At 37.1% G+C, this 288358-nt stretch overlaps 11 protein-coding genes across 19 annotated transcripts in view; 7 read left to right on the forward strand and 4 right to left on the reverse strand.

The window, feature by feature from the left end:
• Window positions 1–1900: 1900 nt before the first annotated feature.
• On the reverse strand, window positions 1901–7674 carry cldn10a (claudin 10a). The gene is made up of 5 exons (XM_039689585.2): window positions 7455–7674; window positions 5326–5487; window positions 5144–5225; window positions 4949–5053; window positions 1901–2840 (listed from the first exon to the last, which is right to left on the reverse strand). Exons 1-5 carry the CDS (start codon window positions 7672–7674, stop codon window positions 2696–2698), a joined length of 714 nt encoding a protein of 237 aa, XP_039545519.1. The 3' UTR covers window positions 1901–2695.
• Window positions 7675–16462: 8788 nt separating this feature from the next.
• abcc4 (ATP binding cassette subfamily C member 4 (PEL blood group)) lies at window positions 16463–59987 on the forward strand. Its single transcript, XM_039689253.2, has 30 exons — window positions 16463–16694; window positions 17913–18023; window positions 21118–21238; window positions 23598–23822; window positions 24117–24206; window positions 25648–25811; window positions 26711–26836; window positions 27492–27741; window positions 30125–30232; window positions 31741–31830; window positions 31909–32100; window positions 33058–33152; window positions 33474–33560; window positions 34526–34622; window positions 34700–34909; window positions 35101–35238; window positions 35337–35374; window positions 36428–36531; window positions 36623–36769; window positions 42622–42701; window positions 48108–48258; window positions 48369–48488; window positions 48574–48684; window positions 49426–49526; window positions 52417–52608; window positions 52694–52939; window positions 53779–53951; window positions 54042–54147; window positions 55398–55532; window positions 58851–59987. Exons 1-30 carry the CDS (start codon window positions 16609–16611, stop codon window positions 58938–58940), a joined length of 3984 nt encoding a protein of 1327 aa, XP_039545187.2. The 5' UTR covers window positions 16463–16608; the 3' UTR covers window positions 58941–59987.
• Window positions 59988–70013: 10026 nt separating this feature from the next.
• On the forward strand, window positions 70014–72621 carry sox21a (SRY-box transcription factor 21a). The gene has a single exon (XM_039689066.2). It carries the CDS (start codon window positions 70362–70364, stop codon window positions 71079–71081), a length of 720 nt encoding a protein of 239 aa, XP_039545000.2. The 5' UTR covers window positions 70014–70361; the 3' UTR covers window positions 71082–72621.
• Window positions 72622–74006: 1385 nt separating this feature from the next.
• On the forward strand, window positions 74007–80668 carry drc2 (dynein regulatory complex subunit 2). Of its 3 annotated transcripts, none has more exons than XM_039689016.2 (9): window positions 74007–74108; window positions 74493–74644; window positions 76091–76258; window positions 76340–76509; window positions 77347–77485; window positions 78059–78244; window positions 78361–78570; window positions 79664–79816; window positions 80243–80668. In XM_039689016.2, exons 2-9 carry the CDS (start codon window positions 74501–74503, stop codon window positions 80534–80536), a joined length of 1464 nt encoding a protein of 487 aa, XP_039544950.2. In that variant the 5' UTR covers window positions 74007–74108; window positions 74493–74500; the 3' UTR covers window positions 80537–80668. The 3 variants fall into 3 exon arrangements, with proteins under 3 accessions (XP_039544950.2, XP_088989909.1, XP_039544949.2); XM_039689015.2 differs by having other exon boundaries at window positions 74025–74121; XM_089133783.1 differs by lacking the exon at window positions 79664–79816 and having other exon boundaries at window positions 74024–74121.
• Window positions 80669–82801: 2133 nt separating this feature from the next.
• Window positions 82802–88683, reverse strand: fkbp11 (FKBP prolyl isomerase 11). The gene is made up of 6 exons (XM_039689008.2): window positions 88414–88683; window positions 88158–88220; window positions 86527–86614; window positions 85716–85749; window positions 85458–85528; window positions 82802–83130 (listed from the first exon to the last, which is right to left on the reverse strand). The coding sequence occupies exons 1-6, from the start codon at window positions 88525–88527 to the stop codon at window positions 82922–82924; spliced, it is 579 nt and encodes a 192-aa protein (XP_039544942.1). The 5' UTR covers window positions 88528–88683; the 3' UTR covers window positions 82802–82921.
• Window positions 88684–91981: 3298 nt separating this feature from the next.
• On the forward strand, window positions 91982–100048 carry arf3b (ARF GTPase 3b). The gene is made up of 5 exons (XM_039689607.2): window positions 91982–92089; window positions 95951–96221; window positions 97450–97560; window positions 98019–98143; window positions 98896–100048. The coding sequence occupies exons 2-5, from the start codon at window positions 96074–96076 to the stop codon at window positions 99055–99057; spliced, it is 546 nt and encodes a 181-aa protein (XP_039545541.1). The 5' UTR covers window positions 91982–92089; window positions 95951–96073; the 3' UTR covers window positions 99058–100048.
• A 5297-nt stretch (window positions 100049–105345) lies between these two features.
• Window positions 105346–136043, forward strand: erbb3a (erb-b2 receptor tyrosine kinase 3a). The gene is made up of 29 exons (XM_039689435.2): window positions 105346–105469; window positions 116598–116755; window positions 117762–117948; window positions 119315–119440; window positions 119730–119792; window positions 120407–120525; window positions 120637–120778; window positions 120949–121062; window positions 122164–122281; window positions 122949–123022; window positions 123278–123368; window positions 123615–123632; window positions 125061–125272; window positions 126313–126445; window positions 127562–127655; window positions 127747–127904; window positions 128006–128059; window positions 128146–128287; window positions 128366–128485; window positions 128649–128747; window positions 129370–129555; window positions 129663–129818; window positions 130618–130693; window positions 130776–130922; window positions 131483–131580; window positions 131672–131851; window positions 132328–132396; window positions 132582–132840; window positions 133734–136043. The coding sequence occupies exons 1-29, from the start codon at window positions 105370–105372 to the stop codon at window positions 134588–134590; spliced, it is 4350 nt and encodes a 1449-aa protein (XP_039545369.2). The 5' UTR covers window positions 105346–105369; the 3' UTR covers window positions 134591–136043.
• Window positions 136044–136680: 637 nt separating this feature from the next.
• Window positions 136681–146723, forward strand: pa2g4a (proliferation-associated 2G4, a). The gene is made up of 13 exons (XM_039689104.2): window positions 136681–136876; window positions 139369–139497; window positions 139671–139776; window positions 140892–140961; window positions 141332–141424; window positions 141626–141689; window positions 142964–143042; window positions 143350–143428; window positions 143538–143671; window positions 143949–144043; window positions 144137–144264; window positions 144349–144402; window positions 146358–146723. The coding sequence occupies exons 1-13, from the start codon at window positions 136792–136794 to the stop codon at window positions 146418–146420; spliced, it is 1179 nt and encodes a 392-aa protein (XP_039545038.1). The 5' UTR covers window positions 136681–136791; the 3' UTR covers window positions 146421–146723.
• Window positions 146724–148992: 2269 nt separating this feature from the next.
• On the forward strand, window positions 148993–212715 carry myh10 (myosin, heavy chain 10, non-muscle). Of its 4 annotated transcripts, XM_039689046.2 has the most exons (44): window positions 148993–149180; window positions 150327–150701; window positions 158686–158842; window positions 173370–173397; window positions 174926–175028; window positions 175832–175861; window positions 179006–179023; window positions 180734–180826; window positions 181454–181517; window positions 182578–182676; window positions 183052–183195; window positions 184575–184670; window positions 185491–185609; window positions 185949–186101; window positions 186894–187067; window positions 187237–187410; window positions 187943–188057; window positions 189122–189187; window positions 192601–192794; window positions 193811–193932; window positions 194051–194120; window positions 195129–195289; window positions 195449–195557; window positions 195719–195850; window positions 195974–196180; window positions 196737–196874; window positions 196983–197106; window positions 197184–197355; window positions 198879–199091; window positions 199398–199542; window positions 199745–199951; window positions 200799–200903; window positions 201060–201212; window positions 201389–201637; window positions 202319–202531; window positions 204086–204298; window positions 205912–206073; window positions 206784–206912; window positions 207057–207145; window positions 207458–207581; window positions 208457–208665; window positions 208758–208866; window positions 209295–209467; window positions 211031–212715. In XM_039689046.2, the coding sequence occupies exons 2-44, from the start codon at window positions 150348–150350 to the stop codon at window positions 211164–211166; spliced, it is 6045 nt and encodes a 2014-aa protein (XP_039544980.2). In that variant the 5' UTR covers window positions 148993–149180; window positions 150327–150347; the 3' UTR covers window positions 211167–212715. The 4 variants fall into 4 exon arrangements, with proteins under 4 accessions (XP_039544980.2, XP_088989911.1, XP_088989910.1 ...); XM_089133785.1 differs by lacking the exon at window positions 189122–189187; XM_089133784.1 differs by lacking the exons at window positions 175832–175861; window positions 179006–179023.
• Window positions 212716–266739: 54024 nt separating this feature from the next.
• Window positions 266740–285615, reverse strand: ubn2a (ubinuclein 2a). Of its 3 annotated transcripts, XM_089133791.1 has the most exons (17): window positions 284692–285615; window positions 282508–282624; window positions 282309–282410; window positions 281872–282000; window positions 280667–280767; window positions 279977–280493; window positions 279213–279283; window positions 278995–279124; window positions 277667–277776; window positions 277405–277515; window positions 276758–276898; window positions 276629–276676; window positions 274772–274817; window positions 273329–274645; window positions 270979–271186; window positions 270679–270747; window positions 266740–268138 (listed from the first exon to the last, which is right to left on the reverse strand). In XM_089133791.1, exons 1-17 carry the CDS (start codon window positions 284992–284994, stop codon window positions 268092–268094), a joined length of 3567 nt encoding a protein of 1188 aa, XP_088989917.1. In that variant the 5' UTR covers window positions 284995–285615; the 3' UTR covers window positions 266740–268091. The 3 variants fall into 3 exon arrangements, with proteins under 3 accessions (XP_088989917.1, XP_088989919.1, XP_088989918.1); XM_089133793.1 differs by lacking the exon at window positions 282309–282410; XM_089133792.1 differs by lacking the exon at window positions 270679–270747.
• A 551-nt stretch (window positions 285616–286166) lies between these two features.
• The window catches only part of ift56 (intraflagellar transport 56), a 10865-nt gene continuing 8673 nt past the window's right edge, over window positions 286167–288358 (reverse strand). For both annotated transcript variants that reach the window (XM_039663851.2, XM_039663850.2), the window contains one exon: window positions 286167–286649. In XM_039663851.2, coding sequence (XP_039519785.1) covers window positions 286538–286649 — 112 coding nt within the window. In that variant the 3' untranslated portion in view covers window positions 286167–286537. The remainder of the gene's footprint in view (window positions 286650–288358) is intronic.

Below are 288358 nucleotides of genomic sequence, written 5' to 3' on the forward strand. Positions count from 1 at the left end.
CTCTTCTTTATGTGTACAGATGTGACGTAATGACTCACTATAGCCGACTAGCCGAGACTCTTCTTTATGTGTACAGATGTGACGTAATGACTCAATATAGCCGACTAGCCGAGACTCTTCTTTATGTGTACAGATGTGACGTAATGACTCAATATAGCCGACTAGCCGAGACTCTTCTTTATGTGTACAGATGTGACGTAATGACTCAATATAGCCGACTAGCCGAGACTCTTCTTTATGTGTACAGATGTGACGTAATGACTCAATATAGCCGACTAGCCGAGACTCTTCTTTATGTGTACAGATGTGACGTAATGACTCAATATAGTCGACTAGCCGAGACTCTTCTTTACGTGTACAGATGTGACGTAATGGCTCAATATAGCCTACTAGCCGAGACTCTTCTTTACGTGTACAGATGTGACGTAATGACTCAATATAGCCGACTAGCCGAGACTCTTCTTCATGCGTACAGATGTGACGTAATGACTCAATATAGCCGACTAGCCGAGACTCTTCTTTATGTGTACAGATGTGATGTAATGACTCAATATAGCCGACTAGCCGAGACTCTTCTTTACGTGTACAGATGTGACGTAATGACTCACTGTAGCCGAATAGCCGAGACTCTTCTTTATGTGTACAGATGTGACGTAATGACTCACTATAGCCGAATAGCCGAGACTCTTTTTTACGTGTACAGATGTGACGTAATGGCTCAATATAGCCTACTAGCCGAGACTCTTCTTTACGTGTACAGATGTGACGTAATGACTCAATATAGCCGACTAGCCGAGACTCTTCTTCATGCGTACAGATGTGACGTAATGACTCAATATAGCCGACTAGCCGAGACTCTTCTTTACGTGTACAGATGTGACGTAATGGCTCAATATAGCCTACTAGCCGAGACTCTTCTTTACGTGTACAGATGTGACGTAATGACTCAATATAGCCGACTAGCCGAGACTCTTCTTCATGCGTACAGATGTGACGTAATGACTCAATATAGCCGACTAGCCGAGACTCTTCTTTATGTGTACAGATGTGATGTAATGACTCAATATAGCCGACTAGCCGAGACTCTTCTTTACGTGTACAGATGTGACGTAATGACTCAATATAGTCGACTAGCCGAGACTCTTCTTTACGTGTACAGATGTGACGTAATGGCTCAATATAGCCTACTAGCCGAGACTCTTCTTTACGTGTACAGATGTGACGTAATGACTCAATATAGCCGACTAGCCGAGACTCTTCTTCATGCGTACAGATGTGACGTAATGACTCAATATAGCCGACTAGCCGAGACTCTTCTTTATGTGTACAGATGTGATGTAATGACTCAATATAGCCGACTAGCCGAGACTCTTCTTTACGTGTACAGATGTGACGTAATGACTCACTGTAGCCGAATAGCCGAGACTCTTCTTTATGTGTACAGATGTGACGTAATGACTCACTATAGCCGAATAGCCGAGACTCTTTTTTATGTGTACAGATGTGACGTAATGACTCAATATAGCCGAATAGCCGAGACTCTTTTTTATGTGTACAGATGTGACGTAATGACTCAATATAGTCGACTAGCCGAGACTCTTCTTTACGTGTACAGATGTGACGTAATGACTCAATATAGCCGACTAGCCGAGACTCTTCTTCATGCGTACAGATGTGACGTAATGACTCAATATAGCCGACTAGCCGAGACTCTTCTTTATGTGTACAGATGTGATGTAATGACTCAATATAGCCGACTAGCCGAGACTCTTCTTTACGTGTACAGATGTGACGTAATGACTCACTGTAGCCGAATAGCCGAGACTCTTCTTTATGTGTACAGATGTGACGTAATGACTCACTATAGCCGAATAGCCGAGACTCTTTTTTATGGGTACAGATGTGACGTAATGACTCAATATAGCCGAATAGCCGAGACTCTTCTTTATGTGTACAGATGTGACGTAATGACTCAATATATTTCGGATCATTTTTTAACCCAAAAACAGCTACAGACTGCAGCTTTAAGAAAATAAAAATAAACAACTGACCCTAAAATACTTTTAAAACCTTCTTACAAAAAGCACAGAGACACTGAACACTTGTTTAAGGAAGAATCCGACAGAACAAGGAGACTCTGCCAACCGACCCGCACAGCCCACGGAAGCTCCAGCCACATGAAAGCTCTAAAAACTGGGATCAGAGTCTCGAGTTTCCACTGATCAGGAGGTGAAGAGAGACTCCAGGACCGGCGCAATTTCCGAACTGAGACAGCATGTTCCTGTGGTCAGTGGAGCGCAGTTGTTCTCCCCGTCTTCTCTGTCATCAGTTCACCTGACTTACTTCAAAGTCCCAAGTGAAGAAATCTGCCAATTGTTTCACAATGCCATACTTGGAAACTTTCTTGAGGTTTCTAATGGGTAATATATATGGATTGAATCTGAAAAATGTCTCAATTTACTGTTTATATGTGTATATCTTAACCAAAACAGCCTCTGTAAAAGAAAAATATCTGGATATATATATAATATATGACATATGCCTCTGTGCAGTCTTCTTACTTCAAATGATGAACGCAGCCTTGTGACCTCAGGTTCTCCATTCAAGGATTTGTTTGATAGTTGACTTTACACAGTGTGAGCTTCTTGGCCTTGATCACTTGTTGTCATTTCCAGCTTGACTGAGGATGCTGAAATCAAACGTACGCGTTCCTCTTGAACTGCCTGCCAGAAAAGCTTTGGTCTGGAGGATCTTTCTGAGGAGTCGCAGGGTTCTTGCCCATCTTTGTGATCTTGGTTCTTTTTGATATGAAAGACGTGGCCCCGTTGTAAGAGTATTCCCTGTCAGAGAAGACAATGATTTCAAGACATATAGAACCAGTGTTGTTATTGTTAACTAAAACTATATGAAGAGTTCAGATGCAAAAGCCTCTAAGTGCCATTTGAAATTTTCTTCTAAAATGATCATTTTTATCAAACTTGTATATTTAAGTTTAGTAATTTCACTTAAATGGCAATGAAGATTACCTATTAATTGTCATTTGAGTGAAATTACTAAACTTAAATATACAAGCTTGATAAAAATGGTCATTTTAGAAGAAAGTTTCAAATGGCATTTAGAGGGTTTTGCATCTCTTCATATATATATATATATATATATATATATATATATATATATATATATATATAAAACTAGTAATTAGAAAAAATGTATAAGTCAGCTGAAACATTAAAATGATTAAAACTGAAGTTAAAAAACTAAAATTAAAACTATAGAAATATAATTAATAAAATAAGAGCTAATTAAAAATATGAATAAAACGACTTTATTATATTCTGCAAATAATACATTTACAGAAACAAAACACTTATTAAATTGATTGAACAAAAATACTTATTACTTATTAAATTGATTGATTGATTGATTGATTGATTGATTGATTGATTGATTGATTGATTGATTGATTGATTGATTGATTGGTTGATTTGCTGCACTGTGCCTTTAAGAAACAGGTTGACAATTTTAAGTTTTAATGTTTAAGAATATTTTTTTAAATATCATACTACAATAAAATTAATGAATGGATAAGCTGGATGGGCTAAGTTTTAAAGAGGTGTATTTGACATGTAAACATGGGCATTCATTTGTTAATATTTTGGGATGCTGACATGAAAATTCAAAATTAAATTCCTTTTTAACCCTCCTAATGCATTATAAAAACTCTAAACGCCTTTTTCATTCCAGGGTCTGTTTGGATCCAGTGGAAAGTAAGCTTGTAAAGCAGTCATAACTCAAACGGTATCTGTAACTTCTCACAATTACACAAATGTTTTACAATTTTAAGTGTTACCATGCTTTTACTTCATTTACCCCCTTTACATTTTTTTAAAATGTAAAATTTTTAAGAAACTGTAGCAAAAACCACTGAGATGCAAAATAGATATTTTAATCAATATTTATGGGAACATTTGATATAGCCTAAGCTATTGTTAGATTAAATTTATAATGAGAATTAGGATGAACTCATTATTATTACATTATTTTTCTATAAAACAACATCAAATGTTTTCAAAGAAAATATATACATTTTACTTGCATATAAAGTTACTTTCATATTAAAAAAAAAAAAAAAAAAAACGATAAACAGCTTGAATCTCCTTTTCATGCTGCAATGGTTCACCAATGGCATCAAAGTGAAATATGGATTTGTTCTATTCCAAACCATCAAATTTAGAACATTTGGTCTATAAACACATTCATTTGTTTGACATTTTATTTCAAATTTAGAATTATTGTGCGTGCATGAGCAAGCATGTTTATAAACAAAATGTATTTTTATAGAAGTCATTTTAGACAAATCTTACTAACAGATGTAAGAATAAAAGCCACATTTCGGGTCAAAATGGACCCGAACTTAAAAGGCCTAAAAATTTAGTTTCGCTCACATTGTATGTAAAAAAATTCTCGGGAGAAAAAGTGTGTATATTTTGACCATTTAATTGCGGTAAAAATACATTTACTGTCTTCACTTACAAAATTTCATCTTTCTAAAACCTTTTTCCTTCTTCTATTTTTTATGTACCTCTTCTGAGTCAAGATGGACCCGAATGCAATAGGAGTATATATGAAGAGTTCAGATGCAAAAGCCTCTAAATGCCATTTGAAATTTTCTTCTTTAATGATGATTTTTATCAAACTTATATATTTAAGTTCAGTAATTTCACTTAAATAACAATTAATAGGTAATTATCATTGCAATTTAAGTGAAATTACTGAACTTAAATATACAAGTTTGATAAAAATCATCATTAAAGAAGAAAATTTCAAATGGCACTTAGAGGCTTTTGCATCTGAACTCTTCATATATATATAATAATATATATACAGTATATATTATGACCCCTTTAAAACAGGTGAAACAGTATGCATGTGGACATAAGAATCAGACCTGATAATGAATCCCTCTGACATGGAAAAGCAAAAGATAAATCCTCCAAGAATGCTGAGAACAGATCCTGCCCAGCCAATGAACAGGGCCGCCCCGAGTTCAAACCTAAATCCAAACAGGCAATACTGGTGCTGATAAAAGGTGATGAGACAGGAAATTGCAGAAGGAAGGTTACAATGGGATGCTATTGCTTACTTCTGTTTCACAAATAAGGGGTCAAAAAACTCTGACGTTATCCGGTGTGCGTAGAGAGAACAGGCGGTCAAAGAGCAGATTCCTGCACAGAGGAAGGGTGTATAGTTACAGGACACTCTCATTCTGAAAAGTGGGAATTGCAAATGCTTTAGAAAAGAAGAAACCATATAGGTGATATTTACCACTGAGAATAAAGTGCAGTCCACATAGACAGGTGATCCTGGCTTTGGTGGTCTCTGATCCCCCTATTTTAGTACACTTCATGCCCACTAGCGCCAGGATAGCTCCAAAAAATCCCAGGCACACAGCTGAGATCATCAGTCCACGACACACCTGGATATAAGCTGCAGGATAATATACATATATTATATATATAATATAAATATACGTGTGTGTATTTATATATATAAAATAATTATACACAGTGCACCCACATATATTATGTAAACACAAACTTTTATTTTGGATGCGATTAATTGCGAGTAATCGTTTGACAGCCCATATATATATATATATATATATATATATATATATATATATATATATATATATATATATATATATTATACACACTATTACAATATATATAACTATACACACACACACACACACACACACACACACAAACACACACACACACACTAACATTTTCACTGGTGCCAACACACACAAAAAAATTATTTGTTACAGTTACTGAAAATGTATCCTTTAAATATGTAATTTAACATAATTAATTATTTGCCTTTATTTCTGCTTATTTGGTTTTTAATACAAATTAAATCAAATTTAATTTTTGTAAATTTTATTTAATCCATTCTAATTAGTTCATGATTATTTTTAAGAAGTTATTTCAATACATTGTTTCTGTATATATATATATATATATATATATATATATATATAATTGAATTATTAAAATTATTGCAAATTATTATAACATTTAAACCTTTTATTATTATAATTATTATTATTATTAATTATTTATAAAAAAAAATATTTTTTTAAGTTTTCTTTCCAGAGAAAATCTACCATAAAAGCTAAAGTGAAAAGTCATATAAATAAGTATAAAGCCATAAATTCATAATCTTGGTGTGGAAAATGGTGGAATAAACACTACAGATCGGGTTTATTATTTTCAACCAATTCTTACTGATGCTACCAAGACTTAGCCAACACAAGTCATTCTTGCAACTTTGATAACACATCATCTATGTTATGATGTCACTAGTACTACTAATCCCAGTAATGTACATTGAAACTAGGTCTCACACCCTAGCAACCACATAGCAACATGCTAACAATCACTCGATCTCAAGCGATCTCATGTTACCGCTGGTATAAATCGACAACTAGCAGGACCTATAATTTTTTTCACATTTTGTTATGCTGTATAAACACATTATTCTGTAACTTATGTGTTCACTAGTGATTTATGCTGACATACAATAAAAAGAGGCTCGTCTTTTCAAATCTTCTATCGCGTGTCATTATATTCATTGAGTTGGCTCGTGCGTTTCGTGCTTAAGGAAAGTGACAATTTCCGGTAAGGGAACATACATGCTCCATGGTTTTTACGGTGCATTGTGGGATTTGTTTAGGGAGCCAACATCCTAGTGCACTGACAACTGAACTATTGAGACGCACCCTTGGAACACCTCACCAGAGACGACATGACAATCTCCCTCAACACATGTAGCATCTTTCATTAAACTGAATCATCTCACCACAAATATGCAGTGCCTCAAACATGCCAATAATACATTAAAAACATATCAATAATAACCACCTGCATTTGCACGGCAGCCTGAGGGAACTGTGTCTGTGTGCTTTCTCCTGTGTGTGGGTGTGCCATACAGACATAATTGAGCTAAAGTGGTTATTATAAACCCTATTTTTCCACTTGCCTTAAGATAATACTGTACATTCCTGCAGGTTGTAACAGAAGAAGCGAGTCTGAAATAGAGTTTAAGATGAGCAGATCATCTTGTGTCTCTTTTTACCTCCACAGAACTCAAATGATTGGATTCTTAAACTGGTGTCAGCATCATGTTAAATGCATTAAGCACAATAAACTCCCTGTTTAAATGGTCCACTGATCGGTATGGCTTCGGTTTGTTTGTGTTGTGGAAGCTTCTGCCTAAAGCAGCATTAGGGCAATCCAACACCATACTACTCTTTTTCCGAACAATTAGACACCCGGATCTTCTGGGGGAAGGAAAAGGGAACTCGCAAACACATTCAGACCATTCATTCAGGCAAGCAATAAAAAGTCAATAAATATCAAAGTCAATAAAAGTAAGTAGTAAAGTACCATCCAGTGCGAGCATAGAAGGAAAGTCCTTGCAGTTGGAGACTCCGGTTGAATCCGTAACGCACGTCTTCCAGAGATTGGACCAAAATGTTGCCGTGGTGATGACCGTCCCATCCACTGACGACACTTTCCAGTAGTCAGTTGGGATTGTGGAGGAGATCAGAATCCATCCAGATATGGTGAAAATGAAGGCAATAATCTCTATTCCCATATTACCCATTTCCCAATGTTCGATTGAAGTTAAATGCAAAGGAAAGTGTGGTCAAGGCAGGAATCAATTCATTCGTAAGGTGTTCTGAGTCTGGACTGAACCGTTTGTTGACGGGTCTCCCCCCAAAGCTGCTTTATATTCAGCAGGGAGGGCTCTGGCTACTAACCTTTTCAACAGCTGACCAATAGCTTTTTGTTTTCACATTAACTACCCACGATCGCATACCCACCCAAACATCACTCTGCAAGAATCATTTTAAGCGAGTCTGCAAAGATGCTGGAGGTCAGGAGGTGAGTACATTAAAGATGGGTGTTATTGGAAGGGCCTGAAAAGTCAATGCTTCTAGCGGATATTGAGGAAAAATGTTCAGATAAGGGTCTGATGTGAGAGATAGAACTTCTAAGTTTGCATTTAGGTTTCATTTGGACCATATTTTGTATTAGAGTAGATGGTTTGTTCACCCAGCTATTAAAATTCTGTCGTTATGTCGTTCCAAACCTGTAAGACTTGAGTTTATCTTCGAAACCCAAATTAAGATATTTTTAATGAAATCTGAGAGATTTCTGGCCCTCCATTGACAGCTACGCAACTACTTGACGCTTTAAAATGTTCATAATGAGATCGTACAACTAATCAGCAAACATGCTGTGTAACACACAAATGAACCTCAATGGTTCTCATGCTTGAGCTTCCATAATTACGTGAGTTGATAATTGATTAAATGTGAATAAAAGCCTAAATTCAATCTGTTCATCGTATAAAACGATTGTTTCTCTTCAGAAAATTTGGACCAAACCAGTTTTACCATCTCTTCTACTGTATGTCTATGTTTGGAAGGATTTGAGGATGAGTAAATTATGACAGAATTTTAAATTTTTTGGGTGAACTATTCCTTTAATATTTTGAATTGGTTTTTATTTTTATGTTTTATTTTTAATATTCATTCGATTTTAATAAAACTTTTAGTAATTTTTTTTTTATGTTTACATTTTTGATGATGGTAATTTTATTTCAGCCTTAATTTGAGTTATTTTATCCAGTTAAACTAAATGAAAATAAAATAAGTTTAAGGTCAAGTTTTACTGTAAAAAAAAATATTGTTGGTTTAACTTAAAAAAGTAAGTAACCTGGTTGCCTTAAAATTTTAAGTTGATTGAACTGGAAAAAAGTGAGTTAATACAATGAAGGAGATATAATGAATATAATAAGTTATTGTAACTAAATAATTTAAGTTGATTTGACAAAAGAAAAAATAATGTTGATAACAAATATTTTTTTTACAGTCCGTTGATGTTCAAAAATGTTTTTATGGTTTCAGTTTAACTATAATAACCAAGATTTGGACCGAGGTTGAGGTTCGGATCTGAGGTTTCGTTGCCATTCTAGAGGTACTGTAAGAATTTGGGTGAATCCTCTTTTAATCAAAAATGATTTATTATTATATAAGCACCAGTTTTATCTTTCATTGGTATTCATGTTTTTGCATTGGTCCTGCAACTATGTTTTTATGTGTTAAAAAGTGTGCTTCAAAACTCATAGGAGAGAGTGTATGTAACATATTCACACTGTCTAGAATTTCAGTCATGCTTCCTGTGTGAACACTACACCTTAAGCTTAAAATAACAGATCTTCACTTTTCTAAAATGTCACCGGTGTTTTACTGCTGTTTAATAAAAAAAAAGGAGCATTTGGCAAGAATATTGAAATGGTAAATGTGTTTGTATGTGCGAGTTGGAGAGTGTATTTGTGTAACCATGAGGCTCCAGTTAGCAGAGGTCAAATGGGTCTTCCTGCCTGTTCTCAGGCTGAGATCCTGTTAAAGGTTTCCCTCAGTCCCCCAGAGGGAGTTACAAAACATAACCCGACCTGACCAAAACAGTGAGGCTTCTTCAGTCAACAGCTGCTCGGCTCAGCCAAGAACACATAAATTACAATTATATAATGTTTGAAGGTAGTATCAGTTACATTGATCATTTCATTTAATAACTTATTAGGTCAACACAACAACAGCAGCGTCATTTCGGGAATGCAACGAAACCTTTACAAAATAGGCTACAAAAATGACCAAACTAGATTAGATAAAAAGTCATGTGGTTTTAGTAAACGATGCTTTGTTCAGTAATAAATTGAAACTGTTACAAAATGTTTCAAATGTTCAAAACAGGTGAAACATCTATATATATATTTTCACCTGATCTCAGATAATCAGTTTTATTATTTTAAGGCCACATTTGTATATTAAAAAAAGAACAGTAGTTCATTGTTTCTTATTGGCCTGAGTAGCCATGGCCTCCATAAAACACACTAAACAAACACTACCAAACCGATCTCATGAGAAAACGTAACTAGAAGCTGACGATTTCATATGAATTTCATGCGATTTGTACAAAAACGTACACTGAAAAAGCAATGAAGCTCCACCCCTAAACCTAACTGTCAGTGGTGTATAAGCAGATACAACATACAACACATACAACTGAGATTGTACAAATTCATCCTAATTCGCCAAAATAGAAAATAGGTATGAACTGGCTTTACAAACTGTCGGATTCAACAGTCATCTGAAACAAAGCACAACTCTGCAAATAACTTTTTAAATAACGTTTGCATTTCTATGTGGTTGCTATGGTGTAGCTAGGTAGTGGTCAACTGGTCCAATGGTATCGGGTCAAAAGGCTTTGCTCCCTCTTCAATGTAAGTCTATGACTCTGATCTACATGACACTATGTTGCAGTCTGGGATGAAGGGAGGGGTGTGTTTGTTTGGGCTGACCAACAGTGTTCAACAATGACCCTTTGGGAATAGACCCTTTTACAGCCCATGTGATCAAATAGTTGCGCGCGCATTTTGGCAAAGGAAGTGGTGTTGTTTCTCACTGGCTCTAACGTGTTAACAACTCCGAAAGTTTAAAACGGTTTCCCAGCTTCAAAATGTCTGGTTGTTGCGTTTATGGTTGCACTAATCAATATTCCACCAAGGGGCTTAAGTTTTATTGAGAATGAGGAGTTGACATCATTGCACAGAGCCCCTCCCCTCTCCGCCATGTTGGTAGGATTCCCACGGCAAAACAGTATTGTTACGTGTGTTTTTAACTCGGTAGTAGAGGAGTTTCTCACAATACCGCACTGTTTTACCATGCCTGGAAGTAACTGCTGCGTTAAAAGCTCCTCCAGTAACTCACACGAGACATATGGAAAACATAGGAACAATGTAATACAGTTTTTTAGGTTATCGAAATGGACACAGCATCAGGGAGAGTATCTGACGAGGAGACTCTGGATTGCATGGTTGGCTGATGCCTTTAGTATAACATTTTCACTGTTTGCTGTGCCTTAACGAACATACGCAAAAGTGTTGTTTGAGTGCCTTGTTCATTACTTTTTTATTTCTTTGAAATAAATGTTTGAAACAACTTGATGGCTTGACAATATTTCTTGAGAACTGAAATATATGTGTATTTGGACAATATAAGTTTCATGGACAACATAAGTAATAATAATAAAATAATTATACTGTTATTATATAAAATATATAATACTGTTATAAATATAATACTGTTATAAATATAATACTGTTATTAATATAATACTGTTATTAATAATACTGTTATAAAATGATAATACTGTTATTATACTGTTAATATAATACTGCAAAATAACAAATATCTTGACGCTGCTTCTCCAAATACAGCTGTTTTGCGCTTTGTGTGAGTTTGTTCTTGTAAGATCCCTTTTCTTTCGCCTTATCTTTTTGCATTGCCTCACTTTCTTCCTTTTTTCTCGTATTCTTAGATCCGTCTCTGTCCTGCCAAAATAATAAATGCGCGAAAATAATAAATGCGCGGAAATTAAAGAGCTCTGGAATGTTTAGTCGCGTCTCTGTGGGGTTCTAACATAGGGTTCTAAAGGCGTTGCCGCTGGTAACCAATAGCGTCTCCTACCATCATGGCCGACCGGCATGATGAGACTCCTCATTCTCAATAGGATTCCGACAGGATCACGGCCGTTTCAGAAGAACCGGCGGCGCCTGTGGCTGCAGGCGATTAAACGTGTTGATTGGAGAGAGGACATAAAAATCCGCTCGCGTAGCTTGACACGCTGCTGATTCTCGCCATAATTCCGTCGCTAATATGCGTGCGCATACATTCCCACGTCAACATCGTGTACAAACCGTAAAAGGGTCTATAGGTGGGTGATTTCGGGCACAAACCTGATTCTACATTGCTAAATGTGTTGAGTTGAGTTGCTACAATGTGATTGGCTGATTAGATATTTGTGATAATGAGCAGTTGGACAGATGTGCCTAATAAAGTGGCCAGTGAGTGAAGATCAGTTAAGCAACTAAATAAAATAGAAAACTTCTTTTCCACTGAACATGTTAGAGAGACATTCTCTCTTGTGCCCGTGGGGATGGATGACTCAAAACAGCCAGTAATTGTTTTTTAGGTGAGCTGTTGCTGAGTGATACAAGGTCAGCGAGAACGTCAAACAAAATATCTGCTGTCATAGCAACCATGTAGATTCCCTGAAGGAGATCCCTGTTTTGAGTCAAATTAAACTCATGTATCACCTCCAATGTGCAATTACACTGTTGCAAATTCCATGTGTGAAATTAATCTTGCCATATGAAAGGGAGAATGTGACACTTTTATGATTGCAGAATAATTTAGATGGGGCAGATTGAAGCAGGCTGAGTGAAGTATACAGTTATTCATCTTCAATCAGGAAGCTTAAAGGTCACAAACCTGACATCATCATGAGTTAACACTATGACTTCTTAGAAAATGAGTCACACAAAACTAGTTTATGTTTGCATGCCAGACAGAGTAGAGTACCCTTAAGTTAACTAAGATTCACCTTTGAAAAATGACAGAATGGTTTATCAGAATGACTTCATGATAGCACTCCCGGGAAAGTTGACTGGACATGTCTGTACATGTTTAAGAGCAATGCACCACTCAATGCTGAGGAGGAGCAACGACAGTGAAGATCGAGAGAGGCCAGGCCTGGGTTTACATTGAACAAAATTATAAATGCAACACTTTTGTTTTTGCCCCCATTTTTCATGAGCTGAACTACCCTAGATCACCTACCCTCGAGAGCAGCGGCTTGGGAGCCGAGGAGGTTAGATGACATCCAAGTATTTATTTCATTCAGACAGTCAACAAGTGACAGTGGGGGAAGCTGAGTGGATGGTTTGGTGCTGATATACAACTGAGGGGGGTCATGTAAATGGTGAAAAGGAGGGGTCCAAACACAGACCCGGGGGGGGGGGGGGGGGGGGGTGGAGTGAGAGTCTCTAAAGGTGACGAACTGTTCCCTATTGGAGAGATATGACTGGAGCCAGGAGAGTGCTGAGCTGGTCACGCCAACACATTCAGATGGACGTTTGAGAAAAATATTATGGGAAACTCAAAAGGTCAAAGGCCGCTGAGAGATCCAGGAGGATGAGGATGCTGGTATGTCCAGAATTAGCAGGGATGAGGAGGTCATTGATGATTTTAATAAGAGCTAATGTGATGAGATCCTGAGGTCCATTGTTGTGCCATCAATCATCCACGACCATCACCTCATGTTGCAGCATGAGGTGATGGCTTAGGCCGTGTGTCCACCAAAGCGTTTTTAGCCAGCTGAAAACGCTAGACGCTCTAATGAAGACGCCGTGCTTTGGGCGCTTGAGAGTGTTTTGGCAGCGCAGCGTTTTTTCCGTTGAGACGTTTCGTTGCTATGATACAGAATATCCGCAGCAGTTTGAATGTTGTGAAAGTTGGTCGGTGTGGTATTAGTCCCGCCCCTCCTCCACTGTGATTGGATGGCTGGGTAAAAAGTGACAGTGATGAGCGCTGCGTTTTATCCAAAGTTGAACATTTTTTAACTCCCAGCGACCAGTAAAAACGCTGGGCGCTCGGCGCTTCAGCGTGAAAAAAACGCTCAGCGCCTCGTTACGCTCATGGCGTTTAAAAAACGCGGCGCTCCTATTGAAAACAATTGAAAACGTACGCCGGGCTCGTGGAAACACGGCCTTAGATCTTAGAGTTCGGCTCATGAAAAATTGGGGCAAAAACAAAAATGTTGTGTTTATATTTTTGTTCAGTGTATGTTGCGTTTTGTTCATAGACTATAAAAAATATGGACAAAGCGTCTGTGACGTCACCCATAGACTTTCTGAAGAACAGTTTTGAGGCGGTTTATGGGGGGTATGGGCGGCGCCATATTGGAAAATCTTGGGAAATACAAAATATAAATGTTCAGAAAGGATACAGAGGCGGTATGATGTGTTGTGTCAGATCATGGCCGAGACGTCAAATTCCACTCGGCGCAGCCCGTTATCAGCTGTCAATCAAAGTTAACTGCCCTTATTTGCCATACATTTTATATCTAAATATGATCTAAACTAACGAGTTAGAAAAAAATCACCCCTCTCACAGTTGTCAGGCACTCAGAATCTATTGAAAAATACAATAAAAGTCCATGGGACCAACCTGTAAAAGCATTAATTTATGCTGTGAAAACGGACATTTTAACATGGGGTCTATGGACATTTGCTTCCTTTTGGGACCTCCCTCTAGTGGATTTTAGATGTATTGCAGTTTTCCGCACTTCCGGGTATGTTTCAGATTAGAATGTTGCCGCTTGGTTTTGTTATATGTGACAGCAATCGTCCGTGAGGGGCTGCTATCTTTACTTTTATTTTGTATTCGTTTATTTTATGTTCATTAAAGTTTTTGAATGTTCGCTGGTTCCCGCCACCTTCTTCCCACTAAGTCTAACCTTGCTACAACTGTATTTTTACACCACACAAATTGGAGTTACATAACTCTGAAGAATATAATTTATGATACTCAACCTGAGCAAAGGTAAATAGTTACCTTTGGAGTAAAGTTCACATAAAACATTAAGCAAAGTAATAATGACTCAACAAGTTAGGCTTTACAGAGCATGGTATGGTAGTCAATCATTCCTAATGTACAGCTTTGGCTCAGTATAAGGCCTCCCTTCTCACGTGTGTGTATGTGTGTGTGGGTCTGTGTCTGTCAGCATTACCTTTATCAGTGTAGTGGCCACCTGCCCTGTATCATTGTGGGTCTCATCATCTATTCTTACATGCTTTATCTATATCAGAAATCCAAGAAAGAGAGACAAAGAAAGAGAGATAAAGGAAGGAAGACAGAGATTGAACATATATCCAGTGTGTTTCTTTAAAAGGAATGAGATTGATTTGTGATTGAGTTACATGTACTTCTTGTTGGTCATGATTTAAAGGGGACCTATTGTGCAAAATTTACTTTTACATGGTGTTTGAACATATGTGTGTCGGCAGAGAGTGTACACATCACCATAATGGTAATATCCACCCATTCTCTTTTTTAAGCCCCATAAATCATAAGTAGTGTCTCAAAACAAGTGTTTGCAGATTGTAGCTTTTGTGATGCCACGACTGCTGATGGACCCTATTAGCATAGACCCCGAGTAAGCATCCACACCATTTAACAGCAGAATTCAAGAGATGTATTCTTATTAAAGCTACTACGTTATTCAATCAAGAGCAGTGAGTGATTTTCAGTTTTTCTTTTGTTGCTTGATTCAAATTACATCATATAAAAAAGAACAGATGTTTTAGCTTTTGGCAGAGTATTGGAGGCAGGCTCCACCCTCTTCTCGCAGCGACTCATTTGCATTTAAGGACACATGCATGAAAACAGCATCACTCAAAAATGGGCATTTACAACATGGTATAATAAATGATCTGTGGGGTATTTTGAGCTAAAACTTTACAAACACATTATTGGGACATGTAAAACTTATTTACCTTATAAAAGGGGCATAATAGGCCAGCTTTAAAATTCAAAGTTTAGTGAACAAAATTTTCTTTTGAATTGTTAGTTAATTGTGGTGTGTTCGAGAAGAATTGGAATAGTCAGATGAAATTGTGTATGATACTTTTTGTCTTATACTTTAATTCCTACCAATTTTTTGTAATTGTATGGAATGGAGAAGAACACATTATTCAAAATGTATCCATTTGTGTTTCACAGAAGACAAAAAAAATCATATGGGTTTGGAACAACATGAGGAATGAATGATTTTCATTTCGAAACATTCTATAAGTTAAAAAGACTACATTTGTTTTGTGTATCTTTTTGTTTTCCTCTGTTTAGACACTCTAATTAAAGATGATTGCTTCCAGCACACTGCATGAGTGGGTTGTGTATGCAGAGCTAATAAAGAACAGATGGTAGACACTAAGCCTCCTCATCCACAATAACACAAAGCTACAAATGTAGCTAGCAACATCTCTTGCTTAACTTGCTTAAAAAATAATAAACATAAACTTGAATCCTTCACTAATTGTACCTCACAGCAATTTTCTGAAAATCTGCTGTTTCCTCCTGAGTTGGTTTACGGTTAATCTCATACTCTTGCCGAATCCGATCCTCAAAGAAAATACAAATCCTACTACGGTGAAGGTTTGAGTCATAAATATTAATTAGATAACGTTCAACTAGTTGGTCTGATTGGTTAGCAAAGTCAAGGATATTAAATGAGCGGTGTTGGTATTAGGAGGGTGACCAAGCAATGCAGGTATGTTTAATTAATATTCATGAGATAGTTCTTCACCATAGTGGGATTTGTAATCTCGTCACTGTCAGATAAATTAGCTTGAATTAGCCAAAAAAAAAAAGTGTGTTAAATAATATGTTAACGCCTTTCCTATTAACGCCTTGAGAGCTTGAGTGAGCCAATCAGAGTGAACCAAGCTGCTAGGGCGGGGCTCTTGTCTTGTGCCACAGTAGGAAATGAAGGGTTTACCTCCTCCTGTCGTAGCCTACTCGACATTGACATGTGCGTGTTAGAAAGTTACACAACAGTTTATACAATGAACGTTTAGGACTGGCCGCAGGTTATGCGTGGAGTACCAGTGTTCAGCTGAACTGCAGGGAGGATGGCGAACGACATGGAGCCAATAAACAAAGATGCGAAAAGCAACCCTGCTGCAACAGCTAATCTCTTCTCACAGATATTTTTCTGGTAACGTTATAAGCCTTTACGAATCTAACGTTAGACAGGGGAAGGAGATCAGTTTATAGGCTGTTTTGTGTTTTCTGTTGTGAAATTTAAAGCCTACAGATGTTTTAACCTTTGTGGCTATAGTTTTATTATGTGTGTAACGTTATAGTTTCAAACTAAAGATATTAGTAGTTTAACCTTATCTATTAAAGCTTTTCACACTGATCATAAAATTTAGTTAACTTTATTCATGTTGGTTCAAGACATTTCTAAACAACATTTATAATTACTTTCTAATTTCTTCATCATATATAATGTATACTAGATATTAGGTTAATATTTCAAATTACATTCTTTTTACGGGGCGAAATAATTTTACCTGCTTGTTGGTAACACCAGACTGACTTTGAATTGTTGGATAAAAGTCTTTCAAATAATATTTTAAAGTAGAATTTCTCGACTGTTTTTTTTTTTAAAGAAAAGAAATGATACAATTAAAGTTTAAATCAAACAAAAAAACATGCCTTTTAATTTGATTTTTTTGTTGTTGCCATCTCTGAACAGTTACACCACCTTTGGTAGGCATTTTTATTAATCAGAAAATATTTGAAATTGACTTTTAGAAATTGAAATTAGGTTTACTTACAATTGAGTCACATTTTAGTATAGACCATTTTGCAAGATGTAAACAACACTGGTCCAGAAGCACTTCCTGTTTCAGTTTTTTGAACACTACATAAAAGCTGGGATAAAATACAACCAACAGAACATATAAAACTGAATCAAAAAGTTAAACAAACATCTTTAAGATGTTTTCTTTACATGTGAAATAAAGAAAACAGTTACAAACTGAAACAGGAAGTGTTTCTGGACCAGTGTTGTTTACATCTTGCAAAATGGTATTATTTTAACTTGATAGCCTAGTTTTGAAAAAATGAAGAGTCATGTCATCAGCCGTTTGGCTGTAATGTCAGTCAGAGTGGTTTTTAGGCTTTGCTTTCAAACCCTTGACTCATGAACACTCTTTGCTGATAGAGGAGAGCATCTGTTACTGTCATTTTAAAGAGATTGCCTACCTGCATGTGTGTTGGTTTTGTTTAATTACTGCTTTCACTGACATAAAACATGTGCTTTGTACACTTTACACTCCTGTCATCACTCATCAATAATTCAGCATCCTTTTTCACACACCTTTAAAGCGTTCTTTTGACCAAATCCTTTTTTTCTCTTCTCAATCAGCTGGCTGAACCCTCTTTTCCGTATCGGATCTAAGAGAAGACTTGAAGAAGATGACATGTTTAAAGTGCTTCCGGAGGACGGTTCCAAGATACTCGGGGAGAAACTGCAGAGGTGAGTGAACCGCTGGGAATACACCGATTAAACAACAGGCTGTTCTCAAACGAGCCCTCAGAAGACTTATGGTGAAATATGAGGCTAGTGTGGTTCCCATTAGATGTTGGAAAGGTGATGCTCCCAACGTTTGTGCATTGAGTGCATTACGCAATGTTGACTTCTTGTGAAATTCATTCACACCTTAATGATAAATGCAAATTAAAATGGGACTGTTTTAGTACTTCTAGAAGGATCTCTGGGTGGGCACATGACTTAGTGGATTAAGATCTGGTCTGGTAACCCAGGAAACCTTACAGTAGGTTCAAAATCCACAAGGAATACCACAACTGTGCCTTGGAAGAGGTTGCTATGGAAGGCTGTCACTGAAGCCAAAAAAAAAAAGTTTCCTTGGATAATCGGCCAGGTGAAAATATCAGAGCACTTAGAAAAGCAATAGAAAACACCTTTTCTCAAGCCACATGATTTGATGATCATTCATGTTTGTAGCACAAAAGGCGTCGGACAATTTAAGTTACACATTAAAATGTAGTATTTGGGTTTAGGATTTTTTTTAAGAGGCAATATTATGCCTTTTTACAAAGTCTTGTTTAGTTTTTGGGGTATACTGGAGTAGGTTTTCATTCATGAATGTTCAAAAAAACTTATTTGTCACATATTTTACATTTTAGTAGCACCTCTCTTTCCTGTCTGTCAGTAATGCGTTTACCAAAAGCTATGGTCGCAGCAAGTTCCATCATTATCAGCATATTTCAACAAGTCTGTGTTTCCCGAAACCATAGTTCCAACAAAAATTGGAACAGATTCATTAAAAGATGTTACGACGTGTGTGACATCATGGTTGAACTACCAAATTGCGACAATATGGTTTCGGGAAACAGTCGTGACAAGCTTTGGTGGGACTTTGTACTTTGTACATTTTCAGACCTTTTTCATGCTCAAACAGCAGCATCACACACTAAAGAAAGTTGAACATGCAAAAAAAGCGTAATGGTTCCTCTTTAAGCAACACTCATATTCTGTTGAGTCACACATAATTTGGAAGGTTGTCATTTGCATGTGTGTGTCTTGCCAATTTAAACCTAAAAGTGATTTTTAACCATTCAAGTGCAAGAAGACATTAAAAGGAACTCAATTCAGTATTCGCCCAGAGAAGTATTTATCTAATTAAACATTGAATGCAAAATTGGAAACAACCGTAATGTATATAACCTGCGTAAAAATAATAGTGAGTGAACAGAAGCATTTGAATAAATGTTATATTACTTTGTAAAATAATCATAATACTCTTTTTATATACTGTATTAATGCAAAAAAGGTATAAAATGCTACACAGACATCACTTTTTTTAATCTAATACTGATGTAATGCTCTTGAGGTGAATGTGCATTTTATTTGAACATAAAGTCAACGTGAAATCCGACATTAACTCACTGTAACTTAAATACAGTGTCCCTGTGTTATTGCAAACAATTTGTCTGTGTAAACCTTAATTCATATACCAACTGGTCCACCTCTGAAACATCTTTTCTTTGCTTCTATGAAATGCAGCCATTTCATTACATTACATTTGTGCATTTGGCAGACACTTATCTGAAAGCGACTTAAACTTGCATTTGGACTTAACCGCCCAATTCATATGGATTAGTTTTATTTTATTAGTTTTTTTTTTGATTTCATCAAAAATATCTTAATTTGTGTTCCAAAGCTGTACGAACGGGTTTGGAGCGACATGAGGGTTAGTAAATGATAACAGAATGTTCATTTTTGGGTGAACTATCCCTTTAAACTGAATTCAAGGTATAAACATTTTTATAAGTTCATGTATTCGCTGGGAGTCAAACCCATGTGTGGTTTGCCTATGTTCTGGTATTGAACCATCAGGTAAATTAAATTCCCTTTTACTTATCCAATGCCATGTTTTATCTTATAAATTTTTTTTTTTTCTCATTGAATATCCGGTTTCATTCAGAAATGTCACATTACAGAAGTAAAACGGCTTACTTCTGTTTTCATGGATGTTTCTTACTGTGCAATCCAAGATTTCATGGCTGTATTTGTTCTTTTTTAGTCTTGATACAAATTTTTCACACAGCAAATAATACACACATATCATGTTTTTTTAAAATCTAATTATGTTAGATTAATCTATCATTTTAGTGAAGGTTTTTCTTCACCTTAAGTTTTTTATTATGCAAGAACAGAAAAGCAGGTGAAGGATTCGCTGACCCTTTGCACAATAGTCAAAACCACAGATAATCTGCTGTCTGCCACAAAATTCCCATATAATCATATTCTCCAGCCGTGAAAGCATTGAAATGAATGAAGATGAAGACAATCCCGTCGTTCATTAAAAAGCACCTCCACACAGCGTTTCTCTAGCCTCTAATCATGCACTTTAAAATGGATCATTTCTGGTTCGTTTAGCACAGAGCTCTGTGCTATGACACTAATTAGTGAAGCTTTTATTGCGATCAGCAGCATGGAGAGCGATGGGGCCGTGGTGTAAACACAAATGTTCTGCCTTGAAGTAAACTGTTATTTGCAGATGGAGAATTTACTGCCGGACGTTGCTGCTGGAAAACATCAACTGAAGAGTCTCAGCAGTTGTTTTGAAGAAGCTTTAGTAGTTTTCCCCGATTTGGCGAGAAATGCCGTAGTTTCTGCTCCGGTTTTGTTTCTTATGTGCTTTGAATGTTGCTCATGCTGTTTTTCATATGGACTGTATGCTCTATGTACACATATATCATGTTGCGTACATACCCATCTTATGTTACCTGTTCACCGGGTGGCCCTTGGGGTCCTGGACTGGACCTTGATTGGTCTAAAAAAATTCTATCAAGCTGACGAGTCATAAAGAATTAAGATTTTTAATGTTACAAATGTCTTCATAGTTAAATCATTTTGTGGACAAGGAGTGAACAAGTTTACTGTTCATATGTTGAAGTAATCATATCGTTATTGTATGTGAGATGACACAATGTAGGTAATAAAGGAGATTTATAATCCTCAGATTGTTTTATGACATCCCCTCTCTCTCTCTTTGTCAGCGTTGTTAATTTAGCCTTCCTCATCTTTTTCTTTTTCTCAACAGCTGCTGGGACCAAGAAGTGGAGAAAGCAACCAAAGAACTCAGGACACCCAAACTTACCAAAGCCATTATCAGGTGCTACTGGAAATCTTATGCAGTACTGGGAGTCTTCACTCTTATAGAGGTACGTTCTGTTCTGGGACTTTGGATGATGTTCTCTTTGTTAATGGTACACAATGTAAACGCAGTAACCCCCCCCCCCCCCCCCTCTAGTTAACTACTAGTCTGGTATGTATTTAAACTACATTTAGTTTAATTTTTAAACCAAGTCATCACATCTTATAAATTCAGTTGATGATTCACCGTCTTGCCGCGAGTCACCTGAAGTGCATCACACAGGAGTCAGTTTTAAGAGTGTTTATAGAAGATTGAGTTTAAGCACATCCATGAGATCCAAGAAAGAGTGATCAGACATCCAGGGTTTTTCACTGTCGTGTGTAATTAGATTCTTTCTAATCTTCTTAATCTTCTTATTTTATCAGTCTGTTTGCTTAAGTTTTGTTTTACTTGGTAGTATTCGTTTTTTGTGACGTCAAAATTAGTACAAACGCACAAAAAACGAGGAGAATTTTGAAATTACCATGGTATCATACATTTTGATATAAGTTTATTTAAGGCAAAAATGACTATATTGTGAATGATATATAAATATATCGTTATCGTTAAATAAATTTACTCTCATCGTGATATAAGATTTTGGTCATATCGCCTTTCCTTAGCCCCTATGATTTCCATGATTCAGAAAAAACAGAATCCAGTCATAAAATATAATTTACAGTATAGAATGTCAAAAATAGGGCTGTACTGTACACTTTTTGTATACTTGGTCTGTATGTCTTTCCTGTGGATGTCACAATTTCGTCTCCTACACATGCATGTGTGAAGCTCCTGTTTTTAGCATCTGCCGGCCTGTCTCACCATATGAGGACAGCATCTGATAGTTTACCTCATGAGTATTTCCCCATTTTAGTTTATAAAACTGTCTTCAGAAACACTGAAACTGAAAGATCTTCTCTACCACCCACTAAAATAAAAGTTAGGTTTAACTTTGAGAAATTATGACAGAAATATATTTCTCTTTTACAGTAGAATGTACTTCTCAAAGTAATAATAAAACACTATTTTCAGGAATGTCAAGTCACCTTTATTCATATAGCGCTTTACAAAACAGATTGTTTCAAAGCAGCTTTACAATGATGAAAGGAAAATGGTACATTTTGGCTGTTGTTCAGCTGAAGTTTGTTTAGTGTCGATTCAGTTTTGTTGTAAGGATCATTAGTTATTAAATTGATTCATTCATCTGTTAAGAAGTTCTGCAAAAATTGTCATCGTCCAGCTCAGTTCAGTTCTCCTACATCAAGTTCAGTACAGTCAGATTAATAATATTGTTGAATATTAAGTGTCCTTAATACTTAAAAAGGCCAACAAATAAACCTGGTGTGATAATCCCACATTGGGCTTGGTAGCATTCAAATATTCATCCAGTTCCTTTTGCTTGAAGTTATTGAGCAGAAGCTGAACATTCTAGCAGAACATTCTAGGTTATTGCAGTACGTGCGGAGGGAGGTTTTTGGCATAGACAGTATAAGAAGTGGACAGAGCGATCTCATTGGAACTCCATTGAGACAAGTGTAGCCCGTTTTTGGCTTTAAAAAAAAAAAAATTTAGCACTTCCGTCCCTGACGTGCAGACTCAAACAGAGCTTGACGACGTAGATGTGACGTGAGCATACCGTCCGTCTTCTAGTGGCTGTGGCATGTGAAATCTGAATCATTCCCTTCTGAAACTTGCAGAGGCGGAGAGTGTGAATAGGAGCTGTCCATGAGCTTGGAGCAGGAGACACTTTTGCTAGATATTGTGATTAATTATTTTGGCATTTTGCCTCCACGTTTCCCCGATTGCGCACGAGCTTCTTCTCCTGTCCATACGGTAATCTCTCTACTGTGCGACGGAGAGTCGCTTGGTTATGACGCAATCGTTAGCCTACTTTCACTAAAACTGCTTCTACGGGGCCATAATATAAGCTACAAGGTAATGGAGCATTTTATACATTGTTGCGTTTCTTTAGAAATAAATAAAGGACAAATGGGGTCTTCAAACGCCTCAGATGTAAAGTTATTCGCTGTCAACGTGACGCCAAAATGAATGGGAGTCAATGGGAATGCTAACACAAGTGAAGTTCTGCTACAAGATGCCAGCTCCCGCGAGGCTTCCGGTCGATGGATTACCCCCTTGGTTTTTGGTCCAATAATTAGATTTTTTTCAAAATCAAGTACTAGGAAATTACTTGTCATCCAATTTTTTTTTAAATCAACTATGCATTCCAGTAATTTTGTGTTCACACAATAGCATGCAATAAAAAAAGTTTATAGAGGGAAATATACAGATTTCATAGAGCCCTATACTGTACGCATGTAGAACAGGACAAAATATCAATTATTTTACATTGTTATTATCTGATGTTATTCTCTTCCACATTATAGGAGGTGATCAAGGTGATCCAACCAGTGTTTTTGGGCCAACTCATTCGGTATTTTGAGAACTATGACCCCGAGGACATGCCAGCTTTATACAAAGCCTATGGATTTGCAGCAGGTGTCTCTCTATCCACTCTGTTTCTGGCATTACTCCACCACCTCTACTTTTACCACGTCCTAAGAGCTGGAATGAAAATCCGCATTGCAATGTGTCACATGATCTACAGGAAGGTAAGATTTTCTTTTGAAAAATTAAAAGCATTCCAAAAACAAAGTGCTGAAGTGTTGCCAAGGTAGTACCAGTGTTGGTATCAAATGGTAGTACCAATTTCAAAGAACGGTCCAATAAACTCCTTTGTACTTTTATTTTGTGAGTGCATCACATCTTAAATGATATGTCTGTAGATGTAAGCGATACAAATTATTTTATTATTATTAGTTTTTTTTTTTTTTTTTTGGCTGAACTGAGGCTAATTCCTTATCACAATTTCTCCTACAAACCTCTGGAATCTTTTCTTCTTGCAGGCGCTGTGCCTTAGCGCCACAGCTATGGGCCAGACCACCACAGGGCAGATTGTTAACCTTTTGTCGAATGACGTCAACAAGTTTGATGAGGTAGGACATTTCCATAACTTCTTTGTCTTCCTCTTAAGTGTTATGGTCACAGGTTGTCCATTTCCTGTTTTTGAAGCAGGTCTTTATGAGTGTATTTATTTATAAGAATTGGACTTGGCACATGTTTAGTCAGGGAATTGTTTAATTTCCAGTTAAAGGGCTTTGTGTTACCGGGCGGGTTACAGATTGGCCAGCGTTCAGAGGACTAGGGGAAATAAAAAAATAGTCTCAACCTTTTGTGCATTTACAGCCGGGCTCCAGATCATTGGGAAATTAAAATGATTAGTTGAACAGTTTTAAACTGTACTTATTCATTGTGGTTTCTGATATCATAACTCGCCAATTAAGTGGAGTTTCCCTCAGATAAGTTATCATGTCTCAACATTATGTGATTATGTAAAATGGTAAATGGACTGCATTTATATAGCGCTTTCATAGACCTAATGGCCACCAAAGCGCTTCACATATTGCCTCACATTCACCCATTCACACACTCATTCATACACCGACTGTGGTAAACCACACGACATAATTTTTAACCATGTACATTCTTGCTGAGCAGTTATTCTGTCTAATCAAAGTAGGAATGTCATTGTTTTAAATTTGTCTATTGAGGCGTTTCTCCTGTATTCACCAGCAGACATCAGAGGGGTTCAATGAAGAATTACAGGATGTGCTGTTTTTGTTCAGGCCGTGTTACTAGCCAAAGTTAGCTCTTTTGAAGTTCAAGCTCCTTTTGTGGATTCTAAAATAATCTCTTGGGCTGTTTAAAATAAAGTACTTCAAATGCAGTACATTGTGTATTTCCAACTATTACACTAAATTATTTCCACATGAACATGACATGTAAGCGTCATTGTGTGCCAATCTTTAAAAGCTTAAATAAATTAACACCGATGCATTTTATTATGGCATCCAGAATTAATGTTTTTCTTTTGGGGGGGAAGTGTATATGTGTATATATATAAATATATATATATATAAAAAAAAATTAGTATATATAAAAAAAATACTTTTATTTAGTAATGCTGCATTGAATTGATCAAAAGTGACAGTAAATATATTTGAAAATGTTTAAAAATTGGTTCTAAATAAATGCTGTTTTTAAAAACTTTATTAATCAAATAATCCTGAAAAAAATGCATCACTATTTCCACAAATATTATTACAAATAGTATTAGCACAATTGTTTTCGAGATTGTTAAAATTAAGCATCAAAACTAAATATTTGATTTATGAAGGACAGTTACAGAATGATTTATGAAGGATAGTTACACAGAAGACTGGAGTAATAATGTTTAAAATCTTTGAATGGTAAATGCCCCAAAACAAACATGGTGTTGCTATACTAGTGCCATATCAAAACCCCATGGTAATAAAATACTACTTTTTTTGATAATGAAATAATTGTGTGCTGTTTTGTTTATGTCTGTATTCCCAGGTGACTATTTTTCTGCACTTCCTGTGGGTAGGGCCTCTTCAAGCCGCAGCTGTGATTGGTCTGCTTTGGCAAGAGATTGGACCATCATGCCTTGCAGGCATGGCAGTTTTGCTCTTTCTTATGCCACTTCAGACCATGTTTGGGAAACTGTTTTCCAAGTACAGGTACAATCTCAGGATTACTCCTGACAGAGAATCTTTTTTTTAATCGGATCAGAAAAAAAGGAATCGTGAGAAATTGAAAGGTTTAATCACAGTCACAAGATGTAGTGTCATGTACACATCAGAATCGTATGTAAAACACATTAATTATCTCTTAAAAACATCTGCAAAACTGGGCCCTTTAAATTTGAATGAGCTGTAATTTATTTTAGTTTTTCAAAAATTAGTTTCGATGTTAATCTTTCACACAAGCACAGATTTACGTTATCTGGAAATTATTAAAAGCACAAAGAACTTTTTTCTCACTACAGTGCTCAAATATGATGAGTCAGTGTCACACATTAAACCACATGCTCTTTCCTCCTGGGGTTATGCACTCTTTCTACGTGAGGTCTGAGTTCAGGTTTCTACTCCATATGATTCTTGAGTTAGAGGAACTTTTGTGTCACGTAATATGATTTTAAAGGAAAGATAATACATGCATAATATTATGATAAATACTTGAGAGATAAAAGGTGGAATATTTCAGAGTTTCTGACTGACAGTATGAACATTTTCACATCATAATCTGAAACCTTAATGACCTTAATCATTATTATTTAAATATTTAAATTCAGAATCTCTCGTATTTTTAGAAGTTAAGCAAGTCCAAAGCTTATCCAACTTTTTCATTTCCTTGTAAAAATGTTCCTGCACACATTTCACACAATATAAAAAATCAATTTCAATGTTGAGCAAGGCCATGGTCAGATCCAATTCTAGGTTGTGCAATGTGTTTTAACAAAGATGAAACCTAATTTTAAGAAGTTCATTTTGCAGTATCACCCTTTATGTTTAGAATATAGCCCAAAAACATTCTCTTTCTCTCTGTCTCACACTGTCTGTTTCTCTCTCTCTCACAGGAGTAAGACCGCAGCTTTAACTGACAATAGGATTCGCACTATGAATGAGGTGGTATCTGGTATACGTATAATTAAGATGTACGCCTGGGAGAAGCCATTTGCAGCGCTGGTTACTGATGTACGAAGGTAAATTATATACTGTGGGCTTATTTAGTCTTATTATACTGCCTCTGGCCCTAACATGGGTCAGCAGAAGCCAGCACACAGCCATTTATGAGCTTTGATTATTTCTTTTGAAGGTCTGTAAAATCTTAGGTCAATCAAGGAAAACTAAACTGGATTTGTTGTTATTCATGTGACACTATATAAATGGTTTTACCAGTTTAACCAACTTTCTCAGCAAAAGTCTCCTAAGACTCTTGTTCTGCCTTGGCAGTAGTTGACATGAATATGAAACTGATAATAGAAGAGAATACACAGCATACACAATCCAATACCAAAACATCACATCGCTAGAACCGGTTGTTCACGTTCTTTCATAACGTGGCTCAGTAAATGACAGCATGTCAAAAACTTGACTAAAAGTGTTTAATAATGTGTATTACATTTAGAAGCCATGACGTCTCGGATAAGCTTTAACCTTTCAGTCCCACAAGCTATGCTTCTTGTAATCTTATCTGTGGTTCTGCATTTGATCTGTCTTTTTAAAGACCGAATGAATTTTTACTGTGCAAACCGACCTTGTGAAGCACCATGCAGGGCCGTCCCGCTCTAGGACAAAATATATTTTTGATTGTTGGGCATGAGTGGATAAAGCTCTTATTTTTTTCGTTTCTTATAGGAAGGAGATCTCAAAAATCATGAATAGCTCTTACCTCCGTGGGCTGAACATGGCCTCGTTCTTCACGGCGAATAAAATCATCCTGTTTGTGACCTTCACCGTGTACGTGCTAGTGGACAACACCATCTCTGCCAGTCGTGTGTTTGTGGCCGTGTCGCTTTACAGTGCCGTCCGCCTCACCGTTACTCTGTTCTTCCCCTCTGCTATCGAGAAAGTGTCTGAGACTGCCATCAGCATCCGGAGGATCAAGGTACAACCTCTATCATTAGCAAAACTGTTTCTGGGAAAGTCATGGAAATTATTACAATCTCGAAAAGGAAAACTAGAGCATTTTACACAATATTGTATCCCACAATGCAATGTGTTTATCATCTCTTTTATGACTATTATTTTATGCTTGAGATTTGACAAATTTAATCAAAAATGTAATTTTCCAAGTTGATAAATGGATGCCACTAACATGCAACATGGTGTCAAGGAAGGCGTATTGCAAGATTAATGTATTGATGGCAAAAAATTAGGCAAAACCAAATAAAAACTTGTAGGGCCTGGGCATTGACACAAGATTTGGTTCAATTTTAAAGCGCCACTATTATGCTATTTTAAGGCTCTTAAAGGGATCCTTCAGGATTTAGGATTAAGCTTTGTATTAGTAGAAAACCTGTAGTATTTCCGAATTACCGAATTATGCTTTCCACCCTCATATCCCTCTGAGACGAGAGATTTAAGTATTTTTTTTTTGTCTGGAAAAAAATCCTCAGATGACGCAAAAATCATCATTTTGCATCATCGGAGGATTTTTTGGACAGAGGCTAAAGAATACAGTCAGTAGTCGGGTCTGTCCCGCATGTTCTTAACCCACCCATAGAGGGCGATCTCACTCACAGAATGAACACACAGTGTCAGCCATCTTTGTTTGGAAGCTAAGCTAGCAGGCTCTTATTCTGTGGAGAAAGCCGAGTAGTAAGGGTTACCGTCCTCTTTTTCCTGGACATGTCCGGTCGTCGATGTTCGGGATTCAGCTTTTGCTTTCTGCAGTCGCCATTCATTATTTACATGCACAGTTTTTGTTTCAATCTAACTGAAATCATTCGCGATTGGTGAATCTGAATGAAGTGTTTACACGAACGCTAAACAAGTGATCGGTTGATGTGCGTTTTAACATTGCTAAGAATATTCCCGCTCCTCTGTGAGAGATACGAGACCGGTGCGTCTCACAGGTGTCACTCATGGGTAATCACGCCACCGGCCTCGCGCCATTCTCCCGCGACTGAATGGCGACTGTAGAAAGCAAAAGCCGAATCCTGGACATTTTGGCCGATATCAAAACACATTTTCGGGCAGACTCATCGTGGAGACTCACTAGTAGCCCAGACTTGTTGTTTAACTACCACGCTCTGTTAGCGGTAGGCGTGGCCTCCTAGGGTGGCGAAGCAAGTGCATTCTGGGAGTTGTTGTCTTTCGTCCACATAAACCAAAAATACATTTTTGTAGTGTAAAAAAAACACTGGCTTTTCTCACTCTAGAAAGCTCCAAATTCAAAATAATTTCATATTTCTTCTACATAAATGACCCATTTTAAATACACGTTCACCTTTCCAGAGGTGAAGTATCCCTTTAAGTTTGTTTTGGAGGTCACTGATCAGGGAGTCGGCCATTTCAAGAGCTGTATCAATTGCAAAATCCTTACAGTCCACTAAAATGTTCACTCCCTAACAAGTCCTACAATCCACTGTGAAAACCAGGGAGTATCGTTGCTCATTTGGTTCCCTTATCAGAAGTTCTGAAGCGCAAAATGTATATCACGTGATGCAAATCACTACACATAATAACACATACAAAAAAAAATGTTATTTAATTATATTTCAGCATAAACATACATGGCCAGACAGTTACTTAGCATAAACTAGCTAACATTTATAATTAATCTAAGCTGAAGATGTTACAGGTATATGTAGCAATCAAAATATTTAACATAAAAACATGCTAGAAAAAGATCAGTTCTGCTGTTCATAAATACAAGTAGTGATGTCTTGTCACCATCAGGGTCCAAATGTGTAGTGATCCAGTGTCCTTAATGTCCTTACCGGTGCCGCAGTTCGTGTACACCTAATACACCCATAGTAGTACACCTAAAACTAGCATAGACTAAAAGATAGATTCTTGTGTCTGTATTTCCAACCCAATCTTGCACAAAGAAATGAGCAGAACTTATGTAGCACACATGTACAACTTTCAATACAAATAACAAATAAATGAAATGTTAAGACTATTTGCCACAAGTAATAGCATATAAGTCTCCTCTAGTTGTGCTTGTACAGTAGGTATCATTTTCAGGGTTAATTTTAGATGTATTCTAAAGTTCCCACTGACGCAGCTACTGTTGCATAAGTCCAACATGAACGTGCAGATTTTGTAACCATGGAGTGTCCGTTTAGAAAAAGCTGATTATATTTATTTTGTGAATTGAACACACTGTACTAATTTCTTCTGCTTGCTCGACAATCTTAATTTTGTGTTAACCACAGAAACTCCTGATGACTGTGACTTGTCAGTGTTATTACAGCAGTTGTATTTTTTATGAACTTGTGTTCATACATCATAAGTGTCTGTGGTTTTTCTTTCTCGTGCAGAAGTTCCTCTTGCTCGATGAGCTTGTGAGAACCAACACCCCCCTTTCTCAGGAGGAGAAGAAAGAGGCATCTGTGGAGATTCAGGATCTCATATGCTACTGGGACAAGGTGAGTTCAGTGTATATAAATATATAAAGTACACACACATCTTCCCTGGAGTTGTACTTTTGGAAATGCAGAATTACAAGCAGATATATTGCCCAATCAAGCAGTGGAAGTTTAATCTTGATCCCAAAAGCGTAGTGTCTCACTCATCCCTAAAGTTAGTTTAGGTTAGTTTAGTTAATAGGCATCCCTATTAAGTTAGTTAGTATGATTTTTCTAACTAATGTTTTTTTTTTTAATTAAGTCTCTTCTACTCACCAAAGTTGCATTTATTTGATAAAAAAAGTACAGCAGTAATATTGTGAAATATTATTACAATATTGTATTTATTTGTATTGTATTTATTTATTTCTTCGGTCAGTCATTTAGAAATCATGTCATAAATCATGTAACACAAAAAAGAGAGAGAGAAAAAAAATAAAATAAAAATTAAAAATAACACATAAATACTGACCGAAGGGGTTTAGGCTGAAGTCAAGACTTATTTTGCCTAACCCCTTTTACAACAACAACTTATCCTGACTATTTGAATAAAATGAAATATAAAATGACTGTTTTCTGTTTAATATATTTAAAATATAATTTATTCCTGTAATGGTAAAGCTAAATTTTCAGCATCATTACTCCACTCTTCAGTAAATTAATTCTTGTATGCTGATTTGTTGCATTTTTGTTCAGAATACTTTGTTAAATAATAATTTCAAAAGAACAAAATGCATTTAGGGCCTGAGTTCTGATGGTAAGAGGACCCTATTGTTTTTGCTCTGTTTATTATTATTTTATAAGGCAAATTCTTTAAATTATTGCCCCCAAATTTTGCCCCGGCTCTACGTTTCACGTACAGGTATGAAATATGGTACATACATGTAATGACACAATACCTACAAAAAAAGTCTCTTGGAGCATAGCCCTAAACACAACAGGAAGTCAGATATTTTGAACATTTTTCATCATTTTCTGATGTTGTACTTTGACAAACTCCTCCTACAGTTTTGATCTGATCCTCTTTAAATTTGGGGAGTGTGTAATCTTAAGGCCTTTGCGACGTTAAATTGTGAAGAACTTGAGTTTTCGTCGAAGGGTGTGCCCTTGGGGGCCTGACAAATGTACACCCAATTTCAGCCTTTTGGTGATTTGTGCATGAATATGTCATATAGTTCAATATTGCTTGCAGTTCCGATATTGGTAGGCAACCACAGACGGCATACAATGTCCGATCTGCCCCAAACTTCACATGTTTGATAAGAGTCCTGTCCTGAACACATGACCATGCTCATATTTGGTTATAGCAATAGCGCCACCTGCTGATAACAGGAAGTGTGGCAAATACAAATGCTTTGACATAGTCCTCCTATATTTATTATCATTACATACTGCCCACTGTGCTCTGTCTTCCTAAAACCGCCGGGTGGCGGCAGCACGGGTGCATCGCTGCTTGCAGCTGTAATTGAAATACTTCCCCCCCTTTATACATGTTAAGACTAATATATTTTCACCTTTCTACTTGACAGACTCTGGATGCTCCAACATTACAAAATCTGTCTTTTACTGTGAAGCCAGGTCAACTTCTGGCTGTTATTGGTCCTGTGGGGGCTGGAAAGGTCAGTCACAATAATTAAAAATTTCCTAAAATAATGATCATGTGTTATTAGTTACTAATCATGACCTGTATCCTGCAGTCCTCTCTCCTCAGCTCTGTTCTGGGAGAGCTTCCAGCAGAAAAGGGTGTTATAAAGGTTAAAGGTGAGCTGACGTATGCCTCACAGCAGCCTTGGGTTTTTCCAGGGACCATTCGGAGCAACATACTCTTCGGGAAGGAGCTGCAGCCCCAGCGATATGAGAGGGTCCTCAAAGCCTGTGCACTCAAAAGGGTGAGACGCTTATTAGTTATTCGTCCATCACACTCTTGCCGTCCTGATCTTATCCATCTACTTCCAGATTAAATTCTCAGTTAGGTTCTTTATTCTTTGTTTTAATCAGGATTGGCATATGAATTAAATACATACGCTGATTATTTAATTTAAATAATTCAGTACACACTTTCTACACTACCATTAAAAGTTTGGGCTCTGTACAATGTTTGAATGTGTTATATACATATATTTTTATATATATATATATATATATATTATACATTACATTATATACATTTTATTTAAATCACATTTTTATAAAAAAAAAAATACAAATATTTGTAGAAACTGGTACATATTTGTTCAGGATTCTTTGAGTAGAAAGTTCACCATTTATTTGGATCTATTTTGTAACATCATACATGTATTTACACTTACTTTCAATCAATTTAATGCAGCTTTACTGAAAAAAGTTATTCATTCATTCGAAAAGTAGAAAAGTAGTGTTTTTGCTGAGAGCCTCTGAAGAACCTTACACTTTTATGTTAGAAGAAAGCAATTTAATAGGTTTTTTTGTTGTTGTTGTTGGTCTATGTACACATGTAGGTGTTATGTATTTGGCTGTTGTTTTGTATTTTGCCTTTTTTGTGTAATTTTCTATTTATGTATCTGGGTTATTTAAGTGCATAAAAAAACAGTATTTCCTTCAAATATCACATTAATTTGACAGCACTACTTTTAGTATTTGTTGCTCACTCCAAACCTATATAAACTTTAAATTGACAGCACTAGTTTTAGTATTTGTAGCTCACTCCAAACCTATATAAACTTTAAATTGACAGCACTACTTTTAGTATTTGTAGCTCACTCCAAACCTATATAAACTTTAATTTGACATCTACACCAGCATAAAGCTAAAGTTATTATAAGTAAACTGTAGTATACTGAAAGTGTAGTTCTCTGTGTGTCGTATAGGACATGGAGCTGCTTCCCGATGGGGATTTGACTGTGATCGGAGACCGAGGAGCAACTCTCAGTGGAGGGCAGAAAGCTCGAGTCAACCTGGCCAGGTATCTCAACCTGTTAACTCAAACATTATTCAGTAATACAATTAAACAATAGCCCCTTTCTAACCTTTACGGATACATTAGTGTGAGCAAAGAAATATATATAATGTATATAATGCATAATGTATATTCAGAAGACTGCATCTTGGACATACTGATCATTTAATGTAACCAATAACATTTTGTAAGATGTATAAAATAGTGGGAAAAAATCAAGTCCTGTCTAAATAAACAAACTGACATATATTTGCTAATAGGAAGTGTAAATTTTGTAGCTGTTTTGTTAGATTTTTATGTAGACCTGTTACTGTCTGTGGGTTTTAGAGCTGTGTATCAGGATGCTGACATTTACCTGTTGGATGATCCATTGAGTGCAGTAGATTCTGAAGTGGGCAGACACCTGTTTGAACAGTAAGTCTTTGCTCTTCGCCGATCCTGTTGCATTTTTCTGTTGCTCTTCACCCTGTTCTTTTCCATACAATAAGAGCTTTTAGTGTTTAGGGGTGGTCAAACTCCATAAAGGGCCAAATAAACCATAAAAGCTTCATGAAAGTAGTTCATATGACACTAGTGATGGGAAGTCTGATTCTTTTCCTTGAACTGGATCTTTTGGACGGTTCGTTTCAATGAATAGGCTAAAAAAAAACGATTCACCAGTTTGTCTATGTAATCACACAATGATATCATGTATACACTAATTATGTGAAACGTGGATGTTTTACATGCCTAAAGCATATAAAGTGAATAAATTAGTCTTAATCACTCACCTTTTTTACCTAAACCAAAAGAAACCATTAAAAATAACTAATTTTGCTCCTCCTTTCGAGTCAACTGCTCATATTAGCATGCAGCTCATCAGTTCTTCGCAGACGTGTCCAACTCTGAAGTGTTTCTTTAGTTCACAACAATAAATTAACAACCCGAAACTAAAAAACAGACCCGGCCCCTATTAGAGACCTGCTTTTATTTACCCAAACCTGCAGCCACACCTGGCGTGTAAAAGAGACAGGCTTCGTTAAATCTCTGCCCCATCGTCTTTTTCCTTGTCTAGTTTTCTGTCGCTCTACATACGTCATCTGGTATCATTGAACCGATTGGTGCATTTGATTCGTACATTCGTAGCACCCAATAATATGGCTCCGGGCATTCATAATCCACGCCTCAAATACGAGTCAATGATACGTGGTGTGGCGTTAGCCAGGCTAATTTTTACCATATTTTAGATCAAATAAATTCAGCCATAAGAGACTTCTTTCAAAAACATTAACAAATCTTACCAACCTCAAACTTTTGAACCAAGAGTATTGTTATTGTTTTCACTGTCATGTTAATATTTCTTTGAGGTGAATTATTAATAGCAATGATTGTCCTTGCAGTTGTATTTGTGGTATTCTGAAGGAGAAGCCCAGGATCTTGGTTACTCATCAGCTGCAGTTCCTGAAGGCTGCAGATCAGATCCTGGTTTTGAAGGAGGTGAGCCATTTCATTCAATTTGCGTTCCACCGTCTGTGAATAAATGAGCCGAAATGTAATCATTTGATCTCTCTCAGGGACACATGGTGGCAAGCGGCACATACTCTGAGCTCCAGCAGTCGGGAGTAGATTTCACCTCTCTGCTGAAGAAGGATGAGGAAGAGGAGGGTGGGAGTGAAAAAGGAGAGGCTCCTCGCTCCCCCCGCATTCGGACCCTCTCCCAGAACTCCAGTCGTTCCCAAACTTCATCCGTTCAATCTGTTAAAGATGAATCCGACCAGCTGCCGGTAGGTGTGCTTTTGACTTCTCCACCATCTGGTAGTATTGTGAGGAATAGAATATGGAATAGGATTTTTCCCTGTACATTCACATTCACATTTACAGATCAGATTGCTTCATCTAGTGGATTGGTGGGATTTGAATTAGCGTCTGATCATGAACATAGACATTTTCAATTAAAATTGTTTGTAATATGTAGATGGATCATGTGCAAACCATGGTCGAGGAGACGCGCTCGGAGGGGACTATTGGTCTTCGCATGTATTGGAAATATTTTCGAGCTGGAGCAAACGCCTTCATGTTGGTTTTTGTTGTGCTCCTCAACATTTTGGCACAGGTAAAAGGCATAGCAGTGCTACTGCGGTTGAATTATACACTGAAAGACCCATCGCTCGCACATAGAGATTCATGCTAATGCGGTTTTCTGCTCCATAGGTTTTTTACATCCTTCAAGACTGGTGGCTTTCATATTGGTGAGTGCTCTTTGCTGCTGAGCTACCATTTTTTTAGCGCATTAATGTACTGAAAAGTACATTACACACACACATACTACACTACAGTTTGGGTTAGAAAGTTTTAAAACAGTAAATGTAGATTTATTGAGCAAGGAAGCATTAAATCAATCAAAAGTCATAGAAATCTTGTGGAACATTAGAAATGTCTTTACTTTTTCAAATAAACTGTTCTTTTCAACTTTGTATTCATCAAAGAATCCAGAAAAAATGCATCAGTTTTCACAAAAATGTTAAGCAGCTCAACTTTTTCATTGATTAAAATGTGAAATCAGCATATTCTCTCAGTGTATCGGAACTTTTTGGCTTCAAGGCCCCTCGTTGTCCACAACCATATTTGAAGCCCCACTCACACCCGCAAAATGCAATACATCGATCAAGAGTGGCAGTGGCACTGAAGACTTTTACATTAACAAAATATTGTTATTTGATTTTTTTTTTTATTATATATATATTTTTTTTCTCAGTAGAAATGTTTCTTTACCATAAAATCAGTATGTTGGAATGATTTATGAAGGATCATGTGACTGGAGTACATGTTACATTACATCTTAAAAAATATAGATTAAAATGGGAAAAGTATATTTTAAATATTTTAAATTTGTTATCAAATAAATATGACCTGGGTGAGATTTTCGAAAACAAATATTATTATATTATATATTTTTCAAAACAATAGCCAATATGTTATATTCATTCAATTAAATATCTTTTTTTTTTGCACATTTTCAATTTGAAGTCTTGTTTGTGGCAGTCACTCTAAAATTGTTTGAAAAGTATCTTCACAAATGTATAGAATAATTAAATCAAAGTAGGCAAAAATGTAAAATTCAATAATTTAACACCTAAAATGACCTTTCAATTTATTTGAATATCAAAATGCCCCCAGACATGAATCACAGATAATTTGTTTAACAACCTAAAGTAGTGCTTGATAGCTGTATATACAGAGTGGATGTGGTGATGTTCTGGTTGTTACTAGCTTCTGTAATGTTATTATTTTGTGATTGATAGGGCCACAGAGCAGGAGAAGCTGGACTCCTCGAATATCACTTTAACAAACGGCGCTAACACAACTCAGACCCTCAACTTGGATTTCTATCTGGGCATCTATGCAGGTATGCTCATGATCGAAGTCAGCCACAGTACAAATGTAGACCTGTTTCATATGTCTCCAAATTGTGCGTCTTTGCTTCTCTTCATCATCAGGCTTAACAGGAGCCACCATCATCTTCGGCTTCATGCGTGGTCTGATTATGTTTAACTGTCTGGTGAGATCAGCGGAGACATTACACAGCCGTATGTTCAACAGCATCCTGAAAACCCCGGTCCGTTTCTTTGACATCAACCCTATTGGTGAGTTCAAAAATAGTTGTTATATTCCTGTGTCTGTTTGAAAGGCAGTGTTGACAGTGACCAACAGAGGGCAGCACATCCTGTGAAATGTCCTTCTTTCCTCTTTCTTAGTCTTACGGGCAATTAATCTGTTCTGTGGTGTTCTTGGAAAACCTTTGCGGATGTGCAGTTAAACTAACTAAATCCCTCTTACACACTCCATTATCTGTCAATAATATTGGGCTCAGAAGAAATACTGTGGTAGAGTGGTACCCTGGTGCCACAGTGTCACATGATCCTTCAGAAATCATTTGAATATGCTGATTTGCTGATTATTGTTATCAATGGTACAGTAAATACATAAAACAAACATGTGCTGCTTTGTTTTTGTGGAAACGTGATGCACTTCCTCAGACAAGTTCAGATTCTTTTAAAAAGCAGCTGAAGACACTTTGATTTTGACAAGCTTTTAATTGATTGGGCTTTTATGTTTTAAAGCAGCACTATGCAGTTTTTTTACCTTAACTGAATAGCTTCAGAGTTATTGCAGTGGTTATATGACTATTTTCGGGTTGAATTTTGAGCGTCTCGCCCCCTCCTGTTGCCTGTGAGCGGAAAAAACAAACTTGCAACTTTGAGCCGGTGTGGTGAAGAGATGAGTCCCACTGAAGAGATGGGTCCCAGCTTAGAAACCCATTAGTATGCCTGATCTAAATCTGTTCTTGCGATAACTTGTAACTAATGTGAGCTGTTTTGGCGTTATGTGTAGCTTGGATGCAAAATCCCGCTGCAATGTGCAAGATAAGATAAAAAATAAAAGATAAAAGCAGTTTGATGCCATCAAGTAATACATTTATTTGCATTGCGCTAAGGCCGCACAATTTTAAGATACTACTTTTATTGTCACGCAATTTAGTTTTAAGAGTTTTTCAGTTGAGAACTTTAAACATATAAGTTAAAAGACATTAATGATTTGTTTTAACGTAGTTCAAACGTCTTTTTATGGACCTTATGCACCAGAGAAACGTGTGCGCAGTCATCTTTAGAATATTGTCTTTGAACTTCCGTTTTCACGGTCGTTCTGTATATTTCTACGGCATCGCTGTCGGATTAATTAGCTGGTGAAGTGGATTTACTTATTGTACAGTTAACAAAAGTTATCATGAGCATTGTAATGTTTATCATAAGCATTGTAAAGCAGATGTCTTAACAAATGTCGAATGGGAATTTTTTTTTTACAAGCAGTTTATTCATACCTATGCAAGATCGCTGTCAAAATATAGACAAAAGTCAAAAGACAACGAGCGCAATGCTGAAAAGGGGCAGGGCTACATAAGGTCTATAATAAAGTGTTTTTCTCTGATTTGTAACCAGCCACTAAAGCGATTAGCGATTATATTTATTATTATTTCGGAATAATTTTGGAAGTTTGTGCCAAGAAGCACATTACCTTTATATAACTATTATTTTTATTTTTATATATGAATGCATGTTTGTATATTTCTTATTTTTATGTTTTTTACATGTTCAAAATAAACTACTACAGAAAAAAAAAAAATTGCCCATAAAACTAGCTTTGAACCAATCGGATTGCTTGGGTCCTAAGCTGGGACTCCTCTCTTCACCACACTGGCGGACCACACCACACAAAAACGAAAATCCTGCATAGTGCTGCTTTAAGTTTTATTTTAGCTCTGACAGTTTTATTGTTCTTTTATTTAAATTGTTTGTGATCAATCTGTGATAGGTGCTATATAAATAAAGTTTACTTATTTAAAAGAACAGCCTTTAATTAAAATAGAATTTATTGCATTCTTGTTGAATAAAAGTATATAAAAAAGTTTAATTAACTAACCCCAAACTTTTGAATGGTAGTTTACTTTTGACTTTAAATTTAACTTTACATTTCATCATCAACAGGTCAAAAGTTTTATGTCTATTTTCAATTTTTGCTTTATGTAAATGTATAGTAATTAAAAGGACTACACAGTTTGGAATCCTCCACATATTTTGTGTTATTAATATTAATGATTAATTGTTCGTTTTAATGACATTTAATTATGAAAATCCATAAAAATGTACATACCAACTACTGAATGATACAATTCCAATATGTACTCCAATAACACCTTGTTATTACCACTATACCTCTTTATAAAATAATAGTTACTATGGTTCTTTGTGATATATCTGTAAGTGTCATAATTGCTTATTGAGTTTTCTTTTGTGCCATGAAAATACCATGGTACATTTCCAAAGGAAACATGTTACTGTAATCCCATGGTAAATTTAGCTTTTTATTTATTAGTGTTTGTTTTCCTTTCGGAAGGATTGTGACTATTGAATGTTTTTGCACTTATTTTGTGCACTGTCCAAAAATGTCTTTAATTTAGGGCTTCTGGGTAAAGGATGACATTCATCTAGAAGCAGTCACAGTCTTTGAGGTGCACTTTGTCTGTTTTAAAGAGATATCCAGACTTCCTCAGTGGAGGAGGAAAGTGTAAAGCTGTGTCTTCGATGTTTGCTCTGGAGTATTGTGTAAATGGCAGCGTTTGAGGCCTTTGCTCATGCAGTGAGGTACATTAGCTGTGTTGCGTGTGAAGTGTTTGGATTGAGTGTGTGAAGTCAAACCTTCAGCTCTCACTGGCTGTTCCTCTTACTCTTATTCATAGAAAATGTTGCTCTGCATTGATGTCATAAAGCATTATTAGGTCAATCTGAACTGTAGCCTTTTATTGCACCTCTGATGGTTTTTATTGCACTAACATTTCACCTGTACAGTAATTAATGAAATTATTTGGAGATGCCATCAAAACTTGCCTTGTTGGAGCAACTATCATTATGAAGACATTCCATAGGTCCTTTATCCGAAATAGAGATAAAAACAGTAATATTGTGAAATATTATTACAATTTAAAATAAATTCTTTCTATTTTCATATATTAAAAATGTAGTTTATTCCTGTGATGCAAAGCTGAGTTTTCAGCATCATTACTCCAGTCTTCAGTGTCACATGATCCTATTCTAGCATGCTAATTTTATTCAATGTACAAGTGCATCAGTGTGTTAGAATGATACTGGTGATATCCTGCTATGACCAGTATTGTGTAGTTTCTTCTCACCTGAGCAAACAGCTGACCTGGGTTCTGTCATCGTGGTCTCCTTATCGGGGTGTTACTGTTGATAACATGAGTAAAAGAGCATTTACAAGTCTCAAAAGTCTAATAGATAGTTTTTATGACTGCTGAAGAGTCAGTTGGAGCCCTTTTCCGTGATCCTGTTATCAGCATGTACACATGAGTCGCAATTACTTAGTCATAGAAATCACATTTAGAAAAACATTTATGGTTGGAATAAGCTTGTGTTGTGGATTAATTGCCACAACTACTGTATACTGTGTCTCTACGTTCTAGCCTTTATCGTTTTCGTTTATAATCTATGGTCTCTAGTTATAAAGAATGGTTGGCACTAGTGGGTGTTTATGTCTGTCAGTTCTTTGGAACTTTTAATCTCAGCATAATTAGCTGTAAACATTTCTGACAAATGACAAATAGGTATCCAGGATAGTGCCATTGTTGATTGAGCTCTCCTTTGTTTGCATTATTTGTGTTTAATCTGTCATTTATTATCCTTTCAGTGATTCAAAGCGTAGGTTAAAGGCCTTTATGGCCAGTATTATCATAACCAGTTAGATAAGTAAAGGGCATTATGGGATTGTTATTGATAAAAATATAAAAAGTAGAAATGCTGACAGTGCGCATACATACTAGGCAAACATTTGTTGCATTATTTTAATTAGTGGTGCTTTTATTACTATTACTGGTTCAATGACAAAAGAGTGTCACGATTCTACAAAGCTTATTCAAATATTAACAAGCAATAAAGCAGTTTTGTTAATTGTATTATTCTATTTGTCAGTTTCTAAGAAATGGCAATAGAAGATTATGCTTAGATTTTATATTCAAGAATTTCATTGTATTAATGAGGCTTTATATACATATCCCCTTCTTCATGCTGTCCTGTCTAGCTAATTAGATGTTCTGGAAGCAGTTGCTAAATAGCTAAGTTGCTAATATAACGTAGACTCACTGTTTTCCGGACGTCACGGTATTCCGAACACTTAAACTTTTCTCGCAAAATCTATAAATAAACACTTTCAGGTCACGGCATATATATATGTTAGGGCTGGGTAATAAATATCGATTTCTCGATATTAATCGATTCTCATTTTTACGAACTGATATCGATTCTTAAATCTCAAGAATCGATTAGTCATCCTGTTTCATTTGAATGAATGGATCATTGTATCGCGGCTCCACGCATGCAAAAAAAAAATCGCAATAATCTTTGTCATTTGTTACTATTGATATGAAACAAAGTCTCAATTTTTTAAATTACGTCCATTTTCTTTAGAAATTCAAAAACATAAATAGCGTTTTGGTGTTGTGGCGTGAGATCGCTCTGGCGCAGCTCAAGAGAAGCAGCAGCGCTGATCTCTCTTCCGGCTTTATAATACCAGTCACAGTGCGAAATAAACATGAATGAGCATCTGAAAGTGTGTTAAAGATAGAGTACAACTTATCGAAATCCGGATCATGTCACATTGATTCGCTCAATCAGCGTTTCAACGTGGAAAGACGTCAGTTAAACAGCTTGTAATCAATGTCGTGTATCGTCATATTTACCTCAGAAAACCCACATAAACTCGTTAGTCCACACTCGTTAGTGTTCTTAAATATTTAATGCATATTTGAATAAATCTGGCAAGTTTTTATGACAGCCACCATTTAAATGTTTATATTTCATATAATCTTCTTATTATAAAAATAAATAAAAGTGTAATTTAAGTGTTTGTATAGCTACAAAACAGTTCATTATTACCTTCAAATTAGGCTAATGAAGTCTATATAGGCTACAACTAGAAGAGATTTGATTTCCTTGAGAAAAATTGCCATTTATTGTAACTGATATCCAAAATAATCGATATTGAATCGAATTGAATCGTAATCGAAATTGAATCGAATTGCAAGCTTGTGAATCGAAATCGAATCAAATTGTGAAATTTGTCTTAATACCCAGCCCTAATATATATATATATATATATATGTGTATATATATCCATGTCATCTTTGCCTCCTCCTCTTTCGATTCCGACCAACCCTATGTTTCCAGAGCCAGTCGTTTCGAAGAAATCAACGTGAGTTTCTAACGTACACCACTGACTGTTCAGAAAATGATGAGGGGAAGGTTTTCCGGCAGGACAAAAGGACAAAGGGAGAATACCTCCATAGAAAACGGCTCTTAAAACACGATCACCCACTAGAAAATGATGAAAAAACATTCTCATGGTCTTATAAAATAATTATGAGTTACAATTTGCATATATTTGTAATTTAATGCATTTAAAAAATGTAAATTTTTTAAATTCTTAAATATAACGTTAGAATATAATGCTCAAATGAGCAAATGTCGATTAAAAGAGTGTATAGACGCTTATACAACAAACTTATGAAGGTTAATATGATTACTTTACCAACTTATAGTTGTTAAAATGTATGCGTTTTATATTAAAAATGACTCCTTAACTGTCCGAAACACAGTGAGTAGACATTTTCAGCTGTCCTGAACACCGTGAGTCCTCATGGTAATCCGGACACTGCGTCTCCCGGCAAGATTTGTCTAAAATGATTTGTCCGAAATGTGTCAATCAAACTTTAAAATGTGTGGAAGGCATGTCCCCAGAGACAGACGAGCCAATCAGCTTTATGTTTCAGCGGGTTGATATCTTACAGGACGTTTTACTGTGCAAAGTGTCCAGAATACAGTGAGTCTACGTTAATGTTTGCTAAGTGGTTTTTCTCTTTTCATTTCAGGAAGAATCCTCAACCGGTTCTCCAAAGACATTGGCCAGCTTGATTCCTTACTTCCCTGGACATTTGTGGACTTTATCCAGGTTTGCTATTGCTTAGTTTCCTAGTAAAGCAAGTTTTGTTGTCGTTGAGTGTCTGTTAAACACTGTATAATTTGCACACTGGTAACGTGGCTATATTAGAGCACCCATCACTTGTGGCCATACGCATTATTATTCGCTCTGGTAAACCAAGTGTTGTAGACTAACATATTGTGGCTTTTCCCCTGGCAAATGACAATGTGGTCAATGCGTGGGTGACAGGCGTCACTTTATGTGCTCAGAGCACTATTGTCTGAAGCTTGACAGACTGAGTGGAAGTACAATAGTCTTTCTTTTAAGGAGCTTTTCATTGTGTGGGGCAGCAGAATCTTTCTTGGTCTCTGTCAGGATGAGAAAACTCTGCAGTCACTTAGCCTTTCCCACAGTCCTCTCTCACTATTGGTTCACTTTTAGTGTGACGGCAAAGTCAGCATGCATTGTTGAACACTTCCTAAAGAATAGCATACCACTATCCTGCTTGTACTCTTTCTTCAGTGTCGGTGCCTACAAGTCGGAATGATCCATACTTACAAGATGAAGTGGGGAAACTTTGACTTTGAGATTGACACATGTAGTTTAAGGAATCGCAAAGGAATTTAATATAATTTGTTAAATTTTCTTGTGCTAGTGTCAATACACTATTTGTGTTCTTCTGTTTAGTGAAAGTGAAGATGATTGAAACTTTGACCAACGCATTCATTTTATTTTTAGTAAAAATCACGCTAAAGTCGATTTTGAACCCAATTTCTATTGTTACAATGTCAGTAGAAGTATGTAAATGAATGTTTACTCTTTCTCTGTGTTACTTGGGCCTTGAAATTCCGGTTTACTTTTCTTTAAAAGTCTGTTGGATGTTGCAAAACGTGTTATTCATCTGACTTTTGTCAGCTCCTTCTATGAAAACTATAGATTGATTTGAGTAGGGATACAAAAATGCAGAAGTACATAGACAGCCAGATCGACTGAGGGTTATTAACAAAACTGTTGTTGCAAGAATTAGGTTTTTCACTGAAAATTGTATCGCACTTTGTCAACATTGTATACAGCATTTTTGTACTAATGGAATACTATGGCAAGGTCTTTTTTACCTGTGCGCGACAGTGTTTTACTTCGCCGGGGTTGAGAGGAACTGACAGAACGGCAGTGTCTTTCTGTTTTGCCTAAAACAGTGTTCGATGTCATCCAGTTTAAAATGTTGACTACAAACATGGAGGTTTTTCCGATTTTCTGCCACGTATTCACGTGTCTGGAATTCGCTTCCTACAATGCACTGGATCTTTCACTGGAAACCGAAAATAACTCCCACTAAATGTTTACTCTTATTTGAATTCTTGCACCCGGTAACACAAGTCGACACACCATTATGACTAAGATTTCCTACTAAAGCAAGGTGATTTTTGACTGGTCAGGTGTATGCATAGCAGATTATGGCAGGGAATGGCCTTAGTGCATTGTGGGTGTTGAATTTTTATGATCTCTTTGGCTAAAGGGAGGACAACAGCCCCTTTTCTCGGTTTTCTTTAGTCGGTTAGCACTGATTTTAATTATTTTTGTTGCCTTACTATTGCATAGGCTGTGAAGTTTTATTTAAAAAAAAGCCCATTTACTACCCATGCAAACACACGTCACGTCACATTGTAAATAATTTAAGCTTCCGAAATAGAAAATCGTAAATGGGAAATTGCCAGAAGTATTGCAGCAAATATATATTGTGTGTGCAGGATTATGACTTACTTGATTTGCCTGATGTGCAGTATACACCAGTGGTTCTCATCTTGTTGGCAAAATCTGGTACATTTGATGTAGGCCTAATGACTTTTTTTTTTACAATTTTAATCTATGGGCATGCCTAGTTTCTGAATATTTCAATTTCAAGATTCCAGAAGTTTTAAGAGCTGAATGTTGTTCAATGGTCTCACTCTTTTTAATGAATTGCAAGACTTTTCCAGTCGTTTGTAATGGATAAGGAATTTTTAAAACACTTTTAAACTCTTTCCCCACCAGCGTTTGGGAAAAAAATATTTATTCTAGCTTTATACATTTTTTTAATCAACACTTGAATATGGGTAGGTTTCAAGAAAAAAAGCGACATTTTGAGCGAAAAGCTTTTTTGTTGAAGTCTACATCCTGATCGGATTCAGAACGATAATCAAAAAATGGATGGATTAGATCGAGTCCATCAATACCCCCAAAGATTCTGTTCTACAGCTTGTCCCGTGTCGTCATTTCATTCAGTAACATGTTAAATCAGGGTGTCCGCGGGGTTTTAAAAAGTATTAAAAAGTGATAAATCAAAATTGTCAAATTTAAGGCCATTAAAAGTGTTAAATGTAGTCTGAGAGGTATTATTTTTTTTAAATTAGGTATTATTTTCTTTCAAAGTATCAGGTGTCCTATTTTGTGTTTGCGTTAGTCCGTATAAATATGGGCTATAGCTTATCTAGGCACAATCAAAGATCTTTCATCTCTGTCTATGTTTGATACTGACGTCATATTCAGTGGCTGGACGATATCACGATATATAGAGGCTATACACTCACCGGCCACTTTATTAGGTACCCCATGCTAGTAACGGGTTGGACCCCCTTTTGCCTTCAGAACTGCCTCAATTCTTCGTGGCATAGATTCAACAAGGTGCTGGAAGCATTCCTCAGGGAGTTTGGTCCATATTGACATGATGGCATCACACAGTTGCCGCAGATTTGTCGGCTGCACATCCATGATGCGAATCTCCCGTTCCACCACATCCCAAAGATGCTCTATTGGATTGAGATCTGGTGACTGTGGAGGCCATTTGAGTACAGCGAACTCATTGTCATGTTCAAGAAACCAGTCTGAGATGATTCCAGCTTTATGACATGGCGCATTATCCTGCTGAAAGTAGCCATCAGAAGTTGGGTACATTGTGGTCATAAAGGGATGGACATGGTCAGCAACAATACTCAGGTAGGCTGTGGCGTTGCAACGATGCTCAATTGGTACCAAGGGGCCCAAAGAGTGCCAAGAAAATATTCCCCACACTATGACACCACCACCACCAGCCTGAACCGTTGATACAAGGCAGGATGGATCCATGCTTTCATGTTGTAGACGCCAAATTCTGACCCTACCATCCGAATGTCGCAGCAGAAATCGAGACTCATCAGACCAGGCAACGTTTTTCCAATCTTCTATTGTCCAATTTCGATGAGCTTGTGCAAATTGTAGCCTCAGTTTCCTGTTCTTAGCTGAAAGGAGTGGCACCCGGTGTGGTCTTCTGCTGCTGTAGCCCATCTGCCTCAAAGTTCGACGTACTGTGCGTTCAGAGATGCTCTTCTGCCCACCTTGGTTGTAACGGGTGGTTATTTGAGTCACTGCTGCCCTTCTATCAACTCGAACCAGTCAGGCCATTCTCCTCTGACCTCTGGCATCAACAAGGCATTTCCGCCCACAGAACTGCCGCTCACTGGATGTTTTTTCTTTTTCGGACCATTCTCTGTAAACCCTAGAGATGGTTGTGCGTGAAAATCCCAGTAGATTAGCAGTTTCTGAAATATTCAGACCAGCCCTTCTGGCACCAACAATCATGCCACGTTCAAAGTCACTCAAATCACCTTTCTTCCCCATACTGATGCTCGGTTTGAACTGCAGGAGATTGTCTTGACCATGTCTACATGCCTAAATGCACTGAGTTGCCGCCATGTGATTGGCTGCTTAGAAATGAAGTGTTAACGAGCAGTTGGACAGGTGTACCTAATAAAGTGGCCGGTGAGTGTATAACCCTGATATAAGTGATCACCCGGATTTAGACCTACCTATATTGTATTTATATAAAGCGTTCACAGGCAAATTTGCTTTAGCCTATGTAGTTCTATATATTGCTTTTATTTTCCTTTTATTGAAATCAGGCAAACATAAATGTCAGGTGACACGATTGCTGGCTGCATGTCAATATCCATGGATCACTGGATCTTTAGTAAGTTGTTAGGAGTCCAACTACATTGAGTCCAACATTTAGTTTAAATTGATCAAATTGTTAGTTTTAGTCGCATTTTCGTTTAATAGTTTCCCCTATTAAATCCAGTCACGCAGCAGATCTTTTGCCACTCAGTCAGGTTGAGGGGGGTTGTACCGGCGGGAAAGTAATGTCAATGCATTCCCTCTATTGTTTGGTGTGTAAAAAAACATCAATGTCAACTGGATGGGAGCTAATGCACTTCGGTCGCAAATGCAATCCACTAAACATAAAAATGGAATGCGTGCTCTAAATCTATTCGTTTTTGTATGTTATAAATGTCAAAATCTGTGTAATAGAAAGGTCGCTGGTTAACACTTCCAATTCAGTGTCGTGATGGTTTTAAAAAAAATTCTGAAGGTAGTAAAAAAGGTATTAAAAAGTAGTAAATTTAACTTAAGGATTAGTGTATATACCCTGTAAATGTTGATGATCACGTTATTTTACCTATGCCTCTGCTTGGATATGTTATCGCTTGTTCCTGCATCTTCTTCAACTGTGTTGCTCTTTCAGAAGATGCGTAATAGCGCCCCCTTCCGTATAACAGTGAAAACACATAAAGCCGGAAAATTCAGTCATGGCAGGGAACGAGTTAAACAACCTCACATAACAATTTTTCCCAAGGCCATGACAATCGTGGTGGTGGTTCTTTTATATAAAAAAGTTTTTGAGGTTAATTAAAAATACTTTTAGCTTATATTAGTACTTGTTTTTCTTATTTTAAGAACAACTTAGAAGATTTCGAGTTGCTGAGGCCCCGTATTGTATAGATACTGGATGCCACTTACTTAATTAAACATGCAACATGATGAGGGCATGTGACAGCAGCAATGCATACTACTTTTTGGAATTGTTGTAACTACATAATTTATAAAGTTTCACACACTATTTTTGTGAAAAAGTAGGCATAGATTGTAAAGTGGACAGTATTCTCATATTCCATACTGAGCATGACAACGCTGGCATTTTGACCAAAGCGGTTTCTTTAAACGGTTTTACAGAGGGAGATCTCACCCTGACGTTATCGTGGATCTTCTATCTGGCGAGTCCCTAAAGCACAAGCACAGTAATGCTTTTGTCAGTTTGTATTCTGCCATAGTCTGTGGTCATTCCCACACTAACCTTAAGTTGTTAACGTGGTTGCAGGGATTATGGGTAATATGAGTGCGATCTCACTCGGAAAGTGTCGAGTCATGCTGTCATGGCAGCTTCACTGTTTTTCTTCCGTGTTCTTTGATAAATGTTTGTGGTTAAATGTAGCACCCAAAACCACAAAGTGCCTTTAATGAGCAACCGCCGTGACGCAGTGTTTCTACAGCTCTCTTCCCATTTGCAACACTTTATACTATGTTACTGTATTATAAATGAAATGTGCGTGTATTTCTCTCCTCTTTTCATGCTCTTATGCACTCCAGGTGTTTCTTCAAATCATTGGAGTCATTGCTGTGGCTGCTTCAGTCATCCCTTGGATTCTGATTCCTGTGCTGCCCTTATTAATATGCTTCCTGTTTCTACGCCGCTACTTCCTGCGGACATCTCGAGACGTTAAGCGCATTGAATCCACTAGTAAGCATCTTTGAATGTCTTCTGTCAAATCTGAGAATAATATCGTCTTCGGTAATGATTCTTCAGAGCGTCGGTTTGATATTGATGACTGTGTATTTGCGTTCCTACAGCTCGAAGTCCTGTATTCTCCCATTTGTCTTCCTCACTGCAAGGCCTCTGGACCATTCGTGCCTTTAAAGCTGAGGGAAGGTTTCAGCAATCGTTTGATGCCCATCAAGACCTGCACTCAGGTTAGTATAGGAGTCGGTCACTTACAGGACTCAGATTAGCTCTCACCTTGGAAGAGTGTTGATTAAATGTTATGTACTCCTACAGAGGCCTGGTTCTTGTTCTTGGCCACTTCACGCTGGTTTGCAGTGCGGTTGGATGGAATGTGTTCTGTGTTTGTGACCATAACTGCCTTTGGATGTCTTCTTCTTAAAGACAGTAAGAAATCCAGATCAAAGCGTACACACTACACACACCAAAACACAATCCTCTGCGTTCATGGTGGCAGGGCTCTGAGTTTTGAGTAATGGGACAACACAAGCTGCACAACTAGGGGGAGAAATATTATAAATATTATGCATTTCATAAATATCTAATGGTATTGACAAAAAGTAGCTGTTTCATTTCAGAAATCTTTGAGATTTTACACTTTCATTTATATTTAAATACTCATTGTTTATTTAAAAAGTATCTTTGTTTCCACAAAAATTTTAAGCAGCAAAACTGTTTTCATTGTTGATGATAATGAAATAAATTCTTGAGCACCAAATCAAATTAAAAGCAAATTAGAATGATTTCTGAAGGATCAGAAATCAAGTAATGATGCTGAAAATTCAGCTTTGCATCACAGGAATAAATTATATGTTAAAATGTATTAACATAGAAAATATTATTACAATTTAAAATAACTGTTTTTACCATAAATGCAGCCTTTGGGAGAATAAGAGCCCACATTTTAGTTTATATGTTTATACATTCATACATTTATTATAAATGAAGTGAAAATGTTATGTGGGACGTCCCGTTTCTCAAGAATTAAGGCCTCCAATTACTAACTTTCTTGGATTGTCAACTGTTTCAAACTTCAAACTGTTTACATGGTACCCAACTGTACCAGCTGAATCTCTTCTTTTGAGACCAGTTTGTGAATGAAGTGTTGATCATGTCTGATTCTCACAGGTATGAAGGCGGGAGATGTGGGATTGGCCTTGTCTTATGCAGTCACCCTTATGGGAATGTTCCAGTGGGGCGTTAGACAGAGTGCCGAGGTGGAGAACATGGTAAGAACCTTAAAATATTTAAATTTACTGAAATATCCATTTCATGAAATTGCCTTAAACTTTTGAACATGCTCACCAAGCCATTTATTTGATCAAATCTGTAAAAACAGTAATACTGTAATTCAAAATTACTGTTTTCTATTAATACATTTAAAATGTAATGTATTTCTGTGATGCAAAGCTGAATTTTCAGCATTACTCAGTTTACATCATAACAGTTTTTTTGTGTCACAAGATCTTTCAGAAATCATTCTAATATGCTGATTTTAAATATTTATTGTGAAAAAAAAGTTTTGAAATAGAAATGTAAAAGCATATTTGTTTTATTTATTGCATATTTGCTGAATAAAATAAAAATCTTATTGACCCAAAAAACCTTTGATTGGTAAATCTAATAATCCTCCTCAACTACATTTCATAATTATTTAGACTTTTAACAAACTCTCAATTATGGTATTTCTGACCTGCAATCAGCTGTCAATTTTATGCTTGTTTTATTTAGTAACGCAGAAAATGCTGTTCTAATAGGAGCATTGCAATGTTAGCTTAGCAACATGAGAACATCAAACATTTTTATATGGTGCATTTCATATCAGTAATGAAGTACCTTGTGGGGTTGATGCTGATGGTACTGTAAGAATCCTGTCTTTGGCCCTGTTTACTCCTGGTTTAAAAGAGGTTTTTTCCTAAAACATTCTATATTGACATCTTAATTTCAAAAGGCTATATCTTAAAAGTGATAAAAGATAGAGACTTTCTGTAAACTAGAGAAATATTAAGGATGATCCAAATTTTATGTAGGGATTACATTTCCCCATCTAAGTTCCATATTATGATGTCATATGGTGGCGGCAATCTTGGATTATAGAATTTTCATGAATTCACATGATAAAATGCAGCATTTCCCCACTCACCCCCAAATGCCCCTCTCCTTCTGTATGCTATATTGCACAAAACTGAATGCTCAGGTAAATAAGTAGTAAACAAACTGTGTAAATCATTACTAATAAATGGTAGAAACAAACCGGTTGGCCTTTTGCTGTAAAGATTTTCCATTTTATACATACAGTAGGGCACTCCGATTCCATGTATGGGGCACATATATATTATTCATATGAAACAAAAACACAAGCAGACAAGATCTGTTTAGTTCAAAAGCTCACTCACCATGGCAAGGCACAGATCTGCACACTACTGCGTTTTCGTTTAAAAACGGAGACCTTTTGCTACGTTTGCACCTCCCGTCCAGACTAAAACGGGAAAAACGAAGACCTAAAACGGAGAAGTTTAGAAACGCTGCAGCTCCGTTTTTCGTTTTGAATCTCCGGAGGGCGTTTTAGTGTGGACGAGAAAAAACGGTGGAGTTTAGAAACGCTGACGCAGAGGCTGACGCTCAGCTCTATGATTGGGTGTTATCAGTCATGACGTATCCTTTCCCTGATTCGCCAACCACTGTTTACACCGGCACGCGCATGCCCAGTGTTGGTGAATGGTCACGTGATCCGCGTTTTCAGTCGTTTTAATGTGGACGGAGATCATTTCTAATACGCAGATTAAACGCTGGTGTGGATGGAGATTGTATTCGTTTTAATTCTCCGTTTTTAAACGAAAACGCAGCAGTGTGGACGGGGCCTTAGATGATACGAGCAGCGCGGCCAGATCTGCCTACAATGACTACTGTCATTGTCATTGCCTCCACGTTGCCCCCTAACTCTCCTAAGAATACTTCAACCTCGTCTAACATACCCAGTGGTAATAGACAAAGTCTCCGCCACAATACTGTCGCTGCGATTGCGGAGAGGCTCTGATAAAATGGCTCACTCACACACTAGCTTTGCTTTTTATCACACTGATTTATTGTGCTCTAATGCGAACATTTTGTATAGAAGCCTGACTTTTTTTTTGTCTGCCATCTAGTGGATGGGAGGTCGAATGAAATTTGACACCCAATCTGACAAAATTGGCCGTTTTATTCAGTGCCGCATCTTCTCGAGTAAACTCGACCGTGGCGCCTAGAGGGTTAAGCATTTTGGACGATCGGATCACCAGTAAACGAGGGAGACATATTCCTGTTTACACCTGGTGTTTTAATCTGTCTCTTTTGTCCACTTTCAACCACTCCTGTCCTGATTTCTTCGAGGGGAGAGTCTATAGGCTGGTTAATGTATGGGCTTTTTCAGATGTTTCAATCTAATGGACAAAATAAACTTGTGCAATTTACATATGAACACTCGCGGAGACGACGGAAAAACATAAGGAGAGTAGCAGCTTTCGTTTCCGCTCTGACAGCCGCAAGATGACGTCGAACGCTGTGAGTGTGTGTTAGAAATAAGGAATGGTGAGAGAACATTGTGCTTGGTACGTTTTTCATCTTCAAACCAAACTTGAGTCTTCAGCCGACAATGTTTAAATCCTGTCTGCCTTAAGCGCTTCCCATAATGTTAATGCATTAGGTCAGTAGACGGTCTTTTGTGGCTGTTCGAACGCATTCGACCACATGAGCGTTTACACTACGAAAGCAATCCGGTCTAATGCGTTTTCAGCTACCTCTAGAAGTGGTCGAAAGTGGACAGGCTCAAAATGGTGTAGACCCCATTTACATCTGAATTTAACGTCATCCACTTGTGATCCGATCAACCAAAACGCATCTTAATACCAGGTGTAAACAGGGCCTTAGAAGATGGCTCAACCAGATTTTCTTTTAAGAATTACTACTTCGGTTCTTTTTAATGCTTTAAAAAATTTTATTGGATAAAAGTTGTGTGTGGGTCAAATATTGTGAACAATGAGGAGTTTTAAGATCATAAAGGTTGAGATCCACTGACGTAAACCTCTCATTGTTTGTGTGCATATATACATAAATTGATTTGCTTTCTGAATGTCCTTCTAGATGACGTCAGTGGAGAGAGTGTTAGAGTACACAGAGCTAGAAAGTGAAGCACCTTGGGAAACCCAAAAACGGCCCCCTCCCGAATGGCCAAATCGAGGCCTTATAACCTTCGACAAGGTCAACTTCTCTTACAGTTCTGATGGACCCGTCATCCTCAAAAACATCTCCGCCATGTTCAGACCTAGAGAGAAGGTGAGTCCAGCTCTAGCTCCAGATCATCACATGAGTCCGTCAGGCAGGACGTTTGCACTGATGTTTTCTGCTCTGCATGGATCAGGTTGGAATCGTTGGACGGACCGGTGCAGGGAAAAGTTCCCTGATTTCAGCACTCTTCCGTCTGATGGAGCCAGATGGTAGAATCTTCGTGGACGGAATATTGACCTCAGAGATCGGCCTGCACGACCTCCGTCAGAAGATGTCAATCATCCCGCAGGATCCCGTACTGTTCACAGGAACCATGAGGAAGAACCTAGACCCCTTCGGCCAGCACTCAGACCATGACTTGTGGAACTCTCTGGAAGAGGTGAACACACACACACACACACACACACACACACTGTAATAGAGAGCTACAGGGATGACAGACTTTTAAAAACGAGTTAACATTTTAGCACTTCCGATTCCATCGCCCTAAAGTTAGTGGGGGTTTTTTTTTTATGTTTTTTTCCTTTTATTTAACTTTTTACTTCTGGTGATTTGTTTTTAGTCTTCAAAATTTGTGAGGATTATCATATTTTTGTCTGCAATAATCCAAAAGCCAATGGAAAAATAATTTTGGGGTTTTTTTTTTATCTGTTTTTTATTGCTGATCGATTTTTGTCTGTCTCTGAAACTTTCTTGAGACATAGTTTCCCAAACTAAGGTTCACAAACTCCATTAATTCAATCATAAAAATGTCCGATTAAAATAAATAAATAAATAATTTAAAAAATGAATACAACAAAAATAAAATGCTTATATAAAAATAAATATTTTATTTTATTTACCTGCATTTCACGTCACCGTAAATCAACATCAGAGAAACTTGAACGTGTGAATGTGTTGCTAAATGATTAAAATATTAATTTACAATCTCGGGGGGTACCTCAAGTAAGAGTTTAAATCAAAGGGGTTCGGCAAACCAAACATTTCGTAATCTCTGACGTACATCACTCGCTATTTCAGGCTGTATGTTTTAAAGAGGCACAAGATTTGCGTCCAGATTTGTTACTTCTCTATTTAATCTCACCACAGATGTGACTTAATTTATATAGAGCCATTTTCCAGTGTGACCTTTTACCCCAGTAGATTTACATTACGATTATAGATGTAATGCAGTTAATAAGTGATCTCTGACTTATGGCATATGTGGTCTGCTCAAAGGTCCAACTGAAGGCTGCTGTGGAGGAGTTGCCTAGTAAGCTCGAGACAGAACTGGCTGAGTCAGGATCAAACTTCAGCGTGGGCCAACGACAACTCGTCTGTCTAGCTAGAGCCATTCTGAGGAAGAACCGTATTCTCATCATTGATGAGGCAACTGCGAATGTAGACCCTCGGTGAGTCCTTTACCTGATTACCTGAGGTCCTTTATTAAACCAATAAAGCCACTCTGAGAGCTACAGTTTTAAATGTTATGTGCTCTACAGGACAGACGAGCTGATCCAGAAAACCATCCGGGAAAAGTTCAAGGAATGCACCGTCCTCACCATCGCACACAGACTCAACACTATCATAGACAGTGACCGCATCCTGGTGAGTGCAGAGATGGAGAACTCTGTCACAATGCATTGAGATGCATAAGAAATGTATAGTTTAGTGTAAAAAATGCATCGTGTACAGAAACCAAACATTGCAAATGAGCCAAGACTATTTTAAAAACAACATGTAATTCTTTCATTTAAAAAAAAAAAGTTGGCACCTTTTACAGTAGGGTCCATTTTACTCAAGCATCAACTGATGCTTTACATATGATGTTATGTAAACTTTTGTTTTTTATTTGTTAGATTTGCCTCAAAAAATACTTATAAAAAGAAATATTTAGTCTCTGATGCTGAATTTTGATGGTCATAAACATTCATGCCAACTGTTGCAGCATGAAACATGTATCATCTTTTATCTGAAAGTGAAAGGTTATCCCAATAAAATTAATATGTTTCATTTGAAAATATTCCAGAGTAATATCAGTGTTGTTTTGTTAGAAAAGGAACATGGTTTTATTTAGACTTAGTTTTTTTTTTAGAGCAGTCATGTTTTTTAAGGTAATGCTGGTAATTTTTTGTGCATTCATTTATTAATGAAGTTATTATTCTGAGGTGGAATGGTTTCAATTGAAAAATATTTTATACATACAGTATATATATATATATATATATATATACATGCATACATCCATGCATACATACATACACATTATATATATGCGTGTGTGTATGTACTTTGTGTGTGTGTATATATATATATATATATATATATAAAATATTAAATAAGTTATTAATCATATGCTGATTTTGAATGGGTTATTATAAGGGTTAAAGAAATAGTAAATATTAATGAAAAATAATTTCTCACCCTCATATCTTTCTAAACCTGCATAGTTCTTCCATGAAATTCATGTTTTCGTTCTACTTTTTTTTTCCTGCTATGTATGTGTTTGTGTTATAAGCTGGAAAGAAGCACTATGAAAATAGCATTAAATACCTCGAATACCATATTTTTTATGTATGCTGGATATTATATGAACAGTTTTAAGTCTTACAAGCATTAAATCCACATATCACAATAGTATTTTCTTCGTTTTGAGTTGGACATGATGAAAGTAGTCACTTGAGTCAATAGACTAACCTTTTTCTTTGATTCATTGAAAAGAACCAGATCATAAGAGTCATTCATTCATGAATCGAACTACAGTTACGGGATCCTTTATTTATTTATTTTTATATGGAATCGGATTTGGAAACCGGTTACCGGTTCTCAATCCTAAAAGATGTTTGTTTTTCTCTCAGGTTCTAGATGCAGGTCGGATCCACGAGTATGACGCCCCCCACGTCCTCCTACAGAACCAGAACGGGATCTTCTACAAGATGGTGCAGCAGACGGGCAAGGGAGAGGCATCCTCGCTCCTCCTGACCGCCAAACAGGTGAGCAGATCACCGCATGTTTAATACCGACGTGAAGTCTCCCGTCCATGTCGCCCTGTCCCATCGCCAAATATGTGCCACATGTACCTGTGCCAGAAACCCACAATACGCCGTGTTTCAAAGAGCCCAGGCCTTTGTGCTGTCAGTCAGTATTAGTTTCCCCCTCCTCAGCGGCATGTTGTTCTCCCTTCGGATCGGGTTCCTCTCCACCTCGTTCAGCCGGTGAGCTCATTCTCTGCGCCGGCCCCTCTGGAGCTGACCGCCGGGGCTTTCAAGCACACATCCACCTGATATTAGACCACTCCGCCTTTGTGCACTCTGAATGCCGGCTCAATTGAGAGTATATCTGATAGTGTGGCCAAATGTTTGTCGGCCATGCTTTGTGTTGTTGGGACTTTTCTCGGTGTATCTGCGGGGGGTGTGGGTCCGAACACCAGGTGCTTTTTCTTCTTTTTGTCTTTACGCTCATTGTTAGCCATGGGTGCTTTTAAATACAATGAGAGGTTTTGATTACTGCATAATAACGATATTAAATAAGGGGGGATTTTTACTCCCATTCAGCCTCTCCTGTGTTCCGTCCCCTGTGTTCAGGAAAGCATTGTCAGGGAAGGTTTGGGAAAAGAGTGACGCCTTTCATCCCTTTCCAGGTCTCATTAAAAGGTCATATACACAGTGCTGGGTAGATTAATTACAAATGGTAGTGCGTTGCAGATTGAAAATGGCATGTAGTTAGAAACGTAATTTCAGTTACATTACACATTTTAGATTCTTTTGGATTGGTGCCGTCAAATCGGTTTAATCACGATTAACCTCATCTAACGAAAGTACATGCATATATATATATATATATATATTAGTGCTGTCAAACGATTAAAATATTTAATCGCGATTAATCGCATTAATGTCATAGTTAACTCGCAATTAATCGCGCATTTTTATCTATTCTAAATGTCTTTTGATTTCTTTTTGTTACATTTATTTTTTTCTCATTTTAATGCTCTTATCAACATGGAAAAGTGGATTGGCTTGTTTAGTGCAAATGTTTTTTTTTATTATTATTGAAAATAACATTGGAATAGTGCTCACACTAACATATATAAATAATCTCTCACACAATGTAACACTATCAATAAAAGGGTAAAAGAAATACTGATGAGGTCCTGATATTGACGAGGGGGTGGAGAAGTCGCATCATCTGTGTGTGTGTGTGTGTGTATTTGCTTGGCCATCATCAAGTGGTGTTACAGACTGGACGTGCTGGAATGTTGATAGCTCCGTTCACAATGACAAAACACACAGATCACTTGGTCTTGTCAATGGGACAATTTGGCAACTTTTTAAAAGGAAACTTTCCATTCAGAATCTTTTAAGGGCATCCATTTTGGCGTCTCGCGCTCGTCATCCACTCAATGTAACGTTACTATTTGGCCGGCTTGCAAGCCGAAACGAGTGTGTGCGGCACAAAACGTCCTCGCGCTGCACTCTGAAACCAATTCATTTCAATGGCTTGTGCCGCACGAGGACATTTTATTGCTTCTTCAACCAACGCGCAAGCGGATCTAGACCGTAAACAAAACAACAGGCACGCCGCAAACACACGTTCCGGCTTTGAGTGGATGACGAGCGTGAGGCGCCGAAATGGATCAGGACGCATGCCACGTCCTGTTGCAAAAGCATGTGAAAAAACTACAAAGTGTGCTAGGACAAAAAGACCGTTAATCGTGCGATTAAAAAATTAACGCCGTTAAAATGGGTTTGCGTTAACGCTGTTAATAACGCGTTAAACTGACAGCCCTAATATATATATTACATTTCTATAGTTTGTGAAGTGTAGGGGGAACTGTGGGGGTGATGAACTGAGAAATCAAATTTTCCTTGAGCTTTTGTCATCTAAGAGGTCATAATATTATAAGAATATCCTGCAAGTTTCAGAACTGAAAACATCCTTGTTAGTCCAATAAAAGCTTTTATTGACACCAGTCTCAGCAAACAACTCGTTTTTCAAAGTGGGGATCTATGACCCGCAGAAGAAGATCAACGCCTACTTCAACACGGCCGGTTTAGCCCCGCCCACCGATTCGTGCATTACACGCATAGCTAAATAACATAGATGCCTACCTCGTGATGACAAACCAGATCGAGAGTGAAACTCATTATAAAATGCAAAACTGTTATCCACTCACAGCAGTGGGCGTTTACTTCCAAGTCTTCAATGCGAGACGCCCATAAAAACAGAGCGTTTTTCAGCTAGGCTCAAAACTAGGGTACAAAATAGCCTGTCACTTATTCATTTTGATGTTTTTGAATGCAAAAACCAAGCGAACGTCATAAAAAAAATTACAAAGCCAGTTCATGACCCCTTTAATAATTAAATCATAATGTCAAATAAATTTAAAGTAAATAAAAACAAAACAAAATTACATATTTACATACATATTTAATTTGTTCACCTGCATCTGACCATTAATCGACATCAGAGAACCGTGAATATGCGGATGTGTTAAATTATTTACTCGAATATATAAGGTGTAAAGGGGTGCGACTAACGATTTTTTTTTTTTTTGGAATAACAGCATTACATATTAATATGCCATGATTTTGACACATGTGCATTTTAATGTGGTAGAAAGAGAAAAGCCTTCCAAAGACATAGTGAGTAATTTAACCACGAGTAATAACTCGAAGAATAATGAATATGTTCATCAGGGTTTGGTTCAGATATGCAACGCTCCCTAAATATGAAATGATTTCTGTAAATTCAGTGTTCAAGTGCTCTTACCTCTGTACTAGTGGCTTTTGTGTGCTATTCAACAAGTCGAGAAGACTCTATAAGTGATGAGCTTTTTTAAAAAGAAAAATAGATGAAAAAGATTTGGGGAGAATCATTAAAAAATTTAATCCATAATCAGTTTTTAGTAGGGATGGGCAACGATTAATCGCGATTAATCGCATCCAAAATAAAAGTTTGTGTTTACATAATATAGGTGTGTGTAGTGTTTATAATTAATTTGTATATATAAAAACCCACACATGTATGTATATATTTAAGAAAAATGTGTTATTAATATATCATATATTTATATGTAATATTAATTGTGAATAAATATATATAAAATATATAGATGCACATATTTCTTAAATATATACATGCATGTGTGGGTATTTATATATATATATATTAATTATACACACTACACACACACATATTATGTAAACACAAACTTTTATTTTGGATGCGATTAATCGTTGCCCATCCCTAGTTTTTAGCCAGCACGGCATATACGTCACACTAACCGCGTTCTCTCTTCTGGTTTCCAGGCTTACATGAACCGCAGTCCGACCCACCAGCTCAACGGTTTCGCCACCACTGGAGACGGCAGCTTGGTTATCTTCGAGACTGCCCTATAACAGCTGGAAAGCGGATGATGTACACGGGGCACGGCTATCCCAGCATGCTCAGCTTCTGAGAAGGCAAAAGCCACGAGTTCTGCCTCCCTCGCCGAGCGGAGCAGGAGACGCGCACACACGCCAACATCTCCAGAGAGGACAGGCTGCGGTCACACGAGAGGAAGCACCAATTCAACTCTACACCAGCGGTCTGATTTCTCCATTATGATGCCACTTACACACTGTATATTATGATTATGAAGATGTGCCTTAATGTGTAAGTATAGTACACGACTGCTATGGGCCAAAGAGATTTCTTGCCTTTGCTGAAATGAAACACTATACTATGATCCAGACTAATTCAGTTTTACCAGTGCCTTCACACTCCATGATCCTTAAAAAGCTGCTGATTCTGACAACACGATAAGGCCTTCTGGACATCAGGACTGAGGGGTCTCTTAAAAAGAGTCAGATTTAAAAACAGCATCTGTTTTTTTATTATTAATATTACACTTCATTTGCCTTAATCAAAAACAAAAAACACTTTGTAGAGACAGCTTAGAGAGAAACATATTGCTGGAAAACAATCGTTCTGAAAAACTAATACTAAAAACACTGAACTGTCATGTTTTTGTTTAATATAACCTTTAAATGTAAAGCTGTCCCTGATTTTAAAAAATCAAACACCAGTGTCATTTAATGGCAGTTATTCCTTCTTATGTTTTGTCATTTTATGCTTTAATTTGTGTTTTCTGTCATTGAGCGGTAAAGAGAGAGAAATTTGTAGTACCAGCCTTTTTTTGTAGAATCCAGTTTAGCCCCAAAGCTTTATTTAAATGAAACCACTGATTTCAGTATTTTTTAAATTTTTGGTTATTTGCACAAGAATTAAGTTTAATGTTTGTTGTCAAATATCTGGGACTGTTCCATTTAAACGACAACATGGTTTCTGCTGGTTAAAGAATCAGTGTTTGCTGTTCAAAACTTGCAGAAATGTTCAAATTTGTGTTTTGAAATTGTCATATCAGATTCTTATATTTGGATTAAACCACTTGGTATCACTCAAAACATGTTTTTGTGTTCACTCTGCAATCATTTTCTTAAATTGGTGTTTGTGTTTTGATTGGTATTTTTATTTTATTTTGTTGTAATGTTAGCAGGAGCTAACGGGGGTCATACTAACCAGCCAAAAACATGCAGCTTGAGTTGCACTGGTAGTATGAATACAGCTTTTTAGGGAATTTATGTACTGATCTGGGGTGGATTTCAGAATGTAGTCCATTACTGAATACAAATTACACAATAAAAATTGTTGTTAGTAATGCAAGCTTAATCTATTAGGCTACATTACACATTTTAAGTAATACTGTATAATCTGCATTGTAAAAAGTTATCAGTTGACTTAACTTAAAGGGATACTCCACTTTTTTTGGAAATAGGCTCATTTTACAACTCCCCCGTTGGGTTTTACTGTTTTTGAATCCCCATGGAAGTCAATGGGACCAGAAACTGTATGGTTACTATGGAAGCTCTGAACCGCAACATACATTTTTTTTTTTTTTAAAAAGTCAAAACTTTTCGAGAATAAAGTTTAAATTTTCGAGAATAAAGTCGAAACGTTTCGAGATTAAAGCCGAAGCGTTTCGAGATTAAAGCCGAAGCGTTTCGAGATTAAAGCCGAAACGTTTCGAGAATAAAGTCGAACATGTTAAAGTCGAAACGTTTCGAGATTAAAGTTGAAGCGTTTCGAGATTAAAGCCGAAACGTTTCGAGATTAAAGCCGAAGCGTTTCGAGATTAAAGCCGAAGCGTTTCGAGAATAAAGCCGAAGCGTTTCGAGAATAAAGCCCAAGCGTTTCGAGAATAAAGCCGAAGCGTTTCGAGAATAAAGTCGAAGCGTTTCGAGAATAAAGTCGAAGCGTTTCGAGAATAAAGCCGAAGCGTTTCGAGAATAAAGCCCAAGCGTTTCGAGAATAAAGCCGAAGCGTTTCGAGAATAAAGCCGAAGCGTTTCGAGAATAAAGCCCAAGCGTTTCGAGATTAAAGCCGAAGCGTTTCGAGATTAAAGCCGAAGCGTTTCGAGATTAAAGCCGAAGCGTTTCGAGAATAAAGCCCAAGCGTTTCGAGAATAAAGCCCAAGCGTTTCGAGAATAAAGCCCAAGCGTTTCGAGAATAAAGCCGAAGCGTTTCGAGAATAAAGCCGAAGCGTTTCGAGAATAAAGCCGAAGCGTTTCGAGAATAAAGCCGAAGCGTTTCAAGAATAAAGTCGAAGCGTTTCAAGAATAAAGTCGAAGCGTTTCAAGAATAAAGTCGAAACGATTAAAGTCGAAACGATGAGTTTAATATTTGTACTTCAATAATGTTTTTTAACGTTCTGCTAGTTATTTGTTACAATTATAAAAATGTTTCGAAGAGCGGTAGATGCCAGAGCGGTAGATGGCTCTGTTACCCGGTTTGATGAAGTTGGCTTTCATGACTTTTCATAGTGTTTTATAGGGTGATGGTATTGATTGACACAGACATTGACAAATAATGCAGGGGTACTTTTACTCAAGTCAGGGTTTCTAGTACTTTATACATCTCTGTTAGTTACTAGCACTGGTCAGGGACTTGATTATTTGCATTTTTTTTATTAATCACATTAGAATGAGAACACTAATAGCGTTGTCCTAACCTTCATTTCCATACGGGTTGATTACAACTGGGAATCTCCCTGTATTCCAATAACCCGGAGAAGAAAACCGTTGTCACTTTACATCCCGCCCCGTAATGTCGTTAAGATTTGGTGCCGGAGGTGACAGCAGGTATTTGTTTACAGTCTGTCATCCGTGTCTCATGGTGTTTTCAGACGAAGTTATGTTAGGGCATAAAGGAATTAACCTGAAGGCAAAATCCTGGATTGACTGAGAACAAGAGGCGATGTGTTAGGCAAGCAGGCATCGAATCACAGCCTCTTGTCCCCGACATTTGTGGCTTTGTCTGTAATCGTAACCATCATCTCTGGAGAGTAAGCGATACTGTAGGCCTTTGTCCTCCTGGATGGACAAACAAAAGTGTGGGATCTTTGCAGTAGACGATCCTATTGTGTTCAGTTCAAAGGTGTGCACAAGAAGGAATGTGTGCCTTTACCTTTCCATTGAAACAGCACTTTCAATACACTCTGGTAATGCGCAAAAATTGAGAGAAGATATGAAAGGATAGCCAGATCCATTATAATGGGAGATATGTGGTATGCTTCCCTTACAGCGATGATCTCATGGCAAAGCTGAACACACACACACACACACACTCTCTCTCTTAACCATGTTGATAAGTAGGCCAGAGTTACTTCAATTCTGTGCATTTATCTTGTAATTCAGAGGCCTGTCACTGGTTTTCATCATTTGAAGTAGAATTTGCAATACCTTATTAAAGGAGTAGTTCGCTTTTAAAAAAAACGTTTGCTGATAATTTACTCACCCCCATGTCATCCAAGATGTCCACGTCTTTATTTCTTCAGTTGAAAAGAAATGAAGGTTTTTGATGAAAACATTCCAGGATTTTCTCCATATAATGGACTTCATTGGGAACCAAACAGTTCAAGGTCCAAAAGACAGTTTCAGTGCAGCTTTAAACGACGATGAATAAGGGTCTTATCTAGGACCCTTCGAGTCATGACTCGAAAAAAGATTTGTTCATTTTGATGAACTGGTTTGAACAGGGTCACGAACGCTCATCACAGAACAGAGCAAGGCGAGCATTTGGGCTTATAAAACTTCAACATTTTTATTTATTTTTGAAACGATCGATCGTTTCGCTAGATAAGACCCTTATTCATCGTCTGGTGTCGTTTAAAGCCCTTTGAAGCTGCACTGAAACTCATTCAGACCTTGAACCGTTTGGTTCCCACTGAAGTCCATTATATGGAGAAAATCCTGGAATGTTTTCATCAAAAACCTTAATTTCTTTTCGACTGAAGAAAGAAAGACATGGACATCTTGGATGACATGGGGGTGAGTCAATTATCAGCAAAAGTTTTCCTACTTTAAGATTCTTAAATTGTTTGACATTCACCATTAATCAAAATGGTTTTCACAGGATTCATGTTGTGTGAAAAGTTTAAATTATACCTATTTATGATAATGTCTACTATAAAAAGGCAATAAACAACCCGAAAAAGTGTCCTACCAGGACAGCTGTAAAAAAATGATCGTGATTTTAAAGGTAAAAGACCACAGTGAAAACTGTAAATTGGTTAACAGAAAGTTCCCTTATATATGGTAATATGTTTCTATTACCGTTCTATATATATATATATATATATATATATGGTTCTATATATTAGTATTAACTTACTTATGGTAGAGTTGCTTATGATGAGCTTTGATTGGTCACTTGACTCTCATTACTGTTGTGATATTTGGCTGTTAGTGTATTAATAGATGTTAATACTTCAAAAGGTCAGCCAATTAACATTATATCAGATAATGAAATATGGTTTATTGCTGTAAAATTAAATTATATACGGTTAAAAGTCTGTAAAACCTAAAATGTTGCCACAGCTGCCAGTTTTTCCCGTAAATTTAACAGATTTTTTTAATAGTGTATAGAAAGTAACACTTTAAAAATATGTGTTGTATAAATTAAGACCAAAAAAAACTAACTATTTGGACACTTTATAGTTGTCTAATATTAGTGGAACATGTCCATGGTTCAAATGAATGAAAGTTCCTCCAACATTTACTCATGTCATTCCAAATCTGTAGACTTTCTATATTTTGAAGAACTTTTTGGATTTAAAAAAATCATTGCAGCCCATTTACTATTTGTAAACACATTCAAAATACGTATTTTTTAATAACTATTTCTTTAATTTGAATATCTACATCTGTGGTTACACTGTTAGTGAAATTGAGGAGAGCAGACTTCATACAGCCACTAAAAATCACCTTGACAAATCTTTTTTAATGGAATATTGCAGTTTTTATTATGAATGATTTATCCATACATATCATTATTTTTTTTTATTCATGTGCCCTCATAATCTATAATCAAAATAACTTCCCATCCTTACGACTTTTTACTGGTGTGAGGGCGGGGTAACCAGTCACTCGCATGAGATTGATTGACCAATACCAAACCACAACCATCTAATCAATTCCTGATGGACAAAATCAAGTCCCGCCCTACATTTGTTCTTGTTTGAGAAGCAATTTCACTCGGATGTACCAGAAAAGACTATCCTTCGTTTCATGCCGATTTCAAATAAACTGCACAAGTGCCTCAGAAAAGTTTGTTTTTGCAGACAATGCTTGATTTATTCTGTATAATGTGAAGACATGAAGACATTGTAGGTGTGGCTTAAGTGTCCCGGTACTTTCAGTAGTAGTTTATCATGTTGTTTTGTTTTATATGAGCCATTTCCTCATGAACAGAACAAAAGACCTAAAGTTAATTCTTCTAAACAAAACACTTTCTGACAGAAATTGCTTTTCTGGAGCAAATTGCTCAAAGGAGCAGGGAGAGAAGCATTTGTTACGCTACCACCTCCATTCTGTGTCTTATAGCACAGTCTTAATATCAGTTGCAAAGCTGCACAATGGGCTGAAGAAGGTTAGAAATCAGTGTGACATGGAAAGCAGCTGTTCGCTTCTCCTGTGGACCGCTGGTGACAAAGTAGATTGATAACTGATTACACTCGACACGCTTGAATCATTTGCCCAGTTCAAACCAAATCAAGTTCTACTGACAGCATCTGCACTGTAAAACATTTCAAGTCTGTTAAACTTCGAAACGAAAGTTCACTTTTCACTTAAGTTAACTCAACTTAAATATATTCTTTCTTTCAACTCAAAATGTTGTGTTTTACAAGTTATCTAGCCAATGAACATTCGTTGTTTCAACTTGATTCTCTGAGTTTAAACAACTTTGTCAAATGTTGTTTCAACTCGATTTTCCAAGTTAAGACAACTTACTAGGTTACATTATTGAAAACTCTTAATCAAAATAAATCGTCTGCTCAAAAATATTTTTATTGTAAAAAGTTCAATGTTGCATAAACTTAACCTTGGTTTTATGATACAATTCATGTTAGGAAACAACCATTTCATCTTTCACATACTTTCTTATAGGAACAAAATAGTCTTCTTTACATTTGTAAATGACAACACCAGTTGTTTTACAGTTTAAAACACTTTTAAAATCAGCTTAACTTCAAAATGCCAAAACACTTTAAGAACAATTCCAATTTCTATTGAGATTTTCTCCATATAATGGACTTCATTGGGAACCAAACGGTTCAAGGTTCAAATTAGAGTTTCAGTGCAGCTTCAAAGGGCTTTAAACGACACCAGACGATGAATTAGGTTCTTATCAGGACCCTTCGAGTCATGACTCAAAAAAAGATTCGTTCATTTTGATGAACGAGTTCGAACAGGAGAGTCAAGAACGCACATCACAGAACAGAGAAAGGCGAGCATTTGTGCTTAAAAAACTTAAACTTTTTTATTTCACTTGATAAGACTCTTATTCATCGTCTGGTGTCGTTTAAAGCCCTTTGAAGTTGCAGTGAAACTTTAATTTGGGCCTTGAACCGTTTGGTTCCCATTGAAGTCCATTATATGGAGAAAATCCTGGAATGTTTTCATCAAAAACCTAAAAAAAAAAAAGAAAGAAAGACATGGACATCTTGGATGAAATGGGAGTGAGTAAATTATCAGCAAAAGTAAAAATAAAAAAAAGTGAACTACTCCTTTAACTTTAGTTGTTTTTTTAACACTTCACAATCCTTTCTAGTATTTTACATATCAGGGAGGTTTATCTTTTAAATCTTTATTTTGTTTCCACCTTATTCATTTAAATATTCCATGCTGTTGTTTCCCTTTTTAGGCCTCACGTTTGTTTAAGTGTCGGAAAACTCAATTGTTTATTTTCCCTGACAACTAAAAAGTGTTATAATGTATGTTTAAGAGCTTGAATTATATAATTACAAAGCAAATTCTAAAAGAGTTTGTCGTCAATTGTATAAACTTAACCTCCAATTTTGTTTTTCAAGGTTTCATAGTCCCATTAACAAAGAACTTCAACAACAACTCGAGCCGTTCTCATGCGCGTGATGGTCGAGCATGTCTGATGACTTTTTGAGAGAATAAACGTTGGCTTTTCTCTCCGATCCTCTCCATTCATCCCGTGTTTTCTTTGGACCCAAATCCCTGTCTTAAAGTCCGGCTGTCATGGTGATAGATGGGGATTCTTCCCCTTTCTGTCCTTTTGTTCACGGGCCCGAACTCTCAGCAGTTTCTGTTTCGAACAAAACCTTCAAATGACTCTGAGTGAATGTGATTAGGTTGAAGGACCTCAGACAAATTGAGTGGACAAAAACACTGGTCATTGTCCTGCCATTTGCTTCCATTGTTCGCATTCTCCACAGTAAAACCCTTCAGAACATTAGCCACACAGTGTGACCATCCTTCACTCTCACTGGAGCTGTCCTTTTATCTCCTTTCACATTCACTGGATTCATTACGGCCTACAAAGGAGAGCCAACAAAACAGCTTGTGATGTCAGCTGGATTCTGGGTTCGTCACGGGAGGGCTGTGTGCTCGACGCTGGAGCGGGTGAAAAGACTCGGGACCCCTGTAATGGCGGTCCGAAAGCACGTCAAGCACTGGGTGGCCGTACGTTTTGGTAGATACTGCATGTCGTCCATGCTGAAGGACGCTGTATGCTCTATACATTTCAAGAGGAATTCGTTCAAACGATCCGGTACTTTTTGAAGGTTGCATGATTGGTTATTGAACCCGGCGGTTGTGTGCCTTTCAGAATTGAGAATTTCAGTTGCGGTATGATTTTGAATATCAACAGTGTTTGGGAAAGTTACTTTTAAAAGTAATGAGTTACGATATTGTGTTACTTCCTAATTGCATTGTTTCTTTTTATTGTGTGTTGTTACTTTTGTGTTACTTTTTCTCATCTGGGCTCGGCTTGCTTGTTTGCTTTTAAATAACAAAAAAGCAGTTCTTTCACACCAAAAATGAAATGATGAAGCCTCAGGGTGAAGTGAATGCAAATTCACGCCTGACGTTCGAGGACGCGTCTCAAACCTTTCAGCTGTGCTGGATTGCAGAAGAATAGGACGCAAGAGAAGAAGGTTCAACGCTCTTACTTAAAGGAGTAGTTCACTTTAAAAAAAACTTTTGCTGATAATTTCTTCAGTCGAAAAGAAATTAAGGTTTTTGATGAAAACATTCCAGGATTTTTCTCCATATAATGGACTTCATTGGGAACCAAACGGTTCAAGGTCCAAATGAGAGTTTGAGTGCAGCTTCAAAAGACTTTAATCGACACCAGATGATGAATAAGGGTCTTATCAAGCGAAACGATCGGTCGTTTAAAAAAATAAATAAAAAAGTTTACGTTTTATAAGCACAAATGCTCGCCTTGCTCTGTTCTGTGATGAGCGTTCGTGACTCTCCTGTTCGAACTCGTTCATCAAAATGAACAAATCTTTTTTCGAGTCATGACTCGAAGGGTCCTTGATTAAACCCTTATTAATCGTCTGGTGTCGTTTAAAGCTGCACTGAAACTCTCATTTGGACCTTGAACCATTTGGTTCCCATTGAAGTACATTATATGGAGAAAATCCTGGAATGTTTTCATCAAAAACCTTAATTTCTTTTCGACTGAAGAAAGAAAGACGTGGACATCTTGGATGACATGGGGGTGAGTAAATTATCAGCAAAAGTTTTTTTTTAAAAGTGAACTACTCCTTTAATAATGTCAAGTTGTCATGACAAAGACCCACTGTTTTTTTTTTTATTTATTTTTTTATTTTGAGGAATTGTGAATCGTTTTTTGAACTGCATTAAGCATCATGTTCACACAGTGCACACAATGCCTCTGCACTCGCAATTTCTCTCAATGCAGGACAGCTCAGTCAATAAATAGTGTCGGCCCAGTGTTGGAATCCAGATGTGGGTCAGATCTGGGCCGATGCTATATTGCTGTCTGGGAAAGTAACTTGCGTTACTCTGGTGGCCCGAGTTTGATTCTCAGCTTCAGGTCCTTTGACGATCAAGTTCCCCTCTCTCCACCCATGCTTTCATATCTGATCTTAAACTGTCCTATCCAATAAAGCCATGATGAGGTCAAAAAGGCCTTGACTGAGAAAATTATACATTTTCCCATGAATGCATTGACTTTCTTTGAAATATTATTCAACAAATTCCTATAAAATTTCAAATTCCAATTCAGTTTCCTGTGGGTTTGTCAAATTTGCACGTATTGATTTTCCCCAAACCTCACACACGTTCATCGATATTATTTCTTCAGTCTAAAGTCTTCTGCACAGTTATATAAGTGACTCTTTCTGCAGCACATTCATGTTCTTTGGTGGTTCTGTCAAAGCACTGAAGGCAGGGCAAAGCTGGACATACAATGGCTCTTCTTCCAACTGAAAATTAAAGGATTTCTCCTTTTAACGCATTGTTCTTTTCTTCCGCTCTCTCCAAAGGACCTTCTTTTCCTTTCTGCTAAATAAGCTTCTCTTTGAGAGATAACCGAGAGCACTCATGCAGCTCCAAGATGCGTTCCGAGATGTTTTCAGGAGAATAAAAGGAGGCTAAACACAGAGCCGGTTTTAAGAGTCATTTGTTCCTTTAATTACCCCGGAGCATATTGTTCTGGTGTGGTCCTGACTCATGACAGACACCTAGTTCTCAGGGTATGATCGCTCCGATCACAAAAGGATCTTATCACTTCCTGTTGATGAAAACATGGTTTGATTTCATGTTCATTTGTGTATGCATGAAATACAATGAAAACACACTGACTAGTGTCAATGTTTATTGCGCTTAAGCGGAAAAAGAGATTGCAAGGCTATGTTTGTAGATAGTTTAAGGAATACATATATACATTCGTATTCCTCATTGTAACATGACCTCATCCCTTTGCATGTAAATGCCGTCCAGTTATTATTTGATATACCTTTTTTTAAAGCACAATTAAGCTGTTATGCTTTATTGCTGCCAATTGTAATTTGGGCTTGAGTAGTTTATATTACAAGGATGTGAGGTGGATAAATTGTCTGCAAATAGTACATCCATGGTTACAAGAAGATTATGAAGATTTAAGCGTACACAAAGAGACATCGTTAAAGGAAACGACGACAGTGTCGAATTTCCACACTTGACTTAATAATAAGCACTTCCCTTCTCTAAATACCCTCTAATATTGAAAGCCATTCAATAAAATAAATCATAATCACATAGTGATGGAAAAACGCATATGACCTGGAGTTAAGGACACAATATTAACTGAACTTCAAAGGGTGTCTATTAATGACACCGTCTCTGTGATATTAGTTAAGCACTGAGTTGCCAAAACAAAGATGACAACTGAGTATTTATTTATTCATTCATTTAGCTTTGGAGAGCTAATTTATACATTTGTATTTTAAATATAAAAAAAAAATAATGAACTGATATAAGGGGCACTACAATATACAATGTAAAAAAAAAATTGTATAATAACCTGCTTGCCTTAAAATTTTAAGTTAATTGAAATGGAAAAATTGAGTTAATACAATGAAGGAGATTCATTTAATCACCAGAAACTCAAAATATTATGTTATCTGAACTACATAAGTTATCTAAGTTGATTTGACAAAAGAAAAAATGCTGTGATTACAAATCATGAAAATATTTTTCTTACAGTGATTTGCTATCATGACTTTTTTTTTTGTCAAAAAATTTTAACAAATTTTTTTTGTTAAATTTCAATTAACTTATCTAGCAACCAGATTAGGCATGTTACTATTTTAAGTTAAACCAGCAATGTTTTTTTTAATGTGTACACATTTTACAACAGTGTAGTTTTGATTTTGTATAACATCTTTGCTCATAGGCCTATATTAGGCCTAAAGTTTTGATGACTAATACTATTCTAAAAAAACTGTTAATAATAATTCTATTTACCAACTACTAGTTATCTGTTAAAGATTTAATAATGTAATATTGCCATCGGAGTGCTACCAGTGGAAGTAAACTGCCCACACACAGTGCTGCTAGATTTCACAGGGCACACACGCAGTGACGTCATTTATCAGAGGAGTAAATGACACGCCCACTCCATTCAAAACTTAGCGCAGGCGGTCCAAATCTGAGCAGAGTGTGATGCGCCTTAACTCAGGTCACTTCAGAGACTCACCGTGCGTCCATGGATAACAGCTAGGCTACAACTATTGCCACTTGTTTGAAGAGATAAATAGCCGTATCTGATGGCATTTTTGTAAGTTAATGACACTTGACAAATAGTCAAACTTATTTCTAGGTGGAGACACAGGTTTTGGGGCCATGTTACAAAAGGTAACATAGCCAGGTCTGACTGAACTGTGCGTTAAAGGAACTTTGGGCTGCTTTCCGCTGGACTGAATTGAAAAAGGAGCACCATAGGAAAGTGTTTCAGAAATGGCAAAGCCTATGGACCATGTCAAGCGTCCTATGAACGCTTTTATGGTGTGGTCGAGGGCTCAGAGACGCAAGATGGCACTGGACAACCCGAAGATGCACAACTCTGAGATCAGCAAACGCCTCGGAGGCGAATGGAAGCTCTTGTCAGACTCTGAAAAAAGACCTTTTATCGACGAGGCCAAACGCCTGAGAGCCGTTCACATGAAAGAACACCCGGATTACAAATACAGACCGCGGCGAAAGCCCAAAACCTTGGTCAAAAAAGATAGGTATCATTTTAATGTGACGTATAATCTGGGTGACAGTGACCCGTTGAAAAGTGCGCGGTTACCCAGTGACGCGCTCGCGGACTCGCTGAGCGCGGACAAAACATCTGTCGCTGCCGCTACTCGGGTGTTTTTCAGTCACCACCACCTGTCCGCCAACCCCTATCAGTTTCTTGACCTGAATCCCAAAATTACGGAATTACCCCCTGCTCCTTTCCCACATTACTCTTTGCTCGGGTATCCCGGTGGAGTCTCCGCGTTCCCCGGCATGGGCGTTCTGGCCGGTGCGCCACACGCTCACCCGTCTCCGGGGAACCCGGGCCACATGGTGCCCTATAACTGCCTGGGCTGGCCGGGTTCTGGACCTGCTGTTCCTTCTTCTTACGTGCTTTTACCAGGAATGACCAAAGCTCAGCACGAACATTACCTGACATACGCCGCCACGATATGATTGGATGCTCTTGTGGTATATGGTCACGTGCACTTGTTTAAAGTTCTGCATTTGTAAAAAATAAATACATTTGTAAAATATTATTTGTGCAAAAGGAGTTCGCTTTTAATCTTTTTTTTTTTTAGGAAACACTATATTTTACAGTGTCCTCCTTGTTACATGTTGCCTACTTAGTAATAACAGTAAATAATGCATAATAACATGCAACTAAACCAAACTCTAGCCTATTTATACTATAGTAAGGCTACATGTTGCAATTAATGTCACTCAGTACCTAAGTTACACTGTAACGAGGACACGTTAAAATAAAGTGTAGCCTAACCTTTTTTGTATTTGATGAAATTTACGATTTTTAAAAAAATTGCAGCTGATATGGCTATATTTTACAGTTAACTCTATATGTCATTAAAAACATAATGTTGATACAACAGCCAAAGAGCTATTACAGTCTGTTACTGTAAATGTGCTGATAATAACAAAAACCAAAGTTTTACACAAACACATAAATAATGCTATCAACATTAATCGATATAAAACACTCAAATACCTACATTAATAACAATAATTACAAATAAATGTTAAATACTTACAATAAATGGTTCACAGAATGAATTTTGGGAATACCTACTGGCATAAATTGTGAGACATTCATACTTTAAACTTTCATAGATAAAAAAAGATTACATTTTTTATATTGTAGTTTGGCAGTACACTGTGAAAAAATATTTTCAAGATTTGTTATCACATTTTTTTCTTTTGTCAAATCAACTTAAATAATTTATTTAGTTCAGATAACTTATTATTTTGAGTTTCTGATGATTAAATCAATATCCTTCATTGTATTAACTCACTTTTTCCAGTTCAATCAACTTAAAATTTTAAGGCAACCAGGTTACTTAATTTTTTTAAGTTAAACCAACAATATTTTTACAGTGATAGGCTATGCATATATGCGTGTAGTTTTCTTCATATATTTAATTTTGCCATATATTGTCTTGTAAAATGTTATTTTACACCATGTATGATTTAGTATAGTTAACCAATTAAAAGTTTTTAGGATTACATTCTTCTGTTAAAATTACTTTGTGAAATGACAAAACAGGAGAAAATTTACAGAAGGAATCATCTTCCGATCACATTCTAATATCTTTGCCATTGTCAAAATAATTTCAACCACAGAAAAAACCTTGTTTGAAGACTATAGACCAGATAATTCTGCAATATGATGAGAAAACAGATGACAAGTGCAGAATACCAAACGGACAGGGAAACAATCTGTTGAGAGGAAAGCCATCAAATGCTGATTCAGTGATGTAACTTATAGAATCAGCTGGTTCTAAAGCCTAAACAGATGAAAGAAAGAACAGTCTCTGAGCAGTGATGACGAGAAACGACAAGAGTCTCCAGGAAGCTGTTAAGAGGGAAGTGAATGAAACGGACAGAATGACAAAGGAACTCAGACACAAGTAGCTCCTCTTTTCACCAGCTCATGTGATCAGTTCACTTGCACTTCTCATCCTATTGTTGGCTAAACTCAAGACAAAGGAATAAGTGATGAATAAATTACACAGACTTATTTGAGTTTATACAGAATTTTTTCAGAACAATGAATCATTTAATAAGCACATACCATCAGTGACAGAGTAATACATACCTTTAATATGTGCAACCTGATATTAATGACTACTTTAGGGTCAAGCAATACAAATGAAATATGTTTTGCATGTCAGTGAACTCAAAGCACCCTAAAACCAGTGGTATAGACTATTGTCTATAATCAGCCATGAAACTGGTTACAAAGATCATGAGTAATTATCTGCAGCTTGTGTTTTATACATGTAAGATAAGAAATCATTATAGCAGAATGATTACGCTGCAGCTGTTCTACAGTATTATGTTTACAATATTTTCATAGGACCAAAATACTAGGGTGAAACAGGTTGATTGGGACACTTTTCCCAGTCATCTCAATGGCAAAAAGTGTCCCAATCAACCCGAATTCACCCCTGCAACAAAATTATAAGTGTCGTCGTGTAACAATTAACTAAAAATTAAAATCAAATTAAAAAAATCACCCCCATTTAACGTTTTAAAGAAAACCATTTTCTGCTAAAACATCTCTCGAATAAGACAAAACGTTAATAGGTTATACTGAATTAGAATTTCCATCCTAATTTGAATTTGTTGTGCTGAAGCTCGTCTTTTTATTTCCGAATAAGAACACCCGAATATTTAAAGCCATAGCTCCCTCTGGTGCTAACAACTGGTATCTCTCTCTCTCTCTCTCTCTCTCTCTCTCTCTCTCTCTCTCTCTCTCTCTCTCTCTCTCTCTCTCTCTCTCTCTCTCTCTCTCTCTCTCTCTCTCTCTCTCTCTCTCACACACACACACACACACGCACACACACACGCACACACACACACACACACATAAATTAAATTGTATTGTATTAGCCTAACAATTACATTAAAATACAAACTATTAAATACAAATGTTGTTGAACAATAATAGGTCTATTGATTTTACCAGAAAAAAAATAGTTTTGAACAATAATAGGCCTATTATATATGATTTTGATTTTGCCGGGGGAAAAATACATTTGGAATCCTTTGACATTTTTATCTAGTGTGAGAACGACATCAACTATTATTTTTGTGATGTGAAAGATACGCGCCCACTGTTGGAAATATGTGTCAGTGTGTAACACAAAGTTGAGATGTTGCCCAGAGAGAGAAAGAAAAACAATAACTGTTACGTTAGGTGTCGGAGGAAATCAGGCGAGATGGTCCTCACTGCAGAACATGAAATGCACGGGGAGGAGTCGGATCCAGATCCAACTCCTCCAACCTTACGTATGCCTAAACCTACCCAGCTCCACCCCCTGGCTGACCCCTAAACCTACCCAGCTCCACCCCTTGATCCCTAAACCCACCCCTAAACCTACCCAACTCCACCCCTCAGATCTGGATCCGACTGAGTCGCCTTTTGCTAGGAAACGGTAAACAGAAACGATTCAGAGGCATCACAGGGTAAGACCTATGGGTAAGAAAGACGATGGGAAATAATGCTAGTAGTAACGCTAAAATATAATTATTTTACCAACCACAATTGTAAATATTAGAAATGGACGCGTTTTGTGTATCTTTTTCCATTTCTACTGCTTATCTATCTATCTATCTATCTATCTATCTATCTATCTATCTATCTATCTATCTATCTATCTATCTATCTATCTATCTATCTATCTATCTATCTATCTGCATGTCTGTTTGGTTTTCTGTTTGACTTTCTGTCTATCTTTCTGTATGTCTGTTTGTTTGTTTGTTTTTCTATTTGTATTGACAAGCCTGTTATGATTTTGAGTAATAAAATACATCTTCTCTTTTGAGGACTTTTGAATCTGTGATCCACAGTAGCAACCATGTCTAAAAAAGCAGGGAAGAAAGGAGGTGGAAAACATGCCGGGATGACAGAGGAGGAGAGACTTCTGTACATGCAGCAAAAGGCTCAAGCTGAGGAGGATACTGCCAAGAGAAAAGAGGACATGCTCACCCACTTCCTCAAGGTGTGACAAGCAGCATATTACTGTATATTTGAGCTAACTTATAAGTAAATATTTTAGATTAAGAAATCATTGAGTCGTGTCTTTTATTTGTATACTGCTTTTTGTTTCAAGACAGGTCATATAAACCATTTCACAAGATGTAAACAACACTGGTCCAGAAACACTTCCTGTTTCAGTTTGTAACTGTTTTCTTTATTTCACATGTAAAGAAAGCATCTTAAAGATGTTTGTTTAACTTTTTGATTCAGTTTTATATGTTCTGTTGGTTGTATTTTATCCCAGCTTTTATGTAGTGTTCAAAAACTGAAACAGGAAGTGCTTCTGGATCTTGTGAAATGGTCTATACAGAAAATGTAATGTTATGTCAGGCAAATGTTCTGTCAGGCATTTCATATCTGTAGAACCTGTCAGTCATTTTATGGATTTAGTTTTAATGAATTAATTTTGATTTTACAGTAAATATGATTTAATTTTTGATGGAATTTTACAGCATGTAATATACTATACTTTCGCTAGAATTTTTTTTAAATAACCTGTTAAACACAAAAGTATGCAATCATTTAAGACATTTCTCCTTAAATAGAACCAGGTAACGCTTTCTTGAAAATTGAATCAGGAACACTACGGTTCTGTATATTGAACCCCACTGGACCCATTTTAAGTCCTAAAAGTCCAATTTAGTCATTTATTTTATTTTTATTTAAAGGAATTTAGCCAAAAAGCATTGGTCATTGCAATAAATAAAATATTTTGTACGAAATACATTACAGTAGTAGATATTGTTTAAAATATTAAAGTACAATTCACAGGTCTTTGGTTTGTCCTAAAATCTCATTTTGTAAATTACAGTATATATGCATAAAAACACATCATTCATGTTTCAAATCAAGCCATTCTTCCAGAACACTAGCAAAGGTTTTTACCCAGCAAACTCACTTTGTCACTCATTCCACAACAACCTAAAAACACTAACAACCGGAAGCATTATACAATGGTTTCCATTGTAAAATTTCTTTACAAAACATGAATGAGTCTCTACTGTTTATTCACTGCAGTTTATGTGACATAGTCAATGTTTACATTTAGATGGTAATGAAACTGAAAGACTAAAACCTGTGTAGGTGTTCAGCTACATCTATTTGTTTCGATAGTATGTCATTATTTAGATTCTGAATATATTTCAATATGGCATTACTGTAATGTTGAAATATAACAAAATACTGTCTTATCCATTTGTGTATTATGTTAGGTTTTGAGCAACAGTTTTGAGAAGAGCATGTACAAATTAAAAGATGTAATCATCGAATGCATTTTGTCTCAAAGCAATGATAAATGATCCAAAGTGTAGCCTGCTATTGTGCTCACTGCACAGTGTGTGAAGAGTTTTGAAAAAGTGAGCTAAGTATTGAGAAATGGGTCTTGCACCGGAAATGATTTGTTTTTTAGGATAAACTGAAGGAAGAGGAGAAGAACACCGCTCTGAATCTCTACAAGCTCCGGCAGCAGTGGCGTGCTATTTTAACACAGACCAAGACTGCAGAGCTACGCAATGACATCTCATTCCTCAGCCAGAGCTTTGAGAGAGTCCTCGACCACAACGACAACTTCATTAAGGTGACTACATATAATATATAGACTTAAATTCTATAACTTTCATTACAGAGTCTTGGAGTAACAAATGTGTGTGTTTTACAGAGTTTGGTGGTTGATCTGTCTGAGAGGGAGCAGCAGTCAGAGCTGGCACGCAGTTCTCATCTGCAGAACGTGGACCGTCTGTTAAAGCTTCATATGAGTCGGCTGGAAGAACTAGCGCTCGACTTCAACACCCGTCTCGAAGAACTTAGTTTAGAGTCTAATACTGAGAGGTAAACACACACACAATCACACAAAAGGTAGTGTTTTGGTTTTAAGGGAGTGAATTTGGCCAGTTTACCAGTTCCTGACTATTTAAATCGTCATTATAGCTTTTAAAGGGATAGTTCACTTTGAAATGAATTTTTGGTATGTTTAGCTTACCTTAAAGGGCATCCAAGATGTAGGTGTCTTTGTTTCCGCAGTAGTTTCAATTTTGATATTATTAGGTCAAACCGTTCTTGTCTATCAGTCATATAATGGAGGTCTATGGTCACCAAATTAAACGTCCAAATTAAACATGATTTAATGACTCGTAAATTTAAGTACACACTGATGGCCTAAGACACGAAACGAGCGGTTTGTGTGAGAAAACGAACAGTATTTATATCGTTTTTACCTCTTGTGACCGCAGCCACAAAGCGACGAGGTAAAAACTATATAAATACTGTTCGTTTAAATAAAAATTAAAATCATTTTAAAAAAATCAGATTGAACCTAGCTCTAAAAAAGAAGTAAACTCGAGGGTGTCAGCTTGAAGTTCATTTCACTTTTGTTGTTGAATTTGTATATTTTCTGATTATCTATTGAAATATTGATATTATCATAAGGATTTATGAAATTCAATACAAGAAACTCCAACTAATACCATAAAACACTGCTAAAGTCACAAGAGCATTACTAATAATGATGTTTACACTGTTTTCCCACCCAAAGTCATGTCATGAACAGGATTACACACAAACAACGGTATTATATTCTACACAAAAAAAAAATGGGGACATGAAAATGCACTGCGAAGGATTGAGCCAATGTAGCATCATCTGTGTGTTATTTCTTTTAAATTCCAGGGAGCAGATTCTTTCACAGCACCAGCAGGAGAGTGAGAATTTGGAGATAGTAATGTTTTCCATGGAAAAGCACTACGCTGATATTGAGAATAAGGCGAGACGTGACTACGAGAGCAATGGCAAACAAATTAAAAAACAGGTACTCATTTTATTATGTTTTTATTTATTCATTTGGCAGATGCTGTTATCCAAAATGACTTACAAATTGTCATAGTGCCATATTCATGGGTTTAGTAAAAACTGGAATCAGTCAACAAGCTAGAGCAAAGGTAAAATACAAAAAAAGAAAATGAGAATAGAGTTAGAGTAAATGTCTTGGTTTACAAAATCATAATTGTTGGATTAACTTAAAATGTGCAGTGCAATTCCAATATTAATAGAACATGAATTACAAAAATACTGATTACACAAATGTAGGAGTTTACAAGTGTACACTAGTAGTACTTATCAAAAGTTTGGAAGAATAAAGATTTTTTTTAACTCTTTAATTTAATTAATTTATTTAATTTTTTTAATAATTTTAATTTCATTAAAAAAATTTTTTTTTGAAGTCTTTAACCAATGGAGCAGAGCTGAGGGAGCACAATGACCAAGGCAGCCAGACAGAGTTTAGAGTTTTGACTATAGATTGAACAAAAGGATGTTAGCAGTTGGAGGGGAAAAAAAAAACATACAGTAATATAATAATATGTTGTTGGTTTTATTTCTGCAGAACAAAGAGGAAAATCAAATAGTGAAAAATCAGACGAAAGGGGTTATGGAGAAACTGGGACGAGAACAGCATGAGGTTTTAAACAAAAACAAAGACTTAAAGAAATTAGTCGACTCTCTGGATCTCAAGGTTAAACAGAGTGATAAAGAGATTGACACAGACAAACAGCACATTCAGAAATTGCAGGTAAGACTAAAATTCAGTTTTTTCTGACTACTTTGGACAAGTATTTTTCTTCCGATTGTGATATTTCATTATTTTGATGATTTTATTGCAAGTTAAACTGTACAAAACATTTTCAGGAGTCCATCTCAGCTCTGCGCTGTCAGCTGAGCTCTGGTGAAAGCGAAGAAACAGTTCAGCTTCGTTCGGACCGTGACAAGCTCACCCAGGAAGTTCAACGTCTCAGAGTCCGGATCAGGGCGGACCAAAACACTCGGAGAAAGCAGCTCACTAAACTTACCATTCAATACAACAATGCTGCTAAAAAACTACAGGAGACAACAGCTTTGGTACATTTATTACACTCACATTTAATATAATCTATTTCTTTTTTCTTTTCTTTTACATTTTTCCAAAGTGCTTTATGCCTTCAACTTCTGTCCCAAAACATTGTCCTAACAACTATTCGTACCTCTAAATTTAAACCTTGTTATAAACCTAAACTGGACATTACAGTAATTATAAGCCTAGCCCTTGAATCTAATTGGTTGATTGGAATGTTGTTCCAGGATCAACAAAGATGTTGGAACTTGGTGAGATGCAATAACTTTAAAGCTGCACTGTGTAACTCTTTTAGTTTATTCTTAGCTAAAAACACTTAGTTCTTTCAAAAATATATGTGCTCATTAATGTATATTTGCTTCGTTCAAGTAATGAACTATTCTCGTGAGAGTATAATATGCCATTGAAAATACATGTGGGTAAGGGGTTCTAATGTCGGTCGCCATGTTGCCCCTCCATCTTGAAAGTATTAGCCAAAGAGGAACATACCCGTTAATTCAAGCTTCGCCTTTCGCGTTTACGTTTGAGTTAACACTCATGGACGAGGTCGAACTGGAAGCCATGTTAGTCTTGGACTACATTGGCCAACGTAGGAGTTAAAACGAAATCGGAAATTGAGAGGAACAGAAACTAATATTCACTAGATGGTCATATACCTTTTCACCGCTAGATGGGGGTAAAAATCACACAATGTAGCTTTAATGACCAAGATTTACAGTAAAATCTATTATATTTAATGTCTTACATGCTTAAAATGACAATCATGGACATATCAAAAACATCATAATTTCATGATACATGCAAAACCAAATCAGAACACAGAATGCCTTTTAATGATACATTTACATTTAAACATTTTATAAAACACACAACTTTATTTAGTTTAGATATATCCTTATTAGTTAATATACCAGTCAAGCTGAAACAGGAGAAACTGTGTCTTGTATCATTAGTAGACCAGACTTATTTTTTTCTTCTTCCAACAGGGATGCATTTTGTGTATTTATTGGAAGTAGAAATTATGTCATTCTGGAACTAAGTGAATTCATTTTAGCAATACTCTCAACATCCAGTCAGTCGCCCATTCTGTCTCTTCCAAAGGGGGAAAGGTTATTGCGTCGCTCTGAACTGTGCAGTAAGTTGGAGACGGAGTACGAGAAGGTTCTGCCCTTCTACAAATCATCATTGAGTGAAGAAGAGCTAAGTCAGGAGAAAGCCAATGCCATGAAGTTGGCGGATGAGGAACACACTCAGGTTCATTAAAATCACACTCCATCACAATCCACTGTAAACTTGCTTTTAAATCTGCCATCATTTTGACATGGAGTGGCCACTTTTTACAATCCAATGAATTCCAGATAGAAAAAAAAACTTTATTTTCTCAATGGATATCCTGTTTCACTCAGATAATGTCCCTTTGGGGGAAGTAATTTCAGATATGTCATGCAGTTTCATTACTTTGAGTCTTTTACTTGATGTGTTAGCATGTCTTTTGAATTAGTTCACCCAAAAATGAAAATTCTGTCAGTATTTACTCACCCTCATGTTGTTCCAAACCTCTATGTGTTTATTTGTTCTGCTGAACACAAAGGAAGATTTTTGGAAGAATGTTTTAATCAAACAGATCTCAATCCCCATTGACTACCATAGTTTTCTCCTCTTGTCATCCTCTGCCCACAGCTAACACATGATTATGCTCCTCTTGAGAAGTTTTGGCAGCGTTACAACAAGGTTCAGCTCGACTGTTTGTGTCTAAAGCGAGAGAAAGCGCTTCAGTTACAGGAGAATGAACGACTGAGGAGCTGTCTGAAGCAGTACCTGGATGAAGTTTCGATCTCTGATGAGAGTTTTCAGCAACAAAAGCTTCTGGTGGTGTCTTCTTCAACTCTACAGACCCCCGCTGCGACTGAGAGACGTGGTCAAAAGCGCTACGTGGTCCAAGAAGCAGCGAATATTGTGCAGAAACAGCTTTAAGGAATACATCTGAAACGTGAAATCAAAGTGTGTTTCTGGAAGCAATTAAAATGTTTTATGCAGTTGGTAAATCTGTTTATTGCAATGATCTCAGTGTAATTTTCTTATTAAATTTAGGATTTTAGGACACTTCCTCAAAGTCAAATCCTTATCCTTTTCTTAACTTTATATTTGACACGTGCTTTTAAATGTTGGCCGATGCGGTTCATTACCTCAAGATGTCGCCAAATCTTGAAGATCCTTTACATCTGGAAAACATGTCGATGCATTTTAGAATGAAAGGTGAAGTTGAAAATAGACTACATTTTTGAATTATTTGAAGACATTTTGCATCTCGTCCCTATAACTATAAGCTCTATCACTCATAGATGCATGGCAAACCTCAAACAATGATGTGTGATGTTTTTTAATAAAGACATGCTGTATTAATCTAGTACAAAACACGGCAACAAATAACATAAGCTATGTTTTATGGAACTTGTTAACTAATACATAACATTATTATTATGGAAGCCAAAGAAAAGCATCACAAAACTGAAACGTTTTGTTTTAATTGCAGTGCAAAATAAAGGCAACATGATTAACGTTAGATTATTTTTTATTTGCCTCAAAATGTCGTCAGTAATTTGTTATTTAGCCAACTTGCAAAATTGCTGTAGGCTGTTTTATTATTTTATTTTATTTTTTGTGAGAAACAAATCCTCAACCTCAACATTACCTGTATCATTTATGCGTGCCGCAATGCATGCTGGGAACACACTCAAACACAGACCTCTTTACAAATCAGAGCATGTTGTTCATTATAAAATTCTTAGCAAAGTCTATCTTTTACAAACGGTTGAAGACAATGCTCTAAGTCTAAGATTTGCTGACTCTTGAAACTTTTTTAAGCTCTTTGACCTTTAACCCTTTCTCTCTTGGTCACCTGGAGGAGAACACTTCCCTACGTTTTGAGAGGCCATATGTAATACTTAGTACTTGATTGAATTTTGGTAAGCAGAAAGACCTTTCACCTTCAAGACAGTATCACTCGATCCTTTTAAAAAGCGACTTGAATTGGATTCAAGGTAAACATTTGTATCAGTCCATGCGTTCCTTGAGAATAATGCTTGCACGATTCACTACAGCTAACAATCTGAATGTTAACTTATGTTATCATTCCTATTAAGTTGTGAAAACGTTATTTCTGACGTTTTTCTTGGTTATTATAAGTTAGGGGACTTATAAGTTAGTTAAGGGAACATTCTGAAACAAGTATAAAAAAAAACGTTAGTCACACTCACACACGTCTAAATATTTCAGAAAAAAACCCTTCCATGAGTAATTGTATAACTCTACAACTATTTGCGTAACAGGAAGAATGTTTGTTCATATCTTGGAGAGAACCTTGCCAGAACGTTAGCAAAGTTTAGCTGGGCCATAAGGGCAGCTGGTGTTTTGCATAACACATACTAAAGTAATTACACAATGAAAGCAACAGTAGTTAATTTTTAAACAACAAATAAAGACAAAACTCACTGATTGAGATATTCACTCCTAATCTACTTAGATTGGTTTAACAACTTTTTAACTCTGAATATTGTCATGGTTGTAAAGTTTTGTTTTTTAACAAATGTAACCACATCGCACAACCTAAAACACCTAGTCACAAATGTATCTTTGTATTTCTGTATCAACTTCATCATAACATACAGTCCGGTGTCATTATTAATGCTCATTCCTTCTTTGTATTAATAAATGGAGTGTTCGAGGATGTGCTGTATGTCCTCCTGTAGGCTACACACATAAAATATAATTACTCATATTATAAAGCATATACTGTTTATTTATCACATACATGACAATTATACAACAACGGTGTTATTAATGTTAACACATTTTTACATTTTAAATATAGTTGAATAGAAAACAGTTAATTTAAACTGTAATATTTCACAATATTTACTTTTTTTAATAAATAAATGCAGCCTTAGTGAGCATTCCACTGACCTCAAACTTTTGAACGGTAGATTATACATTTATATTGAAACGGGTATTGGCTGAATAATATGTTTGAGGTGAAATGTCTACAGTTTAGGCTAAACATTGTCTGAATAAATTGCAAAAAATAATCCCCAAATGATCCCTGCTTTCTCCCTTTTTTAATTACTTGAAAATACTTCTAAAAACTCCTAAGGAGAAATACTTCAAGTTTAAATATTTTCATCCTAAAGCACTTTTTGTAAGTGGCTCTAGATAAAATTATCTGTTCAATTTTTTAAAAAAAATATAAACGTAAAAGAGTTTTTATGTTTTAATGACTCAAACAAGTCACAACAACACAATAGAAAGCACCAAACAAAGCATTTTCTTTATTTAAATAGTTTATTCTTTTTGGCTTTGATCTCACTTCTTCTTGCTTTTCTTGTCTTTGCTCTTCTTCTTGCCATGAGGTTGCGCATGTGCTTTGTTGTAGAGGTAGAGACCCACTAAGCCCAGTAAAGTGGGAACCAGCGCCAAACACAAAAGGGGCAAGACGTCGTTAACAAGCTTCTGCCAGGGCGTTTGCTGGGACAGAGAGATCACCTCCACCTCGAACTCAAGTGTGCTGTCCCCTGTGAGGAAAACAGATGTAAGATTATCACATCCACTCTGATTTAACCATCGCTCAACAGCTTTACTCTACTATAAAATATTGACAATTTTACTACTTCTGATGATGGTGGATTAGTTTATAGACTTTAAATATTTTTCACACATGTAAATAAGCTTTTGTGTATGGAAGCTTGTTTCTGCCACTTAATGAAAAATAAAAAAAAGGTAATTGCGACTTTTTATCTCACAATTCTGACTTTTTTTTCTCACAATTGTGAGTTTACATCTCGCAATTCTGACTTTATTTCACAGAATTGCGAGATATAAAGTCAGAATTGCATGATGTAAAGTCGGAATTGCGTGTTATAAAGTCAGAATTGCGAGATATAAAGTCAGAATTGGGAGATATAGTCAGAATTGGGAGATATAAAGTTAGAATTGTAAAATATAAAGTCGGAATTGTGTGTTATAAAGTTAGAAATGCATGATATAAAGTCGCTATTGCGTGTTGTAAAGTAAGAAATGCATGCTATAAAGTCGCAATTGCGTGTTATAAAGTCAGAATTACATGATATAAAGTAAGAATTGCGAGATATAAAGTCAGAATTGGGAGATATAGTCAGAATTGGGAGATATAGTCAGAATTGGGAGATATAGTCAGAATTGGGAGATATAAAGTTAGAATTGTAAAATATATAGTGGGAATTGTGTGTTATAAAGTTAGAAATGCATGCTATAAAGTCACAATTGCGTGTTATAAAGTTAGAAATGCATGATATAAAGTCGAAATTGCGTGTTGTAAAGTCAGAATTACATGATATAAAGTAAGAATTGCGAGATATAAAGTCAGAATTGTGAGATATAGTCAGAATTGGGAGATATAGTCAGAATTGGGAGATATAAAGTCAGAATTGTGATATATAAAGTCAGTTGTGTGTTATAAAGTCAGAAATGCATGATATAAAGTCGAAATTTCGTGTTGTAAAGTTAGAATTGTGAGATATAAACTATTCTGAGACTAACTTTTTTCCCTTTAGAATTGGCCTGATAACTCGCAATTCTGAGAAAATATGTCATAATTTCGAGATATAAACTCGCAATTGTGAGAAAAAAAAGTCAGAATTGTGAGATAGTCTCAATTCTGTCTTTTTTCTCACAATTGTGACTTTATTTCTCACAATTGCGACTTTATATCTTGCAATTGCGACTTTATTTCTCAGAATTGCGATTTTATGTCTTGCAATTGCGACTTTATTTCTCACAATTCTGACTTCATATCTCGCAATTGTGAGATAAAAAGTCGCAATTATTATTATTTTATTTTTTTTTAATTCAGTGACGGAAACAAGCTTGCATAGTTGTGTGACACTGAACTATTTGCAGAGTGTTTTCACGGTTTCTGAACTCCCTGAAAAACGTCGTCTTGAGGTTTCTTGCGGGAACAGATCCGTCACAGCATTCCTCATATAAATAATTCCTGGCCAATGCATACGAAAAATAAAGAGGGCGAGGTCTGGTTGAGTTGGGTTAGTTATGTGTTGTGCAATGTCCAAAAGATCACCATTGATCGACCAATCACAACACACTGGTCCAACAGACCAATCGGAGCACATTGTGCTTTTCAGAAGTAGGGGCTTCATAGAGACTGGAACAGGGCCATAAAATACCATGGGGAGGTCCCAAAATTAAGTTTGCTAAGGGGGTTCGGAGGAACAGTACATTTTTGTCTCTCGGTTTTAAGATGTTTTATACATCTTTTTTAGACAAGTGAATTTACTTAAAGCTACCACCAGGAAAGCTAACTTTATTAAATTCATTCACATGTGTACATTCATTATTAATCTTATGCCTATTAATATTATGAAAACGTTAATGTTTCTTGTCTCGCTGCATCGTTGCACTGTCGGTTACGAATTACATCACATGAACAAACGTAAGTCATCTATTTTCAGTACAACATGGCGAAATTAGACAAATGTTTATTCGTTTATTAGCATCCCTGATTATTTCTATTGGTCGTTTAACATTTCTATGGTAAAACAGCTGTGAAATATTGAATGATTATTTTAGCTAATTATATCTTATGACCGTTAACTGAAGTGTTGTGCTGGTTTCTGTCAATTAAAAGCCTGCCTACTTTGTTTTGATTGGTCATCTCAAAAATGTTGACATTGACGAGTGGTGTTACTGACAGACTGGGAAGAGAGGTGCTGCAACAATGTAAAATATGTGACAAATCTGTTTTTTGAACATTTAAGCATGAAAACCTATTCTAGTAGACCCCAAAAACAAAATCAAGACTTTGGAAAAGGGCATAATTGGTCCTTTAAGTGTGTTGCCATGGTACCTGGAATGGTTGGAGGGTATCCTCTCTTTCCATACGCTAGATGTGCTGGAATCGTGGCCTTGATTTTTTGCCTGTGCAAGTACATAGACAAAAAAGACTTTCAAGTGGATGATTCAAACTTCACCCTAAAAGACCTTTTCTTTAAGTGGTCTTGAACATACTGTTCAATAGCTGTACTTTCACCATCTCCTCCTACATGCATCGATGCAATTGTACAGTACATTCCAAAGAGAAATACAGGCATTAACGTCGACTTACCCTTCACACACTCCGACCAGGGCTTGCTCTAGACCTGCCAATCAAAAAAAAGTTTTAAATGTATGTGCAATTGTGGAAACACCACCTCATTTCTGATGGTTTTACATAAGAAAACTGAGCCCAAAAAGCTGTCCTTAGTAATCATGACCATCTTGACATTATAGTTACCCTAACCAAAGAAAAAAAAATCCTAAACAGTAGACATAGTCCTCAAAAATGAGGATATAGGATCCCAAGAGTCCCTATTTGTATATTTTGCTTAAAATAAGTGTCTACTAATGCTATCAAATCGATTCATCACGATTCTAACATAAAAGATTGCGTTTATATAACGTGTGTATATACGGTATATTATTATATGTATATACATATAATTTTAGATGGATTGGTCGATTTGACAAAACTACAAAAAAAACCCCATAATAATCAGAATGCTCTCATTATGAACAGAAAACAAAGTTAATTAATTTTTCAACTCACAATTCTGACTTTTTTCCTCGCAATTGCAGGATATAAACTCGCAATTGTGAGTTATAAAGTTAGAATTGCGAGATAGCCTATAAACTCGCAATTGCGAGAAAAAAAATATGAATTGTGATATAAAAAGTTCTGTTGTTTTGACACGCTGATCATTTTAAACTGCAGAAACGTAAAGTGGTGCCACAGTTGTCATTTTGTGTTGCGGTCCAGTTGGAATTAAAAGTATATTTGACCTAAATATGATAAGTTCTAAAATCTGTGCTCTGTTTTACTTCTGTTGTTATGAACATGCTGTAATTTCGGGTTTCATTGCAATGACGGAGCCTTTTACCTGTGATGACAGACCTCTTGCCCAACTCTACGAGCAGAGGTTCACGAGACAGAGAGGTGTCGATCACCTTCCCGTCCATTAATCGGCCCTGCACAGGAGATGAACAACGGTTGCAGGTTAGTTCCACACATTTTTATGTAGATGCAGCAAATTATCTGTAGTAAATACCTATAGAATAAGACTCAAGTAAAAAAAACTAAACTCAGGTAAAAAGTAAACTCAATAAAAAAAAAGTAATAGCTGGAATTGTGAAACACATCATCCTGCATTAAGACAAGCATGAACTATGTAAGGAAGGCAGATTTTAAAAGGTAAGATCTCAAGTTGGGGCATGTTGTCACACAGTTGTCATGTGTTTTATATGTAAAAATTATATACATTTTATTGATTACAATTTTGGTTTGCCAAACAATTGTGTGTGTGTGAATGTTTATGTTATATTATTTACTTTTCATTTTTTATATATATGTAATAACTAAAATAAACTAAAATGTCAAAAACAATTTTAAATCTGTTTTTTTTTTATTAAAAATGTATTTAAAAACGAAAATATATAAAAAATCTCATTAAAAATATCCCCTATATATATATATATATATATATATATTCACATTAATCTAATTGTTCTTGTCATATTATTAGTTTTAGTTTATTTAAATTTAGTTATTTTACTACTTCAAGTTAAACTAAAGAAAATAGACTATAGGCTACTAAGAATTAAAAAAATGTTGTTGTTTTTTTCAGTTACAGTTCATTTTCTTTCAAGTAGTAATATATATATATATATAAACTAAAATGACAGCAAATTTAAACTTTAAAACAATATAAAAAAAATTTATTTACTTTTAATTTTCACTTTAATTTAAAATTGTAATATAGCCTACAATAAAATAATACAATAATTTTTTTATATTTTACATTACAGTTTCAGATCTTGCAAGTAGGCTAACAAAAGTACCACACACACACATTGATTAATGTATAATATAAATGGTTATTAATGGCACGTTTAATATAGTGCACCGTATATGACAATTGTTGGGGCATGTTGTCACAAAATGTAATCATGCTCAATTATTTAGCCTACAAAAAAAATCTTGTTTTGATGCAAAAACCTAATTTAATTTTTCACGGGAGTAAAAAACAGCAACAACAACAACAACAACTTGTAAACAACAACACTCTTGGTCTCCTCCCTATGGGTTCCCTATAGCGCGTGTTCGCGCACTCGCCCCTTGTGCATTTCCTCGAGCCCGGATCGACGCTGCTCGCGCTGACTCAAATGCTGACGTGTTGCTCCGCCTCCACTTGAACATTTGGTTTCGCTTAAAACTGAAATACTATTACATACAATTAACAACTGCATTTCGAAACTGGAACGTGACTCCACGAATGAACTTAAAAGGAATGTGTAATCGGGTTCATCTTTCACACGTAATATGCATTACAACTCTATTTTCATTCAGATATGGCGAGTCCAGATGTCAGCTCGAGTCTGCCACATCACTGAATGATTTCATGTGCAAATAACCCCGCGAGAGTTCATTTTGCATGTTTTATGTCATAATACCAAGAGATTTCATTCATTGGGAGGTGCCTGGTTTTTAATAGCTCTGTGATGTAAGTTATACCGTGTAATGGATTTGAAGCGTGTCTCCCATCTCTGATGTGATCGTGCAGGTCTCTGGCATCACCTAAAACAGTCAAAAACAGAAATATTGAAGAGTGTTTCAAATGCGCAGGACATTGACTATATTAAAACAGATACCACATGTTTGTACTGAGACGTTAACATGCATTTGTGATGAAAGCACGCATGCAGTGATCGGCTACGTGGACTCTTGTTGTAATAATACTAGTCATTCATAAAAACTTGACCCAACTTACCAATGTCTCCACAACCAACTGTTCGATCACACCTTCTGTGCTTTCTCCGTCCTCAGCTGCAACAAATGCAAAAGCTGCGAGAAAAATGAGGACGATCCCCGTCCGAATTCCCATCGTGCCTCAGGTTATGAGAAAATCAGCACTGACAATAACCAACAGAAAGGATAAAAGCTAGTCTACAGGCTCACTTCCGTCTCGAGAGTCTCAGTCTCGCACTGCAGCGTTGAGGAGGGAGCCAATAAATACTCGAGCGGCCGATCAGATTGAAGAAGTCACTCAAGGCGAGATGCCAGTTAAAGCTGATGTGTTATTATAGTGGAGAGATAACGGCGGGTTAAGTCGCCCCTCGAACATTTGGCCAATACCTGGGTCACTGGAATCCCCGCCTCATAATCCGCCAGCATCCCAGAAGTCTCTCCAGTCTCCACATGGCCACTGCTGTTAGAGAGCTTCCCCGCTAGGAGGCGCTTAATGTTCTTAATGTTGGGAAATGCACTCGGTGCATCATCACCGCTGTTTTATTCCTTTATTTATTTAAAGTGTATCATTTCTACGCCACTAAACGGACCTGCAAAATATTATACTTGTTGCCAAACCAGTTTCCTGAACACTCCTCTGTCTTCCATTGGTCATAACACACACACGAACACACACACACACACACACAAACACACACAAACACACACAATTGATGTGTCTGTTATAGCCTACAGGTGTGCTAGCCTATTTAAAGAAGAATAAATAGAATTTACAGGGAATGGAATAAAAGGAAGTAGCCTAGGTTATGTAAGCAATAGGGTACGAGAGGAGAGTGCCTGCAACCCCTTCAGCCGTTACTTATTCACGATACAGCACTTGCCTCGAGTACCTTATTGCTTTTATAAAACGGTTACCACACAATTAAAATATTAAAGTAAAAAAATATATATATGTATTAGTGCAACTTTCATGGCATAAAGTGGAGATGGGTAGGATTAGGGTTGGGTTTTGGGATTAGGGGTGGTTTTAGGGATCAGGGGGCGGAGTTGGGTAGGTTTAGGTGTATGTAAGGTGGGAGGAGTTGGATCTGGATCAAACTCCTCCCCGTGGATTTCATGTTCCGCAGTGAGAACCATCTCCACTGAAGTGCCTTGAAACGGCCAGCATTATTCAATGCTGACGTAATTTACACTGAAACAGGACGAAAGGGCGGGGCATATTGACTAGCTCCTCCCCCTTTAAAAAATGGCCAATTGCGTTGAATTTAGCCTACATCACAGCTCCTCCATATCACTTTAAGAAGCATTCTGTGGAGAATTCAAATGGGTCCGATTTTCTTGAGTTTCGACTCATGATCCGGTCTGTGCTGTCGTGTCTTGCAGACTCGAGTCAAGTCAAGTCAAGTCACCTTTATTTATATAGCGCTTTTTACAATACACATCAAAGCAGCTTCACAGTGATAATATGAAAATAATACAACACAGATCAATAATATTGTTGAACATTAAATGTCCCCAACTAAGCAAGCCAAAAGCCAAGGCAACAGTGGCAAGGAACCAAAACTCCATCAGGTGATTCATTGGAGAAAAAATCCTTGGGAGAAACCAGGCTCAGTCGGGGGCCAGTTGTCCTTTGGCCAATGAAAGAACAGTGTGTGATTAGGGTAGCATTACAAGACAAATTGGATCGAAACAGTAAGAGTATTTGACCATTTCCATCTGTTTGGAAGTCGAAGTAATCACGCCGGTATGGAGACGAGACGTTGAGGATCAGACTATTCTATTTTCACTCCATACCCGGACTGTCTGAACTGAACCATGAATTCTGTGTACAGTTCCACCCCTAGTATTGTTGTCATACTATGAATTACGTTAAGCTATCGTAAAAGTGGTACCGCCAGACCTGGAGATCGTCTGAAGGGTTTCGTAAACGGTAAACAAACAATTGTTTTACTCGAGAGGAGGTGGAAAATGAGCTTAATTCCCAAAATGGTGGAACATCCCTAGGCTTATCGTTAGCCGGGTGACTTCTTATGATAATTTGCATGTAAGATACAAACTTCCGGGTTGGCACACAAAGATTTTTGATAAGTATGCAGATTTTGGTTATGTCACACTCAGAAATGTGTCATTTGTGTCAATTTAAAATGACAAAAAAATCAAGCAGGGGGCACGTATGACCACAACACGTCCCAAAGCACCCCACCACTGTCACCTTTTTTACTCTGAGGAGTTTGCAGGTTTGATTGTGAATTTAGACTTATGTTTACATTTTAATTGTTTGATTTTTCCATGGTTGTGTTGACATTTCTGTCTTGGGATTACAATAAGAGGAAGGTTAAGTTTAAAATAAAAATCTTTAAACGTAATATATATTTTTTTCCCTGGTCCTTATTTTAAATGGGTCATAAAAAAATCAATAATTATCGATATGAAACAATGATATTGTGATAAAGTTTTCAGCCATATCGCCCAGCCCTACTAAAATCAATTATCGGAACTAATAAAGACCCATTCTAACAGATCATTAACTAAAAAAAGTTGGTTTGGGGTTAGTTACTGAAGGAATACAAATTTATTAAATGTTTCATAAAGGTTTAACAGTATTTTTAATTGAGAAAGTGCACACTCTGACTATAACCTTTGGTCACTTCTTTGGGTAAAGCTGGGCCTTTTGTCTATGATAGTGTTAATGTTTGAGTGATCTACTCAGGCTGATTGGATCACCATCAATGCCTGACACTGTCATCCTGAACTCAAGTAACCAGCTGAATCATTTACATGCTTTGTTCAGAATGACTCCTCCTCCTCTATGTATCTCCTCCCCTTTGTAAAGTATATAATACAGTTCTGTATTTCAGTTAGTCAGACGATGCTGGAATGACTACCACTACCAGCAATAAAGAACTTCTGCTTGGAAAACGTCCATTGTCTCCTGGTCTCCTCAGCTTCTAACTTTTCTACAAGGAAAAAGTTCCCCACAATTACCCTTAAAACATATTAAAAATAAAAGGGGACTTTAAGAAGCTGTTTCATTATAGGAAAGAAAAGAAAAGATGATCACAACTTCCTTTTTGCTGACTTCAAGATCAACCAAATGAAAATGTAGCACTTGTTTTCATTGCTTTTCCTTTTATTGTTTACAAATTGTAAATTTAATCTACAATGCTTTACCTCCATTATAAATAGGCTGTAAAGCAAGGTGTACCATCCGCTGTCAGCATAAATATTTATTTCTTTGAATTCACAGGTTGACAATCTTCTTTTTTTGAAACTTCTTTACTTCTTATAATAAACTGTTGCTATACCTACAATAGCTACTGATAGGATGATATTTAGACTAGTTCGTAAATATACCATATAATCCTAATTTATTCACTATTTGTTTTTTCAAAATGTTTTCAGAAGTTCAAAAACAAATGCAGGCCCATATCTTTTATAGCTAGGCTCCAAGAAATACAAACATGCTAGATATTTGTTAAGAATTTCAAGTGAATTTGTAGCTTTGAAAGAGTGATTTTACACCTCAAGCATTTCCTTGACATGTAGGCTACCTTACCTGACTGGAATCAGTCTCAAGATGCGAAAACCAAACATCGCGAGAAATCCCCTTCGAAGCCTGTACTGTCGGCGTAAACTCTCGTGAGATCTTCTCTCCGTCTCTCCGTGTCCAAAATCGGCTGGTGTCATCTCGCAAGGTAATACGTTCAATTGTTGTGATTGCTCTAAAATGAAACGCTTCGGAGTGGTTCTGACTGCTTGAAATGTTGCTTGTGCTTTCGGTAGAATATGACAGCCCGTCTTATATTGCTCTCGGAAACAGAGGGACGACAGGCCTTCCGCGAGGCACGTAGCCTATGCGTAGCGTCTCTATCTTTCCAAATGAATGAAGATCAGTATCACACATGATGTGCTGCCTTACGCCTCTTCAGACATTAAGACGGCTTGTGTTGCGCTTGGGTTGTGATTTGATTATGGGTTGCTTTTGCATGAATTGTGGTGGTATTGCATAAGAACAATTTCATCCTTCTGATTCGTGCCAAACGCATCTCTTCACGGAGAAGCTCCGATCTTTGTATCCCTTGCCGACATTGTCAAAGGGTCGTAGGCCTTTATAAGCAAACCGGCAATAATCGAAATATTTATTTGAGAGAACCATGTTAATGTTTTTAAAGATCACCGTTTTAGATATAATGTGGACAACCGTCTGATAGTGACATAAATACAATGTTAGGTTCCCTTGCACGGGTTTCTCGAATTCATTCAGAAACAACGAAGGAAGCCTTTTAAATAAAGAAATATGTTACAAAAACCCGTGTAGAAATATTCCTGGTGTGTTTAGATAGTGTGTGTGGGAGCGTCAGCACCACGGACAGCGCGCCCGCGGAGTCAGGCACAGACCCCCGCAGCTTCCGTTCCTCCGGAGACCCAGCAATGGAGATTATTCCTCTGTAGAGGACGTTATATTTCAGCACATTTCTCTTGATGTCATAGTTTTAAGTCTGCACGTTCTGTAAAGAGCACACTCAGGGCTTTGCAGAGATACCAATGGGGGAAAAACAGCTAAAACCAGCCTAAGCTGTTTGGCTGGTTTATGCTGGTCTCCCAGGCTGGCTTTAGAGGGGTTTTAGACACTTTTTTTAGCTGACCAGGTTGGTCTTAGCTGGTAAACCCAGCTAAAACCAGCTGAACTGGAAGACGTCCAGATACGTCCAGCTTTAACCAACTAAGACCAATCAACCAACCTAGGCTGGTTTTAGCATTTTTTTTTCAGCTCCCTCTTCTTGGTCTTTAAAAATGTATGAATGGTCAAATTTAGCACTCTTAGGGAAATATGATCAAATTTTGTAAGTATTATTTAAATCTGACTAATTTTTAAATTGTTTGTCAGAAATCAGCGTCTCAGGAAAATGTTGGACTTTCAGATCAGATTATGACTGTTTTGAAACAGGGCATCGACTTCATATATTAGACCGCAGGATTTACAGCATTGCATATCAGGCATTTTGGAGGCACAACATGTGAATAGGCAGGGAAACAAATAATATATCGATATTCTAATTAAATAGGAGATATTGTTATGAAAATATTCCCACTTATCGCTCTCATTGTTACATGTCTTTTTTCATTATATTGCCCGAAGAACATATTAATATGCAAATTAGATACAGTGTATAGATCCATTGCATAAATTGGGAATGGCATTTATGAACATGTTTACATGCATATTGCATAATGTAAAATGGTATATCAAATCATTCTGTTATATATTTAAGAACATAGTTGAGAATCATCTTTATGCAAAGTTTGGATGAAAAAACCTTGAAACCTAAAATATGAATTAAAGAAAAAACATGCCTTTTGTGTCTTTTAATGTCTATTAAATTTGTTTCTTATGCTCCAAACAATAATGACCTAAAGCATCATTATCAGATTATTAATTATCACCTAATTACCTGTCTAAAATCAAGACGAATGGTTAAGTAAAGATAATAAGAGATTATTGCCATCTTAATGGACAAATTTGCATGTGCATGAAGTACAGTTTATTACTGGTTATGGACCTTTACTTTACATCTTGTCTTGATTTTATGTTGGGGAAACCATTTATGTAGTTGTTAATATAAGCCCACTCGGGATAAGTTTATTTTTAAAGTCAGTTTCATAGGCACGTACCTTACAGTATTTGCTATTGCACATTTCGACTGTGACATTATAAGCTGTCACAATGTGAACATGCTATTTAAATGCCTATTATAGGTTTTTGAGCAAGCTGTAATGTTTAAAATATATAAAATATGTAAAATATATATAAATATGTAAAATTTGATTTTAGAAAATGACAACATCTAAAACATTTGAGAACACACCGATCTTGTCCACAGTTCAATATTTTGATTTAAATCTACCTTCATTATATGGACTCTGGTGTCAATGTGGTTTTATTGCGTTTTGTTTTGTTTACCCCACAGTTATTGGAAGAATATGATTGGTATTTAAGTTTGGAGGGCAAAAAAAGAGTTAAAAGAGATTAAAACTAGTTGTTTGAAACCAAAACAACGCATTTGTGTAATTGGAGATTTGACCCACAATCTCATATACGTGTTATACTTTGACATTGATGAATTAGGACAAAATAGTTCTCAGGAAATGTGTTCTATATCTTGGATAACTCCATCTGGGAGTGTTCAGGGACGACTCGTGGGGGTTTGTGTGATGGAGGGATGAACAGATTGCTATACAGCCTGAAGACATGGCAGGATCATAGTTTCTTCAGTTCAGTCCGTGTGTGTACTGTAGTTGTTAACATTCTTGTAGCTTCTACACATGAAGCATATACTAGTGAAAATAGAAATGTAAATACACATCCAGAAGCATCATGCTCATTTAACCCGCCCCCTCAGAAATTTGAGACGTGTATTTTTCATTTCAACTTACAAACACCTCTCTGATAATCAGTTGCACGATTACAATGGGTAAAAGACAGCTTGTCTGAAACATTCAGATTACACAGTTCACCATTCACATGCCAAATTCAGCCAGTCGAATTAAATAATATCGAATGAAGATCATTTAAACTAAAATCCCCTTTCCACTGGAATCAATTTTAAATTTCTCAGTTGCTTTTTTCCACTTTTCTCACTCACTCACTCACTCACTCACTCACTCACTCACACACACACATACTTATGATGGGTTTCTGTGTTTTACGGGGATTTTCTGTAGTTCTAATGATTTTTATACTATAAAAACTGTATATTCTATCCCCTCGCGCTAACCCCAATCCTACCCATCAGAGAAAACCCGTGTTTTTACATTTTCAAAAAGCGTCATTTACTATAATTTATAAGCTGTTTTTCTCATGGTAACCAAAAAATTTCCAAAAGTATTGCCATCATTGTGGGGACATACCCTGAACCACACACACTACATTTATTTGATAAAAAAAATAATGTTCAAAAAAAAAGAAGGAAAGGAAAAAAAGAAAGATTAATTAAGAACTCTTTATTTTATATTGCCAACTTTGAAGACACCTGATGTTAACAAGCAGAATCACTGAAGGAGACAACCGTAATTTTAAAACAAACACCGATCACCATAATGGTGATATATGTTTTTTTGGTTGTTGTTGTTGTAAGTTTTACTCATTTTAAATGGTTAACTTTTAAGGAATTAATTTGATTAATTATTACTCAATTCTAATTTGTTAAATTTAATTAATAATATTGCTTGTAATCTGTTGCCACAATTTTTTTGATTAGAAAAAGCATATTCATTTTTACAGTGTAGTGTAATATTGTTGCAATTTAAAATAACTGTATATACAGTATATACGTATGTGTGTATATATATATATATATATATATATATAGTTACAATTTTAAATTAATTTTCTCTATATATATACATGGCGTTTATTTGATAAAATACAGTGAAACAGTACAGTTGTGAAATTTCAATTTATATATATTCATATTTTAATATACAAAATAAAAAAATGAATATAACAAAAACATTTTCATTGTCATCCACATTGATTTTCTTTTTTCCCTTTGCAGGACTCCAGAGTATTATTTCTTCTGCGAGCATTATTTTCAGTCTTTTACCTCAGTGGACTGTTCTACAAAAGGACTCACAGCTTTCTGGATTGTGATTGGCTGAACGAAGCAAAACATTGAATCATGGGGAATATTTTTGGCAATCTGCTGAAGAGTCTGATAGGGAAGAAAGAGATGAGAATTCTGATGGTTGGATTAGATGCTGCTGGTAAAACCACTATCCTTTACAAACTGAAGCTGGGAGAGATCGTCACCACCATCCCAACCATTGGTAAATCATGCTCTTACTTCATTGGATTGTTTTGTAGACTTTGTTACATTACTGTTTAAACAGGTATCTGTACATCCGAAGACAGAATTCATGGTCATTTCAAACACAATATAAACAAATTTGTTTAAGTATTTCCTCATAACAAAGTAAATTTCTCTTTTTGGGGGATGAGCACTATTTGCATTAGTGCCCGTCCACTTTTTCTGCAGCGTTGGTTGTGGAAGTATTTTTTCCATTAATTTCTCCCATAGGGATTTTAAGCGCTATAAGCCATGAACCAAACCAAACCAAACCACTACGAGGTAAATTATAACATTGATTTTAAGGCTAATAAAGTATTTGAAAATCTGACAAAAATACAAGATAAGTGCACTTAACGGCTTTTTAGTGAGGGAAAGAACTACAATCTAAAAACAGCATAATCAAATTAAAACTTCTATTTAAAATGCTGATTTTATATATATTAACCATATATTTTAAGTTTATTGCTAAATGTGCAGATATATGTATTTTGAGAGCAAAGGGCGAACGACTTTCATGGGAACTAAAGAGCTTTTTTAGGGCATGTTTGATTGTTTAAACTTTCTGATTGTTACAATTTTCTGTACAGCATCATGGGTAATGTAGTTTTTCCCCACACATTCAACTGTTAAACTGATAAATAATGCAACAGAAGCAAATACCATTGATTATCAGCCTCATAGCTCACAGTAGGCCTGTCTTTAAAGGTTTATCATTAAAATGAATGTATCTATGGAGAGTTTTTATATTGAGAATCTGAATGTTGCACTCCATTACTACTTGCACATAAAATGCTTCCAGTGGCAGAAACATGGCATTATATAACATCTCTTAAAGGGACAGTTCACTCAAAAATGAACATTCTGTCATCATTTACTAACCCTCAATAGACAGTTGATAGACCCTATCGACTTTTACAGTTGGAAGAAAAATACTATGGCAGTCAATGGGGCCCATTAACTGTTTGGTTACACATATTCTACAAAATATCTTCTGTTGTGTTCAGCAGAAGAAAGAAATTCATACAGGTGTGGAGTTTTCATTTCTGGGTGAACTATCCCTTTTAAAAAATTAAATTGTTAAATTTGCCTGGGGTATCCTATATACATCTGGAGAAATTATATTTGTACAGTTGTTGAATGCACAGTAATTGAATTAGTAAAATGATGTTGTGATTCTGGTCGCACAATGTTTGTGTTTGTGTTAGGCTTTAATGTGGAGACTGTGGAGTACAAGAACATCAGCTTCACTGTGTGGGATGTTGGTGGTCAGGATAAAATCAGACCACTCTGGAGACACTACTTTCAAAATACACAGGGTGAGTTACACACACACTCAACTTCTCCTGCTTAAACACATGTTGCCTTGAGTAGATTTAGTGCGCCTGTGTAGCTTGTGTTTAGCGAGCACAAACTGTGCAGAGCCACCTTGTAAACATCGGACATGAAGCTGGGTTATTATAGTTAACTATAACTAAACCCATTAAAAAAAAATGTGTTACTTGAAATAATATAAACCTTAACCATTAGTATATTAAAATAGTATAGAAAGTATATAAAAAACTATAATATTATCTCAATGATATTATATAACACTGGTTAACATGTCCACATAGAATGTTAAATAGCTCAGAAGTTATATTCAAAAATAAAAATCAATGTATGTTTTATTTTTAAAGAAACAGGAGACAATCTGTGTATGCTTTCGTGTTGTGTTAATGTTGCTTGTTGAATAATAATAAGTCTGTATTCATCTCTGCTGTTTTTCTCATCGTAGGTCTTATCTTCGTGGTTGACAGCAACGATCGGGAGAGAGTGAACGAAGCGCGGGAGGAGTTAATGAGGATGCTCGCAGAAGACGAATTGCGTGATGCTGTTCTTCTTGTCTTTGCAAACAAACAGGTACTGCACCTCATCTTCAAGTGATAATATTCTTGACATGTTTACCACTGGAGTTTTTAAAGAGGCTATTTGTAGTATTCAGAAACCCTTGTTATAAGTGACACCGGTGGCCGTTAAGTGAACTACAGCCAGCATCTTATTGCTCTTGCTCGTATTTGAGCAATACGAGTGATGTAAGTGATGTGGTTATGTTTGCACAAGATCTGCAGGTCACTTGCATCATGTTGACAGATGAGGAAATTCAAATTACACAATTATGATAATTTGATATATACTATATATCTGGCTATATAGTTGAAATGAATCCCTTTTCTTTGCATGACACATTGTCAGTACAGTAAATTGGCTGTAAAGAATAGCTCTTTCGGCATAATCCTGAACATAAACATTGTCTCATGTGTCATTGAGTTGAAGCGCATGTAAATCTGTTTGATTTTCCCAGTAAAAAACGTCCTTCACATAAAAATCAGGTTAGGAAATCATGGAAGGTCTTGTTTTTTTTTTTAAAGTTTTGTTACAAGCTGTTCACACAGTGATGTATATTAATATTATATTCTTACATATAGCCCCTTTAAAATGTGGTTCTTACCAGCCCCAAACTTTTTGAACGACACTACATATGTTTAAATTTCATTTAATCATAATACAATAATTCTGCTGCTAAATTGTGTACTTATTTCAGAATAAAAATCGATGGTTGTATTTAAAAGCATTTACTCATCATCGTATTTCCCTGACTGTTTTGACTACAGGATCTGCCAAACGCTATGAACGCAGCTGAGATCACAGATAAACTCGGCCTCCACTCACTCCGCCACCGCAACTGGTATATACAAGCGACCTGTGCGACCAGCGGAGACGGTCTGTACGAAGGGCTCGACTGGCTCGCCAATCAGCTGAAGAATAAGAAGTGAGGGCCGGGATTTTCTTTCTGTGGCCGTTTCTCTCTTTGGGAAGGGGGCGGGACTAATTTGGCCTTTGGAATTGTTATGTTTGATTTGTCATTGGTTGATTTCGTTTATTTTTGTTGTATAATGGCAAATACAGTATGTGGTTTATAGAGCCTTCTATGCTCCGTGTAAATCACCTTACGCACACGCATTCACACGCACACTCGCAGATCAACAGGCATTTTCACTATATAATGAACGCCGGTCAGTACAGTGTCGGTATATAGCATCAACGTTTGGTCGACGTCATCTCCGCCTCTCCCACTCTCACTCAATCTTTCCATGTTTACAATCAGTGATCAGTGTTGTCCTTCACTGCCGTGAAAAAGATAGTTAGCTATGGGTCTGAGCATGCTCATGTATTATGTTGTATGCTTCTGTATTTCTTGGTATTGTCGAAATGCTCTGTTTTCAGTAGATGCGATTATGATGCAGCTTGCCTCCTCACACACACGCAATACCCACAGTCTACGAGCCGTCTTGCGTTAGATACCCTGCTGTGTTTTGCATGGCTCTTTCTGTCCGTGTCGTGTGTTAAGCGTTGTGGTGTAGTAGAGGTTAGATCTGCATGTGTGTGTTTAGTCACACAGAGCTGGTTGGTTGGTGTTGCATGCTGCTTTGTTGCTGTGCTGTACTAGAATGGACTAGAACGTCTGTGTTTCTGCAAACTTTCCTCACCTAAATTATGAGTGCTTTCGAGTAGTCCATCATAAACGAAGACATTCGAGTAAAGCTGTAAATAAAGCTTTTTTTTTCTTCAATCAAACGCCCCTTTTGTCGTACTGAAGCATTGACTTGGCTAATTGTTGCATGGGTAAAACGGTAATGTGTCGTAAGAATCAATTGCATTGTCTGCATGGCATGCATGCTGTGCTGTTAGTCCGATAGATAGATAGATAGATAGATAGATAGATAGATAGATAGATAGATAGATAGATAGATAGATAGATAGATAGATAGATAGATAGATAGATAGATAGATAGATAGATAGATAGATAGATAGATAGATAGATAGATAGATAGATAGATAGATAGATAGATAGATAGATAGATAGATAGATAGATAGATAGATAGATAGATAGATAGATAGATAGATGCTGTTTAACATAGTTACTAGTACTAATTTTCCACTGACATGATGAATAATAGATTGTAATGATAACACTAAACATTTGGCTGTTGTTTTTTTTTTTTTTTTTTTTTTTTTTTGCTTTTGCACTTGACAATTTGAATCATATTAGCAAACAGCATTAAAACAGCACACAAAACCTTAGTATGTCAGTGGTCTGCGGCAAACTGCATAATATCGCATCTCCTCTGTGTTAGATTGCTTGTTTCATGCGCATAATGTGTTTTGTGGGTTCAGACTAACATATCACCCCCAATGAATGTGACTTTTGTTGAATCAGTGCTGGTAGGCTGAAACATTAGTATAGTTCAGAAATGAAAAAAATATATAGATGTGTATATATATATATATATATATTTATTTTGTATTTTGTTTTGTGTATAACATATTATAGCAAACATCACAGATACAAGTGATGTTTAGATTAGTTCTAAAATAATCTATGTGTTACAAACTACATGGACAAATGGAAATCACAGTTTATATTACCATACTAGCCAGTGTAAATGCAACAAACAACTAAATTGCATATTTGTTAATCCATCCTTCACACAAATCTAATAGCAAAATGATTTCTGGGAATAGAATTGCTCTTAGTTTGCATATTATTCCAGGCAACACATGATTTGTGGCATTTTCCCACTTCATGTACACTAAAATCAGACTCTTACCACTGTTGTGAACCAATAAAATCAGTTTGTTAGTCTTCAACTAAAAACTATTGAGTCAACATCATACTATTTTGGGTAACGCTTCCTTTTACAGTCCAGTTACCCATGTAAATACTATGTACTTATTTTAGTAACTACAATTACTGGGTAATAACTAGTACTAACCCTGAACCTACCCCTGTTCCATGTACTTACCTTATATTAGCCAGTACTTTCTAGGTATACTGTAAGTACTGTACTGTAAAAGGAAGCGTTACCCTATTTTGCATAACACAAGCCATCAAGAGAGTTAAAGAAACAAGTTCCCATTTGTCTACATCTTTTATATCGTTTGTGACAATGAACATAATGTCACACAAGAGGAAATTCAGACTTTGTCTGGCAATGAAGACATGTCGTCATCATCATCATTATCATCATCATGCATATTTTAAAAAGGCAAGTGGACATTTCAATCTAGGACATGGTTGGAATAGAGTCTTACGTGGTGTAGCGTGTGGGTGATGCAGGAATGAGAGTTACCAAAACAATTGTGCTATTTAGCATGACACTTCACCTCAAATGATTCAGTTTGACTGTGGAACATAAGCATAGCTAGCTCAACACCCGCATCTCAGTAGTATTCCAGCATCGAACGCAAACAACAAACTGTCTGCAAGGCCATTTCTACACAAGTCTGCAGTGTGAATCGTCCAGTCTGTTAAGTTTTGTGGCCTTATCTTCTTACAAAAGTGTGTTTTCACATGGTTATTTATTAACTAGGTTGGGTCACTGAGTTTAGTTTTAGTTGATCTAGGAACAAAAGGGGTTAAAACATCTCAAATATATTGTTTGCTTGATTTCAAAGCATTTGTTCTTTGCATTAAACGGTTTTTGTGCTTATTGAGTAGCTAGGGTTTAAAGATTTTATCTTCTTCAACATTATATTTTTGTTCATGTATTTATTTTGGTGAGTGTTTTGGTGAATGTGTTTTTACCTCTGTGTGCTTATGCGTTTTCTTTCTTGATTTCTTTTTTTACTGTGTTGGGTAAATCATTTCGATGGCTTACGGTGTCTGTGAACATAATCAATGAAGGGAGAAACTATTTCTCAATGAATAATAAATCAATAAATAGAATTCTTAGAAATCATGGATGAAATGTGTAATTATCTGTTACAGTAGATTGAAAAAAAAAAGACTATTGTTGATTATTATTATGTAGACACCAAAATCTTTCCCTCTGATCCTTTGACTGTAACACTACACTCAAATAAAAACATGGAAATTACCATATACTTTGCTGTTTCTTATTTATTTACAGTATATTTGTTCCATTTATGTTTTTATACTTGCAACTATATCGTATGAGCAACATTTGTGTCCAATATGTAAAAAACACTCATGATAAATAAATCTAATATAATGGATGCACCCCTGCTGGAAGACTAGTGGATTCTGTTGCATTGTTTAATAAACTTATTCCTCCTGGTCTGGAAAATGCTTTAGTAAAGCCACCTAATGACTTCATGATATTGTACAGTATGTGTAACGTCTCATAGTGAACTTTGGTAGGTGCCAGAAATTGATCAAGTCTAATCCTAGATTTAGACTACAGTTTTAAATGGTTTGTTGAAAATCCTCTCACCCTTTTTTTTTTTTTTTTTTTTTTTTTTTTTAAGATGAACGAAAGTCTTGAGGGTGAGTAAAGTAAGATATTTTAATGAAATCTGAGAGATTTCTGTCCCTGCCAGTCCTCACAACTGCCACTTTGTCACTTCAAAACGTTTATAAAGAGATTGTAAAACCATTAATTGAGTGGTTTAGTCCAATTTTTTGGAAGAGACACGATCACTTAATTTGATGAACAGATTGAATTTAGGCTTTTATTCACAAACAAACATTCATCAACTCACAAATCAGTTGTGGTAAATGGAAGTTCAAGCATGTTTGCTTGACGAGCGAGAACCAATGAGGTTCATTCTCGTGTTACGCAGCACGTTTGAGCTTCTGCGAGAACCAATGAGGTTCATTCTCGTGTTACGCAGTAGTTTAAGCTTCTGTAAGAACCAATGAGATTTGTTCTCACACTTCACGTATGTCGTTCAGTTTCTGTTTATGTTCGTGTTTATGTTAATTAGAAATAAAGAAATAGAGTCTCTTTCAGAAAATGTGGACTAAAATGCTCGATTAATATGAGATTAGTTGTCAATCTTATTATGAATTTTTTAAAGTTGTGTAGAGCTGTCAGTGTAAATGGAGGGACAGATATAACATCTCTTCATTAAACGTTCTTCATTTGTGTTTCGAAGATGAACGGATGTCTTACGGGTATGGAATGACATAAGGGTGAGTAATTATTGGATGAACTAACCCTCTAAATAACGTGTCGCCATTTGTCTCGCAAAGCCTTGAAACGTCTATGCTGGATTCCTGGTGTGTGTGTGTTTCTGCACTGCAGTCCCACATATCCGCCAGAAGAGGGCAGAACTATTATGAGAACTCACACAGTTTCAGACTCTTTTCAGTTCAGGAAAGGAAGAATCTCAAATGCATATTCTCATCATGGCATATGTGCTTAAATAGTCTTTGCTAATGTCTAATATTCATATGTCCAGTACAATATATATACACAAACCCACAATCTGTTCAGACCAGAAAGTGCGTGAGAGAGCTCAATGAATCAGGGTGTGTTCTGGACCATAATGCTTTTTGCTGGTGAGACATTAACGAACAAGGAATGTGCTCCAAAATCATAAAAAAAAACCTTGTTTATGCAGTGTATCTCTCTGAAAAAACCAAAGTGATACATAAGAACAAAGGCTATATTTATTAAGGCTTGTTGTTTAAGAATACTTTGCCTGTCTTCCTCTCTGTCTGTTTGTCTGTCTGTGCACTTGTTTGTTCAATCAGTGCCACAGACCGGTAGTGCCGGAAGAGCTGGTCTTTAAAACCTGTTTCCCAACTAGTCTGTGACATACTCACATGCTGTTTGAACGGAGAACAAGAGGAAAGATAATTGTTGGTATTAATGTACCAGTGTGAACACATTGTATGAACAAAAAAACATATTCAAAATCATGATATTTTTTTATGTCTTGGGGCATGTAGAATTGAAGTAATTATAAGAAGGAAATTAAGTTAAAATACACTTTGTATTATATATACTTTTTTTTAAATAAATGATTGTTAATATTTATTAAGGATTATAATTAAATGCATTGTTGTGAGGTATAGTATGTGATGAGTGCTCAAAAATGTTTAGACAATTACATTTTTAGAAATTACAATGACTACGATACATAAAAAGACACTTTATTTTAAGGTATCATTGTTACAGTGGAATTAAACAATTAAACACGTAAAATTAATTAACAGCATGTCCTTATTTAGGGTTTGGTTGAGGGTTTGTTGCATGTAATTGTGCATAATTTACCAGTTTGGTAACATAACAAAGACACTGTCAAATAAAATGTTACCTTCTTTGTCAGTTATTGAATTAATGTGATTTTTGTATTTTTCTGAGAGTGATATGAACTTTAAAATAAATGTTTAGGATTTACTGTTGAGGTATTTATAATTGAAAATAAATAAATAAATAAATAAAAAATTTGAATGTATTATTTTGGCAGTTATTTTTTTGTGTCTGAGAATGATGTGTGCTCTGAACTCAATCACTTTCTTGTCTCTGAGTTTTAAAGCCATCTGAACTGAGGGACAAAGTTGCCTTTGTGAGACTGTGAGTCCAGAGCCATCAAAGAAACAGTGATAAACTAGTGGACGATACCGGGACACAATGCCACCCTTGACTTGCACACAAAGACCCCTCACTCCAAGATGACATTATTATCGATATAGCAAACCCCAGATTTGTGTATATGTGTGTTTGTTCAGAGAGAGAGAGAGAGAGAGAGAGAGCGCAGAATCTTGGCACATACATTTATCACAATCTCGACGGTGCTTTCAGTGTAGACTGTGAGGACTGTCGGTTACTGAGGGAAATTTAGAACACAGCCTGTTTATAGTGGTCAAGAGTTCACTATCAAGGCTTAATGGCTTGTTTACATGTTTGAGATAAATCAATGTACGGGCTTTGGAATTAGCCTACACGGTCGACGTCACAGCCAATCAGCGTTCAGCATCGTTCACCTGTCCTCGTAAACAGGCAACAAACCTCGAGACAACATCCAGGCGTGCTCGAGTGCTTTCATGTTTACGAACCTTTTAAACTGTCCTGTATTTCTGGTCGGTTTCCCCCCAACATTTTGATTGTCAAACTATTTGTTTTTAACTGACGTATTGGCTCTTGAAGGATTTAACAGTCTATAAACCCGGTAACCGACGGGAACGGACTAGGCTACTTGATATTTTTTTGATGAGAATTTAGGACAAGCCGAAGTGAAGGGAGCATCATCTCTTCCACGCTTCTTTCGCCATGGATATGTAACCGTGTGTTCATCCTGACAGACTGACTTCACATTGGGAATATTCTGAGAATGATAATGAGGATGAATGGTGCTGCGCTGCAGATGCTCGCGCTGTGTCTCGCGCTCCGTTCACCTGCGCGCGCTCAGACGCAGGACGGGAAACCTGAAGGTAAATCTGTTTTTACAGTCAAGCATGGTCTGTGACTAGAGCAGTACATTAAAACAACGGCTTAACCCTCTTGCATTTGAATATTGCATATGTTTGCCACTTAAATTATACTTTACATTATGTGTCCGAGCTGCATAACGTTACATTCCATGCACTTTTTTATGTAGTATAATAAAAAAGTGCAATCTGTATATAAATATATTATGCTATCTAATCTAAAAAGGTATATTCACAAACAGCTCCACAAATGTGTAACAAAATGTGATGTTAAATCCACATATGCTTGCATTTTGCGTAGATAAATAACCCAAAATAGTGATGTTGCTGTCAGTAATGCATTTAGAAAACCAGTTTCTGCACCATTTTGTCTAAGCGAGATATGTTTGTTTATCTTAGAGATAGGAGTGTAAAAGGAGAGATTTGTTCCTGTACTAAATCAGTGCTCAGTTCAAATAACAAGTGACTCAACCTGTAGATTTAGTTAAACCTGTTTCCTGACTCAACGGCTGTTCTCTAAAAGGAGAGAATCAGAGGAGTTTAAACTTGTGATGCCAACTCTGTTTCATTGTTTCTCATCTTTTGAATCTCATAACATTTAAGTTTTTTAATTTGCGCATTTTTGTAGTTTTTGTAGTAAAATTGTCTTTTTGGTTTTGTTGAAAGTTCAATAGTGCATCTCAGTGTCCAATATAGTGGTCGATCAATGTTTTATTGATCGAAATAAAATTCATGGTTAAATATGCTGTAGATTATGTGCATGTGCACATGAATTAATTTTGCTAACGAGGAATTATCTGATACAGGAAGTATCCAAGAAGAAAATACAATACACAACACAAGGAAAACAATCTGTTTTGGCTCACACACAGATACCAAGTGAGATATGATTATGCACTTGTTGATCTTTGGCCTCTGCAGTCCTGTTGACTAAGAAGGGTGGAGCACAATGGCATGAACAACAATAACAGGTGTATAGTCCAGGGGAACTCACTGGAAACAGGTGAAACTACTGGAAAGAGTCAGAAAATTCCACGTCATTTCTCAGATCAATCTTATTTGACCGCAACCCCCTGAATATATCTATAGAATCCCTTGCATTACTTTCATTTTATTGTGAATAACTAAAACAGTGTTGTTGGAGATAGCATAAAGAACAAATATACATTAAATGTCACAAAAATGCACAATTGCAATCAGATTACTTTTTAATGTATATTTAAGGCTTAAAACCTTTTTTTTCCGCTTTTATTTAATTATGTTATTTTATTTATTTATAATTTGTTGTAAAGAATGTACTTTTCATCCATGCAAGTACATCAAATGTTTACTGGGGTTGTCAAGCTTCAAAAAGAACACAAAAACACCATAAAAGTACACACAATTGATCTAATGCATTATTTTCCAAGTCCATCACTCATAATAAAGGTCATTTATTAGCTTCAATGGTTCCTTGAAGTGCCTTTAACATCCATTTAACACCAAAAGTTTGTTTTTTTGTGGAGAAATGTTCTTTAAAATATTAAAATATTCTTTATTCTTAGAAAAACAAGTTATTTTACATTGATTTGCTCTTTGTTGAACCAAAAATGGTTCTTCAATGGTATTGTTGCAAAATCCCTCTTTTGAACCTTTATTTTTACTGCATACTTATTAAATTTTTCAAAAAAAAAAAAATTGTTATTTGGAGAAAACCTTGCTCTTCTTGTTGTATTCTTGAGAAAATGTGACAATGTTCCGATGTTAACAGCTCAGTATAGCTGATGATTATCAGTCAATAACAACTTTAGTGTTGCTTTTCTTTTCTTTGTTGTTTGAAATGTCATGAGGAAGAGGAATGGTTGGAGTACACTTCACACACAACCTTTAAAATCTGAACAGAAGGAAGAAGACGCATGACAGATGAAAACAATGTTTTAATATCGTCTAAAAATGTCAAATATATTTAATATCCGGATGAAATCAAAACAGAATTTGTGGCCATCACACACGTTTCTTCGGTGAAATCTGAAACTCCAAATGCCCAAAATCTGCAGACGGGTTCTGTTTTTTTGCAAAAATCGGGGGGAGATGTGTGCAACCTTACATAATGACCGAATTTTAATTTCTAACTATCACTTTAAATATCAACTTTTAACTGTTACTTTTGCAGTCATTGCAAGAATTTCATCCTATTGTAATTTCTCTGCATGACATTAATGTGTCAATATCATATTATCTATAGCTACAGGAGTTGTGTTTAATTGTTTCAAGCTATTCTGCTTAATGTACTATATACAGAATAATATTCATGGTGACAGACTGCCATTGTCATGTTATGTCATAATGAAATGCTGCGGTACATTTGAAGGGACGAACAGAACATATAGTAAATATCAATCTACGCTCGGTTTCCACTGTAAAAAACTATTTACATGATTTGTGATCACAACATTTTTTCTTTTGTCAAATCACGTTCAGAGAACATAATATTTTGAGTTTCTGATGATTAAATCAATCTCAATTTTTTCAGTTCAATGAACTTAAAATTTTAAGGCAACCAGGTTACTTAATTTTTTTAAGTTAAGCCAACAATATTTTTTCCAGTGTACAAAACATGTTTGAAAGAACATATTCGGGAACACATGCTTCAGCCGTACACTTCACGCATTATTTTATTCAACACTATCCTATCTGACTTCACACTTTTCAGATGACCAGTACACTTGAAAGGTACAAAGAGACATATTTCAAATGTCCCATGAATTTTACGGTGGGACACCATTGTTGTTAAGTTTTCTGAGTAGAGTTTGCAGACGTCAACATGAACAGCGTTTGTTAAAGGCTCCCACACACATACTAAAGGCCGCTCCTCTATGAGTGTTGAATACATTCCCAAGCGCGCGCGTGTGAGTAGCCTCTCTGTTTCTGCCATCGCCTCTGCATTCATTGAACATTCATTTATGGAAATACTGTTGGCTTACGTCAAAGAATCATTTGAGAGAACAGCAAACAGTTAGGCCCAATGTGTTTAAAAAACCCTTCAATCCTTATGTGAAACCTATTGTAAATGGTCCTACTCGCAGTGACGAGCAGGATTCGAACCAGCGTCACTGGCATGGGAGACGGGTGCGCTAACAAATAAGCTAATGACCCCAGCCACTAGCATAAGTCGCTACACTGTAAAATGATTGTGATTTTAACGGTAAAAGACTCGGTACGGTAAAAAAAAATGCTACAGTGAAAAACTGTTAATTGGTTAACCGAAAGTTATACGGCAAATAACTGCTGATGTAATGGTACATTTAATGTAATTTTACTGTAAAATGCCATTAAATTGACAGTTTTTGGAAGTGAAAAAGAACAAGTCATTGTAAAATTTACAGTGAAAAAATGTAAATTGACATTCCCACAATTCCCTGTGTGACACTTCACATTTAATGTTTTTTTTTTACTGTTTCTTCATAATTTTCTTAGTTTTTTTCTAATCTGTTTTGTACATTAGAGTTTTATGTTACATTTAATGTTGTTAAATTAATTCTTATTGCATTTTTGTAATTTCAACATGATGGTGTTTAATGAACGAGACTGTACAGATTCTATATAACTGAATTAACTTTCTTGTGGAAGAGCTGATTATGATGAGCTTTGATCAGTTGACTCTCATTACTGTTGTTATTGTTGGTTGTCAGTGTATTGCACTTGAACAAAACAGATATTAATGCTTCAAAAGGTCAGTAAATTAACATTATATCAGATAATGAAATATTGGTTTATTGCTGGAAAATTAAATATGGTTAAAAGTCTGTAAAATCTAAAATCTTGCTACCGCATTTTTAACAGGAAAACCACAGCTGCCAGTTTTTTTCCGTAAATTTAACAGATGTTTTTTTACAATGTATAGTGTGCCTTTTGAGGCCGGGGGAGTCAAGTTTACCTGCCCCGCCAGCTCTTTAGCTGACCTCTGTTACATATTGAACCTTTAAAGGGGATTTGAACTCACCAAAAACAAACGCACCCCTACCCAAATGGATCAGCCTTATCTTGAAATTCTTCTCCCTAAATTCATGAACATATGCAACACAGGCACCTCCCCTCATCAAGAGTGTATACGCCCCTTTCTGCTGATTAGCTACAAGTGTGTTTTGGCACTCGGTCCGATCCACTTTCAACAGAAATTGCTTCTTACACCTTTAATTAGAAGATTATAAATCGATGCCACAGTGTTTTAGTAAAACAACCGTTCTTCAGTTAAAAGAAAAATCACAGGTTTCCGAACACTCACCCTGTATCTCATTTGTCAAACAAACAGATTGTTGGTGTTTAGGGCTGATCATGATGCTCAAACAGACCATTATTTGGTAGCAATTTACAAAAGTGAAGTACAAATGTTTATTAATTTTAGTTTATGTTAATTTCTACATTTACTAATACTACATATTATGTTTTTAACATTAACATTAGATAATTTACTGTGAGCTAGCACGAACAAACAATGAACAACTGTATTTTTTATTACTAACAATAACAAAGGTTAATAAAAACTTTAAAAAATATATATTGCTCAGTTAGTTCATGTTAACTAATGCATCAATAATGAAACAAATAAGTCAATATTGTAATTTGTTACCCAGCATTTTTATAGCGCCATAGTTTTCACTACATAGGCTATTAAGGATACATACTTATTTATTTATTTTCTAATTAAGACAGCATTCAGAGCTGATCAACACCAGACCGTTTTATAATTTATAATCATCAATAAGATATGGCAACTTATATTTTTGCAATACTTTAACTCACATATCCAAACATGTGTCTGAAAAATCCTAACGCCTTCTCTTGCCTGAGGAACAGGAGTAACCTGTGTATTAAAATGGCTTTTAGGTGCAAAACAAAGTCATTAAGCTAGGCATGGCTTCTGTGTGTGTGCATGCCTATGTGTTGTTTGTTAGATGACCCAGTAATGACAATAAATGATTCAGACATTACTGTATATTTATTTATGTGTATTTATGCTCAAGAGAACCGATATGTCAGGTTTGCATAATCTCTTTGTGATCACGGCCAAGTTTCTGTTTACCAGGCAGCTAAGTCTCGTCTGTTGTGTGCAGCTTCAGACCTCCCCTGCATGCCTTTTGTTTTCCGTACCTGTCTCTGTACCTGTGTGTAAACCTGATAGTGTAGTGTGTGTGTTTTGTGTGCATTTGTTTGAGTTTTGGCGGGTTCCTACGCTTGTTTTCGCGCTCTGGTTGAATGGGAGCATTGTATCATTGTCTGTACACATGAGTGCACAGGACACAGAGGGGCCGTTCACACACAAAATACGTTCTTGCATTTAACATAGCACAATGGAAAAGTATGCATACATTTTTTTTTAATTTGTACTTCTATCTTCTATATTTGTACTATTTGTAGACACATGCTCCAGACACAGTATACTGGTGTTCACTGCACTAGGGTAAGACCTTGATTAGCTGGTTCGGGTGTGTTAAACCAGGGTTGATGCACGATGTAATTGCCATAATTTCGAGATTGCAACACGTGACATTCTAATTGGAGCTGTTCACATCCTTGGACTGGTAATGATTCTGCATCAACCCTGTCAACGGTATGGAAGCTTGTTTCTGCCACTGAATAAAAAAAAATTATAATAATTGTGACTTTTTATCTCACAATTGCGTGTTAAGTCAGAATTGCGTGATATAAAGTCAGAATTGCGAGATATAAAGTCAGAATTGCGTGATATAAAGTCAGAATTGCGTGATATAAAGTCAGAATTACAAGATATAAAGTCAGAATTGCGAGATATAAAGTCCGAATTGCGTGATATAAAGTCAGAATTGCGAGATATAAAGTCAGAATTGCGAGATATAAAGTCAGAATTGCGTCATATAAAGTCAAAATTACGAGATATAAAGTCAGAATTGCGAGATATAAAGTCTGAATTGCGTGTTATAAAGTCAGAATTGCGAGATATAAAGTCAGAATTGCGTGATATAAAGTCAGAATTGCGTGATATAAAGTCAGAATTGCGAGATATAAAGTCAGAATTGCGAGATATAAAGTCAGAATTACGAGATATAAAGTCAGAATTGCGTGATATAAAGTCAGAATTGCGTGATATAAAGTCAGAATTACAAGATATAAAGTCAGAATTGCGAGATATAAAGTCAGAATTGCGTCATATAAAGTCAAAATTACGAGATATAAAGTCAGAATTGCGAGATATAAAGTCTGAATTGCGTGTTATAAAGTCAGAATTGCGAGATATAAAGTCAGAATTGCGTCATATAAAGTCAAAATTACGAGATATAAAGTCAGAATTGCGTGATATAAAGTCAGAATTGCGTGATATAAAGTCAGAATTGCGAGATATAAAGTCAGAATTGCGAGATATAAAGTCAGAATTGCGTCATATAAAGTCAAAATTACGAGATATAAAGTCAGAATTGCGAGATATAAAGTCTGAATTGCGTGTTATAAAGTCAGAATTGCGAGATATAAAGTCAGAATTACGAGATATAAAGTCAGAATTGCGTGATATAAAGTCAGAATTGCGAGATATAAAGTCAGAATTACGAGATATAAAGTCAGAATTGCGTGATATAAAGTCAAAATTACGAGATATAAAGTCAGAATTGCGTCATATAAAGTCAGAATTGCGAGATATAAAGTCAGAATTGCGTGATATAAAGTCAGAATTGCGAGATATAAAGTCAGAATTGCGAGATATAAAGTCAGAATTGCTAGATATAAAGTCAGAATTGCGAGATATAAAGTCAGAATTACGAGATATAAAGTCAGAATTGCGCTCCGCTTCGCGTCGTGCCTAACAACGGCCTTCAGCCGTTACTTATTCACGATACAGCACAGCCTCTCGTACCTTATTGCTTACTTAAATATATTTGTAATTGAATGATTGACTTTAAAATTTAACAATAAGTACATTACATGTGCTTAACTTCTTTAAAAATATTAAACATATTGATTTAAAATGTACTTTAAAGTAAAACTTTTAGATAAGTGGACGTTTATTTCATTAATATTATATTATCTGCAAGTCCAATAAAAAAAAAACGTTAATAAGTACACTAATTAAAAGCACATTCAATTAAACATGCTTCTTTTTCACCGTGGGATTTAATGATTTTTTTTTTTTACTCAAAGCTGTATTTTACTGTCCTGTGCTGTACGGGACCATTACAGGTGGAACGCAGTTTTGCTGCTTCCATTGAATGGTTTCTGTCTTCAACCGAGAATTGCAAACCTCAGAGGTGGCTATATCATAACGCATGAGACGTAATGGAGTTTGGCCACTTTTTAAGTATAACAAATGTTTCTCCTAAAGTTTCTTAAGGGAAATAAAAATGGATAGTTTTGATGTGATGACAAGTTTCATTATTGTAGACTTTAATTGCAGACTTTATTGTTTTGGGAGATCCCAACACAGTGTATAACACTTTATGTTCTGAAACTTCAGAGGAAACGTGTGAGGGTCGTTTACTGGGGTCATTTTCCTCAAGGATAATCTGAGCAGACAAAAGTTCAATGCGTTTTTTTTAACTTTGAAAATGCAAACATCTGGTTTGACTGAAGCCGTTTGTGACAATACTGGCCCATTGTTGGCCATATCACCCTAAAGTCTGCGCTTTAACTCAAGATCTTATCAGTTCAGGTTCTCAGTTCACATATCCAGGAACTAGATTTGTTAAAGGAAATAATGAATTTGATTTAACATTTTACCCAGTGGAAAGATACACTTAAGACCATATCATTTCAGTATCTCAGTGAATGATTCAAGGTTAATATTGTTAAATAATATTGTGATAGACATTATTCACTTTAGCAATCATTATACAGAAATATTTGAATATACATATTTATTTTACATAGAAATGTATTATATACACTACCATTTAAAAGTGTTGGGACAGTGTGTTTTTTATTCTTTTTTTTTTCAAGAATGTACTCATTTTATTCATCAAAGATCTATTAAATTGATGAAAAGTGATAGTAAAGATAGTATAAAATTCATATTTCAAATAACATTGAAAGATAATAAGCAGCACCACTGTTTTAAATATTGATAACAATGTTTCTTGAGCAGTAATTCAGCAGATTATAATAATGACTGGGGGAACGATGCTGAAAATTCAGCTTTGCCATCACAGGAATAAATTAAGGTTAATATTGTTCACTAATATTACAATTGAAACATTTTTGTTATTTGAAACAATATAAAGGTGAACTGAAATAAAATAAAAGTTAAAAAGAAAATTACACTTATTTTATTTCAGCTAGTTACCAAGAAAGCATTTCTTATTCAGTTTAACTTGAAGTACTAAAATAGCTAAACTAAATAAACTAAAACTAATAAATAACGTTTTTCTTAAAAAAAAAACACTACAAAATTACTAAAACTGTAACCAAAATTAAAGTGAAAACAGAATGATAAACATAAAATCTAATTTAAAAATATTAACTGTGAATTGTGTTTACACTGTGCTGTGTGTATGGGTGAAACATTCACTGCGTTTACAAAAGGAGAAGTTTGATAAGAGCCAACAGGTTTCCAAGACTGGCCTGATGGGAATTCTTTCCGAAAAGCATATCAGCGCGATGTCTGACCCACACATCACACCTTCGTGGCTGGACTGAACACCTGTTTGCATTTCACAAGACATTTTTAGGTCCATTTGTTGGACTCTGTAATGCTGTTAGCAGTTTACGAGTTATCAGTAAGTGCCAGTGTTTCTCAGTTCCAATGAAATTTACATTTACATTTACATTTACATTTAGTCATTTAGCAGACGCTTTTATCCAAAGCGACTTACGTCTAAGGACTAAATCAAACAAGTCATTGTGAAGAGGCTAGAGGCAATAACACAAGAAGTGCTCAAAATACAAAGTTCAAACATTGCTCAGAGTAGCAGGCAAGTGAGGCAAGTAAGAAATGGAGAGATGTTTTGCTTTATTTATGAGATTAGAAATATATATACTGTATAGAAAGTGTTGAGGTAAGTTACTTTTAAAAGTAATAATCGTCAGAATATTGCATTACGCCCCTAATAAGTAACTAATTGTGTTACTTATACACTCTCAGAAAAAAAAGGTACAAAAGTTGTCACCTTTTCAAAAGGTACACTTTTGTACCCAAAGGATGCATATTGGTACCTTATGGTACATTTTAGCACCTAAAATGTACAGATTAACACCTAAAATGTACATATTAGTACCTAAAATGTACATATTAGCTCCTGAAATGTACATATTAACACTTAAAATGTACATATTAGCACCTAAAATGTACTTATTAGGACCTAAAATGGACATTTTAGCTCCTGACATGTACGTATTAGCTCCTGAAATGTACATATTAACACCTAAAATGTACTTATTAGCACCTAAAATGTACATATTAACACCTAAAATATACTTATTAGCACCTAAAATGGGCATATTAACACCTAAAATGTACTTAGCACCTAAAATGGACAATAACACCTAAAATGTACTTATTAGCACCTAAAATGGAAATATTAACACCTAAAATGTACAAATTAGCACCTAAAATGTACATATTAGCACCTAAAATAGACAAAAGTTTACCTTTTGAAAAGGTACAGCCACAGTGACAGCTTTTGTACCTTTTTTCTGAGGGTGCATGTAGTTACTTTTTATAAATGACTTTTGTGAAATTTTGTCTCACCGCTGGGCTTTCTTGCTTGATTTTAATGACAAAAATCCTATTTTGTAAATGTAGAGTGAAAAGTGACACCAAAAGTTCACACCAAAAGTGAAATGAATAAGCCAATACATGGAAAAACTTGCATTACTTGTTGGAAATTTAAAGATATACCGTTACTTTACGAGTTACTTTGAAAAAGTAATCTGATTTTGTAACCCGCATTATTGTAATGTGTTTCCCCAACACTGTTTTAGATACTGGTGATATAAATGTGAGATTGATGGCAAAGTTACACCATAGCTCTACACACAGCCATTATCGATGAGTGATTCCAACCCGATCTCACACGAATTTGTACGAATTTTACGAGATGGCTAATTCGTAACAATTCATACGATCTCACTCGTACAAGTGAGGTCGTACGAATTAGTCACTTTTTAATCACTCGTACGAATTTGTACGAATTGGTCGTGAGATAGGGTAGGTGATTCTGCTATATCAAATGCTTTATTATTTAACCTGCATTAACCTAGTGCATCATAAATAGACCATTTTGCTAAGAACTCTTAATTAGTAAAATCTCCCGAGGCCTTTTCCGAGTAACTATTGGTGTATTAGCGGGAATACTCTTTCCTAGACTCCCACTCAGTAATGGCTTGTTTTGACCGTGACAGAACCAAGGGCAAAATTTGAAATGCAAAATAGCTTCACCTCAAACTCCCTCAGTCTTTCCCGCTGTCACTAAATGAACAACAATGCAAAAAAAATGACAACAGCTGTATCAGCGTTATCATCAGCTGATGCACATTTTAAGATTTGTTTTGCATTAAATAAGGCATTATGTGCTGTCATTCGGTTATTATTTTCATTATCCACCTAAATACAAGGCTTCTTGCCGCATAAATATATAAATGGGCATATTAAATATTAGCTGCACTGGGAGTATTGTTATAGACATTATCCACTTTAGCAATACAGAAATATTTGAATATATAAATATATTTATTTTAAATAGAAACGTATTATATACACTACCATTTAAAAGTGTAATTCGTAAAATGTGATCGTTTTATTCATCAAAGATCCATTAAATTGATCAAAAGTGATAGTAAAGATAGTAAAAAATTCATATTTCAAATAATATTGAAAGACACTGTTTTGAACATTGATAACAATGTTTCTTGAGCAGTAACTCAGTAGATTAGAATGATTTCTGAAGGTCATGTGACTGGGGGAATTATTCTGAAAATTCAGCTTTGCCATCACAGGAATAAATTACAAAATATTTTCAAATTTTTACCGCATTTTTTTTATTAAAAAGATGCATTCTTGGTGAGAATTACATACTTTGTTCAAAAACATTTAAAAATCTTACCAATCCCAAACGTTTGAATGATATTGTATTTGTTTTTGGAACAATACATTCATTCATTCTCTCTCTCCCTCTCTCTCTCTCTATAGTGGCGATGTGTACCGGCACTCAGAACTTGTTGAGTGTGACAGGAACCTCTGAGGTCCAGTACAAGCTCATGAAGGAGATGTACACGGGCTGCCAGATTGTCATAGGAAACCTGGAGATCACACAGATGGAGCACAACCGTGATTTCTCATTCCTACAGGTGGGGAAAAGAGACGATTTTTGTAGGATTTAAAGGGATAGTTCACTTTGAAATTAATGTGTTTTAGCTTACCTCAAGGGCATCCAAGATGTAGGTGTCTTTGTTTCCACAGTATTTTCAATTTTGATATTTTTAGGTCAAACCGTTCTTGTCTGTCAGTCATATAATGGAGGTCTATGGGGTCCACCTCAAAGAAAATGCACAGAGAAGTCCAAATTAAACATGACATTCGTAAATGTAAGTACACATTGATGGCCTAAGACACGAAACGAGCGGTTTGTGTGAGAAAACGAACAGTATTTATATTGTTTTTACCTCTTGTAACCACAGCCACGTCCAAGTGATCTGAGGCCGCGGGCGCATCGGTTTTCGCATCGGTGTACGCCACTCATTGTTTACACAGAGATTTCAGAAGTGTTACCTTTCACTGTGAAGATCTAAACATATTTAGATATATAGGAAATTGCAATGGAAGACGATTTCCATATATCAACAGACAACGTTGAATTTTTTTTTTCGCAACCGCGCGAGAGATCTCTTCCGGTTTACAAGACGTGACTGTGATTACAAGAGGTAAAAACGATATAAATACTGTTCATTTTCTCACACAAACCGCTCGTTTCGTGTCTTAGGCCATCAATGTGTACTTACATTTACGAGTCATTAAATCAAATTTAGTTTGGACTTCTCTGTGTATGCTCTTTGAGGTGGTGACCATAGACCTCCATTATATGACTGACAGACAAGAATTGTTTGACCTAAAAATATCAAAATTGACAATACTGCGGAAATAAAGACACCTACATCTTGGATGTCCTTAAGGTAATAAGCTAAAACATACCAAAAATGAATTTCAAAGTGAACTATCCCTTTAAAGGATTTAACAATAGAACTGCTATGACATGAATGAAGCAAAATCAGTCCAACCTAATTCATATGTGTGGGCCCATGTCTGAGTGTTGTATATGTCTGAGTGTTGTATATGTTTCATTTTGTCTCTTCACAGTCTATCCGTGAGGTAACAGGATACATCCTCATTGCTATAAACCAGTTCAGACGTTTACCGCTGGAACAGTTGCGAGTCATCCGCGGGACGTCACTGTACGAAGATCGGTTTGCTCTGGCCGTCCTCGTCAACTACCAGAAGGATGGAGTGTATGGACTACAGGAGCTGGGCCTCACACACTTGACAGGTGCGCTAACACATATACATGACAGGTGACACATTCTCACCCACAGAAACCCATTCAGTCAAAACACCCACGCAGTTTTCAAGGCAACAAGACACTCTGGAGGGTGTGGTATAGAAGAATGAGTCAACGAACAGAAGAGAGTTTTTTGTGTGTGGTTTATTAAAAAAAAATTGTTCAACCACAAATGAGCATTCTCCCATCATGAACCCAATCCTAGAGTGACACATACTTGTGAGTGCCTTGAGTCCCTTGTGATTTATAGGAAAATACTTTTCCTATATATATAAAAAAAAAAAAAAATCCAGGAGATTGATGTTAGATGGCTACAGTTAGACTAGAGCATGTCCCGACCTGCTTCAGCAAACACGACATGTCTAATGTGAAATGCAATCCGTGTGCTTTTATCTTTCCATTGTGTTTCTCCGAGTGTGTGAATCAATGAACATGTTTGTCATCCTTTAAAATGCCCTTCCTTTAACCTCTTACTAATTCCTGACTCAAAGTGTAGAATCAATATGAAAGTTCCTTGTTTTTAAAACCGAACACAGTTGTACGTACAGTATCTTAGTAATGTTTGATTATTCATAGGTGTTTTTCAAAATCTCAAAGCACATAATGTTCTGTACTGTTTGTGCTACGAACTTAAATAATTCCTCGAATGTGGCTTGTTGAGCAGAACACCCTAACAAAACCTAAAATGCTAATATGTACATTTTAGGTGCTAATAAGTAGATTTTAGGTGTTAATATGTACATTTTAGGTGCTAATAAGTACATTTTAGGTGTTAATATATGTACATTTCAGGAGGTAATATGTACATTTTACGTCCTAATGTGTCCATTTTAGGTCCTAATATGTACATTTTAGGTACGAATATGTACATTTTAGGAGCTAATATGTCCATTTCAGGAGCTAATATGTCCATTTTAGGTCCTAATATGTGCATTTTAGGTGCTAATATGTACATTTTAAGTGTTAATATGTACATTTCAGGAGCTAAAATGTACATTTTAGGTACTAATATGTACATTTTAGGTGTTAATATGTACATTTTAGGTGTGAATCTGTACATTTTAGGTGCTAAAATGTACCACTAAGGTACCAATATGCATCCTTTGGGTACAAAAGTGTATCTTTTGAAAAGGTACAGCCCCAGTGACAACTTTTGTACCTTTTTTTTTTCTGAGAGTGTGTGGCAGGGACTTTTTGAAGCACCACTCAAATTGTCTTCAGTAAATTTGAAAATCCCAAGAAAAAAAATTCTACACTTCGTAAAAATTATTTTTTTGAGAGTTTAGAGAACATGTTTGAGTTTTGATTCTGTCTTTGATATTTCTATATTTCTCAAATTCATTATGATCCACAGAGATCCTGGAGGGGGGAGTGCAGATCATCCAGAATAAATTCTTGAGTTATGCGCCGCAGATTAACTGGTTAGATATTGTGAAAGACAGTGGAGCAGAAGTCATCATCGGAGACAATGGACCAGAATGTAAGGAGACAATATGCAATATACTTTTTAAAAAAATTATTTATTTATTTCAAAACAAAATTCTTAATGACCAAAACCTTTAGAATGGTAGTGTATATATATTTAATAGATAACTATATATAAATAAATATTTATTAAACAATTTGAATAAATAAATGTTATCAGAGGATCAAAATTGATAATATATAGTTTAGAAGGCTTAGTATTGTAGCCAAATTGATAGAAGGACTTTTAATTTGGGCTGATGATCTTATGGAAATGTATAAATTATGATGCATTTTCTCTTTAGTGCGCTGTCATGAGTCTTGTAGCGCCCGATGTTGGGGTCCAGGAAATGACACTTGTCAAATCTGTAAGTCTCACTCACACTCATATTATGTTTTCATGTTTTATGGGGACGTTCCATAGACATAATGATTTTTATATTGTACAAACTGTATATTCTACCCCCTAACCAATACCTACCCCTCACCCTACACATCACCTTTCAGCTTTTTTACATTTTCAAAAAATATAATTTAGTCTGATTAATAGGTTTTCCTCATGGGGAACAAAAAATGTCATTTTTTACCGGACCACACACACACACACACACACACACGTTAGCTGTGTCCCAATTCAGAGGCTGCATCTTTCAAAGGGCGCGTCGAGCATTTTTAAATGGGACAGGAATAAATACCATTACCTAACCCACACTAACTCTAACTGAAAACATTCTGCATTTTTACAGTTTATAACAACTTTATTTGCTTTATTTTTATGCTGTTTTACAAATAAGGACATCCCGAAAATGAGGTTTTATCAGGTTTAGCTCGTTTCTGGGTACAAATTTGTCCCCAAAATATGGTTAAGTAGTAACACACACACACATAAACACACACACACAGACATGTTGCTCAGCTTTCTGTTCCTCACACGCACACACACACACACACACTACTCACTCTGTTTCTCTCCCGTTCTCAGTGACGAAGACAGTGTGTGCACCGCAGTGTAACGGCCGCTGTTTTGGACGCAGCCCCAGCGAGTGCTGTCACATCGAGTGTGCCGGCGGCTGCACCGGTCCCCTCGACACCAACTGCTTTGTATGTTCAACGAACTCACACCAGTTCTTCAACATGCATCACTCATAGGCTAACATAAAAACTTTATGAATCAAGCCTTGCTTGCTTTGATTCGACTGTATGTGTTCACAGGCCTGCAGAAATTTTAACAACTCAGGGTCGTGTGTGCCGCAGTGTCCCCAGGCTCTCATCTATAATAAAGTGACGTTCAAATTGGAACCAAATCCTAATGCAAAATACCAGTTCGGCACAATGTGTGTATCACATTGTCCACGTAAGTGATTCCTATGTCATCTCATGGGTTACGGAGTGCATTTACTGTACCTGTAGTGTAGCCTATAGGTTATTATGTCAACTGAGTATCCCACACTCTCGAGTCTCGAAACCTAAATAGGCCTTTATGGTGTAATCTAATTGTTTGACTTCTGTTCTCTTGTACTTCAGCTAACTTTCTTGTAGATGGCAGTTCATGTGTTAGCAGCTGTCCAGCAAACAAAATGGAGGTGGATAAAAAGGGGTTGAAAAGATGTGAGACGTGTGGGGGACTCTGTCCAAAAGGTAACATACGCACTTTTATTTACCTATATCTTCAATGGGAACATATTGACTTCAAAAGTTTGGAATAATGTAATGTTTTCGACAATCTCTTATGCTCACCAAGGCTGCATTTATGTGATAAAAAAATACAGAAATATTGTGAAATATTATCACAATTGAAGAGAATTGTAAATCTATTGTAATATATTTTAAAAATGTATTTTTTGAGCATCATTAGTCATAACATGTCTTATTATAATCATGATTATTATTAAATTATTATTATTATTAAGTAAGGGTGCATTAAATTGATTAAAAGTCACAGTAAAAACATTTAAAATTGTACAAAATGTATAAATATTGTTCTATTAAAAATGTATCATGGTTTCCACAAATATATTTAGCCGCAATGATAATAATAAAAAAAGTAATAAATTGTTATAATAAGAAGAAATGTAATGATGAAAATTCAGCTTTGCATCACAGGAATACATTACATTTTTAAATATTTTAAAATGAAAAACTATTCTTTTACAATGTAATAATAATGTTCTTTATCACGATATTACTGTTTTTTTACAGTATTTTTTTTTTAAATAAAATAAATGCAGCCTTGGCAAGCTTACTATAAAGAACAAAACCGTTTCAAAACCATAAATAACTTTATCTTTGTTATTCCAAACTAGAAATGTAATGTAATGTAAACCTAGAAAAAAAAAAAAACATAAGCAAAAAATTCTCTATAGAATTTCTCTATGAGGGATTTACTGAATGTATGGCACTCCTCTTCATAGATTTATGTATCAAAAGATGAGTTGCATTTCTTGGCATTTTTATTGAAAGTTGCATCACTGTTCATTGAAAAATAAGCAATTATGTGCATTTACAATATGTGCGCTTACTGTAGGTGTACTTAAGAGATTATTGGGTAATATAAGGTAACTACATGGGTTAGGTTCAGGGTTAGTACCTAGTTATTACACAGTTATTGTAATTACTATAATAAGTACATAGTTTGTACATAGGGAAAAGGACTGTAAAATGAAGTGCTCCATCAAAATCTCCTTTATGTGTGTTCTTCTCAATCATAACCGTGTTTGTTTGTTTCTTCTCTTTGTGCAGCGTGCGTTGGCACTGGTCCACCTTCCAGACAGACCGTAGACTCACAGAACATCGACAGCTTCATAAACTGCACTAAGATTCAGGGCAGCCTGCATTTCCTTGTAACGGGAATTAAAGGGTGAGTGGAAGAAGATTCGTATTTAAAATAAATCTGCTGAAATTAAATGTGAGTACATTGTCAGTTGTAAGCAGTTTTTTACTGTGCACCATTTCCAAACATGCTGTAATTTGATCAAATTAGAAAATATTGTTTCATTGTGTTTATTAAGAATATTTACAGTATGTTAGTTAAGAAATTAACCTCACAAAGAAAATGTTTAAAATGCCCTCACTATCATTTCCACCACAGAATGCAATTAAACAATACATCATTTGAAAAGCCGGGTGGTTGAAATGTTCATAACAAAAATGAGTTCTCCTTAAATGGAGGACAAATTGAATAAACATAATTTCAGGAGGAGTACGCCCATCTAATCTAATTTTTACAAGGGTGTAAAAACAGCCTCTTGCCACTTTCTCGGCATCCCTCCTCCTCTCCTTCTCCTCCTTTATGTTTTTTTTTTTTTTTTTGCCTATATAATAGGGGTCAATCTGAGCTTGAGTAGAATATCCTCTACGAGCCCCTCTAATAGACAGCAAGTCAAATCTGTTTATCACTTATGTGCTAAGATTAGATGGGCATATAAACTTGTGTAAGGGATTTGATTTTCTAAAGCTTCAAAAGGCCAGTGTCCATAGGTGAAGGTGTTCATCCAACCTTTCATGTGTCTCTCTTTCAACCACAGAGACAGTTACAATAATATCAGTGCTCTTGATCCAAAGAAACTGAAGATCTTCAACACTGTCAGAGAAATAACAGGTGAGAAATTAACACACACACACATGCACAAACACACAGAAATCCTTCCAAAAAGTGTCAAAAAACTTCAAAAACTTAATTTGCTGCGTATCCAAAAAAAAGGATTACACGCCGAGATACTAGCAATCTTCTATTTATTACAAGTGCAAAAATAAAGTAGACAGTGCATTTAAACATCAACAGACATAAGTGAAAAAACTGAGCAAGGAAAGAGTGATTTCTACCATCTAACTAACCCTTCTGTCCACTTGATAGACATTCTGAGTATTCAGTCTTGGCCCGAAGAGTTGGAAGATCTTTCTGTCTTCTCAAATCTAGCAACAATACAAGGACGAACGCTGTACAGGTGAGCATACAGCCTGAAAAACATAATTTACCTGTAATAGGTTTGGACCAGGATATATTGGTGTGATTTTTTTTTTGACTGGGATGAAGATGTAAATAGCAGCCTAGCAGCCATTTAGAAGCAGTGATATTAATGATAATAATAAATAATAATATTACAATACCATAATAATTGATGCCTGATATTTCTATAAGCTGTGTTAAATTCATTAATAATTTTCATGCTCCTGTCTTGTTGTCCCTCCAGAGGAGTAAGCTCTAAGAGGTAGGATTGTGTGTTCAGCTTGTACTCCTTTTCTCCCTTTACTTGATTGTTCTTCTATATATTCATACTGTATACAAAGCGTGAGATATCACATCGTGCATTGCTTAAACGTGCTTTACTATCAGCTCAGTGGTGTGGTATTTCTAAGCTTCTGAATGGTGGTGGGAAATCTTGCATGCTGGAGAACATGGAAAGTGTTCTGCTTATCATAAAAAACTCATTTACAATGTTGATTTCAGGATTGAAACTCTTGAGACATTGTTTAAATAATATATGGTCTTCATGCAAGTACAGTACATGGGAGCAATGTTGTTTTTTGAGTTGATTCCCAGTCATCCGTTTGCAGCATTTTTTAAGAGTCTTAAAGTCAACATGAAATGCCGTTCACAACTCATTTTACTTCCTTATATGACATACACTACTATTCAAAAGTTTGTCAGTAAAATATATATTTTTTAAAGAAAGAAATACTTTTATTCAGCAAGGATGCATGAAATTGATCAAAAGTGACAGTAAATATATTTATAATAAAAGAAAATAGTTACAGTATATTTCAAATAAATGTGTTATTTAAACTTTCTATTCATCAAATAATACTGAAAAAAAATGTGTCATGGTTTCCGCACACTGTAAAAAAATATTGTTGGTTTAACTTAAAAAAATAAATAACCTGGTTGAACTAAATTGTAAGTAATTGTAAGAGTTAATACAATGAAGGAGATTGATTTAATCATCAGAAACTCAAAATAATATGTTATCTGAACTATAGCAATGATCTTGCTATAGTAAATAATGATCTCAATGAAGTTGATTTGACAAAATAAAAAATGTTGTGATTACAAATCATGAAAATATTTTTTTACAGTGCAGCAGCACAGCAGTTTTCAGTATTGATAATAATCAGAAATGTTTCTTCATCATATTATGGATCATGTGACACTGAAAACTGGAATAAGCTCATGAAGATTTAGCTAAATTAAACAGTTATTTTGTAATAATTATAATAATATTTCTGAATATTGCTGTTTTTCCTGGTTTTTTTTATACATTTTTGATTAGTTTTTTAATACATTATTTTAAAAAATCACACCGACCCCATACTTTTAAACAGTAGTGTATGTCTGAATGAAATCATTAAAGCTAAAAACAAAACAAAAACAAACAAACAAAAAAGAATAACTCAAACTCTCTTACTGACATACACAGGATATTCTATTAGACTTGATTTTCTATATTGGGAGTCTATGGACTTGCATTTCTTCTTTAGAATAATGTGCACAAATAAAATGTGCACAATAAAACCAGCAACTTGTATTAAGCAAGTAAATAGGGGTCAGTTCATTTCATGTTGACTTTAAGTACTATGTCATTTTATTTCTCATTTATCTTTTAAATGACATTTCCACTTGCTCTCTCTCTCTCTCTCAGAGGTTACTCTCTTTTGGTGATGAAGATTCCCACATTGAAGTCCCTGGGTCTTCGCTCTCTCAAACGAATCGGTGACGGAGGCATCTACATTACAGGAAACAAGCAGCTGTGCTATCACCACACAGTGAACTGGACACGTCTCTTCGGCCCCAGGGCAGCGCGCCGCCAGAAGTCCCTCGACATCAAAGAGAACAACCCACAAGAGCAATGCAGTGAGTACATGTGGCGCATTACCAAAATGAGTTTTTCACTTTCGATTAGTTGTGGGTTGTCTGAATGACTGAGTAGTTCACTTTTTTTTTTTTACTTTTGCTGATAATTGACTCAACCCCATGTCACCCAAGATGTCCACGTCTTTCTTTCTTCAGACGAAAAGAAATTAAGGTTTTTGATGAAAACATTCCAGGATTTTCTCCATATAATGGACTTCAATGGGAACTAAACGGTTCAAGGTCCAAATGAGAGTTTCAGTGCAGCTTAAAAGGGCTTTAAACGACACCAGACGGTGAATAAGGGTCTTATCTAGCGAAACGATCGCTCATTTAAAAAAATAAATAAAAAACGTTTAAGTCTTATAAGCACAAATGCTCGCCTTGGTCTGTTCTGTGAAGCGCGTTCGTGACTCTACTGTTGGAACTCTTTCATCAAAATGAATGAATCTTTTTTCGAGTCATTTCGTTCGTTGAATGAACCAAATGATTCGAAAAAAGATTAGTTCATTTTAGACTATTATTATAAACATTCATCAAATCATCAGTTGTGGTAAACGGAAGCTCAAGCATGTTCACTTGACGTGTTCAATCTCATTCATTCTCGCAGCACCTTTGAGCTTCTGCGAGAGGTTTGTTCTCAGCTGAGCTTCTGTTTATGTTCGCTAATCAATGTTTAAATGTGAATAAAAGCCTAAATTCAATCTGTTTGTCATATAAAGTTATAGTCTCTTCAGAAAGTTTTTACTAAACTGCTCAATTTATGGATTAGTTTTATGCTCTCTTATGAACGTTTTGAAGCGTCAAAATGGTAGTTGCGTAGCTGTCAATGAAGTGACAGAAATCTCTCAGATTTCATCAAAAATATCTTCATTTGTTCCACGAAGATGAACGAAAGCCTTACAGGTTTGGAACGACATGAGGGGGAGTAATTAATGACAGAATTTTTGGGTGAATGAACCCTTTAAATATCTGTATCACTAATCAAATCATTACTGACTATTTAAAAAAGTCTCAAATTCAGTATTGCTGTGTGTTTGTAGTTAAAGAAGGCCATGCGTGTGATCCCCTGTGTTCATCTGAGGGCTGCTGGGGTCCGGGACCCGATCAGTGTCTGTCTTGCAAGAACTACAGTAGAGGAGGAACATGTGTACCACACTGCAACTTCCTGTCAGGGTCAGTATCTCTCATTCGGCACCAAAATTTCCCTATAGTATTGTATTGGCACGCATCTTCATAACTGTGTATGACATACCATTTCTGATGACAAAGAAGCTGAAAGGGTTGTGATATTTCTGGTCTATTGTGAAATCAGTGCTCACAGGAATTTCTCTGGAATGAACATTTCAGTGTACTGGAATGATTTTGACATTGAAACGGTGCTTAGAAATGCCCAACTCCCTGGGTAGTCAACTAGAGAGATTGAGGCCTTGTCCACACGGACACCGGTATTTTTTATAACCGTGACTTTTTTTACTTGGTTCGGCCGTTCGTCCACACAGAAACGCAGTATCAGGTCACTGAAACCGAATATTTTTGAAAACCCCTGCCAGGGTGAGGATTTTCAGAAACGTCGGAACCTTACAGTGTTGTCATGTAGACAGTAAAACCGTGGTTTTTGCGTTGCAACGTCAGAGTATGCGCTTCTGCTGTGCCGTTATCCGCCTACCGGAACCTGTAATAGAGTACCGAAGTTAAGACGTCACTCTGTAGGCCAAAACGCGGGAGTGAGTTAGCATTTTAGCACTACCGGTTCCCTCGCTCTAAAGTCTATGGGATTTTTGAATGGGTTTTTGATAAAACGCCTGAAATAAGGTCTGTGGTGAGAAAAGCCTCTAAATATTTTCACGTTTTGATCTATGACATAGAACACACAGTTATAACCAGCTTGCAGTTTTTAAACTTTATTGTGTCTTTTTTAAAAACTTAATAGGCTTCAAAATGTATAAATTTTGGATTAACTTGTACTGATATCTTGATAGACAAAACGTGTAAGGGCCACAACTCTTTGTTAAACACAGATCTTTTTTTTTTTGCGATTTGGCTTCCGAGTTGTCCTACAAAGTGACGTCATCACTTCAGCACTCGGCCAACGTGTCTTTACGGTTAGGGTTATATCGCCGCCTGCTGGTGTGGCATGCTCTTGACAGCGCTTCATAACCTGTTTTTGAATTTATTTGACAAGGCCTGAAACACTCCCAAAGGGACCTTTTGATATGTGAGTTGTAGTTAAGAAGAAAAAAATAATAATTTATTGCTTTGAGAAAACAGATTTTCTGAACCTCTCCACAGTGAAAAACGCGAGTTTGCAGGACCTAAAGGAGAGTGTATGCCGTGTCACCAGGAGTGTGCGGTGCAGCACTACAAACACACCTGCAGAGGACCGGTAATCTTTTGTTCTTTGGTAGAATGCCACTCGCTGTTTGCACAGATTGTTTGATTTATTACGTAATCTCTCCATCTCATCTGTCCTGCAGGGTGCTGATGAGTGTGAAGCATGTGTGCATTTGCAGGACGGGCCGTACTGCGTGTCCTCGTGTCCAGAGGGGGTTCAGGGGGAAAATGGGCTAATCATTTATAAGTTCCCCAGTGGCCAGCACAAATGCCAACCATGCCATGCCAACTGCACCCTGGGGTGAGGAGGCTCAATTAAAGTGCAGTAAAATACATGTTGTGCATGTCATTGTAACTATAATATTTTTGCCGTCAATTAATTCTGTATATTTTCTATCTCAGATGCTTGGGTCCAGGTCAGAATGACTGTGTGGATTCCTCCAGGTCAGCTGCTGGGTGAGTGTCTCCCTCTGCTGGTGCGATCGGTGTATCACCTGTAGTTGCCAGCCGGCATGTAATGGTGTAAACATGTTGTGTTGCAGCTTGCCGGTGACAGCAATAGTGCTGAGCGTTATATTCGGGGTGATGGTCGCATTCTCAGTGTTTGTGCTGAGTGTTCTGTATCGCAGAAGTGTTGCTATCCGCCAAAAACGTGCCATGAGGAGATATCTGCAGAGTGGAGAGGTGTGTGCATATAGTCAAAATGAATTCAACAAATTGAATTATTGAAGTGTTGCATATAACGTTTAAAAATGCATTTAGAGTTTTGAACCACTGGAACCCGGAGAAAAAGGCGTGAAAGTTCACGCTCGGATTTTGAGAGGGTCTGAACTAAGAAAGATCAAACTTCTCGGCTCTGGAGTGTTTGGCTCTGTGCACAAGGTACTTACACACTCTGATGTCATTACATGAGCTCATACTGAAACCTGACAATAACTCGTATAAGTTACTGAACCATTTTCTCTAGGTGTTTGCCTAATAAATTGGTGTCTTTTTTTAATTTGGCTCCTTGTTTAGTTCTCCTTTTTCGTTTGTATCTTCACAGGGAGTTTGGATACCAGAAGGAGACACAGTAAAGATTCCAGTGGCCATCAAGACTATCCAAGACCGTACAGGACGACAGACCTTTCAGGAACTTACAGATGTAAGACACGCACACAAATCTTTCCAAAAAGTGTCAAAAAACCCCTCAATCTTCTATTTATTATACGTGCAAAAAATAAAGTACACAGTGCGTTTAAAAATCAACAGACAGAAGTGAAAAAACTGAGTGATTTCTACAATCTAACTGTCCCTTCTGTTCACTTGATAGACATTCTGAGTGTGTGTGTGTGTTTATGAGCTAAAGACAGAGAGCAAATAATACTACTCACAGCCTATATTTTGAAATATTATTACAATTTTAATTAGTTGTTTAGCCTACTACTTTAATTCATTTTAAAATATCATTTTCTATCAAATCTACTGTATTTCTGGATCACTTAAATGCAGTTTGTTGAGTACAAGACTTAATTCAAAAACATTTGAAAATCACACCAACCCCAAACTTTGGATTAGGTTGCACTGTGATTAATAAATTGAACACAATTCATGTTCATTTAATTTGAATTTTTTATTTGTTCATAGTGAGATATATAAGACATTTATAAGACTATTAATATGTATTACTCTGTCACAATGTTAACCATCCATTAATAAAAAAAAAACATTAAAAAACAGCGTACACACAAAATTACATTCGGAATGATTTCTGTTCTGTCTCGCAGCATATGTTGGCTATGGGGAGTTTGGACCACCCGTATATAGTGCGGCTCTTAGGCATCTGTCCGGGACCCAGTCTGCAGCTGGTCACTCAGCTCAGTCCACAGGGGTCGTTGCTGGAGCACATCCGCCAGCGCAAAGACGGTCTCAACCCTCAGAGACTGCTCAACTGGTGTGTGCAGATTGCCAAGGTGAGTGGGTCAGAAAGTCTGGCTATGTGTTTTGAGGTATTCAGGTATTGAGATCATTTCAAGCCCACTTAAACAAACTAAAGTCTTTCCTCACTTGCTCCCTCTAGGGTATGTACTATCTAGAGGAGCAGAGAATGGTCCACAGGAACCTGGCTGCCCGCAACATTCTGCTCAAGAGTGACTTTATCGTTCAAATAGCTGATTATGGCATCGCTGACCTCCTTTACCCTGACGACAAGAAATACTTCTTCAATGAAGTTAAGGTAAAGCAGACTTACAAGTTACACTGCCAGGCAAAAGTTAGGAATAATAAAGCTTTTTTAATGTTTTTGAAACATTATTCTCACCAAGGCTGCATTTATTTGATCAAAAATACAGTGAAACAGCAATTTTGTGAAGTATTATTAAAATATTTTCTCTAAAGAAACATTTCTTTTTATTATCAATGGTGAAAACAATTGTGCTCCTTAATATTTTTAACCATAATACACCACCATTCAAAAGTTTGGGGTAAGTACGATTAAAACAACTAATACTTTGGTTCAACATGGTTGCATTAACTTGATCAAAAGTTACAGTAAAGAAATGTATAATGTTATTTCTATTGCAAATGAAACTTTCTGTTCATCAAAGAATCCTGAAAATATATATATATTTTATAATTTCTACAAAAATATGAAGCAGCACGACTGTTTTCAACATCGATGATAATCAGAAATGTTTCTTGAGTATCAAATCAGATTGATTTCTGAAGGATCATGTGACACTGAAGACTGGAGCAATGATGCTGAAAATTTAGCTTTACATCACAGAAATAAATTTTAAAATATATTACAATAGAAAACAGTTATTTTAAATTGTAATTACTGTATATTTTACAATATTGCTGTTTTTACTCTATTTTTGATTAAATAAACACAGCCTTGGTGAGCAGAAGAGACTTCTTTTAACAACATTTAGTGTATGTAGTGTATATGTACTGCTCCGATATTCCAATCAGTTCCCAAACCTGTAATCTCTACTCTGTCTCTGACATTTTTTCCTAATGTTCGTAAATCCTAGACGCCAATTAAGTGGATGGCTCTTGAAAGCATCTTGTTCCGCAGATACACACACCAGAGTGATGTATGGAGTTACGGTGAGTGTTGCAAGATTAAATGGTACTGTAAAATACTGCACTTTGGAGCTGGAGATTCAATAAAAGCCCTCTCTATCTCTAGGTGTGACAGTCTGGGAAATGATGTCATATGGGGCAGAGCCATACTCTGCTATGCGACCACAAGAAGTACCTGATCTGTTAGAGAAAGGGGAACGGCTTTCTCAACCTCAGATCTGCACCATCGATGTCTACATGGTCATGGTCAAATGTGAGTCTTCTTATATCCCATAATGCAAAGTGGAACTGATCTTACAGTATGCTATTGAATTTGATCCCATTTCATAAAACATCTAGCAGGGCATGTTTGCACGAAAGCTTCTCTAAAGATTGCAGGAAAGAATTTTTAAAAACACCAATTATTAAATTTACGTACTGTACATTATAATGTTGTTATTCTCAATTCACTTGCATTTCACAATAATTGCTTTTTTATTATTTTAATGGATTTTGACAAAATGTTATAGAATTTGCTCTATACCATTCAACATTTTTTGACAGAAGTCTCTTAAATATAGTGAAATATAGTAAAAACAGTAATATTGTGAAATATTATTTAAACATTTTTCATATATTTTAAATGTAATTTATTCCTGTGATGGTGAAGCTGAATTTTCAGCATCTTTACTCCAGTCTTCAGTGTCACATGATCCTTCTGATATGCTTATGTGGTGCTCAAGACATTTTTGAACTTCCATCTATTTGCTATTGACCATGTATCAGTCAGAATATGTATATATCAGTGCATTCCTAATGCAAATGTTTAAACAGGTTGGATGATTGATGAAAATGTTCGGCCAACTTTTAAGGAGCTAGCCAATGAGTTTACCCGAATGGCCCGAGACCCTTCTCGGTATCTTGTCATCAAAGTAAGGCAAACGGACACTTTCATTGTTTTCTGGTTATGTCAGAACTTGGAACTGTTTGGCTGACCGTTGTTGATTGATGTTCCTCCACTAGGAGGAGTACAGAGCTCCTGACTCGGCCTCAGATGAGTCCCATCAGAGAGGAACTGAGATGGACATTCTAGGGGTGGCCCTGGAGGACCAGGAAGATGAAGTCTTGGAAGATACGATAGACATGCCACGCTATATAACACCATCTAGAAGCTTCTCTAGACTGCGTATTGATTCTCATCGGGTACGTTATATAATATTGACCATGATCAATACATAATGGTTTGAAAATTGACTAACAGACACTACTGTTCAAAAACGTGGGATAAGATTTTTCAATGTTTTTGAAAGAAGATTCTATACACAGCAAGGCTGCATTTTGTAATAAAAAAATACAATAAAAACAGGAACATTGTGAAACATTATTACTATTTTAATTTATGTTTAAATTGTATTTATTCCTGTGATGATAAAGCTGAATTTTGAGCATCATTACTTCACTAATTAATATTTCTGTGGAAAACATTACACATTTTTTTTCCAGGATTCTTTGATAATGTTTGTAATGTCACTTTTGATCTATTTAATGCATGCTTACTAAATAAAAGTCTTAATTTCCTTCAAAAACGCACTGTATATAGTCAGATGATTTATGGAGGGTGTTTGAATTACAAATTAAACAGCATAACTTTGACGCTTTTCTTTTTATTATTACACCAGTCAAGTCTGACTCCCTCCAATATTGCTGGATATCTACCAATGATCCCTGGTGTGGAGAGCTCTGTACAGGTCAGTGGTTCACAATAATGTCTAAAGCTCATTTTGGTACAATGGTTTTAGGCTGAGACCATCTATATAGAAACAACATTTGATGGGTTATGAACGAGGAATAATGGACTTGCACATATATTACAGCGTATGCCTTAACACCACTTATAATAGCTCAATATATTGTCCACCTCATTTTGCTGCAGGCGGGATGGGCTTCTCGTTCCCGACTGGACTCTGCGTGCACTGTTTCTGTGAGCTCGGAGGGACAGGGAACTGCAGTGGAACTGGAAATGAACGATGACTTCTCATTGGTTGGCAGCATGAGGAGGGTCACACATCGCGAGGACAGCGCTTACATGTCGCAGCGGGACAGCCTATCAGGGCCTCCAGAAACAATTTCCACAGGCGAAGAGGACCAAAGTGAATATGTGTTACCTGGATTTGGTGAAAGCCCTGAGAAAGGTGAGGATAAGCAAATTAGAGAGATGTGTGTGCATGTAACTTTTATATAATTTTTGCAAAATGTTGACGAGTCAACTTTGTAAGGTCCTGTGACATCCGCACCTGGCGGCCATCTTGTCACAGGCAGTTCGCTCAATCGTAACATTGTGTTTCAATGGTGCGTGTACTTTTTAAATAACCATAACTTGGTTATTTAAACCAATTTTCTACCGATTTTCAAACGGTTTGGTTTGTTCTAAACGTCAGAGATGTAATTATGACACTGCATACTTATGAATATTAAGTGTAAATGAATAATCATCCCGAATTATAGCCATTTGCATAACATTTGTAAGAAACCAAACCGTTTGAAAATCCGTCAAAATTTCAACGAGATAAGAGTATTTGTGTTTGTGCTGATCACTCATCTTACATCAGCTTGCCTGTGACAAGATGGCCGACGGTGATGGCGATAAAGACTCCATCGTAAGACATCTAGCCTTCTATGATATCTATGATTGAGTCGGTCCCCCTATATTCTCAAAACACTTATACCTATATTTTTTATATTTTTATTTTATATTTTACCAATCAACAACTTTAAATTAATAGTTTTATATATTGTTTTTAATTCGATTAAGTTGTTCACAATGCTTCATGGGATTGTAATTCTTTCCCTCATTACAGTTGTTAAGTTTTTGTCTGATTTTCAAATACTTTTTTGCTTCAAATAATTGTTTTGATTGTGTTGTGTTGTGATTCACATCATAGCCGATTGGTTTGGTTGATGGCAATAAGAAATAAAGTCGCAATCGCAATTAATTTATTTATTTATTTTTATCTGAGGTGGACATTGACTTTCATATTTATGAGTACTCCTGTTAACACATGTCTTGCTTTATGATTTTCTTCAGAAACTCTTCTATTACCATCATCACGTTCAACACGTTCTCAAAGGAAACTGTCAAGAGGTCATTCGGGTGACTTTTTAGAAGTCCGCAACGGTCCAGGTGAAGAATACGAGTATATGAACAACCAGACTCTCTCACTTAGCCATATACCAGGGCTGCTTAAAGATTACAATCAGCGACCGCCCCGAAACCGCAGTGCCTCCTTCAACCCTGCAGGGTTGTACAGCAATCACAAATCTCAAGGGTCCGGCAGACCCAGTAAGAGATCGTCGATCGAGGGCTCAGAAAGTAGCGGAGGTCTCTCCCAGTCCTCGACTGAACAAAGGAGTCACAGCGATGGCGATTTCCTCTCCAGTGAAGCCGAGTACATGGATGCGGATCTAGATCTTCAGGAGGTTGAGTACGAGTACATGGACATCCATGCTGGAGGAGGAGGAGGAGGACCACCAACCAACATGGTTGTCAAACTTCACCTCCCAAGACCAGTTTCCCACCCTCTTCTCAAAAGATCGCCACAAGACAATGAAGACGAATATGTGGAGGATGACTATCAGTACACGAACAGCCAGCCTCGGCTGAGGAATTCACTCAGGGTGCAGGGGTTAATGGAAGGGGAAGGAGAAGTGTATGAATATGAGGATATGGACTCGTTGGCTGCAGGTGGAGCCTCGGAAGCTGAATACCAGAACATGGAGGGAGAAGACGAGGAGAGTGTGGGACTGAGGGACGGGGAGTGTTCAGGGGGACCGGGGCCTGGAGCGTATGTAAAAGTGCGTGCAGGGATGGAACATAAAGCTTTTGATAATCCTGACTACTGGCACAGCAGGTCGTTTCACAAAACCAATGCTGTCCGCACATAGAGGCGGAGAATGGATTGAAGGAACTTGATGCAAATGAACAAACGCAGGTTGAACTGTCTTCCGTGACCGATGGTCAGGATATTAGTCAATAATGCACTCTACTGACACAGATCCATGATAAAACTGATACAACCATGACAAAATAAATGTATTTTGATGTAAAATGTATTCTTGATGTAAAAACAAAAAGTGCCATTAATGTGGTTTTATTAGAGTCAATAAGTTTTATTAGACCAAAGGTTCATTTTGCGCCGGAGGAAAGGTTCTGCATTGATGGTTCTATAAAGAACCTTTAACATTCATGGAACCTTTCCATTCCACAAAAGGTTCTCAATGGTGGAAACTACAAAAGTGCTTGTAAGAAAAGAAAATAAGAAAATAATTATTCTTAAAGGTTTTAGAGGCCAATTCACACTACACCGACAGACGCAGACTAACACGGACAATCACCAGATTACAGCCAATTTTTATACATTCCACAACCCAACAGACGATTGATCGGCAAAAACAAAAGCTGACTGAGCAACAGGGGTAACACATGGATCCAAGCAAACCTGACGAAGTATCTGTTGTCCTTGGTCGGCGTCTGTCAGTGCAGTGTGAATTGGCTTTAGGGAACCCAAAATGGTTCTTCTATGGCTAGGATGCACAATCCTGTTCCTGGAGATCTACCTCCCTGTAAAGTTCAGTCCCACCTCTGATCAAACCCAACTGAAGCAGCTGAACTCTTGATAGTCAGGTGTGTTTGATCAGGGTTGATCTCATAGATCTCCAGGATCGGACACCCGTTCTGTGGCATTACTGTGAAAACCCTCTTTTAGAACCTTTATTTTTTAAGAGTGTATGGTGGAGGTCCCTGAATTACCAGATTAATGAGCTTCATGTTGAAAGCACTGATTTTTACATTAGGCTACATCTTGATGTGTATGTATGGTATGTAAGAGTGTGGTTACTTAAAAATGTTCTGTTAATGCCAAGTTTGTGTAACTCATCGAGTGAAGCCATAAGTTTGCTGTTTGTGCTTTTGTGTTCTTCTTAAATATATGTTATCTAGTGTTCATGAAGTGCCCAATTCAGTCAATAGCTGTTACTGCCACACCACTGTGCGTCTGTTCAGATTGCACTCGAATGATCCCCCAATGTCAAATCTGGGATATTTACATTTGGAATTTATCAAATAATTCTTTGATAATGTCAGTATAGCATATTGGCTGAGTTTGGGTGAAGTTGTTTTTCTTTGAGAGGTGTTGTGCATGCCTTATGAACAAATCATAATGAAGTACTTGTATTATATTTCAAATGAAATGGCCAGTAAACAAGCTTTTACAGCGAAACTATAGTTTTGTACAAACATATCAAACTAAAGTATTTTCTCAACTTTGTAACAGTTTGAAATGATTTTTATTTACTGTTTGAAACCTGTTGTCTTACACTTTTAATAAAAATGTTTCTATATAAACCTTTGCTCTCATACTCCCACATTTTTTTGTGTGGTAGTTTCTCAACACATTTTAATATTAGTTATAGTAAGAACTACAAAGACAATTCCTGAACAGCCAGACAGATTTATGCTGTGTGTTTGTGTTTCAAATGGTTATGGAGAACCTATTAGTGGGTGAGTAATTAATCTGATCTTTATCGTTTCCATGAGCTTGTCAAATTTTCACAGATGCCACTGACAGTATTACAGTCTACTTTAGCCTATGATTAAGTAATATATATATATATATATATATATATATATATATATATATATATATATATAGATTATATATGTAGATATGTAGATTTGTTAATGTTTTGTGGCATTTTCAATCAACCGAAAAAGAGGAGTGACCAACTCTTTAAATTACATGTGTAAATTACAACTTACTGTGAAATCTTATGATAGATAGATAGATAGATAGATAGATAGATAGATAGATAGATAGATAGATAAATAGATAGATAAAAGAAAAAACAATCTATATATTTTTACTATTATGACCTTTTTGGAAAATATCCAAAAGCCTCGGTTGGCTTTTGGCGCCATCGTATATGACGACACCTCCGTTGTAGCTGCGTAGTGGGCGTGGCTACGCTGTGCGTGGAGGCCGTGGGCGGAGCCTGACGGACGGCGAGCCACTGTGGTAGCGTGACTGATTTCTGCTGTCCGCTCAACGACGTACTGACAGAGAGACGTTTTGAGAGCCGGTACAATTATGTCCGACGACGAACAGCAAGAGCAGACCATCGCGGAGGACTTGGTCGTGACCAAATACAAGATGGGCGGTGACATTGCCAACCGTGAGTTTGACGTTATGAGTGATGGAGGTGTTGAGTCGGTGACACGGGCCTCCACGCTGCTCTCTCGTGCATGCCATGTGTTAGAACGAGATGAACAGTGCGGGACATCAGATCCCAGCGCTCTGACCTTATGCAATATGCAGCCGCTGAAGACCTGTTTTAAATGCATGACTGTTCCTTCAGTGCACGTCTATAATGCTTGTGCACTTTTTGCAGTGCTACAGCATGGAGGGACTCTTTCTGGAGCTAATGCTAGCTAGCATTAGCTCCCAGTGCATGTCAGTGAGTAGACACTTGTGGCTCTCGTAATGCCAGCTGTTAGGGGTTAGTCCTAAAAGGCATAGCATATGTGTGAGCTTTCTACATGCGTATGTCCACTATTGAAGATTAATGCCTTGAGGGCTTTCCCATCCCATCTGTCAACATTGTTACACAGGCAGTGGACATCATGAAGATGTTGAGGCGATGCTGACGGGGCTTTTGTTTTGACATTATCACTCCTGAACAGTCGGTGGCAATTACTATAGGTCATTGTATTTTTTGCACAGTGAACTTGAATGGTAGTGCACTACTCTTTGAGCTCCATTGATGACTCCGTGATTTGGAGTTTTGCCACATTTCTCGTCTTTGTTGAGAAGAAATTAAGATCTTTTGAGAAGTTCATTCCATCATATAAGCTCAAGAACCTGTTATCTGCAAATCTTCTTTGTGTTAAAGGGATAGTTCACCCAGTAATATATTCTGTCATTAATTACTCATGTCGTTCCAAACCGGTAAGATTTTTGTGAATTAACGAAATCTGAGATCTTTCTGTACTCACCTGACCTGTGCAACTACCACAAGGACACTTCAAAAAGTTCATAAAGAGAGCGTAAACAGAATCCATGAATCGAGCGGTTTTAGCCAAATTTTGTAAACAGACTCGCTTTATATGATGAACAGATTGAATTTAGGCTTTTTTACTCAAACATTCATCAACACACACATCAGTTGTGGTAAATGGAAGCTCGCTTGGCTTGCAAGAACCATTGAAGTCCATTATTGTGTTAGGCCGCACGTTTGAGCTTCAGCAAGAACCAATGAGGTCCATTATTGTGTTATGCAGCACGTTTGAGCTTCAGAAAGAACCAATGAGGCCCATTATTGTGTTACGCAGCATGTTTGAGCTTCAGCAAGAACCAATGCGGTTCATTGTTGTGTTACGCCGCACGTTTGAGCTTCAGCAAGAACCAATGAGGTCCATTATTGTGTTACACAGCATGTTTGAGCTTCAGCAAGAACCAAATGAGGTTTGTACTTGAGCATCAAGCAGGTTCGGTTTTGCTTCTGTTTTGCTGATCAGTATTTATATGTGAATAAAAGCCTAAATTAAATCTGTTCATCATATAAAGTGATTGAGACTCATGGATTAGTTCAATTCCTATTAATTAGTTGTACAATCTCTTTATGAAAGTTTTGAAGCATCACAATGGTGAGATGTGCTGAGAAAGCACTGAGATGAAATCAAAAATATCATCATTTTGGTTCCGAAGATGAACGAAAGTCTTACGGGTTTGGAACGTCATGAAGGTGAGTAAATGATGACAGGATTCTCATTTTTGGGTGAACTAACCCTTTAAGCCTCAGCCACCCAGACTTCGAGCACACAAAATTTCTATGGACACTGCGACGGTTTTTAACATTAACACACTTCTGTTAGTCACACATCGTCATGTGGTCAGAGTTCAACAAACTTTAACATTTAAACAGTGAAATTCACATGATCTTGCGTTTCCTGTCTCGCGCATTTGCATGTGTATGAATGGAAGTCAATAGAATTAAAAGTGTGACAGTCCTTTATAAGTGTTTTTTTCTTCAGGACTTTGTTTTTGAAATTTTAGGAATTTTATTTGGGACATTAAGTGGCGTCCCAACACAGTATAAGAACAGTTTTTTGTTTTAAGGAAACAATGTCCTTAAATCCGATGTTAAAAAGTATTAAAGGGATAGTTCACCCACAAATTAAAGTTCTGTCATCATTTATTCACATTCAAGTTGAACCAAAGAATGTTGGTAGCCATACAAATTGACTCCATTGTATTTTTTTTCTTCTACTATAAAAGTCAACTGTCATCAGTGTTCATCTTGTCAGAATCCAATGTCCATTAATCATATTTTGCTGGGCTGCAATACTTCTACCCCTTTAAGAAACTTGTTTTACTCTGTAGATACTTTTGAAAAGGTTTTAAACCAAGTAAATTCAAATGTAGTCTTAGCATTGGGAAATTTTATATAACTTGTCTTGGACCGAATCCAGTTATTTTAGTAGGAATCCACACTATTGGGAATTTCCAGTAAGAGCTATTTCCCCACACAAATTTCACAGCAGGTTCAAGTTGGTCGTGTGGATTCGCAAAGTAACTTTTTTGTGAGCCATGCTTCATTAATTGGTACACTATTGACATTTGTGAACCATACCTTTAGTGTCTATTTTTATGCTCTTCTCTCTTTAGAGGCGTTGCGAGTGGTCATCGAGGCAGCCAAACCAGGAGTATCAGTTCTCAGCCTCTGTGAGAAAGGAGATGCTTTTATCATGGCAGAGACTGGGAAGATCTTTAAGAGGGAGAAGGACATGAAGAAAGGTAGATGTTGTTAAACGCTTGTGGTTTAGAGCCCATTTGAGCCCATTGAGCCCATTCAGGTTTAGTCTCCTTCAGAGAAATCTGATGGTCTAATTTGAAATATTTCTCTCCTCACAAATTATGCAGAACTTTTTTTTTTTTTGTTGAGGATTGGTGGTTGTCCTTTCTTGCAGGCATTGCGTTCCCCACCAGTGTGTCAGTCAATAACTGTGTCTGCCACTTCTCTCCCCTGAAGAGCGACCCAGACTACACGCTGAAAGATGGCGATTTGGTGAAAATGTAGGCAAACCCCCCTCGTGTCTTTTCCTTCCTCTGCCCATATTGTCTCCACTCTATCCCTCAGTGACATCCCAGTGCCGTCTCTGCCCCTTCCGATTGTGTATTCCTGCTTGTTCCCTTGTTTTCTGTGTTTCACTCTGCACGTTAATGTCACACTTGATCATTTTTAGACCTTGTAGAAGCATTGGACCATTAAAGGAATAGTTCACCCAAAAATGAAAATGTTGTCATAATTTACTCAACCTCAAGTTGTTCCAAATCCAAACCTTTATGAGGTTTTGTTCTTCTGTTGAACACATAAGAAAATATTTTAAAGATTGTTGTTAACCTGACACTTGACGGTAGACATTGACTTGCATAGTATTTAGGCCGTGGAAGTCAATGGCCTACCTTCTTTAAAATATCTTCTTTTGTGTTCAACAGAAGATCAAAACGTGTTGAAACAGTTTGAGGGCGAGTATGTACACTGAAAGATTTTCTACTGTAAGACTTAGATCGTTAGTCTTGCAGTAACACCCGCAGATTTACATTGCTGTTGAAAACTGGTTCAGTGCCAATATCCTGTGACTAGTTAAATATGTCAATAAAAGGGGTGCCAATATTACAATTCAGTAGAAATATACATAAAATACACAAGTAAATAATACAAATAAATTAACATGTATCATAATTTTGGGTGAAATTAACAAATAAAAATGAAACATTGAAGTGGCCATAACAGAAGGTGTCAGTCTCATAACAGAGAGTGGTGAATGGAAAATTACAACAAATATATATTTTTTGAATTCACATCTGCTCAATTTGCAATAGATGAATAAATCCACAATAGCATTTCTAAGGAAAAAAAAATAGAGAGAGTGGTCAGAAGAGAGAAAGATGTCAAATTTGCCATCAGTAGTCCCTTAACTAGTTTTAACTCGGCGCCATTAACTAGTTTTCTGAAGTTTAATGTCAAGATAATAAAACACAGTATAGTGATATAAATGTACATTATATGAAACCTTTTTGGATGGTGTCTGAAAACACAGGAGTTTAATGGCTTTGCTCAGGTTTCCCTGCAGCTGTACGTCAATTTTTCTATGTTCCCTCATAAATATCTCTTATTCTCTCCACAGTGATTTAGGAGTACATGTTGATGGCTTCATCTCTAACGTGGCACATAGCTTTGTTATTGGAGCTACCAAGGTGTGTGTGCATGCATATATATACTTTTTTCCCCCCACTGTTTCTACATTTTTAATTTTAGAAAGCTTCATGGACTTCTTAAAGTGCAATTATAAAGTATAACAAGCCTTTCTGAGATATTTCTGATTGCTCAGTCCCTAAGTGGTCAAAGTTTTGAAAATGTCCCTTCCCAGGCAACCAATTTCCTAGTTTATTTCACTCGTAGTATTCTGTTTCTTCTACTGCTTAATAGAATAATTCAATAAAAATGTCATGTCCATGTAATAAGTGTCATGATAATTGCAACATAAACCCAGACACAAAACAAGTGACTTTTCGGTTGACTGTTCTTTATCCCCTAATTCTGTGATACAATTTTGATTTCTTTTAGGAAGCACCTGTGACGGGAAGGAAAGCTGATGTCCTCAAAGCAGCACACCTGTGTGCCGAAGCAGCTTTGCGTCTCGTCAAACCAGGCAACCAGGTTAGTACATGATTCACATAATTAATGTGGAAAATAGAGAATGTTGGAACTGTTTAACATCATTAGCTGTTAGCCATCAGCCAGCTCCTCAACACAAGATCGTAGAGAATAGGCAGTATGTCTTTTATTCAAATATAGTGATGGTTTGTTTCTCATGCAAAGTCTTGTATCTTTTCCATCTGCCCCATTTACTTTTTGAAGAACAATCAAGTAACTGAGGCCTGGAACAAGATTGCCCAGTCATTCAAGTGCAATCCAATTGAGGGTGAGTTATTGCTATTATTTCATTTGGGACAGACCAACCACAATTAAACAGACCAGTTCCAGACTAATTCCAGTCTAAAATGGACCAATTCCAGTAGTCACTTTTATTTATATGACATAAAATACATCAGTATTATTACCCCACTCTTGACTCTTTTTAAACTGTTGCGCGTCTTGAAAACGGCGGTTGCTAACAAGTGGTTAAATGAGACTACAGAGGCTGTCGAGGAGATTAAACGTCATCACGCCAAACTGGCAAACTCATTCCACTTTTACAGTCTCGTTATGCTTATAACTGAGCTCTTATAAACTATTATAACTTCAACTTTCTGGGAAAATGAAAGTTGTCGGAAGCTTAGTGATGTGACGTTGAAGTCGTGGGAGCATGGTGTAGTTCGTTTATAGACTACCTTTAGCTTTGTACTTCTGGCAACTGCATTTAGGCTTTGAAATTCATAAAAGTTGTTCATCTGTGATATTTATCTTGATGGACAAAACGTGTATGTATCTTTTGTGGATCAAATTTTAATTTGGCGATAATCCAAAAGCCTATGGGAAAATCCTATTGGGTTTTTGTCGAGGGAACCAGTGTGATGCTGACTGTCGGTTGGCCTACAAAGTGAGTGTCATACTTGCACCACTCCTCTATTGTCAGTGCCACAGATGAGACGGATCTCGCATACTAGTCTTTCTGTTGGGACGCTGTAAAGCTATGATGTGTAATGATCCAGCTGTAATGTTGGATGTCATCTACTATGACACTATATGAGATAAAATGATCAATTCTTGTGTTTCGAAGCCCATTGTAGTTTTATGAATCACCACTATAAATGGATTGTGCCGATATCGTGTAGTTAATTAAACCTGAGTTGTTGTTTTTTTTTGGTTGGCCTCTGGATTCCACACATGCATAACTTGATGCTTCAAAAAGTTCATAAAGTGATCATTAAAGTAATCCATATGAATTGAGAGGTTAATCCAAGTCTTCTGAACACACAATTGCTTTATATGATGAACAGATTTTATTTAGGCTTTTATTGACACGTAAACATTAATCAACACGCATAAAATAGTGCACATATGATAAATGGAAGTTCAAACATGTTTTATTTTTTGCTGAACCAACCCGTTAATCACATTTATGACACAAAACGTGAAAGCAAAGCAATTCAAAGTATCTGCAGAACCCAATATGAATATCTGACTGTGATCTGCCCATTGTTCATTGAAGTATTTGCCATTATTATTTATTTTTCCTCTTTTGCTCATGGATAGGTATGCTGTCCCATCAACTAAAGCAACATGTTATTGATGGAGAGAAGACTATTATCCAGAACCCTACAGATCAACAACGGTATAAAACAAAACCAAATATTGTTCCTTTATTTTCTCAAATCAGCAAGTGTTTATGCCGCCACAGAGACATAATGTTTATATTTTTGGGGGAAATTGATCAACAAATGGTTTACTTGCAGTATCGGCTTATAAAGGGGATATGTATTAGTTTTATTAAAAATTGCCTCTTATCTGTAAGATTTTTGCTGTTGGATGAAATCTTGTGGACAAAGTTTCAGGCTAACCTCTTTTGACTTAAAGCAAGCAACCACATAGCAACAAATGAAATGCCACTCAAGTTTTTGCATATGTTTGTCTCCTAACAGGAAGGACCATGAGAAGGCAGAGTTTGAGGTTCATGAAGTTTATGCCGTGGATGTGCTGATCAGCACAGGAGAGGGGAAGGTAAGCGATACCCACCCTTTTTACGAACGACACCTGGCATTGTAAATCTTGATCGTAATCCCATAGATCTCAAACAATGGAGACAAATGGACATTATATTACACCATAGGCAAGAGATGGCGGTCAGAGGACAACCATCTACAAACGGGACCCCAGTAAGCAGTATGGGCTGAAGATGAAGACCTCCAGAATGTTCTTCAGTGAAGTGGAGAGACGATTTGACGCTATGCCCTTCACTCTTAGGTGGGCAAAACCACGTTTCAGTCCTTAGGTTCCTAACTTGGCTAAATCATGTTGCTAGTAGAGAGGTGTACCTGTATTAGATAGTCTGTTCTTAAATGAGTAAAGCAGGTGATGTACAGTTTGATTAGAAGGATGTGAACGCTGTGAGAACTTGTTCGGGAACGATGTTCTGGAGTTTTTGACAATATGCTCTATAAGAATGACTTAACTTAGTGGATAGATCGATGGTTAAGAATTCATGGCAGTTTGGTTATAAAGTCTTCTTTGTGTCCAACAGGGCATTTGAGGATGAAGGGAAAGCTCGTTTGGGAGTGGTAGAGTGTGCTAAACATGAGCTTCTGCAGCCTTTTACTGTACTGAATGAAAAAGAAGGTCAGTCTCATTATCATTGCACCATTTTCCCCCTGCTTTGTCCCTTTTCTTTACCTGCTCAAATGGTAAGTCCCTCGTTCCACCTGTATTTAGGTGAATTCGTGGCTCAGTTTAAGTTCACAGTGCTGCTGATGGCCAATGGGCCCTTGAGAATCACCAGTGGACCATTTGAACCAGAGCTCTACAAGTCTGAACAGGATGTTCAAGATCCTGAACTGAAGGTATGTTAGATCAATATAATCTGTTTAAAATTGACATTAAGGTTTCTCCTACCTTGATGTTTTGGTTTCTTCTGTCATTTTCAGTCTCTGATCCAGAGTTCTGCAAGTCGCAAAGCACAGAAGAAGAAGAAAAAGAAGGTGAGGCCCCATCATGTTTCCTAACATGAATTTTTCTTCTTTAGTAATATGTCCTAAATGCTCTTTTCAATACAATGAAAAATGAATGGGGACAGATTCTGGCTAGAGCCAAAACTGCACCATTAAAGCTCTGTAAAGGTAGTCCTGATGTCTTGTGTGGTATATTACAAATCTTCAGCTTTGAAGAACAAAACAAACATTTAAAAGATGTTTATAAATCGACAAACTCCACGTCTGTTTTAGATCTACAGATCATTTGCACTTCTGCAAAAAACTGGGTATAACATGCACAGGAATTTTCAGCTTATTTCATTGTTTTACATAAATAATAGGTAAGTAATTAAATCGTTGCCATGGAAACATTTGAATTCATGCTGAATGAGAGAGTTGTGTGTGAGCCCATAAATTTAAAGGTCCCGTATTATGCCCCTTTTCATAAGTAAGTCTCTCATGTCCCCAGTATGTAAAGTTTCAGCTCAAAATACCCAACTGATCATTTTTTACAGCATGTTTAAATTGTTATTTTTTGGGGGGGGGCTCAAAAAAAAGCGCAGTTTTAGTGTGTGCCCTTTAAATGCAAATAAGCTGCTGCTGCCGGCACAGGGGGCGGAGCTTCATGAGCGCGCTCGCGCTCAGTCAAATTTCATCTCACTGAATGATGATCATATCAGAAACTCTCAGTAACGGTGTTCATTTCGAGTCGGACAATAATGCCTACAGAGTCAGAGTGCTGTATAGAGATGGAACAGGTATAGTTCAGTAGTTTAATTACGGTTATTATAACGTATTTGTCATCTGCTTGTATGTCCGAATAATGATCAAACATATACTTATGAGTAGTTTAATAAAGTTTATTGTACATCACACAAAAGATGAAGCGTCAGTTTTACTTCAGAAAATCACCGTGAGAGCGGAGTAAGCACAGTAAGTTATCAGAAGTGCGCAAGTTGAGGGAGCGTTCCTGTGGGCAGACTTTAGTCAAAAAAACGTTCTACTGTCATTAAAGAAGGAAGTAGAGGGATGTAGTCCAAACGGGGCGTTCGATGTAGGCTATTTCTGTTAAATAAAATATCTCGCTTGGCATTGAACTTTGAGCTTTATAATTTTACAGATATTATTTATAGACCATTTCACAAGATGTAAACAACACTGGTCCAGAAACACTTCCTGTTTCAGTTTGTAACTGTTTTCTTTATTTCACATGTAAAGAAAACATCTTAAAGATGTTTGTTTAACTTTTTGATTCAGTTTTATATGTTCTGTTGGTTGTATTTTATCCCAGCTTTTATGTAGTGTTAAAAAACTGAAACAGGAAGTGCTTCTGGACCAGTGTTGTTTACATCTTGTGAAATGGTCTATACTCTTAACAACAACATTACACACTAACTAAAGTTCGAAACATGGGATCACGAAGAACGGTACCTTTTAGCTTTGTCGGCTTTGAATTCTGATTTGCAATCTGGTCACCTGATTATCAGTGATTTTAAAGGGATACTCCACTTTTTTTTGGAAATAGGCTCATTTTACAACTCCCCCAGAGTTAAACTGCACAAGACCATTATCATTTGTCCCAAAAAAATTACCAAAGTGTTTCGATATTTTTCCTAATTAAAACTTGACTCTTCTATAGTTACATCGTGCACTAAGACAGACGGAAAATGTAAAGTTCGATTTTCTAGGCTGATATGACTAGGAACTATACTCCCATTCCTGCGTAATAATCAGGAATCTTATTATCGTAACAGTTATTGTCATTGATGTGAACCAGCCTTTAATGCTTTTATCATTACGGAGCTGACTGTCCCCATTCATTTTAATTATGTGAAAATAGCGTCAGCCTGCTCATGGTCGATATAAAGTGACTTAAATTTGATGGGTGCACTGTAACCTTTTTGTTCTAGCATTTTGGTTGGTTTACATAACTAAATATATCATCGGTGTATTCTCTGTTACAGGCCTCTAAAACTGCAGAAACCGCTACAGGCCAACCAGCTGAGAATGAAGTTGCAGCCAAATAGAGGCGACACGACTTGACTCTCTCATGAAACCCCCGAAGAGCAAAAACTTCAACGTTTCTCTCCTGCCCTACTGTTTTAACCTCTTCTTTAACAAATGTTTAATCAAGAGTCTGTGTTAAAGCCTTGTTTAAACATTTTTGCCTTCCCCTGTAATGGAGAAATGTCATTAAGATTTGGACTCCAAGCGAGTGCAACAAATTTGTACTTTCATAATGAATCTATTTACTCTTTTGAAGCACTCGATTTACATTTCAACTGGAACACAATGCCTTTTGCAAAATGTAATTAAAAAAACCTTTGCAATTCTTTTGTAGAGTTGCATTTTTCACATGTACTTAATTGAAATACACATGACTGTTTGAAATGCTTTGTTTGGCCCAAAGGTACGCTAGATTAGATTAAGTGGTTTGAAGAAATAAACTAATTCGGCTTGAAGCTATTTCTCAGGGTTAGGAAAATAAAAACAAAATCTCCCTTATCTGAGAAGTAGTTTTGTACAATTGGGATTGAGAGCACATCCATGGAGAATTTCATGTCTTTAGAATTGCAATTTGATGTACAGGATCCCTCTTAGCAGTCTTGAGAAGTTATTGTGTCTCACAAAAGGGAAGATCATGTTTTTTTCTAACTGCCATCCGTAACATTTCATAGTTCATATGTGCATCTCTTAAAACGCTAGGGAATTGTTTGTTCATTCTTGCATATGTCCTTTTCTTCACGTTTTGGTGTTTTTAATCATCTTTTGTTGATGCAGGGAGATTTTTCCAAACAAATTTTAAAATTAATATTAAAAAGTCTGATTTATTAGGGGTTTTGTTGAAGGTCTGATCCAAAATACATTAAAGCTACTTGTACCCACTGAAGCGGGTTATAACTTCCACTTGCCAAGGGCCAACATATTATCACTATCTTTACTTTTACAAAGCAATAGAGTGCCTGTTTGACTGAATATTCAGATCAAAACTAGGCTCGGACTAGATTGAGAAGCTTTCCAAGCATCGTCTACAATCTTGTCAGTGCAGTTATTTCAAAAGAGGCAATGAAGCAGCTCTAGAGCATTTCTGGATCAGCCATATTATTTGGGGTTTAGTTGAGGTTGGCTCAGTAGATCTTTTGAAATGTTGGTTATTGTGACTTTTTGTTCTGTTTCCAGATTGTAAAGGTTTATGTGGGAGAGGAGGTTGGAAGTTTGGAATCGACACAATCTTGTTTTGTAGTACGAACCATCATATGGGACTATTTTACAACTAATGAAATAAAACATAACTTTGAATAGAATTTTGAAGATTGTCATCATTGTAAAATGTACACTATGCCATGCCTTTGTATCGTTGGTGTACTAGGATTGTTGTTCCATTTGATTTACAACTTCTATGGAAAGTTATGATTAAGACATTTAAAGGGAAAGTTCACCCAAAAAAGAAAAATTGTGTAATCATTTACTCACCCTTATGTTGTTCTAAACATGTATGCGTTTCTTTCTTCTGTTAAACACAAAATAAGATATTTTTAAGAATGATGGTAACTAACCAGACAGTTGACCGTCAACTGTGGAATATCGCACAGCTTTTTACATGTTAAGAATTAACTATCCTTTCAAGTTCATTTATGTTCAGTGGCAGTAAGTGAATGAAATAGCTCTAAGATAAAATAATAGCAACTTTTGGGAGGTTTCTGTCGATGTACTATATATAAACCAAGTAATTGCATTTCTACCGATTTAACTATCTCCAACCAAAAGAAAAGTCGAATATTATTGTCAACAGGGGGCACTGTGCGGCCTAGACTATCAGATCCAGACTGATCCACACTCGTCATGTTCATTAGAGAGAAAGACTTTTTTTTTTATCTTTGATATGATGAGGTATCTTCGATTTAGTTAATTGCAATTAAAATGTCAGTGAGGAAATCTATTGATAAATTTATCTTTAAAAATGCCTTATCTTTTTTTTTTTTTAATTTGGAGTTGTATCTTTTAAACGAATCAATGATTCTTAACAACTGGATTCGAACCGAGAGCTTATTGGGACTGTCCCGGAAATTAACATGGTTTTATTATAGTAAAAGAGAAGTAATCATGTTTTTTGACGGATTGATTACCATAACCACGTTATGTTTTTATTTTATTTTTATTTTAAGTACAATTATGTTTATATATATAAAGTATTGAATATATTTAGTTTATATCAACAAAATGATTCACCAATGTAGGTTGATATTTCGAATGGAAGTTAGGTAGACTTTCCATGCTTTACAATTTTATTTTTTTATATTAAATTTTAATTAATTATTTTGAACCTTTTTTTGCTATTTTAAATTAAATAAAGTACCCTGCCCCCTTCGATAAATATTTCACGCTGACGGCCTTGAAACCAACATGATACAGGCTAGCTCCCGCTCTGGCTCCCGCTAGAAGAAAGAAAGCTTGCATGAGTTTTGTTGGGGGGGGGGGGGGGGTTTGTAATGCTAATAAACCAATAGTTTGTGGTCAAGGTCCGGTACAATCCAATCCCCGATCCATAAGGGCCCCGGTGGGTGTGACCGAAGAGGCGGGCGCAAGAGAGTGCGATGCTGCTGAGTTCGGTTGAGGAGTTCAGAGAAGCAGGGCTGCGGACGGCGGCATCAGTGAGAGCTGAGAAGGGGCGAAACAAGGGAATATTTGGCCGACTTTCAAAATAACTGGATAATAAAAACTGGACGCGCTGGATTGCAACTCATTCATCTCTTCGTGCACGTAGGTCTCATCGCTGACAGCCCCTGGTAAGTTCACGAGTCTTTTAATTTTGGTCCCGTTTTTTCCCCGTTGCCGTATAACGGATTATTTTTGCATTACTTTTCAAGCAACGGGGAGAGCTCAAGCTAAGCTGGCGCGCTAACCCATGTTAGCGAGCTTGTTATTGCGGTACCTTTAAAAGCAGATAAATACATGTTTAATTTGTAGGATGCTTTGCCTTTGGGCAGCCACGAGCAGCATATGTTGTTTAATGCTCCAATAAAACGTTTGGTGTCCGCCTCGCCATAGGCCACATACCGGGAGGTGATGATGATGTTGATGCGGAGGAGAAGGCGCGTGCAGCTCCCGGTTTGCAGGCGCGAGGAATGAGCACGAGCACGAGCTAGACGGCAGCGAAAACTTCAGCTAGTGCAGTCGAAAATTTTATTTGTTAACGGTCACCTCGCATGGTTTATATACTATAATATCAAACTATTTGTTAAATCGTGACCGTTAGAAAGTTGGTTGGACGGGGTTTATCATTGAATGAATTTTGAAGGACTGGCCCTGAAGTCCCGCTTCAGTTTACAGGGGATTGTTCACCCGTATAACGGCTCTTATCTGCGAAATAACAGGCACGACCCATTTTCTTTGCCCTGCTTGCTTAATTTTAGCCTTTTCCCCCCTCTTTGAGAATTACAGTATCTTAGTCCAGTTGTAGGCCAGACCATCTGGCTTCTGCTTCGTCTTTGAAAGGCCACTGGAGGTGGTCCTGTGATATTGAGATATTAAAACATATATTATCTGGTATGTGTAAACTGTTTTACAAGCAGTTGTTTACTGAAAATATGAGCTTTGTTCATGTTCCTATGCAGCATTTAAATATTCATCATCTAACAGTGAGGTGTATGGATGAATCCAGACTTTAAATTTATTCAGTAGTTTATTGTCTTTGTATGTAAGTAAAGTGACTACAACTATTTTATTATTATTATGATACGAATGATTTTAAAATACCAACCATGTGTAATAGAGATTACATGCATGTTGCTTAATGATGTATCTGTGTTCTTGGCTATATCCATCCAAATCCAATGTATTATTTGACTGTTCATACTGCTATGAATAAGCTGTCTCAATGCAGAGTGAATCTCTGCTCTTCCATTACTAACTCCCTCTAACTCTTTTTCCAGGTGGCCTATATTTAGTTCCTCATGCCGGAGATGGCGCAGCGGAGCGGGCAAGAGGACCCCGAGCGGTACCTCTTTGTGGATCGAGCCGTGGTCTACAACCCAGCTTCACAGGCGGACTGGACGGCCAAGAAGCTGGTGTGGGTTCCTTCTGAACGGCATGGATTCGAGGCGGCCAGCATTCGAGAGGAACGTGGAGAGGAGGTGCTTGTTGAGCTGGCTGAAAATGGCAAGAAGGCCCTGGTGAACAAAGATGACATCCAGAAGATGAACCCACCCAAGTTCAGCAAAGTGGAGGATATGGCAGAGCTCACCTGCCTGAATGAAGCGTCTGTTTTACACAACCTGAAGGATCGTTACTACTCTGGGCTCATATACGTAAGTGTGATGTGATGGTGTTTTTGCTTTCAAGTTTCATGTGTTTTTCTACTTTGGTTTTTGAGGTATTTTTCATTTTTTTATAGGATTATATAGGCTTCTTTGAGCGTGTAGGGATAGGGCTGCTTCCAATGATTATTTTAATTTTCGATTCATTGGATTAAAAAAATCTAATTTTAATTTCACATGTATATGGGTGCCAGACCAGTTCAATGAAGTCTGTGTGTGAAGTTTAACAGCGACTTGCTTGCTGTCTGGACAAACCTTTGTACAAAATGGAAATGCTTGTGGTATATTCTATTTCTAACATTAACAGGTAAGGATGTAACAGTAAAATGTAAAACACTTTAAAAAGCACACATCTGACATGGTGCCTGACAGGGCACTTTAAAAAAAAAACTTTTGCTGATAATTTACCCCCATATCAGATGTCCATGTCATTCTTTCTCCAGTCGAAAAGAAATTAAGGTTTTTAAAGAAAACATTCCAGGATTTTTCTCCATATAATGCACTTTACTGGGAACCAAACGGTTCAAGGTCCAAAAGACAGTTTCAGTGCAGCTTCAAAGGGCTTTAAACGACACCAGACGATGAATACGGGTCTTATCAAGCGAAACGATCGCTCATTTAAAAAATAAATAATAGAGTTTAAGTTTTATAAGCTCAAATGCTCGCCATGCTCTGTTCTGTGATGCGCGTTCGTGACTCTCCTGTTCGAACTCGTTTATCAAACAAATCTTTTTTCGTGTCATTTGGTTCATTCAACAAACTAAATGAACAAATTGACTCAGGAAAAGATGACATGGGGATGAGTAAATTATCGGCAACATTTTTTTTGAAAGTGAACTCCTTTAATTGGCAGGATAACAAATTCATATTCATATGAACTTCTCTGTTCTGAGATGAAAGTAGACTTGCACTGGAGTATTGAGAGATTTTTTGGATTCAGAGCAATGGAGATATTCTCCCTAGCTTTATTTCCATATCTGTTTTGTGTTGCTTATATCCAAAGACAATTCAAGTATTTTTGTTTGTTGTCCCTTAAACTGAATGCTTATGAGTTGCATAATATAGGCTGAACTTTAAAGCATCTTATGTTTTGGATGACTTAATGCACTTTTTTCACAATGAGTTGTCCTCCTCTATATTTCAGATGTGTTATGCTCATAGTTATGTGTTTTTCACTACCATAAAGTAAAGTGGCGTGACTGGTGGATGTTTCTGTGCACAGCCACAGACGTGATTAAGCCATAATTTTGTTGATTATTTTCGATTTTATCGATTAGGCATAGTTGTTGCTGCCCTAGTTTGAGTTCATAAGTATCTTGTGGTCCTAAACCACTTTACAGCATGCACTCAGAGAGAGAAAATGGGGGACTTTTATTGTTCAAACGAGAACAAGTGTGAAGCAAACTGTTTGGTGTTATAGCCCCATCATTTCCTTTATTTCCCTATGAGGTCATTATGGAATCTCAATGAGAGGGGCCACTTGTATTCACACTGTCCCGCCACTGCTGTTGATCTTCCAACCCAGTCACCACTTAAAAAACCCCACTGGTTCGAATTTATCTAGTTCAACTTTTAATTTCCCATCATTGAAAGCTTTTTCTGGTCGTTGGAAACCGAAATCCGCTCGACTGGCTGCACTTTATGAAGACGTTATGAAAGCGGGCAATGTTGTCATTCATTTTACACTCCCATACCCGCTCAGCCGGCTGGATTGTAAGGCCTGCTCCCTGCTGTCTTGTGATTTAAGCCTGTTTCTGTGGCTGCTGTGCTGCCTCCCTATAGGCTACAGTAATTAGCTCTGGAGGTCCATGCTTGGCCTAGCCAAAGCTGAAGTTTAATAACAGGACCTTTGTTTGGCATTGAGTTACAACTGGCTCGTAATATCTGCGAGATGTCAAGATGTCAAACTGACTGTTGACAACCCCTGCATACCTCAGCGTACCTCAGTTTCCTACTGACGGCTAATTATTGTTGACTAGGGGTATGAAGTATGGCTGTGAAACGATTAATCGCGATTAATCGCATCCAAAATAAAAGTCTGTGTTTACATAATATATGTGTGTGTAGTGTGTATAATTATTTTGTATATACACACACATATGCATGTATATTATATTTACAAAAAAAATGTTATTTAATATATCTAATATTTATATTTATGTATAATATTAATTTTGTATAAATAAATTTTATTTCTTAAATATATGCATGTGTGTATGTATATATACAAAATAGAGGGATTACCCACTCAATCATATATTATGTAAACACAAACTTTTATTTTGGATGCGATTAATCGCGATTAATCATTTCACAGCCCTAGTATGAAGATACACTTAGAACATGAGACGATACACGATATTGGGTTCATGAGATGATTTTTTTTTTTTTAACAAACACTATATTTATGAAATCTTCAATGACAAAATTTGACTTCTCTTTTGAAAAACGTATTTTATTTGACTGAAAGTCACAAAATGCAGTTTTTATTTTATTTTTGAAATATTCATTTATCGGCCATTATAACTGCTGAAAGTTTGGAAAATGCCTAATATCGGCCGATAATATCGGTCTGCCGATAAATCGGTCTGGCTCTAGAAACTTTCATACTGTGCCTTTAAAGGTTATCTTATCTATTCTTTTTGTGTGCGTGAAAGTAAGGCTGGGTAATAAATATTGATTTCTCGTCAATGTCATGTATCGTCATATTTACCTCAGAAAACCCACATAAACTCGTTAGTCAGCTAGAAAAAAATAACTCCAGAGAGGAGCATTTTGCTAAATATATACACCATATTACATATGCATCATAATCCTAATGTTCTTTATATTTAATGCATATTTGAATAAATCTGGCAAGTTTTTATGACGGCCACCATTTAAATGTTTATATTTCTTATAATTTTCTTATTATAAAAGTGTAATTTAAGTGTTTGTATAGCTACAAAACAGTTAATTATTACCTTCATATTAGGCTAATGAAGCCTAGTAGGCTACAACTAGACTCCCATAGTGTACAGCATTAGTTAAGAGATTTGATTTCCTTGAGAAATTTTGCCTTTTATTATAACTGATATCCAAAATAAACAATATTGAATCGAATTGCAAGCTTGTGGATCGAAAATGAATCGAATTGTGACATTTGTGTCAATACCCAGCCCTAGTGGATAGTGACCAGACCTCAGGCTGGTGTGTGGAATGTACTCTCATATCTGCTGTGTGGCCAGAGCCGTGGAGTCACTGCGTTCCTCTCTGCCTTCCCACGCCCCTATGTTCCTGAATAGCATGATGGGAAATGCATAGAATAAAGTCCCCACACTGCAGCAATACATTTTTCTTTTTCTGATAATCTGTTTGTTACACCCGAATGTACGTCGTCTAGCTACTTCCATTACATTACAGAGAAAAAGGATGAAGTGACTTGGTATAAATGAGCCCTTTGAAAAAGCACCTGGGCCAATGTTGCCACCATGTAGACAAACACATTAGTTGAGATATCCAGATTAAGGATTTTTTTTTGTTCCCCCCATTCCAAGTCATTGAATATCTTCTAATACCAAGTCCCTATCCAATACTTGTATTTACTAGTGCTTGCCTCAATGCCTTGGTAAATGCTTTAAGTACATCAAAGTGATTTAAATCAATCTAATTTAAATAGGGTTATGCAGAGTGTTTCTCAGGGGCTCAAATGTTCAAATCATCTATCACTATGGAGTAATGCAACAATTACTAAAGTAATCACTCTACCCAGCCCAAAAAAAGCTATTTGGATTTAAGGCCTTGTTCACAAGAATATGTTTGTTTGTAAATCTTTTTCTCTCCATTTTGTCCTTCCACCCACACTGAAACAACTCTGAAAACTTGAGCTTTTTGAAAAGGCTTTCCCAAGTGGGTACACTTGAAAACGCTGTTTTCGTGTTTGTGTGGATGCTGTCAATGGAGGTATTTTAAAACAATGATTCATGTTTAGTCGTGACTCATATTAAACCGATTGATATGCATGTTTATACCGCTATTGTGTCTTATATGCTCTTCACTTTCACACTGTCGCTTAAGATATGTTACCTTGTACACTCTTCATATCAAAGTCCTGCAAAGATGGCAGAAAATGTATCGCAATAATGCGACCTGGACGCATTATTGAATGGTTTGATATTTTGCTAAATAAAATGATCCTGCCAGAAGAATAGCATGATAACTTTGTCTGTTCCCTCTGTATCATCTCAGTGAGTTTTTAATGTTTTATGAATGCGCAGTTAGTCGTATTTCCGATATTTCAGTGTGGATGAGAAACTTTTGGAAAACGCTTGAAAATTGCTAGTGTAAACTGAGAGCATTTTGAAACGAAAACAGCGTTTTCAAATGTATCTGGATTAATAGATGTAGCCTAAATGGGGAAATGGTTAAGACTAAGAGTCTCTGATTGGATCATTATTGCAGTGATTTATGTTTCTAGCATGTTATATGTTTGGCAACAGTTCTTCTAACCCTAATTGATGGAGTGTGTGTAGATTTTCATTTCTTAAACAACCATGTAGGAAGACACATCATGGCCATATTCCAGGATGACAATGTCAAGATTTATCAGGCTCAATTTAAATTTTGAAAGAATGGTCGGGACTAGCATGAAGAATTATTTTCACACATGACATGAATTGGCACCTCTGAGTCCAGACCATTGAGAGTCTTTGGAATGTGCTGGAGGAGACTTTACAGAGCGTTTGACTCTTGCATTGTCAGTACAAGATCTTGACAAAAAGTGTATGCACCTCTTGATGGAAATAACATCAAAGCATTTTTTTCCATGCAGTAGTAGTGCATTAAAGTTCTTAAATGTTAAATTGTTAATGATTGTAGTTGTGCATATCTCATATATGGGAAGCAGTTTTCTTCCATATATATAGCCTGACAAACATGGGAAAATGATGCTGGAGAAAAACAAATTTCCAGCCACAAGTCTCTTGAGTCCCAAGTCTATTGTTCTGTCCTGAGATCTAGTTTGGCAGGTTGTAGGATGGATTTGTCTAGTGGGGAATTGGGAGTGGGATGTAGACTCAACTGTCCTCCACACCCATATAAATGCCCATTCTAAACACAACATCAGCCAATAGAAAGACCCTTCAGCAGACAGGGATTACCTCCCCCCTGACTTGTGTCTGGATCACACAGCAGTGGCCAAAGACATTCAAACAAACACAAGATGCTCTGTTATAGTCTCTGTTATAGGTACAGCATGAATAAAACTTGTAAATGTCTTCTGTAATGAAGTGCATACTCGCTGCTGGACAGCTGCACTGGCACTGAAAGCATGCCAGCATTTCTCAACTTTGTGGTGTTTCATTCTGTACTCTTAAAGGAGTAGTCCCCCCCCCCCCCCCATGTCATCCAAGATGTCCATGTCTGTCTTTCTTCAATCGAAATTAAGGTTTTTTGATAAAAACATTCCAGGATTTTCTCCATATAATGGACTTCATTGGGCACTAAACGGTTCTTTGGGCACAGCCCTAGTGGCTTGTGAAGGAACACCGACTGAATGACACTTTGATTTAAGCAGAATATCTCAAACCAGAGATATTGTTTGTCAGTTAATGTTGGGTGATCTGCTCCGTTGTCCTATCGTCAGTCTAGAGGTTTGGGGAAAATGTTTATTTTTTAACCATATTTTAGTCTTATGAACGATATACCATGTATATAGGGTTGCCAACTTCAGAAAAGCAAAATGCGGGACAATCGTAGTTCTTTACAGGAAAATAAGGGACACTCAAAATATTTGCAGGCTACTGTAGCTTATCACACACACTGTAAATATCATGTCAGGTTTGTATGTGTTTAACAGGTTCACAGACACAAAGGCATTTGTTTTGCTTAACCTATTTATATACAATTTAATTCTAAAAAATTTTTTAGGTCACACAGAAAAATCACATTACACAATGATAGCATTTGTCTGAAATGGAAATCTTGAAACATTATACATGCACTATGGCCGGAGTCGTGATCACTTCGGCTCACTTGCTCAAATTCCGACACGAGAGCCCAACGAGCGTTTTTTTTCTTTTCTTCTGTTTGTTGTCATGGCTGAAGCAGCAAGTAAAACCAAACGTGAAGTGCTTCAGAAACAGAGCGTGCGCATGATCAGTTTACTGTTGGTAATGTGTTGTGTAGCTTCGCCCCTCTCTGCATCCAATGTAGACTGCATTGTCTTTCTTTTGAGGGCACTTAACACTCTCAAGCATCCCCGTAGAGCCGGGGCGGGGAGCTCACGCCAGCTCGAGACGTGAAAGTATACTGATAACAGAGTTTGGTAGGGGCTACATTCTTGATAGTCATGTTTGTTACTTATTTTTTTGGTGAAAGTGTCTTGACTCAGGCTATAATGCAAATCGATTTTTCAAATTTGCAGATTCATCTACGGTAGCTTGATATTATAATATTGACGATATGGCTATTATCTACCAACAAACATTGAATTGAATTAGCATATCCATTATGTAAAACAGTAGCTAGCCAATAGGTTAACGTTACTATAAAGACGCTGGCTTGTAAACCTGAGCTACGCGATCTTTTGACTTTGGGGGTATCACTTGTCAACAAATGCACGCGTGTATTCCCTAGTGTAACAATGACAGATTTTACGACAGTAGTAGAAGACAATACTGTTTCCCAACTGTAGGGGGACCCCGAGAGCAAAATTTCAAAAGTAACATAATGCTGCTTTAACTCTTTCCCCGCCAAACACGGAATTTTCCGGGTTTAATGAAAAAACGCATCTGCGCCAAACACGGAATTTTCGGGGTATCCGTGTTTTAGGTGGTATACGGTAAGGAAGACCCGCGCGCATGTCCTGAATGAGTGCGCAACTCTGTGATCAGAGAAACAGATTGCAATCGTCTCAAACAGTGGAGTAGTGAGAATGTATCAGACAGACAATGCAGAGGTATATGGCTGAAGTACTGGAGGTTAATGGACTCGGAGTCCGATCACTCTTTATTTGATAATTCTGAATCTGATCGGGACGAAGTAGTCAGTGAGAGAGATGCACATGTTGTCACAGAAAGTTCTAGCCATGGACGTGCCGCAGATAGATCGTATAATATTATGACACTATAATATGTATGTGTGTGTGCAGGCATTTATGTGTGGCTGTCTAAATATGAAGGTGTAATTGTCAAATTATTTCTCTCTTTGTGCACATTTACCACATTGTAATATGTATTTGTGTGTGTGTGTGTGTGTGTGTGTCTAGGCCTGTTTATTGTAATTCCAATTATTCATTATTCACAGGTAGAACACAGAGAGGCAGAGGCAAAAGTTTTAATGCAAAAGTTACATTTCCCTTACATCCTGGGAAATTTGATATATTTTACATTTATTTTATGTTTTTAATTTATTTTGGAAAGTTTTATATATGAAGGAAACAACATCTGAATGTATTCTGCTTTTAAATGCACTTGTTTGATAAAAATACCTTTTTCTCAGTTTTTTGTCCAAAATGTTGTGTTTTTGACAAAACCTACCTCTGTTCAAGAGGCAATAAAAAAAGAACAGATGAAGATAAAATAAAAAAGTTTTTTTTGCCTAAAAGCAGAGGCTCGGATCTTTATTTTTATATATATCATCTTCATATATTCATGGAAGAAAATATTCAGCGGGGCATTAAAATTTAGCGAAAATCGTCAAAAACCCTGGCGGTGGCTGGCAACTTTTTTTTAAAACGCTGGCGGGGAAAGAGTTAATAGGGACAAGCGAGGTCCCGTACGGGACCAATAAATTAGGCCCAAAATACGGGACGGACCGGCTAATCCGGGACAGTTGGCAACCCTACATGTATAGCACTGTTATCGTTTAATGACATTGATCTCAAAAAATTCTTGTCAGAGATTTTGTTAATAAATCAACACTATTTAAAGTGAATGATTTAATACATAATTTAAGTATCAGTTAAGCATTACATTTTCTTCTTGTCTCTGTGCAGACGTATTCAGGACTCTTTTGTGTGGTCATAAATCCATACAAAAACCTCCCCATTTACTCCGAGAATATCATCGAGATGTACAGGGGTAAGAAGAGGCATGAAATGCCACCTCATATCTACGCCATTTCTGAATCGGCCTACAGATGCATGCTTCAAGGTAAGACCGTAAATATCAAATATTCCTTCTGTTCTCAGTCAGTTCAGCATGTTGAGCCCAAATAACACTTCTGGCTAAATAATTCTGGATTTCCACTGAGGATATTGCAGCAGAAATTAAAGAGGGAGTTGTGTGTTTGTTGAATCTTTGTTCAGTACTTGCTGCCAGATGAGGATAAGACCACCAGGGGTTATCAAGCAGACAAATTCTCCTCTTGTTATTTTAAGCAGTTCAAGATTTCCGTAACCATAAAGCAGAATGTGAAATTACTGGCAGTTTCAGCCAACCTTTAATGTTATTGGCTGAGCTTTGTGTTTTATTGTATCATGTGACTTGGACGGAAATCGAATGGTCACTATTTCCCTATTATGTTTGTTTTGTCACCCCAAGAGTAAATTAATTTGATCTGGTGTCCTCAGATAAGCCCAGAAAATGGAGAGAAAGAAAGGGCTGGATTTTTCTTTTCTTATTTCCATGTAGTGGGCTTGAGTTTGTCTTGTCTCAGCTGTGGGTCTGTGACATATTGAAGTGAGAAGTGTAAGATAATGGGTATCAGAAACTTCACCGATAAACTGAAAGGTTACTAAAGAAGTTTTAGAGAGTCAAGCTTTTGAATACAACACTCTGTTCTTTATCATGTCATTAGCTGTGAATACTATAGCCTCTGTCCATCACAGTAGGAGATCATAAGGTCCATCGCTCCTCTTCTTGGACAATTGGAGCTTTTTCAGACTGTGTGTTTTCATGGTTCTCTACTACTCAATGAAGCGGATCGGTTGTGGTTGATTGTGTAAGGCAAGGCCAGGAGATGTAATTCTGTGATTTTGGTCAACCATCATTTTTTTTTGTACCGCTGTCATAATCTTTAAGTCATCTCTTAGTAAATCTAGGGCAGTTGGATATTGGAGTGGGTTATTGTCACAGATTAAGATGTTAGTGTGTTCCATTACAACTGAATTGATTTAATCTTTGAACTCTCAATTTAATTTTCACTGCATTTTAGAGGCGTTTAGAGGAGTTTATACAATCAATGAACAGCAAATGTAGTCAGGACAAACAGTCTGCACACTTTTGATTAGGATAAATGCTGTATATTAAGTAATAAGTGATTCGTATTTGTTTGTAGGCTGTACCAATTCAGCACTTCCTCAGTGTGCGTTGGAGTTCTTGTATTTTGTTTTTAAATTCATGTTTATTGCATTTGTGATTACCAAAATTAAATGTATATGTACATGTTATTTATAATGAAATATGTACTACTATTCAAAAGGTTGGGGTCAGTAAGATATTTAATTTTTTTTTAAAGAAGTCTTTACGCTCTCCAAGGCTGTATTTATTTAATCCAAAATACATTAAAACAGTAATATTGTGACATAATTTAAAATAACTGTTTTCTACTTTAAAATGTGATTTTATTCCTGTGGTTAAAAAAAGAAAACTCATACACACAACATTTCATTCATTTTACGAGTCATTTCATTTGTTAGTAGTGAACAATCATCCAAACCAGGAATCAAAGAAGTTAATCCAGGGAACGGAGAAGCATTTGGGCATGAATGCAATTCTGAATTCTCCACCAAACCGCTCTCTCTTACATACAAGGACAGACCAGTTGTCCTGATCTGTCAGTGGCCAGGGAACAAGAGCTATCCCAGGCTGGAAGGAGAGGCTGACCTGCATTGTGGGGTACAATGTCGCCTTTGTGTGGCTATGGTTGGGTGGGCAGTACAAACTGTGACGTACTGGGTCAAGTTTGGACACATGGACCCTAGTGTCTGCCTTTGGAGGAAACACCCCCAACAATGCTGCACACGCCAGTATTATTAGATATATAGGGATTACGGCAGTGGAACAAAGTTGTTTATTTATTTTTTTCTCTGAGATATTTCCTCCGTCATGTCTCTGTTCCAGTTGTGTCCAAGCGCACTTGTGGTTTTATGGCTGGAAACCACTCTTTTATCAGAGTGCCAAAACTGTTGAAGATTTGATCAAAGTTTCTTGTTGGTTATAGTTTCAGTTGTTCCCCTCATTTGATAGTTCCCTTCATCTTCTAGAATTATCATCTTGTTTTGTTAAATTTTTGCTGCACTTTAGGTCCATGCCTTAACTCTTCCCTGTGCAGCATGATGGTAGTTTGAATTCCGATAATTTTTTATCTGAGTGCTCATTATTATATCTAAAAATAAATAGCAGCTGAATTTTGAATTGTTGTTAACTTTAACCTTTAATGTTATGGCAATGTGGCAACAGACAGGGTTGCCTGTATAGTTTACAGCATAAAAAATGTACGTACTACCTGATATATACAGTATACACACGTATGTATATATATACAATACATATACATGTATATACATATTATTCATGACAGTGAGGTGGTCTTTCTGCTTGTCCTTAGGCCTGTCGCACCTCCAACGGTGCCTGTGGTGGACTGTGCATGGCAGGGTCGTCCTCTTCCCTGAGCCGGGCCATATATATATATATATATATATATACTGTATATATATATATATATATGCGTATAAATGAACATGTGTGTATGTGCATATATGTGTATATACACAGTATCTCCAAGTGAATCAATATTGTAATCAGAACGTCAATACCCAGCCCTTATAGGTGAGGTCATTTTAATGCTCTATAGTTGGGTATATTGCACTATTAAAGGAGAATATTTGTTTTCTCACATGTAGCTTTAAAGGTTAAAGGGGTGATGAACTGAGAAATCAAATTTTCCTTGAGCTTTTGACATCTACGAGGTCATATTATAAGAATATCCTGTAAGTTTCAGAACTGATAATGTCCTTGTTAGTTCAAGAAAAGCTTGTATTGACACCAGGCTCAGCAAACGACTCGTTTTTCAAAGTGGGCAACTATGACATCACAGAGGATAAAACACCACCCCCGCAGAACATCAACGCCTACTTCAACACGGGCGGTTTAGCCCCGCCCACCGATTCGTGCATTACACACATAGCTAAATAACATAGATGCCTACCTCGTGATGACAAACTGGATCGAGAGTGAAACTCATTATAATATGCAAAACTATTATCCACTACTCACAGCAGTGGGCGTTTACTTCCAAGTTTTCAATGCGAGACGCCCATAAAAGCCGAGCGTTTTTGAGCTGGTCTCAAAACTAGGGTAGAAAATAGCCTATTACTTATTCATTTTGATGTTTTTGAATGTAAAAACCAAGTGAACGTCATAAGTTGACATCAGACAACAATATAAAAAATTTTAAAAAGCCAGTTCATGATCCCTTTGAATAAGTTTCTGGACAGAAAGACCTTGTCCACACAAACCAGAGTTTTTCCTCCTGTGTTTAAAAAAAAATCCCGTCCACATGAAAACGCAAAAACACGCTACCAAGCGCTGTCAAGAGAATGCCACACCACCAGGCGGCAATATAACCCTAACCTTAAAGCCACGTTGGCCAATCAGAGGCCTAACAAAAAGTTATTACAGCGCGGGCGCACACTCTGTCATCGAGAGGCAAAAACCACGGTTTTACTGTCTACTACACGACAAAACTGGAACCGGCGTTTCTGAGAATGCTCACCCTGGCGGGGGTTTTCAAAAATGTTCGGTTTCAGTGACCAGATACTGCGTGTCCGTGTGGACGAACGGCCGAACCGCGTAAAAAAATAACAGTTATAAAAATACCCATGTCCGTGTGGACAAGGCCTAACTTACACAAACACATATTCATTCACATCGGTCTTTGATTAGTCGGATAGAAACCAGCCATAATCCCCCTATCTGGCTGTTGACTGAACTTGGTTACAAAGGGCTAATTATAACAACTTTAAAAAACTTTGAAAGTGCTGATCTTCACTTCAACAATAAGATTTTTGGAAAAGACCCAGTCAGTTCAGCCACTGGAGCGCAGGAATGTCATTGGCACCCGTCTCTCTTCAAGGCATATGGAAGCTATGAAATCTAAACACGGTTACTGACAGGAAAGCTATGTTTGATACATAATTACAACCTTTGAAAATGCAGTCTCACAACCACATTTACCCAATGCGGGGGCACACTTTAATTTCAATTATGGTAAGAAATGTCGAGCCCCCCCAACTTATCAGTTAGGGATGGGATGGAATGGGTTTTGAGCTAAGATACTTACTGTTCTGGGGAGCTTGGGAGTTTTTGAGCCTCCTGTTTCCAATACATGTGTAATAAGCGGTAATGCGTTTCATGACACTGTCCTCTTGAACTCTGTCCAGGTGGTTGCAGACAGATCTCATCTGTCTTGAGCCGACTGGAACATAAAGATCTTGGGTAGATAATGGTGACTCTGTTTCAAAGGCATTCCAAGGGGAGCTCAAAAACATTTTTGTACCTGTTTCAAATCAGCTGTGTTTTCTTCAGTGCGTCCCAGACAGGTTAACTAAACGATACTGTGGATGGATAGGATACATAAATATTACTTTACTTTCTCATGCAGCGTCTGGAATTTTTCATCCTTTTAAAATGACTTTTTAGAGGAAGCTGCTCAGGAAAAGGCCAAAGTATTTTAAAATATTTCTGTATCAATATTATTAATCATAGCTATACTAGTTTCTATACATAGCTAAGTTTGTGGACTTGATGTTGTCAAGTTCAGGTTTTAGTTGCAACTGACAATTATGAAACTACATTTGTACCAAAATCACTGAATTCTGAGAGGGAATTAAAATATAAATTGCTGAAAAGCTGTCACCATATCTAAACTTTTGAATTTAAAGTGTTTTTATTCTCTCATTCATTTTTTTTTTTTTTTTGATAATTGTTTTGCTTGTTAGTTTATGTTAATGGTATGTTTTATGTTCAGTACTTTTGGAACCTACACTTAAAAAAAAAATGTTTTGTTGGCTTTACTTAATTTTTTTACGCCAACAGGTTCCACATAACTGGATTACGTTAAACAAACATAATTTGTTCAAGTAACTTCAACATCATGGAATTAAGTAATTTTTAGTGACCCAATTTAAGTAATCTCAACGTGAATTTTTAAAGGCTTCCTCACATGATTTAGATATTATTTTAAATTCATTCATCCATTTTTATTTTATTTATTTCAGTGATACATAATTAAATTGATAGACTATAACTAGCTATTTGCTAGCAGTCGCACATATAAGCATTTTAAATGCTAAGATATACATGCTCCTTCAATCAATGCAATAGAAAATATTTAAATCGACAGTCAATCAACATTCAACCGAAGTCGACAGCCATTCAAAATGGTAACCTACTGTAATTAAAACGGTTTAATAATTCCAGTGTAAAACATTAAACACAATTACACACTATCAAGTCTTCCCCTTTTCTAAATTTAACATAACACATTTAATTTTAACATTTATTCTCTCTTAATTTAACCATATGCAAAGCATGCTAGGAACTAAAAGCACCGCCTTGTTTCAGTTAATGCAACACAAATCAGTCATGTAATCCAACACAAACGAATTAAGTAAAATTAAATTATACATATATTTAAGCAGATTGAACACAATCAAATTAAGTTCGGGCAAAATGACTCGCACTATACTGCCAAGAATTTTTTACTTAACATAGATGGTTTGTGTTTAGACAATGCGTTAGGATTTTGTCCTGTTAAATTGAGACATAATTACATAGACTTTAATAGAATAAAACATTTCAAGTCAAAAAACACAATTATTTTAAGTAAAATAAAAATATATTATGAAAAGTGCACAACCTTCCTAGTTCATTTTTTGAGTATATATATATTCCATACAGGAAACCATACTGTTTTATTTCATGTATAAATAACACTTTAGGTAAGTGTTTTTTTTTTTTGTTGTGGTTTTTTGGACATCCACCTAGCATGAAGCTCCAGGGTTGTTTGTCAGATATCCGTGACCTTTGAGTGTTTGTTTTTTGAGGCTGGCAGAACACACTCCTTCAACACAACATGGCTACAGAATCCTCCTACTGAGCCTCTGACAAAGCAGAGGAGATATTCTTAGTTTGCTAAACATCAGCTGATACCATGATAGAGTTTATTATTTAATTTCAAATTTTTTTTCCCGGTCTATAAATGATTGCACTTGTAGATTTCTATTTTAACCAGCTAGCTAGTGGGAATGTCAGTAATGTAGTTAGTTAGGACATACTAAATTGCACAATATTTGTTTAATTGGAGTATCTGTAGTTTGAAAATCTGTAGATGTTTAATTGTGTTTGGTTTAAAAATGAGATGGACATGCAAACATAATGGTGTTCTGTGTAATAGAACTGCAGTCTCCAATAGTTATTGTCACCCCTGATCAGGCCATATCTGGCTCGTCTCACTGTGTATCTAGTGAGTCATGTTTCTCTGTGTGACTGACGGGCTCATCATTTCCAACAGCTACATGGTAAATTCCTGCGGACAGCAGTTGCAGCAGATGGGCTGGTTATATTCTGTTGCGGATGCTTGTCGTTGCCCTCTTGTTGCTTGGCTTTTTTGTACTGCAGTTCATACAAATGATTCGCTCCGACTGGATTATTTTTGTCTAAGAGCTCAAGTGTTTGTTTAATTTTTCCATTATCACATCCAAAATCAATTCTCTTTCCTATATTAATGCACTGTTAGATTTTCCTGACTGAGCAGTCATTGGGTGACTCACATTATCAAACAAAGGACAAAACATTTGTAACCGTATTTAATAATCTGCTAGTGTTCGTTAATAAAAATACAACCTTTTAAAATTTGCGTTAACTCTGATCTATTGTAAAATATTAACAGATTCAACTTTTGATTTTAATACTGTATTGGTAAATTTTGAAATTACATTAGCTAAGAAAGATTAATAAATGCTTTAGAACTATTTTTTTTCATTGTAAGTTTATGTTAACTAATGAATTAACTAATGTTAACAAATGGAAACCTCAAGTGTATCTACTATGTTATATAGGCTAATTTGCATTAGGTCTCAGTGACGGCAGCCTAATAAACCTGGGGATTTCAATTCTTAATGTTAATCAAACAACCAAATGACTCGCTGTTGTTGCCTAAATAACTATTGTAGCTTTAATAATAATCAGTGTATATTTAATTTATATTGTGATGACTATACAATGTTTTATTTTACATTTTGGTCATTTAATTTCTGTTGTTTTTCTCACTTGAATGCTCCTGTAAATAGACCTACTGTACTTGGGAAAAACTTAAAGCACTATATTCATTATTGTAGTATAATAATGAAATACTCTTATATATCAAATATTATCATGAAATAATATTACTCCTATCCCCCACCCCTAGCTGAAATGAAGAACGTAATGAAGAAGAATCCAAATATTGCGAATATAATTATTTTTTGCCATATTGGCTACACTTTGTCAATGATTTTCACTGTATTTCACTGCCAGATACACATTTTAGCCATTCAGGTCAAGAGTGCCAGACCTTCTGTCTATTATCGTTTAGTATTGTTTCATCTTCCAGAGAAGTCATTCTGACAGGCTTTGTTTACTTTGCACTTTACTGCCTCTCTGCATCACCATTAAGGATAGACTTGATTGGCTGATCAGTTTGTAAACACAGACTCATTGCAAATTCAAATTTAGAACCATCGACACGTATTGTAAATTGATGCATTATTAAAATATTTTCCTATGCTTATGCCGATCTAGAAGAAGTTATCGGCAGCCCTTTTGGCATTCAGTATTACAGTTTGATTTCATCTCTGCCATCATTTCTTACGCCTGTGCTCATTTATGGTTCGATTGGAGGCACAGTGAGCATTGAGGACCTTTTTTTATGTATTGATCAAATCCCTGCGTCAGACTCGTTTCTGATGTGTTGAACCAATTTTAGCTTAAACACAAAAGACACAAGATGTTTTGTTTCTTTGAATTGCCTGTTTAGTCAACTGCAATTGTTCCTAAATCCTTAGTATTTTAAGATGTTCAATTCTATGCAAGCAAGTGAAGCAACATTGTAAATATTTTTCATACTTTGTGCCATTCCCAAAAACGGTGCCATATTCAGGGCTGCCATGATATTTTGCAATAAACCAATTGTGAAGCAAGGAGTTCAGTGTGGTGTGTGTGTGTCCAGCAGCTCAGTTTTATTAGCCCTGGCACACGTAGGCCACCTACACACTGTAGCTAAATTCGGTTGGCACTTCACCTTTTGCTTAATCCCATTCTGTACACACACAGATTAGTATTTTATGGGAGTGACAATTATTCTACAACTGAATTAACTCCCAAAAAATGCAGGTAGTGACAACTGCATTTATAAAAAATTCTACCCAGTGTGTCCAGAACCGAACCGAACTAGTTGTTCATGACGTACGACGAGAAGCATCAGAGGTGGATCTCCCGTCTGTCATCTTTCATATAATAAAAATAAAAATCAATATTTTAACGTGCATGTCTCATCTGACTCATTCTTGTTGCCAGATCATGCAAGCAAATCAGTGAACAAGAACAAGCCAATAAAAAATGAAATAAATTGGAATGCTTTATGCTGAAAATAAGACGTGACCTGCACTTGCTCACTTTAATAACTATAAACTTGATCGCTACAAGGCCAGCTTAAACAAGTCCAAATGCTAAACATGACGCCTCTTGAATGCTCCTGTAAATTCGCCTACTTTAGTTAAAATTGCTGAACATAGCGAGTCTTTCGTCGCTGTAATATTTCTTTGGTCAGAGACTCAGAGTAGCGTTTTTTTTTTTTTTTTCCCCGGTTTTCCGGTTTATGACGTTTTTTTTTTATGCATAATCAGGTGTTCAAAGCATTTTCTACTGGTTGAGAGAGGAATTACTGCAATAAATTGACTTAGGATGGTCTATTTTATTGTCATTAGTTAATATTGTAGAATAGAATAGCACCCAGTATGACCAAAAAATGTTATTTCTTAATCGTGTCCTAACTACACGCAACGCAATAAAATTCCAATGACAGCAAGTCTGTCTGTCCACACTAGACGCGACGCGACTGTGAGACGCCACACGTCAATCAAAAATCACAGCCATTCAGAACAGCGTGTGGGCGGAGTCTCTCTGTGAAAGCGCACTGCTGGCCCGCACTCACATTGGAAATGGGTAAAGACAATCGAATCAAGAAATAACATTATTAAAAATCAAAACATTAACAAAATATAGATTAAAAAATAAGAAATAAAAAATATGATACCTTTTGTCGTGTGTAGTTAGGACACGGTGTTAACGTACTAATTACATTCTTATAACCAAGCAAGAACGTTAATACAATGTCTAAAAAAACTGGACGTTTTGAATGTTCCTAGAACATTTAGAAATAAAGTTTTTATAACTTAATGGGAACGTTATGAAAATGTTCTTCTAACCTAAAATTAACGGGGGAAGAGGAGAGATTCGCGATTGCATGAACACATTTTAAGTGCAGGATTCTCTGAGCGAGCCCAGAGAAAATAGACCTATTCTTACAAGAGCAGCGTGTATCTGAGATATTCCACGCATGCGCGAGCAGAGATTCTCACTCGCGCATTGTATTAATTTACTTTCGCGCTACCATAGTGGGTTCTCGACATTTGACAGGAAAATAACGCCATAGTTCTGCAGCATCCACCTTCCCTGTAACAAAACATCAGAGCACTGCTGTTTAATTTACCCTTGCCTCACCGCTTAGAAGTGCAATGTTGTAAAGGGTCCGTCTTGAAACAGTGTCGGCGGCGCAGCGTAACGTTCGTTCCAAACGTTGTTTAATTAAATACATTGGTATGGCGGTATATTAAAAATGAACATTGTAGCAAAAATATACACCGGTTTTCGGTATGAACCGGTATACAACCCAGCACTAGCATGTAATAAACAAAATGGTGACAACAGTCAATCATCACAGTTTCTGGAGTGAATCGTGTTCTGTACTCATGGAACGGGCATTTAGGGTCTAAATGTGGTTGTCTCCTTTCACTCCTGAAACTTTACAGGGTGTACATACATAGCCATACATGAGAAAGTGTAATGAATGTTTGTGCGTCCTATGTTACTGATGTGAAAGGGACTGTAGCCCTAGCATTGGAAGGTTTTTCCTTTGTGTCCACTCTCTGGTGTCTGGCAGCGATGTGGTTTGGTATGCGAGGAATGTTCTGTCGTAGGTTAAACCAGTAAAAGGGGGTGGGGTAGGATGGGCCAGCTGAGGGGGTGCGGAGTGAGAACTTTGGAGTTGAAGCTCAAAGTGCTCTGTGTGGATGTTTTGGCTCAAGCACAAGACTACCCTGATATTAGACTAGACAGAGGCTGATAAATGGTTAGGCTTATCTATAGATTTATAAAAGCTGAATTTTCAGCAACCGTCACATAGCCTAATCTGTTTTTATGAAGAATTTCATTAATTTGGGTGTTTAATCAGAATCTTGCCACCAATTCTTCCCATTCTGATCATGTTTGGAACTGATCAATGAACAAATTAAAAATAGTAGGTTATGAGTTAGCCCATCTTTGAAAGCTTGTGTTGGAGCTCCATTTGATTTTAATTGTAATTTCTACACATTACATTGTGTCTGAATTATGCATGTTTACTTATGCTGGCACCTCTATAATCAGCCATTCTTGGTTCAAGGAAGAGTTGCTAAGGCCTTAACAAAGGATGCAGTGAAAAGAAGTCAAGAGCCCTCTCTTCACTTGATTATATGCTTCCCTTTTCTGCAGCTGTGCTGATAGGAGAGGCCATTCTTCAGAATCCTTGGCTGCCATATCTGTGTCTCTGTATCCGAGACGGATAGTGTCATGAACGTTTACAGAGGTTGATGTGAACCACACAGAAGGAAGCGTCTCTGAGAGTCCTCCATCCTGTGAACTGCTTCCAGTTCTTGTAACCTGAGCCCTGAACTTTTTATCTAAAACATTGTCTTTCGAACACGACATCTATCATAGTTCTGCTTAGGACATCGTCAATCCTACATTCTTTTCATGTTGATTCGTGCTTAAGGAGACAGTGAGTTATTAAGTCATTGCGTTTAATGCAATCTAGCTTCTGAACAAAAGATTTTCCAATGCGTTTATTAATCTCTCCTGCATTTTTACGTTTTTTTGGCCTCTGATACAAGGGCGCCGGGTTCTCAAATTTTAGACTTTTAGTGAGCAAACTGAATCCAGGTGGAGGAAACCCCATACTGTGGATCTGCCCAGCTGTAGATCCTCTTCGTCCCAAACAGCCTTGACCTCCTGCAGCCAGAACAGGAAAGCAGTCAGCACTGTTTTATCTTCAGGCATCCTTAGTCTGTTCCCATAGGTGGACTTAGTCAGATAGCCCTTGTCTCATTAAATGACTGCAGATCAGACTTCTTTCAGTGCCTAAAGGAATGATGTAAATTGGTTTTGGCACTCTAAACAGCCTCACTTCTTTTTAAGAGAGTTTGAATCCTCTCAAAGTCTTCTGAAGATGATAAATGATGTTTAAAACAATCATAATTCTGACTTCTTTTAAGTTATTCAAAACACAGCTGGTATTTTATTTTAATAAAGGTCTTGGATCAATTTCCTGCAGTCTATTCACACCAGGAGACTTGCAACCAAGCTAATAAAGCTCCCAATATCATGTGGTTGGCCTGGTTTATCTTAAATGGTACTACTTGGTTCCACCAGACCTGCACCAGACACACACAAATGCCTGACGTTTCAAGTATAGCCTGAACTCAGCAGTTATCTGATACTGCAAGGGCAACAGTTTAACAGTGACGTGAAGTTATTTATCTACATCATTAGCAACATTCTGCAGCAACAGATTCAGGAACTGAGACACCACCCAAATGATCACTTGGAAGAGCTCCCAGGGTGTGTGTGTGTGTTAGTTCACCCCTCGTTTACAGAGGTTCACCCCAAGGATGCAGAGAGTTGTTATGCTGTAATACAAATAAATACTAATCCAGTGTAGAAGTGGGTGATATGACTAAAACATGAGAAATGTTTCTCATGATATTGATAATATACGTCATGTTACAAACAATTATTACAAACAATAAGAAAAATACAATAGAACAAAGATACAAAATAAGTTTTTTTTGTTGTTTTTTTTTAGGTAAAGTAGGTCTATTTACCGTGTAGTAGTAAGAAGTAGAAGTAGTAAGGCTTGGCTCTATGAGTTAAATATAAATTGATTTTTATTAAAGATACAAAAGTTTAGGGCTGCAACTAACAATTATTTTGATAATCGATTAATCGGACGATTATTTTTTAGATTAATCGGATAAATTATCTCATTTTTTTGTTTATTATAACTAAATAAACAAATATATATATATATATATATATATATATATATATATATATATATATGACCATAACCTATGACAAAAATGCTATGATAAAGTAGATTAGTGGATAACTCAGCAAAAGCCTAGAAAAATGTGCTCTAACTGTCCGTGTTGCGCGCGCGGCAGGGTAGAGCGGCGAGGGAGTGAGACCTTACGTGTGTGCCTCATGAAGCACATGTAAGAAGCACATGTAGCATGTAAACAATCCCTGTGACGTAATCAGACCAACTAGTCGATAATGACATTCGTTGACAACGATTTTCATAATCAATTTTAACTGATTTTATCGATTAGTTGTTGCAGCCCAACAGAATTTATTCTGTCTTTTATTTGATTTAAGGGCTCATTCACGCTGACAGTTTTTCCCAGTGGAATGGTCTTGAGACCGTTTTTTTTTTAAAGCGCATGTTTACATAGAAAAACAATGGAAAAGTTAAAATAGCTTATTGCAACGGAAAAACGTGTTCTGTGTGAACGATCCCTAATGGCACTTTTCCATTAACAGTACCAGCTCGCCTCAACTCGCTTTTCGCTCCGTTTTCCATTGCAGACAGTACCGCCACAAATAGTACCCGGTCGTCATAGCAACACCTTTCGTTTCTCTTTGCCCCATCAAGCTCTCGCTGGATCCTCTCTTCGGCAACCAAACAAAGGAAAGTCTGCAGCTCCTCGTTTGACCGCGGCGTATTCTTCTGAGTTGCCGTAATAATAATAGTAGTAAGTTTAGAAACTATCTCTGGCCAAACTAGTTCAAAATGGCGGGGATATTCTGGATACTCCATCTGGCGCGTGCAATGATGACGCAGTGAATGGTGAGATTTCTCTCTGACCAATTATCAGTCGTCATTGTTTTCACGTCACATTTTAGTATCGCCTCAGCTCGCTCAGAACCTCAAATGCAAAAAAAGTACCCGAAAGCAGGTACAGGTACAACTTTTACACAGTGGAAAACAAAACCGAATCGAGCTGGTACTGTGTAGTTGAAAAGCGCCATTAGGCTACAGTCTCTTTGAAACAGTAACAGTACCAACTTTTGGATTTGAAATAAAATAATTAATAAATGTTGTTTTTGTGGTATACAGCCGTGAATTAGTTGCACACTGCAAACACTTCATTGAGCCCTTGCTGCTTCTAGACCGCATATGTACTGCATACCCACTGCAAACGGACTGTGTGTGAACCTGCTGTCAGTGATGCACAAAACCATCCTGAAACATGACAAGTACTGTGTATAGGTTTGCTGTACTATGTGGAGGAAGTAGTTTTCTTTATGAGTTTGTTGAATCAGAGGTCTTGCTTGAGTAGGAGGCTGGAGGACATTTAGTACATTGAATGTGATCATCTGTGTCCAGTCGGATTGTTCTGTCTCTCCTGTTCCAGACTGGGCATGACCTGAGCTCAGTGTGTCCTAACACTGTGGCTAGTATTGGCCATTGCCCACAGTCCATGTGCATCAATGTTTGATTAAAATGAGCTGAAGCACTTAAAACATACTTTCTCATGCACTCCAGCTGCAGCATACTTGGTTGTCGTTTAACTCTTTGTGCCAGAGAAATGAAACGCATAAGCAGGGCAGTGGTCAGTTTATGTCACATTGAAGCTACCACATCAGTATCCGTAAAATGATTTTGCGAATCAAAATTCAAATCTTAGAAGAAATATGATATATGTGCAATTCAAAGGCTTTTTTAAACCCACCCTCAAATAAGTGGCCACATGATGTGCCTTATCGACCTCTTGCAGAGGTTTAGTATCGCTATGAAATGACTGCTTCAGAATTTTCCTTTAAACCTTCACTTTTGAAGTCGCAAAACTATTCCGTTTTTGGAAGACCAGCCTGTTTATGAAGTGAGATTTACAGATGGGTGAGAAAGCTACTTTGGCAAGAGACAAGATGTGACATAACGAGTTTCACAGATGTTTCATGGTTTGCATTTTAGGCCAACATGGCATTTTCATTTGGCACTGATTTCCATTTCAACTGAGCCACTAAAACTTTCCGTCTGTTGAAAAGACAGAATAATCCTAATGTACAACGTTGTATAAATACACAAATATGATTTTATCAGTGGGGAGAAAAAAAACTTAAAATATTTGTTTATTTTGCAGGATTACTTTGGTGAACATGTGTCTTCTGTATTTGATAAATCACTTTCTGGTGTTTTGTTGTTGTTGTTGTAGTTTTAGGCCCTTTTAGATGTCAAAATGTATTGATTTGAATTAAAGGCTCAGATGAGCTTAAATGAAAATGCTGACCCTTTTTTCCTCTGTCTCTTTTACAGATCGTGAGGACCAATCAATTCTTTGCACGTAAGTAACCATTAGGTCATCTCTTTTCAACAGTTACAGGTTACGTCAATCAGTTTGGGCTGATGGAAGTGATGTCACATCCCAACGGTTGCACAGGAATCGGCTTTTTTGGAAGCATGCATTTACAGCCATGCCTGAAAACATGAGTCATGCATCATTTCGGCATTAAATATCAGTAGCTGCAGCTGTTCGGCATGTAGAGTCAGACCCACAGCAAATATTAGTCAGTCTATAAGAACTCATCCATAGAAATGAGAGCTCTTGATGCATTAAGCCTGAATTATTGTCTTTGCGCATTGTAAATAAGTAAACAGTCTCTCATATCTTTACAACATGTCTATGTAACTGACGGAGAGTAGGTTTTTACATCTTCTCTCAAAGTCGACCCCTTCTGACCTACTGATACCACTACAGCACACCCACTATGAAGGCATTGTGTCCATGAAACCATATGTAGCTGGAATGCAGGGTTAAGGAATCTTGCAGTCAATAGCTTGAAGACAAAACAAGCAGACATATTTAAGAGCTCTTAAAGGACTGATTTACCAAAAATGTCATCATTTACTCGCTCTCATGTATATAAACCACCATTTGACGTTTCCCTCCGAAAATGCTGAAATGGCTATGGAAAATGCATCAATTAAGAATGAAGAGATGACCATTTAATTCATTCTTGTATAGCCTGAAAAGTACATTCAAATGTGAGTTACTGTCGACATTATGTAATATGACGATGTGCTATGCCTTTATGTAAACCTGTAGTGTGCATCCAATCAATGACACTGACACCGCAAATATGAACGTTAACCCTGGCTGTAGGAATGTGCAGTGTGAAACCCCAGCTTAAGAATGGTTAACCACAGGTAAATTATGAGAATTTCAAGTGTGAAAAACCCCTTGAAATATAGTGCACAATCATATGGACTACTTTTATGAGTTTTTTTTTTTTTTTAACCTTTTTGGAGATTGAGGGCCATATCCAATTCTCTTATATATATATATATATATATATATATATATAATTTATATAACTTTTTTTAATTCACCCCTTTGCTTGACATCTTGCTATTCTATTTCTTTGAATAAAGCCAGTATTAAGTGAATGTCTTTACAGGCCTTTGTGGAAAATGTCTGGCTGTCTGTCTAAAAAATTTTTCCATTTATGGGCAGTTTAGCGAGAAGAATATTTGAATTAGACTTTTTGTGAAGAACTGTATTTCTTGTATCTGTATCACTCCGTTATAAGGTTAAGTAATTAAAACACCATCTTATGCATTCCAATAATATTAAATAAGACTTTTAATGTTTACATGAAAGCCATTGTGTAATGCACCAGCGCTGCTGAAAGGAACTGCAGCTGGAAAAACAAACGGCAGATGCAGGATGTAGCCTGATGGCTTATTTAGCTTGTGGAATGCATTGATCATGCAAATGTACATAAATACGTATCCAATCTGTTGTATTTTGGGTAAAGCTGTTGTCTTGTGATGTTTTAATGTTTGCTTTTAATTGTAATTTTCTTTTGCAGAGGGGAATCAGGTGCTGGAAAGACAGAAAACACTAAAAAAGTCATCCAGTACCTGGCTCACGTTGCATCGTCACATAAAGGAAGGAAGGACCACAACATTCCAGTGAGTTCCTTTTCTTTCAGCCATTCGCTGAATCATTCATTTTGATATCCGTGTGGGATTTCACTAGTGGTTTAGATGTGGAGGGAATGATGTGTTTTAGGGTGCACTACTAAGCAGAATAAGATTAGTGTAATTGTACTTAAGAAGGTAGACTATTGACATGCCGACCTTAAAAAAGGCGTGATGCGATGCAATAGGCAAAGTTGTCAGTCTTATCGTCTCTTTATGAGAGGGTTTTATGAATTTTAGTATATGCATATGCCAATTCATATACATAGTGCTTTGCAAATAATATTAGTCTAACCTATCTGTATTGCATTTACAGATGAAGCTCTCGCAAAGTAATCTATTTTATCTTAGACACATTAGTTGGTTACAATGACATCAGGGTGCTTTTACTGGAAGAGTAATTTTAATCAAATTAACATTCATCAGTGGATAACATGCACTTGTATGTCATGGATAGTGTTGTGTAGATTCTAATGTACTGATAAGGTGGATAGATGTTCATCCTGTAATAACTACTGGCTCAGATGTGTGCGTGTGTAAAAGTAGTACACATTGCTCTGTATAAAGAAATCATCTTAAAGTCTGCAGTGCTGGCCTGATAACATGTATTTCTTCAAAAATATGTGAAAGCATGCTGATTACTTGTACATGCTGCAGTCATCGATCTTACTGTATTCGCATGGCCAAATATGCAACATAATAAAGGCTTAGATCTTTCCCATGGTCTAAGATACTTGCAGAATGTGGCCCTGATGCCTTCTAACATATTACATTTGTTTATTATATACAAACAGCCAGAATCACCTAAAGCAGTCAAACTCCAGGCAAGTTCCCTTTAAGCTTTTTATACCTGCTCTGCTTGTGCATGCGAAACTAACCTGCTGTATAAACACCAATGGAATGTAGCCTATCCAAAGTGACATTTTCTGCACTCTGGGAGATGGTTTGATAAAAATAAACACGTTACTTGAAGGGGTTTGAATGGTTTACTTTTATTTTTTGCTAAATAGTTTTGAATGTATGCAATCTTCAAGATGTGAAAAGTTATTTTTTAACTAGGGATGCACCAAAATGAAAATTCTGGGCCGAAACCGAAAATTTGGGATGCACTTGAAAACTGAAATCAAAACTGACTTATTTTGTATAATTGTATTAATATTAGACTTTTTTTTATTTATTAAATTCAATAATTTTATTTTATATGAATTTAAAACATGCAAGCCAATAAAATAACCACACTTTTATTTTAAAGTAACATCAAACAGAAAATATATAGTATACTTTAAATTAGGGCTGTGCAAAAGTTAATTGCGATTAATCGCATCCAAAATAATCGTGTTTACATAATATATTTGTGTGTGCTGTATACAATTATTTTGTATATATAAATAACTATGCATGCATGTATATATTTAAGAATTATTTGTGCTTAAATTCTGTATATATTTATAAATACATAATCTATATTATATAAATATAAATATTTTATATATGAATAACATATTTTCTTAAATATATACATGCATGTGTGTGTATTTATATATACAAAATAATTATATACTGCACACACAAATATATTATATAAACACAGACTTTTATTTTGGATGCGAATCATGCGATTAATCGCAATTAACTTTTGCACAGCCCTACTTTAAATATATAATTTAAAGTAACATCAGACAGAAAATCTATCAAAATATCAAATTATTCTTCATTCACTTCTATGCAACAGAATCAGATTTAATAGATTTATTTATTTTTGTCCTATTTAAATAATGTAGATATCAGAGCATGTGAGTGGGGAGAAGAGCAGTGAACGAGAGCTCAACTTCCATAGGAATGAATTGAAAATGCACAAATTGTTACAAAAAACAAAATTGCTGTGTGAAAGTGAAACCTGAGCATTGAACACTGAGAGGCAGGTTGGCATATACTTTCGTCTGTCATATTATCATCTCTCATTTTCTGTCTATTTTCTATTTCGACCAAAAAACAAAAATGCAGCCGTAATTTTGGTGCATCCCTAATCTTGGTGTTGGATAAAAATATTAGAGATTAGATAGTGAATGCTTGGATGGCTTGGGGCATAGTGGTATATTTAAGCTTGCATGATGTGAAAACCTGTCATTTTATTGGAATTTCATCTTTAAAGTAGTCTGGAAGTAATGAGTTGATCATACAATCTGACTTGATATCTAATGAAAGGTTCAGACTACACAATTATTTTTTTATGTTACGATGGTCACTGTGTCAGGTTATGCGAATTTGACTCCTAAATTCTTGTGTCGTGGACAAGAAACATGTCAGACTACACGTTGCTTCTCGATCAATCATCGCTTGTCTTTAAAGTCGACGTGAAACGGAAGTCATTTTTTTCCTTGTCGTGACGTATATCCGAGTGAAACGGCTTCTGAAATTAGAAAAAAAAAATGTAGGGCAGGGCTTGATTTCGTCCTTCGGGAATTGATTGGATCATTGGAGGGCGTTGCAAATAAAATGGAGGCAGATTCGAATGCGATTCTCTGAGAGGCGGGGCACCCTCATCGGATCTGGCCGCACCCTTTCGCCATTCCACGTGACCGAAATAGGTCGTTTCGATGGGGGAGGGCAGGGTAATGTATTTGATTAAAGATTATAAGGGTACATGAATTTTAAAAAAATAATGAAGATGCACAGATAAATCATTTATAATAAACACTACAATATTACATATAAAAAGAAGATTTGTCAAATTTGATTTCATGCCGACTTTAACGATGTACGTGATTCTAGCGACTGACTTCCATAAACAAGAACGTAAACAAGCAGTCTACCGAAGTGGCGTGTTAGCTTAATGCTAATTCCAGTTCTCACCGGGTTGCTGAAGCATCTCTGCTATCGTTCACCAGCATTTATAATTTTCACTCTGTCATGGTGTTCCCTCAAGGAAACATCATAAAGGCAGGAGTGATGTTTGCCATAGCTCTATGAACCTTTTCCTCTATTGCATAATTCCACTTAGCAGTAGGGTTGGGTATCGAGAATCGAGTATCGATTGGAACCGGGACTAACTTTTCGTTTTTCCCGGAATCGTTCAAAAGTTAAAATTTCGATTCCTACTTTCAATATTCACAGTCCGCCGAGCGGAAGAAGAAACCGCTGAACAACACCAACGAAGAAGCGTCTACCGGAAGTGTTGGCATAACCGCGCGAGTCGAACATGAGTAGCTTACGTCGGCGGTCCAAAGTGTGGCTTCACTTTTCTAAAAAATAACGAAATCTCGGCAAAATGCAAAATTTGTGACAAAAGGAGTATTTGTGACAGAAGGAGTATTTCCTTCAGAAAGGATTATTTCCTTCAGAAAGACTGTTGGTTAGCAAGGTTAGCTAAACTTTTTTGACCCTGCCTCTTAAAAGAATCGGAATCGAGAATCGTTAGGAACCGGAATCGAAACAAGGAATCGGAATCAGAATCGTTCAATTTCAAACGATACCCAACCCTACTTGGCAGCACCAATACCATCGTCTCTCTTTAGTTTCGCCATGTTTGAAAAGCTTCTGTGCTCCAGATGTGACCGAACAAAAAATTAAATATACTAGTCTTTCTATCGGGACATCGTGAATAGTCACAGACCACGACACCCTACGTCAAACAGATCTTGCCAAAATCGGCCATATCGTGTAGTCTGAACCCGGCATAAGAATGAGTGTGTTACAGATCCTTGCATGTTTTTAAGATTTTGAAGCAAAAAAACCTCATGAAACCTGAAAGATTTTTGCACCACACATGTGTCAGTTGTCTCATTTAGACCAGCAACACAAAAGCCTTGATCATAAACTGAGAATAAATCCTTCAGATATATTCACAACACATTTTGTTCGACTTTTAAATCACCCCTTGCTGAGTGTGTTCTGTCTGTCATGTGTTTGTGTACATTTCCCTCTGTGACATTAATACCTCTGTTTCCATTGTAATGATTTGATTACAGAACGGAGTCCTGTTTTATGTGAGTAGCTTGTAGTCCCTTGTTTTTTTCCCCATGTCTTCTTTCTTATCACACCACTTTTTTTGATGGGTCTTTAGTTTTTTATTTGTTTTTACTGATGTCATTCTCTATAACATCTGCCATCTTAATTATTCTTTTCCTCTCTCTTTTTGATCCGATACATACTATACCTTTGGGGTGATGTCAAGTAATTTATATGTCTGTAAAACTACACTGTTGCGTGTTAAAATACTGCATTATGGTGCAGTGGTCAAGGTGCTGAATTCCCCTTTCTCAAATAACGTTACCCTGCTCTGTCCGTACAGTTGGAAGGTTCTGGAATGTCCATTTACAAAGAGCTCTGCTTCAAAAAGCTCAAATTCCAGTAGTTCTTGGGATATTTTCTACAATATTGGAAGTGTCTTTTCAGACCTTTTTCTTTTTCTAAAAGTTTCTAATGAAATGTCATATTAATGGTTTATTTATCTCCCGTTTAGATGAGGGTGAAACCTGTTTCTGTTACTAATTATTAGGGCTTTCAAATGATTAATCACGATTAATCACATCCAAAATAAAAGTTTGTGTTTGCATAATATATGTGGGTGCACTGTGTATAATTATTTTGTATATATAAATACACACACATGCTTGTATATATTTAAGAAAAAATATTATTTATATTTATATATAATATAATTTATATATAAATCTTCATGCTGTATATACATGAAAATATTTCTTAAATAAATACAAGCATGTGTACAATAATTATACACAGTGCACCAACATATATTATGTAAACACAATCTTTTATTTTGGATGTGATTTAATTGCGATTAATCGTTTGACAGCCCTACTAATTATTGTTTTTAAGTTCATTGTTCTGACTTGAGTTACTGACTTGTGCTCTCAGATACACACAGATATGTTAAAATAATTCAACAATTATTAAACAGAGAATTGGATTAATCTTGTAGTAGTCTATTTCAGGCTCTTTATAATAACTTTTAAAACTTTAAACCACAAAATTTCCTTCACTGTATCCACTATTCTGCTCGTTTTGGTTACGCAATGGGAACAGTTGATAAAATCACAGTGGTCATTCTCTCTCATTTGTGCCGTGATGTGTTCCTGTCTCATGACAGCAGTAAGAACAATGGGACACCTGTCCAAACTTCCTATCAGATGGAAATGGACAACCCCAAGGGTGTTTAGGGGGTATAAAGGGGTGGATGTCCCAGATTTATTGCGGGGGGGAGCTGTGATGTGGCGCAGTGGGGATTTGGGCGTCTGTCATTTCTAAATTAAGGAGTTTCCTGACCAACACCACAGTGCTTGTAGTTCAGGCAGCCAGTGAGAATTTGCACAAAAACCCTCTAATGGCTACCCAGGCTTTAATTAGGTTTGTAGGTTAGTGTATTTTTACTTCATGTAGATGGTCTGCTTCTGGTTTGAGGGTCGAATGAAGAGAAATGGATGGCTACAACATCTCAACAAATACTGTAAAGAATGCAAATAGATACAATTTGTGATGCAGATGAGATGGAACATTTGAGTTTGGAATAATTAGTCTCACTCAAACTTACGTGTGTTAAAGGGGGATGTTGAAAATAATGAATAAACTGATTCATCTGTGATTGTTGGGTTAAACAGTCGCATATGTTCTTGTATTAACCTTAATGTAACCATGTAATAGTGAGTGTTATCTAACCAGTGATTGTTGCATTACAGGGAGAGTTAGAGCGTCAACTCCTGCAGGCAAACCCTATTCTGGAATCTTTTGGGAATGCCAAGACAGTGAAAAATGACAACTCTTCACGCTTTGTAAGTTTGTCAATTATGACTGATCTGATCATTTCATCATTTTTTTGCCAATTGTAACATTACCACAATGTTTTGTTACATTCGTATTACAATTCGGCAATGGTATTTATTAAGTTTATTTACATATTTATTTTTATATATACATATATACTGTATGTATATGTATTTATTTGTTTTTACCTTGCATGTAGCATCTGGAAAGGGCCATTTAGTTACACACGTCACCAAAATCCACATTCAGCATAAAAAGAGCTAGGCGTCTGTCTTATGTCTGCTCCTCTGGCCAGCTGATTGAGTTTTCGCTGGCGTGCATTAAAGTCAGCAGAAAGCTTTTAAGCATACAAACAAATCAAAAGCCTCACAGGAATTTAATTCTTCGAGTCTTGCTTTAGGAAATTATTTCGGGGGCATTTGCTGCAAATAAGCGTGTATGTTAGCCTCTTATGCATACTTTGAGTACCATTTCCTTTTATGTAGAGCTATTTAAGCATGCTTCATATCACGTATGCACAAGCCACTCTGTTCAAACAATTAAAGAGACGATCATCTGTTCAAATTATGATATGTTGATTAGGCCCATAAAATATAGCGATAGTTATGAAGCAATGGTATTTTGTTTTTCCACAGGGCAAGTTCATCCGCATCAACTTTGATGTAACCGGTTACATTGTGGGGGCCAACATTGAAACCTGTATCTTGATCTGATAACTGCTCAATTGCGTTTGAGTAATGCTGCAGCACTGCTAACACTGATATGGGTGAATTTTCTGTGTTTATTATCAGCAGAAATAAAGGTATGCGAACTGACTTTCTGTGTGCTTTTGGAAATAGTGAAACGATTTAAAACTGTTACTATAGCTTGAGTTAGTATGCCAGGGAGGAACCACATCATAAGCTGGCTTTAAAGGAGTAGTTCACTTTTAAAAAAATTTCTGCTGATAATTGACTCACCCCCATGTCATCCAAGATATCCATGTCATTCTTTCTTCAGTCGAAAAGAAATTAAGGTTTCTGATAAACATTCCAGGATTTTCTCCATATAATGGACTTCAATGGGAACCAAACGGTTAAAGGTCCAAAAGATAGTTTCAGTGCAAACTGTTCAAAGGGCTTTAAATGATTCCAGACTTTTCAAGCGAAATGATCGCTTATTTAAAAAAGAAAAAATAACAAAGTTTAAGTTTTATAAGCTCAAATGGTCGCCTTGCCCTGTTCTGTGATGCGCGTTCATGACTCTCCTGTTCAAAATCGTTCATCAAAATGAAAGAAACTTTTTTCGTGTCATTTGGTTCATTCAACAAACGAAATGAACGAATTGACTCGGAAAAAGATTGAACAGTTTGAACAGGAGAGTCGCAAACGCAAACTTTGTTATTTTTAGCTTGATAAGACCCTTATTCATCGTCTGGATTCGTTTAAAGCCCTTTTGAACAGTTTGCACTGAAACTGTCTTTTGAACCTTGAACCGTTTGGTTCCCAGTAAAATGCATTATATGGAGAAAAATCCTGGAATGTTTTCATCAGAAACCTTAATTTCCTTTCGACTGAAGAAAGAAAGACATGGACATCTTGGATGACATGGGGGTGAGTAAATGATCCGCATAAGTGTTTTTAAAATTGAACAACTCCTTTAAGGGTTATGTAGATGATTAACAAAGCTGTATAGTAGCGCATTATGATGTGAATAATTTGACAACTTGAACAATGAGCTGTAAAATAGGCTTCACTTGCCCTTAACTCAAGATCTCAAGATCTTCTTGAAAAGTCCAGGGCCATTCGCCAAGCCAAAGATGAACGGACCTTCCATGTCTTCTACCAGCTGTTGGCTGGTGCTGGGGAACATCTAAGAAGTGAGTATTTTTTGTTACTTGATTTTTAGTAAGAGTTTTTAATAATGAGATCCTTATTCTAAATTCAAGGTCAACATGGACATGTTTGTTTCCTGTGTAATGATGAAGCAGGCTTTGGATATTTTGAATGTGTGAAGATATGATTGATTATGGAGAGTTTGGTACAGTGTGGTGTCTAAAGTCAAGTCACCTTTATTTATATAGCGCTTTTGACAATATAGGTTGTATCCAAGCAGCTTCACGGTGATAACCTGAAAATAATACAACACAGATCAATAATATTGTTGACTATTAAATGTCCCCAACTAAGCAAGCCAAAAGCCAAGGCAACTAAAGACTGCCGCTGTCTTATTAATGCTCTTTTTCTTCTGGCAGCTGATCTACTCCTGGAGGGCTTCAATAACTACCGCTTCCTCTCCAATGGTAACATTCCTATTCCTGGCCAACAGGACAAGGACAATTTCCAAGAGACCATGGAAGCCATGTATATTATGAGCTTCTCTCATGAGGAAATCTTGTGTAAGCATACATGGAACGAACACACCTCTACGACATTGTCTGTTTACTGCTGGTTTACTATTAAATCATCATGTTGCCATTTCCTTGTAAGGAGCTTTAGCAAAAAAGTGTCCTATATTTCTAAACATCTCTTTGCCTTCACTATTGCATTTGAAACGGCCCTGCAGTATAGCAAATCAGTTTACAGTACAAATTTCCCATGTTCATAACGGGATGTTTATATATTGAATTAACCCTCAGGTGCTCTTTGCTCACTTCTGACCAAGAAATCACAGCTTCATCGGAATGTTACGAAACTTGGTGACTTTTATGGCATTATGTATGTGAATACAAAAAAAAAAAATTGAGGTCATGATCCGAGCATGCTAAGTGGTCGTAAAAAAAAAATACTCACACTTGTGGTCTTCGGTCAAAAATGACCGACCCATAGGAAATTAATGGGAAATTGACAAAAAAAAAAAAAAATTCTCTGAATTTTTGTACGTGCAATCTACAAATCGGCCACAATTCTAAAAAAAAGTACACCGCAGGAAAGGGGTGACACTCTACAACATCTAGAGTGCAAAACAGACAAACCCACCCCCACACACACATACAAACACACTTTTATGCACATACACACCAATAAATTTTGATTACAAAAAAGTATGTTTTGAGGGTTTAAAAATCACAGCTTCATCGGAATGTTACGAAACTTGGTGACATTTCTGGCATTATGTATGTGAACACAAAAAAAATGAGGTCATGATCTGAGCATGCTGAGCATTAAGTGGTCTTAAAAAAATAGTCACACTTTGGTCAAAAATGACCCCCATAGGAAATGAATGGGAAAATTGACAAAAACACAAAAATTCACAATTTTTTATTTATTTATTTATTTTTTTACATTTTTTTAAATAAAAAATCGTTATAGACTCTATATTAAACTAAAATACTGCATTAATAATTTTTTGGAAAAACAAATATATATAGAAAAATATAGGTATTTTTCCATGGCAAAAATAGACCATAAATATTGCATAAATATTAATAAATTCAATCAAATTGTCTCAAAATACTAAATTACTAATAATATAGAACAAAAATAAATTGCATTGGTTTTACTGGGATGGAGGAAATTTAATTTTTAGGTGTCCGATCACTTTTTACCGGGAAGATAACAAGTGTAACTCCGAAACGAAGAGCACCTGAGGGTTAAATGGTGTATTTTGGTGCAATTAATGTTTGTGAGCGAATAAAATAGCTGAATAAATCCACCTGTTTCCAGTTCAAATGTTGTAATGAATTTTTGGATGGCGTTAAAGCTCGCAGGACATCAACTTTCCGAAAATATTTCATGTCTACTTGACTGTCTTGTCCTTGTGTTTCTGTCACTGCAGCGATGTTCAAAGTGGTATCAGCTGTCATGCAGTTTGGTAACATTGTGTTCAAGAAGGAGAGAAACACCGATCAGGCATCCATGCCAGAAAACACAGGTACTTGCTCAGCTGGGTTTTTTACAGGTTTCAAAAATGCATAATGCCTTATTTTAGCAGAGAAATATGTTGCTTTTTTTAGTAATGGAAAGTCTCTATATGTGCATTTTATGTGCCTCAATAACTCTGTAAATCTTTTGGCAGTGCGTTAGCGTTAAAGTGTTTTCGGTATCCAGACTACTCTTTAGTCTAAACCCCTGCACCAGATGGTTTAGTGCAGTTCTCCACTGCACTGTTTTGACAAATTACCCGTTGGACGACTTTTGGGCTCCCTTGATGACGGCTTGAATGGTTTTTGGATATATTTCATATTAAAAGAAAATACCAGAATAGTTGTGCTAAGTTGCATTAAATCAATCCTGTTTGCATAAGAGCCCCAAAAACGACCGTTTTACCGTCATGACGCAATCCAAGCAAGCTTTACTCCACTGGCATTTTGTTTAATTCATTTTTATCATCACCGTTAATGGTAAGATTTTGAAGCTTTCATCTGTTTAAGCCAGTAAGTTGTTTCATTCACGACATGAAGCTGGAAAGTTATAGTCGTGCTGGTGGTCCAGAGGGGGAACTCTTTTAGTTTGTTTGGCTGCTAAACGGCCTGTAAGGGTTTAGAAGTCAGTAAATTTAAATAACGACCTTTTCAAATACCTCTTATGCTCATGAGCAAATATGTCCCGTAATAACTTCTCGCACTGCCATTTAAGTGCATAAGGGGAAGCTCCTAAAACCCAATAAATTGAAATAGAATTCCACCATTTTTGGTCAGTTTGCATTGCAGATGACCATTTTGTGAACAAGTGCTTTTTCCCCTGTTTCTCAGCCGCTCAAAAACTTTGCCACCTGCTCGGCATGAATGTCATGGAGTTCACCCGTGCCATCCTGTCTCCAAGAATCAAAGTGGGCAGAGACTATGTACAAAAAGCCCAAACTAAAGAACAGGTAACCAGAGCACCCTTCCTCCCATCTATCAAACAATCTTTTCATTAGTGTTTTACCTCTCTGCCTGGTCGTAGACCAGTACTATAGTTTTGTAGGTTACATTTTCTTTTCACCTCTGGCTCCATTTACAACAATATGCTCCTGTTGGTAAAATATCGTCAAAACTGTGACAGATTGGGGAGTGTGTGAATTCTCAAAAACTTCCACTATAGAGTGCTTTCAGGTTTTACATACCATTTAAAAAAAGGTTGCAAACTTTGTAAGTGTGATCATAATGCATATTTTTGTAAATGTGATACATGCCTTCTTTTTACCTCGTCTCTTTGTTCCTCTGACCAGGCTGACTTTGCAGTGGAAGCGCTGGCCAAGGCCACATACGAAAGGCTGTTCCGTTGGCTTGTTCACCGCATTAATAAAGCTCTGGACAGAACCAAGCGCCAAGGAGCTTCCTTTATTGGCATCCTGGACATCGCTGGCTTTGAGATATTCCAGGTGTGGCTTCCTCAGAATTGGTGCTCAGCTGTCTCTTCTCCTAAAACATAGATATTTGTCTCTGTACTTCACCAAATCAGAGGTCATGTGATTCCAGGTTTTCTAAAAATGCAGGATGCAAGGTCCTGAAAATAATGATAGGATGTTATTTGGAACCAGCTTTTATTTGCATACAGGTTACCACAGATTTAGCAGGTTTTATACCACTGATTCATCTAAATGTATGTTTGGTTCAACTTAAATTATGACATATATTACTATAGTCCAATAGAATGTAATTCTTAAAGGAATAATACATTTTTTAAACAATTGTATTATTATTTAGGAATATCAAAAATGTTTTTCCATGTTTTAATTTTAATAGTAAACATCTAAAAAAAAAGAAATAATGATCAATTTTTCGTTTGATTTTTACATTTTAAATGTTACGTTTTATGGTTTAATTTGATTACTACTGTTTCTGATCATAGATTTGTATAAAAAATGAGTGTTAAATCATGAAAACACAGGGAGGGAGGTTGGAAAATATATTAAACCAGATTTCATAAGACCCATTTTTTCCCATTAAGAAGATTCCCTCAAGTCATGCTATCTTGGTGTCGGATAAGATGCATCTGCTAAACTGAGTAATATAATTATAACATGGTTTGGAAGAAATAACAAGGTTTACAGTAAACAGTGTAATTGGATACTGATATTGGTCAAAGAATCAATTATGCATGCTCTGGGGCTAAAATACTATGGACAAAAACAATTTGATCACATTTTAGTGTTCTCTCCATCTTTTGGCAGCTGAACTCATTTGAGCAGCTCTGCATCAACTACACCAACGAGAAGCTTCAGCAGCTGTTCAACCACACCATGTTCGTCCTAGAGCAGGAGGAGTACCAGCGTGAAGGCATCGAATGGAGCTTCATCGACTTCGGCCTCGACCTGCAGCCCTGCATTGACCTCATTGAGAGACCGGTGAGCTCCCCCATCACAGATCTTTTACTACAATTGTGTTTGTTCTTGAATTCTTTGTCCTGGTTTGCTGTAAATATTTTGCGCCACAAGCATTTGCAGAAGTTAATGTGAAAGTAAAGAATGCTCTTAGTGCAAATAACCTATAATTTTTATATGGTGGCATTCCCAGGCAAATCCTCCTGGTGTGTTGGCTCTGTTGGATGAGGAGTGCTGGTTCCCAAAAGCCACTGATAAAACCTTTGTGGACAAACTGGTGCAAGAGCAAGGCACACATGGCAAGTTCCAGAGACCACGGCAGCTCAAGGACAAAGCCGATTTCTGCATCATTCACTACGCTGGCAAAGTACGTCTGCATTCAAATTTATGACGCCGCACTGTTGGATTCACCACTTGTACTTCAGTTCTGTGATATTTCTTCTAATTTAGGCTTGTTGTTGGCGCTTAAAAGCAGCCCAGACTGCATCATAACCTTATGTAATTGGATTTAGTCGGGTCACACTGACTTGCAATGAAGTGTTGCGTTTCTGTCTTTCAATGGTAGCAGCATCCAGCTGTGGTATGTGCTAACCATAGGCCACATCTGTTTCAGATCAGTGAGCTGTTTGCAAAAGAAACTTGACACTGCATGAAATGAGGAACTTTTGATATTTTTCTCCCTTTGAGCTACATTTAGGTTAAAAGCCAGAAAATTAGAGATTGCTTTGTTTCCTGTTGTTTAAGAAAAGTACTATAGTGCATTGATTTATACTTTATCACTTTCAGTAATTCGACAACTCCAGAACCCCTTAAATGAAACCAGTCCTGGCTTAATTCCATTATTCCCATCTTGAGTGTTTTATTGAGCTCACGTAGTGTTTATTTCCCTCATACCGCAGGTTGACTATAAGGCAGATGAGTGGTTAATGAAAAACATGGACCCTCTGAACGACAACGTGGCCACGCTCCTGCACCAGTCCACGGATAAGTTTGTGGCTGAATTGTGGAAGGATGGTAAGCGGTTTTCTTCTTGAGTGCCTTCCAGATTCCATCCGACATATGAAACAGCCATTTTTATTGCTCTACCCTCCCAGTCTGTGAAGAAAGAGACTGTTGTTTTCAATCTTCAGTTTCATGTCTTGTAAAAAGAGATGGTCATGCATTTCGGTGGCTCGATGCAAATATTTAAACGAAGCAGGAGGGAAGTATTAATTCAGTTTCAAATGGTCAAAATTGGGGCTGGGCAGTGTGTGAGAATGTGTCGAACAAAGAATTTTGCAATACTGTTGATACCACAGTAGATTTAATTGCACACTGTTGTTAGGCAGAACTGCTTTACGTTACTTTACATACAGGTGAGAGCAGTGACGATATATGGAGTAATGCAAACATGTGTCATATATTTTGTCGTCTTTAAATCTGACCGCTAATAATTTTTCACTACATTTCCCAATATATTAAAGGGTTACTCCACTTTTTTTTTGGAAATAGGCTCATTTGACAACTCCCCCAGAGTTAAACAGTTGAGTTTTACCGTTTTCGAATCCATTCAGCTGATTTTCTGATATTTAAAAGAATATCGGTAACCAGACAGTTTATGGTCTCATTGACTTCCATAGTATATTTTTTTCCTACTATGGAAGTCAATGAGACCAGAAACGGTCTGGTTACTGATATTCTTCTAAATATCAGAAAATCGGCTGAATGGATTTGAAAACGGTATAACTCAACTGTTTAACTCTGAGGGAGTTGTAAAATGAGCCTATTTCCAAAAAAGTGGAGTACCCCTTTAAATTAAAATAACCCAATACATACGTTTATGTTAAAGTATTCATACTGTGGCAAATAATTATTGTACTTAAAAAGGTGTGTGCCAAGATCGATCAGCTGGTTCTTAAAATCCCAATACATTTGAAACCAGTGTTAATGGAATGATGACTTAATGTTGCTTGTTCATAGCACTAACCAGTGTTTACTACTACTTATTTCTTTGTGCTAGCTGTGTTTTACTACTTTTTTATTTTGGCTTTTTTTTTTCTTGTTTATCCCCCCTTTGCTCCCTTCTGTCTCGACCATAGAGATTCAGAATTTCCAAAGAGCGTCTTTTTATGATGTCTCTAGTCTCCATGAATCGCCAGGTGAAGGTATACGATGCTGTAGGTCTCTGCTTACCAGTGCATTGTGTACTTTCAAACACTCCCATGGCTTGTAGACCTGGGCCCTGGTCCCTCTAGCTGGCTAACTTTAGAGTTAGCTGGATCCATTTGGAAGGAAGCTTGACTTGGCTGATTTATTAGATTGCCCAAACTGACCATGAATGAAGATTGCATGAAAAATTAATGCATGTGCATATAGCGAGTAATGACACAACACAACATTTGAAAGTGACCTGGGTAACTCTCTGAGTGAGCTGGCTACAAGGATTAGGGCCTTGTTTCTTGAGTGCCTTTCAGTAATTTTGTTTACTTCGCACGGCCCTTAAATATTCCTCCTCTAATTTTAGAGTTTAAAAAGTGTAAAATAATTATTACATCTGCAGCACCTGTAATGTTTTCAGTTCAGAAAGTGTTGAAAGAGGCCATTTTGATAAAGTTTTGTGAGATTCATTTATTCTTCTAAACACATGTGAGTCATATTTCAACCCAAAATTAAATAAAGACAAAAAAGAGACTATTTAATCACAACTTATTTTCTATAAGCAATCAGTTATATTATTATTTTTGGCCTTCATTTCGATAGTACAGTGCAAGGATTGACATTAATCACTGAGGAAAGAACGGGGTCAGGAAAGGACGACAAGCCAGAACTCAAATTCGGGTCAGCAGAAGCGCTGCTGCTCTATATGTTGGAGCGCTTACCCGCAAGGCTGACTCCAATTGCAATTACACTTTTTTCTAAATTAAAAACACAGACAGATTTTATAATAAAATAAAACATTTAAATATTTTAATCATAATAGCAAGAATCATCAAGAATAATTATGTCCTGAATGCATAGTAATGGTTGCTTACCCCTAAAACTGTATTCTGGACAAATGTGGGCAAAATAGTTTTGATTTATTTTTAAAAAATACTTTCCTTGATCTGAGTGGTACAAGACTTGGTTACTTTTCCTAAGTTTGCCTCCTGAACACACACATTTTTTTAATGACTCAATTCTACAATGTTAAGTGGGTGGAAAAAAAACTCCTTAATGTTGTATTTGGGTCAAAAATGGGCACCCATAGAAATGAGTGGGAAAAACTGTAATTTAGACCATTCTAAAATAAGCCAAAATAAGACACCCGGTGACAGCAAACTCACTTCATCTTTAGGTTTTAGCTGTAATAACTTATTGGAATTATATATTTTAATGTAGTTAGAATAATAATAATAATAATAATAGAACATAAAAATAAGCATAATATACATAGAAAAAAACGGTAATTTTGAAGTAAATAAATTCAGAAATACCTCCAAAATAATAAAAAAATCACCTTAAATGGATAGACAACTTTATCGAAGACAGTGATATAACATTTATAATAAATAAAAATTAGGATCGCACTTGAGTCCTCTGTGCCCACATTTGTCCACAATTATAAAGTGAATACGGTTTGAGGGTTAAATGTGCTTAATTGTCAAGTCGCCTTTATTAATATAGCACTTTATACAATACAGTTAGTTGGCTGTTGTTCAGCTGAAGTCAGTTCAGTGTTGGTTCAGTTCTGTTAAGATTATCAATTATTAAATTAGTTCATTTTATTTATAAAGCAGTTTTGCAAAAAATAATGTCATCGTCCATCTCAGTTCAGTTCCCCTTCAACAGCGTCAATACAGTCAGATCAATAATGTTGTTGAATATAGAGATTATATAAGAATATTGTCATGAAAACAGTACCTCAATGCAAAATGGTGGTCCTAAAATTGGCTAAACAATCTGTATGTTATATTATTGCCTTTTTTATTCCCTTAATTTTGGAGTGAAATATGACCTGGACCTGTTTTTTTTTTAATTTTTTATAAGATTCCCTCAAACACAGCTTGGGTTTCAGCAGACAGTGCAGTGTGTGTGTGGTATGGTGGTTATGCCCATGCACCTCACGGTCGGACTACTTGTTTGTTTTAAGTGTCAGACTGAGATTTGATAGGCCGTGTGAGGGAGATGGAGTTTGGGTGAGGAGTGGAGGAATTCTGTAGCGTCTCCGACAGGGAACGTGGAACAATACACGTCTTGTTTCACTGGAATCCAAATGACTCGCTCAGCCCTGTGCCGGTCAACACTGACAGCTCAGTAGATTCTCCATGGGAGTAAAGGAAACCACGTCAGGAGCCTCATTATGAACAGAACATTGCTTGGAAGTGATGACATTTACAGGAATGCTGTAACACCTACAATTGTAGTTCTAGTAACAGTAGCTGGACTTGGCAAGTCCCACTGAATCAAAATGAAAATGTCGTTTCGGATTACTTCCATGTTCAAGTATTGAAGTTTGACTGTTGTCAGACTCAATTTGTGAATATAATAATTGTATTTATTGCTAAGCATATTCACTGATTTATTCAGTTGTTTAAAGGAGGCATTTTAGTAACATTGCTCATTGGGAGAGAACTTGGTATAGTCCAGTCTGTTATTTTTCACAAAAAACGTCATTTTTTCACTTTTGAGTGTACTTCAGAATCTAATTTCTGTGATATAACTGCAAAACTATGATTTGTTTGATTTAAAATCAGTATACATTTTAGGCAATACAACAAATACTCAGACAATGTATTACTTGTACAAAGCACGTACAGTAAAGAGATTTCAATTATTCTGTTCTTCAGTGATGGAAAATGTACTAGTTTTAAAACTTCTTAATGAAGCCTCTTTAAGGCCATTTTTAAGGAAAATGTATTTTCCTTTTATCAAGAAAGAATAATAGATTATAAAGCACTGCTAAATCTACTCTATCTTTGCTAAAATTACATCTCTGCACCACGAGAAATCAGATTTGAATAGATTTGTAAATATATATTTAATGTATAGTTGTTAATACAGCTCACTGAATCCATGAGAGCAGTTACTGAATTAACATCTGACTCACTGAGGTGCGAGGTATATGGGTGAAATATGTCCTAAATATGATCTGGGCTTTGAGATTCACCCTTCCATTTTTATTTCTTTTGCAGCTTGTGCTTGTTTATAGATGTAGTCTTATCCTTGGCACTCTTCATCTATTTCACATCTCCATTTGCCTAGCACTGGACTTGCTGGCATAGTAGGGGCCATTTGCTCTTGAATTGGCTTTCTGAACTTGTGGCATTGAGTCAAAATACACTGTACTACTTTTAGAAAATGATTTAGATATGATGACTATAAAGGCCTGAAAATATCAAAGCACCGTTTTGTAAAACTGCAAAAATACACAGTGTATTTTGACCTTCTGCTTGGTGTTGTTGAATTAGAGCTTTAGTTGTAGATTTACCTCTTCCATCTTCACATGATTTGGCTGTGCTGTGTGTGTCTCTTATACTCTCAATACTCTTAATGTCAACCTAACCGCTTGGTGTCTCTTTTCTCTCACTCTTCATGGTAGTGGATCGTATTGTTGGTTTGGACCAGGTGGCGGGGATGAATGAGACTGCGTTTGGAGCTACATATAAGACCAAGAAGGGCATGTTCCGTACCGTGGGTCAGCTTTATAAAGAGTCCCTTACAAAACTCATGGCCACACTCCGAAACACCAATCCCAACTTTGTACGCTGTATCATCCCCAATCATGAGAAAAGAGTAAGTGACATTTGTCCCTTCAGTTGTGAGTAAATGTGATGCGATCTGGCAAAACCCTTTGGATGTCGCGCTTGTACATTTTCAGTAATGTCTAAAAATTGATTGAATATCAGTTCATTGCCAAATTTGGGTTTTCAATAAATTATTTCAATAAAACACTAGATTAGTGCAGAAAAATAGCAATTTATAGTAGCAAGCTGAAAAGACGGCCCTTTAGTTCTCCTTCTTTTAAAGGGATAGTTCACTTTGGATGAGGTGGGCCCCATAAATCTCCATTATATGGTTTGACCGAAAAATATAAAAACTGAAAATACTGTGGAAACAAAGACATCTACATCTTGGATGCCCTTGAGGTAAGCTAAAACATATCAAAAATTAATTTCAAAGTGAACTATCCCTTTAACCCTACAAAGACAGTTTCGCCTATCAAAATAAACCACATAACAGAATAAAGGTCCCGCCAGTCCTGTTTAAACTACAACGGCACGCAAGTTTTTATTTATTTATTTTTATCCAGCGTTATTGTGTGGTGTGACGCTGAACACAACAGTCTGAAGCTGCTTGTTTAAAAGACCTTGCTCGCCTCTCAATCGTCCAATTTCAAAATGGTTTTCACTGGATAAATTTTGAGTTTGTAAGCTTTCGAGGGATACCTAATCTATGATGATTACTAAAATATGTGATATAAAAAAAGAAGCACCAGTCGTCCGGCTAGCAGGATGTCACCGTTAATTAAACCTGTTTTTCTCAAAATTCCGTTTCTGAAAATCACAGCGATCAGGTGACTTCTGATAACCATAACTTTTGTTACAGACAAACTATAAAATAAATAAAAACAGATTTGGAAAGGGCTTGAACTCAGCTTTTTAATATGATCACAAAACCTGTAATTTGTCAAATTTCACCATGTGGTGGGTTTTCACTGATCGCATCACAAATGTACTTTTAGCTGAATAAAAAAAAAGAGAGAGTTTATTTAATGTGGTCATGCACCTCGTTGTCATCTTCTCTGTTAGGCTGGTAAACTGGAGCCCCATCTGGTTCTAGACCAGCTGAGGTGTAATGGAGTTCTGGAAGGAATCCGGATCTGCAGGCAGGGGTTCCCTAACCGTATCGTCTTCCAGGAGTTCAGACAGAGGTGCGTTTCAGATATCTCATTAAAGAGTTGAGAACTTCATTCCTCTCTTCATTCCTTTTCAGAGGCTGTAGCACCGATATCATCAGTGATGCAATTGTTGAATCTGTTTTCCTGTCAGATATGAGATCCTCACCCCTAATGCAATACCCAAAGGTTTTATGGATGGCAAGCAGGCTTGTGAGAGGATGGTGAGTTTTTGTTAAACTTAGACAACTGAGGTTGATCAGTCCTTTTTACTAGGTAAAAGCCCAAAATTAAATGATTAAATCACAATATTTTAGTACCAGTATTGTATGAAATATTCTCTGAACACACACACACACTACCATTTAAACATTTGGGAAATTTTATTTAATTTTCTTTTAAAGAAAGTAATAAATATTTTTATTCATCAAGGATGCATTAAATCGACAGTAAAGACTTTTATATTATTGTTAAAAATGTTATTTAAATAAATGCTATTCTTTTGGACTTTGTTCATCAAAGTATCCTGAAATGTTTCCACAAAGCAGCAGCACAACTGTTTTCAATATTGATTATAAGAAATGTTTCAAATTTCAGCAAATCAGCATAAAAGAATGATTTCTGAAGGATCATGTGACATTGAAGACTGGAGTGGTGATGCTGAAAATTCAGTTTTTTGAATTTTTTCAAGAATAAATTGCATAAGAAAACAAAACAAAACAGCAAAAACAATAACCCTGTGAAATATTATTACATTTCAAAATAAATGAATGCCTTTTTTTGTTTGTTTATCAAATGCAGCCTTGGTGAGCATGAGAGACTTTCAAAGACTTTAAAAAATGTTACCTACCCAAAGTTTTATTTTTATACAAACGTGTAATTATTTCAAAGTATCCATTTTCAGATAAATTTCAATGTATAATCATAATAAATAAATTATAATAATCATAATGGAAAATATATCTAAATGTAACTTTAAATTATAGTTGGCTTCATTTCTGATCTCTATCATAATGATTTTATTAATTAACACACACACACACATATATATATATATATATATATATATATAATTAAAGAAATATTTAAAAAAAACAGGGAGGGGGGGGGGGCATTTATTTATTTAGTTTTACGTACTTTGGTCATAGTGTTTAGCGGATTCTACATTTCAGATGCTAGTTTTTCAATATTGGACATTGTAATCAATATCTAAGTATCATTGTCTAATGTAGATCCGAGCCTTGGAGTTAGACCCAAACCTCTTCCGGATCGGTCAGAGTAAGATCTTCTTCCGCACTGGAGTTTTGGCACAACTGGAGGAAGAGAGAGACCTGAAAATAACAGATATCATCATCTACTTTCAGTCAGTCTGTCGAGGATACCTGGCTCGCAAGTAAGTCCAAATGCAAATGGCTGATTTACATCTGGTTTTAAAGGGTCAGCGATAATATGCAGCTCTTACTGTTTATAGTGTAGAGAACAAGATGTATGAAAGGTATTCTAATGAGACCTTGTCAGTGAATCGCTGCTGTTTTGTGGTCGTGTTCCTCAGAGCCTTTGCTAAAAAACAGCAGCAGCTAAGCGCTTTGAAAGTCCTCCAGAGAAACTGTGCCGCCTATCTGAAGCTACGCCACTGGCAGTGGTGGAGACTCTTCACCAAGGTTGGTGTCAGGTTATAAAAGAGACTGTTTACATAACTGTTGGAATGATTTTTCTAGCTATTGTGTACATTTCTGAGTAAAATTTTGAAGAGAAATTGAACTGATTTGCAGTATGATTGTGAAGTTTTCAGTAAAGACATGCATTTCAACTGTGTCTGCAGGTGAAACCTCTCCTCCAGGTGACCCGTCAGGAGGAAGAAATGCAGGCCAAAGATGAGGAGCTCATTAAAGTGAAGGAGAGGCAGGTGAAAGTGGAAAATGAATTGGTGGATATGGAGAGGAAACACCAGCAGGTTAGCACACATTCGAAGTCATTATAACATATATGTACACCATAGTCTCTTGGGGCTTTATTCCTTGTAGTGGAATGTCCATGATCTTGAACCTGAGAAAAGATCTCCTGGGATGTTTTTCAGCTCTTAGAGGAGAAGAACATCTTGGCAGAGCAACTACAGGCCGAGACAGAATTGTTTGCTGAGGCTGAAGAGATGAGGGCTCGCCTGGTGGCTAAAAAACAAGAGCTAGAGGAGATTCTCCATGACCTGGAGTCCCGCGTGGAGGAGGAAGAGGAGAGGAACCAATCGTTGCAGAATGAGAAGAAGAAAATGCAGTCACACATAACGGTGACAACTTAATATGGGAAATATACTGTAAACTGCTGTAAATTTATAGTTTAGTAGAGCCCGACCGATAAAGGATTTTGAAGGCCGATACCGATACAAATATTTTTGGGTTTTAAAATCCGATATTCCGATATATCGGCCGATTATTTTATTTATTTTTTTAAACTGGACATGATAGTCACAAATTTTGTCATGCTTATTTAAGTTAAGAGAACTGATGGGGATGTTCTTTTAATTGTTATTCAAGCCATGTATGCATCATGCCCAATTCGACGAGTGTTGCCAACAGGAACGGTGTAGAGTGCCCTCTGGTGGACAAACTATACAACTCCAACACTCATGACATGGTTCAAGCGTGTTTCGTCCGTTTTTATTTTATTTTTGAAATATTAATTTATCGGCCATTATAACTGCCGATACCGATAGTTTGGAAAATGCCTAAAATCGGCCGATAATATCGGTCTGGCTCTATAGTTTAGTGCTATAAGTTTACAGTTAGCACTAGCTAATAGTAAACACTATTGCTGTCCATAAACCCCAAGTGTGTGTCTTATAGGACCTAGAGGAACAGCTAGATGAAGAAGAAGCTGCCCGCCAGAAGCTTCAGTTGGAGAAGGTGACTGCTGAAGCCAAGATAAAGAAAATGGAGGAAGATATTCTGCTGTTGGAGGACCAGAACTCCAAATTCCTTAAGGTCAGTGTGGTTTTCAAACTCCCTGAAACAAAATGCAGCCCATGGCCTTTGCGATAAGGATGTTCAGAGAGCAAACTGAACTCTTTCTTTTCCTTCCCTCTCCCCCAGGAGAAAAAGCTCCTGGAGGACCGTGTCAGTGAGATGACCTCCCAACTGACTGAGGAAGAGGAGAAGGCCAAGAACCTTGGCAAAGTGAAAAACAAGCAAGAAATGATGATGGTGGACCTGGAAGGTGAGGACAGTGTTGAATATGGATCATTTTATTCAAGTAAAACAATGAAGACTTAAATGTGTACGTTTGACCATCAGAGCGCCTGAAGAAAGAAGAGAAGACGAGGCAAGAGCTTGAAAAAGCCAAAAGAAAGCTGGATGGCGAAACCACAGACCTACAAGACCAGATAGCTGAGCTGCAGGCCCAAATTGAGGAACTCAAGATCCAACTGGCCAAGAAAGAAGAGGAGCTGCAGGCTGTACTGACCAGGTGAACATCAGTGAGGAAAAAGGGGGTTATTTTAATGAATAAAATAAAATATAATGGTTGATCCAAAATGCTTTGTAGTGGAATTAATTGGTCATTTATTGTTCAAAAGTTAGAAATCTTTACATCTCTTGTATTGTATTCTTTCTTACCACAAACTTTTGAACGGTAATGTTTTCCCCCCCAAAAAATCAGCAAAAGCCCTTTCAACATTGATAATAATGAGAAATGTTTCTTAAAGGTGCTATATGTATTTTTTAGCGGCCTCTATCGGTGATGTTCCAGATTGCAACCAATTTTTACAAGAGCGCTCGTGCGCGTGCTCGAACACAAGAGTGATCACTCACGGTACACGGCCACACTGAGACTTTCAACACACCGGAGAAAGCATCACACAACATGCTGGAAACCAAACTCCCACTACAACGTTACAATAATAGGCTACTGTTATCAGCTTGACGTTGAACTACAGTAATGCTCCATGCTCGAACCATGATAACGTTACATTTGTGGTGCTATCTAGCATAAGGCATTTCACTAACTATTCGTGTATTTTTCACAATCAGTAATGTCAACATAGGTGAATGTATAATATAATAACGAAAACAGTTAGTGAACTAGACTGAACAATTTCAGTGTAACAGTAAGATCGTAGGAAGTAACATTACTGTACTGAACATGTCTGAAAATGTTTATTATAAACAATATGATAGTAGTGGGATGAGTGACGTTAGACAGTACATAAAATACAAGTTACATCCTAAAGCACAGACTTTTTGTTATCCTGAAATAGTCTTTTGTAGCCTTTTTATTTCATATCTCATATATGTTGTAGCTTGCTATTTCATTACAGAAAACTTATCACAATAAAAATAGTGGAGGTCTCTCCATAATTCAAACGCTCTGCCGATGTTGATCCGTTTTTTCGTCATAAGTCGATCTGATTGACGTTTGGCCTGACAAGCTTCAGCAGATTTTTATATTTATGTGGAGTTTGTGTTGGAGTGTGTGTTGTGCTGGAGGCAGGTCGTTTTTTGGTGTTATCAGACTCGTGTCATTAGCTGCAGTGCCGTCGTATAGCCTGTATGTCCGATGGATTTCGCAGAAAATCCGACCTGTAGACTTCACATAGAAATAGGAATACTGGCCTTCAGAGGTAATAGCAAAACCCGAAACGTGGATCATTGTAATGTGTGATTACAACCCCTTCACACACAGGCAATTAAAAAAGGATTCATTTTAGAAGAAAAGTTCCAAATAGAACCTGAAACACTGAAACACCCATTAAGCACTGAAACACCCATTCGGTAATCAAATTTCACATGTCAAGAGATATACCAGTCATTACAGCGGTTATTTACAAATAGTCTTAAAGATACTATAGCACAATTGGCCTAGGTTTTAAACTGTTCTGTTTAACTCTAAGGATCAGCAAGAGTTTGTAAACAAACATGTAGAATATTACCCCTTAATTTATGCATGAATCGTTTTGCTAATAATCTCTGCTTATATTTGTTATTCCACAGAGGTGATGAGGAGCTCGCTCAGAAAAACAACGCCCTGAAGCAAGTACGGGAGCTGCAGGCCCAAATATCTGAGCTGCAGGAGGATCTGGAGTCTGAGAAAGCAGCCAGAAACAAAGCTGAGAAACTCAAGAGAGATCTGAGTGAGGAACTGGAGGCTCTGAAGACTGAGCTGGAAGACACCCTGGACACCACCGCCGCCCAGCAGGAGCTGAGGTACAAGACCAATGAAATAGGGCCAGTTTAATCCGTCCCCATTGTAGCAAGATATCCACGTTTTTCATATAAGAGTTCCTATGTTAGAATCGGTGTGCAGTGATTGCACACATTGCAAGTTCAAGTTGCATGTTGCGCAAAAAGTGTGACCTCCCATTCATGTCATAGCTAAATAAAGTGTGCCAAAATGGGCCTTTTGTTAGTGTAAGTGAAGAGCCATGTAAGCCAGATTGAGTTCATTAGTATCTGACCGAACCCTGCTCCCCAAATGTGTCTCACCCAATAATGTGTCTTTTGCTCTTGAAGGACCAAACGAGAGCAGGAGGTGACCGAGCTGAAGAAAGCCATCGATGATGAGATGAAAAACCACGAGTCACAGATCCAGGAGATGAGACAGAGGCACGGCACTGCTCTGGAGGAGATCTCTGAGCAGCTGGAGCAGGCCAAGAGAGTAAGCCATAGAGATAGACTAAATGACTCCTCACTGTAGGGAGTAATTTCAGTTTTAATGTCTTGACTGGAACGCTGCCAGTCGTCTCTCCTGTCAAGATGATGTGTTTGGAATTCATTTCCTCGTTCAGTGATTTAATGTGGTTTCCTGTTTATACGAATGTGTCTCTCTCTCACACTGTCTGTCTGTCTGTCAACATTAGGTTAAGTCAAATTTGGAGAAAAACAAACAGACTCTGGAGGGTGAAAATAAGGAGCTGACCAGTGAGGTGAAGAGTTTGCAGCAGGCCAAGTCTGAATCTGAGCACAAGAGAAAGAAACTTGAGGCTCAGCTGCAGGAGTTCATGGCCCGCTTCAGCGAGGGAGAAAAGATTAAAGGAGAACTCTCGGACCGCTCCCACAAACTACAGGTCAGTGCTTTCCACTGTGGGACATAAACTACAAGTTTGTGCTGTTACACTCCTTCCCCCCTCACAAGAGAGATCACATGCTGACTCAATAGATTGTGTTTTCTTAATAGGTTTTTGTTTTTATTTGTACACTTGACGCATTTGAAAATAGCCTAAATAATGTAACAAAACGAAAATAAACCTAAATGCCTTGCTACAATACAGCCTATTATTAGGATTATTTTTTAGGCTATTTGGGTTTTTTGAGCGTTTGCTTTAAAACGCCTAGATCGGCTGGACGAAATTTAACCCATAGCTTTGAAAGTAAAGAAGAATATACAGCCTGTATAAACAAGCCTGACAAACCTTTTAGACTTTGCAGTTAAAAAAGATCACTTAATTTTCAAAGAATTGTATTATTATTCTAGTTTTATGTATTTTGGAGGTTTTTTGTTTTATAAATGCTCTCTGACTATTGTTTAAAAAAATGTTGTTGTTTTTTTGTTTTGTTTTTTTGTTGACTGATGGCAGGACTAGGCTTTGGTTGGCTAAGGATTTCTTTGGTTGACTACAGCCCTAGTTATTTCATTTCATTTTTGCAGTCTAAATGTGTGGCTAAATTTATAGCTGCGTGAAAAATTGAAAGAAAAATTGTGATATGGCTTGGTGTGTTTTTCAAAGTGTGAAGGCTGTTATTATAACAATAAAAATATATTATTATATAGTGACATTGAATTGATATATAAGCACAATCTTTTTTTTTTTAAAGCATATATTTAACAATTATGGTTAATTATATACCTGTGTACTTTGAAAAAAAAATTCCTCCAGTGTAACGTAAAATGTTTATGTTTGTCATTTGTTGCAGGCGGAGCTGGACAATGTTTCTTCTCTATTGGAAGATGCTGAGAAGAAGGGAATAAAGCTAGCCAAAGACGCTTCTAGCCTAGAGAGTCAGTTTCAGGACACTCAGGTAATGTGTCTCTAAAAACATGAAGTGCTAAAGGAGTGGATTTATTATCAACAAGGTTGACCCCTTTGTATCCTCAGGAAGTATTTTTATTGTTGAAATGGCAATAAAAAACTGCACAGATTTTATCAAAACAGTTGTTTAATATTATGCATGTAGGAGCTGCTTCAAGAGGAGACGCGTCAGAAGCTAAACCTGAGCGGCCGTATCCGTCAGCTGGAGGAGGAGAAGAACAACCTCCTGGAGCAGCAGGAGGAGGAAGAGGAGGCCCGAAGGAACCTGGAGAAACAACTGGCAACACTACAAGCCCAGGTACACACACAATCACTCCATATGTTTTAATGAGGATATGCGGCATGTCAGTTCATTAATAAAGTGTTAATCTGCAAATAACATGTTGGCAAGGAAACTCACAAAGCCTGTCATGTTTGAGGACACAAGTGTTGTAAATATAATAGTAATAATTGTAATCCTCCTTTTTTGTATAGCTGGTTGAGACGAAGAAGAAACTGGAGGATGATGTGGGAACTCTTGAGGGTCTGGAGGAGGTCAAGAGGAAGCTGCAGAAGGACATGGAGGGGACCAGTCAGAAGCTAGAGGAAAAGGCCATCGCTTTTGATAAGCTGGAGAAAACCAAGAACAGACTTCAGCAGGAGCTTGATGACCTCATGGTGGACCTGGACCACCAGAGACAGATCGTCTCAAACCTAGAGAAGAAACAGAAGAAGTTTGACCAGGTATCAATTGGTTTTGATTACAGGGATAGTTTTAAAAATAAACATATATATTGTCATTTGCTCATCCTCATGTTGTTTCAAACCCATAGGACTTTCAATCATCTTTGAAACACAGATGAATACATTTTGAATGACACCTGAGAAACTTCTGTCCATTCCACCAACTCTTAATTTAAGTCTTCTGAAAAGATACAATCACTTTATATGATGATCAGATTTAGTTTAAGCTTTTATTAAAATATTAACAGATCAGCGCACATACATACAGTAGAGCACATCAAATATGGTAAATGGAACAACGTCTGTCTTTATGAACTTTTCAAAGCGTCAGTTTTGGTGGAGTGAGCTTTCAGAAGAGGGAAAAATCTTCCAGGTTTTTTTTTAAATATCTTAATTTGTGTTTGATGAGTCGCCATCTACATTACATGCACATTTACATTTACGCATTTGGCAGACGCTTTTATCCAAAGCGAATTACATTGCATTTCAGGGTACACATTTTACATTCAGTTCTTGCTTTCCCTGGGAATCAAACCCATGACCTTGGCGTTGAAGGCGCCTGTTTGAGCTACAGGAAAGCTACTGTACATTACAAACAAGACATTTGTTAATAACAAGCTACATAACTGCTAATAACAAAACAAAGAAACCCTGAATCTGCATTTTTGCCTTGTATGATAGATGCTGGCAGAAGAGAAGAACATCTCTGCACGTTACGCTGAGGAGAGGGACCGTGCTGAGGCTGAGGCTAGAGAGAAGGATACCAAAGCTCTATCTATGGCCCGAGCCCTGGATGAAGCTCTGGAGGCTAAAGAGGAATTTGAGAGGCTGAACAAGCAGCTCAGAGCCGAGATGGAGGATCTGATGAGTTCCAAGGATGACGTAGGCAAGAATGTAAGTTACTATATGTTATTGGACTGTTTTACAGTATGTGGGTAATGAAGCTTGTACTGTTTGTATGGTACTGATTGAATTCATCATTGATGTTTGAAGAATCTTTGGTGTTTTGAACTCAGAAGTTTGAATGGTTTATTATATATGGTAATGATTTAATTCATCAGTATGATGTTTGAAAAATCATTGGTGTTTCGAACACAGCAGATTTATTTGTTTTGAGACCTCATGATGTGTTTGACACACTTACAGCATGTGCTAACCAAGTGTGAGGCAGCAAGTTTCAGGTGTCATGTAATTTGCGTGCGTTCACTGACAACAGAATACTTAGCAAAGCAACAAAATCAGCCAGTTAGAACATATGCATGTTTAACATAAAGATTTTAGACTGATGAGATTTCAGTGTGGCTTGATCTACTCATAGTGCCGTGACAGAGATGGAAGTAAAGTAGGGATAAATGATTTGATATAAAGGTAACACTTTACAATAAGGTTCATTAGTTAACTACCTTAGTTAACATTAATAAATGCTGAAGAAGTAATGTTCATTCTTAGTTAATGTTATTTCAACATTTACTAATACTTCATTAAAATCTTGTTAACATTAGTTAATGCACTGTGAACTAACATGAACTAACAACAGCTGGATTGATGAACAAAGATGAACAAAAATAGTAACAAATGTATTGCTCATGGTTAGTTCATGTTAGTTAATACATTAACTAATGTTACAATAAATGAACCTTATTGTAAAGTGTTACCGATATAAATTAATTGCAATTTTTGAAGTTTTTATTTTTTTAATCCAGATTTGCTGTGTTGGTTTGTTGGGCTGCACAATTTAGCTGCAATTTTGTTTATCAATATGGCTATAAAATAATAATACTAAAAAAATTTGATAATACTTTTAGATAATAAATAACTAGGTATTTATGGCTGCCTCAATTTCTTCATTTTTAAACATGAAAGCATCAGTTTTATTTTAATGGAAAACCACAGAGCCCTCAAAGCTTCTCCTTACAAGTGTGAGGAGATAGTTTGTGCATGTTAAAGCGACCCAAACTCAGAGTAGATGCAGAGATGGAGTTCATGTGGAGCAACATTTACTGCAAACACCAGTGGATAATGAGCAGTTTGCGTGTAAGAACACTTTGAAACATGCAGAACATATGTTTATTTAATTAAATAGCAGCCTTTGCGATTTGATGATCATATTGAGTCTGAATTTTTTTGTTTTTATTTTAATGTATCTTGCCATGCTAAAGCAAACGATAAAATGTGTTGTGGTGTTTTTAGCCATGATGTCATGGAAATTCGAATGTTAAAAGTGATCAGAAAAATGTAAAATGTATGTAAAAGGGACATCATCTCAGCATCATCTCGATAAAATATTTTTGGAGTAATCATGTATGACTTGATTGGACAAAGACTAGTCATGCACGCTCATTGTTTAAAATACTGTATGAATCCTGGATTTATCATTTGGCTCTTGATTATGAAGTGACCGATTAGGACACTGTTACGGCCTATTTATTTACGTTCTGTAACCCGTAGGTCCATGAGCTGGAGAAATCCAAACGCACGCTGGAGCAGCAGGTGGAGGAGATGCGCACTCAGCTAGAGGAGCTGGAGGATGAACTACAGGCCACGGAAGATGCCAAACTGCGGCTGGAGGTCAACATGCAGGCCATGAAGGCTCAGTTTGACCGAGACCTGCAGGCCAGAGATGAGCAGAATGAGGAAAAGAAGAGAGCACTGGTCAAACAGGTCAGTGGAATTAGTTTTTTGAGGATTACAAGTAATTTGAAGATGAAGATTATCCATTTATTTAAGATTAAACGGTAGTAATGCTGTTGAAAATTTTTAAATCAACACCTAATATAACTATTTTGAGAATATTTACTAGATGTCTGTTCTGTGTGCGTGCATATTTCTGGCTGTTTAAGTGGGAGAAAAAACAAAGTGGATATTTGAAGACTATAGAAAGAGCTGAGATACTACTAAAGAGGAATAGGTCAGGGGAATATAACTGGAAGAAGGGTTACGATTAGACGAGCTAATATTGTTAATATTGGAAAAATTTTCCAGCGCTGGAGAGACAGTAGAGAGCAGGAAGACCTGTAAAAGAATCTGTTTTTACTCGATACATGAGTAATTATTTTTTTTTGCCATGTTTCACAAAACTAAGATATGCTGTTGTTGAATCACAGCTGATTCTTCCATACTTGCACAAGATGTCTGATGCAGCTGATGTTTCCTGTGTCAATTTCATGTGTCAATTTCAAATATCAACAGTGTTGCACCTTTAATTTAGAGATTTCTTAACCCTCTATTAATTTCCATTTTATATGAATCATGTGCTTGCAAAGTGAAGAAAATGGGTTTATTATATTGTGGCAGCATTGTGAAATAAAGGGTTAATAGCTTTAACCCTCAAACCGTATTCACTTTATAGCCCTTAATCCTGTAATTGTGGTCAAATGTGGGCACAGAGGACTCAGGTGTGATCCTAATTTTTAGTTATTATAAATATTATATCACTGTCCTCAAAAGTTTTGTTTATCCATTTACGGTGATTTTTTTTTTTTTTTTTTGGGGGGGTATTTTTGAATTGATTTACTTCAAAAAGTATCATATTTTCTATGTAAATTATGCTTATTTTATGTTTTTTTTCTAACTACATTAAAATATCATTCCAATGAGTTCTTAGTGCTAAAACGTAAAGATAAAGTGAGTTTGCGGTCATCTGGTGTCTTACTTTGGCTTATTTTAGGATGCTCTAAATTACAGTTTTTCCCATTCATTTCTATGGGTGCCTATTTTTGATCCAAATACAAGATTAAGGAGTTTTTTTTTTTCACCCACTTAACATTGTAGAATTGAGTAAAAAAAAATGTGTGTTTAGGAGGCAAACTTAGGAAAAGTAGCCAAGTTTTGTACCGCTCAGATAAAAATAAATCAAAACTATTTTGCCCACATTTGTCTAGAATACAGTTTTAGGGTTAAGAAAGACGTCAACAAGATTTGGTAACACTTTTGTACCTTTTGAACATTCTGTTGATCACACAAGTAACTTTGCAACTATATGTCAACTAACTTTAATAGTATTAGTAGACTGTCTGCTTAATATTAGCCAACTCTTTATTGTGATGCTCCTCCAACAGACACTTCTACTGACTAGAAGTAACTTTGCAAGTACATGTCAACTTAATCTAACCCTACCAGACTACTAATACTGTTCTAACACTCCAATGAGAGTTAATAGACATGTAGGTGCAAAATTACTTATAGTCAACTAAATGTGTTAATAAAGTGAAACCCAAGTTTTTGTATGAGACTCTATTTGTGTGTGTTTTGATCCATGAGTCCTGTACCTTCAGGTGCGTGAGATGGAGGCGGAGCTTGAAGATGAACGAAAGCAGAGAGCTCTTGCCGTAGCTGCCAAGAAGAAACTGGAGATGGACCTCAAAGATGTGGAAGCTCAGATCGAGGCTGCAAACAAGGCCCGTGATGAAGCCATTAAACAGCTACGCAAACTCCAGGTAGAAGCTTTCCCACAATGCTGCTGTTCATGCACGGAAATGTGATGACACAGTAATGATAATGCAAGAAAAAACAAATTTACTGTTATCATAATCTGTTTAAAGTGCAGTCATTTAATAGTGGGAGAGATGTCTGCATCACTGACTGCTAGGGCTGGGTATCAATGCAGTTGGCGCAATTCGATTTAATTCCGATTCGCAAGATCTCAATTAGATTCACAACCGAATTGCACTTGAATGTTTAAATTGGCAAGAAAACGTGCAAATGATAAACTTACGTGACCATGGTACTGATCGGGACACTGACAATTGCTTAAACTGTCCGGAACGTCTTTCAGACTGAAAAATGCACCTGCATCTGCAATGTTAAGCATTGAATGAATGACAGGCTCACTGTTGTAGCATCAGCCAAGGTAAATAAGAGCATGCCATCTAGTGGCGAAGACTAGTAATAAGAATCACATTAAGCAGGTATTATTTGCAATGTTTTCAGAAATATATACATGGAACAAAAAATAAATGATTAATTGCTTTTGAGAATCGATATATCGGATCAACCACATTTTGTAAAAAAAAAATTAAAAAAATTGAAAAATATATATTTTTTGCCCAGCCCTACTTGACTGCACTTATAATTTGAAGTCACAAGAATTAGTGTAGAGATGGGACAAAATGTGAGACGCACAGATGACAACATCTCTTCAAAACAGGCCCAGATGAAGGACTACCAGAGAGAGCTTGAGGAGGCGCGCACGTCTCGGGATGAGATCTTCACTCAGTCTAAGGAGAATGAGAAGAAACTCAAGAGTCTCGAGGCTGAGATCCTGCAGCTGCAAGAGGTGAGCCGACACAGCCTGAAATACATCTGAGAAAAACGAGAAGCCTTTCTGAAGCGTCTGTTGCTTGTTTCTCCACTCACTGTTATAAAATAGATTAGTTAGACTGGCAAGTCTTGATGGTTTGGTTGTGATTTGTGTTTTTAGGACCTGGCATCTTCAGAGCGAGCCAGACGTCACGCAGAACAAGAAAGAGATGAGCTGGCTGATGAAATCTCTAACAGCGCCTCGGGAAAGTGAGTCATTGTGCTGCAAAGTTTCTTAATGTCGGCTTGAACCGGAAGTTGCGACTGACTTTCAGTATTGTGACGTATTTCTGAGTGCAACGGAATAGGAATGCCATTCCAGGGGGTAATTGACGAAAGATTTATGGATTACGAATAATTTTTTATTATTAATGGATAAACTTCACCACAAGATTATTAATGTGTGTTAGCAAAGTAAATGGGGTCCATTTTGATTTAATCTCAAAACCCTCCACAATGCAAGTAAATGTGACTAAATCTTCACACAAGCTTCATCATTCATTCACGTTTGTTGTACTTCAGGGCAGCCCTCTTGGATGAAAAGAGGAGGCTGGAGGCTCGTATCTCCCAGCTGGAAGAAGAGCTTGAGGAGGAGCAAAGCAACATGGAGCTCCTCAACGACCGCTTCCGCAAGACCACCATGCAGGTGCAGTGTTGAGGAAGCTATTGGAAATATGAGAAGATTGTAGCAAACAGTTTTCAATGCAGTTAACCCTCTGGGGTTGTTCGTTTAACAGTCACATTTGGTGTTTTCGGGACCAAATGGTCCCAAATCATATTTTTTTTTATAATATTTTTTTCTTTTCTTTTTTTGGTGTTTTGAGATGATTTCAAAAATAATAATAATTAGTAATTAATATTAATGCAATAATTATGACCCATTTTTCCCCCATTGAATATAATAGAAATTTAAAAAGACATATATAGGCATCATAAAAGCAATTTTTCAAATGAGATGGATGCCATCTGGTGGACAAACTGAGCATTTTAAAAATTCAAAACAGGTGTATAATCTGAATTTATTAATGTGTTTGTGTGTGGATGTGTCTGTTTTCCACTCTTGATGTTTTATAGATTCACCCCTTCACTGCTGTGCTTTTTTTTCTGGATCGTGGCTGATTTGTAGATTTTTTTTGTGTGCGTACTATCTATTTTCACATTTTTGCCAATTTCCCATTCATTTCCTATGCTGGGTCTATTTGGACCCGAAGGTCCTGAGTGTGACTTTTTTTTTTTTTTTTTTTTTACAACCACTTAGAATATTTACATCCTGTCCCCAATTTTTGGGGTGTTCATATACCAAATACCAACAAAGTCACCAAATTTCGGACCATTCCGAGGAAGCTGCGATTTTAAAAAAAAATTTATTTGAATTTGGTTTGGTCCGATTTCCATTTCCATTTGGTCCGAACAACCCCAGAGATGTCAGAGCTTTGAGAACAGACCATGTTTTTTAAAGGTTTATGTAGATGTGAGTAGTTTTCACATCTCTAATAACAGCTGTTGTGTCTGCGTCTTCAGGTGGACACATTGAACACAGAGCTGGCAGCAGAGCGCAGTGCCGCCCAGAAGAGCGAGAACGCCCGTCAGCAGCTGGAGCGGCAAAACAAAGACTTGAAGTCCAAACTGCAAGAACTGGAGGGAGCCATCAAATCAAAGTTCAAGGCCTCTATCGCCGCCCTGGAGGCCAAGATTATGCAGCTAGAGGAGCAGCTTGAACAGGAAGCAAAGTAAGCAACCATGAAAAGAAACTCCACGTTCTGTATCTGCAAAATTCAATTTAGTGCCAGTGGCTTTTGTTAATGATCCGCACACTTCGCAGGGAGAGAGCAGCGGCAAATAAGATTGTGCGTCGCACAGAGAAGAAACTGAAAGAAGTGTTCATGCAAGTGGAGGATGAGCGTCGCCATGCTGACCAGTACAAAGAGCAGGTGAATGAAACCGCAAATACTAATCTTCATTCTCAAAAGTTTACCGGGTCCTGAGCTGCTTAAACTGAATTTTTACTTTCCATGTGTTCAGTTTAATTATTGCAAGTTTCAGACATTTCCATGGGCTGTTTATGAAACATCGGACCAAAAAAGGCAAACTTGTCTGAAGTTAACCATTTCAATTTGATTAGCTGGTTTGTCCAACATCTATTTTGCCATCAAGGCACCAGACTATTTTTCTGGATAAACTAGTCACTGCTTCATTTGTTATTTTATTGAGAAAAATTATATCTCGATAGCGAACCACAATTAGGACAGAGTGATAAAACAATAACGATAGTTGTTTATCTCTTATTGCTGTAAATGACAGGATGGGAAATAAAAAGCAACTCAGAAATTCAAGACTCAACACTTCTGTGTGACTTTAGATGGAAAAGGCAAACTCCCGCATGAAGCAGTTGAAGAGGCAGCTGGAGGAGGCTGAGGAGGAGGCGACTCGAGCGAACGCCTCGCGCAGGAAACTGCAGAGAGAGCTGGACGATGCCACTGAAGCCAGTGAGGGTCTGAGCCGAGAGGTCAACACGCTCAAAAACCGACTCAGGTATTGGCCCAAGACAATACACTCATGTATTTATATATTGCAATACTTTAAATCATTGTATTAAAATGTAAGAGTATTTGTGCTTTCATGTTCTAGTTTAATAAGGAAGCAGCAAATGGTCAGTTGAGTGAAATAGCACTTTAATAATAATATCAGCACTTTTGGAATGACTATCTAATTGGTGGACCCGAACTGATTGACCCAACAAATGAATGTACAATTCATACAAGCGTTGTTAACTAAAACTATTAAAGATATTTTCAAAGATACATTTCAAACATTACTTAAAAAAAAACAGAATTACTAAAATTAAAATAAACATTTAAATAGAAATATTGATTCAAAACTAATAAAACTGACAAAAGCGGAGATCAAATTTACTAAAATGAAAATACAAATAAATGAATGGCATATTAATTAAAGTAATAGAAATATTAAAAACTAATCCGAGCACATAACAAAATTATTTACTGAAATGCTAAATAGACATTGAAAATGTGTTTTTTAGCTAAAATTGAAATGCATTTAAATAGCAGTAATACTAAAAACGAATAAAAATGGCAAGTACATAGCAAAATTAAATGAAAGGAGTAGTTCACTTGTAAAAAAAGTTTGCTGATAATTTTTCTCACCCCCATGTCATCCAAGATGTCCATGTCATTCTTTCTTCAGTCGAAAAGAAATTAATGTTTTTAATGAAAACATTCCAGGATTTTTCTCCATATAATTCATTGGGAACCAAACGGTTCAAGGTCCAAAAGACCGTTTCATTGCAGCTTCAAAGGGCTTTTTATAAGTTTTATAAGCTCAAATGCTCGCCTTGCTCTGCTCTGTGATGCATTCTTGTCTCTCCTGTTCGAACTCATTCATCAAAATGAACGAATTTTTTTTTTCGAGTTATTTTATTCGTTGAATGAACCAAATGACTCAAAAAGATTTGTTCATTTTGATGAACATTTCGTTCGTTGAATGAACCAAATGACTCTAAAAGATTTGTTCATTTTGATGAACATTTCGTTCGTTGAATGAACCACATGACTCGAAAAAAGATTCATTCATTTTGATGAACGAGTTTGAACAAGAGAGTCATGAACACGCATCACAGAACAGAGCAAGGCGAGCATTTGTGCTTATAAAACGTAATATTTTTTAAATGACCGGTCGTTTCGCCGATAAGACTGTTTGGTCAGTTTGGTTCCCATTGAAGTCCATTATATGGAGAAAATCCTGGAATGTTTTCATCAAACACCTTAATTTCTTTTCGACTGAAGAAAGAAAGACGTGGACATCTTGGATGAGATGGGGGTGAGTAAATTATCAGCAAAAGGTTTTTTAAATGTGAACTACCCCTTTAATGCTACATTTAGAAAAAATTACAAAAGCACAACATAATTTACATTATAAATTAATGTAAAAATTATAATTGTATAATAATTCATAATTTACATAAAAATAAATTAATGCTAAATATTAAACATTTAAACCAGTTGTGAATAAATCCTCTCCTAGATAACTGTTAATAGCACTAAAGTAACAGTGGGTTGCGTTGACTCTGTCCTGCAGACGAGGAGGTCCCGTCAGCTTCTCCTCGAGCCGCTCTGGACGCAGACAGCTGCAGGTGGAGGGAGAGTTCTCTGACGACGACGCAGACAGCAAGGCCAGCGACCTGAACGAGAACCAGACGGCTCAAGCGGAGTAGAGCCATCAGCCCCACTGCTTCCCCTCCTAAATAACTCTCTCCTTTAGCTGTGTGGGGTCAGCGGTACAGAAAGAGGACCAGTGAGCAATGTACACACATACACTAACACGTCCACACTCAGAATTAGGTTACCCTCAGCCCTACATTTATATCCCCTCCCTACCAAGGGAGCATCAACTCTGCCTTGTTCTAAACGCAAGATGCTTCGACTACAAAAATACTGCGCTCACAACCGAACACACTAGAAGTGCATTTCAAACATCAGAGTTTGCTTTGTGTACATGAATATGCTCATTCTTAAGAGCGTTAGTTAAACCATCTGCTAGCTAAGCAAATGTGACCGATTGGATCTGAGTTGTTCTCCACATAAACGCGTTCTGCAGATCTTGGGTCGATTCGAGATGCATGTGCTGCTCGTTCGCTACAAGCCAACATTTAAAGAAAAGAAAAAAAGTCCTGTGGCTCTGGACCGGCTCTGAAACGGGCCAGAACAGACAAAAAAAAAAACTGTGAAATGAGCATCTCATTACCATTTAAACACATGAAATAGTTCAAACACAAGAAATACTGCAGGCGAGCGCGTCAGTGATCGGCCTGCTTTATCATATTTGGGAGCTGACAAAGGCATTGTTTTGTGTTTTAAGAGTTTGGATGTAACTGCGAATCGCTTTTAACTGCACATCATAAGAAAAGCCATACAAGGCCACTTCAACTGGAAAGGAAGTATGAAGTATTTTGGATGCAAATGCATGTCAAGATGAAGAATTATACGCCTTTACATATGTAATCACTTTATGGATGTTTTTCCCCCTATATGTGACAGAATGATGGTACTTCTCAAACCCAGCTGCTCTATTAGATATGAATACAGCCAGCCACCAAAGGAAGTGGATTGGAAGTTAAAATAAAGACGTTTGAAGTCCTCTTCATCAGCGCTGAAAGCAACTGGAAATACACGTTAATTCACAGGCACTTCTGAATTTTCCTGAACTGATCGAGTTTAACCCTAGTTGTATTAAGAGGAGAAACCGTACTAACCTGATTCACTGTTAGCATTTAATGACGAGTTTCTTAAAGTGCCTTAGACACTATTAGAAAACATCCATGAAAGTATGTCACGTATTCGTAATGAAGAAACACTAACATGAAGGAAAAACTGGCTGAAGGCAATTGAAATAAAAATATGTAACCTTTTTTTTTTGTTCTTTTGTATTTTACCGTGCTACGATTCATATCCAGTATATAGATCTCCTATCCCTTGTATTCTCATGAAGATCTGAGGGAAATCAGTGTTCATGATGGTTTGATATGAAGGCAACGAGTGTGATTTCATTTGGTTTAAAGCTTTATCATCCACGATCTAGTTACTATTATATTGCAGTTATCATTATTATTGCTATATTATCACTTCTATTATTGGACTGGCTGTTGACAACCAGGCGTTCAACTGCAAATGTCTCTCCTCTCGTTTTTCTCTTGTATACTGTAACTATTTCTAGATGACAGTGAGTTTTGTAAAGGAAAAAATAAAACATTGATTGTAGAAGCAGCATTTCTTTTCTTCCTGTTTCTGAACTGGCTCATTTCTTCTGAAATAAAAAAGGGTGGCAATTGTTCATTATACGATCATATATTAAAGGAGGAGTTCACTTTTAAAAAACTTTTGCTGATAATTTACTCACCCCCATGTAACCCAAGATGTCCATGTCATTCTTTCTTCGGTTGAAAGAAATTAAGGTTTTTGATTAAAACATTCCAGGATTTTCTCCTTATAATGGACTTCAATGGGAACCAAACGGCTCAAGTTCCAAATGAGTTTCAGTGCCGCTTAAAAAGGCTTTAAACGACACCAGACGATGAATAAGGGTCTTGTATAGCGAAACAATAGGTCATTTCAAAAATAAATAAAAAAGTTTAAGTTTTCAGGGTTCCTACTCATTTTCCATTACAAAATTCTGTACTTTTCCAGACTCAAATTTCCAAACCTCTCTGTAGATTTTCAGACCGTATTTAAAGTGCCTAGTCCCTACTATGCTTTTTGAGATTCCCTTTCATGCATGTGTAATGCAGCTATCTGCAAAGTTATTGTTTCTCACAAGAAAGAATTTTCTATGAACCTAATGCAATGGAGATTCAGTTTGAATAACTAGTTCTTCCAATGTTTCATTATCGGACTCACGCTCGGATTGATATGGTAAAATCAATAGTTGCTGTTTTTACAATCGCTGAAGACTGAGGAAGCCTCTGGAGCTGAACTTCAGTTATGGTAATAGTTGTTTAGCTTCTGACCAGCGCTGTAAGCGGTTGACCAATCACAAAAGACTGGACGGTCCTGCCAATCAGAGCAGGCAGCAGAAAGTAGGGATTTAAAAACACTGAATCATCAGACGATTCGTTTGAGAAGCATTAAAAAAATGTACTATGTATTCTGAGAGAATGTAAGCGTTTATTGTAGGTCTAGAGCCTCCATTTTGGCACTCAGGTCTATAAGTCTCATGGCCCTCTATCAGAATCCAGAGTTTTGAGAAGATTGGAGAAACTTTATTTTTCGCCCGAAAAAAAAACGAAAGGGGTACCACTCGTTTTTTTTTTCAGGTCGAATTTTTGAGTTTCTATATCTCAGCTCTAGAAGGGTCTAGAGCTTCCATTTTTGCAGTCAGGTTTAAGTCTCATGGCCCTCTATCAGAATCCAGAGTTTTGAGAAGATTGGAGAAACTTAATTTTTCGCCCGAAAAAAACCCCGAAAGGGGTACCACTGTCGTTTTTTTTTTCGGGTCGAATTTTTGAGTTTCAATATCTAAGCTCTAGAAGGGTCTAGAGCCTCCATTTTTGCAGTCAGGTTTAAGTCTCAAGGCCCTCTATCAGAATCCAGGGTTTTGAGAAGATTGGAGAAACTTAATTTTTCGCCCGAAAAAAAAAAAACGAAAGGGGTACCACTGTCGTTTTTTTCTCGGGTCAAATTTTTGAGTTTCGATATCTCAGCTCTGGAAGGGTCTAGAGCTTCCATTTTTGCAGTCAGGTTTAAGTCTCATGGCCCTCTATCAGAATCCAGAGTTTTGAGAAGATTGGAGAAACTTAATTTTTCGCCCGAAAAAAAAAAACGACAGTGGTACCCCTTTCGTTTTTTTTTTTTCGGGTCAAATTTTTCAGTTTCGATATCTCAGCTCTGGAAGGGTCTAGAGCCTCCATTTTCGCACTCAGGTTTAAGTCTCATAGCCCTCTATCAGAATCCAGAGTTTTGAGAAGATTGGAGAAACTTCATTTTTCGCCCGAAAAAAAACCCGAAAGGGGTACCACTGTCGTTTTTTTTTTCGGGTCGAATTTTTGAGTTTCAATATCTAAGCTCTAGAAGGGTCTAGAGCCTCCATTTTTGCAGTCAGGTTTAAGTCTCAAGGCCCTCTATCAGAATCCAGAGTTTTGAGAAGATTGGAGAAACTTAATTTTTCGCCCGAAAAAAAAAAACGAAAGGGGTACCACTGTCGTTTTTTTCTCGGGTCAAATTTTTGAGTTTCGATATCTCAGCTCTGGAAGGGTCTAGAGCTTCCATTTTTGCAGTCAGGTTTAAGTCTCATGGCCCTCTATCAGAATCCAGAGTTTTGAGAAGATTGGAGAAACTTAATTTTTCGCCCGAAAAAAAAAACGACAGTGGTACCCCTTTCGTTTTTTTTTTTTCCTGTCAAATTTTTCAGTTTCGATATCTCAGCTCTGGAAGGGTCTAGAGCCTCCATTTTTGCACTCAGGTTTAAGTCTCATAGCCCTCTATCAGAATCCAGAGTTTTGAGAAGATTGGAGAAACTTAATTTTTCGCCCGAAAAAAAACCCGAAAGGGGTACAACTGTCGTTTTTTTTTTCGGGTCGAATTTTTGAGTTTCAATATCTAAGCTCTAGAAGGGTCTAGAGCCTCCATTTTTGCAGTCAGGTTTAAGTCTCAAGGCCCTCTATCAGAATCCAGAGTTTTGAGAAGATTGGAGAAACTTAATTTTTCGCCCGAAAAAAAAAAACGAAAGGGGTACCACTGTCGTTTTTTTCTCGGGTCAAATTTTTGAGTTTCGATATCTCAGCTCTGGAAGGGTCTAGAGCTTCCATTTTTGCAGTCAGGTTTAAGTCTCATGGCCCTCTATCAGAATCCAGAGTTTTGAGAAGATTGGAGAAACTTAATTTTTCGCCCGAAAAAAAAAAAACGACAGTGGTACCCCTTTCGTTTTTTTTTTTTCGGGTCAAATTTTTCAGTTTCGATATCTCAGCTCTGGAAGGGTCTAGAGCCTCCATTTTCGCACTCAGGTTTAAGTCTCATAGCCCTCTATCAGAATCCAGAGTTTTGAGAAGATTGGAGAAACTTCATTTTTCGCCCGAAAAAAAACCCGAAAGGGGTACCACTGTCGTTTTTTTTTTCGGGTCGAATTTTTGAGTTTCAATATCTAAGCTCTAGAAGGGTCTAGAGCCTCCATTTTTGCAGTCAGGTTTAAGTCTCAAGGCCCTCTATCAGAATCCAGGGTTTTGAGAAGATTGGAGAAACTTAATTTTTCGCCCGAAAAAAAAAAAACGAAAGGGGTACCACTGTCGTTTTTTTCTCGGGTCAAATTTTTGAGTTTCGATATCTCAGCTCTGGAAGGGTCTAGAGCTTCCATTTTTGCAGTCAGGTTTAAGTCTCATGGCCCTCTATCAGAATCCAGAGTTTTGAGAAGATTGGAGAAACTTAATTTTTCGCCCGAAAAAAAAAACGACAGTGGTACCCCTTTCGTTTTTTTTTTTTCCTGTCAAATTTTTCAGTTTCGATATCTCAGCTCTGGAAGGGTCTAGAGCCTCCATTTTTGCACTCAGGTTTAAGTCTCATAGCCCTCTATCAGAATCCAGAGTTTTGAGAAGATTGGAGAAACTTAATTTTTCGCCCGAAAAAAAACCCGAAAGGGGTACAACTGTCGTTTTTTTTTTCGGGTCGAATTTTTGAGTTTCAATATCTAAGCTCTAGAAGGGTCTAGAGCCTCCATTTTTGCAGTCAGGTTTAAGTCTCAAGGCCCTCTATCAGAATCCAGAGTTTTGAGAAGATTGGAGAAACTTAATTTTTCGCCCGAAAAAAAAAAAACGAAAGGGGTACCACTGTCGTTTTTTTCTCGGGTCAAATTTTTGAGTTTCGATATCTCAGCTCTGGAAGGGTCTAGAGCTTCCATTTTTGCAGTCAGGTTTAAGTCTCATGGCCCTCTATCAGAATCCAGAGTTTTGAGAAGATTGGAGAAACTTAATTTTTCGCCCGAAAAAAAAAAAACGACAGTGGTACCCCTTTCGTTTTTTTTTTTCGGGTCAAATTTTTTAGTTTCGATATCTCAGCTCTGGAAGGGTCTAGAGCCTCCATTTTCGCAGTCAGGTTTAAGTCTCATGGCCCTCTATCAGAATCCAGAGTTTTGAGAAGATTGGAGAAACTTAATTTTTCGCCCGAAAACGAAAAAAACGAAAGGGGTAACACTGTCATTTTTTTTTCGGGTCGAAATTTTGAATTTTGATATCTCAGCTCTGGAAGGGTCTAGATCATCCATTTTTGCACTCAGGTCAAAGTCTCACAGCCCTCTATCATAATCCAGAGTTTTGAGAAGATTGGAGAAACTTAATTTTTCGCCCGAAAACGAAAAAAAACGTAAGGGGTAACACTGCCGGTTTTTTTTTCGGGTCGAAATTTTGAATTTCAATATCTCAGCTCTGGAAGGGTCTAGAGCCTCCATTTTTGCACTCAGGTCAAAGTCTCGTGGCCCTCTATCAGAATCCAGAGTTTTGAGAAGATTGGAGAAACTAAATTTTTTGACCAAAAACGAAAAAAAACGTAAGGGGTAACATTGTCGTTTTTTTTTCGGGTCGAAATTTTGAATTTCAATATCTCAGCTCTGGAAGGGTCTAGAGCCTCCATTTTTGTACTCAGGTCAAAGTCTCGTGGCCCTCTATCAGAATCCAGAGTTTTGAGAAAATTGGAGAAACTTAATTTTTCGCCCGAAAACGAAAAAAACGTAAGGGGTAACACTGTCGTTTTTTTTTCGGGTCGAAATTTTGAATTTCAATATCTCAGCTCTGGAAGGGTCTAGAGCCTCCATTTTTGCACTCAGGTCAAAGTCTCGTGGCCCTCTATCATAATCCAGAGTTTTGAGAAGATTGGAGAAACTTAATTTTTCGCCCAAAAACGAAAAAAAACGTAAGGGGTAACACTGTCGTTTTTTTTTGGGTCGAAATTTTGAATTTCAATATCTCAGCTCTGGAAGGGTCTAGAGCCTCCATTTTTGCACTCAGGTCAAAGTCTCGTGGCCCTTTATCAGAATCCAGAGTTTTGAGAAGATTGGAGAAACTTAATTTTTTGACCAAAAACGAAAAAAAACGTAAGGGGTAACATTGTCGTTTTTTTTTCGGGTCGAAATTTTGAATTTCAATATCTCAGCTCTGGAAGGGTCTAGAGCCTCCATTTTTGTACTCAGGTCAAAGTCTCGTGGCCCTCTATCAGAATCCAGAGTTTTGAGAAAATTGGAGAAACTTAATTTTTCGCCCGAAAACGAAAAAAACGTAAGGGGTAACACTGTCGTTTTTTTTTCGGGTCGAAATTTTGAATTTCAATATCTCAGCTCTGGAAGGGTCTAGAGCCTCCATTTTTGCACTCAGGTCAAAGTCTCGTGGCCCTCTATCATAATCCAGAGTTTTGAGAAGATTGGAGAAACTTAATTTTTCGCCCAAAAACGAAAAAAAACGTAAGGGGTAACACTGTCGTTTTTTTTTGGGTCGAAATTTTGAATTTCAATATCTCAGCTCTGGAAGGGTCTAGAGCCTCCATTTTTGCACTCAGGTCAAAGTCTCGTGGCCCTTTATCAGAATCCAGAGTTTTGAGAAGATTGGAGAAACTTAATTTTTTGCCCAAAAACAAAAAAAACGTAAGGGGTAACACTGTCGTTTTTTTTTTCGGGTCGAAATTTTGAATTTTGATATCTCAGCTCTGGAAGGGTCTAGATCATCCATTTTTGCACTCAGGTCAAAGTCTCACAGCCCTCTATCATAATCCAGAGTTTTGAGAAGATTGGAGAAACTTAATTTTTCGCCCGAAAACGAAAAAAAACGTAAGGGGTAACACTGTCGGTTTTTTTTTTTCGGGTCGAAATTTTGAATTTTGATATCTCAGCTCTGGAAGGGTCTAGATCATCCATTTTTGCACTCAGGTCAAAGTCTCACAGCCCTCTATCATAATCCAGAGTTTTGAGAAAATTGGAGAAACTTAATTTTTCGCCCGAAAACGAAAAAAACGTAAGGGGTAACACTCGTTTTTTTTTCGGGTCGAAATTTTGAATTTTGATATCTCAGCTCTGGAAGGGTCTAGAGCCTCCATTTTTGCACTCAGGTCAAAGTTTCACAGCCCTCTATCATAATCCAGAGTTTTGAGAAGATTGGAGAAACTTAATTTTTCGCCCAAAAATGAAAAAAAACGAAAGGGGTAACACTGTCGTTTTTTTTTCGGGTCGAAATTTTGAATTTTGATATCTCAGCTCTGGAAGGGTCTAGAGCCTCCATTTTTGCACTCAGGTCAAAGTTTCACAGCCCTCTATCATAATCCAGAGTTTTGAGAAGATTGGAGAAACTTAATTTTTCGCCCAAAAATGAAAAAAAACGAAAGGGGTAACACTGTCGTTTTTTTTTCGGGTCGAAATTTTGAATTTTGATATCTCAGCTCTGGAAGGGTCTAGAGCCTCCATTTTTGCACTCAGGTCAAAGTCTCGTGGCCCTCTATCATAATCCAGAGTTTTGAGAAGATTGGAGATACGTAATTTTTCGCCCAAAAATGAAAAAAAACAAAAGGGGTAACACTGTCGTTTTTTTTTTCGGGTCGAAATTTTGAATTTTGATATCTCAGCTCTGGAAGGGTCTAGAGCCTCCATTTTTGCACTCAGGTCAAAGTTTCACAGCCCTCTATCATAATCCAGAGTTTTGAGAAGATTGGAGAAACGTAATTTTTCGCCCAAAAATGAATATCTCAGCTCTGGAAGGGTCTAGAGCCTCCATTTTTGCACTCAGGTCAAAGTTTCACAGCCCTCTATCATAATCCAGAGTTTTGAGAAGATTGGAGAAACTTAATTTTTCGCCCAAAAATGAAAAAAAACGAAAGGGGTAACACTGTCGTTTTTTTTTCGGGTCGAAATTTTGAATTTTGATATCTCAGCTCTGGAAAGGTCTAGAGCCTCCATCTTTGCACTGAGGTCAAAGTCTCGTGGCCCTCTATCATAATCCAGAGTTTTGAGAAGATTGGAGAAACTTAATTTTTCGCCCAAAAATGAAAAAAAACAAAAGGGGTAACACTGTCGTTTTTTTTTTCGGGTCGAAATTTTTAATTTTGATATCTCAGCTCTGGAAGGGTCTAGAGCCTCCATTTTTGCACTCAGGTCAAAGTTTCACAGCCCTCTATCATAATCCAGAGTTTTGAGAAGATTGGAGAAACTTAATTTTTCGCCCAAAAATGAAAAAAAACAAAAGGGGTAACACTGTCGTTTTTTTTTTCGGGTCGAAATTTAGAATTTTGATATCTCAGCTCTGGAAGGGTCTAGAGCCTCCATTTTTGCACTCAGGTCAAAGTCTCGTGGCCCTCTATCATAATCCAGAGTTTTGAGAAGATTGGAGAAACGTAATTTTTCGCCCAAAAATGAAAAAAAACAAAAGGGGTAACACTGTCGTTTTTTTTTCGGGTCGAAATTTTGAATTTTGATATCTCAGCTCTGGAAGGGTCTAGAGCCTCCATTTTTGCACTCAGGTCAAAGTTTCACAGCCCTCTATCATAATCCAGAGTTTTGAGAAGATTGGAGAAACGTAATTTTTCGCCCAAAAATGAAAAAAAACGAAAGGGGTAACACTGTCGTTTTTTTTTCGGGTCGAAATTTTGATATCTCAGCTCTGGAAGGGTCTAGAGCCTCAATTTTTGCACTCAGGTCAAAGTTTCACAGCCCTCTATCATAATCCAGAGTTTTGAGAAGATTGGAGAAACTTAATTTTTCGCCCAAAAATGAAAAAAAATGAAAGGGGTAACACTGTCATTTTTTTTTCGGGTCGAAATTTTGAATTTCGATATCTCAGCTCTGGAAGGGTCTAGATCATCCATTTTTGCGCTCAGGTCAAAGTCTCACAGCCCTCTATCATAATCCAGAGTTTTGAGAAGATTGGAGAAACTTAATTTTTCGCCCAAAAATGAAAAAAAACGAAAGGGGTAACACTGTCGTTTTTTTTTCGGGTCGAAATTTTGAATTTTGATATCTCAGCTCTGGAAGGGTCTAGAGCCTCCATTTTTGCACTCAGGTCAAAGTTTCACAGCCCTCTATCATAATCCAGAGTTTTGAGAAGATTGGAGAAACTTAATTTTTCGCCCAAAAATGAAAAAAAACGAAAGGGGTAACACTGTCGTTTTTTTTTTCGGGTCGAAATTTTGAATTTTGATATCTCAGCTCTGGAAGGGTCTAGAGCCTCCATTTTTGCACTCAGGTCAAAGTTTCACAGCCCTCTATCATAATCCAGAGTTTTGAGAAGATTGGAGAAACTTAATTTTTCGCCCAAAAATGAAAAAAAACGAAAGGGGTAACACTGTCGTTTTTTTTTTCGGGTCGAAATTTTGAATTTTGATATCTCAGCTCTGGAAGGGTCTAGAGCCTCCATTTTTGCACTCAGGTCAAAGTCTCGTGGCCCTCTATCATAATCCAGAGTTTTGAGAAGATTGGAGAAACTTAATTTTTCGCCCAAAAATGAAAAAAAACAAAAGGGGTAACACTGTCGTTTTTTTTTTCGGGTCGAAATTTTGAATTTTGATATCTCAGCTCTGGAAGGGTCTAGAGCCTCCATTTTTGCACTCAGGTCAAAGTTTCACAGCCCTCTATCATAATCCAGAGTTTTGAGAAGATTGGAGAAACTTAATTTTTCGGCCAAAAATGAAAAAAAACGAAAGGGGTAACACTGTCGTTTTTTTTTTCGGGTCGAAATTTAGAATTTTGATATCTCAGCTCTGGAAGGGTCTAGAGCCTCCATTTTTGCACTCAGGTCAAAGTCTCGTGGCCCTCTATCATAATCCAGAGTTTTGAGAAGATCGGAGAAACGTAATTTTTCGCCCAAAAATGAAAAAAAACAAAAGGGGTAACACTGTCGTTTTTTTTTCGGGTCGAAATTTTGAATTTCAATATCTCAGCTCTGGAAGGGTCTAGAGCCTCCATTTTTGCACTCAGGTCAAAGTCTCACAGCCCTCTATCATAATCCAGAGTTTTGAGAAGATTGGAGAAACTTAATTTTTCACCCAAAAACGAAAAAAAACGTAAGGGGTAACACTGTCGTTTTTTTTTTCGGGTCGAAATTTTGAATTTCAATATCTCAGCTCTGGAAGGGTCTAGATCATCCATTTTTGCACTCAGGTCAAAGTCTCACGGCCCTCTATCATAATCCAGAGTTTTGAGAAGATTGGAGAAACTTAATTTTTCGCCCAAAAACGTAAGGGGTAACACTGTCGTATTTTTTTCGGGTCGAAATTTTGAATTTCAATATCTCAGCTCTGGAAGGGTCTAGAGCCTCCATTTTTGCACTCAGGTCAAAGTTTCACAGCCCTCTATCATAATCCAGAGTTTTGAGAAGATTGGAGAAACGTAATTTTTCGCCCAAAAATGAAAAAAAACAAAAGGGGTAACACTGTCGTTTTTTTTTCGGGTCGAAATTTTGAATTTTGATATCTCAGCTCTGGAAGGGTCTAGAGCCTCCATTTTTGCACTCAGGTCAAAGTCTCGTGGCCCTCTATCATAATCCAGAGTTTTGAGAAGATTGGAAAAACTTAATTTTTCGCCCAAAAATGAAAAAAAACAAAAGGGGTAACACTGTCGTTTTTTTTTCGGGTCGAAATTTTGAATTTTGATATCTCAGCTCTGGAAGGGTCTAGAGCCTCCATTTTTGCACTCAGGTCAAAGTTTCACAGCCCTCTATCATAATCCAGAGTTTTGAGAAGATTGGAGAAACTTAATTTTTCGCCCAAAAATGAAAAAAAACAAAAGGGGTAACACTGTCGTTTTTTTTTTCGGGTCGAAATTTTGAATTTTGATATCTCAGCTCTGGAAGGGTCTAGAGCCTCCATTTTTGCACTCAGGTCAAAGTCTCGTGGCCCTCTATCATAATCCAGAGTTTTGAGAAGATTGGAGAAACGTAATTTTTCGCCCAAAAATGAAAAAAAACAAAAGGGGTAACACTGTCGTTTTTTTTTCGGGTCGAAATTTTGAATTTTGATATCTCAGCTCTGGAAGGGTCTAGAGCCTCCATTTTTGCACTCAGGTCAAAGTTTCACAGCCCTCTATCATAATCCAGAGTTTTGAGAAGATTGGAGAAACGTAATTTTTCGCCCAAAAATGAAAAAAAACGAAAGGGGTAACACTGTCGTTTTTTTTTCGGGTCGAAATTTTGAATTTTGATATCTCAGCTCTTGAAGGGTCTAGAGCCTCAATTTTTGCACTCAGGTCAAAGTTTCACAGCCCTCTATCATAATCCAGAGTTTTGAGAAGATTGGAGAAACTTAATTTTTCGCCCAAAAATGAAAAAAAATGAAAGGGGTAACACTGTCATTTTTTTTTCGGGTCGAAATTTTGAATTTCGATATCTCAGCTCTGGAAGGGTCTAGATCATCCATTTTTGCGCTCAGGTCAAAGTCTCACAGCCCTCTATCATAATCCAGAGTTTTGAGAAGATTGGAGAAACTTAATTTTTCGCCCAAAAATGAAAAAAAACGAAAGGGGTAACACTGTCGTTTTTTTTTCGGGTCGAAATTTTGAATTTTGATATCTCAGCTCTGGAAGGGTCTAGAGCCTCCATTTTTGCACTCAGGTCAAAGTTTCACAGCCCTCTATCATAATCCAGAGTTTTGAGAAGATTGGAGAAACTTAATTTTTCGCCCAAAAATGAAAAAAAACGAAAGGGGTAACACTGTCGTTTTTTTTTCGGGTCGAAATTTTGAATTTTGATATCTCAGCTCTGGAAGGGTCTAGAGCCTCCATTTTTGCACTCAGGTCAAAGTCTCGTGGCCCTCTATCATAATCCAGAGTTTTGAGAAGATTGGAGATACGTAATTTTTCGCCCAAAAATGAAAAAAAACAAAAGGGGTAACACTGTCGTTTTTTTTTTCGGGTCGAAATTTTGAATTTTGATATCTCAGCTCTGGAAGGGTCTAGAGCCTCCATTTTTGCACTCAGGTCAAAGTTTCACAGCCCTCTATCATAATCCAGAGTTTTGAGAAGATTGGAGAAACGTAATTTTTCGCCCAAAAATGAAAAAAAACAAAAGGGGTAACACTGTCGTTTTTTTTTTCGGGTCGAAATTTTGAATTTTGATATCTCAGCTCTGGAAGGGTCTAGAGCCTCCATTTTTGCACTCAGGTCAAAGTTTCACAGCCCTCTATCATAATCCAGAGTTTTGAGAAGATTGGAGAAACTTAATTTTTCGCCCAAAAATGAAAAAAAACGAAAGGGGTAACACTGTCGTTTTTTTTTCGGGTCGAAATTTTGAATTTTGATATCTCAGCTCTGGAAAGGTCTAGAGCCTCCATTTTTGCACTCAGGTCAAAGTCTCGTGGCCCTCTATCATAATCCAGAGTTTTGAGAAGATTGGAGAAACTTAATTTTTCGCCCAAAAATGAAAAAAAACAAAAGGGGTAACACTGTCGTTTTTTTTTTCGGGTCGAAATTTTGAATTTTGATATCTCAGCTCTGGAAGGGTCTAGAGCCTCCATTTTTGCACTCAGGTCAAAGTTTCACAGCCCTCTATCATAATCCAGAGTTTTGAGAAGATTGGAGAAACTTAATTTTTCGCCCAAAAATGAAAAAAAACGAAAGGGGTAACACTGTCGTTTTTTTTTTCGGGTCGAAATTTTGAATTTTGATATCTCAGCTCTGGAAGGGTCTAGAGCCTCCATTTTTGCACTCAGGTCAAAGTCTCGTGGCCCTCTATCATAATCCAGAGTTTTGAGAAGATCGGAGAAACGTAATTTTTCGCCCAAAAATGAAAAAAAACAAAAGGGGTAACACTGTCGTTTTTTTTTCGGGTCGAAATTTTGAATTTCAATATCTCAGCTCTGGAAGGGTCTAGAGCCTCCATTTTTGCACTCAGGTCAAAGTCTCACAGCCCTCTATCATAATCCAGAGTTTTGAGAAGATTGGAGAAACTTAATTTTTCACCCAAAAACGAAAAAAAACGTAAGGGGTAACACTGTCGTTTTTTTTTTTCGGGTCGAAATTTTGAATTTCAATATCTCAGCTCTGGAAGGGTCTAGATCATCCATTTTTGCACTCAGGTCAAAGTCTCACGGCCCTCTATCATAATCCAGAGTTTTGAGAAGATTGGAGAAACTTAATTTTTCGCCCAAAAACGTAAGGGGTAACACTGTCGTATTTTTTTCGGGTCGAAATTTTGAATTTCAATATCTCAGCTCTGGAAGGGTCTAGAGCCTCCATTTTTGCACTCAGGTCAAAGTCTCACGGCCCTCTATCATAATCCAGAGTTTTGAGAAGATTGGAGAAACTTAATTTTTGCCCAAAAATGAAAAAAAACAAAAGGGGTAACACTGTCGTTTTTTTTTCGGGTCGAAATTTTGAATTTTGATATCTCAGCTCTGGAAGGGTCTAGAGCCTCCATTTTTGCACTCAGGTCAAAGTTTCACAGCCCTCTATCATAATCCAGAGTTTTGAGAAGATTGGAGAAACTTAATTTTTCGCCCAAAAATGAAAAAAAACAAAAGGGGTAACACTGTCGTTTTTTTTTTCGGGTCGAAATTTTGAATTTTGATATCTCAGCTCTGGAAGGGTCTAGAGCCTCCATTTTTGCACTCAGGTCAAAGTCTCGTGGCCCTCTATCATAATCCAGAGTTTTGAGAACATTGGAGAAACGTAATTTTTCGCCCAAAAATGAAAAAAAACGAAAGGGGTAACACTGTCGTTTTTTTTTTCGGGTCGAAATTTTGAATTTTGATATCTCAGCTCTGGAAGGGTCTAGAGCCTCCATTTTTGCACTCAGGTCAACGTCTCATGGCCCTCTATCATAATCCAGAGTTTTGAGAAGATTGGAGAAACGTAATTTTTCGCCCAAAAATGAAAAAAAAACGAAAGGGGTAACACTGTCGTTTTTTTTTCGGGTCGAAATTTTGAATTTTGATATCTCAGCTCTGGAAGGGTCTAGAGCCTCCATTTTTGCACTCAGGTCAAAGTCTCGTGGCCCTCTATCATAATCCAGAGTTTTGAGAAGATTGGAGAAACTTAATTTTTCGCCCAAAAATGAAAAAAAACGAAAGGGGTAACACTGTCGTTTTTTTTTCGGGTCGAAATTTTGAATTTTGATATCTCAGCTCTGGAAGGGTCTAGAGCCTCCATTTTTGCACTCAGGTCAAAGTTTCACAGCCCTCTATCATAATCCAGAGTTTTGAGAAGATTGGAGAAACTTAATTTTTCGCCCAAAAATGAAAAAAAAACGAAAGGGGTAACACTGTCGTTTTTTTTTCGGGTCGAAATTTTGAATTTTGATATCTCAGCTCTGGAAGGGTCTAGAGCCTCCATTTTTGCACTCAGGTCAAAGTCTCGTGGCCCTCTATCATAATCCAGAGTTTTGAGAAGATTGGAGAAACTTAATTTTTCACCCAAAAACGAAAAAAAACGTAAGGGGTAACACTGTCGTTTTTTTTTTCGGGTCGAAATTTTGAATTTCAATATCTCAGCTCTGGAAGGGTCTAGATCATCCATTTTTGCACTCAGGTCAAAGTCTCACGGCCCTCTATCATAATCCAGAGTTTTGAGAAGATTGGAGAAACTTAATTTTTCGCCCAAAAACGTAAGGGGTAACACTGTCGTATTTTTTTCGGGTCGAAATTTTGAATTTCAATATCTCAGCTCTGGAAGGGTCTAGAGCCTCCATTTTTGCACTCAGGTCAAAGTTTCACAGCCCTCTATCATAATCCAGAGTTTTGAGAAGATTGGAGAAACGTAATTTTTCGCCCAAAAATGAAAAAAAACAAAAGGGGTAACACTGTCGTTTTTTTTTCGGGTCGAAATTTTGAATTTTGATATCTCAGCTCTGGAAGGGTCTAGAGCCTCCATTTTTGCACTCAGGTCAAAGTCTCGTGGCCCTCTATCATAATCCAGAGTTTTGAGAAGATTGGAAAAACTTAATTTTTCGCCCAAAAATGAAAAAAAACAAAAGGGGTAACACTGTCGTTTTTTTTTCGGGTCGAAATTTTGAATTTTGATATCTCAGCTCTGGAAGGGTCTAGAGCCTCCATTTTTGCACTCAGGTCAAAGTTTCACAGCCCTCTATCATAATCCAGAGTTTTGAGAAGATTGGAGAAACTTAATTTTTCGCCCAAAAATGAAAAAAAACAAAAGGGGTAACACTGTCGTTTTTTTTTTCGGGTCGAAATTTTGAATTTTGATATCTCAGCTCTGGAAGGGTCTAGAGCCTCCATTTTTGCACTCAGGTCAAAGTCTCGTGGCCCTCTATCATAATCCAGAGTTTTGAGAAGATTGGAGAAACGTAATTTTTCGCCCAAAAATGAAAAAAAACAAAAGGGGTAACACTGTCGTTTTTTTTTCGGGTCGAAATTTTGAATTTTGATATCTCAGCTCTGGAAGGGTCTAGAGCCTCCATTTTTGCACTCAGGTCAAAGTTTCACAGCCCTCTATCATAATCCAGAGTTTTGAGAAGATTGGAGAAACGTAATTTTTCGCCCAAAAATGAAAAAAAACGAAAGGGGTAACACTGTCGTTTTTTTTTCGGGTCGAAATTTTGAATTTTGATATCTCAGCTCTTGAAGGGTCTAGAGCCTCAATTTTTGCACTCAGGTCAAAGTTTCACAGCCCTCTATCATAATCCAGAGTTTTGAGAAGATTGGAGAAACTTAATTTTTCGCCCAAAAATGAAAAAAAATGAAAGGGGTAACACTGTCATTTTTTTTTCGGGTCGAAATTTTGAATTTCGATATCTCAGCTCTGGAAGGGTCTAGATCATCCATTTTTGCGCTCAGGTCAAAGTCTCACAGCCCTCTATCATAATCCAGAGTTTTGAGAAGATTGGAGAAACTTAATTTTTCGCCCAAAAATGAAAAAAAACGAAAGGGGTAACACTGTCGTTTTTTTTTCGGGTCGAAATTTTGAATTTTGATATCTCAGCTCTGGAAGGGTCTAGAGCCTCCATTTTTGCACTCAGGTCAAAGTTTCACAGCCCTCTATCATAATCCAGAGTTTTGAGAAGATTGGAGAAACTTAATTTTTCGCCCAAAAATGAAAAAAAACGAAAGGGGTAACACTGTCGTTTTTTTTTCGGGTCGAAATTTTGAATTTTGATATCTCAGCTCTGGAAGGGTCTAGAGCCTCCATTTTTGCACTCAGGTCAAAGTCTCGTGGCCCTCTATCATAATCCAGAGTTTTGAGAAGATTGGAGATACGTAATTTTTCGCCCAAAAATGAAAAAAAACAAAAGGGGTAACACTGTCGTTTTTTTTTTCGGGTCGAAATTTTGAATTTTGATATCTCAGCTCTGGAAGGGTCTAGAGCCTCCATTTTTGCACTCAGGTCAAAGTTTCACAGCCCTCTATCATAATCCAGAGTTTTGAGAAGATTGGAGAAACGTAATTTTTCGCCCAAAAATGAAAAAAAACAAAAGGGGTAACACTGTCGTTTTTTTTTCGGGTCGAAATTTTGAATTTTGATATCTCAGCTCTGGAAGGGTCTAGAGCCTCCATTTTTGCACTCAGGTCAAAGTTTCACAGCCCTCTATCATAATCCAGAGTTTTGAGAAGATTGGAGAAACTTAATTTTTCGCCCAAAAATGAAAAAAAACGAAAGGGGTAACACTGTCGTTTTTTTTTCGGGTCGAAATTTTGAATTTTGATATCTCAGCTCTGGAAAGGTCTAGAGCCTCCATTTTTGCACTCAGGTCAAAGTCTCGTGGCCCTCTATCATAATCCAGAGTTTTGAGAAGATTGGAGAAACTTAATTTTTCGCCCAAAAATGAAAAAAAACAAAAGGGGTAACACTGTCGTTTTTTTTTTCGGGTCGAAATTTTGAATTTTGATATCTCAGCTCTGGAAGGGTCTAGAGCCTCCATTTTTGCACTCAGGTCAAAGTTTCACAGCCCTCTATCATAATCCAGAGTTTTGAGAAGATTGGAGAAACTTAATTTTTCGCCCAAAAATGAAAAAAAACGAAAGGGGTAACACTGTCGTTTTTTTTTTCGGGTCGAAATTTTGAATTTTGATATCTCAGCTCTGGAAGGGTCTAGAGCCTCCATTTTTGCACTCAGGTCAAAGTCTCGTGGCCCTCTATCATAATCCAGAGTTTTGAGAAGATCGGAGAAACGTAATTTTTCGCCCAAAAATGAAAAAAAACAAAAGGGGTAACACTGTCGTTTTTTTTTCGGGTCGAAATTTTGAATTTCAATATCTCAGCTCTGGAAGGGTCTAGAGCCTCCATTTTTGCACTCAGGTCAAAGTCTCACAGCCCTCTATCATAATCCAGAGTTTTGAGAAGATTGGAGAAACTTAATTTTTCACCCAAAAACGAAAAAAAACGTAAGGGGTAACACTGTCGTTTTTTTTTTTCGGGTCGAAATTTTGAATTTCAATATCTCAGCTCTGGAAGGGTCTAGATCATCCATTTTTGCACTCAGGTCAAAGTCTCACGGCCCTCTATCATAATCCAGAGTTTTGAGAAGATTGGAGAAACTTAATTTTTCGCCCAAAAACGTAAGGGGTAACACTGTCGTATTTTTTTCGGGTCGAAATTTTGAATTTCAATATCTCAGCTCTGGAAGGGTCTAGAGCCTCCATTTTTGCACTCAGGTCAAAGTCTCACGGCCCTCTATCATAATCCAGAGTTTTGAGAAGATTGGAGAAACTTAATTTTTGCCCAAAAATGAAAAAAAACAAAAGGGGTAACACTGTCGTTTTTTTTTCGGGTCGAAATTTTGAATTTTGATATCTCAGCTCTGGAAGGGTCTAGAGCCTCCATTTTTGCACTCAGGTCAAAGTTTCACAGCCCTCTATCATAATCCAGAGTTTTGAGAAGATTGGAGAAACTTAATTTTTCGCCCAAAAATGAAAAAAAACAAAAGGGGTAACACTGTCGTTTTTTTTTTCGGGTCGAAATTTTGAATTTTGATATCTCAGCTCTGGAAGGGTCTAGAGCCTCCATTTTTGCACTCAGGTCAAAGTCTCGTGGCCCTCTATCATAATCCAGAGTTTTGAGAACATTGGAGAAACGTAATTTTTCGCCCAAAAATGAAAAAAAACGAAAGGGGTAACACTGTCGTTTTTTTTTTCGGGTCGAAATTTTGAATTTTGATATCTCAGCTCTGGAAGGGTCTAGAGCCTCCATTTTTGCACTCAGGTCAACGTCTCATGGCCCTCTATCATAATCCAGAGTTTTGAGAAGATTGGAGAAACGTAATTTTTCGCCCAAAAATGAAAAAAAAACGAAAGGGGTAACACTGTCGTTTTTTTTTCGGGTCGAAATTTTGAATTTTGATATCTCAGCTCTGGAAGGGTCTAGAGCCTCCATTTTTGCACTCAGGTCAAAGTCTCGTGGCCCTCTATCATAATCCAGAGTTTTAAGAAGATTGGAGAAACTTAATTTTTCGCCCAAAAATGAAAAAAAACGAAAGGGGTAACACTGTCGTTTTTTTTTCGGGTCGAAATTTTGAATTTTGATATCTCAGCTCTGGAAGGGTCTAGAGCCTCCATTTTTGCACTCAGGTCAAAGTTTCACAGCCCTCTATCATAATCCAGAGTTTTGAGAAGATTGGAGAAACTTAATTTTTCGCCCAAAAATGAAAAAAAAACGAAAGGGGTAACACTGTCGTTTTTTTTTCGGGTCGAAATTTTGAATTTTGATATCTCAGCTCTGGAAGGGTCTAGAGCCTCCATTTTTGCACTCAGGTCAAAGTCTCGTGGCCCTCTATCATAATCCAGAGTTTTGAGAAGATTGGAGAAACTTAATTTTTCGCCCAAAAATGAAAAAAAAACGAAAGGGGTAACACTGTCGTTTTTTTTTTCGGGTCGAAATTTTGAATTTTGATATCTCAGCTCTGGAAGGGTCTAGAGCCTCCATTTTTGCACTCAGGTCAAAGTCTCGTGGCCCTCTATCATAATCCAGAGTTTTGAGAAGATTGGAGAAACGTAATTTTTCGCCCAAAAATGAAAAAAAACAAAAGGGGTAACACTGTCGTTTTTTTTTCGGGTCGAAATTTTGAATTTTGATATCTCAGCTCTGGAAGGGTCTAGAGCCTCCATTTTTGCACTTAGGTCAAAGTCTCGTGGCCCTCTATCATAATCCAGAGTTTTGAGAAGATTGGAGAAACTTAATTTTTCGCCCAAAAATGAAAAAAAACAAAAGGGGTAACACTGTCGTTTTTTTTTTCGGGTCGAAATTTTGAATTTTGATATCTCAGCTCTGGAAGGGTCTAGAGCCTCCATTTTTGCACTCAGGTCAAAGTTTCACAGCCCTCTATCATAATCCAGGGTTTTGAGAAGATTGGAGAAACTTAATTTTTCGCCCGAAAATGAAAAAAAACAAAAGGGGTAACACTGTCGTTTTTTTTTTCGGGTCGAAATTTTGAATTTTGATATCTCAGCTCTGGAAGGGTCTAGAGCCTCCATTTTTGCACTCAGGTCAAAGTCTCGTGGCCCTCTATCATAATCCAGAGTTTTGAGAAGATTGGAGATACGTAATTTTTCGCCCAAAAATGAAAAAAAACAAAAGGGGTAACACTGTCGTTTTTTTTTTCGGGTCGAAATTTTGAATTTTGATATCTCAGCTCTGGAAGGGTCTAGAGCCTCCATTTTTGCACTCAGGTCAAAGTTTCACAGCCCTCTATCATAATCCAGAGTTTTGAGAAGATTGGAGAAACGTAATTTTTCGCCCAAAAATGAAAAAAAACAAAAGGGGTAACACTGTCGTTTTTTTTTCGGGTCGAAATTTTGAATTTTGATATCTCAGCTCTGGAAGGGTCTAGAGCCTCCATTTTTGCACTCAGGTCAAAGTCTCGTGGCCCTCTATCATAATCCAGAGTTTTGAGAAGATTGGAGAAACGTAATTTTTCGCCCAAAAATGAAAAAAAACGAAAGGGGTAACACTGTCGTTTTTTTTTCGGGTCGAAATTTTGAATTTTGATATCTCAGCTCTGGAAGGGTCTAGAGCCTCCATTTTTGCACTCAGGTCAAAGTCTCGTGGCCCTCTATCATAATCCAGAGTTTTGAGAAGATTGGAGAAACTTAATTTTTCGCCCAAAAATGAAAAAAAAACGAAAGGGGTAACACTGTCGTTTTTTTTTCGGGTCGAAATGTTGAATTTTGATATCTCAGCTCTGGAAGGGTCTAGAGCCTCCATTTTTGCACTCAGGTCAAAGTTTCACAGCCCTCTATCATAATCCAGAGTTTTGAGAAGATTGGAGAAACTTAATTTTTCGCCCAAAAATGAAAAAAAAACGAAAGGGGTAACACTGTCGGTTTTTTTTCGGGTCGAAATTTTGAATTTTGATATCTCAGCTCTGGAAGGGTCTAGAGCCTCCATTTTTGCACTCAGGTCAAAGTCTCGTGGCCCTCTATCATAATCCAGAGTTTTGAGAAGATTGGAGAAACTTAATTTTTCGCCCAAAAATGAAAAAAAAAACCGAAAGGGGTAACACTGTCGTTTTTTTTTCGGGTCGAAATTTTGAATTTTGATATCTCAGCTCTGGAAGGGTCTAGAGCCTCCATTTTTGCACTCAGGTCAAAGTCTCGTGGCCCTCTATCATAATCCAGAGTTTTGAGAAGATTGGAGAAACGTAATTTTTCGCCCAAAAATGAAAAAAAACAAAAGGGGTAACACTGTCGTTTTTTTTTCGGGTCGAAATTTTGAATTTTGATATCTCAGCTCTGGAAGGGTCTAGAGCCTCCATTTTTGCACTCAGGTCAAAGTTTCACAGCCCTCTATCATAATCCAGAGTTTTGAGAAGATTGGAGAAACGTAATTTTTCGCCCAAAAATGAAAAAAAACAAAAGGGGTAACACTGTCGTTTTTTTTTCGGGTCGAAATTTTGAATTTTGATATCTCAGCTCTGGAAGGGTCTAGAGCCTCCATTTTTGCACTCAGGTCAAAGTTTCACAGCCCTCTATCATAATCCAGAGTTTTGAGAAGATTGGAGAAACTTAATTTTTCGCCCAAAAATGAAAAAAAACGAAAGGGGTAACACTGTCGTTTTTTTTTTCGGGTCGAAATTTTGAATTTTGATATCTCAGCTCTGGAAGGGTCTAGAGCCTCCATTTTTGCACTCAGGTCAAAGTCTCGTGGCCCTCTATCATAATCCAGAGTTTTGAGAACATTGGAGAAACGTAATTTTTCGCCCAAAAATGAAAAAAAACAAAAGGGGTAACACTGTCGTTTTTTTTTTCGGGTCGAAATTTTGAATTTTGATATCTCAGCTCTGGAAGGGTCTAGAGCCTCCATTTTTGCACTCAGGTCAAAGTCTCGTGGCCCTCTATCATAATCCAGAGTTTTGAGAAGATTGGAGAAACTTAATTTTTCGCCCAAAAATGAAAAAAAACAAAAGGGGTAACACTGTCGTTTTTTTTTCGGGTCGAAATTTTGAATTTTGATATCTCAGCTCTGGAAGGGTCTAGAGCCTCCATTTTTGCACTCAGGTCAAAGTTTCACAGCCCTCTATCATAATCCAGAGTTTTGAGAAGATTGGAGAAACTTAATTTTTCGCCCAAAAATGAAAAAAAACGAAAGGGGTAACACTGTCGTTTTTTTTTTCGGGTCGAAATTTTGAATTTTGATATCTCAGCTCTGGAAGGGTCTAGAGCCTCCATTTTTGCACTCAGGTCAAAGTTTCACAGCCCTCTATCATAATCCAGAGTTTTGAGAAGATTGGAGAAACTTAATTTTTCGCCCAAAAATGAAAAAAAAAACGAAAGGGGTAACACTGTCGTTTTTTTTTCGGGTCGAAATTTTGAATTTTGATATCTCAGCTCTGGAAGGGTCTAGAGCCTCCATTTTTGCACTCAGGTCAAAGTCTCGTGGCCCTCTATCATAATCCAGAGTTTTGAGAACATTGGAGAAACGTAATTTTTCGCCCAAAAATGAAAAAAAACAAAAGGGGTAACACTGTCGTTTTTTTTTTCGGGTCGAAATTTTGAATTTTGATATCTCAGCTCTGGAAGGGTCTAGAGCCTCCATTTTTGCACTCAGGTCAAAGTCTCGTGGCCCTCTATCATAATCCAGAGTTTTGAGAAGATTGGAGAAACTTAATTTTTCGCCCAAAAACAAAAAAAAAACAAAAGGGGTAACACTGTCGTTTTTTTTTCGGGTCGAAATTTTGAATTTTGATATCTCAGCTCTGGAAGGGTCTAGAGCCTCCATTTTTGCACTCAGGTCAAAGTTTCACAGCCCTCTATCATAATCCAGAGTTTTGAGAAGATTGGAGAAACTTAATTTTTCGCCCAAAAATGAAAAAAAACGAAAGGGGTAACACTGTCGTTTTTTTTTTCGGGTCGAAATTTTGAATTTTGATATCTCAGCTCTGGAAGGGTCTAGAGCCTCCATTTTTGCACTCAGGTCAAAGTTTCACAGCCCTCTATCATAATCCAGAGTTTTGAGAAGATTGGAGAAACGTAATTTTTCGCCCAAAAATGAAAAAAAACAAAAGGGGTAACACTGTCGTTTTTTTTTCGGGTCGAAATTTTGAATTTTGATATCTCAGCTCTGGAAGGGTCTAGAGCCTCCATTTTTGCACTCAGGTCAAAGTTTCACAGCCCTCTATCATAATCCAGAGTTTTGAGAAGATTGGAGAAACGTAATTTTTCGCCCAAAAATGAAAAAAAACGAAAGGGGTAACACTGTCGTTTTTTTTTTCGGGTCGAAATTTTGAATTTTGATATCTCAGCTCTGGAAGGGTCTAGAGCCTCCATTTTTGCACTCAGGTCAAAGTTTCACAGCCCTCTATCATAATCCAGAGTTTTGAGAAGATTGGAGAAACGTAATTTTTCGCCCAAAAATGAAAAAAAACAAAAGGGGTAACACTGTCGTTTTTTTTTCGGGTCGAAATTTTGAATTTTGATATCTCAGCTCTGGAAGGGTCTAGAGCCTCCATTTTTGCACTCAGGTCAAAGTTTCACAGCCCTCTATCATAATCCAGAGTTTTGAGAAGATTGGAGAAACGTAATTTTTCGCCCAAAAATGAAAAAAAACGAAAGGGGTAACACTGTCGTTTTTTTTTCGGGTCGAAATTTTGAATTTTGATATCTCAGCTCTGGAAGGGTCTAGAGCCTCCATTTTTGCACTCAGGTCAAAGTCTCGTGGCCCTCTATCATAATCCAGAGTTTTGAGAAGATTGGAGAAACTTAATTTTTCGCCCAAAAATGAAAAAAAACGAAAGGGGTAACACTGTCGTTTTTTTTTCGGGTCGAAATTTTGAATTTTGATATCTCAGCTCTGGAAGGGTCTAGAGCCTCCATTTTTGCACTCAGGTCAAAGTTTCACAGCCCTCTATCATAATCCAGAGTTTTGAGAAGATTGGAGAAACTTAATTTTTCGCCCAAAAATGAAAAAAAAAAACGAAAGGGGTAACACTGTCGTTTTTTTTTCGGGTCGAAATTTTGAATTTTGATATCTCAGCTCTGGAAGGGTCTAGAGCCTCCATTTTTGCACTCAGGTCAAAGTCTCGTGGCCCTCTATCATAATCCAGAGTTTTGAGAAGATTGGAGAAACTTAATTTTTCGCCCAAAAATGAAAAAAAAACGAAAGGGGTAACACTGTCGTTTTTTTTTTCGGGTCGAAATTTTGAATTTTGATATCTCAGCTCTGGAAGGGTCTAGAGCCTCCATTTTTGCACTCAGGTCAAAGTCTCGTGGCCCTCTATCATAATCCAGAGTTTTGAGAAGATTGGAGAAACGTAATTTTTCGCCCAAAAATGAAAAAAAACAAAAGGGGTAACACTGTCGTTTTTTTTTCGGGTCGAAATTTTGAATTTTGATATCTCAGCTCTGGAAGGGTCTAGAGCCTCCATTTTTGCACTTAGGTCAAAGTCTCGTGGCCCTCTATCATAATCCAGAGTTTTGAGAAGATTGGAGAAACTTAATTTTTCGCCCAAAAATGAAAAAAAACAAAAGGGGTAACACTGTCGTTTTTTTTTTCGGGTCGAAATTTTGAATTTTGATATCTCAGCTCTGGAAGGGTCTAGAGCCTCCATTTTTGCACTCAGGTCAAAGTTTCACAGCCCTCTATCATAATCCAGGGTTTTGAGAAGATTGGAGAAACTTAATTTTTCGCCCGAAAATGAAAAAAAACAAAAGGGGTAACACTGTCGTTTTTTTTTTCGGGTCGAAATTTTGAATTTTGATATCTCAGCTCTGGAAGGGTCTAGAGCCTCCATTTTTGCACTCAGGTCAAAGTCTCGTGGCCCTCTATCATAATCCAGAGTTTTGAGAAGATTGGAGATACGTAATTTTTCGCCCAAAAATGAAAAAAAACAAAAGGGGTAACACTGTCGTTTTTTTTTTCGGGTCGAAATTTTGAATTTTGATATCTCAGCTCTGGAAGGGTCTAGAGCCTCCATTTTTGCACTCAGGTCAAAGTTTCACAGCCCTCTATCATAATCCAGAGTTTTGAGAAGATTGGAGAAACGTAATTTTTCGCCCAAAAATGAAAAAAAACAAAAGGGGTAACACTGTCGTTTTTTTTTCGGGTCGAAATTTTGAATTTTGATATCTCAGCTCTGGAAGGGTCTAGAGCCTCCATTTTTGCACTCAGGTCAAAGTCTCGTGGCCCTCTATCATAATCCAGAGTTTTGAGAAGATTGGAGAAACGTAATTTTTTCGCCCAAAAATGAAAAAAAACGAAAGGGGTAACACTGTCGTTTTTTTTTCGGGTCGAAATTTTGAATTTTGATATCTCAGCTCTGGAAGGGTCTAGAGCCTCCATTTTTGCACTCAGGTCAAAGTCTCGTGGCCCTCTATCATAATCCAGAGTTTTGAGAAGATTGGAGAAACTTAATTTTTCGCCCAAAAATGAAAAAAAAACGAAAGGGGTAACACTGTCGTTTTTTTTTCGGGTCGAAATTTTGAATTTTGATATCTCAGCTCTGGAAGGGTCTAGAGCCTCCATTTTTGCACTCAGGTCAAAGTTTCACAGCCCTCTATCATAATCCAGAGTTTTGAGAAGATTGGAGAAACTTAATTTTTCGCCCAAAAATGAAAAAAAAAACGAAAGGGGTAACACTGTCGGTTTTTTTTCGGGTCGAAATTTTGAATTTTGATATCTCAGCTCTGGAAGGGTCTAGAGCCTCCATTTTTGCACTCAGGTCAAAGTCTCGTGGCCCTCTATCATAATCCAGAGTTTTGAGAAGATTGGAGAAACTTAATTTTTCGCCCAAAAATGAAAAAAAAAACCGAAAGGGGTAACACTGTCGTTTTTTTTTCGGGTCGAAATTTTGAATTTTGATATCTCAGCTCTGGAAGGGTCTAGAGCCTCCATTTTTGCACTCAGGTCAAAGTCTCGTGGCCCTCTATCATAATCCAGAGTTTTGAGAAGATTGGAGAAACGTAATTTTTCGCCCAAAAATGAAAAAAAAACAAAAGGGGTAACACTGTCGTTTTTTTTTCGGGTCGAAATTTTGAATTTTGATATCTCAGCTCTGGAAGGGTCTAGAGCCTCCATTTTTGCACTCAGGTCAAAGTTTCACAGCCCTCTATCATAATCCAGAGTTTTGAGAAGATTGGAGAAACGTAATTTTTCGCCCAAAAATGAAAAAAAACAAAAGGGGTAACACTGTCGTTTTTTTTTCGGGTCGAAATTTTGAATTTTGATATCTCAGCTCTGGAAGGGTCTAGAGCCTCCATTTTTGCACTCAGGTCAAAGTTTCACAGCCCTCTATCATAATCCAGAGTTTTGAGAAGATTGGAGAAACGTAATTTTTCGCCCAAAAATGAAAAAAAACGAAAGGGGTAACACTGTCGTTTTTTTTTTCGGGTCGAAATTTTGAATTTTGATATCTCAGCTCTGGAAGGGTCTAGAGCCTCCATTTTTGCACTCAGGTCAAAGTCTCGTGGCCCTCTATCATAATCCAGAGTTTTGAGAACATTGGAGAAACGTAATTTTTCGCCCAAAAATGAAAAAAAAACAAAAGGGGTAACACTGTCGTTTTTTTTTTCGGGTCGAAATTTTGAATTTTGATATCTCAGCTCTGGAAGGGTCTAGAGCCTCCATTTTTGCACTCAGGTCAAAGTCTCGTGGCCCTCTATCATAATCCAGAGTTTTGAGAAGATTGGAGAAACTTAATTTTTCGCCCAAAAATGAAAAAAAACAAAAGGGGTAACACTGTCGTTTTTTTTTCGGGTCGAAATTTTGAATTTTGATATCTCAGCTCTGGAAGGGTCTAGAGCCTCCATTTTTGCACTCAGGTCAAAGTTTCACAGCCCTCTATCATAATCCAGAGTTTTGAGAAGATTGGAGAAACTTAATTTTTCGCCCAAAAATGAAAAAAAACAAAAGGGGTAACACTGTCGTTTTTTTTTCGGGTCGAAATTTTGAATTTTGATATCTCAGCTCTGGAAGGGTCTAGAGCCTCCATTTTTGCACTCAGGTCAAAGTTTCACAGCCCTCTATCATAATCCAGAGTTTTGAGAAGATTGGAGAAACTTTATTTTTCGCCCAAAAATGAAAAAAAACGAAAGGGGTAACACTGTCGTTTTTTTTTTCGGGTCGAAATTTTGAATTTTGATATCTCAGCTCTGGAAGGGTCTAGAGCCTCCATTTTTGCACTCAGGTCAAAGTTTCACAGCCCTCTATCATAATCCAGAGTTTTGAGAAGATTGGAGAAACGTAATTTTTCGCCCAAAAAATGAAAAAAACAAAAGGGGTAACACTGTCGTTTTTTTTTCGGGTCGAAATTTTGAATTTTGATATCTCAGCTCTGGAAGGGTCTAGAGCCTCCATTTTTGCACTCAGGTCAAAGTTTCACAGCCCTCTATCATAATCCAGAGTTTTGAGAAGATTGGAGAAACGTAATTTTTCGCCCAAAAATGATAAAAAACGAAAGGGGTAACACTGTCGTTTTTTTTTCGGGTCGAAATTTTGAATTTTGATATCTCAGCTCTGGAAGGGTCTAGAGCCTCAATTTTTGCACTCAGGTCAAAGTTTCACAGCCCTCTATCATAATCCAGAGTTTTGAGAAGATTGGAGAAACTTAATTTTTCGCCCAAAAATGAAAAAAAATGAAAGGGGTAACACTGTCGTTTTTTTTTCGGGTCGAAATTTTGAATTTTGATATCTCAGCTCTGGAAGGGTCTAGAGCCTCCATTTTTGCACTCAGGTCAAAGTTTCACAGCCCTCTATCATAATCCAGAGTTTTGAGAAGATTGGAGAAACTTAATTTTTCGCCCAAAAATGAAAAAAAAACGAAAGGGGTAACACTGTCTTTTTTTTTTCGGGTCGAAATTTTGAATTTTGATATCTCAGCTCTGGAAGGGTCTAGAGCCTCCATTTTTGCACTCAGGTCAAAGTTTCACAGCCCTCTATCATAATCCAGAGTTTTGAGAAGATTGGAGAAACGTAATTTTTCGCCCAAAAATGAAAAAAAACGAAAGGGGTAACACTGTCGTTTTTTTTTCTGGTCGAAATTTTGAATTTTGATATCTCAGCTCTGGAAGGGTCTAGAGCCTCAATTTTTGCACTCAGGTCAAAGTTTCACAGCCCTCTATCATAATCCAGAGTTTTGAGAAGATTGGAGAAACTTAATTTTTCGCCCGAAAACGAAAAAAAAACAAAAGGGGTAACACTGTCGTTTTTTTTTCGGGTCGAAATTTTGAATTTTGATATCTCAGCTCTGGAAGGGTCTAGAGCCTCCATTTTTGCACTCAGGTCAAAGTCTCGTGGCCCTCTATCATAATCCAGAGTTTTGAGAACATTGGAGAAACGTAATTTTTCGCCCAAAAATGAAAAAAAACAAAAGGGGTAACACTGTCGTTTTTTTTTTCGGGTCGAAATTTTGAATTTTGATATCTCAGCTCTGGAAGGGTCTAGAGCCTCCATTTTTGCACTCAGGTCAAAGTCTCGTGGCCCTCTATCATAATCCAGAGTTTTGAGAAGATTGGAGAAACGTAATTTTTCGCCCAAAAATGAAAAAAAACAAAAGGGGTAACACTGTCGTTTTTTTTTCGGGTCGAAATTTTGAATTTTGATATCTCAGCTCTGGAAGGGTCTAGAGCCTCCATTTTTGCACTCAGGTCAAAGTTTCACAGCCCTCTATCATAATCCAGAGTTTTGAGAAGATTGGAGAAACTTAATTTTTCGCCCAAAAATGAAAAAAAACGAAAGGGGTAACACTGTCGTTTTTTTTTTCGGGTCGAAATTTTGAATTTTGATATCTCAGCTCTGGAAGGGTCTAGAGCCTCCATTTTTGCACTCAGGTCAAAGTTTCACAGCCCTCTATCATAATCCAGAGTTTTGAGAAGATTGGAGAAACTTAATTTTTCGCCCAAAAATGAAAAAAAATGAAAGGGGTAACACTGTCGTTTTTTTTTCGGGTCGAAATTTTGAATTTTGATATCTCAGCTCTGGAAGGGTCTAGAGCCTCCATTTTTGCACTCAGGTCAAAGTTTCACAGCCCTCTATCATAATCCAGAGTTTTGAGAAGATTGGAGAAACTTAATTTTTCGCCCAAAAATGAAAAAAAAACGAAAGGGGTAACACTGTCGTTTTTTTTTCGGGTCGAAATTTTGAATTTTGATATCTCAGCTCTGGAAGGGTCTAGAGCCTCCATTTTTGCACTCAGGTCAAAGTTTCACAGCCCTCTATCATAATCCAGAGTTTTGAGAAGATTGGAGAAACGTAATTTTTCGCCCAAAAATGAAAAAAAACGAAAGGGGTAACACTGTCGTTTTTTTTTCTGGTCGAAATTTTGAATTTTGATATCTCAGCTCTGGAAGGGTCTAGAGCCTCAATTTTTGCACTCAGGTCAAAGTTTCACAGCCCTCTATCATAATCCAGAGTTTTGAGAAGATTGGAGAAACTTAATTTTTCGCCCGAAAACGAAAAAAAAACAAAAGGGGTAACACTGTCGTTTTTTTTTCGGGTCGAAATTTTGAATTTTGATATCTCAGCTCTGGAAGGGTCTAGAGCCTCCATTTTTGCACTCAGGTCAAAGTCTCGTGGCCCTCTATCATAATCCAGAGTTTTGAGAACATTGGAGAAACGTAATTTTTCGCCCAAAAATGAAAAAAAAACAAAAGGGGTAACACTGTCGTTTTTTTTTTCGGGTCGAAATTTTGAATTTTGATATCTCAGCTCTGGAAGGGTCTAGAGCCTCCATTTTTGCACTCAGGTCAAAGTCTCGTGGCCCTCTATCATAATCCAGAGTTTTGAGAAGATTGGAGAAACGTAATTTTTCGCCCAAAAATGAAAAAAAACAAAAGGGGTAACACTGTCGTTTTTTTTTCGGGTCGAAATTTTGAATTTTGATATCTCAGCTCTGGAAGGGTCTAGAGCCTCCATTTTTGCACTCAGGTCAAAGTTTCACAGCCCTCTATCATAATCCAGAGTTTTGAGAAGATTGGAGAAACTTAATTTTTCGCCCAAAAATTAAAAAAAAAAACGAAAGGGGTAACACTGTCGTTTTTTTTTTCGGGTCGAAATTTTGAATTTTGATATCTCAGCTCTGGAAGGGTCTAGAGCCTCCATTTTTGCACTCAGGTCAAAGTTTCACAGCCCTCTATCATAATCCAGAGTTTTGAGAAGATTGGAGAAACGTAATTTTTCGCCCAAAAATGAAAAAAAACAAAAGGGGTAACACTGTCGTTTTTTTTTCGGGTCGAAATTTTGAATTTTGATATCTCAGCTCTGGAAGGGTCTAGAGCCTCCATTTTTGCACTCAGGTCAAAGTTTCACAGCCCTCTATCATAATCCAGAGTTTTGAGAAGATTGGAGAAACGTAATTTTTCGCCCAAAAATGAAAAAAAAACGAAAGGGGTAACACTGTCGTTTTTTTTTCGGGTCGAAATTTTGAATTTTGATATCTCAGCTCTGGAAGGGTCTAGAGCCTCCATTTTTGCACTCAGGTCAAAGTCTCGTGGCCCTCTATCATAATCCAGAGTTTTGAGAACATTGGAGAAACGTAATTTTTCGCCCAAAAATGAAAAAAAACAAAAGGGGTAACACTGTCGTTTTTTTTTTCGGGTCGAAATTTTGAATTTTGATATCTCAGCTCTGGAAGGGTCTAGAGCCTCCATTTTTGCACTCAGGTCAAAGTCTCGTGGCCCTCTATCATAATCCAGAGTTTTGAGAAGATTGGAGAAACTTAATTTTTCGCCCAAAAATGAAAAAAAACAAAAGGGGTAACACTGTCGTTTTTTTTTCGGGTCGAAATTTTGAATTTTGATATCTCAGCTCTGGAAGGGTCTAGAGCCTCCATTTTTGCACTCAGGTCAAAGTTTCACAGCCCTCTATCATAATCCAGAGTTTTGAGAAGATTGGAGAAACTTAATTTTTCGCCCAAAAATGAAAAAAAACGAAAGGGGTAACACTGTCGTTTTTTTTTTCGGGTCGAAATTTTGAATTTTGATATCTCAGCTCTGGAAGGGTCTAGAGCCTCCATTTTTGCACTCAGGTCAAAGTTTCACAGCCCTCTATCATAATCCAGAGTTTTGAGAAGATTGGAGAAACGTAATTTTTCGCCCAAAAATGAAAAAAAACAAAAGGGGTAACACTGTCGTTTTTTTTTCGGGTCGAAATTTTGAATTTTGATATCTCAGCTCTGGAAGGGTCTAGAGCCTCCATTTTTGCACTCAGGTCAAAGTTTCACAGCCCTCTATCATAATCCAGAGTTTTGAGAAGATTGGAGAAACGTAATTTTTCGCCCAAAAATGAAAAAAAACGAAAGGGGTAACACTGTCGTTTTTTTTTCGGGTCGAAATTTTGAATTTTGATATCTCAGCTCTGGAAGGGTCTAGAGCCTCAATTTTTGCACTCAGGTCAAAGTTTCACAGCCCTCTATCATAATCCAGAGTTTTGAGAAGATTGGAGAACCTTAATTTTTCGCCCAAAAATGAAAAAAAATGAAAGGGGTAACACTGTCGTTTTTTTTTCGGGTCGAAATTTTGAATTTTGATATCTCAGCTCTGGAAGGGTCTAGAGCCTCCATTTTTGCACTCAGGTCAAAGTCTCGTGGCCCTCTATCATAATCCAGAGTTTTGAGAAGATTGGAGAAACTTAATTTTTCGCCCAAAAATGAAAAAAAAACAAAAGGGGTAACACTGTCGTTTTTTTTTCGGGTCGAAATTTTGAATTTTGATATCTCAGCTCTGGAAGGGTCTAGAGCCTCCATTTTTGCACTCAGGTCAAAGTTTCACAGCCCTTTATCATAATCCAGGGTTTTGAGAAGATTGGAGAAACTTAATTTTTCGCCCGAAAATGAAAAAAAACAAAAGGGGTAACACTGTCGTTTTTTTTTCGGGTCGAAATTTTGAATTTTGATATCTCAGCTCTGGAAGGGTCTAGAGCCTCCATTTTTGCACTCAGGTCAAAGTTTCACAGCCCTCTATCATAATCCAGAGTTTTGAGAAGATTGGAGAAACGTAATTTTTCGCCCAAAAATGAAAAAAAACAAAAGGGGTAACACTGTCGTTTTTTTTTCGGGTCGAAATTTTGAATTTTGATATCTCAGCTCTGGAAGGGTCTAGAGCCTCCATTTTTGCACTCAGGCCAAAGTCTCGTGGCCCTCTATCATAATCCAGAGTTTTGAGAAGATTGGAGAAACTTAATTTTTCGCCCAAAAATGAAAAAAAACAAAAGGGGTAACACTGTCGTTTTTTTTTCGGGTCGAAATTTTGAATTTTGATATCTCAGCTCTGGAAGGGTCTAGAGCCTCCATTTTTGCACTCAGGTCAAAGTCTCGTGGCCCTCTATCATAATCCAGAGTTTTGAGAAGATTGGAGAAACTTAATTTTTCGCCCAAAAATGAAAAAAAACGAAAGGGGTAACACTGTCGTTTTTTTTTCGGGTCGAAATTTTGAATTTTGATATCTCAGCTCTGGAAGGGTCTAGAGCCTCCATTTTTGCACTCAGGTCAAAGTTTCACAGCCCTCTATCATAATCCAGAGTTTTGAGAAGATTGGAGAAACTTAATTTTTCGCCCAAAAATGAAAAAAAAAACGAAAGGGGTAACACTGTCGTTTTTTTTTTCGGGTCGAAATTTTGAATTTTGATATCTCAGCTCTGGAAGGGTCTAGAGCCTCCATTTTTGCACTCAGGTCAAAGTCTCGTGGCCCTCTATCATAATCCAGAGTTTTGAGAAGATTGGAGAAACTTAATTTTTCGCCCAAAAATGAAAAAAAAAAACGAAAGGGGTAACACTGTCGTTTTTTTTTTCGGGTCGAAATTTTGAATTTTGATATCTCAGCTCTGGAAGGGTCTAGAGCCTCCATTTTTGCACTTAGGTCAAAGTCTCGTGGCCCTCTATCATAATCCAGAGTTTTGAGAAGATTGGAGAAACTTAATTTTTCGCCCAAAAATGAAAAAAAACAAAAGGGGTAACACTGTCGTTTTTTTTTTCGGGTCGAAATTTTGAATTTTGATATCTCAGCTCTGGAAGGGTCTAGAGCCCCCATTTTTGCACTCAGGTCAAAGTTTCACAGCCCTCTATCATAATCCAGGGTTTTGAGAAGATTGGAGAAACTTAATTTTTCGCCCGAAAATGAAAAAAAACAAAAGGGGTAACACTGTCGTTTTTTTTTTCGGGTCGAAATTTTGAATTTTGATATCTCAGCTCTGGAAGGGTCTAGAGCCTCCATTTTTGCACTCAGGTCAAAGTCTCGTGGCCCTCTATCATAATCCAGAGTTTTGAGAAGATTGGAGATACGTAATTTTTCGCCCAAAAATGAAAAAAAACAAAAGGGGTAACACTGTCGTTTTTTTTTTCGGGTCGAAATTTTGAATTTTGATATCTCAGCTCTGGAAGGGTCTAGAGCCTCCATTTTTGCACTCAGGTCAAAGTTTCACAGCCCTCTATCATAATCCAGAGTTTTGAGAAGATTGGAGAAACGTAATTTTTCGCCCAAAAATGAAAAAAAACAAAAGGGGTAACACTGTCGTTTTTTTTTCGGGTCGAAATTTTGAATTTTGATATCTCAGCTCTGGAAGGGTCTAGAGCCTCCATTTTTGCACTCAGGCCAAAGTCTCGTGGCCCTCTATCATAATCCAGAGTTTTGAGAAGATTGGAGAAACTTAATTTTTCGCCCAAAAATGAAAAAAAACAAAAGGGGTAACACTGTCGTTTTTTTTTCGGGTCGAAATTTTGAATTTTGATATCTCAGCTCTGGAAGGGTCTAGAGCCTCCATTTTTGCACTCAGGTCAAAGTCTCGTGGCCCTCTATCATAATCCAGAGTTTTGAGAAGATTGGAGAAACTTAATTTTTAGCCCAAAAATGAAAAAAAAAAACGAAAGGGGTAACACTGTCGTTTTTTTTTCGGGTCGAAATTTTGAATTTTGATATCTCAGCTCTGGAAGGGTCTAGAGCCTCCATTTTTGCACTCAGGTCAAAGTCTCGTGGCCCTCTATCATAATCCAGAGTTTTGAGAAGATTGGAGAAACTTAATTTTTCGCCCAAAAATGAAAAAAAACAAAAGGGGTAACACTGTCGTTTTTTTTTCGGGTCGAAATTTTGAATTTTGATATCTCAGCTCTGGAAGGGTCTAGAGCCTCCATTTTTGCACTCAGGTCAAAGTTTCACAGCCCTCTATCATAATCCAGAGTTTTGAGAAGATTGAAGAAACTTAATTTTTCGCCCAAAAATGAAAAAAAAAACGAAAGGGGTAACACTGTCGTTTTTTTTTCGGGTCGAAATTTTGAATTTTGATATCTCAGCTCTGGAAGGGTCTAGAGCCTCCATTTTTGCACTCAGGTCAAAGTCTCGTGGCCCTCTATCATAATCCAGAGTTTTGAGAAGATTGGAGAAACTTAATTTTTCGCCCAAAAATGAAAAAAAACAAAAGGGGTAACACTGTCGTTTTTTTTTCGGGTCGAAATTTTGAATTTTGATATCTCAGCTCTGGAAGGGTCTAGAGCCTCAATTTTTGCACTCAGGTCAAAGTTTCACAGCCCTCTATCATAATCCAGAGTTTTGAGAAGATTGGAGAAACTTAATTTTTCGCCCAAAAATGAAAAAAAATGAAAGGGGTAACACTGTCGTTTTTTTTTCGGGTCGAAATTTTGAATTTTGATATCTCAGCTCTGGAAGGGTCTAGAGCCTCCATTTTTGCACTCAGGTCAAAGTCTCCTGGCCCTCTATCATAATCCAGAGTTTTGAGAAGATTGGAGAAACTTAATTTTTCGCCCAAAAATGAAAAAAAACAAAAGGGGTAACACTGTCGTTTTTTTTTCGGGTCGAAATTTTGAATTTTGATATCTCAGCTCTGGAAGGGTCTAGAGCCTCCATTTTTGCACTCAGGTCAAAGTTTCACAGCCCTCTATCATAATCCAGGGTTTTGAGAAGATTGGAGAAACTTAATTTTTCGCCCGAAAATGAAAAAAAACAAAAGGGGTAACACTGTCGTTTTTTTTTCGGGTCGAAATTTTGAATTTTGATATCTCAGCTCTGGAAGGGTCTAGAGCCTCCATTTTTGCACTCAGGTCAAAGTTTCACAGCCCTCTATCATAATCCAGAGTTTTGAGAAGATTGGAGAAACGTAATTTTTCGCCCAAAAATGAAAAAAAACAAAAGGGGTAACACTGTCGTTTTTTTTTCGGGTCGAAATTTTGAATTTTGATATCTCAGCTCTGGAAGGGTCTAGAGCCTCCATTTTTGCACTCAGGCCAAAGTCTCGTGGCCCTCTATCATAATCCAGAGTTTTGAGAAGATTGGAGAAACTTAATTTTTCGCCCAAAAATGAAAAAAAACAAAAGGGGTAACACTGTCGTTTTTTTTTCGGGTCGAAATTTTGAATTTTGATATCTCAGCTCTGGAAGGGTCTAGAGCCTCCATTTTTGCACTCAGGTCAAAGTCTCGTGGCCCTCTATCATAATCCAGAGTTTTGAGAAGATTGGAGAAACTTAATTTTTCGCCCAAAAATGAAAAAAAACGAAAGGGGTAACACTGTCGTTTTTTTTTCGGGTCGAAATTTTGAATTTTGATATCTCAGCTCTGGAAGGGTCTAGAGCCTCCATTTTTGCACTCAGGTCAAAGTTTCACAGCCCTCTATCATAATCCAGAGTTTTGAGAAGATTGGAGAAACTTAATTTTTCGCCCAAAAATGAAAAAAAAAACGAAAGGGGTAACACTGTCGTTTTTTTTTCGGGTCGAAATTTTGAATTTTGATATCTCAGCTCTGGAAGGGTCTAGAGCCTCCATTTTTGCACTCAGGTCAAAGTCTCGTGGCCCTCTATCATAATCCAGAGTTTTGAGAAGATTGGAGAAACTTAATTTTTCGCCCAAAAATGAAAAAAAAAACGAAAGGGGTAACACTGTCGTTTTTTTTTCGGGTCGAAATTTTGAATTTTGATATCTCAGCTCTGGAAGGGTCTAGAGCCTCCATTTTTGCACTCAGGTCAAAGTCTCGTGGCCCTCTATCATAATCCAGAGTTTTGAGAAGATTGGAGAAACGTAATTTTTCGCCCAAAAATGAAAAAAAACAAAAGGGGTAACACTGTCGTTTTTTTTTTCGGGTCGAAATTTTGAATTTTGATATCTCAGCTCTGGAAGGGTCTAGAGCCTCCATTTTTGCACTTAGGTCAAAGTCTCGTGGCCCTCTATCATAATCCAGAGTTTTGAGAAGATTGGAGAAACTTAATTTTTCGCCCAAAAATGAAAAAAAACAAAAGGGGTAACACTGTCGTTTTTTTTTTCGGGTCGAAATTTTGAATTTTGATATCTCAGCTCTGGAAGGGTCTAGAGCCTCCATTTTTGCACTCAGGTCAAAGTTTCACAGCCCTCTATCATAATCCAGGGTTTTGAGAAGATTGGAGAAACTTAATTTTTCGCCCGAAAATGAAAAAAAAACAAAAGGGGTAACACTGTCGTTTTTTTTTTCGGGTCGAAATTTTGAATTTTGATATCTCAGCTCTGGAAGGGTCTAGAGCCTCCATTTTTGCACTCAGGTCAAAGTCTCGTGGCCCTCTATCATAATCCAGAGTTTTGAGAAGATTGGAGATACGTAATTTTTCGCCCAAAAATGAAAAAAAACAAAAGGGGTAACACTGTCGTTTTTTTTTTCGGGTCGAAATTTTGAATTTTGATATCTCAGCTCTGGAAGGGTCTAGAGCCTCCATTTTTGCACTCAGGTCAAAGTTTCACAGCCCTCTATCATAATCCAGAGTTTTGAGAAGATTGGAGAAACGTAATTTTTCGCCCAAAAATGAAAAAAAACAAAAGGGGTAACACTGTCGTTTTTTTTTCGGGTCGAAATTTTGAATTTTGATATCTCAGCTCTGGAAGGGTCTAGAGCCTCCATTTTTGCACTCAGGCCAAAGTCTCGTGGCCCTCTATCATAATCCAGAGTTTTGAGAAGATTGGAGAAACTTAATTTTTCGCCCAAAAATGAAAAAAAACAAAAGGGGTAACACTGTCGTTTTTTTTTCGGGTCGAAATTTTGAATTTTGATATCTCAGCTCTGGAAGGGTCTAGAGCCTCCATTTTTGCACTCAGGTCAAAGTTTCACAGCCCTCTATCATAATCCAGAGTTTTGAGAAGATTGAAGAAACTTAATTTTTCGCCCAAAAATGAAAAAAAAAACGAAAGGGGTAACACTGTCGTTTTTTTTTCGGGTCGAAATTTTGAATTTTGATATCTCAGCTCTGGAAGGGTCTAGAGCCTCCATTTTTGCACTCAGGTCAAAGTCTCGTGGCCCTCTATCATAATCCAGAGTTTTGAGAAGATTGGAGAAACTTAATTTTTCGCCCAAAAATGAAAAAAAAAACGAAAGGGGTAACACTGTCGTTTTTTTTTCGGGTCGAAATTTTGAATTTTGATATCTCAGCTCTGGAAGGGTCTAGAGCCTCCATTTTTGCACTCAGGTCAAAGTCTCGTGGCCCTCTATCATAATCCAGAGTTTTGAGAAGATTGGAGAAACGTAATTTTTCGCCCAAAAATGAAAAAAAACAAAAGGGGTAACACTGTCGTTTTTTTTTTCGGGTCGAAATTTTGAATTTTGATATCTCAGCTCTGGAAGGGTCTAGAGCCTCCATTTTTGCACTTAGGTCAAAGTCTCGTGGCCCTCTATCATAATCCAGAGTTTTGAGAAGATTGGAGAAACTTAATTTTTCGCCCAAAAATGAAAAAAAACAAAAGGGGTAACACTGTCGTTTTTTTTTTCGGGTCGAAATTTTGAATTTTGATATCTCAGCTCTGGAAGGGTCTAGAGCCTCCATTTTTGCACTCAGGTCAAAGTTTCACAGCCCTCTATCATAATCCAGGGTTTTGAGAAGATTGGAGAAACTTAATTTTTCGCCCGAAAATGAAAAAAAAACAAAAGGGGTAACACTGTCGTTTTTTTTTTCGGGTCGAAATTTTGAATTTTGATATCTCAGCTCTGGAAGGGTCTAGAGCCTCCATTTTTGCACTCAGGTCAAAGTCTCGTGGCCCTCTATCATAATCCAGAGTTTTGAGAAGATTGGAGATACGTAATTTTTCGCCCAAAAATGAAAAAAAACAAAAGGGGTAACACTGTCGTTTTTTTTTTCGGGTCGAAATTTTGAATTTTGATATCTCAGCTCTGGAAGGGTCTAGAGCCTCCATTTTTGCACTCAGGTCAAAGTTTCACAGCCCTCTATCATAATCCAGAGTTTTGAGAAGATTGGAGAAACGTAATTTTTCGCCCAAAAATGAAAAAAAACAAAAGGGGTAACACTGTCGTTTTTTTTTCGGGTCGAAATTTTGAATTTTGATATCTCAGCTCTGGAAGGGTCTAGAGCCTCCATTTTTGCACTCAGGCCAAAGTCTCGTGGCCCTCTATCATAATCCAGAGTTTTGAGAAGATTGGAGAAACTTAATTTTTCGCCCAAAAATGAAAAAAAACAAAAGGGGTAACACTGTCGTTTTTTTTTCGGGTCGAAATTTTGAATTTTGATATCTCAGCTCTGGAAGGGTCTAGAGCCTCCATTTTTGCACTCAGGTCAAAGTTTCACAGCCCTCTATCATAATCCAGAGTTTTGAGAAGATTGAAGAAACTTAATTTTTCGCCCAAAAATGAAAAAAAAAACGAAAGGGGTAACACTGTCGTTTTTTTTTCGGGTCGAAATTTTGAATTTTGATATCTCAGCTCTGGAAGGGTCTAGAGCCTCCATTTTTGCACTCAGGTCAAAGTCTCGTGGCCCTCTATCATAATCCAGAGTTTTGAGAAGATTGGAGAAACTTAATTTTTCGCCCAAAAATGAAAAAAAACAAAAGGGGTAACACTGTCGTTTTTTTTTCGGGTCGAAATTTTGAATTTTGATATCTCAGCTCTGGAAGGGTCTAGAGCCTCAATTTTTGCACTCAGGTCAAAGTTTCACAGCCCTCTATCATAATCCAGAGTTTTGAGAAGATTGGAGAAACTTAATTTTTCGCCCAAAAATGAAAAAAAATGAAAGGGGTAACACTGTCGTTTTTTTTTCGGGTCGAAATTTTGAATTTTGATATCTCAGCTCTGGAAGGGTCTAGAGCCTCCATTTTTGCACTCAGGTCAAAGTCTCCTGGCCCTCTATCATAATCCAGAGTTTTGAGAAGATTGGAGAAACTTAATTTTTCGCCCAAAAATGAAAAAAAACAAAAGGGGTAACACTGTCGTTTTTTTTTCGGGTCGAAATTTTGAATTTTGATATCTCAGCTCTGGAAGGGTCTAGAGCCTCCATTTTTGCACTCAGGTCAAAGTTTCACAGCCCTCTATCATAATCCAGGGTTTTGAGAAGATTGGAGAAACTTAATTTTTCGCCCGAAAATGAAAAAAAACAAAAGGGGTAACACTGTCGTTTTTTTTTCGGGTCGAAATTTTGAATTTTGATATCTCAGCTCTGGAAGGGTCTAGAGCCTCCATTTTTGCACTCAGGTCAAAGTTTCACAGCCCTCTATCATAATCCAGAGTTTTGAGAAGATTGGAGAAACGTAATTTTTCGCCCAAAAATGAAAAAAAACAAAAGGGGTAACACTGTCGTTTTTTTTTCGGGTCGAAATTTTGAATTTTGATATCTCAGCTCTGGAAGGGTCTAGAGCCTCCATTTTTGCACTCAGGCCAAAGTCTCGTGGCCCTCTATCATAATCCAGAGTTTTGAGAAGATTGGAGAAACTTAATTTTTCGCCCAAAAATGAAAAAAAACAAAAGGGGTAACACTGTCGTTTTTTTTTCGGGTCGAAATTTTGAATTTTGATATCTCAGCTCTGGAAGGGTCTAGAGCCTCCATTTTTGCACTCAGGTCAAAGTCTCGTGGCCCTCTATCATAATCCAGAGTTTTGAGAAGATTGGAGAAACTTAATTTTTCGCCCAAAAATGAAAAAAAACGAAAGGGGTAACACTGTCGTTTTTTTTTCGGGTCGAAATTTTGAATTTTGATATCTCAGCTCTGGAAGGGTCTAGAGCCTCCATTTTTGCACTCAGGTCAAAGTTTCACAGCCCTCTATCATAATCCAGAGTTTTGAGAAGATTGGAGAAACTTAATTTTTCGCCCAAAAATGAAAAAAAAAACGAAAGGGGTAACACTGTCGTTTTTTTTTCGGGTCGAAATTTTGAATTTTGATATCTCAGCTCTGGAAGGGTCTAGAGCCTCCATTTTTGCACTCAGGTCAAAGTCTCGTGGCCCTCTATCATAATCCAGAGTTTTGAGAAGATTGGAGAAACGTAATTTTTCGCCCAAAAATGAAAAAAAACAAAAGGGGTAACACTGTCGTTTTTTTTTTCGGGTCGAAATTTTGAATTTTGATATCTCAGCTCTGGAAGGGTCTAGAGCCTCCATTTTTGCACTCAGGTCAAAGTTTCACAGCCCTCTATCATAATCCAGAGTTTTGAGAAGATTGGAGAAACGTAATTTTTCGCCCAAAAATGAAAAAAAAACGAAAGGGGTAACACTGTCGTTTTTTTTTCGGGTCGAAATTTTGAATTTTGATATCTCAGCTCTGGAAGGGTCTAGAGCCTCCATTTTTGCACTCAGGTCAAAGTCTCGTGGCCCTCTATCATAATCCAGAGTTTTGAGAACATTGGAGAAACGTAATTTTTCGCCCAAAAATGAAAAAAAACAAAAGGGGTAACACTGTCGTTTTTTTTTTCGGGTCGAAATTTTGAATTTTGATATCTCAGCTCTGGAAGGGTCTAGAGCCTCCATTTTTGCACTCAGGTCAAAGTCTCGTGGCCCTCTATCATAATCCAGAGTTTTGAGAAGATTGGAGAAACTTAATTTTTCGCCCAAAAATGAAAAAAAACAAAAGGGGTAACACTGTCGTTTTTTTTTCGGGTCGAAATTTTGAATTTTGATATCTCAGCTCTGGAAGGGTCTAGAGCCTCCATTTTTGCACTCAGGTCAAAGTTTCACAGCCCTCTATCATAATCCAGAGTTTTGAGAAGATTGGAGAAACTTAATTTTTCGCCCAAAAATGAAAAAAAACGAAAGGGGTAACACTGTCGTTTTTTTTTTCGGGTCGAAATTTTGAATTTTGATATCTCAGCTCTGGAAGGGTCTAGAGCCTCCATTTTTGCACTCAGGTCAAAGTTTCACAGCCCTCTATCATAATCCAGAGTTTTGAGAAGATTGGAGAAACGTAATTTTTCGCCCAAAAATGAAAAAAAACAAAAGGGGTAACACTGTCGTTTTTTTTTCGGGTCGAAATTTTGAATTTTGATATCTCAGCTCTGGAAGGGTCTAGAGCCTCCATTTTTGCACTCAGGTCAAAGTTTCACAGCCCTCTATCATAATCCAGAGTTTTGAGAAGATTGGAGAAACGTAATTTTTCGCCCAAAAATGAAAAAAAACGAAAGGGGTAACACTGTCGTTTTTTTTTCGGGTCGAAATTTTGAATTTTGATATCTCAGCTCTGGAAGGGTCTAGAGCCTCAATTTTTGCACTCAGGTCAAAGTTTCACAGCCCTCTATCATAATCCAGAGTTTTGAGAAGATTGGAGAACCTTAATTTTTCGCCCAAAAATGAAAAAAAATGAAAGGGGTAACACTGTCGTTTTTTTTTCGGGTCGAAATTTTGAATTTTGATATCTCAGCTCTGGAAGGGTCTAGAGCCTCCATTTTTGCACTCAGGTCAAAGTCTCGTGGCCCTCTATCATAATCCAGAGTTTTGAGAAGATTGGAGAAACTTAATTTTTCGCCCAAAAATGAAAAAAAAACAAAAGGGGTAACACTGTCGTTTTTTTTTCGGGTCGAAATTTTGAATTTTGATATCTCAGCTCTGGAAGGGTCTAGAGCCTCCATTTTTGCACTCAGGTCAAAGTTTCACAGCCCTTTATCATAATCCAGGGTTTTGAGAAGATTGGAGAAACTTAATTTTTCGCCCGAAAATGAAAAAAAACAAAAGGGGTAACACTGTCGTTTTTTTTTCGGGTCGAAATTTTGAATTTTGATATCTCAGCTCTGGAAGGGTCTAGAGCCTCCATTTTTGCACTCAGGTCAAAGTTTCACAGCCCTCTATCATAATCCAGAGTTTTGAGAAGATTGGAGAAACGTAATTTTTCGCCCAAAAATGAAAAAAAACAAAAGGGGTAACACTGTCGTTTTTTTTTCGGGTCGAAATTTTGAATTTTGATATCTCAGCTCTGGAAGGGTCTAGAGCCTCCATTTTTGCACTCAGGCCAAAGTCTCGTGGCCCTCTATCATAATCCAGAGTTTTGAGAAGATTGGAGAAACTTAATTTTTCGCCCAAAAATGAAAAAAAACAAAAGGGGTAACACTGTCGTTTTTTTTTCGGGTCGAAATTTTGAATTTTGATATCTCAGCTCTGGAAGGGTCTAGAGCCTCCATTTTTGCACTCAGGTCAAAGTCTCGTGGCCCTCTATCATAATCCAGAGTTTTGAGAAGATTGGAGAAACTTAATTTTTCGCCCAAAAATGAAAAAAAACGAAAGGGGTAACACTGTCGTTTTTTTTTCGGGTCGAAATTTTGAATTTTGATATCTCAGCTCTGGAAGGGTCTAGAGCCTCCATTTTTGCACTCAGGTCAAAGTTTCACAGCCCTCTATCATAATCCAGAGTTTTGAGAAGATTGGAGAAACTTAATTTTTCGCCCAAAAATGAAAAAAAAAACGAAAGGGGTAACACTGTCGTTTTTTTTTTCGGGTCGAAATTTTGAATTTTGATATCTCAGCTCTGGAAGGGTCTAGAGCCTCCATTTTTGCACTCAGGTCAAAGTCTCGTGGCCCTCTATCATAATCCAGAGTTTTGAGAAGATTGGAGAAACTTAATTTTTCGCCCAAAAATGAAAAAAAAAAACGAAAGGGGTAACACTGTCGTTTTTTTTTTCGGGTCGAAATTTTGAATTTTGATATCTCAGCTCTGGAAGGGTCTAGAGCCTCCATTTTTGCACTTAGGTCAAAGTCTCGTGGCCCTCTATCATAATCCAGAGTTTTGAGAAGATTGGAGAAACTTAATTTTTCGCCCAAAAATGAAAAAAAACAAAAGGGGTAACACTGTCGTTTTTTTTTTCGGGTCGAAATTTTGAATTTTGATATCTCAGCTCTGGAAGGGTCTAGAGCCCCCATTTTTGCACTCAGGTCAAAGTTTCACAGCCCTCTATCATAATCCAGGGTTTTGAGAAGATTGGAGAAACTTAATTTTTCGCCCGAAAATGAAAAAAAACAAAAGGGGTAACACTGTCGTTTTTTTTTTCGGGTCGAAATTTTGAATTTTGATATCTCAGCTCTGGAAGGGTCTAGAGCCTCCATTTTTGCACTCAGGTCAAAGTCTCGTGGCCCTCTATCATAATCCAGAGTTTTGAGAAGATTGGAGATACGTAATTTTTCGCCCAAAAATGAAAAAAAACAAAAGGGGTAACACTGTCGTTTTTTTTTTCGGGTCGAAATTTTGAATTTTGATATCTCAGCTCTGGAAGGGTCTAGAGCCTCCATTTTTGCACTCAGGTCAAAGTTTCACAGCCCTCTATCATAATCCAGAGTTTTGAGAAGATTGGAGAAACGTAATTTTTCGCCCAAAAATGAAAAAAAACAAAAGGGGTAACACTGTCGTTTTTTTTTCGGGTCGAAATTTTGAATTTTGATATCTCAGCTCTGGAAGGGTCTAGAGCCTCCATTTTTGCACTCAGGCCAAAGTCTCGTGGCCCTCTATCATAATCCAGAGTTTTGAGAAGATTGGAGAAACTTAATTTTTCGCCCAAAAATGAAAAAAAACAAAAGGGGTAACACTGTCGTTTTTTTTTCGGGTCGAAATTTTGAATTTTGATATCTCAGCTCTGGAAGGGTCTAGAGCCTCCATTTTTGCACTCAGGTCAAAGTCTCGTGGCCCTCTATCATAATCCAGAGTTTTGAGAAGATTGGAGAAACTTAATTTTTAGCCCAAAAATGAAAAAAAAAAACGAAAGGGGTAACACTGTCGTTTTTTTTTCGGGTCGAAATTTTGAATTTTGATATCTCAGCTCTGGAAGGGTCTAGAGCCTCCATTTTTGCACTCAGGTCAAAGTCTCGTGGCCCTCTATCATAATCCAGAGTTTTGAGAAGATTGGAGAAACTTAATTTTTCGCCCAAAAATGAAAAAAAACAAAAGGGGTAACACTGTCGTTTTTTTTTCGGGTCGAAATTTTGAATTTTGATATCTCAGCTCTGGAAGGGTCTAGAGCCTCCATTTTTGCACTCAGGTCAAAGTTTCACAGCCCTCTATCATAATCCAGAGTTTTGAGAAGATTGAAGAAACTTAATTTTTCGCCCAAAAATGAAAAAAAAAACGAAAGGGGTAACACTGTCGTTTTTTTTTCGGGTCGAAATTTTGAATTTTGATATCTCAGCTCTGGAAGGGTCTAGAGCCTCCATTTTTGCACTCAGGTCAAAGTCTCGTGGCCCTCTATCATAATCCAGAGTTTTGAGAAGATTGGAGAAACTTAATTTTTCGCCCAAAAATGAAAAAAAACAAAAGGGGTAACACTGTCGTTTTTTTTTCGGGTCGAAATTTTGAATTTTGATATCTCAGCTCTGGAAGGGTCTAGAGCCTCAATTTTTGCACTCAGGTCAAAGTTTCACAGCCCTCTATCATAATCCAGAGTTTTGAGAAGATTGGAGAAACTTAATTTTTCGCCCAAAAATGAAAAAAAATGAAAGGGGTAACACTGTCGTTTTTTTTTCGGGTCGAAATTTTGAATTTTGATATCTCAGCTCTGGAAGGGTCTAGAGCCTCCATTTTTGCACTCAGGTCAAAGTCTCCTGGCCCTCTATCATAATCCAGAGTTTTGAGAAGATTGGAGAAACTTAATTTTTCGCCCAAAAATGAAAAAAAACAAAAGGGGTAACACTGTCGTTTTTTTTTCGGGTCGAAATTTTGAATTTTGATATCTCAGCTCTGGAAGGGTCTAGAGCCTCCATTTTTGCACTCAGGTCAAAGTTTCACAGCCCTCTATCATAATCCAGGGTTTTGAGAAGATTGGAGAAACTTAATTTTTCGCCCGAAAATGAAAAAAAACAAAAGGGGTAACACTGTCGTTTTTTTTTCGGGTCGAAATTTTGAATTTTGATATCTCAGCTCTGGAAGGGTCTAGAGCCTCCATTTTTGCACTCAGGTCAAAGTTTCACAGCCCTCTATCATAATCCAGAGTTTTGAGAAGATTGGAGAAACGTAATTTTTCGCCCAAAAATGAAAAAAAACAAAAGGGGTAACACTGTCGTTTTTTTTTCGGGTCGAAATTTTGAATTTTGATATCTCAGCTCTGGAAGGGTCTAGAGCCTCCATTTTTGCACTCAGGCCAAAGTCTCGTGGCCCTCTATCATAATCCAGAGTTTTGAGAAGATTGGAGAAACTTAATTTTTCGCCCAAAAATGAAAAAAAACAAAAGGGGTAACACTGTCGTTTTTTTTTCGGGTCGAAATTTTGAATTTTGATATCTCAGCTCTGGAAGGGTCTAGAGCCTCCATTTTTGCACTCAGGTCAAAGTCTCGTGGCCCTCTATCATAATCCAGAGTTTTGAGAAGATTGGAGAAACTTAATTTTTCGCCCAAAAATGAAAAAAAACGAAAGGGGTAACACTGTCGTTTTTTTTTCGGGTCGAAATTTTGAATTTTGATATCTCAGCTCTGGAAGGGTCTAGAGCCTCCATTTTTGCACTCAGGTCAAAGTTTCACAGCCCTCTATCATAATCCAGAGTTTTGAGAAGATTGGAGAAACTTAATTTTTCGCCCAAAAATGAAAAAAAAAACGAAAGGGGTAACACTGTCGTTTTTTTTTCGGGTCGAAATTTTGAATTTTGATATCTCAGCTCTGGAAGGGTCTAGAGCCTCCATTTTTGCACTCAGGTCAAAGTCTCGTGGCCCTCTATCATAATCCAGAGTTTTGAGAAGATTGGAGAAACTTAATTTTTCGCCCAAAAATGAAAAAAAAAACGAAAGGGGTAACACTGTCGTTTTTTTTTCGGGTCGAAATTTTGAATTTTGATATCTCAGCTCTGGAAGGGTCTAGAGCCTCCATTTTTGCACTCAGGTCAAAGTCTCGTGGCCCTCTATCATAATCCAGAGTTTTGAGAAGATTGGAGAAACGTAATTTTTCGCCCAAAAATGAAAAAAAACAAAAGGGGTAACACTGTCGTTTTTTTTTTCGGGTCGAAATTTTGAATTTTGATATCTCAGCTCTGGAAGGGTCTAGAGCCTCCATTTTTGCACTTAGGTCAAAGTCTCGTGGCCCTCTATCATAATCCAGAGTTTTGAGAAGATTGGAGAAACTTAATTTTTCGCCCAAAAATGAAAAAAAACAAAAGGGGTAACACTGTCGTTTTTTTTTTCGGGTCGAAATTTTGAATTTTGATATCTCAGCTCTGGAAGGGTCTAGAGCCTCCATTTTTGCACTCAGGTCAAAGTTTCACAGCCCTCTATCATAATCCAGGGTTTTGAGAAGATTGGAGAAACTTAATTTTTCGCCCGAAAATGAAAAAAAAACAAAAGGGGTAACACTGTCGTTTTTTTTTTCGGGTCGAAATTTTGAATTTTGATATCTCAGCTCTGGAAGGGTCTAGAGCCTCCATTTTTGCACTCAGGTCAAAGTCTCGTGGCCCTCTATCATAATCCAGAGTTTTGAGAAGATTGGAGATACGTAATTTTTCGCCCAAAAATGAAAAAAAACAAAAGGGGTAACACTGTCGTTTTTTTTTTCGGGTCGAAATTTTGAATTTTGATATCTCAGCTCTGGAAGGGTCTAGAGCCTCCATTTTTGCACTCAGGTCAAAGTTTCACAGCCCTCTATCATAATCCAGAGTTTTGAGAAGATTGGAGAAACGTAATTTTTCGCCCAAAAATGAAAAAAAACAAAAGGGGTAACACTGTCGTTTTTTTTTCGGGTCGAAATTTTGAATTTTGATATCTCAGCTCTGGAAGGGTCTAGAGCCTCCATTTTTGCACTCAGGCCAAAGTCTCGTGGCCCTCTATCATAATCCAGAGTTTTGAGAAGATTGGAGAAACTTAATTTTTCGCCCAAAAATGAAAAAAAACAAAAGGGGTAACACTGTCGTTTTTTTTTCGGGTCGAAATTTTGAATTTTGATATCTCAGCTCTGGAAGGGTCTAGAGCCTCCATTTTTGCACTCAGGTCAAAGTTTCACAGCCCTCTATCATAATCCAGAGTTTTGAGAAGATTGAAGAAACTTAATTTTTCGCCCAAAAATGAAAAAAAAAACGAAAGGGGTAACACTGTCGTTTTTTTTTCGGGTCGAAATTTTGAATTTTGATATCTCAGCTCTGGAAGGGTCTAGAGCCTCCATTTTTGCACTCAGGTCAAAGTCTCGTGGCCCTCTATCATAATCCAGAGTTTTGAGAAGATTGGAGAAACTTAATTTTTCGCCCAAAAATGAAAAAAAACAAAAGGGGTAACACTGTCGTTTTTTTTTCGGGTCGAAATTTTGAATTTTGATATCTCAGCTCTGGAAGGGTCTAGAGCCTCAATTTTTGCACTCAGGTCAAAGTTTCACAGCCCTCTATCATAATCCAGAGTTTTGAGAAGATTGGAGAAACTTAATTTTTCGCCCAAAAATGAAAAAAAATGAAAGGGGTAACACTGTCGTTTTTTTTTCGGGTCGAAATTTTGAATTTTGATATCTCAGCTCTGGAAGGGTCTAGAGCCTCCATTTTTGCACTCAGGTCAAAGTCTCCTGGCCCTCTATCATAATCCAGAGTTTTGAGAAGATTGGAGAAACTTAATTTTTCGCCCAAAAATGAAAAAAAACAAAAGGGGTAACACTGTCGTTTTTTTTTCGGGTCGAAATTTTGAATTTTGATATCTCAGCTCTGGAAGGGTCTAGAGCCTCCATTTTTGCACTCAGGTCAAAGTTTCACAGCCCTCTATCATAATCCAGGGTTTTGAGAAGATTGGAGAAACTTAATTTTTCGCCCGAAAATGAAAAAAAACAAAAGGGGTAACACTGTCGTTTTTTTTTCGGGTCGAAATTTTGAATTTTGATATCTCAGCTCTGGAAGGGTCTAGAGCCTCCATTTTTGCACTCAGGTCAAAGTTTCACAGCCCTCTATCATAATCCAGAGTTTTGAGAAGATTGGAGAAACGTAATTTTTCGCCCAAAAATGAAAAAAAACAAAAGGGGTAACACTGTCGTTTTTTTTTCGGGTCGAAATTTTGAATTTTGATATCTCAGCTCTGGAAGGGTCTAGAGCCTCCATTTTTGCACTCAGGCCAAAGTCTCGTGGCCCTCTATCATAATCCAGAGTTTTGAGAAGATTGGAGAAACTTAATTTTTCGCCCAAAAATGAAAAAAAACAAAAGGGGTAACACTGTCGTTTTTTTTTCGGGTCGAAATTTTGAATTTTGATATCTCAGCTCTGGAAGGGTCTAGAGCCTCCATTTTTGCACTCAGGTCAAAGTCTCGTGGCCCTCTATCATAATCCAGAGTTTTGAGAAGATTGGAGAAACTTAATTTTTCGCCCAAAAATGAAAAAAAACGAAAGGGGTAACACTGTCGTTTTTTTTTCGGGTCGAAATTTTGAATTTTGATATCTCAGCTCTGGAAGGGTCTAGAGCCTCCATTTTTGCACTCAGGTCAAAGTTTCACAGCCCTCTATCATAATCCAGAGTTTTGAGAAGATTGGAGAAACTTAATTTTTCGCCCAAAAATGAAAAAAAAAAACGAAAGGGGTAACACTGTCGTTTTTTTTTCGGGTCGAAATTTTGAATTTTGATATCTCAGCTCTGGAAGGGTCTAGAGCCTCCATTTTTGCACTCAGGTCAAAGTCTCGTGGCCCTCTATCATAATCCAGAGTTTTGAGAAGATTGGAGAAACTTAATTTTTCGCCCAAAAATGAAAAAAAAAACGAAAGGGGTAACACTGTCGTTTTTTTTTCGGGTCGAAATTTTGAATTTTGATATCTCAGCTCTGGAAGGGTCTAGAGCCTCCATTTTTGCACTCAGGTCAAAGTCTCGTGGCCCTCTATCATAATCCAGAGTTTTGAGAAGATTGGAGAAACGTAATTTTTCGCCCAAAAATGAAAAAAAACAAAAGGGGTAACACTGTCGTTTTTTTTTTCGGGTCGAAATTTTGAATTTTGATATCTCAGCTCTGGAAGGGTCTAGAGCCTCCATTTTTGCACTCAGGTCAAAGTTTCACAGCCCTCTATCATAATCCAGGGTTTTGAGAAGATTGGAGAAACTTAATTTTTCGCCCGAAAATGAAAAAAAAACAAAAGGGGTAACACTGTCGTTTTTTTTTTCGGGTCGAAATTTTGAATTTTGATATCTCAGCTCTGGAAGGGTCTAGAGCCTCCATTTTTGCACTCAGGTCAAAGTCTCGTGGCCCTCTATCATAATCCAGAGTTTTGAGAAGATTGGAGATACGTAATTTTTCGCCCAAAAATGAAAAAAAACAAAAGGGGTAACACTGTCGTTTTTTTTTTCGGGTCGAAATTTTGAATTTTGATATCTCAGCTCTGGAAGGGTCTAGAGCCTCCATTTTTGCACTCAGGTCAAAGTTTCACAGCCCTCTATCATAATCCAGAGTTTTGAGAAGATTGGAGAAACGTAATTTTTCGCCCAAAAATGAAAAAAAACAAAAGGGGTAACACTGTCGTTTTTTTTTCGGGTCGAAATTTTGAATTTTGATATCTCAGCTCTGGAAGGGTCTAGAGCCTCCATTTTTGCACTCAGGCCAAAGTCTCGTGGCCCTCTATCATAATCCAGAGTTTTGAGAAGATTGGAGAAACTTAATTTTTCGCCCAAAAATGAAAAAAAACAAAAGGGGTAACACTGTCGTTTTTTTTTCGGGTCGAAATTTTGAATTTTGATATCTCAGCTCTGGAAGGGTCTAGAGCCTCCATTTTTGCACTCAGGTCAAAGTCTCGTGGCCCTCTATCATAATCCAGAGTTTTGAGAAGATTGGAGAAACTTAATTTTTCGCCCAAAAATGAAAAAAAAAACGAAAGGGGTAACACTGTCGTTTTTTTTTCGGGTCGAAATTTTGAATTTTGATATCTCAGCTCTGGAAGGGTCTAGAGCCTCCATTTTTGCACTCAGGTCAAAGTCTCGTGGCCCTCTATCATAATCCAGAGTTTTGAGAAGATTGGAGAAACTTAATTTTTCGCCCAAAAATGAAAAAAAACAAAAGGGGTAACACTGTCGTTTTTTTTTCGGGTCGAAATTTTGAATTTTGATATCTCAGCTCTGGAAGGGTCTAGAGCCTCCATTTTTGCACTCAGGTCAAAGTTTCACAGCCCTCTATCATAATCCAGAGTTTTGAGAAGATTGGAGAAACGTAATTTTTCGCCCAAAAATGAAAAAAAACAAAAGGGGTAACACTGTCGTTTTTTTTTCGGGTCGAAATTTTGAATTTTGATATCTCAGCTCTGGAAGGGTCTAGAGCCTCCATTTTTGCACTCAGGCCAAAGTCTCGTGGCCCTCTATCATAATCCAGAGTTTTGAGAAGATTGGAGAAACTTAATTTTTCGCCCAAAAATGAAAAAAAACAAAAGGGGTAACACTGTCGTTTTTTTTTCGGGTCGAAATTTTGAATTTTGATATCTCAGCTCTGGAAGGGTCTAGAGCCTCCATTTTTGCACTCAGGTCAAAGTCTCGTGGCCCTCTATCATAATCCAGAGTTTTGAGAAGATTGGAGAAACTTAATTTTTCGCCCAAAAATGAAAAAAAAACGAAAGGGGTAACACTGTCGTTTTTTTTTCGGGTCGAAATTTTGAATTTTGATATCTCAGCTCTGGAAGGGTCTAGAGCCTCCATTTTTGCACTCAGGTCAAAGTTTCACAGCCCTCTATCATAATCCAGAGTTTTGAGAAGATTGGAGAAACTTAATTTTTCGCCCAAAAATGAAAAAAAAAACGAAAGGGGTAACACTGTCGTTTTTTTTTCGGGTCGAAATTTTGAATTTTGATATCTCAGCTCTGGAAGGGTCTAGAGCCTCCATTTTTGCACTCAGGTCAAAGTCTCGTGGCCCTCTATCATAATCCAGAGTTTTGAGAAGATTGGAGAAACTTAATTTTTCGCCCAAAAATGAAAAAAAAAACGAAAGGGGTAACACTGTCGTTTTTTTTTCGGGTCGAAATTTTGAATTTTGATATCTCAGCTCTGGAAGGGTCTAGAGCCTCCATTTTTGCACTCAGGTCAAAGTCTCGTGGCCCTCTATCATAATCCAGAGTTTTGAGAAGATTGGAGAAACGTAATTTTTCGCCCAAAAATGAAAAAAAACAAAAGGGGTAACACTGTCGTTTTTTTTTTCGGGTCGAAATTTTGAATTTTGATATCTCAGCTCTGGAAGGGTCTAGAGCCTCCATTTTTGCACTTAGGTCAAAGTCTCGTGGCCCTCTATCATAATCCAGAGTTTTGAGAAGATTGGAGAAACTTAAATTTTCGCCCAAAAATGAAAAAAAACAAAAGGGGTAACACTGTCGTTTTTTTTTTCGGGTCGAAATTTTGAATTTTGATATCTCAGCTCTGGAAGGGTCTAGAGCCTCCATTTTTGCACTCAGGTCAAAGTTTCACAGCCCTCTATCATAATCCAGGGTTTTGAGAAGATTGGAGAAACTTAATTTTTCGCCCGAAAATGAAAAAAAAACAAAAGGGGTAACACTGTCGTTTTTTTTTTCGGGTCGAAATTTTGAATTTTGATATCTCAGCTCTGGAAGGGTCTAGAGCCTCCATTTTTGCACTCAGGTCAAAGTCTCGTGGCCCTCTATCATAATCCAGAGTTTTGAGAAGATTGGAGATACGTAATTTTTCGCCCAAAAATGAAAAAAAACAAAAGGGGTAACACTGTCGTTTTTTTTTCGGGTCGAAATTTTGAATTTTGATATCTCAGCTCTGGAAGGGTCTAGAGCCTCCATTTTTGCACTCAGGTCAAAGTTTCACAGCCCTCTATCATAATCCAGAGTTTTGAGAAGATTGGAGAAACGTAATTTTTCGCCCAAAAATGAAAAAAAACAAAAGGGGTAACACTGTCGTTTTTTTTTCGGGTCGAAATTTTGAATTTTGATATCTCAGCTCTGGAAGGGTCTAGAGCCTCCATTTTTGCACTCAGGCCAAAGTCTCGTGGCCCTCTATCATAATCCAGAGTTTTGAGAAGATTGGAGAAACTTAATTTTTCGCCCAAAAATGAAAAAAAACAAAAGGGGTAACACTGTCGTTTTTTTTTCGGGTCGAAATTTTGAATTTTGATATCTCAGCTCTGGAAGGGTCTAGAGCCTCCATTTTTGCACTCAGGTCAAAGTCTCGTGGCCCTCTATCATAATCCAGAGTTTTGAGAAGATTGGAGAAACTTAATTTTTCGCCCAAAAATGAAAAAAAAAACGAAAGGGGTAACACTGTCGTTTTTTTTTCGGGTCGAAATTTTGAATTTTGATATCTCAGCTCTGGAAGGGTCTAGAGCCTCCATTTTTGCACTCAGGTCAAAGTCTCGTGGCCCTCTATCATAATCCAGAGTTTTGAGAAGATTGGAGAAACTTAATTTTTCGCCCAAAAATGAAAAAAAACAAAAGGGGTAACACTGTCGTTTTTTTTTCGGGTCGAAATTTTGAATTTTGATATCTCAGCTCTGGAAGGGTCTAGAGCCTCCATTTTTGCACTCAGGTCAAAGTTTCACAGCCCTCTATCATAATCCAGAGTTTTGAGAAGATTGGAGAAACTTAATTTTTCGCCCAAAAATGAAAAAAAAAAACCGAAAGGGGTAACACTGTCGTTTTTTTTTCGGGTCGAAATTTTGAATTTTGATATCTCAGCTCTGGAAGGGTCTAGAGCCTCCATTTTTGCACTCAGGTCAAAGTCTCGTGGCCCTCTATCATAATCCAGAGTTTTGAGAAGATTGGAGAAACTTAATTTTTCGCCCAAAAATGAAAAAAAACAAAAGGGGTAACACTGTCGTTTTGTTTTCGGGTCGAAATTTTGAATTTTGATATCTCAGCTCTGGAAGGGTCTAGAGCCTCCATTTTTGCACTCAGGTCAAAGTCTCGTGGCCCTCTATCATAATCCAGAGTTTTGAGAAGATTGGAGAAACGTAATTTTTCGCCCAAAAATGAAAAAAAACAAAAGGGGTAACACTGTCGTTTTTTTTTCGGGTCGAAATTTTGAATTTTGATATCTCAGCTCTGGAAGGGTCTAGAGCCTCCATTTTTGCACTCAGGTCAAAGTTTCACAGCCCTCTATCATAATCCAGAGTTTTGAGAAGATTGGAGAAACGTAATTTTTCGCCCAAAAATGAAAAAAAACAAAAGGGGTAACACTGTCGTTTTTTTTTCGGGTCGAAATTTTGAATTTTGATATCTCAGCTCTGGAAGGGTCTAGAGCCTCCATTTTTGCACTCAGGTCAAAGTTTCACAGCCCTCTATCATAATCCAGAGTTTTGAGAAGATTGGAGAAACTTAATTTTTCGCCCAAAAATGAAAAAAAAACCAAAGGGGTAACACTATCGTTTTTTTTTTCGGGTCGAAATTTTGAATTTTGATATCTCAGCTCTGGAAGGGTCTAGAGCCTCCATTTTTGCACTCAGGTCAAAGTCTCGTGGCCCTCTATCATAATCCAGAGTTTTGAGAACATTGGAGAAACGTAATTTTTCGCCCAAAAATGAAAAAAAACAAAAGGGGTAACACTGTCGTTTTTTTTTTCGGGTCGAAATTTTGAATTTTGATATCTCAGCTCTGGAAGGGTCTAGAGCCTCCATTTTTGCACTCAGGTCAAAGTTTCACAGCCCTCTATCATAATCCAGGGTTTTGAGAAGATTGGAGAAACTTAATTTTTCGCCCGAAAATGAAAAAAAACAAAAGGGGTAACACTGTCGTTTTTTTTTCGGGTCGAAATTTTGAATTTTGATATCTCAGCTCTGGAAGGGTCTAGAGCCTCCATTTTTGCACTCAGGTCAAAGTTTCACAGCCCTCTATCATAATCCAGAGTTTTGAGAAGATTGGAGAAACTTAATTTTTCGCCCGAAAATGAAAAAAAACAAAAGGGGTAACACTGTCGTTTTTTTTTCGGGTCGAAATTTTGAATTTTGATATCTCAGCTCTGGAAGGGTCTAGAGCCTCCATTTTTGCACTCAGGTCAAAGTCTCACAGCCCTCTATCATAATCCAGAGTTTTGAGAAGATTGGAGAAACTTAATTTTTCGCCCGAAAACGAAAAAAAAACGTAAGGGGTAACACTGTCGTTTTTTTTTTCGGGTCGAAATTTTGAATTTTGATATCTCAGCTCTGGAAGGGTCTAGATCATCCATTTTTGCCCTCAGGTCAAAGTCTCACAGCCCTCTATCATAATCCAGAGTTTTGAGAAGATTGGAGAAACTTAATTTTTCGCCCGAAAACGAAAAAAAAACGTAAGGGGTAACACTGTCGTTTTTTTTTCAGGTCGAAATTTTGAATTTCGATATCTCAGCTCTGGAAGGGTCTAGATCATCCATTTTTGCACTCAGGTCAAAGTCTCACAGCCCTCTATCATAATCCAGAGTTTTGAGAAGATTGGAGAAACTTAATTTTTCGCCCAAAAACGAAAAAAAACGTAAGGGGTAACACTGTCGTTTTTTTTTCGGGTCGAAATTTTGAATTTCAATATCTCAGCTCTGGAAGGGTCTAGAGCCTCCATTTTTGCACTCAGGTCAAAGTCTCGTGGCCCTCTATCAGAATCCAGAGTTTTGAGAAGATTGGAGAAACTTAATTTTTCGCCCGAAAACGAAAAAAACGAAAGGGGTAACACTGTCATTTTTTTTTCGGGTCGAAATTTTGAATTTTGATATCTCAGCTCTGGAAGGGTCTAGATCATCCATTTTTGCACTCAGGTCAAAGTCTCACAGCCCTCTATCATAATCCAGAGTTTTGAGAAGATTGGAGAAACTTAATTTTTCGCCCGAAAACGAAAAAAAAACGTAAGGGGTAACACTGCCGTTTTTTTTTTCGGGTCGAAATTTTGAATTTCAATATCTCAGCTCTGGAAGGGACTAGAGCCTCCATTTTTGCACTCAGGTAAAAGTCTCGTGGCCCTCTATCAGAATCCAGAGTTTTGAGAAGATTGGAGAAACTAAATTTTTTGCCCAAAAACAAAAAAAACGAAAGGGGTAACACTGTCGTTTTTTTTTCGGGTCGAAATTTTGAATTTCAATATCTCAGCTCTGGAAGGGTCTAGAGCCTCCATTTTTGCACTCAGGTCAAAGTCTCACAGCCCTCTATCATAATCCAGAGTTTTGAGAAGATTGGAGAAACTTAATTTTTTGCACCAAAACAAAAAAACGTCAGGGGTACCACTGTCGTTTTTTTCGGGTCAAAATTTTAAGTGTTTCTGACCCTTCCAGAGCTGAGATATTGAGATCCCACATAGCATTTATGCCATTATAAATATCTCAGCTCTGGAAGGATCTAGAGTCTCCATTTTGGCACTCAGGTCTAAGTCCCATGGCCCTCTATCAGAATCCAGAGTTTCAAGTACATTGGAGAAAATAATTTTCTGTCGTTTTTTTTTTGTGTGTTTGTGTGTGTGAAAAAATAAGTTTCTCCAATCTTCTTGAAACTCTGGATTCTGATAGAGGGCCATGGGACTTAGACCTGAGTATAAAAATGTTGTCTCTAGGAGATCTCCAAAGCAAAATTTGTATTTTCACATATTAAAGCCCTTTGAAGCTGCACTGAAACTCATTTGAAACAAAGTTTTTCTAAAAGTGAACTACTCCATTAAATAATCAGTATGGGGTTTAAAAATACTTTATACACACGTGGACACATCAATATATAACGTGCATATGGTATGTGTAGAAACTAATGCGTAGGTTTACCTTTTAATGTTATTTTCCTATAGTTTTAAATTCTGTAGCTGACCCTGTTTACTTATACAACACGTATATTTATTACACATGCCATTTACTCGCAGTCAAGGCTGCTTAACTCAAAATGTGTATATTGATTGACCATGAATGGTAAAGCCTTGTGAACTAATGCAGTTATGCCAGTAACATTACTATCACCACCTCCGCCAATATTTTTTATTGAATGAGTTTTTCGAGCTTGTACTTCAAAACAAAAACGACAGCATTTTAATTCCAGAATCAAGACAAAAATAATCTACCCAAATAAGAATTTTCAAGGTGAGCATCAGTTGAAATCATGCCCACTTCATTCAGCATATTTAGAAAATCAAATAAAGCAATATATAAAATTCCATTTTAAAAGTCTGTCCATCACGATATCCACAGAGACAACCAGAGACCACACATTTAGGCTGGCCGACAAAGAGTTACACCGAGCACAGACAGACACCTGACCTGTTGCTTGTCAGCTCTGAGCGAATGCTGTCATCTTTGGTGCCATTTCTCATTGTAACACAGTCATAAGATGCAGGTGAGCCGTGCCAGACGCGTTGAAGGAGATTCAGTGACGACGCGGGATGAGAGGAAGAACTAATTGTCCAGTGAGTGACTAGACGGATGTAATAAGACACCAAACACACAGAAGAATCTCCACTCAGAAAAACACACACACACACACAACTAATGGTTAAAAGAGTAGCTCTAAGCAATAGCTTACTTTGCATCGAAGCATTTACAGTCCTGCATAGTTGTTCAAACTTACAAACTAAGGCGTTTTATTGAAAGTCTTGGGAGTTCTTGTACTGATATTGAGCAAGACTAAACTGGAAGTTCAAGTAGGCTATAATCTCATCATTTTTCTCTATGAAAAGCTTTCACACATGATTCATTCATCCATAAAATAATGTTTTCTTCTTTCACAAGGTCCAGTGAGATACGCAGCACCAAAGACAGCAAGACATCTGCACGCACAGATCATACATACTGACCTTGAAAGAAAATATATCACATAATATCTATGTATATTTTATATACATACCCATTTTATTCTAATACACTTAAACATCATCATAATATGTCCCTGTCAAAAAATTATAAATAATTTACCCATATGTATTATTAACAGCTACTATTCTAACAGTCTGTAGGAGGAAACGGTTGGACTATCACATCCCATTAGGAGCTTAACAAAAATCGACTAAGAAAATAAACACGGGAATGCACGTTTCCAGCGACGTTAACTTAAATAGAAATTTATGTTGCTTTGACTCGTACTCCTCTCGCTTCTTCTAGCTCTATGTCCACAGTGATTAAGGTCTTGTGTAAACATATCGACGAACGAAGAAAAAAGAAAAAAATTCAAATGCGCCCGGCTCACTCCAATCATCCAGAACACTGGTCAATTAAAAGCAGAAGGGTGGTTAATCTGAATGAAAGCGCAGTAGGTGTGGGTCCACGAGCAGCTGAACACATCCCTCACCAACGGTGTCCACTTGTACATTCTGGTTCTGGTGGTCAGTGGGACTTCCTCTTCGTGTCTCCCCCCTGACTTTGGTTTGCATCTGAGGAAAATCAAGACAAGCTCATCGGTCATCGTGCAGTGAGATTTCGGTTCAGTCCAAAAACAATATCTGCATTTAAATTTTAAATTTTTGGTATGTTTTAGCTTACCTTAAGGGCATCCAAGATGTAGGCGTCTTTGTTTCCGCAGTAGTTTCAATTGTGATATTATTAGGTCAAACCATTCTTGTCTGTCAGTCATATAATGGAAGTCTATGGTCACCACCTCAAAGAGCATGCACAGAGAAGTCCAAATTAAACATGATTTAATGACTCATAAATGTTAGTACACATTGATGGCCTAAGACACGAAACGAGCGGTTTGTGTGAGAAAACGAACAGTATTTATATTGTGGCTGTGGTTACAAGAGGATAAAAATGATATACTGTTCGTTTTCTCACACAAACCGTGTTTCGTTTCTTAGGCCATCAATGTGTACTTACATTTACGAGTCATTAAATCATGCTTAATTTGGACTTCTCTGTTCATGCTCTTTGAGGTGGTGACCATAGACCTCCATTTTATGACAGACAAGACCGGTTTGTCTTGCGGAAACAAAGACACTTACATCTTGGATGCCCTTGAGGTAAGCTAAAACATACCAAAAATCAATTTCAAAGTGAACTATCCCTTTAATATTTTAGAACAAATGATGAGTTCAAAAACCTAGAGAGCTGCCAACCTGAGCAACATTTAGCTTGTGAATTAAGATGGTATAATAAAGGCAAGAATACATTTGATTTGATACCAAAAAGTCTCTGACAGAAAATTATTTATTGCGTGTTACTTACAGCTTTGGAATTAAAAAACTAGTAACATCAAATCAAAGAAAATTGTTGAGATTTGATTGTTGAGTGTGATGCATAAAAAAAAAAACACTAAGCAGATAGTCACATGATCCGGTGTTAAATTTAGAAATTAGCTGATGATAAATAAAATGCAGCTCATGTATCTGTTGCTTTCATTGACTTGAATTCTGTTAAATGAATCCTGCATTTAGTGTAATTGAAGACCGGATTTATATTTGTTTGGCAGACACATTTATGTGGACAAGTGTAAATGGAACAGTTTTAACATATTTGATCAACAAAAACACATGAAATGACCAGGTGTAAACAAACAATTAATGTTGTTAACTCTTTCCCCGCCATTGAAGGAAATTTCCGGCTTTCCGTGTTTCTACTGTTATATGGTAGGGGGCGCTATTACACATCTTCTGAATCTCCAGGTCAAAACACAGGCAAAGAAGAAGCAGAACCAAGCAATATCATATGCATAAATAACATGATCATCGACATTAAACATGTTACCGAATGAGATGTTGACAGGACGAGCTATAGGACTGTAAACCATTATGGGGGTTGATAGACGATCTACTCCATCTGTGTTTTGATCGTCATTCTGAAGCGGATCAAAGACGTAAAATCTTGGACAAAAATTTGATTTTCTCAGCTTTTTGCTAAAAATGTTACTTTTTTAAATGAAACTTACCCATTTACCCATATACAAGTGTTGATAAAAAAACGAATGCATGAGCTAGAAAAAAAATCGTTTTTTTTAAGCAGAGGCTCTGTTTTGTTCAGATATTCATACAAAAAAAATATTCTATGGGTCATGATGAATTTGTGAAAATGATCAAAAACGCTGGTGGTGGCTGGCAATTTATTTATTTATTTTTTGAAACACAGGCAGGGAAGGAGTTAAAGGGATAGTTCACCCAAAAATTACAATTATTATATATTCACCCTCAAGTCATCCTAGGTGTATATGACATTCGTCTGTCAGACAAACACAATCAGAGTTATATTTAAAAAAATGTCCTTTCTTTACCAAGTCTTTTCCTTTTTCGGTTTTGAAAAAGAATCCATGATAAAAGTGCTCAACGCATTTCCGTGGGCCTTCTAAAGTGAAGCGATGCACTTGTGTAAGAAAAATATCCATATTTAAAACTTTATCGACTAAAATAAGACGGCAGTACGCGCCGATTTACGGCGAAAGAGTAACACTTGAACTTGACGCACAACGTAATGACGTTGAGGAAAGAGCAAACAAAACACCATTCACAAATTAGAAATCTAAAACAAACACAATTTTTAAAGAGAAATGTGGGAGGAGCTTGAGTTTGTGTCCCAGCGCTGTTTGTTTGAACCACGAGAGGCGTCAAAGCTAGTTATTTCAGTCGAGAAAGTTTTAAATATGGATATTTTTCGTACACAAACACGTCGCTTCACTTCAGAATACCTTTATTAACCCCTGGAGTTCTTTTATGATGGATAGATGGACTTCTAAAAGGCCATTCACTGCCACTATAAAGCTTGGAAGAGCCGGGACTGCCAGAAGAATGTCATATACACCCAGAATGCCTTGAGGGTGAGTAAATCATGGGCTAATTTTCATTTTTGGGTTGTGGCCCATAAAGAGGGTTTAATAATAATGAAGCAAAAGGGGATTGAAATAGGCAAAGGGGAGTAATGGGAGGGTCAACATCAATAAATCCAAGAGAGGGCGACAGTGAGCCAGAGGGGTTTTTGCAGCATTTACCTGAGAAAGCAAGCTGTAAGTGAGGAGGTAGAGCAACCTGAGACCCTGGCTGCAGACTCTTAAACAGATCTGGGGGACAGCGGGACAGGTGGAAAGAAACAGGGACACAGTGCACAGCAATCCAGGAGCAAATGAGATGGCAGAAATGCAGCACCAAAACAGGATGTGATGTGGAGAAAGAGGAAGAAAAGAAGGACAATTGAAGAAACAGATTAGGGAGACAGAAAAAAATTTAGCCACATTACACAGGATACACAAGATCCACGGGACATATGAGCACACACACACACACACACTCACTCTGGGCCAGGGTGTATCCTGAGTTGGAAGTGGGTGAAGACCCCATGTTGCTGCATCCAGAACCTCCAGGGCCTGTGGGGTTGAAGTTGAGGAGCGATGGGAACTGGAAGGGTAAAGAAACAGGCACTAGACCCCCAAGCATCCCAAAACCCAGGGGGAGGGAGGGGGGCACCGAGCCCAAGAGGTTACTTCCTGAAGATGAAGACATCTGGGGGAAAGAGGCCTTGATTAAGGGTTAGAAAATAATGCTGGGAAAACAGTTAAGATATCTGAATAGCAAAATTGAAAGTATATTTGCAAACCATTTTCACAAACAAATGATCTTCGGTTAAGCCCAGCTTTAGAAACGTTACTAACAAATTCTAACTTCGCAACTATTGACATCAGTCCATTTTCTCAAACAAATGTTTGCTCGTTTCTATTATGAGACCGTGTGTTTGGAAAGTTTTTAAATTATTTAAAAATATTATGGTGTAATGAATATGGTGAGAGGTCGTCGCAGGTCACTCATAATAAGGTCATTCCCTGTCGACTCAACCAGAGGTGCCCGGCTCAAATTTTTGATTTTTAAAAATATTTTTTTCTGTAGATAATATAAATAATATATGTCATGATTGTATATTTACATAGTATTCCACTACTTTCTTGAGGGGCTCAAAATGACAATTTTCACAATTTACAGGGTTGTAAAAATGACTTTAGAAAGATAGCTGCATTATGTTATTTCCACACAGGGATTGCTTGGTCTATTAGTTAAATATGGTAACTTTAGCAATCTTTGTTTCTTTATATATGCTAACAGTGAAAATAAAAAAAAGCACTTCTCTTTCACTTGTTTTTTGCCTCAATTCTGAATGCCTGTAACTCAAGAATCATTAAAGATATCTTAATATCCTTTTATATTTTGGTTAACAACAAACATTTTGTTTGGCAACTTCATTTTAAAGGCTCTCAATGGATCTATCCCAGAGATATGAACATGTTATGCTGCGTTCACGTGCTATGGAAAATAGGATATTTTCCACTTGTGAACTGGTATTTACCAGTGTGTTGCGTTGTCGTAATGTGGTAAAAAGATGGAGATTCAGACCTGTTATTTAGCTAAAACTATTTTAGATTGCTTAAGTCAATAAAATGATTTATCAAAACTCAACAGGTAAATAATATGCTAATATATATTCTAGATCATGTATAGTATATATTTTTACCATTCACGTCTCTCGCGGTGCTCTCCGCCATTTTGAAATGGTCAAAGGTTATCTCATCTCGGCAACTCGTCCATCAAAATGTTCTACGAGTTGCCCAGTAGAAAATACCACATGAGGGGGTGTTCATGTGCATTTTCCACGTCGGCTTTTGGTATTTACCATAATTACCATAGCACATGAACGCAGCGTTAATACGGCTCCATTAGTAAATTATACACATTTTCAGTGGTCAAAAAAAGTATACAGCTGATACTTTTTTCTTTTCAAAGAAGAATATCTAAAGGACAAATAATGTTAAAACTAGAACTGTATCATTATATATATATAAGCTCAATTGCACAGAACATACCTGGCAAAACAACTGTATACAACACGCCTTCTGAGTGCCAAAAAAATTTCTGAAGTTTACATGTCTTTAGTTTAAGAAGTGTTAAAGATATCTTAATGTCATATTAGATTCTTGTTCTTATGAACCTTTTCTTTTGGAATCTTCATTTTTAATCTGACAGATATAGGGATGTTAATGTGGTAATGCCGTTATGATACTGTATATTTGAACTATATGACATATATAAAAAATAAACAAAATATCTTCCAAATATCCCAGAAACTGATTCAAATACACTTTTGAAAGCAAGTCAGTGTACATTTTCAGTGGATTTCTGGTACTCAGGGATTTATGTTTTAAAGCAATTATTTTGATTTCTAGTTTAAACATTATTTATCCTTCAGACATTCCTCTTTAAATGCAATAAGTATGAGCTGTGTGAACAGTGAACCACACTTGGTTTTCGATCACTGAAAGTGAGTAAAATTCATTGAACTTTGAACATGGAGCTACTCTGAGATCCCCATATCTATGGGACTGAAGCATTGATATTTTTTTACACTTTAATAGCTAGCAGTTTAAAATAAAAGATTCAATAATAAAAAAAGGAATATAGCATGGTACTACCAAGTAATGGATTTGATTATCAGGGAACATAATACTGATCTACTAAGCGACCAACTACTGAAATTGCTTTGCATAAAAACAGCAGCCAAATGCATAATGTAGAGAGCTAGCAACTGCAGAAACAGGTTTAGCATGACTCGACATTTAGTATGCGCAGGTTTGTAGTGACCGAGGCTGCTGGACTCACCTGTGACAGATGAGAGGAGACAGGAGAAGAGGACAGGGTCATGGCAGCTGCCCGACTCGTAGAAGACTTGGCACTCTGACTGGTCCCTCCCACTGGCCTCTGCCGCTGGCTGTGATTGGCTGGTACTGCTGAAGGGGAGGGGCTACTGTTCTGGCACCCTGCAGACATGGGAGTGGCCATGGCGGTGGTGATGGTGTTGTTTGTTCCACCGCCAGATGGACTGGAGGTTTTGTGTCCACTTACAAAGCTGTAACTGGCTTGTCCCGATCCCGATTTGACTCCGGATCCGATCCCAGTTCCCTGTGCGGTAAACGGCGGCCTGAAGGCCGGGCTCTTGGGGCTGTACTGGTGTGAGCTGGGGATAATTTGAGGTCTGGGGTGGGCAAGAGAAGGAGTTGATGAAGGAGAGGGTGAGGACGAAGGAGGAGGAGTAGGAGCAGGGGGTCGCGGTGTGAGTTTGATGATGGGAGAGCTGCTACTGTGGGAAGACTTTGTGAGCGTGGCCTGCATGGGCGTGATGAAGTTTGACTGGTTGTGTGGGATAGAGGTTGTCTTGGTCTGTGACAGCAGGATGGAAGGAGAGGAAGGAGTCGGAGAAGGGGACTGCTGAGGGCTCATCTGTGCGGGATGAGCGTTCATACGAGACTGCAGGGAAACCACAGTCCCGCCACCGGATTTGTTAGCACAGTTTTTCGCTTGTCCAACGGGAGACGGGGTCTGAACTAGCTTCACTCCCATCGTCCCAAACGACCTCTGCTGAGGAGGTAAGAGGGGCGAGGCGGTAGGGGGCGGACGGGGTTTTGCAGACTGTGCCGTGTTCATTCCTGAAACGCCAGCTCTGTGTGTTGGTGTTCCCGAGTGTCTCTGCGCGGGCCCGCCGTTCTTTAGCATCCCAAAGGTCTCGCCTCGCATGGAGCTCGAAGGAGATGAAGTGAGAGGAGAGGAGAGGGAAGGAGAGGTAGATAGACTGCTCATATTCACCAGGGAGATACCAGAAGGCTCCATTTTTCCTGAAAGGGTGGAATGCGACAGAGGAGAAGAGTAGTGGCTGACTCCAGTTGAGGATCCGAGGGCGCCGGGAGAAGAGGCGGCGGGAACGCCGTTGTTTGGCGTTAGGCCCTTGGCAGCATTACTGAGGAGAGCGAGAGCCTTGGAAATGGAGTCCAGAGAGTTCACCGCCAGATCCTCGTCCAGTGAATCCGAGAGGCAGATGGGTTCAGAGGGAGAGGAGGGCGGTCTGCTCCCTGGGGCAGGTAAGGCAGGCGAGGCAGATGTGGATCCAACACCTGGAGCAGGCCTCTGTGTCCAGCCCACGTCCTGGAGCGGATCATGGGTAGAACGACAAAAAAAACATGTCTTACAAATCTCATCATAGTCACGGGACATATAAAGCTGTTGAATTCGAGTATATGGACATAATGGTGTAGTTTGCAATTTGAATACCGTCATTTTGGCAGCTTTTGGGGTTGGAACAATTCTTTTCTTGCCACTGTTGAAAAGAACAATTCACCAATCACAATGAGGCATTAAAACTACTCAACATTATTGGATTAGTTTAGGATTGGATTAGTCTACTTCAGGACAAATATTCTGTGTGATAAACACTGCAATTTGAATGTTAATGCGTCAGTTCATTTGCATTGCTTTTGCATGATGTGACTGATTTTTGTACGGACTGGTGGTTTTATCTCTATTCCATCGCACTGCAAATAAAACTGGATAGCCCAGGGTTGCGCTTTTGGTCACATGTCCAGAGCTGCCAACGTTAAATAAAACTACGACTGGTGATAGAGGTCTGCATCCTCGCTAGTCCTGACGCAACTTTGTGGCACGGGACAACTTTTGAATTGCTGAGTGCGGGTGTGGGAGGGAAGAAACAGATGTGTGCAAAAAATGGAGGGGGGAAATATAAATATCTAAAAATAGGGCTGTCAAACGATTAATCGCGATTAATTGCATCCAAAATAAAAGTTTGTGTTTACATAATATATGTGTGTACACTGTGTATAATATATATATATATATATATATATATATATATTTATGAAAAAAATATTATTTATATATAAAATATGTATATTTATATATAATATAAATTATATATAAATCTATATATAGTATATACATGAAAATATTTCTTAAATATATACAAGCATGTGTGTGTGTATTCTACTAAGTGAGCTCAGGAACAGACTTTTTTGCTAAGTGACAGAGAAGCAGAAGTTCTCTTTCGGTTCCTTGATAGAGAAAGCCTGAACGGCTGTTCGGGGGGGGTGGGGGGGGTGGGGGGGGGGGGTGTTTCTCCCATAAGCGCCACCTACTGTTAGAGAGTCAATTTGCATTTTCATTTAGCCTGTCTGCTGTTTTAGGTCTGGACACACAACTAGCATGTAAAATTGGACGGATCTTTTATGCCGAACGTTCGTTTTGCTGCTTAAAAGATTCTCCATGAAATCCCATTAAGCCTATTTTAGGACCTTAAGGATAATTTTTGTATTGTGACACTAATTTTAAAACAATTAAGCACATTTGCCCTCAAACCAACATTTCCATAGAAAAGCACCAAATTAAGTTCAAGGGATGTCTCTATGGACTAAGATGAGGTTAAATATGTTATCCTCTAGGCAAGGAGACATGAGAGACCACTCACACACCCTTTTTATATTTCAGGATGTCTGAACCGAAAATAGAAGAACATCTACAACATGGGGTGCTAGAAATATAACATCTAAACAAATCATTAGAAATCTAAAAAAAGTCTTTTCAAAGGGTAAATTGGCTTTATGCACAGCTGCACTACTTCTTGAACTTCAGCCAGCTCCTTGTTTCCTGTCTGCCATTATTGGACAAACTTGATTAATTCTGGTGTGCCAAGGAGCTGGCTGAAGTTCAGGAAGCAGTGCAGCTGTGCATAAAGCCAATTGAGAAAAACAAAAAATGGGTAGAAACTATATACTAATGCACAATCCCATCATGTTGGGTCTTATTTTGCTGCACATTATTTAGATTTTTATAAACCAACCAGGTAAAAGAAACATTTCCTGTATTTGGAAGCGAAGTTCATAAATTACTAGTATTACAACCGGCACACTTAATTGCTAATCTTTAGCCTAATAATATTTATACACTAGGAAGATGCCCTTTATACAAGTCCTGTGGAAAATATTATTTTTAGAATAAGAGTAGATGGGAGTAGTGTAAGATGGGTTATTAAATAAGCTTTTGCCACTTTAATCCAAATGTAGGTTCTATTTGGATTGTAATTAGTGTAAAGATATATGAAAAGGTTGATCTACTCACAGGCCAGTGAGATGACCATGTACCGCACGACTCTCCTTAAAAAGCATCCTGAAAAAGACCGAAAATTTTAATTACAGGATATTTTTCCATCAGAAGGTAACGCCAGCACACAAACACACACACACACACCTGGTCTGCATCCAGCCTTTGGGCCAGAGAGGCTTGACTTCATTCTCCATGAAGGCTTTCAGATAGTCTTCCACAGACAGAGAGCACTGCTCTAGCTCATAACAGCTCAGCTTCACACGCACCAGGTTACACAACAGAGTCCTGGCAAAACCAAAGAGGCATGGAAGTTTATGGGGTAACTGAATTTCTGCCACTGTCAGCCTATTAGTGGCGTTTAAACAAAAACTGATGTCTGCTCTGCTTCGTTGTTAAAGGAGAACTCCGGTGCAAAATGAACCTTTGGTCTAATAAAACATCAGTACCTAGTCAACCGTTCTCTGAGATTTGTTTTCATGATAATCGAATGTAAAGAGTTTTATCTCTAAAAACTGTTTAGCGTATAATGCTAGTATATGGGGCATTTGCTAAGTAAAAAGAAATCGCTAGTTTATACTACTAACAAGGCTTAAAATAGCCGCACACTAACATAGCAACAAAATGAGGGTCCATAAATGCAAAACGAAGCATTGAGAACTTTGTAAGTGTACAGACCGTTTAATAAGAAGATACTTTATAAAGACAGTTATAAAGAACGACTGACTAGGTCCCGATGTTAAATTAGACCAAAGGTTCTCCTTTAATGATTTTATTTTGTAAAAAGTCCAAACCTGAGTTTGTCATCCCATATGAACTTCTTCCTTGGTCCCATCACCCTCTTTCCTGGTTTCTCTTCATCGTCATCCTCAGATCCATTCTTCTCTCCATCTTCTATTTGCTGCCTGTAATAAACACAGAGTGAATTTAATTCTCTAATACATCTTTACACATCTACACCATCCATTTGCCCTTCTTCCCAGTTTCTTCCACAAATCAACACAATAAATCATGAAAGCAGAAAGAGGCAGGAATTTGGGAAAGTTTAAGACTTACTTAGCTGCAGCTTTTGCCATGCAATCCATGTTATATCTGGCGATCTGTTCTGGCATCACGCTGCACACAGCCAGTTTGAGCTTTAACAAGGGTGTGCGCAGACGGTCATCCTAAAAAAGACACAAGAGTTGTATCCAGTGTTGGGGAAGTTACTCTGAAACTATAGTCTTACAGTCACCCTGCTACAAGCTACACATTTTAAAGCAGTTCAATTAGCAGTTTCGGGAGCAAACTCGCACGTGAGCTGACGCTGGAGGGAGGGAGGGAGGAATCCCGTATTTTATCCATCAACAAGTACTTCCTTATGCTTATCCTGGATGTTGCAACCTATATAAAAATTACAATTACGTTCACCTGTGCAATTTCAGTCGGGAAGATTGACTTTTCACAGATTTCCAAAGTTTGAGCATCACACACGTCATTATGCGTCAGGAAGCACGCGCTCCCGCTTACCAAGGCTTTGGATTACAGGTAATGATGCTGAAAATAATGTTTAGATTCTTACACACACCGGTCGTTTCGAATCATAAATCCTATCGTACTTCTTTACTGTTCGACTGAAGAAAAAGAGAAGACAAATATATCTTGGATTGCCTGACGGCGAGTAAATTAACAGCAAATTTAATTTTGGTGAACTACCCCTTTAAAAAAAATAAAAAATAAAAAAATAAACAGGAAAAGATTTAGGACAATCGGGCCTGGCTCAGTATAAAACTAATTTTCAGCAGGTTCCTGCTCTGCAGAACACAAAAACCACATGCACAGCAAAGCTCACACATTAGACAGCTAGAGACAACAACAGACACACAAACCAAGAATTAGGCAGCATGAGGGGCTGTAAAGCCGTCTCAATGGTCACAGATATACTGGTCCATCAAACGGCGAGCAAATGTTATCTTAAATAGTCTTCTTGATGTGCTATTTCTGATGTGCTGTGGGATCTCATTCCAGGTTTGTGTAAGCACATAAGAAAAAGATCTCTGTCCATAACAGTTTCTAAAAGCCGGTAAAGGCAAAAGTCCATTTGTAAAAGATCTCGTAGTGCGCTCAGACCTTGAGCTAAGTTTTGGAACCAATTCGGTTAGAGCAGTTACAGTGTGCTTTCCCTTTAAGGCCCTGACACCCCAAGCCGACTATTTTTGTGGTGTGTTCCACACCATCGGCAATAATCTGACTCCGTTTGGGGGGTTCGGCATGTTGGATCAGCATCCGTCGGCGTACACAGTTATTTCCGTACATGCAGGCGCAGAACACACGTGCTAATTGACAGCCACCTGTACTCCTTTTAGTGTGTTCAAGCTCAGTTTTGGTATAGTATAGTCCTTTACCTGTATGTTGAGGCTGAGTTTCTTGAGTCGTTTGAGTAGCGCCTCCTTGTTACAGGGCACAAAGGCCTCCAGGTGAGAATACACATCTGAACGCACGTTTGCCGGTTGCTCCTGAACCTGCAGCTCAATACTGAATGAGAAAAAATTAATTATCAACAACAAGAAACAACGGACTTTTGTGGAGAAGAGCTGAACGAGAATGCTGAGATTTTACTTACTCAAGCAAGATATTATTCATATCCAGTGTGAAGAATTTCTTTCTGCCTTCTTGATCAAATTGCCTCGATGCCTGAGTAATAAAAACAAACAAAAATACATTTAAAAAACATCAGGTTGTGCAAGACAATAGCATTAAAAAAATGGTCTCTGAAGTGATTTTAAAAGTGGATTTGTGGGCGTATTATTTGCTCTCTATAATGCAGTTTATATAACTGGCAGCCATGACCAAAAATAAATCTTCAGTTGCCTTTCTGATACATTTATCGACTCTCACAAAACAGGCTGGGATGGATTATAAACCAACGCTATTAAAGCGTTAATTTCATACATTTTATTCCCATTTTTTCCCATTCAGGTTTTCTTATATAATGATAGCAAAATCATATAATTTCGAAGACTTCTATGTACACACGCCTACATTGTTTTGCTCACACTTGGGCTGTAGGTTTGCAGTTAGGTTTCCAATATAGTTTTAACTGACCTATCCTTCAAAAGCAGTCTCTCTGCAAAACCTGCATTACATTGGGAGAGATTCACAAAACAGGCGGTGCTGAAATGTTCTGCTAAAACTGACAAGATCAGACTGAATCATCAGGGATCCTGTTAAAAATAAACCATTAGCATTTTTACAGCATGGTATCAGTATATGGATTTTTTTATGGCCTGAGGATGGATTTTTGTGCCTCAATATGTTTTCGACTTTTTCACATGCTAAATTTAACTAAAACGAGCGCCAGAGAAAAATAACCAGAACAGGACTCACAGCTCGTAGGTCCTCTATGCGCTTGATCAAGGGGGCTGGAAGTCCATCAGGGAGAGGTGGAAAAGAGATGAGACCGGCCTGCCCTCGATTCAGTCCCCCTGCGCCAATCTTGTGCCCAGATGATGAACCCAACACAATCTGTCCGTTCTCCCTGCTTGATGGGGGCATCTGAGGGCCAGCATCCAAAAAACTAAAGTCCAGGTCACGCATGATATCCTGAAGCTCGCTTTCATTGGCTGAATTAAGCAATGACATCATGGCAGGGTCGGCTGTCAGGTCGGCCAGCGAAAGGTCACTGTTGTTGGCATTGCTGTGGAGATGGGAGTTCTGCAATAGGTTGTTGGAGTTGGGAGTGCTGGTAAGACCAGGGACCAAGTGAGATGCACTGGGATCTAGTTTCCGCATCTCTTCCTTCTCTCGCGTGAAACGGCGGAGCATTGCAGCCAAACATAGCGAATCCTTCATCAGTTTCTTCCTCTTCCTCTTCTCAGGACGATGAAGGCCCAGACTAGACACTCTGTAAGGTAATATAAGGCCATAAAAACTGCATTCATAAAAAGTAACTTCATTAGTTCTACTAATGGCTTACTTGAAAACCAAAAACTAACTATACAATATTTACACAAGTAGCTGTTTTATAAAACTACTTTTTGCTTTAATTCCAGATTTACAAAAGCACTTTTTCCTCACCCTTGTTTGGCTACTTTATTCTTCCTGGGTTTTTTCTCCTCTAAACTGGTTCCATCTTTCTTCTTCCTTCTTTTTATCAGTGGTTCCTCTCCATCTCTCATCTACAACCAAAAAACAATCATCAGTCCTGCAATCATATTCCAAGACACACGTCAAAATCAAACTCTTACACAAGGTCTACAACAACCGGAAACAAAGCGACCATTGCAAATCCATTTGTCATTCGTATCAGAAGTACGTCAAAGACAGAACGGGGCATCAGTCTACCACAGGGAATTTGTGGTGTTGTGTCGCTTCCAGTGTAGACAGCAACACTGATTATAATGGGTTCTATTTGCTTTTGTCGTTTACCACAGCTCGCGTCTGGTGTAGACAGTGTACAAGTGATAGTTCAACCAAAAATTGTACGTTCTGTCATGAGAAATTGCATCAAGCAAGCCCAGTTGAGCTTCTGTGTTTGTCATGTGCTCTCTGTATATGCTTTGCTCAGCGATTAAATGTGTGAATAAAAGCCTATATTAAATCTGTGCATCATTTAAAGCAATCATGTCTTTTCAAAAGACTCATATTAACTGCTTCTTTCAATTGGACTACTTTTACAATCTCTTTATGAAGTTTTACATGTGTGGACTTTCAAAATCTCTCAATCTTAATTTGTGTTTCAAAGACGAATTAATGTCTTATGGGTTTGAAACAACATGAGGTGGAGTAAATGATGACAGAATTTTAAATGTTTCTGTAACATTTAGTGACCCTGTTTTCAGACAGTTATAACATCCGTCTGTGGTGATCTCATCATACGTGGTCAGTCGAGACAGGTATTATAAATAGATGTGCAAATGGAGTCCAAATTGTTTTGTGATCTGATCACTCAAACCATATTTGAAGGTAGTCGAAAGTGACCAAGGGTTTTTGATCTGATTTGGAAAACTGGAAAATGATGTAAAGCACTGATATCTATGTTTGCCGTGAGATTAAATTGTACTATTTTGGAGCAACAGTATGCCAATTTTTTTGTGCTTTTGTTTAGCATCATCTGCTCACAAGTGGTCAAACGAGATACATTTGGAAATGCATGGTAAAACCAGTTGTAAATGACAATCTGTCTCACCTGACCACTTCTGATCGGATCACCCGAGAGTAGAGAAGGATATTTATAACCAGTTGTAAATGGGGTCACTTGGCAAAAACAAAAGGAAACTCACCCTGGACTTTTCGCCTTTCCCCCCATCCTCTCCCTCAGATTCAGAGGCAGCTCTGAACTGCAAAGTACCCGTATTAATGTAGAATCCGCCAAGCTTGGTGCTCAAGGAGGCTGGTACAAGCTCGTCATACTGACAGGAAGAAGACACAGTGATTTACAGAGGTGTTATGCTGTTTGTTGGCTGAGGTTAGGTCAAAGTTGATGGCCGCTATGATGTCAGAACATGCAAAAAAAAAAAAACGACTCCACAACCACATGTTTCAAACATATCAATAATATAAATCTAAATAGATCTATCCATCACTGACATGAGTATGAATGAAAAACACCCTCAAAGTTCAGAGAGCAATGAGGCAGAGTTGGTAAACAGCATGTTAAATGCCAATCGATCATCTCCATAGTGAAGTCTGTCTGTTGCCATGGCAAGTGCCCACTCACAGCTTCCGAGTTGTCTATGAAGGGGTCACTCTCATCATAGCCGAAGCCAATGTCAATCAAATCCTGCATCCGATCTTTCCGCCTCTTTTTCCCTGCGTTACCCTGTAAGGACGTCAGCGGTAGCGGCAACGTGACACTTGGCATTTGGGTGCCCACAGATTTTTAAAATGCAACTTAAAATACATAGAGCAACACTTACGTATTTGCTTTCAAACTTTTTGGCCAGTGCCTCGACCTCCAGACGTTCTCTCTCATCATCGTTAAAGGGATTATTCAGGTCCAGGGAAGACTTAGAACTTGGTGGATTCTTCTTGGCCTGTGGAGGGAAAACGTGTGAGAAATATTAAGCCATTTATTTTCCTGTTCGGATCAGTGGATCAACATGTGTACAATCCATTCTGCATCAATATCATTCTTTGTTGCACTGATGACTGCGATGTTATTATTCCATTTACACACCAAAAATGGAAATCCATACAGTTTCGGATCCCTTTGACTTCCATTTTATTATTTGTCCATTCAAAGTAAATAGGAATGAAAACTGTTTGATAATTAACTTTCTTTAAAATATCTTCTTTTGTGTTTGGAATGACATGTGGGCGAGTAAATGACAGAATTTTTATTTTTAAATAACCAGGGATGCACGATATATGGGCCACCATATCAATATCGTCTGATATATGTTCATGTTTAATTGTTATCGGTATATATATATGAAGAGTTCAGATGCAAAAGCCTCTAAATGCCATTTGAAATTTTCTTCTAGAATGGTCATTTTTATCAAGCTTGTATATTTAAGTTCAGTAATTTTACTTAAATGACAATTAATAGGTAATCTTCATTGCCATTTAAGTGAAATTACTGAACTTAAATATACAAGCTTGATAAAAATTACCATTTTAGAAGAAAATTTCAAATGGCACTTAGAGGCTTTTGCATCTGAACTCTTCATATATATATATATATATATATATATATTTATATATACATATATATATGGATTATTTCCTTCTGCTAAGACACTTCAGATATGCACTTTGCTGTGATGGTTTTGAACTGCTTGAAATATGATTAGAATTACTTCAACAGGCTACATAAAATTATAACGAGAACATGTGCTTGGGACATGGCTTTTAATGGTGTGACTTTTGTTTTTGTAATCAGGCTCTCAAAAAATATGTGTTAATCTTGAGTATCATATTTGACACTATTTTATTGCTCATCTCATATAGGAGGATATAGAGTTCATGCTTGAGGAGAAATATATATATATATAAATATAATGCAATTCAGTACAATGATGATTAAGTGATGAACAGTGGATAAGACACATGCCTTTGGTGTGAGAGACCCAGGTTCGAATCACTATGTGTGAGACACCAATGTGTCCCTGAGCAAGACACTTAACCCCTAATTGCTCCAGAGGCGTGCGACCTCTGACATATATAGCAATTGTAAGTCGCTTTGGATAAAAGCGCCAGCTAAATGAATAAATGTAAAGTGTAAATGTAATAGAATTATCGGTATCAGACAAAATGTTCTTATCAGTGCATCCCTAACAATAACTAGTTTTAATAATGGTTCTAATTCTATGAGAATTAAGCCCACACATATAACAACAACAGAGGAATTATATAGTTGGAATTACTTTCAGGACAATGAACAATAAAGAAAGACAGCCAATCACAATCCACACGATTTTAAAGAGCTCAAGCTATTAAAGTGGCAGGTGATATAATTGCGTGCAATAAAGAGATTTTATTTGAAATGGTGTTGCCGTTGACTCCACTATCATGTTGTGTAGTAGTAGTATCATTTATATGGTCAATGTGGTGGTATCCCACTTCATGTAAAACAAATCATCTTTTTCTAGAAGACCAATATAGTCTTTAACAGATCAAACTCAAACGTGACGTTCATTTATTTTGCAATATGCAATTTATTTTGCAATTGCAAAACTTTTTTAATTATCAAAAAAAAAACATGTCTTGACATATGTCAAAGAGCAGGTTTACAAAGTAACATGGACAGCCAATGAATTAAGTTAGCAGCAATTCAGCTCTCCTTTATCTCCATTTGGGCTTAGAGGGGGCTGGGGGCCACAAAGGTCACATACTCAACAAAGTGCTCCAAAGTTTATAAGCAAAAAGGATAAAGACACTTTATAAATTAAACGCACTTCACACTCGTTCATAGCATGTCACACTTGCCATTTAGACTGCTATCCCCTGAAGAGGACTTTATTTTTGAACTCCTCAGCTAACAGGCTAACGCATAAGCAAACTCAGCAAAAAACAAAAACAAAACAAGCGGTGTCTTTATAATAACAAGTAAAGGTTAGTCTGCATACTCTTTCCTAAAGTGCTACGAATACTTATCGTACCTGTTGAGACTGGATGAGCTCGCTGTAGTTGAACTCGGCCGAACACTGCTCGTTTGGCTCGGACAGACACAGGTTTAGGCGTACTGTCTTTCCTTTGGGCTCCTCGCTGTCTCTCTTCCCGATCAAAGCCTCGCGGTCACCCGCTGTCGTCACCCCGGTCCCCATCATCTTCATCCTGCCCTCTCTGTCAAAACTCATCTCGGGGGCCCCGTCCTCCTCCAGCCGCCGTCTCCTGCCCTCCGCGCCCGGACCACCGGCCAGGGCCGGCAGGGTGACAAACTGCACTTTTCTCGGTTCGGCCATTTGGATGTTCAGTGCTCTTGGACACTCACTCACTCTCAGTGGCGGGGCTTGACTTCGCCAAACAACTTGATTTAAAGAGCTTCAAGGCGGTTGGAAAGGGCGCTCGGAGGCTGTACTGATGCTAGAGACCCCTCCACACCTTATGGGATTCGCATGGGAAGGGATGGCCGGGTGAAAGTTGATTTTGGAGGCGCAAGCATCCTCGGTCGCTACGCTCGGGGGACTCAGGAGCTCAGAACAGCCATCTTAGATGAGAGAGAGTAAATAAAAGAGCGGAGACGAGCGAACTGAGCCTGCGCGCACACGGACACCGGAAACGGTGTGCGCGACGGAGAGGTCGTGGTGGCCAATCAGAGGACGCCGACAGCAGCAGCTCGTCCAATCAGAGGCGGGCCTAAAGGCAACAGACACTCTAATGAGCAATTAGGGATTTTACAGTGGACAAAAAAAGGATTCCCCCTGAAATTGAACTAATATTGATATAATAGAAGAAAGTGTTTTCAATGGATTGTGATTCACCATAATTCATAACTGCGCGTATTATATGTCAAGAGGTTCTGTTGTTTTGGATTTAAGATGTAAATAGTTCAGAAGTCTTTAAACATAATAAAATGGATACACTTTTTACCTTAATGTCCCATTAGCTAACGTGTATTCATTAAATAATATTAACTAACAATAGACAGTACATTTATTATGGTATTTTCTTCATCTTTGTTAGCGTTAGATAATAAAAATTCAACTGTTCATTCATAGATTATGTTAGCTGAGGACCATTAAATGATTTAATAATATTAAGATTTAACTTTTGACATTTTCATTTATTTATTAGTAATGTTAAACTAAGAATAATAAATGCTTTAAAAGTATTTGTTTTTTATGTCAACTAATGTTATTGTAAAGTGTTAAAAAATTAATTTATGAATTGATGTTATAAGAGCATATTAATTCACCTTTTCTGTGAGGTTGTCACATTGTGCTTTTAATAGATATAATTGTATTAGTCATTGATGTCACTTGTTCCAAAAGTATAAAAATATCATGCCCAAGCTATACTATTCACACTGATGAATCTTCATAGATACACACTCTATATAATTATATAAAACCTATAATATACTAACAGACATTTAGTGTTCCCAGACAAAACAATTAAAGGCTTATGCTGCCTCAAGAATGAAAAGATATAACTTTATTTGCTGCATTGTTGTCCATATCACAAAAAACATACAAGGATACATTGTAAATATAGTTTTCTTTTTGTGACAACTGAAATTATATATAAAAAGATATAATGTAACAAACACTAAATAAATGTCATAGGGAGGCTGCAGTTATTGTAGCCTTTTAAGAACATGAGATGTTTTTTTCCTTCTAAGATTCATCTGAAATGTTGTGCTAATCACATATTTTGTTGACAGACAAACAAGTAGACATAAAGATATCATTCAAAAAAATATATTTTTAATAACATTTACAAAAAAAATTATAATAATATCCAAGACCAAGTACTAGTGTGTGTTTGGCTCATTTGTAAAGGTAATCATAGAGCCACTCTGTTGTCTTTGGCCCATTTCTTCATGATGCGGATGATGTACTCAACTTGTGGGTTGCCAGTGCTTCTCAACATTGGCAAAACCTCCTTCAGTGTTTCTCTGAAAACAAAACAGAATACAAAAAGAAAAGAAAAACATAAACATAAAAAACATGACCTGAGTTTACAAACTCAGTCTCAGTGAGTTAATGGTGGTGCAGAACTGGGTGAGCTACAGCTGTCAATTTTAGCGCAAATATCCAAAACCTCTAAATTATCAATATGATTCTACAATCTACAACATCGGACTGATAGCTAAAGAAATTAGCAAGTAAAAGACCTTTAGTGTAGTTCTTAAAAAAAGTCCCTCCTTTAGGTTGTGGTGCACATGTATTTGCTGTGAATATTTTTACATATTTTTATAAACTAAGAATAACTATTTATTTTAAGATTAACATTTACTGTACTGAATGAATTTAGGTTTACTTGATTATTCATACATGTGATTTTTCTATAAAAAAATATTAAAATTATTTGTTCATCACTTAATCATCATTGTATTGAATTGCATTATATTTTTATTTCCCGTAATAAAAACAACAGCGCTTTGATTATAAAACTAAGCATTTAAATATGATCTTATTAAGACTAATATTATTGAGATATATAGTAATAACTGACACGTCTATGCATTTTATGCATTTCTCCAAAAGCATGAACTCTATATCCTCCTATATGATATGAGCAATAAAACAGTGTCAAATATGATACTCAAGATTAACACATATTAAAACACTTTTATATATTTTATCTAAAGGTTCAATAAACAGTTCCATTTAAAAAAAAAAAAAACTATTATTTCATATATCAGGCTTTACATGGTTAAGTAAATAACTAATAAGAGAGTTTAGTTTAATCATGTGAACCTATAGTAATGGCTTTAAAGGGATACTTCAGGATTTAGCATTAAGCTTTGTATTAGTAGAAAACCTGTAGTATTTTCGAATTACCGTGCTTTGCACCCTCATATTTCCCTGAGACGAGAGATTTAGGTATTTTTTGTCTGGAATGACGATTTTTGCGTCATCGGAGGATTTTTTGGCTGGAGGCTAAAGACTACAGTCAGTAGTAGGGTCTGTCCCGCATGTCCTCAACCCGCCCATAGAGGGTGGGATCTCACTCACAGAATGTATACATAGTGTCAGCCATCTTTTTTTGGAAGCTAAGCTAGCAGGCTCTTGTTCTGTGGAGAAAGCCGAGTAGTAAGGGTTACCATCCTCTCTTTTCTTGACATGTCCGGCCGCCGATGTCCGGGATTCAGCTTTTGCTTTCTGCAGTCGCCATTCATTGTTTTCATGCACAGCTTTTGTTTCAATCTAACTGAAATCATTCGCGATTGGTGAATTTGAATGTATTGTTTACATGAATGCTAAACAAGTGATCGGTTGATGTGCGTTTTAACATTGCCAAGAAAATTCCCACTCCTCCGTGAGAGATACGAGACCAGTCTCTCATCGGAAATCACACCACCGCTCGCCTCAGTAAACGTAATGAATGGCGACTGTAGAAAGCAAAAGCCGAATCACGGACATTTTGGGCGATCTCGAAACACATTTTCGGGCAGACTCATCGCGGAGACTCACTAGTAGTCCAGACTTGTTGTTTAACTACTGCGCTCTGTTACCGGTAGGCGTGGCCACCTAGGGCGGCAAAGCAAGTGCATTCTGGGAGTTGTTGTCTTTCATCTACATAAGCAAAAAATAAATTTTCTGGCTTTTCTCAGTCTAGAAAGCTCCAAATTCAAAACAAAAATCACATTTCTTCTTTATA

The sequence above is a fragment of the Pimephales promelas genome, chromosome 8, assembly GCF_988280905.1.
Source record: "Pimephales promelas chromosome 8, fPimPro1.hap1.1, whole genome shotgun sequence".
NCBI classification, from domain to species: Eukaryota; Metazoa; Chordata; class Actinopteri; order Cypriniformes; family Leuciscidae; genus Pimephales; species Pimephales promelas.

Coding starts and splice junctions, on each gene's coding strand:
- fkbp11 (XM_039689008.2), bottom strand. CDS start 88,527: ATGGGAATTCGGACGGGGATCGTCCTCATTTTTCTCGCAGCTTTTGCA. Junction 86,615..88,157: donor CGCTTCAAATCCATTACACG/GTATAACTTACA, acceptor TCTCCTGTGCAG/GGCCGATTAATGGACGGGAA. Junction 83,131..85,457: donor ATACCCTCCAACCATTCCAG/GTACCATGGCAA, acceptor TTTTCCTCACAG/GGGACAGCACACTTGAGTTC.
- arf3b (XM_039689607.2), top strand. CDS start 96,074: ATGGGGAATATTTTTGGCAATCTGCTGAAGAGTCTGATAGGGAAGAAA. Junction 96,222..97,449: donor CACCACCATCCCAACCATTG/GTAAATCATGCT, acceptor TGTTTGTGTTAG/GCTTTAATGTGGAGACTGTG. Junction 98,144..98,895: donor TTGTCTTTGCAAACAAACAG/GTACTGCACCTC, acceptor TTTTGACTACAG/GATCTGCCAAACGCTATGAA.
- drc2 (XM_039689015.2), top strand. Junction 74,645..76,090: donor TGCTCACCCACTTCCTCAAG/GTGTGACAAGCA, acceptor TTTGTTTTTTAG/GATAAACTGAAGGAAGAGGA. Junction 76,259..76,339: donor ACAACGACAACTTCATTAAG/GTGACTACATAT, acceptor TGTGTTTTACAG/AGTTTGGTGGTTGATCTGTC.
- myh10 (XM_039689046.2), top strand. CDS start 150,348: ATGCCGGAGATGGCGCAGCGGAGCGGGCAAGAGGACCCCGAGCGGTAC. Junction 187,068..187,236: donor TTGACCTCATTGAGAGACCG/GTGAGCTCCCCC, acceptor TGGCATTCCCAG/GCAAATCCTCCTGGTGTGTT. Junction 208,666..208,757: donor CAGCTTGAACAGGAAGCAAA/GTAAGCAACCAT, acceptor CACACTTCGCAG/GGAGAGAGCAGCGGCAAATA.
- abcc4 (XM_039689253.2), top strand. CDS start 16,609: ATGGCGAACGACATGGAGCCAATAAACAAAGATGCGAAAAGCAACCCT. Junction 18,024..21,117: donor CTCGGGGAGAAACTGCAGAG/GTGAGTGAACCG, acceptor TTTTCTCAACAG/CTGCTGGGACCAAGAAGTGG. Junction 24,207..25,647: donor ACGTCAACAAGTTTGATGAG/GTAGGACATTTC, acceptor CTGTATTCCCAG/GTGACTATTTTTCTGCACTT.
- ubn2a (XM_089133791.1), bottom strand. CDS start 284,994: ATGGCCGAACCGAGAAAAGTGCAGTTTGTCACCCTGCCGGCCCTGGCC. Junction 279,125..279,212: donor ATGAATAATATCTTGCTTGA/GTAAGTAAAATC, acceptor TTTCTCATTCAG/TATTGAGCTGCAGGTTCAGG. Junction 274,646..274,771: donor CAAAAGCTGCCAAAATGACG/GTATTCAAATTG, acceptor GATCCGCTCCAG/GACGTGGGCTGGACACAGAG.
- erbb3a (XM_039689435.2), top strand. CDS start 105,370: ATGATAATGAGGATGAATGGTGCTGCGCTGCAGATGCTCGCGCTGTGT. Junction 120,779..120,948: donor GTGTGTATCACATTGTCCAC/GTAAGTGATTCC, acceptor CTTGTACTTCAG/CTAACTTTCTTGTAGATGGC. Junction 125,273..126,312: donor CAACCCACAAGAGCAATGCA/GTGAGTACATGT, acceptor GTGTGTTTGTAG/TTAAAGAAGGCCATGCGTGT.
- pa2g4a (XM_039689104.2), top strand. CDS start 136,792: ATGTCCGACGACGAACAGCAAGAGCAGACCATCGCGGAGGACTTGGTC. Junction 136,877..139,368: donor GGGCGGTGACATTGCCAACC/GTGAGTTTGACG, acceptor TTCTCTCTTTAG/AGGCGTTGCGAGTGGTCATC. Junction 141,425..141,625: donor TCGTCAAACCAGGCAACCAG/GTTAGTACATGA, acceptor TACTTTTTGAAG/AACAATCAAGTAACTGAGGC.
- cldn10a (XM_039689585.2), bottom strand. CDS start 7,674: ATGGGTAATATGGGAATAGAGATTATTGCCTTCATTTTCACCATATCT. Junction 5,226..5,325: donor ACTGCACTTTATTCTCAGTG/GTAAATATCACC, acceptor TCCTCTGTGCAG/GAATCTGCTCTTTGACCGCC. Junction 2,841..4,948: donor TCAGAGGGATTCATTATCAG/GTCTGATTCTTA, acceptor CTTCTCTGACAG/GGAATACTCTTACAACGGGG.
- sox21a (XM_039689066.2), top strand. CDS start 70,362: ATGGCAAAGCCTATGGACCATGTCAAGCGTCCTATGAACGCTTTTATG.